Source organism: Ceratotherium simum, chromosome 7 (assembly GCF_057802395.1).
Source record: "Ceratotherium simum simum isolate JZ-2026a chromosome 7, ASM5780239v1, whole genome shotgun sequence".
Taxonomy (NCBI): Eukaryota; Metazoa; Chordata; class Mammalia; order Perissodactyla; family Rhinocerotidae; genus Ceratotherium; species Ceratotherium simum.
In genome coordinates, this window is record NC_141906.1 from 14877552 (window position 1) to 15165909 (window position 288358).

The window sequence follows — 288358 nt, forward strand, 5'->3', positions numbered from 1 at the left end:
CCTGATGCACTTGGAAGGTTGATCCCTGGGCTGCTGAGGGGACAGATAGAGCTCCAGAAGTGAGACACAGACAGGGAGGCAGGAAAGGGACATAGGCTAGAAGACCAAAAATCTGGACTCTAGTCTCCAACTGTCACTAGCTTATGGTGGGACCCTGGGCAAAGTCAGCCACCCTCAAGGTTCTGTCCGGGGGATGGCAGGGGCCGGCTGGGCTTGCTCTGGTACCAGATGTGAGGAGTGAAGCATAGGTCAGAGAAGCCAGGATGCTCACACTGGAATATGGCTTAGACTAAGCAGCGGGTCGTGGATCCCATCTTGCCTGGTTTTCTTCCTAAAGCTCACTCACCATGTTTGGGTAGTCAAACCTCCTTGTCCTGAAGCAGCCAGAAGCTCAACTACTCAGACCTTGGTAAACAAGGTCCAGGAGCCAAGCTCTGGCCTGGCCCACCAAGGATCTGTGGCATATACCAGCCCAGTTACAACCTCCTGGCCTCAGTTTTTCCCATCTGAAAAATGCAGGGGTCGATTAAATAAATTTTAATGGCTCTAACATCTTGAAAATTCCATGTCCCTCAGCCTGACTTCATCCACAGCCCTGTATTAATATCCTTAGGGCAGAGCGATTTCATTTAGGTCAAATGATTTCCCTGCATATAAACAGGAGTGAAACAAAGGCCTCCTTTCTTTGAGTTGTTAGCTCTCTCACACACAGGCACACACATACTCACACACATGCACATACACCCTCATAATGCTTGTACAGCCCACCCCCAACCCTAGTCGTGCACAAAGGCACACACACACAGGGCGCAGAGGCACAAACACCTGGACTCTCTAAGCTGCTCCCTCCTCTACCCCACTCCTGCTCACTCCCCACACCCTACCCCTTTCCAGCTCCCCTGCTGAGAAACTGAATCAGTGCCTCTGCCAGTTACCTAACCTGATGGGCTGGTGCCACCCAATGGTCAGGATGAGAAATGCACTCTTGGTTCCAAGAACCGAAGGGGATTGGAAAGGGTCCAGGGTCATTGGGTCCATTCCCCTCCCTGTAAGAGGCTGTATCCAGAGCGGCCTTAGACAGACAAGGCTTTCTATGGTCTTTAAAACCTTTCAGACAAGAATTTCCTTCCACAACACCCCTAGTTTTTCTCCAAAGACTAGAGGATTGCCATTGACACTCTGGGCAGCCTTGCACTAGAGCCTAAAAATATCGAGTACAAACTGTGTGTTCAGCACCATTCTAGAAGCTTTATATGCGATATCTTTTTAATCCTCACAACAGCTGTCTTTGTAGGGCGTGTGTTATTGTCTTCATTTTAAAGAGCTACAACCAAGAAGGAATGCTACTAAGATCTGACTCTAGCTCTGTCTGATTCAGCAGCCAGTTGGCCATCTTGGACCTCAGATCATCATTTGCACAAGATTGGTTCCGATCACTCATTTAATCATTCATTCCTACAGTGAGCATTGATTGAGCTCCTATTATGGACCAGGATCTGTGTCCAGGGCTGAGCATTCAGCAAGAACCAAGGCATGGCCTTTGCCCTTAAGGAAGTTCCAGTCTTCTGGAATTGATGAGAGCTCAAGTCCTCGTAGGTCCCTGACTCTGTGACCTCACTGGCTTTTCTTTGCCAGATTGGACAAAGGCCCTGAGGAGAGGCCAAGGGGAGGAAAGTAAACAAGCTATAGCCCAGGGTGATGAGGCAGCCAGCCCGGAGAGCAGGCGGGATGACAGTGTTCTTGTCCAAGAGTCCCCCTATCACACGCTGCTAGTCTGGGACTGGCGAGTCTGGAACTGCCTCCAGCCCATTCAGGGCCCAGACTCACTCAAGAAGGAAGGGGAAAAAACAGTGGCTATCTGGCTTCAGAGCAAGCGCTCTTTGTGCCACACCAGAGGCTTCTTGGAGTACACCAGAGAGGTAAGAGCCAGAAGTGGGGAAGCGTGTCAGGAGCTGGAAGATGAAGTGATGGGACAGAGCTTTAAAAACAACTGCAGTTGTTACTACAGCTCGTTAGGATGACATTCACAGCCCCTCTAAATTGATTCCAACCTACCTCCCTGGTCCTCTGTCTCTCCATCTGTTTTCTCACAGATTCACACTGCTTCCTATGCCCCCAAACACCCCACAGTTTATCAGTTCTTAACATTTGCTCTTTCTCTTAGTAATTAACAGACAAAGTAATGGAGTAATAGAATCCTAGAATGTCAAGCACTAAAAGAAACCGTCTAGTCCAAACTTTGTGGATGAGGAAAATAGGACCAGAGAGGGGTTAAGACTTGTCCAAGGTCACACAGCCAGTGAGTTGCATAACTGGGCCTAGAATTCAGGTACCCTTTTCCAGTGTGAAAATTTTTTTATGCTTTCTCTCTTCTTTTCCATCCACATGCAATTAGATGCTGATGAGAGTCTAATTCAATTCTTAAACATCTTTTTATCCTTCCTCTCCTCTTCACTTCCCCTATTCAAGCCCTGCTAGAGCATAAGCCCCTTGAAGATAGAAAATCTCTTTCTTTTTTCCAAAGTCTTAATACTTGGCACAATGATTAGCATATAAATGCTTAAGATTGGATGAATGGATGGATGGATGGATGGATGGATGGATGGATGGATGGATGGATGGATGGAAGGATAGATGGAAGGATGGGTGGAAGCATAGATGGGTCAAGTCTTTTACATGTGATTTCTGCACTCATCTCTTATGTAGTCTCCCTGTCACCAGTTTCCCCACAATCTTGCCTATCCTGCACAGTGGTATTAGAGTGCCCTTTCTAAAAATAAAACTGAGTCTTTCTCTTCCTTGTGCAAAAGCATTTGAAGACTTTCCTATCATCCAATGGATAAGTCAAGACCAGCTATCCTACACTACTCTCTAATTGGGTCTTTCATCTATCATATCAGTTCTGTGTGCTACTAACCATACAGACACACATCCAATACACCCTAAACTCTAGAAACACCTGACAACTTGTCATTCCCTGAATGAAGCATTCATTCATTTCCAAAACTTTCGTGTCCCATTCCCATATCCTCAGATTCCTTTCCTGCCAGCACCAGGATCTAGTAAATTCCTGGCCAACCTTCAAAGCCCAGTTCAAATGCCACTTCCACGAAGTCTTCCCTAATTCCCCTGATGAAATTGCTATGCTCAGAGCACGCGGTGCTTCAAGCTTTGGTAAGCATGGAACTCCTCATTCTGCCCCTCCTAAAGTGACTTTTCAAGACCTTTATCCTGGGCATTGTAGTTAGTTGTTTTTATGTCCCTCACTCCCAACAGACTCTTGGCCACGGATCTAAGGATCTGACACAAAGTATGTGCTTATTCGGCATTTGTTGAATCATTCTTCTCACTACACCATATGCTCCAATTGTCCCTGAGGGTGCAGTTATATTTCATTCTGAAACCACTTAAGTTACTTCCTAGGCCATTAGAAGCAGAAGCCCTACAGGAGCTGAACACAGTGTCTCCAAAGAGCCATAGCTCTGTGGCAGGGATAGGGTGGGACTATAGAGCTGAAAACAATATGTAAGCAAAAGCAGATCTCTAGGGAGGAGGCAAGGTCCAGGGAGAAGAACTAGATCTCATTGGTGGAAGACCCAAGGAGTCAAATTTTGGCTCAACATAAAGATCTTGTTCACAATGAGAGCTGTACAGAAACAGATCAGGCTGCCTCAGGAGGTAGTGAGCCCTCTGGTCCTGCAAGTATCTAAATAGTGACTATAGGCGACCTCTGAGCACAAATCTGAGAATATAGGGGACCACAGCAATGGGAGGGAGGTCAGACCACATGTCTTGTAAGGTGCCCTTTGGCACTGAGAGCCTGGGATTCCATCAGACTTCCCAGGAGTGGTCCAAGCAAAATTGCCAAAAGCTAGAGTTGACTGTCATTGTCCTTTCCCACCCTTCATTTCAGCGCTCCCTCTCACCCTCTCTCCCAGGTCCCTGCCATCACAGAGTTGCTAGGGGCAGGAGATGCTCTTGGTGCCCCTCTCATATGCCCTCAGCCCACCCTGGAGGTCACCTGTATCTTGGTGGACCATTCTCATATACACTGACCTCTCAGAAGGCCCTAGTGGATTGTGTAGGACAGCGGATTAGTGTGAGGCCCAGGTGCCCACAGTGGTAACCCACTTACTAATGCAAATTTCATTGGCTTCTCTCCTTTCCTTGTTCACTTCCCCGCTATCTCACTGCTTCCTGGAATTCACTTTCACCAAATCTTTGTCTCAGGGTCTGTGTTGGGGGATACAACTCATTCTTCATGGTGAGACGCCAAAACACAGACTTGGTGGTTATTCAGCACTGGATAGGAAACCCAGTTTTATGACCTTGGAAAAGGAAATAAATCTCTCTGACCTTACTTCAACATGTAAAAAGAGACTAATAAGATCTACTTCCCAGACTTCATAGCATTGTATGTGACAGAGCTCTATAGGTTGATATAACTGTAGGTTACATTCACTGAATGTTTACTGCTTGTCAGGAATTGTGCTAAGATAAACTCCTTATATATATTATCTCTAATCTTCACAAAAAAAAAAGGGGAAAGAAGGTTGTAGTGGGCTGATGATGGCCCCCCAAAAGATATGTCCACATTCTAACCCCCAGAGCCTGTGACCTTATTTGGGAAAAAGTTCTTTGCAGATGTAATTAAGTTAATGATCTTAAGATGAGAACATCCTAGATTACCCAGATGGGCCCTAAATTTAATGAAGAATGTCCTTGTAAGAAACAGAATAGGAAAAGACACAGAGGGGAAGGCCATGTGAAGCTGGAGGCAGAGATTGGAGTGACGTAGCCACAAGCCAAGGGATGCCTGGCCTCACAAGAAGCTGGGACAGGTGAGGAAGCACTCTCCTCTAGAGACTTTACAGGGGGCTTGACTCCGCTAACACCTTGGTTTTGGATTTCTGGCCTCTAGAACCGTGAAAGAATATATTTCTGCTGTTTTAAGCCTCCAAGTTTGTTGTAATTTGTTATGGCAGCCCTGGGAAACAAGTACAAAGGTATTATTGTCCTTGTTTTACAGAAGGAAACCAAGGCTTACAGAAAAGTGACCTACCCAGAGTCATCCAGCCAGAATAGGGCAGAGCTGGGATTTGAACCCAAGTCTCTCTGACTGCCTAGTGGCTACTCTTCACCACCACATCAAGAGAAATCTGTTCTGCAGTGTGCCCAGGACTGTGCCAGGCACATTGTAGATGCTCAGAGAGTGTTAATTTGCTCACTCTATCTAAACTTTCCCTTCCTGTTGCCCATTCTACCCATTGACCATTACTGGGTAGTCAAGAGTTAATCAGATAACCATGTTCCTGCTAATCCATGAGCTCTCCTGAAGTGGGCTTCCACGTAGGATACAATTACACATGTCTAGAAGGTCCTTAAGAATCGTCTTGTCTAGTAAGCATTTCAGCTCCATGGCAGCTGGTGGAAAAGATAGATTGGGGCCTGTGCCTTGAGTTAATGTCAGTCTGAATTGAAGATGTGCCAGCCTCATCAGGATAGATTCTTTAATTAACCTGCTAATCCTGCCAGGGATTGGGTTCACTCTCTTTCTCCAGAAATGTGTTATGTGTCTCTCTTTTCACCGCTCTGTCATTTGCTCTATTTTAGATTCAAGGTGTCCTTTAAGCTGTGCTTTAAAAGACTCTCTGTCCTCTGAGTCAACAGCTGTTGGAAAAATGGCCCCTCAAACAGTATCTCATTGCTTAACCATCACAGCTCTTCTCGCAGTGTCTGCAAAAAGCAGATATTCAGCAAGTTCGATGCAATAAATACATTTTGAGCAACTATTGTGTGCTTGGCCTTGATCTATGCGTTACAGAAGATGAATGAGTAAGATTCAGGTCCCGCCTTCAGCACCTGCCTTCAGGGAGGCATGAAATGAAGCAGGTACTCTTTCCCAGTTTTTTACTTTATGCTCGGCACAGAAAATGATAATAATTTTAAGGAAAAACTATGATAAATTCACAAGGCTGCTAATAGTCAGAGGCAATCAGCCCAGGAGTTCCAGCTCCCCAGGCCCTGCCAAATCACCCCACAGGATGGGGGAATGAGTATCCCCACACATTAGTAGTCCATTCACCCTGTACCCTTTGGGGAGGTATGCTGACAGAAAGCCATAGTTCTCATCTTCGCTGGGTGCAGGCATTTGTGTTCCACCAGTTGGATGTGGATTCTGCAGTTAAAATCCAATATCAGCAGTACTTTTCCAATTTGTAGAATACATCATATTAATGAGGAACAGTTCTTTAGCTACAATCTTTTTTCCCCACGACTTTTTCTTTTCCCTACAAAGTTTTCTTTAAAACTTCAGATCCAGCTACCTCTAAACTGGGCTCACGGGAAACAGAATGAATGGGCAAGGAACAAGTTACTAACGGGAAAACTCAGAGACAATTGATAATGTTGAGCTCAACAGCTCGTATTGCTTCTTGTTTTGCATGCAGACGTGGGGGCAGTTTTACTGTTTGTTTTCTGGTATATGCATTTAGAAAGAGGTTCTTTCAAAAATTCGTAGAAAGGGCCCAGATTTCCAGGCATTCTGTAACCTGAACAGTTTTTGAAATCCATTGAAAGAATGGAGGCTAGAGGTCCAAAGTCAAGGTGTCAGCAGGGCTGGTGTTTTCTGAGGGCTGTGAGGGAGGGATATGTTCCAGGTCTCTCTCTTCGGCTTGTAGATGGCCATCTTCTCTCTGCGTCTTTTCACAACATCTTCCTTCTATGAGTGTCTCTGTGTCCAGATATCCCCTTTTTATAAGGACATCAGTCGTATAGGATTAAAGCCCACTCTAATAACCTCGTTTTAACTTGATTACCTCTGTAAAGACTCTATCTCCAAATAAAGTCACATTCTGAGGTATTACAGGTTAAGACTTCAACATATAAATTTGGGGGGGGGAACAATTCAACCCATAACACCCATCTGTGAATATGGAGCCCTGGACTACGTTATCTCTAAGAGTCCTTGTAGCGCTAACATTTTACATTTCTAGAAGTCTAAGACCCCAAATGTCCAATCAGTGCATATTAGTTAGCCAAAACTCAGCTCCAACCCATTCAAAAGATGTAGAATTTTACGTTCCCAAACCTGCCATGAGGAAATAAAGCAATTGGAGAAAACACATCAGTGGCCCATCTCTACCATCTTTTGAATTTTCAAAGCAGTAAGATGGAGATGTTGAACAAAACCATTGGGGCTTGATATCCACCAGTCTTTCTAGTATATTTCCTGTGGCTGAAGGTTGAAGAGTTAGCAAATCTTTTCAATCATTCTTTGCATAAATACCTACTGAGTGCCTACTATGTGCCAGGCACTGTGCTGGTGCTGAAACGAAGATGAGCAAGACCAACATTCCAGTGGAAATTACATTCTAGTGGGAGTGACGGAGGGTGGTTGGATTACCAGCCAAATCCTCTTGTTTAGATGGAATGGAGAGGAAGAGGTGGGGGGAAATGGGGATACTGAGAGATACTTACTTCAATGTGAGGTTATTCTGCTCACAATTAGGGTGTGCCCTGGAGGGACCCTGAAATGGGCAATTGCTGCGAATCTCCTACTCCCTCAATGGCCTTATTCCCCACTGGCCCTTCATGAGGAGCTTCTCAACTTTCTTGAGTGTGATGCTATGGGATTTTCAAGGGTGATTTTGACTCTGATATTTTTGCCTTAAACTTTGGAACCATACGCACACACATTAAATCAATTAATGTGCCAGTTTATGGACCTATGATCAATCACCAACTTTGGTGGTTAAGGGTGAGAGAGAGAGAGACAAGACGAACAGTTTACAAGAAAGAGTTAGCAAACTAATAAACTCTCCTTTTTTCTCTTCCATCCCATAAACTAGTGTTTACTCATTTGTTTAAGGAAACAAAGACCTGTGCTTAGAGTAGAAGCTCCAGCTATCACGGTGCTGAGGACTTGACACCCCCAAGTATAAATTACAAGGTGTACGAAATGTAAGCCTAGCTGCAAAGCCATACAAAATTTGGACTAAAATAAAGTCCAGACTTTTACGTCAAAGGCATAAGGATTCTGTCCCAGTTCTGAGTCCACAGTAGGTCCTTGATTAAAATCTGTTGGTTAAAAAAATTACCTTTCATTATGATGCATTTCCTCATTTTTCTTCCATATTGAAAGTGACAATTTCCATTTGTGATGATCAGCCACAACATAGATGCAAATGCGCTTAGTAAAATTAGGTGTATCAGAGCGGCTGTCTTATAAAAGACCATTTTACATCCTAACCCAGCAAGCAGAGAATTACTCCTGCTCTATGCACTATATGCAAATGCTCAGATTATAGCTAATTATATTGTTGCAAAGCAGAGCCAAGAAACTGCTACAATACTCCTAGTCTCCTTGGGGAACACGCCATGAAAAGAACTTTTTTTTCTCCTTTGTAAATTACGCTATGATATAATTGGGTCTCACTGTTCATGTAACACCCCGCTCAGGGATAACGCAACAGAAACGAACAATGTCTTACTAAGTCCCTGTTAAGATCATTAAATGTAGATCACAACACACTAGCAGGCGCCCAGATCTTAATGTGTCACAGTAACAAAACCGGGAAAAGAAAAGTGACAAGTTGCAATATATTAGTTTTCTCTTACAATGGAGTTTAAGGTAATAAAGTGTTAATGAATTCGGCCCTGTGTAGTTGGCATTGTGAGAGAACTTTTGTTTTTTTATTTTTTACTACATTGTAGGAAAAATTGTCATATTCTGTTAGGCAGCTGTTTAGAGAAAAGCTTTGACAGTGTATAATTGACTCTATTTTTACTGCATTTTCATACGGCATTGTTAGGACTATATATGTACTGTACTGAGTTCTGCTTTTCAGTTTTACACACTAAGAAATTTTCCTCTTAGACAATTTTTATCTGGGGATGAACGAGAGCCCAGATAACCAGTCAAAAGTGGCACATCCCCAGTTTCTCCCATTGGACATCCTGATGCGAGTTACTGAATTATCGTCGGAATGCTTTCCGAGGGAAGGCACCTCTAGGATCGACCCCCTCAGTCTACAGCTGGAGTAATATATAAATATATTTCTAAAATTACACACACATGCACAGCACACCAAAGTGGTAACAGTAGTTCTCAGAGGTTTACTCTGGGAGATAAGAATTTGAAAATTGTGGGTGATTTTTCTCTATTTTTTTTTTTGCATTTCTCAATTTTTTTATCAATAGCACCTTTCTCCTGGGGGAGGGAGGAGTGTTCATAATAAGCCAGCTCCCTGCCTCCCATCACAGGGCTTTTCCCTTCTGCCATGCTGATTAGGTATTGCAAACACACTTGGTGACCACTTTATTCCTAAGACCTTGTGCATTTTAAAGTTTAGTTTTATTTCCCTTTATAGTCAAATCAATGTGTCATAGATTCTAAGAAGATATTCTACATTTGTCTCTTTTTTCTTCTACCTCTGGCTGTAACAATGTAATATTGCCTCGCGGTTGAGAGGAGCAGTGAGAGAAGAAACATTTGAGAGCCGATCGGCAGGGGCCCAACCAATCAGAAAGGACACGGCTACAAACTTCCTGTGCTGCCCTCCTGGTGTGTCCTGGCTTGTCATCAGCTCCAGTTAAGACTGTGACCCTTTGGAGTCAGAAAGCCTTGTGTTTTAGTCTTAGCTGCATCATATACTAACCGTGTGACCTCAGGCCAGTTAATCTCTTAAAGCTCTTTCAAATAGTACCAACCATTGAAATACCCACTGGGGTATTATAACCATTAAAAGAGATAATGCATTTATAAAGCACTTAGCAACATGCCCAACACATAGTGAGTATTCAATAGTGATTGTTATAGCTGTTATGATCCATGACAGACAAGGACCCAGTGCATTAATTTTTTTTTTTATAAAAGGGAGGCATTAATACTCTTGTCTTGACAAACTGTAAATTGATTCTCTGACTCTCCCACCACCACCCCCTTTTGTGCACCTTCTCCTTGTCTATTCACATTTTTCCATGAACTTGTGGTTGCTGCCAAATGAGTAGAGTGAAATGGGAACTGAATTTAATTGAAAATGCGTGTGTCAATGTCACAGTGTGAGAAAGGTGCCATCATTCAGGCCATCACTTCCCATCACACACATATGGGTGGGCATGCAAACACACACACACACACACAGAAACACACATTCACACACACACACACAGAATAAAACACACTGCATGTGTCTGAATTCTTCTGTGGATCTCTAAGGAAGGAAACGCCACTGTTTCTCCATGTAGAGGTGATTATGTGTGCAGGTGAGATGAGTTTTCTAACAGTGCTAGTAATAGTACAATTTGCATTGCACAGTTCCATGCTCTATACATTTAATGGATTTACCACTCACTGCAACCCTACAAGGTAGGCAGTGTCATGATTCCTATCTCACAGATGAAGAATTGAGGCACAGAGAGGTTAAATGACTTACCCAAGATCATACAGAGAATAAAGGGCTGAGCACGGGTTCACCCAAGAAGTCTGGCTTCAGGGAATATACATTTACCATTCTCTTATAATCTGACATCTACCCTTATTGAGCATTTCCTCTGCACCATGTGCTCTGTGTTTATGGTATCTCATGTACCCACCCTTACTCAGTATCGTGGAATTAGTAAGGGCCTATCTGACTCCAAAGTCATGCTATTTACCCTTGGAATATACAAGTGAACGATGGCTTTTGAGGGACCCAATTCAAGTGCCACCTCCCTCAGAAATGTTTCCATCAATACCTGCCTACATTTATCTCACCTTGCTGGGAACCCACACAACACTCAGCACCTGCATCTCAAGAATTCGATGCCTTTGGGTTCCGTAATTGTAAACATGAGTTACTTGAAGCTCCCTGAAGAAAAATTTAAGTCACTTGAAAGCAAGGCTCATCTCTTGCCCCTCTCCTATCCCCAGAGCATCTGGCACAGAATTCGGCACATGATGGGTAATCTTTCACTTTGGTGAGAACTTTATATGAAATCTAAAGAATGGAAATGTCACAGGAAAAGATCTAATCAATCTTTGTGCCCCAAATTCTCACCCTTTGTCCATGCTCCAGTTATCCCTTCAGTAAGACAGAACCTTGTCACTTTGTATCAATAGCAAAACTCACAGAGCAGCAGAGACAATGCCATCCTCAAAATAACTTCTAACAATGAAGCAAGAGCAGAGTCAGAAGGCATCTCTGATGCAAGTTTCATGCTGTTTATTAAAGAACTCATCATTACTTCACGACTTTAACTTCTGAGTTTGGTAATAGGCTTGTCCAATTCTCTTACAACCCCATGGCCACTGCTATTACCTTGGTACTGGTTCTCATGAATTCTTCTAAGTAGTCTCCTTGTCTTAGAACATGACCTCTCCTTTCCAGCCTATCTATGGCAAAGACAAAAAGCTATGTGATCACCAAATTCATTTCCTCTTCCTACAGATGGGTAATATTCTCTGCCCGTTGCAGTTAGGTGGGGCCAGACTGGATTCTGACCAATGAAACGTAGACTGACATCATGCATGCCACTTCCAGTGTGGCCCATAAAAATGTCTCACTTGTGATCTTTCATTCTCCTCTCATTTCACAATGACCATATATTGATGTTGAAAATGAGATCATAAAATGGAAAGACCCAGGTTCCTGAGTCAACATTCAGCAAAGAGCTGCCTGACCCTCACTGAAGTATAAAGAGAGAAAAATAGAATTTTTATTGGATTATGTCACTGATTTTTTGGGGTTGTTCATTATAGCAGCTAGCGGTTACTTACTCTAGTACTCTCTCCATGATGGCAAATGAGTCGACCTCAAGTGGAGCTCCAATTGTATCACTTCCAGAAATTACCAGGAATTTTCTCTCCCACACAGGAGAGTCTTCTGACCAAAGACCATGTCTTATTCATCTCTGAATTCCCAGTGCTAATCACGCCACCTGATCCAGAGAAGCCAACCAGTAAACCTCTCTATGTAGTAAATATTTGAGAGTGCCTCCTGTGCACCTGACATCCTCTCAGACAGTGTGGAGACCAGGTGAACCAGACAAAATCCCTGATTTCCCACAGCTTATATTCTAGCCAGGGACACAGACCACAACATACCAACAAAAAATATTTTAATATAATTTCAGATACTCATAAGTATTGTGAAGGAAATGAAATGAAGCAGGGGTGTAGGGATCGACATGGAATGGAGGACTATTGCCCATAAGTTGGTCAGAAAAAGCCTTCTCCAAGAAGATGACATTTAAACAAAGACTTAAATTCACTTAACAAATATTTCTTAAGCACTTAACACGTGTTACTCCTGGTGCTAGGAAGTAAAAATTGATAGATGTGTGCTGAGTGTACTAACAAATAAATTTAGCATGAAATCCAGTTCTTTAACTTGGCCTTCATGACCTGGCTTCAATTCACTTTTGACAAAGTAAGAGGATCAAGGCAGTGAGTAGGGAGAAAGAGACAAGGGCAAAAGGTCAGAGTCAGAGACAGAAAAGGGAAACAGAAGGAGAGGGGACACAGACAGGGGAGTGGTTTGACCCCGTGTCATTCCATTCTCTTTGATCTGCTGCCTCTGCAGCTCCAGATAAACAGGCACTTCCCTAGAGACCTGGAGGCTTCCATCCTGGATTGTCCCATCAGACTCAGTGAGAGCACCTGGGATCCCCTTCCTACTGACCCCTTCATGTTAGACCAGCATCCTCAGCAAAGGGCTCCCTAGACCCATCCAACTCTTGGAGTCCAGATAGGCCCCCATTATCTGACCACCTGCCTACACTTCTCAGGTTTCTTCTGAGAATTGGCTGCTTCCGGATCCATCTTTAAGCATTTCCAGAAGGCCCAGACCCACAGCCACTAAACAAGGTGGGAAGCTCCCACCAACCCTTGTTGAGGTAATGAAATTCAATATTACCCTAGAGAAATTCTTAGACCTCCAGACAATGTCCAGGCTACAGTCTTGGGAAAAGTTGTGCCTAGTGCCAAGGGTATTCATACCAAAGTTTCCTTTATGCTCATAGGGTCGCACTGGCAGTTATGGGCTATGAACTCTTGAGGATATGACTTCCAAATATCCTGATGACACACCATCCATTCCACAAGCAATAGAAATGTCCTAAAAATGTTATTGAGTGAGAGTTAAACCACACACCACAGCCTTCTTTTTAACTCTAAGAGCAAAATATTCCTCTCTGACCATATAGTACTATTGATCTGTCCTCCCTTCTTATCCTTTCCTGCCTGATGCCTTATGTTCCCACCACCATAAACTACTCCCAGAACAATATTAGTCCTCTCCCTCCCCCTCTCTCTTTCACTATCCCCTCCCTCCCTTGGCTCTTCCTTTTGCTTCCTTGAGCTCTCTCCATTTCCAAGTGTTTCAAAATGCTGTCTCTTCCTGGAAAGTCTGCACCAGCTGCATTCTTTATCCAGTTAATTTTTTATCCTTATGGACCCAACTCAGTGTCTCTTCTTTTCAGAAACTTTATATGATCCCTCTTGATCAGAGTTTCTCCACAGTAGCACTATTAACATTTTGAGCCACATAATTTTTTGTTGTTTTATGGGGTTGTCCTGTACATTATAGGACATTTAGTAGCCCCAGCCTCTACCTTCTAGATGTCAGTAGCAAAACTCCACTCCAATTGCGACAACCAAATATATTTCCAAGCATTGCCAAAGGTCCCCTGGGGGCAAAATTATCCCCAGATGAGAACTACTGCTCTGACTGGAGAAGGATACTCCTTTCCTGTATCCCCATAATATAGGGAGCTCCTGTGACACCTCTCCCCCATCTTAGCATTCGTTATACTGGGTTGCGATGGCAAATTTCCTCTCATGATATTGTGAAAACATGAAGAGAAGGATCTATACGAGCACATTGATTATTCCTGGCACATAGCAGACTCTCAATAAATGTCTATGAATGAATGAATGAATGCATGAATCAGAGTTCGATCCTCAGGAACAGAGTTGATGCACCTCACCTCCACCGACATCCCCTCAGAACCAGTCTGAGCTGACCTGAGCTATCCATTCTTCCTGATCCAGGTCTTTTCTCTTTACTGGACTCTCGGAGAAATTGGACTTCTATGATTAGAGGCTGCCTCTCCTCCAGTGCAGACCCTTGTCTTCTATCAGCATCCCAGTCACCAAGAAAGTCAAGTTTTTTATTGTCTTTGTAGGACTTAGCGTCAAATTTAAATTCGAGCTTAAAAATTTTGGTCAGCCCTTTCCCCAACCCCGTAACAGCATAATGCTGCTCCTGCAATATCAGTTCCTTGAGAGAAGTTGCTCTGTTTTGTTCACTTTTGTGTCTCTACCCACACCTACTTGCCCAGCACTGTCACCTCTGCATACAAATGCATGTGGGAAGTCGGCAGGGCAGTATTTGCTGAGTATGTGACAAGCACATGCCACTCTAAACTCTGTGACAGCAAAAAGCCTGTATGTTCCCAATGAATCTCCAAAGCTCTTAGCACATAGAATGAATGAATGAATGAGTGGGTGGTTTTTTAGATGAAGCACTGTTCTAAGTGTTTCATGTGTGTAGTTTCATTTCATCCTCATGGGAAACCCATGATTCAGGTATGACTGTCCTTTGTAAAACAGATGAGAAAAACTGGAGTTCAAAGTGATCGCTTGACACTAAATCACACAATTAGGAAATGATAGGCCCGGAGTCAAACTTAGGTCAAAACGTGTGCTTTAAATGTTTGCCAAATGGATTGAATTGAATTGCATTGAACCTTCTAGGACCGATGATAACTGATCATCTTGATTGGATTCCAAGTCCCCAGTGACTTCAGAGACTCTTCTTCACAAAAGTCCAACTGGGCGTAGAGGTGCTTCAAGGACACAACTGGGGCATAACGAGTCTCTCTTGAAGTGTTTTTCGTCTCTGGGCTGCTGCTGAGCTCTCCCCACACCCCACTAGGAAGGAAAGGGTCAAGATAGCCACACTTGAAGAGAGAAACCAGCTTGATTTGTCTGAGAAAGACAACATAGGGAGGGGGCTTGGAATGAGGTCAGAGGAGGAAGAACTGAAGCTAAAGGGTCTGGAGAAGATGCCACTCTGGTGGGCACAATCTTCAATTTCATACCTCTGCAGGGCAGTCTTACAGAAGAAGGTTTGGGCTTGTTTTGTATTGACCCAAGAGGCTAACACAGAACAAAAGACACTGGTTGAGGGTCAGTGATAATGGAGAGCCCTTTAGAGTGAACACCAGGAGGGAGGGGGAGGCAGGGAGGAAGGGCAGGGAAAGGGATGGAGGGAGACAGGAAGGGGAGGAAATGAAGGAAAGAAAAGGGAGGGAGGGGGATGAGAGGAAAGAAGAGAAAAGAGGAGAGGAGAGGCAAGGAGGGGAGGGGAGACCTAAGCAGTCTTGGGTGGGTCTCTATTCCCTGCAAGCTATCAAGCCTGACCAGAACAACTTCCTGTGAGGCTGGTAGGAACTCGACATAGCAGCTGTGATTATAGTCATTGTCATTACAATGAATATTTATGGAGGGAATTTGAGCACGGGGTGGGGTTGGACTGATTTTTAAGTCCCTTCACACCCAGGAGCCCCAGTTCTCACTCAGTAAGCCCCGAGTGGGACAACTCCCTTCTTTGTAGCAATCCTGCCATCTCGCCTCCACTGCCCTTCACTGCTGTCTCTTCGATCTTTCCACCTCACCAATTCAAAATACTTTCCTAACACATGACAATAAAGTGCAAATAGCAAAAATCAAGTCCCAAGTTTCTGTCAAACCACCTAATCATAAAACTGCCAAAGTCAAATGCAGAAAGTCTGTGGATTAACATTCCCTGTTAGAACGAACACTGACCCAGAGCTCCAGCAGACGGCGGGGAGTGACCTCGGCCATCCTGACTCTGGACCTAGGTGATTCTCACAGAAATGCTTTCTGAAGTCCTGGCCTTTCCCAGGCCTCCATGGCGGCTGTCCCAGCATCACCAGAGACTGGCTAGGTGGGAGTGAGCTATTATTTTTTTTTGTCCTGTCAAGGGATCAAGGCAGGATGAAACCCAGCCAAGGAAAAGCCCAAGCACAACCTGCAATGCCAACGTGTAAACTCTTTGGGAGGAATGGAGGTACGAGAGTAGTCCCCATCTAGAGTCCAGCTACAGCCGAGAGATGTCCCGGCAGGACACCGCCATGCGCAACCAACCCCTCCTCCTCACTTCACTCTTTCTAGGTCACTGGGTCACTGGTTGTGCAACAAACATGCACGGATTCTGTTGTAGTACAGTATACTTACTCTGAAAATATTTATTAAACAGTTACTATGTGACAGGCAACTCCACACACATATTTGTATACCTTAAACATACTTATGTGGCTGCATATGACTACCAGGACACACATAGACACACAATGATACACAGAGACACATATTCCATAAATTTCAGCACATACATGAATACTCACAAATATACATGCAAACACAGAGCAGTGTCATGTACACATGTACACAGTCACACAAAATCATGCATATTACATTAAAATCTTGGTACAACTGACAGAAAACCTAACTCACATTGGCTTTAATTAGAAGGAAAATTTATTGTTTATGGAATCAGGATGAGGTGGGACAATGAAGCTGGGTGCATAGCAAGGGTGCCGCTGGGTCTCAGGAACAACTGAACTCAGAACCTTGGATTTGATTGATCAATGTCATAATCCACTTTGGTCTCTATTTCTCTCTGTGCTGGCTTTACACAAAAAACATATGTGTGGTCAAATGTGGGAAATATGATCTTGATGTACAGGAAACACAGCCACACATTTCCTGATCTCTAGCCACAGATCATGGTAGGTAGAAATTACTACAAGTGCTTTCTGGCTCCAAGACCAAAAGTCCAAGGGACAGGACAATTGATCCCAGTGTCCATTTGTTTTAGTCAGCTTAGGACAGGTTATGCTGCGATAAGAAACAAACAAACAAAACACCCTAAAATCTCCATGGTTTACTCCCACAAGGTTTATTTCTTATTTGTGTTACGTATTTATCATGGGCTGGCTCTTCTCCGTGGCGTTTCCTCTCTGGGACCCAGGATGACGAAATAGCCTTTATCTGAATATTGCAAGTCCCATGACAGAGGGAAAGGAGAAGAGGTGGCAAGCCGTGCCAGGGCTCTTAGCACTTCTGCTCAAGTATGGCATGTGTCACCTGGGCTCTCATTCCTTTGGCCAAATGAAGCCATTCAGCCATTCCTGACATCAATGGGGGAAAAGAGACAATGAAAGCTTTGAATAATAATCCAACCTACTACACCATTTCCTCACCATCTGTGACCAGATGAGTGGGAACTAGAATTGACTCATCCCTTGACAAATTAAATTGGGCCAGGAGGCAGGACCAGGTTGTGCTACTATTGGCTCCAGCAGTAATGCTGTGAATAAGGAGTAAGGGTGCGAATAAGTTGCCCCAAATAGGGATTGCTGGGCAGATAATACCTCTGTGCTATAGAGATATCTCAGATGAACTAATGTGCAGACATGTGCTCAGCCTAAAAAACCACACACACTCTCACGTATATGGGCACACACATGCACGCATTTGCATATATATGAACCTGGAGCGGTGCCTGTGTGTTCACACATACATGCACCATGCACACATTGGGGGCCAGTCTGCCCTCATTTACATGTTAACCCCCACACACATGCCACCCTAAAGTGCACATGCACACTCCAGCTCAGCGGGGAGTGGCTGCTTCTGCCACTGGAGAGATCAAAGACAGCTGCTCCCTCTGCATATTTAAGGAACCCCCGCTGCTTCCCTGTAGCTCTTAGCTGAGCCCCCTGCCTAGCCGAAGCCCCACTCTGGGAAATGCCCCCCAACCCCCAACTCCACCCTAGGGGAAAGGCTTTGGAGTCTAATCACTTCCCCAAGCATTTTAGGAAGGACCCTGCAGCCTGGAGGAGCAGGCTGGCCTCCAGCTCAAGAGCCCAGTGCTATAGTCAGGTCTATCAGGCAGGGCAGACAGTCCCCCCGGGGCAGCCAAGCCCAAACCTGGGGAAGGAAGGACTAACATTGCCCATTCACCAAGAACTTATATTTCCTTCTGAGGAACACTCATGCCACCCAGAGACTTGACTTCAGATTTAAGTCCTTGTGGAACAAGTCCCAACAGGGAGCTGAGCCCCAGGCCACAGTCCTGACTCCACCACAAACTCATTTGGACCAGTCACTCCCCCCTCAGGGCTTCAGTTTTCTAGAAAACTGAGCTACTAGAAACCATCCAACCCAGGAACGGCGAACACCTGGCACACCTACCTTTGCAGCAACTCATTCATGCCTGGGGAACGTGACTAATCTGCCACAGCACCTCTTCTAGCCAAGTTTGAATGCAACCTCTGAACAATTTTACACAACATGCTCTTTGTAGAGATTCATCAAAGTAGACTCATGAAAAGAAAGCTGTCACCAGCCCACATCAGTTCCTAGGACTTCATTGAATCATGAAGAAAATGAGGCCCAGAAGAGGAAAAGCTCTTCTTCTAATCTCCCAGAAGTATATTAGGAGGTTGAAATAGATGAACTCTCATCCCCCACCTCCCCCTGCCTGACTCAGCTCTCATCCAAAGAGGCAAATGGGTTTCATTCTGTTTTCAATGTCTGATTAATTGGCAAGAGCTGCTCAAAACATGGTGTTGAGAAGACTCCCCAAGACTATGTCTGGGCTCAGGTAGGACAGGGCATCACGATCAATTACCAACATCTGCCATTAGCATAGGTGTGCTGAGTGGGGCACCAGGCCCCCTTCTTGGCTAAGTCACATTTATAATGGGGGAAAATGGTGCACCTTCCTACACATGCAAGATAATAATCCTGACCTATCTGTAAAAGGAAATATGCCTTTTCCCGGAGTGAAGATGCTTTGGCTTGAGCCCTGGGAGACATGTAGAAGCCTGTTTAAAATGCCACTGCCAAGGAGGAGCTAAGCCAGCCAGCATTCTCTTACTGCCCTTGCGACCCTGTGAAAGTCCATTTCCATTGCTGATTCAATCTGCCCACCAGAAAAAATGAGCAGAGTATCCATACTCTCTGATTCCTTTATGTGATAATGGCAATACCAAACAACAACAATATAATAACAATTTGTTGAGCACCTACTGTATATCAGGTACTATACGTGGCTCTTCACACACAGTGTGTCTAATTCTCTCAACATTGCTGCAAGCTAGGTTGTATATTCACACTTTATAGACAAAGAAGTGGATGATAAGAGAAGTTATGTGACTTGCCCAATATCACTCAGATAGTAAGAGGGTAGGATTTGAGCCCATATCTGTCTGACACCAAAGCCTCTTTTCTTTGTGCTAAATAATGGTCAGATCTATCTTGAACCAAAATAAGAAACGACATGAGCTCTGTGACTAAGAAATGCAGACAGCTTTGGGGTGGGGCAGAAAGAATGGGATTTTGGTACCCAAATCTTGACAGCGTTTTTTCCATCCCTTGCTTCTTAAATTCTGCATCTACTTTTTAACCAAATTTAAGACTAGAACATGTGTATCATCCAGATTTCCAGGTTTTAGCAAGCAGATATTATGAAAACTTTATTTAAACTGCTGAACGCTGTTTATTAGGACTTTCATTCTCTTTTATTTTTTACCACAAAAGCATTACAACACTAATGAAGAAAATGGAAAAAATATAAACATATAGAAGAAAGTAAGAAATACTCCTAACTTCCTAATCTCTCCACCAGAAATAGCCATTGTTAATACTTTAGTATATAACTTTCCAGAATTTTTCTGTACATACTTTGTTTATGTGAATTCATACTACAATGCTATTTTTATAATCTTCCTTTTCTTTTCATGATCTTGTGTTATTCATCTACTGTATCATTTTAACTCACTGGTTAACAGTGTATTGTGTGGATGTATCGTGTTTTATTTAACCAATACCATTATTGGACATTTAGGTTTTTTTCAATTAAATGTCATCATCATAAAAAGTATTACAACTAAATCTTTGCATATCTTCATGGTAGGTAATTTCCTTAGAATATACGCCTAGAATTTGAGAGTCAAATGTTACCTAATCCGAACTGCCCTTCAGAAAAATTTGCATCGGTTTACAAATTCTATCAGCTTCTTCCAATCTTTGCCAATCCTGGACATTTCAGTTTTAAATCTTTGACTGCTTCTTAACACTTGTGAACATGAAAGCAGACTAATGCACTTTGGAGGGGTCCCCTGGGGCACCTCGCGGATCATCAGCTTTGATTGTGAAAATGGACGTGTTGATTTATTGAAGTGGACAAGTGTTAGCATCACTTGAAAAGAAGGCGCTGATACACCAGATCACGTGACAACACTCCACCACACACAGCACTACATAGACCCTGGTATTACATCTTGGGGAGTGTCACCTCCCAGCAGAAAGGGAGCTCTGTGAGGGCAAGGACTAATCCTTATTTGTCTCTACAACCTGCCAGGGCCTAGTGCACGCCCTGCACACAGCAGTATCTCTGAATATATTGTCCTCATCTCTGTCAGTAATGAGATCATCGGGGGTTCAAGCATCCAGCCTGAGGTCCCACTCAGAAAACTGGAGAAGGAGATGGCCTGACTTAGGGGAGCGGGCCTGGGGTTAGGATTCAGGAATTCCGAGCTCAAGTCCTGGCTCCCCTGCTTACTTTGGGCAAATTCGTTAACCTCTCTGAATCTAATTGCCTCGTCTAGAAAAAGGGGCATCAACACTGACTCCATAAGGCTGGGTTAATTAATTAATGAGATAATAATGCAAGTGAAAAAGCCTTGCAAATGGCACTGTACTGATGTTGGGTTATCATCATATCAAACACTTGGAGTTGTTTTATGAATGTCCCTCACCAGGGAAAAATGCAAACTCAGAATTAATCGCTTCAAATTTTTCTCCTCCTTTGAAAGATTCCAACAAATAGTCAGAGTTAGGATGTTCAGACAGACCTGAGTTTGAATTCTGGCTTTACCACTTACCAGCTTTGTGATCTTGGGCAAGCAACCTAAATATTCTGAATCTCAAGTCTCCTTGACTGTAAAATGGGGATAATAATAGTGTCAATTTCACAAAGAAAATATATCCAGTGTGAGGACCAAAGCAGATAATATACATGTAAGTGCCTGGCCCAGCCTGGATGTATAGCAGGAAGTCAAGAAATACCCTTTCCTCTCTAACAACTGTAAGTAGGATTCCTCTACCAATCAAGATCAGCCTTGTAGCTGTCATTTTTTGTTGTGTAACAAATCACCCAAACATATTGACTTAAAATAACCACCATGCATTTAGCTCAGAATTCTGTGGATCAGCAGTTGGGCTGGGATCTGCTGGATGGTTCTTCTGCCAGCCTCCGCTGAGCTCATCCATGGCTGCAGTCAACTAGCAGTGCATGACCTCACTCACATGTGGCCACATGGCTGAGTGTCAGCAGGGGCAAAGGAGGTAACCAGGCCATGGATTGCACCATCCAGCAGGCTATTTGGGGCTTGTTCACCTGAGGATAAGTGCAGATTTCCAAAAGTAGCAAGAGGGCAAGTGCACACACTTGCTAATACCCCTCTGGCCAAGGCAAGACACATGGCCATTCCCGGCTTCAAAAGGTAGAGAAACAGACTTCACCCCTGGATGGGAGAAGCCCAACATTGCATCACGCAGGAGTGTACGTACTTGGATGGCAAGAATCTGTGGCCATTTTTGCAATTTACTTCAGAGGTGAGTGCTTCCTTCAGGGCTGTGTGCACCCTGTTGCCCAGTAACTCACACAGAAGTAAATCTCCTCTATGCATCTCAGGAAAGTCTCCCAGAAACTTTCCCAGTGTTCCTGCAAATCAGCGCCAAAATGGTGCCATGATCTCCAGCCTAGAAGCCTGCAAGCAAGAGACAGAGACAAAAGAACAAATGCTTAAATTATCTGATGAATGTCAGATACATTAAACTAATTTATGTAATAATGTAAGCACAGCGAAGGGAAGGTAATATGAGAGACATAAATTATACATTATTATTGTCAGCTCTAGCACTTATCTTAGTAGCGTGTCAAAATAACGTCCTGATATGTTAACATTTATAGAAATGAACAACAAGTGCTGTGCTCAGGGATCCGGCAGCGAGAAGCTGGATGTCATTTGCATGTGTGCACCAAGCCATCATTGTCTTTCCTGGGAATGACAAGGTAATGAGAAAAAGGTGCCCCATGTGCTTAGGTCCCTTAGGGATCCCTGGGCTCGAACCCCCCTGGCACAGGTTCCAGGGTGTGGTTGATGTGGGAAGCCACGAAAGACCATGGTCTTGGTGTCAGACTGACAGCTTACCAGCTCTTTCATCCAAGTCATTTCACCTCTTCAAACTTCAGTTTCCACATCTGTGAAATGGGAATAATAAATCTGTTCTCAAAAGATTGCCATATGGGTAAAATGACATAATTTTGTTTTTCTTCACACTGAGGCACCTCTCGGCCAGTGGCAATAGGGGATGTATCTGAAGCAATCTTAAACATCGGGAGCCTGAAGGAAGGCTGTCCCGCTCAACTCGGGCACAGTTAGTGACTTCCTGACTATGGTTTTGTTTATTTATCTCCATTCCACCCACAAGATACTGTCCAATGTTTCCTTTTCCCTGTTGTGTTATGGCCAGATTGTAATTATCATGCCTAGAGTAAAATACCAGAGTAGAACACTAAGATCATCCTCCCAGGGCTGGCAAAGTCTACAGGGAACTGTGGGTTGATGTTGGACACATCCAGGGCCTGGCATCTGAGGCAAGCGAGACTCAGAAGTCTCTAGATGTTAGAGGAACCTACAGGTAGGACAGCTGTCACAGGGACATGTGACCCTGGGGCGGGGAATCCAGCATACAAGGCCAGGCAAGTGGGCAACCATCCACAGGAGGGATGATCCAAGAATGACAGCCCAGCCCAAGGGAGCCAAGGGTGGACCAGAGCCAAGTCCTGAGCGTAGGCAACCCCAGGGCAGGAGAACTGAGAGGAGGAGCAGGTAGAAGCTTGGTAGAGAACCCTAGGAGGGACACTGTGTACAGCCCCCAGAAGCTCACTGTGTCCAGCAAAGGCAGAAATGAACCAAAGCTGTTTCAGGCCTGCCTTCCCAGTGTACCCACTCATCACATGGATAGGCTGAATCTATAGGGGGACACAGGAGGCACTGAGCCCCAAAATAGGGAGTTGGAGAAGTAGAAGCCAGAGATGGGGGAGCAGCAATGGCCCTGAGGCTAGAACCTCGACCCCTGGAATCTGTCTCCCTTCCTTCTCTTTCCTTAAGACCCCTACCTTCTAGGCCTATTATTCCTTCCGTGGTTTGAACTCAGGTAAGTCCAGATCCCCTCCTAGACTTCCGTCTCTCCATTCTGAATAGGAATCAAAAGGCCTCGCCACTTAGTCCATGGCCCTTCTGCACCAGCCACCTCCCCGGGGCTGGGACTGGGGTGAGGCAGGCAGAGAGCTTAGAGTGCATGTGTAATGAGGCACTCCATCTCAGGTTCATGCAGGTGCAGGCCCGGCACCTAAGAAGAAGTGTCTCCTTCAATACCGTACCCTGCTTGCCTCCCTTGCCTCACCCTTGTCCTGGCCCTGAGCCTCCGCCCCCCAGGGCCTATGTGAGGAGTCTTGGGGTGGCAGCAATGAGCATCCTCAGAGTTTCCAGGGCAATCCTCAAGGCCACAGCATGCTCTGCTTTAACAGGCCACATTAGGAAGAGGAGAGCCACTCAGATCCCTGCCTGGACAGGAGCACCTTCTCTTGGCTCCTTATGGTCCCTGAAGAAATAAGCAGAGATACTAATGCTCAAATCCAGTCCTGCCCCTTCCCTGTCTAGGAGGCCTCCAGGGCAACTCCATCACCCATGGAATAACATCCAACCTCGCTAACTTGGCATTCAAAGCCATTGTCTGTTCTAGCTTTCAGTAAGCTCTGCTGTGATCACTCCCTCTGGGACTGGACTGGATGGTGAGCACTTCCAGGGCAAGCATTACCCTCATTCCCAGTGCCTGGCAACAGGTATCTGATGAGTTACTGAGTGCCTATTATGTGCACATACTGTGCCAGGTGCTGGGCAAACTAGAGAAATCACAGTAGACTAAGCCTCTGCTTTCATGGAACTTACACTTTATTTGGGAAACACAAACAAAATACAAGTTAAATACATAATATACCACATGGTACGTGTGCTAAGAAGAATGAAAGCCTAGCAAAGGGACAGTGAGGCAGAGGGGGGGGTGCTATTTCAAATAGAGTGCTCAAGGATGGCCTCTCTGAGCAGTTGCTATTTGAGGAAAGAGCTACAGGAATCAAGGGAGCAAGCCATGTGGAGATCTGTGCAGAGATCGCTTCTGGAGTAAGCACAGCAAGCGTGAAGCCCCACCCACGTGTGTGTGAAAGGAGCAAATGCACGCCTTCCCTCACACTCCCTGACAAGGCCTGCGCCTCAGCCACATCAAAAGCAATCTTCCATAACTAGAGACTTGCACTAGTTCTCTTGACTAGATATGCCTTTTACCTTCTCTTCTCTGCCTGGAAAACTCCTACTTGTTCTTCAAAATTTGTCTTAATGTCACCTATTTGTAGGCTTCCCTGATGGGTAGGCACAATTGGCTTCTTCCTCTTCTGTGCTCTCACAGTATTTTGCACATCCTCAATTATAGCACTTCAATAAGTCTGCCTCCTCTGTGGACCACGAGCTCTCCAAGGTCAGACACCATACTTTATTTTTCTCCATTTCCCCCATACTCTATGTACAGCCTGGACCATAGTAGGTCCTCAGTCAAGATATATTGGATGAATGAATGAATGGTTAATTTCCCTTGGTCCAACATGGAACCTTATTTATAAGTATTCCTACTAACACTGATGAAACTTACCTTCATGACTGCTCCCTGGTTTCTAAGCAAATTAGTGTCTTCCTATTCTGTGGTCTGTTTTGCAGAGTGATAAGAAAGGGCCAAAAAGACAGTAATAAGAAATGATTTCCTTCCACAGATGCCTTTCCAGGTTAATCCTGGGCCCAACATCATAAAAAAACCAGTCTCTGACAGACTAGTCTTCTAATTCAACAAGTGAAAATAAATAAAACCCAGCATTATGAGAGCAGATTTCAAAGAAAGAGCTCCACCATTAGAATGTGATCTCCTGGAGGTCATGATGCTTTTTTTAAAAAAAAATAAACTGTATGGGGTGGGCCCCGTGGCCTAGTAGTGAAGTTCTACATGCTCTGCTTTGGTGGCCTGGGTTCGGTTCCCAGGCGTGGACCTATACCACTCATCGGCTGCCATGCTGAGGCAGCGGCTCACATACAAAATAGAGGAAGACTGGCACAGATGTTGGCTCAGGGCAAATCTTCCTCAAGCAAAAAGAAGAAGATTGGCAACAGATGTTAGCTCAGGGCCAATCTTCCTCAGCAAAAGAAACAAAAAAAACCCAAACTAACTGTGTATCACCATTTGTGCAGCAATGCCTACTAGTGCCTTAGGTAAAAGTCAAAAATTGTTTGATGAATGAGAAGTCATGGGTCCTTCTTAAGAGAATATTAGTGGAGAAGAGACTGCCTTTTGTTGAATGTATTCTGGTTGGTGCAGCCAGCCCAACATGGACATTCAGCTAGAGCAGGGGTCAGCAAACCATGACCCTGAGCCAAGCATGGCCCCCAACTCCTGTTTTTGTAAATAAAGTTTTATTGGAACACAGCCACTCTCATTTGTTTACCTATTGTCTATAGCTGCTTTCACATTACAATGGCAGAGTTGAGTGGTTGTGACATAGACTGTATGGTCTTTTACAGAAAAAGTTTTCTGACCTCTGAATCAGAGAATCATGGAATATAATGCGTAGTCAAGAGCAGATTGCCATGTGAACAGACCCTAAACACTGAGGTAAAGACTCTCTCCATACCATTTCCTTCCTCTACAGTAGAGACAGTGCCTCCTCAACTCAGTTCTCCTAGGCACCATGTTGGTATAATGACCACAGAGCCCTCACCACCCGAGGGGCAAGAGAGTGGCGATGCCCAGAAAGCAAGCTTCAGCTGGTAGAGATGCCAATCCTCTTTTCATCTGATCTGCAACCCCCCTGACACCCAAAGAGCAATATCATTTTCTCCATCTCCTTGCAAAGCCAAGCAACTTTGCCCACCCATTTGCCATTCGACAAAGTCTTTTAAACAGATGACTTTTAATAAGTTAATCCATTCATTGTCTGGAGCTCTGAAAACTGACATAAAAGCACAATGACGCCTAATTAAACTTGTTCTGTGAAAACTAATTTGTCAAACCCAGAAGCACAGTTCACAGATAAATGCTAATATTTGAAAGTCAAATTAAAGTTGAAAAGGTTTGTAATAACAGTTAATTAACTCTTGTTTTGTTTTCCTTCACTGCAAACTGGAACCAACTGCATTGCGGGCGCCTCTTTAACATTTTGGACCACAAAGATAAAATTCAAAGCTTTGAGATACGCCTTTGATGTTGGTATTCTCTGCAGATTCGATATTATTTTAAGTCTCTTTGTTTAAAAATTCATTTTTATTATCCCTGCATGAAATGCATGGCAATTCCCCAAATAACGAGCCATCAGTGCAATTAACATCGTCGATAGACACCAGCGTCCTGATAATTAATACAGACGCGCTGCCTCCCCAGCGAGAACTGCGAGAGCTTGATTTTTCAGAGCAACTGTTCATTTACAGACTCAGCTTCAACCTAATGAAAATGGATTGTGAAACTTTAATGAACAAGACTTTGCTGTCATAATAATAAAGACTTTGAAACAACGCGGAGGCCTCTGTAGCAAGCGTCTGGCGTTGTGCTTGTTGCTACGGTACATCAAACCAATTAAGCCATATGATGAATATTTACACCGAGGTTTTTTTCAACTCTATGACATAAGATAAACTCGTAAAAGTGAGCATTAATTCTGCATCAACAGTTTCTGACATTACATTGTGGCGAAGAGGCATCTGCCCAGCCAAAAGGCTGTGTCTGCCCACCTCTGTTTTGTCTTAATAAACGTCAACAAAGGATTAGAACGTTCTGAAAATCCAATTTGCATGCACAGGTTGTGAGTACAGTGCAAGGAAAATATCTTCCTTGAAGCGCATGTATGTTTGTATGTGCGTGTGTGTTTCGCTTATGGGTATGTGTATAATAGTACCCAGGTGGGCCTGTTCTCTATGAGTGCTTCTCTGTGCCTGGAGGAGTGTGTGCCTGCCTTGTACACGTGGATCTGTGGGGAAGTGTGTATGTGTAACAGTGCATAAATTCATTGCTCTGTGCATATACCATATTTGTGTATACATTTCTTTCTCTGAAACTGTAATAGGGAGTGATTTTGTGGGTTTGTTTGGGTTTGTATGACTATTTCTAGTATCTATTCAACAATATTTATTGAGCATCTATTATGTACCAGACAATGTGAAGTTACAATGGTTATAAAACCTTTGAAAGCATCTCTACTTGGGGAGCTATGGTCTAGTGGGGCACTCTATACATCAATTAATATCCAATCACAGTACAGCATGCTAAGTGCTAAGATGAGAAAAGGAAAGAGCATTTTGGGTGTGCATAGCAGGGAAATAGAACATAAATAAGAGAAACTAGGAAAGACTTCTCAGAAGAAGAGGAAGCTGGGCTTGAAGATAAGGAGGAGTTGGGCAAAGAAAGGGAGCCAGAGGAAGGAGATGTATCTGGTGCCTTCGTGTGCATATATATACTGTGTGCATGGCAGATGGATTTTGTCTAGGGTATGTGTGCATCCTGTGTGTGTGCTTTGAGTAACACATGTGTACACGCTCTTCTGTACACACAAGTCACAATGTCTGAGCATCATGGTGCTCTATGGCAGGAAATACCTCAAAACCAGACACCACTCTTCTGGATTGTAAAGGATGCAACTGGAACACAAAGGGCCATGACTTTGGAAGGCTCAGGGCAGTAACTCTGGGTTTAAAGATCTGTTACCCCCATTTCTAATCTAACCCAAGTTTGCAAGTCAAGCTTTCATGTACCCATGATTGCCCCGGGTTCTTATTTACAGAAGCATAGAACTTCCCAGAGGCTAATGGAAGATGGATTTACCCTCTGATTCTGAGCACCAGCTCAGTAGCTTGGGAAATTTCAAGTCAGGGATTTCCAAACAACCTTAGCCCAGAAGTTAGAGTGTCAGCCACAGACAAGTCAATCAAACTACAGTAACTTCTGAATCTAGCTGTACTTCAGCCATACACAATGGTGCACACATCTATGGACACAAAAGAACAAGTCCTGACACGAGTATAGTTAAGAAAAAAGTCCAGGAGTTAGCATTGCTCCTCAGCTGCCCTAATGCTTCTCAGACAAGCTGTGTCAGAGCAGAGTAAGATTCCACAATTTGTTTTCTAGTTGGACGATAGGTCGTAAATTACACTATGTGTGCCCAGAGTGCATCCAGGTACAAGGAAGAAAGCAATCAAGATGTGAACCAGCCAAAAGAGCTGTCACAAACCCATGTACTTTATCCACAGGGAGCCCTTCAGGCATTTAGAAACTCATTTTACTCACAGAATTCTTGGATGTTCTTTTCCAGGACTACAGAAGAGGAGAGGCAGTCAATTAAATTTGTGGAGAAAGTTACTATTCACAGATGCAGCAACAGAAGTGATGAGGCAGAGGTTTGTTCTGGGGCTGTTTATCATGGAGGCAAACAGTCCTACCCATCTTCCCAAGGGCCTCTCTGGGTGGTGGTTGGTGTTCATAATGACGACCTCGAGTCCCCAAGAAAAGGTTAAATTATACTCAGTTTCTTCTGGCAAAGAAAGGAGTAAAGATCTGCAGCAAAATAATTTTTAAAAGATCTGAATGTTTAAAGGGTTAGCCCTTGGCTCCTCAGAAAGTTCAACTCTCCACGTTCAGATTCACTAGCATACACCGAGTGCCAACTAGGCATGAGGCTAGGTATTTCCACCAGTCATCTCATAGATTCCTTACCAAAATCCTGAGAAGTAGAATTTATTACCCCCATTTTAGAGATGAGGGAATCGAAGCAGAAAGAAGGTGGGCGGTAAAGGGCAGGGATACTTGTTTTGGTTCTCACTCTTTCTGCTTCTTCCAGAACAACAAATTGTCCCAAGGTTCCAGAGACATGAGGTCTTAAAACAGATGCCTAAAATTTTCCCACATGTCAGTCAGCAGGCAGCACCATCACTGTTTGACAGGCTCTCTTTCCTTTGCATTTGTCCAAATCCTCTGTCAGCATCAGAGTCCCAGCTTGGCCTCCCTCTCAGGATCAGCAGAAGTAAGGACTTCTGAAAACAAAGCTTGAAGAAAGATACTAGTCTACTTGAAGTAACGCAGCAGAGGACACAGACCGCCTTGACACAGCAAGAGGGCTCAAGGAAAGGAAAGTGATATTTATGCTTTTCTATGTGTTCTCTCATTTAGCCTGCATCACTGGTGGTCTTGTAAGTATGTACACCTACAATGTGCATATGTGCATGAATGCACATTATGGAATTCATCTATGCTGTGCCAGGCACCATGCAAGCATTATCTCTACTCTTTATGACGGAGCAAGTGGGCAACGTGACCCCAGAAAATCTAGGGTGCGGAGAAGTTTGGCAAGTTGCCCAAAGTCACAAAATTATGAGTGGTAGTGCTGGATTTGCACACAGGATGTCTGACGCTAAATCCAGCGTTCTTTCCATTATGTTATCTTGTCTTGGAGACTAAGTCCCCAGGCCCAAAGCAGCCAAGCCTATCGCATCTTCAGAAGGTCTTCCAGTTTGGGGTTCATGGTACAGAAAAGAAGGTTGATTGTCTCTTATAATGGGCTACTGGTGCAGCCCAGCTCCCTGGTTGGCATCTCCTGAGTCATGAAGGTTGTGTGGAGACAACCCAGTTCTGTGCCTCTTAAAGGCAAAAGGGCCTCATCACTCAACCTAGAGACTTAGCACAGAGACTCCCAGGGACATATGGACCTCAAGCATTGTCTTGTCTAACCCCTTTGCCACAACCCAGGGGCCTCTATTTAAAAAATCTCAGTGCCTACAAATTCATCTCAATGGGGTCCATTCTACAGAATGAGTTCTTGTTCTACAGAATTAAACTAGAGTTAAATCTGTCTCTCCACCCACTGGGCCAACACCAAGTCCTTCCTCCATGGGACCCCCTTGCCATTTAGAAGGTGAAACAGTGAGGACATGTGCTCCTCCTCGGATGTATACCTGGGCTCTGTTGGTGGTTTCCATTCTCCCAAGTGAGCTTCAGTGGGCCTCAGACTTGCAGATTGCGAGGCAGTCAGACCGCTGCTGAGCCCTGGGATGATCTGACCAGCCCTTTCTGCAGCAGGGCTGAAGGGAGGGCATGTGGTCTGGTCAGGATTGAGCCTCTATAGTTTCTGCTAGTCAGACCCTTCAAGAAAGTCCCATCCTATCTGACAGCGATTCCTCTCCATCCTCACCAATGGGGTCCAGGACCCTTGTGAATCATCACCCATAGGGGCCTAAAGATCTGTTAAGTGCTTAGCAAAGTACCTACAAAAGTGTGCCCATTGACATATGGTATTATCATTACTATTATTGTTGTTGTTACCTGGCGATAGTATCTCAGGGCAATTAGCAGGGGGGAGACACTAAGGCTCACCAAAGACCCCACACTACCTTTGGCGAACATAAATTGTGCCAGTAAGAAAATCTGAGTTGTAATTATGGTTCTACCATTAAAGAGGAGGAGGAGGAGGAGAAAGAGGAGGATGATTTTGATGGTAAGGGCTACAACAAAAGCAATCACCATTTCTACCATGCTTATAAACACCAGGCACATTGAATTGAATGCTTACAACAACCCTGTAAAGTGGGTACTGTTATTTACGCCCACTTCAGATGAGGAAATTGAGGCTTAGAGAGGTTAAGTAACTTGCCAAAGTCATATAACCAGTAAGTAATGGGATTAGAATCTTGGTGATCCAAGAGCCCCTGAGCCCTTGCTATTAACCATTATGTGATATTTCCTGTCACCAACCTGCTGTGTGAGCTTGGGCAAGACACTTTCCCTCCCTGGGCCTCAGTTCCCCATTGCCCAGGTTTTCACAGCTTCAGTAGGCCACAGAATGACTTGAGAAAGGCAGTGGAGTTTCCTGGGGAAGCCGAATCTCCCCAATGGGCACGCCACCCTCTACGTTCCTGCATATGAATTCTCTCCTGGCTGCCAGGGCAGCTCTCAGGCTCATCTGAACATGCAAATCAGAATTAATTATTCAATACTGGGCCTACTTTGCATACCAATTCCATTTTCTTCTGTGTGGGAAGGTTCTCACCCCTTATAACAGTTTAGAATAATGTGCATCAGACCTCAAAAATGAAAAAAAAAAAGTTTAAAAAAAACTGGAGGAAGAAGGGGTAAGCTGGTTTCTTTTTCTGGTTGCTCTTGCTGGCTAGCGTTAGGCTGGGTTGAGCTGGCTGGAAACTAGGGGGCAGAGGTCCCTACAGGCTGGGATGGTCTCTGCCATTAACGGTGAACAAAATGTTCTTGAATTTCTGGATCATGGATGTCTTTGAGAATCTGATGAAAGCTGTGGAGTCTCTCCTCCAAAAACAATGCAAATCTACCAAATGTGGTAGACAACCATGGAATGTTCCTTGAGAACCTGAGACTCAGTCTCGGCCTCCCTGGTTAGGAAGACAAGAAGGGCTCAGATCAGAGATATTGTGGGGATGAAGGCCCATCAGATTCCTGGGCATGCAGGTGTGTCACTGAGAGTCAAGGAAGATGCCCGAGGCAGTGGCCTTCAACCTAGTCCACACAGTTTACCTGAGATGCCTAGAGACCCCTGTGTCCTTCACTGAGATCAAGGTGGAAAAAGGCCCGTCTCAAGGCATCAAAGCCTTGATTGGCTCACCTGAGAGTATACGCTTAAAGAAAGATATCTTCAACTGCATTTCTGCAGAAGATGTAAAAATGTTATTTATATATCACATTATTTTATGTAATCACAACTATAAAAATAACCACACAGAAACAAAGATGAGAAGAAAATCAATAAAATTTTTGTAGAAGTTATTGTTGAGTATAAAATAGGTCATATTTCTCTTTTTGCTGATATTCTACATTTTTTCCCCAATTTTCTATAATGAAAAATTTTGCCTTATGACAAAAAACACATAAAGTTTACATTTTGAAAATTACAGAGGAAGACCAATGGGTGGCCCATGGTTAATCTCTGAGAACAAAGTCAAAAGGGGTCCATCTATCATGATATTACAAAAATAAGTAATAGAAGTTGGATTAACATGTAGGGACGGATATGACTACCTGAATGCAAACAGCAAAAGGGAAATTTCTCAGAGGAGAAATAGAAGAATAAATCATATGCTCAGAGAAAGGCAGAGGGAAGAGCCCATGTTGCCTCCTTGCCTGCAAAAGAGAGGGGAAAAGGCCCACCCTGGCTCCTGCCTCCCTCAGGAGACCTGGCTGAGTTCTGTGATGCAGCTTTAATCTTTCCAATAAATCCTCTTTTTGCCTAAGCTGGTTTGAGTGGGCTTGGTCTCATGTAACCAAATAATACCTAAGATAGTGTGAAGCCGAACAGAACGAGTGAGTCTCCTCTATGATTGAGTGTCTGTGACATCTGAGTGAGTGTGGGTGACATCTGAGAAATTATGTGTAACATCTGCATGGGTGTGTTTGTGTAACAGGCTGAGTGTGTGTAACATTCAAGCGTTTGTGACATCTTGAGAGAGTGTTGTGAGAGAGATCAAAGACCATGTATGTAGCACTGGAATAAGTATGCATAGTTAGCTGGAGTCAATAAATGTTTAAATCTGTGACCTGTCAGTTGTAATTTCTATCAATTTTCCCTCCACAATCTGGTCTTATACTCAGCCCAAGAGTCTCATCTCTGTAAATCTCACCCGGGGCCAGCACAGACGTTCTCTGGACGCCTTTCTGCCCAGCTCCACAGGCCTGTGGAGAGAAGAGCAGCCAGTCAAGTTCATCCCTCCTTGCTCTTCAGACAATGTCAGCTGATTCTCGGCAACCTCTTTGGAAAACTGAAGCCCAGAGCCAAGGAGCAGCTCCCTTTTGATCTTAACACCAGGCCAGGATCTCATCTGATGCTCAAGGCAACCCTTGGGTGTTGTCAGGGCAGAGATAACTATTCCCATGCCAGAGATGAGTAAAACTGAGGTCCATAGTGATGAGAAGACTTGTCCAAGTCACACGGGTTAGGAGCAGCCAGGATATGAGCTAAGTTGTCCCGACTCCAAAGCCTGTGTCCTCCCGGTATGCCACGCTCCTCCCACCTAGACTCTGCAGATGTCATGGTCAGTTTTTTTCAGCCCTAATCTAGTCTCTGTTCACTTCCAATTTCCCATCAAGAGCTCCCAGATGGGCATCCATGGCAACACTGCGCCTGTAGTGGCAGGAATAACTATAGACTCCACTTGCGGGTGGCTTTGAGCCTTCTGGCACAAGGGTTGACATAGGGATGAAGGACAGTGAGCCTGCAAAATGTACAGGCCTATATCTCAGCAGTGCTGGGAAAGCAGATTCATTCTGCTGGTTTCTTAGGATTGATTTTGTTGAGACAACTGATGACACAGAGATTGCTGCACGGCAGAGCCCTGATAAACATGTTTCATCAAGGCTGATGCAGAATCTAGAAAGCTCAGGAGATGTGGCCTGGTTGAGCACTGTAGCAGGGGTATGTTTCTCAAGCTCTTTTGGGGAAATGGGGATACTCTAGCCGTATCCAATGGGTTCTAGGAAGGCATTTTACTTGGCCGAGTTCTGGAAGAAGACTGTATTGTTTCACCAGGTGCTGAAGCCACTGGGGTGTGTGGCACTGGGGGCTGACCTTGTTTCATGCTGTTTCCTTACCTGATGGTCCAATGAGACCTGTCTAGCCCATGGGGCCATCTGCAACGACCAGGAAGATTGTGTGGGTAGCTCCAGTTCCATTCCCCAAACCATGTCTGCCTTTCCCAGAAGTGAATGCCTACAAGTGGGCTTGAAACTCCAGTGAGATTTGCTCTCAAGGGAACCCTCTGGCTCCAACCCCATCCCCCCTGGCAACCATACAGAACAATAACCTTCCTTGACATCTCACTGTGAATAAATCGATCAGAGCTTTTCCTGAGAGCGGGGTATTATGGGAAGGATGTGGGGAGCATATAGGGTACCTGGCTAAGGTGGGGAGAAGCGGATAATGTGGAAAAGCAAAGGCAGCAAGCTGAAAGCCCAGAAGACAAACTGTTCCAACATCTCAATTTGCAGGTCTGTCCATTCACATTTAAAGTGGAGATCCTTGTGGCTGAGCACTAATGAAATGATTGCTACATGTTGGCCACAGTTGTAAGCACTTCATATCCATTAACTCCCTTAATCTCTTTTTCTCTCCAGTTCTTCAGCTCACTACTTTGCACCGATAAAGTAATTCATAGGCTAAAAGATTACCAAAATGGCTAAGATGGATGGGTGTGATAGTGAGACAGTGAGAAGAAAGAGAATGACCTAAGAGGTATCTCCTTTGTGTCACTGACATTAGTTTTGAAAACGTTTTCTCCATAAACTATTTTCAGTGGATCTATTTTATCCTGGCTGTGTTTTTCCCACTTGGCTAGGAAACCGTCAAATGAAAAATGGTAGATTTCTATTAGAAATAGAAGACAAAATCACAAGCACCACTATTAATGAGGTGATTTAAAAATATATATATTCAATCAAGAGTAATTGGGGCTGAGCATAGTAAGTCATGGAAAATTATAAGCTCTGCCCACTCTAGGGCATGACTGACTATTAAAATCTTTTTCACACCATTGCCTACAGAAAGCAGCTGGGCACCACGCCACCAGGGAGGTGGCAGTAGAATGGCCTCATTCCCTAAACAGGCTTGCAAAAAAGAGGACAATCGGTTGGATTGCTGAATCAAACTTAATCCTTTTACGCCATACCAAGTGGATTTTTGATGAAGAAAAGTCAAGAGTTAACTCCTCAAGGGCACGTCATAAAATGGCTTATTCATTTGCAAAACATTTACTGAATATACTTATTGAATACCCATTATGTACTTTTGCATCAGTTATCCTATTTCCTTTAATTCTCAAAACAAATATATGTAGCCCATTTTATTCGTCCTTGTTCATAAAGGCAGACACTGGAGTTCAGAAAAACCATGGTGATCTACCCAAGGTCACACAGAGGATCTATGGCAGATCTGCTGTTGTCTATTTTGGCCCCACTTCCAGGGCTCTTCTTAGGACCCCACAGATACCTAGTTTGCTTGTTCTGCATCCTCCAGCCATGGTTTGATAAAGACCAACAAACCTCAGTTAACCAGAACTCCTGGCACCTGGGGATTTTCTTTAATGTTCTTCCCCATTTTACTTTGGGTTAAAGACAAAACCCTGCTATTTCAACCTTGGTAGCTGACAAGTTTATAACAATGTCTGGATCTGTTTTCTGCACTGCCCATGCCATTCACCGTGCGGAAAACCTGGTGAATCAGAGTCTTTCTAGGAAGGAACCACTTGCGGAAATGATCTCTTTGAACATAATTTCTCACTGTCCAGGGCTATGAGTGGTGAGAATCCCTGAATTTTCTTATCCCTTCTTCTTGCCACTCCTTCCTTTTCCCCTATCCCCACCATATTATAGGTTAAGACCCAAAAAGAGGCAGGGAGTTGGCTCACTTAGATATGGGCTGATCCTAGCATATATCCTTTCTTTCTTACTAATAAATCCTTAATATGAGGCTGCTTCATTATGTTATACCCCATATTCAAAGAAAAAAAAAAGAGGGAAAATAAAAATTCTATTTCACTGAAGTGTTTGATTAGCTAGGATCTATTTTGTCAAGGTTAGAGGCCATGTAGTATGATGGAAAGAACCCTAAACCAAGAATTGGTTGACAAATGTTCCAGCCTCCAATTTACTGTCTATTACAAGTGTGTCCATGGACATTCATTTAACCTCTACGAATATCAATTTCATCAACTTCAGGTGGAACTAATGATACTTACCTACTTCACAAGGTGGTTGTGAAAATCAAGTTATATAATGAGTATGAAAGTATTTGGAACATTTAAAAGTGCTGTCAAAATTGTAGGTGTCTTGTGCTTGTGACTCGTCTCAACAGCATCTCAATCTCTGATAGGTGGAATTTAAGCATCACCAGGACCATAAATGGCATAGAATGAAAAGAGCAAAGGCTTTGGGATCATATTGGTGCTGGTTCAAATGCTGAATCTACCGCTTGCTATTTGAATGCCCTTGAACAAATTAATTATGCTCGCTCAGTCTCAGTTTTTCACCTATAAAGTGAAAATAGCAATACTTTTCTCATTGAGCTGTGGAGAGGACGACAACGGTGTGCTGGTAGATGTTTAACAACCAACTTTCTGAACTAAAAAAGCCCTTGTTTGTAGCTTGTGGTATAAATACCCTCACAGCAGCTGACTTCAAGTTACTAACATGGCGTCACTGGATGCTGAGTTGGGAAGCTGTGTGCACTTGGCTCTTGCAAGCTACCCTGAACTGGTGCTAGCCCACCTCTCAGATTAGATGAGTTAATGAATGTGAAGACCCAAGACAGGTTTCCCATTTACCAGGAAATCAATAAATGTACACTGGCTTTATTTTGCTTGGGCCCTGTCCTCCAAGGCTCAGAGTCTGAGGCAGACACAGGCAAGACAAAGGGGAGAAATCTACAAGCAGATTTATTCCTGGGGTAAAGAAAATGAGGCTGGTAACTGGAAGGAAGGAGCCTGGCTGCAGTGAGGGCCAGATAACTAGAGGAAGATAATCAGCAGGAAAATGAGTAATCTTCTCCCAAGCCCTAGATACAGTGGAGGACTGGAATTCATACCTAGTCTTGGTATTATCCAGATCCTCTTCATTCCACCATCACCTAGGTAACTGGGGCAATGTGGGATTAGTTGCCAGGCAACAAGGCCCACCTCTCTACTCTTGTACATACCCATATGCCCTCACCTCTGGTGACATTCCCTCCCCACATGCCACCTCCTGTCCCAGCAACACATCTCTCTATACTCATGGTCCCGCCCCTGGCTAAGCCAGGACCAGGGTCCATTAAACCAGAGTACACCAGCCCAGAAATTCACAAGTTGGCCTGCTCTCATGGAAGAAAAGCACCAAAGACAAAGAGCCCAGACAAGGAGCCAGAAGCCTTGGATTCTAGTCTCAGCTCCATACAGGATCAGCTGCTGTGGAACCTTGGGCAGGTTGCTGGAGTTCTCTGAGTTTTTGTTTCTTCATTCCCCGAAAGGAGAGTTCCGTCTCATCTGTACAATGGGGATTTTCTTTCATTTGCAAAATGGGGGATTATAACGCCTGCTGAGCCAACACACAGAGTTATCCTTGGGTCCATGTGCGGAGAGTCCTCCGACGTACCTCAAGTGCAAGGGGAGAGGAGGTAATTATGACAATCGCCAGCAGTACTGGCATCAAATAGGCTTCCAGCCTCTTCAAAGTTCCCAGAAGTTAGGCTGAAGCCTTGGCACCAGGAAACCAAGGGATGAGCGAAGCCGAATCTCTTCCAGGACAAAGCGGGTAACATATTCTAATGGATTCGGAAGAGGGTTTGTGTTACCGCCCTTAACCATTGTAGAGCCATTTGTACAGGCAGCCCGGAATCCCGCCCAACAGCTCTCTCTCTCTGAGAAGAAAATTGGCAGCCTTGGGAAGTGAGCAGCTCTCGGGTTGGACTTGATTAGGGACCAATTTGGGCCTGTTAGCCAGGCCTCCAGTATCATCTCAGCCAATTACTGGCCGAGCCTGGCCTGCAGCTGGCTGCTCCCTTCCAAGCTGGACACTTTTATTTCCAGCAGAGCTCTCCCTGCGCCTGAGGCAAGAGACCAGGGTCACTGTGGCCCATTAAAAAGGAGAGAGAAATAACTCGCTCAGTAAGGTAATGGGGAGGGTGGGGTTTGAGCTGGAGCTTTAATTAAAAAAAATCCTCAATAAACAGTCTTGTGCCTTGCGTATAATAAGTATGGGAATTTATAAACTCTCCCCAGCTATGGGGCTCTGATGACTATTAAACTTCTCGTCTGGCAGAGGAATTTCGGCCTTACGGGCTAACTGTGGTACTCCACCTCTGCCAAGCCAAACAGGCTGACAACCCAGGAGGGAGGCCGGTGACACCGTGCTGAGACTGCCTCCCACACTTCAAGAGCTCCTGGGGTTGGGCCGTCCCCCAAACAGGGCTGGCCCTTAGGAAAACCAGTATCTGCCAAAAGACTCTCCTTCCTGCTCCTTTCCCTGTCTCTGCAGGAAGCTGGCACCCACTCCTGCCTCCCTCCAGTCAAAGCATGGCTCCCAAGAATGCTAATGAGAAGGGCCAAATCTCAGAATAATGTGTTAGCTCTTCCCCCGGGGCTGGTGCTGCCTTGTATATTTAACAGCCCTCATTTTTCAGCATGGCATTCACAGCCTCCCACAGTCTAGCCCCTTTTTACTTCATTTCTTGCCACTCTCCACTTCCCACTTACCCCTCCATGCACTCTTCACACCGTCTCTTGCCTTTGGGCCTCTGCTATGCTGCTCCCTCTGCCTAGATGCCCACTCCCTTATGTTTTTGCCTGGTGTGGAGTGGTCGTTAAGTGAATGGACTCTAGGGCCAACCCAGAGTTTGCATCCCGAGTCACCAGCTGTTTTCCTTTTGTTAAGCTTAACCTGTTAATACCTTAGACTCCTCAACTATAAAATGGAATTTATGGTACCTACATCACAGAGTTATTGTGAGGATTAAATGAATGTACGTGTGCATTGTGTTTGGCACATAGTAAGCATTATATAGCTATTTGTTGGTACTACTATCCTTTAGGATAAAAGCAAACTACAGCATTCAGGCCAAATCCATCTGCTTGTTTTCATAAATAAAGTCTTGCCGGAGCACAGCCACAGCCATGCCCATTGTGTATATCTTGTCTAGGACTGCTTTCCTGCTATAATGGCAGAGTTGAGCCATTGTCATGGAGCCTGTATGGCCCCCATAGCCTAAACTATTTGCTATCTGCCTCTTTACAGAACAGTACAGAATAGTACTTTGAAGATTCAGTTAAAGAAGATGCTGACTCTAACTCCCACCAGGCTGCAGTAGGCACCATCCTTTCTGTCCCGGGGGCCCCATTCTTTCCCTTTTGCACACTTATCACAGCACTGAGGTGATCAGCTAGGGTGTCTACTTCCACCATTGGGCTGTGAGCCCTTCAAGGGGAGGAACCCCATTTTCTTCATTTGTTTTTCTCCCATAGGTCATAAAGAATAAATTATGAATAATAGATGAACTAGGCAGGGGTCATATCTTGAGCCACAAAGAGATTCAAGCACAAACCTAGTAAGCTGAACAGTGCTGCCCAATTTGGGATGGGGCACACCCAGCTCCTGAGTGGGGGCTCCTTTGACACTTCCAGGAAAAGCCCTCAGCCTTGTCTGATTCTTGTCTTTGCTTGCCAAGACAGAGCCATTTCTTTCTCTTTTTTTGTGAGGAAGATTGGCCCTAAGCTTACATCTGTTGCCAATCTTCCTCTTTTTGCTTGAGCAAGATTGTCCCTGAGCTAACATCTGTGCCAATCTTCCTCTATTTTGTATGTGGGACGCCTCCACAGCATGGCTTGATGAGTGGTGTGTAGGTCCACACCTGGGATCCGAACCCATGCACCCCAGGCCACAGAAGTGGAGCACGCAAACTTAACCACTACACCACCAGGCTGGCCCTGACAGAGCCATTTCAGATTGAAATAGCTTCAAAAACATGAGTTGATGAGGGAGAAGGAGAACAACTTTGATATCCATGCACAACTTTTCATTATTATTAATTCTCAGTGTTTCAAAATCTCATTTCTCCTTCTTCACATCTTTTATTAACTTTAGTGTAGTGCTCAGAGGGAGCTCACCAAGTTATTCACAAGAGGTTTGAGGGAAAAGGTGGTGATGAGGCAGGAACAGGGCTGGGGACCCAAGAAACACAAGAGGAAATAACATTCCCAAGTCATAAGGAGGCTGAGAAAATGGAAAGATGGCCAAGTCTGAGGTTTTCTAGAACTTTCTTCTGCCTAGCCTTCAGTCAAGAAAAGAAGGACATCTAAGCTTGAAGATAAAAGTGGTAGAAGAAAGGATGCTATGACCTGATGAGCACCTAATGTCACATTCATATAAGCGGGAGATACTAACTCATGGCCTTTGTCTTGACACCAGATATGGAAAGTTCTCTATGTATCACAGAGGGAAGACGGAGATTTAGTGATGGGTAGGTGAACAAATACAGATAAAAAAAGGAACCTCAGTCCCTGCCTTCAGGGAGTCCATCATCTAATGAAAGGTTAAAACCAGTAGGATTGTAATTGTCCTTGTAAACCGGAGTGAAAACCCAACCAACAGTGTGCACAATGAACCCCAGAGACTAAATCAGTTTCTATTACTGTGAAATCTCAGTTTAACCAAAGATTCCCAGCCAGTGACGCACTGACTGTAAGCAATATTTGAAACAATAAAATCTCCCGTAACAGGAAAAGAATTCAAAGAAGCCCTTGGGGTCTTTGTAAAAAGGTTTGGCCTATATAAACACTTGCTGCATAATTGAGTACCCAAGAACATTGGGCAAAAACTTAGGTGAGATGTAACTTTGACCAAGCTTCCAAGAGGACAAGGGCAGCAGAAATCCCACTGGAAGGTGCCCCAAGCTCAGCATTTTCAGAAGTGTATTCCTTGGGATGTTTCTAGATATTTTACCTAGAAATTGTTAAATAGGTGTCTTTACAGTAGAATATTTAGTGTGTTCTCATTTAGTGTGACTCTTAGAAAGAAATAGAATATATGGCATTTCTTAAATAACTTACATGCATTTGATCAGCAAACATCTTTTCCATAGAGTATCACCCAGCTCTCACGGTCTGCAAAGCACAATTAGGAAAATGATAGAAGCGTTGGTAATATTGTGAGCTCTTTGAGGAAAAGGAGACTCATCTTTTTTGGTATTGTGAGTGCCCGGGACAGAACCTGGCACAAAATGCCTAGAAAACATTAGTGGAGCGGAACCAACCTAAAGTAAGAAACTGATGTCCTGAGTTTAAGGCATGGATATATCATAGCCTCAGGCTTCTATAGACTTTCCATAACACAGAGAAGGTAGAGAGAAGTTCTCCAGTCTCCAGACTCCAACTGAGCTCAACTTAGAACACAGTGTTTTCTAGAAGAAACTAGGATAGCTTGTCCCATTAGCTTCCAATAAGGACTACTCCTCCTCGAGAGATGATTGAGTCAGTTACTTCTGAAATGGGAGGGTGATGGACCCTCTTCCAGAACCTGAAGTAACCAACCAGCTCACAACTCCCCCAGAGTAGCCATCACACAAGGAAAATGTCATGTGTCAATTGCATCTGCAATTAGCAGGTTTTCCTGGCTGCTAACATTTTAGAGAATGTTTTAGCAGAAATACTCGGGCCAAATAATTTCTGATAGTCTCCACGAACAAAATTCTATTCTATAACACTCTTGCTGTACACTTACATACACTATTAAAAGTGCCTGAAAATTATAGAAATTATTCTGTCAGCTACATTAATTTCCTCTTGAAACACCTCAACATATCAACTCAAAATGAAGCATCAGAATTCTGCAGTTGCATTTAAATATGTTAATAATCATAGGTAAACAAACCCAAAGCTGAAATTGTCTACAAAGAATGGAGGGCAGCTTGTTGGAGGTTCACAAACACAATAGAGGATAATTATACGCTAAAACACTTAACCTTGGGAACACGCTGAAAATTTACGAAGATCAATTGCTCATAAAAAAAGAAAAAAATTTTAATCAAATGAGAGAGTTATCTAGTAAATGGTTAGCAAACTTGATGGGAATTCCTTTGATAACACCATTTTGATTTGATTAGTTGTACTATTTTTATATCTCTAGTAAACAGAGTTTGATTATACCACTCAGCTCCTTTTCTGCAGAAATATTACAAACCCATTAGTGGCTAAGAAGAAAGTACAGAAGGAGGAGGATTCAAAAAACATTTTTAAAATTACAACCCACCTTTATCTCCCCTTCTCCTTGTTTTCTAGTGTTATTGGTTTGTGAGGGCTGCAGTAACACGGTACCACAGGCCGGGTGGCTTAAACAACAGAAATGTATTTTCTCACAGTTCTGGAGGCCAGAAGGCAGAAATCAAAGTGTCAGCAGGGTTGGTTTCTTCTGAGGCCTCTCTTCTTGGCTTGTAGATGGCCGTCTTCTCCCTGTGTCTCCGTGTGTTCCTCCCTCTGTATCCATTTGTGTCCAAATTTCCTCTTCTTATAAGGACACAAGTCATAGCAGATTAGGGCCCATAGCGGAATAGTGACCTCATTTTAACTTAATTACCACTTTTAAGACCCCTCTCCAAATACAGCCACATTCTAAAGTACTAGGGTTTAGGACTTCAACATATGGATTTGAGGCGGCACAATTAAGCCCATAACACTAATACATCTAATCTTCTCTTCCTCCATTTTTTAAAGGCGAGAATACCACTGCCTTAAAAACTTTCCTCTTAAAAATTTACATTTACACCCTTCAAATCTGTCACCCTATCAGATTACAAACATTTTGTTGATTTAATCTCTTAAATTTCTCTCTTATGTCTCCCCGTCAAGTCCTCGCCTTCCCTCACTTAGGTTCTCACAGCAGCTCTTTCTCTCACTGCTCCCAACATCCAGCAGCCAGAGTGATCTTCCTACATGCAAATCTTATAGCTGCCTCTCTGTTTAAAACCTTTCCTGGATATTTAAACAGCCAAAATTCTAAGAAGCTAGAAATTACACTCTTGTGGATTTATCCAAAAGAAAGAATCAGGAAATTACACAAGTATGTACTTGCAAAGATTTTTGTTACAGAATTGTTTATGATAAAGAAAACTGAAAATAACCCAAATCCCCAGTAACAGCAGACTGGTTAAACAAAATCTAGATGTGCATCATGCAATCAAATACCACGCAGCAATAAGAAGGATGAGTCCAGGGAACATGTTTGTTGATAATGAAAGAATGTCTGTCCTTTATTAAATCCAAAAGAAAAGCAGAATAAGTAATGGTATATATAATATGTTCTTATTTAACATATAGACAGATGAAAGATGGATAGACTGTAAGATAGATAGACAGACAGAATTCTGGAAAGACAGATCAAATTGTTACCAGTGGTTATCTTGGATGGTATTGCCAGTGATTTTTTGTTTATTTATCTGTCTTATTTAATTCTTCAAAAATAAATACATATTGTTTATGTAGTAAAGAAATTTAAAGTTTAAAAAGGAAAAACTCTGCTACTTTCCTCTTCCTCACAGATATCAGTTCAAGCTTCTCAGCATGACATCCAAAGATGTTCTCCCTGGAGCTATATGACATTTCCAGGTGCATCTCCTGTTACCCCGCCCTCACCATCCCCAGCCCCTCCACTCCGACACTCTCTATTCCCCTAGCATGTCATGCTGTCTCCTATCTCTGTGCCTTTTCATATGTTTTCCTCTCTGTTGAATTGCATTTTCCCATACTTTTTAACTGACAAACTCCTATTCATCCTTTAAAACCCATATCAAATATCACCTTTCTGAGGCCCGTGAGGACATGGCTGCCCTTGAGAAGGATTATGAGGAGGTTGGAGCAGATAGTGCTGAGGGAGAGGATGAAGGTGAAGACTATTAATCTGTCTACTGCAATTTTACACTCCGTTGTCTTGGGACTGTTGTATTTCTGTTCTGTGAAGCTGCCCATTGTGGCCCTAACTTGTCAACAAAAGTGATGTTTTGGGGGAAAAAAAAAGTATTCTGTAAATTAAAAAAAAAAAAGTCTGTAAAGTATTCCCCACCCCTCAAGACATGGTTTCTCCCTCTTCTGGGTCCCCACAGTTCTTTGTTTATGCTTCTATCACAGCATGTAGCTTCCTCCATCTTGATTAGTTTTCATGCTCCTTTCACTACTCTGTGGGAACTTCAGAGACTATCTGAGGATCTTAGGTGTTAAAGAGCCCATGAGAAGTTGGTCCCACTGCTGATGTAGTACCCTTGCTGTAGGGCAGAGTGGGAGGACTAAAGGAGGCTCTAGAACTCAGCTCCAGTCCCCCTTCCTCAGGGCGAGCTTTCCCACACCACCTCCACCCTCGCCTCAGGCTAGACCACCTCCCTGTTACATTCTCTGGCTCTCCCCTCCACTGATTACTGCCAGCTTCCCCTTGAGATTGTTTTCCCCGCGAGGACAGGGTCCATGCATGCCCACAATGCTCCCCAAAACATCCTCAGTACTCAGATATTTCTTGAGTAAATGAGTCAAGTGCCCAGCCTGGTGCCTGGCCCACAACAGCCGCTGGGCAGTGTGTTCTCTTCCCCGAGCCTTCCCTGCTATCACAGTCTGAATATTCCACGCTGTGTCCTGTGACTAGGAAATCCCCGCCCTATACAGGGGACCTAGAATAAATGGCATCACTGCTCTCCTTCAGAATGATTTTGAAATATTTCCACCGGAGGCGTTCTTTTGAGGCTGGAAGAAGCTCTGGCTCAGGCTTAACAATGGACTGTGACATTTTTCTGAGTTTTCTTCATGGCTTTTCCAGGAAGGACTCCTTTCAGAACCATTAAGAAGAGTATGGACAAGGATATATCCTCCAAAATAAGAGGACCTGAAGGAAATAGAATTAAGCGTTGACCCTGGTTTTCTCAGGGTGCTGTACAGTGTGTGATATCCTTCTTCGGACTTTTCTGTAATTTCTAAATTTTCTATTGAACATGAATTGTGTTTACAATACAGCATTATTATTAAGAAAAAGACGTCCTGGTATGTCTGCAATGACATGTGAGTAAACCTCAAACTGCCTTTTCTCATTGATACACATGGACATAATTCCACACCACGGGAAAGTCAGCCCTTCGTGGACGGTTGGGTGGGAGGTGAAGGGAGAGCAAATGACCTTGGGTCAGTCTCCTTCACTGGCTATCTGCCCGTCTGGGGACAGATCAGAAAGCCCGGGCCAAATATGCTGGAGATGGTTCCCCTGCCCAGGAAAGCTCCAGGGGCCTCAGGATGAAAGTCACCGAGCCTCCAGGAACAGGGAGAGGTCTCAGAGTCCCTGCAAATATTTAGGACGATTTTCCTGGCCTCCGCTCTCAGGTTGTATTGTTTCGTTCTGTTTCATTTTTGTCAGACTAAACCCCCTCACTGGAGTCAACCACTCTTATATGACCTTATTTCCATCACTCCAGTTACCTTCATCTGCAGGAGCCCCCAGTATCAATTCTCTCTCTTAAAATATGCCTCCAGATCTGTCTTGACTGTAGCAGGTAGTTTTAGAGCCATCACCTCCCTCGTTTGGAGCACTATACACACATTAATCTTAAGACCCAGCTACAACGGAGACGTGAAGAGCAGAGAGTCTGGAACCAGACTGCCCAGTTTAAATCCCAGCTCTGACACTAACTGTGTGACATTGCCCAAGCTCTTTGACATCTCTGTGCCTCACGTTAAATGGTGATAATAATTGTACCTTTCTCGGAGGGTAGCCGGGAGGATTAATGTTGTTCATCCTTGTGGAGCACTTAGAACAATGCCTGGCACAGGAGAGTGGTGCAAGCATTAGCTGTTATTATTATTGTGACCAAAACTGCACTGGTTTTCATCAAAGTTTTCCTACTTTGCTTTTGTGAAGAGAGAGGAGTTTAGCAGCTAAAACCCCCTTTGACTGATATGAAGATTAAAGTCAAAACCCCTCAGATCTTGGACTTTCCCCATATTGGAATTGCATGATTGATTTTCAAACCTAGAGGCAGCAAAATGAATTTGCATATTTCCCAAAGAAATTTGAGAGAGAAAGTGAGAGAGGGGCAGAGAAAGAACAGTGACAGAGAGAGACAGCGACAGAGAAACAGAACAGATTGAAACTGCCAGCCTGGCATCAGGAATGACGGCCTTGAAAAAGCTGCTCATTTCCCAGCTGGTTTTTTCCTATTTTTTTTGGTTCTTTCCTTTTTTCCATTTGTGTTCACACTTCTCCCTCTTGTGGATCATCAGAAAATCACAGGTGCTCCTTGCCTTCCAGTGGATTTCAAAACTGGTGAACTCTCAAGCCTGGTGGTTCTGGCCAAGGAAGCTGGGTCAAAGCCAGGCAGGGGAGGCCAGGCTGTGTAACAGCCACACACATCACCGGCTCCTTATCCCAGTGTCATGTGAGCAGAGAGAAGCTGCTCCTCTAGCATCATTAAAGAAAGAAGAGCTCAGGAATGAGTGCCAGTTCCTCTCGGGGATGCCCTCAAAAGGCTTTAGGGAGGGCATGGATTCATTTGGGGATAGGCCAGTAAGAGAGAAAAATGATACAAGCAAATCCAAAGGAGAACTGTGTCCCTCACTGCTCATAAGCACCCTGCTCCAAGCCACCTCCGTGCCTTTGCTCACACTGTAACCTACACCAAGTGTCCATCCTTCAAGACTAGGGTAAATGTTACCCTTTTCATAATATTTTTAACCAATCCCTCCTCGAACTCTTACCCCCCAGTGGAGCTGTTTTCTCTTCTCCGTCCTCACAGTGCCTTATCTAGGACTCTAATGTGGAACTGGTCAGACCTGCTTTCTATTGCAATTATAGGTGTCCTTGTCTTAACATCCCACAGGACAGCGGAGAGGAAAGGGAAGAGGCTAGGTTTCACTAATCTCCAAAGACCCAGCCTCCAGCAGAAGGCCTGCTGTATAGCAGGTGCTTAGAAAACATTTGATGAATGTTCTTTGGCCATCCACTTGGATGTGTGACCTCAACCACGTGCAATGAACATCTCCGTTCCATGATAGAGGGGCCAGGTGAGTCTGCATCTGAGGGTACAGAAGTCCCAAAGTGCATTCATTCCTTTCCATGAGGACTTCCTAGACAAAGACAGTTATAGTTACCTACATCTCCTTTTCAAATTTGTAGTCCACCTGCATTTTAAGGGTATTTAAATGATCTCTGCAACTTATTTTCTAAATGATTCAGAAGAAAAGGAGGGAGGGAGAAGGAAGGAAGGAGGAAGTAGGGGAGGAGGAAAAAAAGGAAGAAGAGGAGGAGAAAAGGATGAAGAAGAAGCAAAGAAGGAGGGGAGGAAAAGAGAGAAAAGAAGATAACAAATGTCACAGTTGGTGAACCTAGTTTCAGGGTGTATGGATAGTCATTGTACCTTTCTTTCCATTTTTCGGCAATTTTGAAATTTTTCAAACCAAAAAGTTGGGAAAAAATGCAAAAAAAATGTATTTAAAATGGTTTGCAAGTTTAAAAATAAAGTAAATGGCAGAGTAAGAAATAAAATCAGGACACATATAAAAACTAGTCTCTCAACCTAGGGCGCACAAAAGGGCTTTAGGGGTTACAAACCTCAGAAAATTTTAAGTACAAGTGCTATGTTAGTGCATTTTTCTAGGAAGGAAGTTTATATCTTTTATCAAATTCTCAAAGGGTTTGTAACACCCCCCATGCTCCTCAAAAATGTCAAAACAGTCACCTAAAGGGAACTGAAAGAATCGCTATTACCAGACACAGGAGAATCAGTAGCTGCTGAATGACTGAAGGAATCAAATTTGAAAGACAAGAAATACCTCAGAGATCCCGTATACCAGACCTCTACATCCAGATGGGGAAACCAAGTCCAAGGAAAGGTCAGTGAGCTTGACTCCAAGAAATTTAACATGTTTCACTGGCTCATAAATGACAACTGGGCCCACAATGCTCTCCTTATGCCAAGGGGAATTTTTTCCCCCAGAAAAGCCATTGTGAAAAACATTACCAGACAATGGCCATTTGTCGACCCTCCTAGACAAGGACACGCATCTTTGTTCTGAACCACATGACCGCATTCTTACAGAGCTGATTGCATAGGAAGTTTTGTCGAGGGGGTTACGAGTGTCTCAGTGGGACTGGGGACACTCACAGCTGTAGGGTAGAAGGACCAGCTACTAACTAAGATTGATGGGTGGTGCGAGCCCTGGCAGGCCAAACACAATGCAGGGACGGCCAAGTAGGGGAACAAAATTATTTTGCAAGATTAGAACGTATTAACACAAGTCAGACAACTGTCATGTCACAGCTCTTCACTGTAATGCTGATTGGCAGGCAAGCATTTCTGATTCTGATGGCCACGGAGGCGAGGCGTCTGCAATCTGTCTCGCATGACATCCGCCGGCTGGCAAATCCCCCCTGCTGGAGAAGTCAGCTTTTCTTAGAAAACTGTGTCCCCTGGGTCTTGTTTGGCATGCCCCGAAGCCAAAGGTGCATGGTAAGGTGGGAGAAGGCAGGGAGGATGTGGTGGCTGTCAAGAATTTCAGCTGAAGAGGAAAGGTAGGCTTCCCAAGCTCAATGCAACAAGTACTTCTGTATCGCTCAGAGGCCTGGAACCAGGACAAGGATGGCAGGGAGATGCAAGAGGCACCATAATCCCTGCCTTAAGGAATGGTCAACTCCACTGGGGAGCCTAGACCTACACATGGGGCCAAGTTCAATAAAGATGCAAAGCAGGCCGGAAGCAGCTAGGCCATCTCTGGCCAAGCCCCATCCAGCTGATTCTACTGAATGCCTGCTTGTCTCTGCCCCACTCGCTCTTCTCTGGACTAACAGGTCAGCAGTTCAGCATATCAACTTTCATTACCATTCAAACCTGAAGAATGTGGAAATAGTTATGACTGACTTATACTCAAGTCAGGGGTGGCACTTTTTCTTCAATTGTTTGCATTGTTTGAAATTTTGAATGTGGGCCTTCTAAATTGATTTTATTAAATATTGGACAGAGTATCTGTAAAAGTGTGTGTATTAGTCCACATATGCTAGGTTATACTGCAGTGACAAACAACTCTAAAATGCCAGTGGCTTAACACAACAGACATGGATTTCTCACCTCTGCAAAATCCACTGCTGGTCTGGACACCTCTCCAGAGTAACTCTCCAGAATAATGAAACTCAATGATCCAGGCTGCTTTGATCCTGTGGCTCCTCCATCTCAACATGAAGTCATCGAAAAGAGAGTCAGCTACAGTTCATGCACCAACTTTTTCATGCTTTGGTCCAGAAACCACACACACACACACACACACACATACACACCCACCCACCAGTTCTGCCTACAGCTCATTGGCTTGAACCAGCCACGTGGCCTTGCCTAACTTCAAAGGGTGGAGACTGGGAGGGAACAGATGGAATGTCTCTACCACAACATGAGAGCACAGAGCAAACACCTTTGTACTCATCAACGAGTTTAAGGAACATTATTGTTATATAAGCCCTGTGTGCCCTTCTCAGATGCCAGCCCCTTTCCTTACCCCTCAGAGACAACTACCATCCTGAGTTTTGCATTTATCATTTCCTTGTTTTCTTTTAATAGTTTTACCACATATTCTATCCTTAAACAACATGGTCCTCACTTATTCATTTTTTGAAGTTCATGTAAACGGATACATGTATTTTGTGACTCTACTTCTTTTGCTCAACATTATTTTACTAAGATTAATTTATTTTTCTGCACAACTGGAGTTCATTTATTTTTTACAGTTTTATAGATTTCCACACTGAAGGAATATAACAAATTATTTATTCATTATACTGTTGAATGGATATTGAGGTTGTCTCCAGTTTTAGATATTATACAGGGTGCTGCTATATACATTCTTGTACATGTCTCCTCATGGGCTTGGGCAAAAATTTCTCTACAGAAATTTATATAAGATGGAATGTCTGAGATGCAAGTAAGAGTGACGAGCATAGAAATTGGTAATTATGTGAATCTAAACAAATTTTAACCATATAAAACAATATAATAATGTCTTATGGGTTAAAAAAAACAAAGATGAATATACCAGAACAATAACAATTGTCTGGCGAGGATTGACTGAAGTTAAAATATTCTAAGGTCGTTGATTGTTTGGGAGGGTGGTAAATTTGTTTAATTTTTGACTGTGACAAGTTAAACATGCATGATTCATTTCCAGGGTAACCACTAAAAGAAAAAAAATTCGTAAAGATGAAAAATACAATGTAGGAAAATATACTCAATTCAAAAAAAGAGAAGGAGAGAAAAAGAAAGAAAAGTTAAGACATATAGAAAGTACAAAATAAGGTAGTAAAAATGAATAGTTACAGTAAATGTAAATAGAATGAGTCTATTTAAAGACAAATATTATCTGACTGATTAAAAAAAAATATCACACAGCCATCTCTGACCAGTAGGTGCCTCCAACAGTAGCACAGGGTCCTTCCCCACACGGGGCTCTGAGGAACTGAGATGCAACTCTACATGGGATACCTACCCTCAGGCTGTGGGTTCAAGGCGCCTGGGACAGAGTTTGTATTAATGCTATACTGAGTTCTTGAAATAAATTGTGACCTTTCCATGTTTGTCCCTGGACAGGAATAGTTTCAGCACCACTTTAAATGTTGGCTCCAATTCAGCTCTCAAACCATCTGTTTTGGATGCAATTTATAAGTTTTCTCATGGATGTAGTAAAGAAAAAACACGACCAAAAGAACTGAGATAGATGTTTAAATGGAAGTTGGAGATAAGCAGATGTACTGTTGAACTCGCTGTGGGTTCTGAGAGGGAAGAAGAGTCAGGTATCAATCTAACTCTTTCATCCTGAACACCTGGAATGATGATTTGTCACCGTCTGAGATGAAGGTGACTGTAGGAGCACAGGACAAAACCCTCCTGGGTATGAAAAAGCATCCAAGCCATCTGATGTAAAGACTTTTATCTCATGAAAAGCATTTATATATAAATATTTAGCAAAGAATTTCAGAATAATGAAAAAGCTAGCACTTTGAAAATCTAGAAGATCATCTCTCTTGAAGAAGACCTCAAAGTTGATTAATTATACAAAAGAACCATGACAATTTACAAAATTTCAAGCATACAAATAGTTAACACTTTGGCCCTGGCAACTTGAGGATAACCTGGCCCAAGGATGTAGTGTTGGATAACCCCAGGGGGCACCATTTAACTACGCTACAATGTGAACAATGCCCCCTGGGAATTGTACAATACAGTGGTCTTGGCTTGACCAATCCAACTCTACTTGGAAGAGTTGTGGAGAGAGAGAGGAGTGAACCTGTATAAGAGGCACCTATAATGAAAAGCCTCCTTGGTGAAAAATGAACTGTTGTATACTGGGACTTCCCATGGAATCAAGCCATGAGGTTGGCTTAGAAGCCAACTTGATCAATAATGTAGACAAGTTCGTCTTTTATTCCTGGAAAACTACAAATCTTAACTATTAGGCAAAACTTTGACTCCCATGGAGCTGAACAATGAAGACTTGTTTTTTTTTTTTTTTTTTTTGTCATTTTGAGGAATCTGTGAGCTATGGAGAGAGAAATCTGGCAGTGTTTTGGCAGACTCTATAAAGCTGAGTTCTCAAATTGATGGGTCTTGCAAAGTCCCGATGGCTTTGTTGACCATGCTGTACATAGCAGCATGATTTGACTGAGCATATGCCATATCTGCACTGATATAATTATGGTCATTAGTATCATTAACATTTTGTTCTTTGGATCTGTTTGGAATTTTTAGATGAACAGACTACTGGTGAGACCTCAAAATGATGACCATATCCATTTTTATTTTTAAAACAAAAGCATTTTTTTAATAACCAAGCTTGGCACAAAGTTGGAGAAATAGAAAAGACATGTTAAAAATGATGTGGTTCAGAACAAAGTGAATTTGGTTTTTGTATGTGCAGTTTCGGTATGTGAGATTCTTTATCTCATTTGTTACAATCTTTTGTTATGTTTTAGTATTTTGATACAGCTTATACAGATAATAACATGTCTGAACAATGAAGACTTCAACAAAAGAAACAGAGAAGAAGATGTCATGTGGGATGTTCTTCAAAAGATGACCTATTTTATCCATTGCAAACCATCTTTTCCAAGTAGGGTCTTCCTCACCACCGCAATTGAAGAAATTTTCATGAGAGTCTTTGAAGTCTTTGAAGAAAAAGAAACAAAATCCAAGAGACACCAGTAATTCTGATTGGCTATGGATGGAGAAAAGAAGCACCATATCACAGCTGAGAAAGAAAAAGAGGCCTCCAGGGAATGAGGAATCAGGAAGTGTTACACTGCCAGTTCCGAAAGATGGTTGGGAGCACTTGGCCATCTGATTACAGATTAGAAAAGTAGATATTATTGCCTCAAATGGAGGCTCAGGACATGTAGAAAAAGCCCTGAAGTCTCATAACTGTGGCTAATTGAATATTTAATAGGCTACTTAAATATATAATAGGCAAAGATTTAATCAAAGTACCCATTCCAAAAGGATAACTGAGTATTCTGAATGTTCAAGCACCTGGAAGGGAAAAAATATTACTGTATTGATATAATAATAACCACTAATGAAATATCTATACCTTTGAAGACAAAATTGTTGACATACTGAACAGAGTATCATTGTTTCACAAGCAGTGACTGCTAGTTAATTGGGATATTTTATCACAAGGAATTCAGATTCAATGAATACAAAAATGTAAAAATTGCAGATTACCCCATATTTCTCTATGAATAACAGATGTTACTTTTTCTGTACCAATTTGAAGTTAGCAATGTAGGTATTTAGAGTAACTCTTATTTTCAAACAGCATTTTCTCAAGAAGCTAAAATTATGAGAAAAACTACCACAGTGTATATGCTGTCCATATAATTGTATAAATTTCGGCTTCCATGACCACTGTTCAGAAGAGTTAGCTTGAGGTCACAGGGCTGTTCTAAAAATGCTGTGAAAGAGCGACTGAACTATCATATAGACAGAGCCTGAACAATCAGGTAACTCAGCCAATCATGAAATCTTTCTTTTCTAAACTTACTTGAAAAATTGCAGGAAGTGGTTGGGAGAGCAGACTGGATGTTACAATTGAGACTTCTGGAATATATGGAGAAAACATACTTTTCTTCTGAGACTTTTCCGCTTCACGATGAACAGTGTTCAAATTGCTCATTTGCTGTGTGTGCTGGAGCATCCTATTGCTCACTAATGTTGAATACAACTGCATTCGTGTACTCTCATACAAATGGGATGGGCGTATCGCAATAACGTGTAATTCGAACACGGGAGTTTATATAGTCTGCAGTTGCAACCAGGATCTATAGTGAAAATATTGGCCTTTTTTCTGGCCCCTAGTTGCACCCATTTAAGAGAAGTTCTACTTGCCTTTCTTAGCTCACTCCCTGTAAAACTTAGTGATCCATTCCTCACATAACCAAGAAGTCTCTACTTAATTAAATAATGAACAATGTAACAAGTGGCCTGAAAATTGCTAACAGACTCCTACGAAGTCCAGTGCAATTCCTAAGGCATCTGGAAAAGTTTCTGTTCTGATGGGTGTCCCTGAAATTCAAATCTTGAATGATGTGCAAAGTGGCTTTTTGAGATCACATCATGTCATCCATTGATTGAATTCTCTCTCTGACCAAAGATGAACGCAAGTGTGATATGTTCCTTCAACTTGTAATTTAAAAATGTGGGTCAAGAAATGATCTGGAGAATGTAGGATGCCTTCATTACTTCATAAGGAACATCTGGAGAATATGAATCCACAGCTGCCTTTGTCTATTCCAATGGTTCCTTGACAACAATTACCCACATTCCTTCTTTGGTATACTCCCTGTGAATGACTGTGGTATCTCTCACTGAAGGTGGATCCACCTTTGAACTTTCCTTCCAAATTATGTGTATTCAAAATAAAAGCTGGACAAGGGCTTCCCTTTATTCCAATGTAGCCTTAAAAAAAACTTGCCTCTTATCTTGATCCTATCTAGTCTTATCTAGGTGTAGTCTCATTAATGAGGAGTGATCAATATTCCTTTTTAATGTACTTACCCTACTATATTCCAAAATTCCATATTATTGATGTAAAAACTGTGAAGTCTCACTCTTCTACTCTTAATTGAAAAAAAAAATTCCAAGAAATGGTCTAGACACATTATGTGGATCTTGTTCTGGCCCTGTGGCAATATCAAAATGACCTTATAAAACATCTTACTTTGATGTGAGCCCTGATGACAACTCTTTGATGAACAGTTGGTAAGATGCTGTTTTTGGCCTTGGTTCAGTATAATATACGGTAAAATTGTGACAGTCTCTCTTCTACTCTTGATAGTATAAATGTACCTGGAAATGCTTGTATGTAGCCTTAAAAATATCAGAGTAGGTCTTGAAGAACATCAGAGGATGTTTCACTGAATAACGGTGGTCCTAATATTTCTTTTATCCCTTCTGTTAGTATTGGAGTATCTTTTCCTCTCACTAATGATGTACAGATGTGTGACGTTTCTCTTTTCCTGTGACTCAAAGGAGCATACCTTATATTTACCATGAGACTATGGATTAGACTTCACCTTTTCGTAGACAAATAACTTTAGAACCTATACAACAAATTGGTCTGTTCTTGGTGTCATTCTAGAAAGGTCTTTATTTTAACCTATTTTATTCCCATATCCAAAAATATAAATAATCTGCATCTAAGGATAAAATTAACTCTTGTGTAGATTATCACTTTTTCTCCACATCTAAGAAGCATTTTGAGACTTTATCCTTATATTCTGGTGGAACATCCTCCTGTTCTTGGAAATTATGTCAGAACTTGAACAAATATCTGTCTGTGGTCTCAGGTCTGATGGTCTTTGTTCCTGAGTACCTGCTGAAATTTCTAGCCTGATAAAATCACAAGTCTCTTGGAAAATTTCATTTAGACAAAGGATATCATGTGCTTCTAAGTATATCTGATAACTAAGTTTCAGATAAATTTTACTATGATGACTGAAACAAAGCTATTGCTAAAATATAAGGATACAGAAAGATTAAAAGTTAAAGAAAAAAAGAGAAAAAAACATATACCTTATAAAGACCACACTAAAGGAATAGCAAGGCATTTTTAAATAAAATATAAAGTAAATATAAATTGAGAGAATACAAAAACCATGAATTAGTTCTTTGAACAGACTAGTAAAATTTACAAACTTCTGGCAAACTTAATCAATATAAAAAAATAAAAGCTCAAAAATACTAGAAATGAAGACTGGGATATAATTCAGATTCACTGGAATTTAAAAGATAATAAGGATATATGTTGAAATTTTTATGCCAATAAATAATTGAAACATGAATTACAAAGTCCTACAAAAATAAAATTTACCAAAATTGAGTCTAGAAAAAAACAAAAAAGGTGAATAGTCCAATAACCTTAAATAAATTGAATTGGTACTAAATAAAATTTTCCCACAAAGAACACTAGATGGTCTTATTGATTACCTTTGCTAATTATTCAAAATATCCCTACCTTAAAAATTATTCCAAAAAGAAACTTATATAACTTTTAGTAAGAGGATAGCATAACCCAGATTTCAATACCTAATATGGATAAAACAAGAAAGCAATTTGATTGATGACAAAGACACACTACAGAGGTCTCCTGCCTGAAACACATCCTTTACAGAAAGACTATTTACATTCAAAGACCACATATGGAGACTTTAGAATACATTCATTCTGCCCAACTTACACATTATTGTTGACAGATATTTTAACTTTAGTTTTCTTAATCCACAAAACATTCTTACTATTATTTCATACAATGTTCACTAAGATTTAACCACACATTTGCCACTTTTTTTACTTTTCATCCTTCATCCCTCAGGATGACATTTCTTCTAGGATCACATTTCTTCTGCTTAAAACACATTCTTTAGAATTTCTTTTAGTGAGGTCTGTTTGATGACAAATTCTCATAGTTATTGTTTATCTGAAAGTGTTATTCTCCCTTTATTCTTAAAAAAGTTTTCCTAATAGTTACTTTCTCTCAGTCCGTGGTGGGCAGAATAATGTTTCCTCCCCAAAGGTGTCCACGCCCTAATGCCTGGAACCTGTGAATAGGTTGCATTACATGACAAAAAGTAGTTTGCAGATGTAATTAAGGTTACCGTTCTTTAAAAAAGGAGAGTATCCTGGAGCATCCAGGTGAGTCCAATCTAATCACAGGAGCCTTTAAAAGCAGAGAATTTACTGGACTAAAGTCAGAGATATGCAGCAGAAGCAGAAGAAGAGGGATGTGGCAAAGGGGAAGGTGGAAAGCTTCTAAGCAGGAGAAGAATTTGAGGCTCTATTGCTGGCTCTGAGATATAGGCACCCATGCACAAGGACAAGAGGCTTCTAGGATCGGAGGGCAGCCCCTAGCCTACAGCCAGCAAAGAGACAGGAACCTTAGTCCTACAGCTGCAAGGAACTGGATTATACCAAAACCTCAATGAGCTTGGAAATGGATTCTTCCCAGGGCCTCCCAAATAAGAGGCCAGCTGGCTGACAGCTTGGTTTCAGCCTTGTAAAACTCAGAGCAGAGAAATCCACTGAGTCAGCCTGGACTTCTGACCCACAGAACTGAGAGATAACACATTTGTGTTACTTTAAGCAAGAAATTTGTAGTCATTTGTTACGACAACAATAGAAAAGTAATAGTACATTCATGATATCATTCCACGCGTGGCTTTCATTTTTGCTGTTGAGAAACCAGCTGTTGTTCTAATTATCATTTCTTTTAAAGTAATCATTGTTTTTCTGTGCCTACCTTTAAGATCTTGTCTTCGTCTTTGATGTTCTGTAGTTTCATTTGTGTATGTCTACATGTGGATTTCTTTTTATTGGCTCTGCTGGGAAATCATTAGTTTCTGAATGAGGGAGTGGTGTCTTTCATCAGTGTTGGAAAATTTTGAGCCCTGACATCTTCAAATATTATTGCTGCCCCATTCTCTCTTTCCTCTTCTTCTGGAATTCTAACTTAATATACGTTGATCCTATTACTCTGTATTCAGTTTTTCTTAACTTCTCTTCCAAATTGTCCATCAAAGACTCTCAGATGTACATTTGTTCAGATATGTCTTTCAGTTTTTCAGTTCACTATTCAGCTGCTTCTAACCTGCTTTTAAAACTGTCTATTGAATTCTCATTTCAATTACCTTATTTTTTATTATTTTTAGAAGTTTTATTGTTTCTATTTTAAATTCATTTGGTCATTTATAATAGTCTGGCTGTTTTCAAATATTGTGAATCCTCTTTCTATTTCTCTAAAAATTAAATATTCTTATTTATATTCTGTATTTGATGATTCAAAAGTCTATATTCAGTGCAGGTCTAGTTCTATTTTTTTGCTTAGAGCACTTTTTTTCCCTTTGTTTCACATAGGTTTTTTTTGACCGAGTTCATATTTCTTGGAACTTTATCTGTGGAAATGCTTTGAGGCCTTTGAAATTGTTTCTTCCAGAGAGAATTGTATTTTCATCTGATTAAAGGATGAAAATACACTTTAATCAAAATCCTTGGCCTGGAGATTTTTTTGAATCAAATAATGTGAATTCAGGCTGCAAATTCATGCGAGAGCCGTTTTGTGGCACAAATTTCCCTCTATATTGGTGCCAAGAACCAAGACAGGCCGTTTTCCTTCCAGCCTCCTGGGTCAGAAGTTTGGGCTTATTTCTGGCTCACCCTTATAAAGGACGCAATCCTTTAGAGCCCCAACTTTTGCTGGCAGGTTTCTCTTCATATTCTCCTCTTCAGGCAGGGTCTGGACTTAGTTTTAATTCAGCAGTGTCACACAAGGCTCTGAAAGCCATAGCTTCTTTTCATCTGGTTTAGCAAATGCCCTCCCGGTAAAAGCCTGCCTCTTGGGTTTCTACTTTCACTTGGTACATAGCTTCTTATTCTCTTGCCAGCTCATTAGAGCCTTTAATAAGATGTTGTCTATAGTTTATTCACTGTTTTCGGTGAGGGCCAATCAGGGTACCTCGTATCTGGCACACTGCTGGAAATGGAAGGTCTAGGCGCTCTTGCCCTTCTGCAAGATGAATTCTCCCAGGGAAGGCCAAGCTACCATCTGCCTTTTCCTCTCTCTCTTGGGTACCTTCTGAAGCACTAGGACCCAGCAAGATGGGAACCCATCCTACACTCCAGTAATTAGGATAGGCTTGTCTGCTTCATGCTGCTGGTCCCACTGTCCTCTCCACTGAGGCCACATGCCACTGTTCCCACTGCGTCTGATACTCCTGCCACGCCTGTTCTGCAGTTCTGAACCTTCCCCACCCCCATTCTGCTGACCCAAATCCAGCCTGATTCCCATACCTGGCACAGAAGAGGGTCAGACCTGACTGCACTTGATCTTTTTTTTTTTTTTTTTTTTTTTATTTATTTATTTTTTCCCCCAAAGCCCCAGTAGATAGTTGTATGTCATAGCTGCACATCCTTCTAGTTGCTGTATGTGGGACTCGGCCTCAGGATGGACGGAGAAGTGGTGCCTCGGTGCGCGCCCGGGATCCGAACCCGGGCCACCAGCATCGGAGCGCGCGCACTTAACCACCAAGCCACGGGGCCGGCCCTGCACTTGATCTTTAACTGCCCATTTCCTTTCTGAGAGCTCTACCCTGTTTTCCCACTAACTTTCCCATGTCTCTCAGTGTTCCTTGGGACAAACACTGCAGAGCTCTGTATCCTAACCTGTGCTAGAACCAAGTGCTGACAACGGTAGGTTCCAGAGTGCAACATGTGGTGAGAAAGTAAGAAGCACAAACTTGGGAACCAAAAATATCAAAGTTTACATCCCAGATCTTCCACTTGTAAGTGAATTACCACTTAAATTCTCTAAGCCTCCATTCTTTCATTTGTAAATATATCTTTGTCAGATTATTGGAAGTACTAGAGATGATATACATGAAGTATCTGATGCAAAATAGGTGTTTAATTAGGTACCAAATGGCTGGAAGAATACAAACAAACGTTATGGGGTTTCTGTGGTTGAGACTGTGTTACTCTGGACTTTGAAGACTGGACTTTGAGCAACTGCAGAAGGAAAGAGAAGTCTGCTGTTAGATATCAGCTCTGATGCAGAAAAGCGGTATCAACCAGCTGAGGCTAAAATGGAACGTGTACTAGTATGGAGTGTAGAAAGGATTGAAAACTGAAAACTTGAAACTAAAACCAAACCTCGAAATATGGCAGAAGAGAACTTAGACCAGAACTAGCAAACAACACCATAGGAACACACAGTAAATACCTGACATTTATTACACTTCTCTTCCCTCCCTCACCACTGGCAGGGATTAATGACAATGAAAATAATGATAATAGCTAAATTTGTTACTGTTCTAAGCCCTTTAACTTAAGAATTAAATCATTTAATCCTAACAACCATTCCATGCTGCAGTTATTGCTATTGTTAGCATTTTATAGATGAAGATACCAAAGCACTAGAGAGAGAAGTTGAGAAACTCATCCAAGATTAAGCAGGCAACAGAGCAGCCTGGATCCAGAATCCAAGCCCTTAGCTGCTTCAATATACTGCCTCTACTATAAGAGCACCTGTCCTGTCTTATCAGAATTCCCACCAGTAGCCATGCAGGAAACCACTATCAATTAACAGAGTTGGCACATGAGATGAAATCTAATTTTCATCTTTGGTCCAAAGATTCCTGGCTTATGGCTTTAAGTGCACCTGGCGAGCTGCATTGGTGGAGACGCTGGGCCTCTGATGTTTGTAGACCCCTTATGGTTTGTAGCTTTCACTATGTAATTATGTTAGTTAACTACTAATAAACTAGCGAGGTGCTCCCAGAGCACTTTGCCCTTACCTGGGTCATGGACCTGCCTCATCCTGTCCTCCTTGCGAGTTTATATGTCTGCCTCCAACACTAGATGTGTACCTCTCAAATGCACGTAGGGGAAGTTCTCTATTCTTCTGTTTTTCTGTTCCCAGGATCACAGGCTCTATCACATCCATATAACACAACCACCATTATAAATACACAAATAAAAACAGCACTGATGACTAGCACCTTGTTTTGTACCTTCAAAATGCTGGGCCCTGTGCTAGACATATCCACATATTGTTTCTAATTCTTACAACAACCCTGTGAGCTGGTAGTAGTCTCATTTTATAGATAAGGTGAAGAGATATTAAATAATATTCCTAGATTAACCAGTAAGTGGCTGAGCCAGGATTTATATCTAGATATAGATGGCTCCCATATCTGCATTCTCTCCTGTGGCATCAAAACAGATACTCAGTAAACATTCAGGAAATGAACAAATTCACTCACATATTTCGTTGTGAGTATGTTTCTCAACTGCCTTCTGTTGTTGTCTTTTAAATTACCTAGTCAAGAGCACAGTAGGTGGATGGACACTGCTGACACTTACAGTCACTACCCTGTGTCCCAGGAGGGCAGACTGGGTTAGAAACCTGCAGCTGGCATCTCACAGAATAGAGGTTGAGCAGGACTCAGGGCCTTGGGAGTGTGGGCCCAGCCCTCCAGTTGGGCTGGGTTGGGAAGGGTGCTCTCCCCTGCCCCACGCCTGTTGGATCAGCGCTGGCCTTGGCTATAAAACCAAAGCTCCACCTCTGTCCCCTGCACTTTTTACCCACTGATTGTTCCGCCATTTTCACCTTCTGATTCTCTCCCGTGTCGGAGCACAGAGAAGGGATCCAAGTCTGAACACTGGGATTACATATATTTTCAATTGCTTAGGTACACAAAAGTAAGTAGAGTCTGGTAAATTTTTGCACCCAGAAATTTATAATCAAATGTGAACAATATTATAGAAGGGAAAGAGCATGGGCTTTCAAATCAGACAAAATTGCCTCGATTTGCTAGCCTGGATATGCTGCTTACTAGTCATGAAATTTGGGGCAAAATATTTAACTTCTTTAAGACAAAGTTTCTCATCTGTAAAATGGGCATAATAATATCTGTTAAGAATGAAATCCAAGGAGGCATGTAAAGTATCTAGCCCTTTGATAAATGCTTATCTCCTTCCTTCATTCTGTCTCCTAAACAGAAAGAATGAGAGAACTAACTTTTATCCCACAATAAAACAAATATGAATGAAATTCGCCTAAAAATCCAATTTCAACACAAATCATACAACTATTTCTTATATTGGGAGAGTATGGGGTAGAAGAGATAAAAATTTAGTCACGTCATGATCAATAGTTCCTTTTCAGGAGAACAAAAGTAATTTTAGGGGCTGGCCCTGTGGCGTAGTAGTTAGGTGCGCGTGCTCCACTGCTGGCAGCCCAGGTTCGGATCTGGCTGTGCACCGATACGTTGCTTGTTGGGCCATGCTGTGGTGGCATCCTGCATAAAGTGGAGGAGAGTGGGCATGGATGTTAGCCCAGGGCCGGTCTTCCTTAGCAAAAAGAGGAGAATTGGCATAGATGTTAGCTCAGGGCAGGTCTTCCTCCCAAAAAAAATAAATAAATAAAATAAAAGTAATTTTATTATTATCTACAGAAGTAGCTTTCAACATTTATACCACAATGGAATTCTTTTCATTATTTTTTAAAGATAATCCCACTTTTAGAAAAAATTTCCCTGTCCAACTGCAGGTATAAGTAATAATTCACTTTCTTGTCTTTATTAAGCAACAACAAAATCTAATAACTATTAGAGCTTCCGATCAGCATGTATTCAGCATGCTCCAAGCAAGGGAACTTGACATCTTAGCTCTCTGAACTTCCTCTTCTTGGTTCATGGATCTCCATTTACATCATTACCGACTCCCCCAAAGTTCCATAGAACCCATTGGATTGGAATTTGATTCTGGAGAGATGTTCAGGCAAAGAACCTACATCTAGAGCCTGGTGGACCAGAATCTACCAAGATTTCTTTTCCTGCTGCACAACGACCAAGCAATTGCTGAGTTGGGTCCTGAAAACAAAGACTTTGTTTTGTATGGTTACCACATGGCCCCTTCCTTTCTCTTTGGAATTTGACAAGCAAATTGGCATTTGTGTTGTTGAGATTGTCATAGAATAGTGATTGTTAATTATACCCTAGATGTCCTGCCTCATTCTGCCATGGATGATTTATGCTAAATGTGTGCAGTGAGCAAAAGATCTTAAATTTGATTTCAAGTTGCATATCGCAGCATGCTGCCAGCCCCGCCCCAGGGCAAAGAGCTCCTAAAGTGGCCTGTTGGCAGCAGTTCTGCTCCAGGATTCCTGGTTCTAACTCAGACCAGAAAGTATTCAAAGGGTCCAGCAGATGTCAGTATGAATTCTCGAGTCTCTCCAGGTCTCCACATCAAATTACATTACCCACTGCCCTGGAGCGCTATCTCTAGACAGGGTATTGGATGAGCTTTAGCTTCAGAGACAATATTTTCCATAAAGATCTACTCCTCTAATTGGTAAAATTCCGCCCTTACATCTCAACCCCAAAGCAGGATGAATGATGCAGTCTCAATTATAAAGAACCTTCAAGGGGCGAACAAGTGAATAAGGTGGCTGCTTCTAAAAATACATCCAGCCTATGCCAGCTCTCTGCTTTGCTCTGCGTAGCCTGTCTGGATTGATTCCAGCACCTTAAGTCTCTTACTCAGCAGCCTCTCCCTTTACCACAAAAGATGGAGCAGGGCCTTAGGTTTATTACAGCTTTAGGATCAGTAACCAGAGACAACATACCACGCTCGCCTTAAGTGTGCAGATACACTCTTCAGAATATCTTTTTGATTCATTTTGGGGTACTTTACATAGTAAGAAAAGTACAGAGAATAATATACAAGCACCCATATGCTCACTACCCAGATTTAACAGCTAGTAACATTTTACCATATATACTACAGATCTTTTATCTTATCATTAATGAAATGAAGGTCTCATATATCCCTCCACAATCCCATTCCCTTCCCTCCCTCCCCAGGGATAAGCATTATCTTGAAGTCCATGTGTATCCTTCCCACCTGTGTTAGTTTTCTGGGATTGTCATAATAAAGCACCACAAATGCATTAGCTCGAACAACAGAAATTTATTGTTTCCCAGTTCAGGAGGCTAGACGTTAGAGGTCAAGATGTGGACAGGGCCATACCCCCTCTGAAGGCACTAGGGAAGGATCTGTCCCAGGCCCCTCCCCTAGCTCCTGGTACTTCCTTGGCTTGTGGCAGCATAACTCCATCTCTGTATGGCGTTCTCCCTGTGAGCAGGTCTCTGTGTCCAAACTTCCCCTTTTGATAAGGACACCACTTATATTGGATTAGGGGCCCACCCTACTCCAGTGTGACCTCATCTTAACTAATTACATCTGCAATGACTCTATTTCCAAATAAGGGCATGTTCTGAGGTACTAGGGGTTAGGACTTCAACACATGAATTTGGAGGGGACAAAATTCAACCCATAACAACATCCATAAACTAATACTTTCACTACGTATGATTTTTCCACCAACATATATAGGATTTTGTGTATATCAACTTGTATATAAATGGTATTATACTGTATGCATCTTTTGTAACTTTTTTCTCCAACAATATGCTTTTGAGATGTATCAATATGACAAATTTACAGGACTTCATTTATAATACTTCGCTGTATGAATGTACCACTATCCTCTCTATACTAAAATTAAAAATATCTAATAAAGTTCATAATGTCCTCTGATCAGTAAATAATAATAAATACCCGAGTCTTGGGCTCGCACCACGTGAGCTCTCTGGTTCTAGTCCTTGCCAAGACTGTGTGAATCTTTAATTGCTTTTTGTGATCCTGCAATTTTATGGTTTCAGGCCTCAGCAGGTTCCATTGTTAAGGAAGTTTCAGGCAGCAGGAGGAGAACCACTTAACTGTTGGGGAATATCACCAAGCAACAAAGAAGAGAGGGAAGATATTTTAATTGATGAATAAGTATTAAAAGTTCCAGTTTGTTTTGAGAGAGCCCTGGATGTCCAGAGAGACAGCTGGATGTCCTCAGCCCATGGGATGTGCCTGTAGGAGGAAGGCAGCAGTCCACTCCCTGACTCCTGGACCGGTTTTTGGGGCAAGAGATGGATCCCACTGTCTTTTGATCAGAAGTCACAGTGAGCAGCCAACCCTGCAAAGGGGTGTTAAATAGTAACCTGAAAGCTACAGAAAGACTCCCAGACATTCTTGCAAGTAATAGCCCAGAGCCTCACCTGCTTATCTGAGGTCTCCCTTCTCCAGGGTTTTGGCCATGGCTGACCTGAGATTCAGCAAAGTGAAGGAAGTCTTGGTCTTACAGGCGGAAGATACAGCACAGCTGAGATGGGCTCAAGTGGCCAATAGCAGGGAGGAGAGGAAGGTCCACCAGCACATGTAAGTAAACTCCACAAGACGGTCAAACTCAGGTGCCGAGAGATAGACAAGAAATTGGCTGTCCTGGGAAAGTTCTTAGAGAAAGTGAAAACATCCACTGGTCATTTGACTCAGAGCTGTCAGCATGGATGGAATGATGGGAGCCTTCCTGAGGAGCAACCTCACAGAAAGAGAGGTTGATTGCCTTTGCCCAGGGCCACTTTCTTCCTGATTGATAGTGTGACATCTGGCATCTATGAGCACCTCTGCTTTTGTGTACCTCCATCTTTATTACTTTCTGAAGAACCTTTATCAGGGAGCTCCGTGTCACTCCCAAATAGTGGGCCTTGAGGAATATGCTGGGAAATCAGATGAAATTTGTCTTCTGGAAGTGGGAAATGAAGTTGAATGTGAATTTTAAGGAAAGATCTCACTTTCTTTGCCTGCTACGTGGGACTTAAGACATCTTGTTCAAAATTTGGAAATTCTCTTCAAGGAACTCCATAAGGAAAGTGCCAAACTGGTATGAGGCGGTAAATTATCTCAGCTGGGTCATATGAAGCATTTCTCAAGACTAACCATCTAAATGCAACTCCTTAGATGAACTTTTAACTTTAGAAGTACTTTAGAAGTATAGGTGAGCTTATTGTTAAATTTTAACACGTTTGAGGTCTAAAGAATACATTTTTCAAAGACTGTTAAAAATTAGCATGCCCCTCCCACCACCTCGTACCTCCAGGCACGTATGGATCCAACGGAAAGCACAGCATAGCTGGACACATACGAGCAGTAAAGCCTGAAAAATGGACATGAAAAATATCCTGAAAGCTTCTCTCTCTCCTGGCCTTCCCTGAGGGAAGAACTGGAAAAGCCTGACTCACGGTAGTGTCACCCCCATATCCCAGCTGCTGTCTCTGGTTAGCATGGCTTGTTCAAAGTGAGAAATGACCCTGTTTTAAAGGCTGATGGTGGGATAAGCCTGCAGTGGGACTGAGTCAGTCTCAGGGTGGAGCAGAGAGAGGCCATGGACTTTCGAGAAAATGCCATGTAAACAATGTAGGTAAATTGACAAGATTCTTGTTTCTATGTGATGCCAAAATTTGAAAATATGGAAATATAGCTCTTGATGGATTTTTCTATGGATTTCTCTTTGGAATCCATGGTTTCCCTTGAGGGCCTCAAGTCTGAGACACATACACACACACACACACACACACACACACGTATAAATATTCTCCTATTTCTGCTTTTATCAGTCATGTATAGCCCCGAAATTGTATAAAAAACCACAGACAAAAATCATGGTGAAGGACGCTATAAGATTGTTGACATAAATAGAATCTCTACAAAGGGACCATCATAAATCTCTAACAAAAAGAAATTTTAAAAGAACTGTTTCCAAAGGCTGTCATTGCTTTGAAAACGGAACTCATAACATCGAGCATTTACTTTGATTTGTCTTTGATGCTTTACTCTGAAACTAGACTAAGAATAGCTATTTTAGAGATTTTCATGGTATTGATCATGAACTGTACAGGATTTCTATTTTGATTATTTACGTTATACTTCATTGTCTCATTCCTATTTTCTTTTTCCCTGAAATAATTTTTATATCTATTACTGCAATTTTAACAAATTTAACAAATTTTTAACAACTTTAACAAATAACTAAAGGTTGTGCATCAGTGCTTAAAAATTATTTAATTAAAAATGCAAATGATTTTTTTTTTCAAATAAAGAGAAAATTTGGAATTTGCCAAAGTGCTATATTCTATTTTTAAGATCAAGCATGGTGTTTGGGCTTACGCATACGTGAATACAACACAATGTATGTGTACCAAAGTAGAATGCTCATGAGCTTTGGTGTCAGTCTGCTCAAATCCTATCTTCCATCACCAGTTATGTGACATTGGACAAGATGTAGAGTCTCTCTGAACCTCAGTTTCCTTATTTGTAAAAAAGAATTAATGCTGACTTAGCCGGGTCATTTTAGGGATGTAGTGAAGCAGGTATGTTTCAGTGCCCGGGACAGAGCAGGTGTTCAATAAAAAAAAATGACAGCTGTGGTAATAGTAGTTGTTATTTCTTGGATCCAAGTCCCAGCTCTTCCATTAATCTACTGTGCAATTTTAGGCGAGTCTCTTTACTCCTACATATAGGATGCAGAGATGGGACTGGATGGTCCCTACATCCCACCCAGGATTAAATTCTCCACTTCTAACATGCTATGAGGCTACATTTGAGGTACTGTCAAGGAGCACCAGTCAACCTGAACAGATGCAAAGATGGGATTTGGTGCCGTATCCACATTTACTGAGCACATGTCATTAGACACAGTTCTAAGTCTTTTCCATGTTTTAACACATTTAATTCTCACAACAACTCTGTGATTAAGGCACTGTCATTATTCCATCTTACAGACAAGGAAATTGAGGCACAGAGAGGTTATATACCTTGTCCAAGGTGACACAGTTAGTAAATGGCAGAGCCAAGATTCAAACATAGACAGGCTGCAGAGCTCATATTTGTTTTAACAGCTATACTTGACAGCTTTTCTAAGGGTTTGGCTCTCCAACAACTAAAATCACAGGTAATCCCAGCACTTACTCATTTTCACTTTTCTTTCCTGGGCCCAGAGTAGACCCTTGTGATATGTTTGCCGGAAGATGATGGTTCTATAAAAGTCCAGAGCTATATCTACCTTCTAGTAAGTGTCTGGTGCTGAGTTCCTGCTTTCTTCCTAATTAGCCTCTGAAGTCAGACAGATATGGGTTCAATCCCCACATCAACATTAACTATTTGATTTGGAGAACATTACTGAACCTCTCCACTCCTCAGTTTTCCCATCTGTAATGGAAGGTATAAATGGGAATATTCATAATAACACCTAACTCACAAATATGAGGATTACAAGAGGTGACACATGGTCTAATGCATGCGGGAGGCACTCACTAAAGAGGGTCAGCATTAGCTCCGTTCCTCAGATGGAGTCACTGAGCTAAGGAAAGCCTCCTTCACTTCTCCCTTGTTCTGAGTCCCAGAGTGGGATTCTCTGCCCCAGGGCCTCTGTTACAATCCCTGTCTAGGGCAGTCCTGGAAGCCTAGAAGCTGCTCACAGATCCAGCCAAGCATGCAGTCCACAATCTGGGCTGCTGTAGAATTGGTGGGACTTTGAGGATCTCATCAGCTGAGGCTGAGTCATGTCATCCTGGCTGCCCCACCTTTTCAGCCTAGAAAGGGAGAGCAGGATGTTCTCCCACCACCTACGGGTTTTAACTGTAGATTCCATCCATGGCCTGATGTCATCTTTTCATTCTTCTTTTAAATGTTCTTTTTCAAAAGTTCCACCTTTCCGACTAACATTATTAAAAAAAAAAAAGACCCTTCAAGTCTTTGGCCTGAGTTTTCCATTCTGTGTCCAATTCCTTTTCTTCCTCCTCTTCTTTTGCTTATTAATAAAGTTTCCTTTCTGTTTAACATCATCTCTCCACGCTATGAATTGTGGGTGTTACTAAAAGATATTGTTAAAGGAACAGTAATTATTCTGAAGTTTAATACAGCCAGAGAAAAGACATGACAGGGCCGCAGGTCCCCAAGGGCAGCATGCTCTCACAGAGGATCTTACAACGGAAGCTTCTGTCATGTCATTTGTGTTCCAATGCCTTTGAATAGGCTCTGCGTTCCCTCAGTCTTAGATCTTCCCTTCCTATTCTTTTATATTGTTAATGTTAAGACTTTATTTCTTTATTTTTAAGATTCACAGCAAAATTCAAGAGAAAGTAAAGAGATTTTCCATATACCACCTGCCATCACACATGCACAGTCTCCCCCATTATCAGCATCACTCACTAGAGTGGTACATCCATTACAATTGATGAACCTGCACTGACACATCATAATCACCCCAAGTCCATAGTTTACATTATGGTTCACTCTTGGTGTTGTACATTCTATGGGTTAGGACAAATGTATAACAACATGTAGCCATCATTATGGTATCATACATTTTGCTGCCCTAAAAATTCTCTGTGCTCTGCCTGTTCATCCCTCCCTACCCCTAACTCCTGACAATCACTGATCTTTCTGCTATCTCCATAGTTTTGCCTTTGCCAGAATTTCATCTAGTTGGAATCATACAACATGTAGCCTTTTCAGATTGGCTTCTTCCACTTAGTAATATGCATTTAAGTTTCCTCCATGTCTTTTAATGGCTTAATAGCTCATTTCTTTTCGGTACTGTATAATATTCCTTTGTCTTGATGTACCACAGTTTATTTATCAATTCACCTACTGAAGGACATCTTGGTTTCTTCCAAGTTTTGGCAATTATGGATAAAGCTGCTATAAGTATCCACGTACAAGTTTACCCAATTCCTTTGGGTAAATACCAAGGCGCACAATTGCTGGATCGTATGGTAAGAGTATGTTTAGTTTTGTAAGAAACTGTCAAACTCTCTTCTGAAGTGGCTGGTAGCATTTGCATTCCCACTGGCAACAAATGAGAGTTCCTGTTGCTCCACATCCTCACCAGCATTTGGTGTTGTCAGTGTTCCAGATTTTGGCCATTCTAACATGTGTAGTGTGTATCTCGTAGTTTAAATTTGAATTTCCCTGATGGCATATGATATGGAACATCTTTTTATATCTTTATTTGCCATCTGTATATCTTCTTTGGTGAGGTGTTAAGGTCTGTTAAGGTTTTTGGCTCATTTTCTAATAGGGTTGTTTGTTTTCTTATTATTGAGTTTTAAGAGTTCTTTGTATATTTTAGAGAACAGGCCTTTACCAGATGTGCTTTTTGCAAATATTTTCTCCCAGTCTCTGGCTTGTCTTCTCATTCTCTTGACATTCTTTTGCAGAGAAGAAGTTTTTAATTTTAACAAAGTCCAGCTTATCCATTATTTCTTTCATGGATTATGCCTTTGGTGTTGTAGCTAAAAAGTCATTGCCATACCCAAGGTTGTCTAGGTTTTCTCCTATGTTATCTTCTAGGAGTTTTATAGTTTTGTGTTTTACATTTAGGTACGTGATGCATTTTGAGTTAATTTTTGTGAAGGATGTAAGGTCTGTGTCTAGATTCTTTTTTTTTTTTTTTGCATGTGGATGTCCAGTTGGTCCCACATTGAAAAGACTGTCTTTGCTCCATAGTATTGCCTTTGCTCTGTTGCCAAAAATCAGTTGACTATATTTATGAGGGTCTATTTCTGGGCTCTCTATTCTGTTTCTATTTATCTATTTGTCTGTTCTTTCAGCAAAACCACACTACCTTGATTACTTTAGATTTATAGAAACTCTTAAAATAGTGTCAGTCTTCCAACTTTGTTCTTCTCCTTCAATATTGTGCTGGCTACTTTGGGTCTTTTGCCTCTATATAAAGTTTAGAATCAGTTTGTTGATGTCCATAAAATAATTTGGTGGGATTTTGATTGCGATTACTTTGAATCTATAGAAAAAGTTGGGAAGAAATGACATCTTGACAATATTGAGTCTTCCTATCCAAGAACATGGATTATCTCTCTATTTATTTAGTTCTTTGGTTTCATTCATCAGAGCTTTGTAGTTTTCTTCATATAGATCTTGTACTTATTTTGTTAGATTTATATTTAAGTATTTCATTTTGAGGGGTTCTAATGTAAATGGTATTGTGTTTTTAATTTCAAATTCCACTTGTTCATTTTGGTGTATAGGAAAGCAATTGACTTTTGTATATTAACCTTGTATCCTGCAACCCTGCTATAATTGCTTATTAGTTCCAGGAGTATTTTTGTCAACTCTTTCAGATTTTCTATGTAGACCATCTTGTCATCTGCAAAAAAAGATACTTTTATGTCTGCCTTCCCAATCTGTATACCTTTTATTTTATTTTCTTGTCTTATTGCATTAGCTAGAACCTCCAGTACAATGTTGAAAAGGAATGATGAGAGGGGACATCCTTGCCTTGTATATGACCTTAGCAGGAGAGCTTCTAATTTCTTGGTGGGAAAGCTTCAAGTATGATGTTAGCTGTAGGTTTTTAGTAGATATTCTTTATAAAGTTGAGGAAATTCCCCTCTAGCCCTAGTTAACTGAGTTTTTATCATGAATGGGTGTTCAGTTTTGTCAAATGCTTTTTCTTCATATATTGATATGTTCATGTGATTTTTCTTTTTTAGTCTACTAATGTAATGGATTACATTAATTGATTTTCAAATGTGTAAGCAGATTTGCATATTGGAATAAATTCCGCTTGGTCATGGTGTATATTCTTTTTATACATTGTTGGATTCAATTTGTTAATATTTTGTTGAAAATTTTTACATCTATGTTGATGAGAGATACTGGTCTGTAGTTTTCTTTTCTGTAATGTCTATGTCTGGTTTTAGTATTATGGTAATGATGACCTCATAGAATTAGTTAAGATATATCCCTTCTGTTGCTATTCTCTGAAAGAAATTGTAGAGAATTTGTATAATTCTGGAAATGCTTCCAAAGTTGTCATTAAGCAAGAAAGTATATTTTCTTCCATTTGGTGCACTTTTTTTACTTTCCCTTTTGATCACTTGCTCCTTGACATCAAAAGAATGTTCAGTAATAACATTCCTTCACCCATCATCCTTCTAAGAAATGCAATCGCTGATGTCCCACTCTACCACAACTGGTAGCTGGAAACGTTGGAGATGTGGGGGTCGGGAGTAGAGGGAAAAGGACTGGGTATGTTTTCAGTTCCAGATGTTTCATTTTGATGGGAGTGGGATAAGGGGAGATAAATGGGGGCTGATAGGTATACACACATTGGATTTTCTAAATGTGAGTGAGCAGTTTGGAGAGAGTCTAGAAAATAGCATATCAGATAGAGAAGCCTTGCTGGAAATATAACAAATGTGGTAATTTTAAAATATGTCTGCAAATTATCCTTCAAACAATGGAGCTTAACTCCCCTCCCCTTGAATCCCTTGAATGTGGGCTGGACTTAGTCACTTGTTTCAAATAAAATGTGGCAGAAGTAATCCAAGTGACTTCTAAGACTAGGTTATAAAAAGGACAGATTCTGTCCACCTCTATCACTTTTGGATCACTTACTCTGAGGAAGCTAAATGCCATGTCAGGAGGACACATAAGCAGCCTGTGGAGAGGTCTACATGAAGAGGAACTGAGACCTCCCACAACTAACTAGCACCAACTTGCCAGCCCTGTGAGTGAGCCATCTTGGAAGCAAATCCTCCAATTTTATTCATGTCTTCAAATGACTGCAGCCCTAGCCAACATCTTTTTTTATAATAGTTTTTATTGAGATATAATTTACATATCATAAAAGTCACTCTTTTAAAATGTACAATCCAGTGGTCTTTAGTATATTCACAGAATTGTGCAACAATAACCACTAATTTTCATCATCCACAAAAGAAGCCTCATACTCATTAGCAGTTACTCCTCATTCCCCTCCCCCGAGTGCCTGACAACTGCCAATCTACTTTATGTCTGTATGCATTTGACTACTTTGGAATTTTCATATATATGAAATCATATAGTATGTGGTCTTTTGTACTGGCTTCTTTCACTTATCTTAATGTTTTCAAGGCTTATCTACGTTGCAGCATGTACCAATACTGCATTTCTTTTTTATTGGCAAATAATATTCCATTGTATGGCTATACCATATTTTTTTATCCATTCATCATTTGGTGAACATTTGACTTGTTTCCACTATAGGAATAATGCTATTATGAACATTCCTGTACAAGTTTTGTGTGGACATATGTTTTCATTTCTCCTGAACATATACCTTGAGTCACAAGGTATGTGCTGGGTCTCATAGTAACTCTATGTTTAACATGTTGAGGAACTGACAAAGTGTTTTCCAAAATGGCTGCATCATTTTACAATCCCACTAGCAATGTATAAGGGTTACAATTTCTCCACATCCTTGCCAATACTTGTTATTGTCTGTCTTTCTTAATTTATCTCTTTTAGTTGGTTTGAAGTAGTATTTCATTGCAATTTTGCTTTGCATTTCCCTAGTGACTGATGATGTTGGACATCTTTCTATGTGCTTTTTGGCCATTTCTATGTCTTCTTTGGAGAAATGCCTATTTAAATCTTTTGTTTATTTTTTAATTGGGTGATTTGACTTTTTATTGTTGAGTTGTAAGATTCTGTTATGATAGATTCTGATATTAATTTCTTATCAGATATATGATCTGTAAATTTCTTTTCCCATGCATGGTTAAATTTTCACTTTCTTGGTGTTGTCCATTGTAGCACAAAAGTTTTTTACTTTGATGAAGTCCAATTTATCTAGTTGTTCTTTTGTCATTTGTACTTTAGGTGTCATAGCTAAGAAACCATTGCCTAACCCAAGATTATGACGATGTAGGTCTACATTTTCTTCAAAAAGCTTTATAGTTTTAGCTCTTATATTTATGTCAATGATGGATTTTCCATTAATTTTTGTGTACAGTGTGAGGTAGAGATCCAACTTTATTCCTTTGCATGTGAATATCTAGTTGGAGCTTTTAAGGGAACTCCAACCTGTTCTGCCCCCTCTGTGGCTACAAGGCTGCTAGTTTTCACAGTAACTGTGGTTGTGGGGTTGTTGGTTTTCAAGGATCCACAGAGCTGTGGAGAGGGGGATGGGAATCATGAAAGTTAAAACACCACAAGGCTCAATGTTCTTATAGAGATTCTGTCATTTTTCTTGAATAAACATTCTTTGGATTATTACATGCCTTTGGTTAATTTCCAGCTTTCTGAAAAAGTTGGTTTTGACAATCTTTGCCAGTGTTCTCATTGCTTTTATGGAGGAGTGGATTCTGAGGAGTCCTTACTCTGCCATTCTGGAAACGCTTCCAACATCTTTATTGTAAATTCATGAGCAATCTTGATCCACAACCACTGAGCTAAGCCATTCTTGAAAACCTGACCCACAAGAAATGTAAAACTAAATGATTTTTGTTGATGTTTTAAGCCACCAAATTTTGGGGTAATTTGTTTTGTGCAATAGAGAACATGCAATTAATCACTGCCTTCAAAGTTTTCAAAGGCTGTCATGTGGAAAGAGAGGTGTCCCCTGACATCAGGACTAGGACTATCAGATGAGTTTTCAGATTATGGCTTCATGTAGAGTGGAACTTTATGACCTTGAAGATTGTCCAATAATAGAGTGAGGTAACGGCTTTCACTGGAGATGCTTAAGCAATAATTGAGGATTCCTTTAGAAGGGATATTGTCAAGGGGGTCCAGGCATAAGGAAAGTGAGGTACTGGATCATCTATGTGGTCCTTCACAACTCTGAGATGATACTAAAATGATAGCAGTAATGGTGATGACAACAAGTTACATTTGCACAGAACTTTATAGTTTACTCAGACCTTCCATACAAATTATCTCCCTTAATCTAAACATTAACCCTAAGAGGGATGCCCACCAGGGAGTATTATCCGTTTATAGATAAGAAAATAGAAGCTCATAGAGCTAGCATGCATTGTCCAAAGTTAACAATAGGGAAATGGTAGAGCTTGGATTCAAACTCAGGGAGAAATCCACCTGATTCCAACCCATGGTGGTTCTTTCCACCACACCATGCTGCCTACCTATCCTGAAGAATCTGGATGTCCATGTTTCCTCATCTGGACAGTGAACGTAGCTGCACTCTATCCAATAGGTAGACTTCCTAAAAACCCATTCTCAGCCTTAATTCTGTTCTAGGGATTAGAGAGAGAACAATTTCAACCAGTGTGTGTGTTTCTGGCAAAGGAAATCCTAACTTTCAGATCAATCAGTCACTCACAGTTCTAAGCTAATCTGTGTGACCTGAGCTAACTTGCATCTGCATCTGACCAGTGAGGCCTTTGCCATGGCCTCAGTCATGAAGAGCTATGGTCACAGCTTGACAATGCCCTGCCAGGTCTAGTAGTTGTCTTACACAGAAGGGAGGTCGAGAGTCAGCAGGGTGAGAGTGAATACAGAAAGACCATAGGGCAAAGCCAATGACTGGTGTGGAAGGGGGACCCTCTTCTACCTTCCCCTGGAGCACACCTCTGTCCACAGCCTTTGGTCCCTTCTCCTACGGAAAGCCTCAACCACCCTGATTTCTCCCTTTATAGACCTCTTGCGACTTGAACAGTCTGTTGCACTTGACCAGCTCTGCACCAACTTCTGGGTCCTTGGAATCACTCTATTCAGACAGAGCCCTGTATATCTTTGCCTTTCTTGCTCTAATGCCTGGGACACATCTACTTCTCTCTCCCCAGGTGTTGTCACCACCCAACCCATCCCTCCTGGTTCTTCTCTCTGAAGCCTGGCTGCAAGAAGGGATGTCATTTCCCTATAACCATATCCTCCTCTGTTCCCTTTCTCTAAAATCAGTCCTATAAATCCCTCAATTGATGGTTTTGCTGCAATCCCAAAGTAATACTGGCTGCTTTCCATGCACCAGCTATGTGCCAGCAATACAAGGTGCGTCCATGTGCCAGCCTCTCAGGAAGGAGAAGGAAAGAATGTAGATTTTTCCACCTGTGCTCATTATTCTCAGTTATCCCTATCCTGACCTCACCCAGATACATTCTCCACTCCTCTCTGCCCTACCCTCTCCCTAAAGGACTGATTCCTGAAGATTCCATAACTCTGGCTCTCTCATCAGAGTATTCAGCCAATGGAAGACACCTGTGGGAGATCAGAGAGTAAGAAGAGAGAGGTCCAGGTATTTCTGTCCTGCTGCTTCCCTACCCAGGCTCCACGTCTCTGGCAGTGGCTGAGTCCCTACAGCTCCCACCAGGTAGCCCTTCTGCCACAAATCCAGTTCTCAGTGGACTTTGGCAACAATTTGACCTCACCTGACCCTTCTGCCCTGAGGATGGTAGCAGCTTACGATTGTTGCAAGTCTCCGGGTGCCTCAGCATTCCTCAATAGCTCCCTTAACTCTGCCTACAAGTCTCCAAGTAGTCTCTTTATGAACACTTCATTTTTGAACCATCTGAGTTAAATTCTGTTTCCTACTGGGACCCTGACTGATATACACACCCCCCCACAGCAAGTGTTACCATGTAGAGATTTTCAACATATTTGTCACCCAAAGGCTACTCCTCTCCTCTATTCTCTTCCAGTTCTGTCCTATTATTGACCAACTCGCCTGGTATTGAGGAATGGGCAGAGCTTTGACCTTGACCCAAGGGTTTTAGTCCTCATTCTGTGTGCTTTTGGGAAAATCACTTGTTTCCCCTCAACACAGGCCTCAGCTTCCTCACCTATAAAATGTGTTAAACTAGAAGTGTTAAACTAGATCTGCGGTTTTCAAAGTAAGGCACACAATTTCTGGGGGTTCCCAAGACCCCTTCAGGAGTTCTATAAGGACAAACCATTTTCATAATAATTCTAAGAAGTTATTTACCTTTTGTAACTTGTTGATTTGCACTAATGGTGCAAAAGCCATGACAGGTAAAATTGTACCTTAGCATGATCAAGGCAGTGGCACCAAACTGTACTAATAGTCACTGTATTCTTCACTGCCACCTACCTAAAGGAAATTTTTCAAGTGCCAGTTTCATTAGGACTATCCTTGATGAAGGAGTAAAAATTATGAATTTTATTAAACCTTGACTCTTTAGTACATATCTTTTTTTTTAATATTCTGGGTGATGAAATGAGAATTACATTTAAGGCACTTCTCCTGTATGCCAAAACAGAAGGGGTTTCAGTTTCAAGAGAACAGTACTTGTCTGACTATCGAATTGCAAAGGGGATGAGTTGCTTTTCCCACGGGACGTGATGTTTCACTTGAGAGAATAACTGACAGAAAAACTATGGTTATTGAGACTAAGGTATTCGGCAGATATTTTCAAAAAAATTAACAAAGTGAACTTGTCATGTCAAGAAAAACAACTGAGAGTAACTGTTGCCAAGGATGACATTGGGGCTTTCAAGCTTGATAGCTCCCCAATACTTAGAGACTTTTCTGATGAGATCAGTTTATGATAGTAACAAAAGTTGTGTGTTGATATTATATGATGAAAGATACCAACATTTGGACAATCTGCATAACTCAGTGAGATATATCAAAAACCTTATTCCTAAAAGTGAGGGTTTTGTATAAAGATTCAGAAGACCTTGGTTTGAATCCAGGGTCTGCCACTTACTTGCTACATCAGCTCCATTGTCGCATCTGAAAAATATGTTTTGTTTTCTCATCTGTAAAATGGGTATAATAGATACCTCACAGAGTTGTATAAGAACTGAATAAATAATATATAGTAATAAATGTTAATGTATATTCCTAAGTTAATACATGGAATGATATAAAACAAGGGCTTAGCACATGGTAAATATTGTATAAGTGTTTGCTACCATTATGATCATTATCATCATCTTCATCACCATTTTAGGTGGGAGGACCCAGACATCACTTTTCTCTATATTACAAGACTTCACAGCAAAGGCTCTAGTCCTCGATATCACCAGGTTCAGATCCTAGTATCTAGCTAGTGACCTTAGGAAGTGATTTAATAACATAGTGACAATCTTATGTTTTTATTATGAGGAATAAATGAGATAACGCAAGATGCTTGCCCAGAACCTGATACATTAGGTTAACTCATTTAGAAGAGTAAAGGAATTCAAGAAATGTTTCTTAAATTGCATAAAATCATATCACAATATGATGCTATTAAACCTTTCAGAAGGATTCACAGATTTTTGTGAATTTCAAGCAATTGTATTAGTAAATCAGCACTCTGGAAAAAAACCCAAAAGCTCTGATTTGTAGCATCTGCCAATTTCTGTGGTGTAAATACTCCCACCATTGCCAATTTCAAGCTACTAACATGAGGTCGCTGAATGTGGAGTGGGGAAGACACGCTCACAATCGTCCCTTGTGAGCTGGTATGACCCATCTCCAGCACACCACTGCTTTCAAGGACACTTTTGAAGAGGTATTATTCACTAAAACCTCATCTGAGGATACTATTCACCATGAGAGCTGGGAAGCCAAGAGTTTCTGGAAGCTTTGGAGATCTTTTTGATTTCTTACTAAATCATTCAGAACTTGAACCATTTATGCACCTATACAAACAATACAACACTCTGTGCAGTTTGAATAGTTGGAAAAGTTTTTGTGGCAGGAAACATTCAGAAGCAAGAAGCTAATCTAAGACATAATTTAATCAGAAAATCCAAGACACATTCTGTATGATTCAATTTATTAAAGAATAAACTTCCCTTCCAGTATATTATGTCCAACTATGAAATTCATTTAAAATCTTTTAGAAAGAGCAAATTCAACTTTAAAAAAACAAAACTGCTGGGCAGTTAAAATACTCTGGTTCTCAAGTTAAAAAAAAAAAAAATGAGGCAAGATGATATAGCAAGAGTAGAGAAAGCAAGACGCAGTGAAATCACCATGACAATCTGTCACGTTAGCCACTATGCATTTCAACATCTGTAACTGATAAGTCACAGAAGTCAAAAAAGAAAAATAAAAAAGACTCCCAACGACCACAGACTCCCTGATGATGTTGCTAGAATATTTAGCCCTCTGTCCCTTTCATGTAAAAAATAAATTAAGTATAAATAAGGAGGTGAGGGGGCTGGTGTGTACTCAGGTGTGTTCACAGGTGTGTACTCAGAGGGGGCATGAGAATGGGGCCGAATGCCTTTCCTCACCCACACTCACTACACAAAACTCTCCTCCATGTTGCTGCAGAGTAAGAAGGAGTCCACAAGCCGGGGCTGGACCAGCTGTCGGAAGTCGGAGTCCTGGAGGCCTTCTGGGCAGACCCCAGCCAATCTACGCAGAGCAGCCTGGGGAAAAAGCAGAAGAGATGACACAGGTCAGACTGGGCCCTGCTCAAGGGCATGTATTTCCTTCACCTGCCTTGAGAGATGCATTTCAGGAAGTGGCTCATTTACCAGCCAATTTGAGCTGATCATCACCTTGACGCCTGAGTGATCTGGTCCTTTTGCTCACCTGGTCACCACAGCAACCTTATCACTTGGTCACCTGATTTTATCTGCACCTTGGTCATTATGGTGTATGTCATCTGCAGGTCTTCATGATCTTAATAATGGTCTTGCCATCTTGGTTTTTCAGTCATCTTAGGAACTTGGCTGTTTTAAAGATCTGTCATTTTAAGGATCTGGTCAACTTAGTGATACGTTTAAGCTTAAGATTTGTTCATCCTAGAGACTGGAGCTGCCAGAAGCATCAGTAGAAGTATACAGGGACTTCCTGTACAGTAGAATTATTCCTCTAGGGACTTCCATGTTCCTAGAGGAAACTTAGAACAGCAAGGTTCTGAGCAATGCATTATGGGATGGGAAGGGGGGAAGAGAGGGAAAGGAAGGAAGGAAGGTCATAAAGTTGAAGGAGATGGAGATTCTGCCACCAAGATAGGATGAACAGAAAAGAGAGGTGCAGGCACAATGAAACCACGGCCCAGGTGCCCACACACTGAGCCTTTCACCCTTCCCTGAGTAGGTTAGCCTGTTTATGTCCATGTGCCCCTGCTCAGCTCTTCCTCATGACATGAAGTCCCTTTCCACTCTTTTCTAGCCAGCAGGTGCATTCATCCTGCAAGGCCTGGCCCACTGTCACCTCCTCTGTGAAGCTCTCCCTGATTCCTTGAAGCAGAGCAGTCCCTCCCTCCCCTGCGCATCCATAGCCCCTGGGCTGACCTCCACCTTCTCACACTTGACTGCAACTATTTTTTTGGCGTTTATCTCCCACACTAGACTCTGAGCTCCTCAAGAGTAGAGACTCTGTTTTGTTTTTCTCTGTATCTGCTGCATGTAGAACAGGAGTTGGCACAGGGCTCAATAAATGTTTGCTGAAAAAAAATGAACAAATGAAGTGCTTTAAAATTGAGTCCTACAGCTAGAGCTCCCTGAAACTGTAAATGTAAGCTGTGCACCTACCTAGACCTCTTTCCCTGTTAGCTGAGGCAATGCATGCTAAGTGCTCAGTGAATATTAATTCCTTCCCTCTTCCTGAGCCTGTGCACAGCAGGGAACAACGTAGAGCTTAAGGCTGCTGTTCCCCTGGGAAACAAGGAGAGGGGGCTGGAATGGCAGAAGAAGGAAAGGAGGAGAAATGCCAACACTTACTGTGCATCTCCACATAGTATTTCCTTTAATCCCTAGAGGATGCTACAATGCATCATTATCTCCATTTGGAAAATAAGGAGACTAAGGCTCAGAGAGGGAAGTGCCCTTCCCAAAATCACACAGCAGTCTGACTCCAGGGCCCTCATACCTACACACAAACGCAGGATGCTGCAAGCCCAGGACACTAGACTATATTGAGTACAAGGCAGGCGTGGAGCTCATTACCTAGACATGGAGGGTAACCTATGATTGAGAAATCTGGCCATGCTGGTGAAAAGAGAGGATGGCTTAAGCTGATTATTAGACTAACAGGCCCTGCCATGTCCAAACTGGATCAAGGAGAAGGGATATGTATGTCTGTGCACATGAGCAGGGTCTGAGGCACTAGTGGCAGGAAGTAGACTCCATGAGACTGTCTCTCCCAGGGTATGATTCCCTCAAGGGCTAAAGAGGCGAAACTCCATAGCACGTTCTCCTTCCTCTTGGCTCCCACTGGGAGGAATAACTCCATTGTCCTTGAGTTGTTACAGTGAATATGGAACAAGGGGTCTTCAGCAGAGGATATGAGGTCATCGACATATTTTATATCATCAGGGATAAACATAAAGCAAGAGAGAAGGAAGGACAAAGAGATACAAAGAAATAGAGAGAAAATAGACCCAAGAAGAGAGAAAATGAGATAGAAGAAAAAACAGCAGAGAGACAGAGAAAAAGAAACAACAGAGAAATGGAACAAGAAAGAAATATTCAAACAGAGAGACAGAGTTGAACTTGGTGAAAGAAAAGAGACCAGGCATGGAAGGGAGATGGAGAGAGGGAGAGAGAGTGACAAAGTAAAAGAGAGCACCCTGAGGTGGGAGGGTAATAGGAGAGAAGTAGGAGGAGGTGAGGAGGCAGAAAAAGGAGGATGAGGAAGGAATAGAGGGGAGAGGGCTGCAGGAGATAAAAAGAAGAGGAGGAAAGGAAAGGAGAAATAGAAACCGTAAGAGAAGAGGCAACTCTAGAAAGAAAGAAAAGCAATAAACAAAACACAAGAGAGAAAGAGAGAGAAAGAACTAGAAACAGACCTGAAAAAACAGAAAGGCAAGCAGACACCCTCTTCTTCCCAGGGTCCCCAGATAGTCTGCAGGACATGAACCCAAGCCAACTCAGAGCACCCCTCCCTCAGCATCCAGGAGCTGAAATGACCCTTCACCCTTCCGAAGCCTTTCTCTCAGCCTCTGCTTTCCTTGGAGGGTTAATAGCCAGTCATCCCAGGATCTCCTTCCCAGACAGTCTGAGAACACTGAGCATTAAACCAGCCCTGCAGCCCACTGACAGCTGCTTCATTAAGGAAAAATCAATTCTGTTTGCGAGAGGCAATCTGCTCTGCCACTTTCCCAGACGTGGGAGATAGTAATTGAAATGCCTCCCTCCACCTGAAAAGAGACTCTGACACTGGGAAGAAGGTCTCAGAGAGGATGGGAGAGGTGCCTCCAACTCCATCCACCAGGCTGGGCTCCCAGTGGCCCCCATCTCACCAGCCAGGGGCAGCACTCATATGTGGAGCCCCTCCTGGGAGCCAAACCAGGAACACCCACCAACACTGGGGCTGGGGGCGGGCAGACAAGTCCCATCAGTTCCTCAGCCAGGCAAGAAACAGTCACCAAACCAAACCCAAGGTCCTATGGAGATACAAAGTGCTGGGAAAGGGCCCTGGCCCTAAGAAGGTTCCAGGCTAGAGGGGGAGATATACAAATCCTCCACATGAGCCAAGGTAGGGACACCAGGGCCATGAGACACAGAGTGAGAAAGCATGGTGGGAAACAAGATGGTTCCGTCGAAAAGTCAAGACCTTCAGGATCAGGCAGGCCTGTGTTTGAATTCTAAGAGCCTCTCTCAAAACATCTGGAACACTGGATAATACAACCTGCCTCCTACAGGGAAAACAAAATCCAAGCAGGCAGGCCCAGCTACACACTGTGTACTCTGTGTCTCTGAGGCACGGAAAGCTCCTGGGAAGCTTCCTGGAGGAGAAGGATTTTGACCTGAAGGAGGGGCCGAGCTGGAGAGCGGGCATCTGCACGGGCCAAGGGACAAGGCACAATGTTGGGTGGCTCAGGGCACTCTGGCCTAGAAGGCAGATGGGGCCTAGAGGCGGTGGGAGGCCCTCAGACCCCTGGTGGGTGGGAACCAGACTGTGAAGAGCTGAGGTCATAGGTAATAGGGAGCTGTGGAATAGTCCATCAGGGAAGTGTTGTGATTGTAAACTGTCCGTGAAGAAAACGGGCCCAGCAGCCACATGGAGGATGGATTAGGAAGGGAGGAGCTCTCTTGGGCATCCAACAACTCATCCAAAAGGGGAAATGTAATCTCTTTTCTACTGGAAAGTCCTTCAAGTGATTGGAGACAGTGGCCAAGCCCTTCCGTGTGCTCTCCTTCAAACCAACAGTAAAAATGGAAAAGGAACCGTAAGAAGCCCACATATCTGAGGAGCTCTTTGGTTTCCTCAGGGCCTGTTCAGCGTTAGGCAGTTGCTGGTGGCCGAGTTGTGAAGGTAATGGTAGTTGGGGCCAATGATTATATGCTTCCCAGGTATTACTTCTCTCCATTTTACTCACTAGACCAGACAGAATTACGAGGCTCTGTGAACATGGATGAAAAAAATTCCATCTTTACATTCACTAACCTCTAACTGAAACTTAGCGTTCCCTTCAGTTGTGAATGTAGCAACAAACCATGAAGTCTCAGCAATCCCTATGACTTGTTCACCAACAGACATCACAGATACGTTCATATCCTGTTACAGCCTCTGGAGGTAACTTCACATATCCCGAACGCTCATCGCTAGTCAAGGTTACAACACTTAGTAGACCCACTGCTAGATCTCACTTAATGTATTAATTAAAAAGTACATATATTAATAAATCACATTTAAACACTCTAATAATTATTTTAATATGATTAGTTTCCTTTTTAATTCTATATATTTTATTTTATGCATTTAAAACATTATTCTGAGAAGGGGTCCATAAGCTTCACCAGATCACCAAAGACACAAAAAAAGGTTAAGATTGCTCTGCATGTACCAGAAATAAGAGCCCAATGAAAGCAGAGACTTTTGTCTTTTTTTTCCCACAGCTGTATCCCCACAGCCTAGAAGAGTACATGGCCCATAGAATCACTGAGTAAATATTGATTGAATAAAATTTACAGCACTTAGTGATCTACCCAATGTCACATAGCTCACTAATGGCAAAACTAAGACAGGTGTGTCTGACTGTAATGCCCTGCTGTTTCTATGACCATATAAAGACCATCAGGAGCTCCCAGAAATGAGAGGAGCCCAGCTAAAAAAAAATGATGGGGTGAGGAGGGGACTTCACTGTGAAAACAGCTTGAAGGACATTTAGATCCATCACTTCTCCCTAGCTTTCCTTCACGACCAGTCAAGGATCTGGCACTTCCTTCTGGAAGTTAAATCGTTGTTTATACAATAGCTTCCTTGCTCCTTGATGCTTTCAACTAGAAGCTGCCCCGCTTTGGGATTGGTTCCAGCCCCAGCAGGGAGGAGCGTAGAGACAACGCATGCATTCCCCTTCTGGTACTGCTGATTTTTTCATGGTGGCCCAAAGCATGGAGAAGAAGTTGGGTGGGGACTTCCTGAGATGTACTTGCCTGGTTCAGGGTGAAGATTCTGAGGCTGGCTGAATAATATTCTCTGTCCTTTCCTTTTGCCTCCAGTCCTAATCCACAAAGAAGGGGGAGCTACAAAGCTGTAAAAACGTCAGTAGGGGGGCTCTGTCCAAGGACGGAAGGAGCCTTTTCTCAAATGTCTGCTTTGGAACAGGCAGGAGACACTCATCCCCGAGCTCTCATGTGCTGCGAGCACCATGGTGTCACTAACACCACCAACCATTCTACTGGCCGGCTGCTCTGGTCTTCAGGTGCCGTTAAGATTCCCCAGAATCTCGGAGATTCATGGTTACTAAAAGTGTTGGTGGGGAGTTCCTCAGCCCTCTATCTTTCACATATATGACCTCAAATAATTTTCTTCACAATTTTATGAATTAAGTGAAACAAGTATTACTCTCATCACCATTTTAAAGAGAAATGTTGAAGCCCGGAGAAGTTTCACGGCTCACCCAAACCAACTGTGGCATGGACCATTCTCCTGACCCCTGGTCTGCAATCCCAAAGCCCAGGGAGACAGCTGGGGAAGACTGAGAACTCACCAGGCAGGCCACCAGCACGGCGTCACTGCTGTTCCTCTCAGAGGGCGATCGGCAGAGCTCGATGAGGCGGGACATACCTGTGTGAGACACAGGGAAAACCTCACGCCAGGGACAGGGAGCACCTAGCCAGGCCTGACCTAGAGGTGCTCCCCATCTCTCACACGCAACCTTCTGCATGGAGCCCTGTCGAGGCAGGTGGCTCTCAGGGCCCCGTCAACCCGCCAATCGGTCAGGGAAGGGGGCTGAACCCACCTGGAAGAGATTATGGTGGAGACTTTCTGCTCCCTCAGGTGTGAACAGACCCTGGGCAGGGCCAGGATTAGCTGGAGCATCAAAACCAAACCCCTAAGTGCCAACACTGGCCAGGACTGAGCCCAGGTAAGGGGCAGAGGTCTGAGCAGTAGAAGACACTGCAGGTCTTTCTGAGAAAGAACTTCCTGTGTAGATACTTATGATTTTACCAGAGCTATGTTTAATGTTTACATCAGTGGAATTCTCCAGTACCCTTTTTTTTCCAATTGCCTATTTCAGTCAGAAAATATATTGTGGCTAAAATTACATGAAACTACAGATTGAGTAGGTTGTTTCCTAGGCCTTTACAGAGGAAAGTTTAATAAACGACTGCTTTTCAATGCAAATTGACTTTTTCAAACTCTAAAAACAACAACAACAACAAAAACTCCTTATAAGATAAAGTAACAAAAGGTGTGTGGACACATTCTATATGTTTATCCTCTAAAATCTTTACAGAGCTGGAACCCTCTGCTGTCACAGGGCCACCTCTTGCCACCCTTGGTATACCTGGATGATCGGTGACATTGCCAAGCCCATTCTCACGCCTCTGGAGCACTTGCCCAGCCTTCACACTGGAATAACTCCTCAAACCACAGCTGAAGACTCACCTCCTTGTTAAAACATTCTTTGACACCCTCAGATAAATGTGGGCTCCCTCTTCTGCGTGCCAAACGTGCCATGGGCAGGCTTTGAGCACCATTCTTTGACATTCTAGTGCAAATATTTCTTTCCATAGCTGCCTCCCTCATTAGGCTGTAAGCTGCTGCAGTCAGGACAATGTTATAATCAATGCTATATGCCCAGCACGCAGAATAGAGCCTAGCATAGAGTGGGTGCTCTGAAAATATTTGTTGGGTAAATAAGTGACTAACTGAATGACTGGGTGATTTAATGAGTGAAGTAATAAATGAGTTAATGATGAATGAATAAAGTAATGAATGAGTTAATTAATGAATGAATGAAAGGATGAATTAATGAGTGAATGAACAAATGAGTAAGCAAATACTTGAATGAGTAAATGAATGAGAAAGTGAATGAATGAAAGAATGGGATTCTAACTATCAGGAAGTCTTCAGGTGAGTCGCTCTTCTGGCCAGCTTAACCCCTTCTGGGCCCTTCCCCTCTCTTGGTTCAGTCCCAGGTGAAAGCAAGCCAGACTAGGGGCTGTACCCTGGGCTCCCTCCCAGCATTTCCCAGCACCCAAGAGTGGGGCTCACACCAGCCAGCTCCTGCTCTCAGTACTCTTTGCCACTGTGAAATCAGGGCTGCACCTGTCCCCAAGCCCCCCAGCTCCACTCCTGCCACAACCAGCACCACTTACAGCTCAGCCGCACGGCCTCCCGTGCCACAGCCGGGTCCCGGCTGAGACGGGCCAGGGTCACGGCAGCCTTCTGCTGGACTCGCTCGCAGGCCGCCACCTCGGCAGGGGTCCCAGACCTTGGCTTCTCAGACAGCATGCCCATGATAAGCTGGACCCCTGGGTGGAAAGTGATGAACAGTTGGTACCCGCCCCAGCAGGGAGCCTTCCCCTTGGGGCCAGCTGGATGGATGGCTAGAGGGCCCAAGCAAAGTCTGTCGGGAGGACTTAAGGGTCTCAACCCCGGGAGGAAGCTGGGCAAGGCTTCTCTCCTCTGCCCTGGGGGTGTCTCTGATTCCATGTGCAGAGTCACTATACCTGGAAGGGACATCCCTGTTTATTTTTTTTTAATGCTGTTACTGAACTTTTACTACATCCCTGATGCTGTGCTAAATGTACAGTAAACACTTGATCCTCTAAAATCTCCCAATAGCCCCATGAACTAGGAACTATCATAATTCACTTTGAGGCCCAGAGAGAAGTGAAGCATCCTGCCCAGGGTCACACAGTTAGCAGTTGGGGAGCTGGTATCAGAACTCAGATCATCTGGTTACTCTCCATCACCTCTTCCCCTCTGATGCTGGCTGCATCGAGACAGCCAGAGATGATGGGTCCCCCTGATGGCAGGTGACCCAGTCTAGATTGGATAATCACTAGAACTAACGTTTTAGAGGGGATTCACATACTGGAAGAGGGTGGAGTAGTTGGACTGAAATATTTAGGCCTGAATTGCCCCATTTCTCCCTCCTAGGGATTCTGCAGGCCCTGCCTTTCTGAGCCCCTATTAACTCTACCTTTACATACTCTACTCTAATCTTGGTGCCCAGTGCTTCTCTCCCCAAACCTTCCCCCTGGCTGCTGAATGGATCATGGTCTTCAAGCTCCCTATGCCCACAATGTCCCTAAGACAAGGTCTGTTAATGTCCTGAAGTAAGTATTATGGCCCATGGGGACATGAACAGGGGATACTAAAATGACCACTTCAGGAAATGCCACAAGCTTAAGAAATTTTACTAACTCTTTCTGGTCAAGGTTCCCATAAAGAAGCCATTTTCCTAACCCCGGCTTTGCACCTAGAATCTGACCAGGAATAGTTTCTCCATCCCAGCAGGAAAGCTCCACAGGGCAAGGACTTTTGTCCATTTCCTGCACGGATATACCTAAAGTACCCAGAATAGTGCTTAGCTCAAATATTTGTTGAATGAATATCAAATAAGTGAATGTGAACATATTCATGTGAAAAGCCTTACAAATATATAAAAACAATGTTTCCCTTAAATATACACTTTTATAAGTCTTATCCAGAAAAAGATAAGATGTTATGAAATTGGGGCTGCCTAGGAAAATCTAGAATGTTTCCTAAGTTCTGGCCAGGCTCCATGCCAGAAACGTTGCTTGAGAGTGGTGGGGAGTTACAGGTTAAAGACCAGCCCCCAGTGCCACGTTCCCTCCCCAACATTCTCTCCAGCTCAGCCCCAGCCCCAGAGGGAGAAAAAGGGGAATACTGATGCCAATAGATTGACGAGTAAGAGCCAGGGCTGCCCTGGCCTGCCTCCCAGTGTAAGGATGACCAGCGGCCACGTTCTCTGACCTCCTGGTATGGCCCCCTTCATCTATCCCTCCCCTACCAAAACTCACACACAATTTAGGACAGGACAGACAAAGTCACCAGGCTGCCAGGGCAAGGCATGTCAGAGTCTCAAGCATCCTGGTAAGAGGACTGCCTTTCAAAGCCCGGCCTGCACAACAGGGCTTGCCATGTCCAGTTCAGGAGTCCTACTGTCTTCTGGTGACCCCTGGCTGTGTCACCATCATTGCTGATCCCTCAAATTCTGCCCACCTTGGTAAATAGTCTCTTCATCCAACTCTTTTCAATTAAACCCTGCGAGACTGTTTCCTGAAAGAGCAGATACACTGAGCACAGTGCTCATTCTGTGCCAGATACTCTTCTTATTTGTTTTATATTAATCCTCACATCATCCTTATGAGGCAGATATTACATTTTTTCCCATTTTGCCAATGGAAAAACAGAAGTCATGTGGCTAATAAATAACAGAGCCAGAATTCAAGCCCAGACAGTCTGTGTCCAGCTTTCACAATCTTAGTTACTATACCATCCTCCCTCTGTGGCATTGTTTTATTACAGATGTCACATTTTTGTCATGTTATCCCTTTTGTCTTCTAGACTGTGACATCCTCCATTGTTAGCACAATGCCAGGCACACAGTAGGTCTCAATAACTGTTAACTGAATGAGTCAGTTAATAGTGCTTCGTAAACCATAAAACCCTCTACAGATGCCAGCTATTCCAACCCCAAATCCATAGGCCTTGGAGACGCACTCCCACTGACCACTTGAACTTGAGGCTCTGAGGACTGAAGGAACAGGCCACATGTCATACCCCTCAGCCTCCCAGCCTCAGCTGGCTCAGTAAAGCTAGTCATTATTGGCTCAATCACATAAAATCAACACAAAATGATGTCTTTCAATTAGTAACAGAGCAATGGGGGATGGGGAATGTGTATGTTCGTTAAGACAGCAGGGCAACCTGGGAGAAGGGGGTTTAACAAGAGCAGAGGCAACTGGCCCAGGCTCCAGCTCACTCGTCCTCATTAGCGTCTCTGGTTTCCAACTGGTTGCTAATTGCTCCCTTATTTCCTAGTCACAGGAAGCCCTCCCCACTCTGTCCCCAGCTGCAAGGCTGCTGACCTGTCCTCCAGCAGAGACTACTTAGATCAGCTTCCTGGCCAAGGAAACCTGACCCCCCACAACTGGAACTTGGTGACACTCTCAGCACAAGGTGGGAGCAGGGGAGCAAGTGGGAAAGAGATGCCCTCAGGTGAGGGGTCAAGGGATTCAGCTTGCCCTGACCTGCTCCCCCACCCTCACCCCTTCCCAGGCACTTCAGCTTTCTACTGAGGCCAAATCCAATACGATAGGAATGATTTAAAGTTGAATGCATCCTCTTGTAGGAATAGATTTTTACTTCTTGGATCATAATGAAATCGCTGTCTTCTCTTCAGCACTCTAGTTAAAATGGTAACTGCCACCCCTGCCTTGGGTCTGCCTTACCCACTTCTTTGCTTTATTTTCTGCATGGCACTAACACCATAGGACATTCTCCCTCTTCTTGTTCCTTGTCTGTCTCCCACTGAAATTGAAGCCCCGTGAAGGCAAGCGAACATTTACATATTGGCCCAGTTGCACACAGAAGCACACGTATATGTGCTCATGCAAATGTGGAGACCCACCTGTACAAATTTACATACCTATACACAGGCCTTCACACCAACACAAAGGCACACGGTCCTGTATAGCCACACTATCCATACAACGGGCACACTGCTGAAAGACATACCATTCTCCTGAATGATGTCAGAGGCACACTGCTCTAGGACAGACATATTTGCCAAGATGGTCACAATCTGGAAAAGAGGATTGAGAAGCTAAGAAAATGGGCACACCTGAGCCAAAAGGTGCTCTCTGCAGACAGGGAAGCCAGGGGCTACAAAGCCTTCCTCTATCCCATGTCTCCTTACCGTCTACCTGGCCCATCTTTCCACGGTATTTTCTGCCATCCCCATGGGCTTCTGCCACCAGAAGTGTTTCTCCAGGGACTGATGCCCATTCACCATCACGTGGCCCTGGGATGGCTCCCAGGCACCCCAGGACCCCACTGGAGAGAACAGTGTCACCTGAGTGAAGATTGGGGTCCCATAATCTTTCTGCAGGGTCCCTCTGGCCTCAGGCCCTGAAACGCAGACAGAACTGGCAGGTTCCTGGCTAGCCCCTGCCCTGGGTTGGGTTCTCCCCATCCTAGCTTCTTGCTCTCATACTGAGCCCTACCTACTTTCAACCTGAAATTAATGGAGACTAAGGTCAAGTTAGAGAATGTGAGCAGGATGAAAGGGCAGCATTGTACCCTGAGCATCAGGTAGTGTATGGAATCTGATGAGCAAGTTCACGCTCAGCCACACTTTACAAGTCTGTGGCCTGCAAACCTTGCTTGTTGGTCATCCCTGAAGGGCTCTACTTGTAGTAAAGGGATGCTGCCACCAGGAGACAGTGAGCCTTGCTACCACCTCATGGGCTGGGCAGCCAACAGCCCATCCCATCCTTACCCCCTGGTAAAGTCAAGGTTGTAGGGAGAACTCACAGCACAAAGCTGGATTAAGCAATGGACCATCAACAGACCCACTACAGACCCCAAACTGTACAGGGTGTCAAAACACCACCAGAAAGTATTGGAAACTTGGCACCTGTTAACGCAGATACCACCCATGACCGTGCTCCTGACATAAACAGCAAAAGGAAAATCCACTCACCTCCACAGAAGCAGACAGCACTCTCAAGTGGTAATGAAAATAAATAAAATAAAATAAAAAACACTTCTCGGGCCGGCCCCGTGGCTTAGCGGTTAAGTGCTCGCGCTCCGCTACTGGCGGCCCGGGTTCGGATCCCGGGCGCGCACCGATGCACCGCTTGTCCGGCCATGCTGAGGCCGCATCCCACATACAGCAACTAGAAGGATGTGCAACTATGACATACAACTATCTACTGGGGCTTTGGGGAAAACAAGGAGAAGGATTGGCAATAGATGTTAGCTCAGAGCCGGTCTTCCTCAGCAAAAAGAGGAGGATTAGCATGGATGTTAGCTCATGGCTGATCTTCCTCACACACACACACACAAAAACACTTCTCATTGGTGTAGGCCTATCTCTCTTGAAAGGTTTCTTCAAAGCTTGTGACACAGTTAACTGGAGGCCGTGCCCCCACCTCTGAGGCAGTAGCTGACAGTCTCCTGAGGACGGTGCAGGCAGCTTAAATATTGAAACTAGATAATGCATACTAACGTGATGTTACCAAGAAAGAGTATTATCTAGATTTCAACTGGTTCAATGTTGGCATATTATTCTGGATAATAAATGCATATGACAAATCTCTTTTAAACAGAAACAAAAATGTTTGCCATATTAATAGAATGTCTACCTGCCCCCTTCCCTACTAAACACATGTTGAAAAGGGACACGTATTCTTAGGCTATTGTGGCATCTGTGTGTGCCAGCCCCTTCCAGCTCAGACCTGGTCAGGGGCCTGGCTGGGTAAGCAAGACTGGGTGGGTTGCCAGGGGAGGGGCCGGAGAATACCCCAAAAACTTCACCCCAAAGGCAACTCTGCCCCACTGGGATGTTTTATAAAGAAAGTGACAATCTCCTATTTGCATTTTAGGAAGATAGGTTTAGTCCTTGGAAGCTCCCCTCCCCCCTTTAAAATTGTGAGTGTTTGTGGGCTGAGTGGAAGGACTTAAAGTAAAAATATGGGTTGAAGAAGCAGTCAAAAAATCAAAGGTTTCCCAAGAGGCAGAAAGCACACAGTCTTATGAGGAAGGAGACACAGGCCAAGACTGTGTCAGACTGCAGTACATTTGGCTTTTTCTGGGCTGTGAGCAGGAGCAGGGAGCATGGCCTCTGTTCCCACCACACGAGGGCCGCTACACTCCAACCACCACTAGCCTGGCCTCTGAATAAAGACACCAGCTTGACATACAGACCCGAAAGAGAAGGAGTGAAGGAAGGAAGGAAGGAGGGAGGGAGCGAGGGAAGGGGGGAGGGAGGAAGGAAGAAAGGGAGGAAGGGTAAAATGAAAAAGGAAAAGGAAACCTTTGTCTGCAGCATCAGGTTCATCACATGGCAATTATTAGCTGTGTCACAGGCACAGGTAGGTCTTTGTGTCAGACTAATTTAGATCCTGTTAATGAAAATTACTTCCTCTTTCCAGAGACCGTACCCCATGTGGTTTTCTGAGGTGCAGATGAAGAACTCAATTAAGCACAATTTGAATAAACGTCAATTATGCCCTGCTCTGAGTCCCTCTTTTGAAACATCCTTGTATGCACTGTGATGCAGAGGGGAAGGGGGTCAACGTTTCTCCTCAGAGTCAAGCCCAGGGCTGAGATTTTAGGGACAACTAGTTTACCTTGTTGGTACAAGATAGCAGTGCTGTTGCGGGACAGAGTACAGGAGCCACGCAGACAGTTTTCCCCTGGTCCAGGCTAATTCATGCCTGTCTGATGGTTTTCAGTTAAGTCCTATTCCTCCTGAGTGAAGGGCACTACTCTCTCCACAGTTATTTGGTGAAGACAGAGGAGATCAGCCTCAAGGAGGCCCCCAGCGAGAGGCAGGGTAGTGTAGTGGCTAAGCACATGGATCGGGCTAGTCCCAAATCTTGGCTCTATCATTTACTTTCCATATGATCTTGGCCAAGTTGCTCACCCTTCTGTGCCTTGGTTAATGAAGGTCTATTCGTTTTTTATTGCTGCTAAAACAAATGACCACAAACTTTGCGGCTTAAAACAACACGATTTTATCTTGCAGTTCTGGAGGTCAGAAGTCCTAAATGGGTCTTATGGAGCTAAAATCAAGGTGTTGACAGAGCTGTATTCCTTCTGGAGGCTCTAGTGGGGAATCCATGTCCTTGCCTTTTCCAGTTTCTAGAAGCTACTCACATTCCTTGGCTCTTAGCACCATATCATTCTGACCTCTGCTTCCTCAATCACATCTCATTCTCTGCCTCTGACCCTGCTGCCTCCTTCTTAAAAGGACCCTGGTGGGCCCACATAGGCCCACATGGATAATCCAGCATAAAATTCCTATATCAAGATCCGTAACTTCATCCCATCTGCAAAATCCCTTTTGCCACGTAAGGTAGCATATTCACAGGTTGTGGGGATTAAGATGCGGACATCTTTGGGGTCCATTATTTGGCCTACTACAGAAGATAAAAATAAGATAATTCATAAGACTGTTGTGTGTATTAAACGACTTACTGTTTTGTCAAGCACCCAAAATGTTTGTTAAATAAAATGAGTATAACTTGCCTCTGGAGAACAGAGCCTGAAAGTACCCAGATCTTAAAAGACCATGTTGTTTTATAACATTGTATAAATTTCAGGTGTACATCATTATACATCTATTTCTGCATAGATTACATCATGTTCACCACCCAAATACTATACAATGTTATAAACCAATGTTACTGCAATAAACAAAAAATTAAAAAAAAAAAAAAAGACCGTGTTAATGAGTACTAACCAACACAACACCCGGTGTCGCCAAATGTGCTGCTAATGTCAGATCATTCCCAAAGGGAAGCGAGATCCCAGAGCAGGGGGAGCCCTTCCCAGCAGAGAACCCAACAAACTTTGTGCTTGTTACCTTTTGTGGCATTTTGAAATCATTTTTCCTTTGGCCTCCCAAAGACCGACTGACAACCTTAGGAAAAATTGAGGCGAATAGCAAGTCAAACCAGAATAGCAGAGGACCTCCCATGTCACTGATTCAAGAAGAAATGCCCCTGGGTGGGAAGCAGGAGGCTGGGACAGCCTTTTGCTGCCAGCATACACTTGGAGGAAAAGGTTTGCTCGGGGGTGGGGGGGGCCTAGGACAAGTGCATCAGGACCCCTTGACCACAACCAGTCCCCAGGCATGAACCATCGTCTCACATCCTTACAATGTCTGCCCGGGATCACACTCTGACTCCACCTCTGTCCCTCTCATTTGCTGTGTTGTAAACCAACACTGAAGACGATACCACATAAAGACGAGTGAGGATTACCCAGGATACCCGAATAGAGGTGGGTGCTCTGATCTAGTAGAACTTGCAACACAGAAAATCTGACATATATTTAATGAAAAGGTATGATTGATTTTATGCTATGCAGTAATTAGGACAAAAAGGCCAACAGTTCATACGACTGTAATTAGAATTACTCTTTAATTGCCAGATGGAATATTTAGATTTCTATTACCACTGTGTTAACTCTCTAAAAGCTACAGCAACAATGTCAACTGCAGCCCTGAGACCAGCTAGCAAAATCCCTCTCGGCCTCTAGGGGAAGCTCAGCGCTTCTCTCTGCCCTGCGGTGTTCCCTCCACTTCGCTCCTCCACCAAAGAGCAAAAAGAAGCAAGACAAGGACATGGGTCTAAAGAATGATGGGGTCTAAGAGAGAAAGAGTGTGGGCTCTTTGATCATACTTGCTTCCCCAATGCCAGCAAGGCAAGGGGGTCCAGGAGAAGGTCCAGCCCTCTCCCTCCTCTTCTCTCATTGCTGAGCCTCTCTCTCCCTCTCTTAGGTTGGTCAGGGGGGCCCAAGAGCTGAGAGAGCTGGACCCGCGTGGAGACTAGGAGGGCACCTGCCCAGGCCCTGAGATGAACACACTGCTCTCACTCTCTGGTACTGGGGTCTTCTCACTGGCAGACCTGGCTTTCCCTCCTCACTACTGAAGAGGAAAGGCTGGAGGGCTGAGATCTGGGCTTAGGAGAGAGAGAGCCACAAAGGCCATCAAACTGCATTGGATGTAGGCCCTAAGCTATTGGTGAACTAGGCCAGAGGTCTGTCCTGGGGACTGCATCGAGGTTGGGGTGTGAATCCCACAGTATTAGAGAACAGGGAAATGCCAGACCATGTTCTCTGTGCCTTGTTTCCCTTGACTTTGTAGGGAGAGGATTCTGGAGCAGATCAGGACTGGGTGTCCTGATCCCGGTCTCCTCCAAGCCTCTCCAGATAGGGATATATGCATATGTATTCACATGCAAATAGATGTATCCACTCCTTTAAGTGGCTTATAGTCCTTATCATCTCCTTACACATACACACACACACACACACACAACTTGCATATACTCACACACAGATTGAAATAACACACACCACACATTGACTCACACCACACTGTACGCACCACCACATTAACTACATTTCCTGACCCTGCCTTCCTGCCCCAAAGCTGACCATCCCTGTCTCAGACCCACCCCAATCCCTGGTTCTGTTACAGACCCCTGCCCCACTCATGTTTGAGTATCCACTTTGGTTCCAACTACTTTATGAGCATCATGCATTTATGAGCATCATGACCCAAAGATGGAGGAAATATTATTATCTACCTTACACAGATGAGGAAATGGTGGCTCAGAGCAGTTAGATGATTTGTCTAAGGTCACACAGCTAAGAAATGGCAGAGCCAGGATTTGAACTCAGGTCTCGCTGAACCCAAAGCCTGTGCTGTTTCTACTATGTCACATATGTTGTATGTATATACGACAGGGGTTTATAAACTGTAGAAGGCTTTTGCAATGTGAGTCAAAATTATAATCCCTAGTAACTGGTATTTCTGATAAACAGATCTCCAATAATGGTATTCACAGTGAGGTCTCAGAAATGCTACAAAATCTGAACATTCTAAAATGCCAAGCAGACGACATGTTTTCATGGGAAGTGTATACCAGCACCTTCCACCTCTGTGAGAGCAATTAATTTCTGAAAGCCACATAAAGTCATGCTCAGTGATAGTGTCTGTTGTGGGTTAGACAAGATAAACAGGTCCCTTTCACCCCAGGTGTCACTGCTCTGCAGGCAGGGACAGGCAAGCCAGCATGAGGCAGCCCCCTTTCCACCAACCCAGGTCACGCCCGCAGCTGGACTCCCTGGGCAGCATGACCCCTAGAAAATACTTCCTGGGGATGAAAACACAGGCCACACAGATGGCTCATTAGGCAAGGAGTGCTCTGGATGCCTGGCCACATCTGGGTCCCCTAGATTAGCAGAGGGGGAAGGAAGAGCCCAGGCCCAAGGGTGCCTTCACCCTTGTCTATACCCCAAGGGTGGGCACAGGATAGGCATGGCCACTGAGGCTTCTGTTGGACAAATTAAGTGGACTCAGCTTGCCAGGATGTCAGAGGGGTTCTCACTGAGATGTCCGAACAAAGGTGGACAAAGTATAGATCCAAGACCAAGAGGCTCCGCACAGCGTTGGCGTCATTGGCAGATGTATTACCGGAAGCCTCATGGGGATTTAATCTCCTAAGTGTTTCAGGAGGCGGTGAGCACTTCAGAGTCTAATTCATCTTCTCTGTCTTCATTACAGAGAGCCCTCTGATCACCTTAATCCTCCCTCTGCCACAGGAAAGAGCCATTTGTTTCTTTAATAGGTGCACTCTCACTAGCTAAGTGGTTGCTCTGCGTCAGGGCAGAAGGTGAAGCCATCCTGAGGATGGTGAGAGACAGGCCTGGCTCATACTTGAAGCGGGGGGGGAAAGGAGGGAGGAGAGGATGAGGTCGGGGGGACAGGGTGGTTGCGGAGTGGGCAGGAAAACTCCTGACTCCAGATTCAGAAGGAACTGCCATCTGTATAGCACTCGACCACATTCTCGCCCCACCCCAAGCCCCCTCCTTCCTAGGAATAAAGGAGGGTTCAAAAGCAGTCCAGTCACTCCTCATGATGAAAAAGGGTCTCTGCATGTAAAGCCACAGGATGTCTGAGCTGGAAGAGACCATGCTCATTTTACAGATAAAGAAACTCCACTCTGGAGGTTCCCCACTCAGGGCTGTGTGCCACACATTCAAAGTAATAATAACACTGACAGTGGCTTCCATTTATTTAATAGTTTCATGTGCCAGGAACTGTATTAAGAGTTTATATTTACTGATTTATTTAATTCTTATTTCAATTTTGTGAAATATGTATTATCCAACACCATTCACAAATAAGAAAAGTGAGGCTAAGAGTGAATTGTCCAAAGTTACATGATTATTAATAGCAGAGAAGCTTTGAAACCCAAATCCCTGTTTTATTGCCTCACTACTGGATCTTGCAGGAAAAGACCAGAGTTGGCCACAGGAGAGGCACTTAAAGGTAAAGGGACCTAAAATTGTGTTCAGTAGGTGAGAAATCCAGCAACTGGAGGTGTCTAGCTGAAGAAGGGAAGAGCGGGAGCAATACAGATCATGCAAAGTGGGATCTCCAGCCCCACAGCCAAGGGCTGGGACTGCAATGGCATTGGACATGCCCCCCTCATGAGCCAAGTGGGCCAATGCCCAGCCCACTGGGCCATCACTCTTTATCTGTTTGTACTGTCATATTTTGTCTCTATAGGGGGCTTGTCCAACTCCAAGAAGTGAGAGATTAGACTGGAAAGGAAGTCAGGAACCATATCATGCATGGCTTGGAAGGCCAAGTTGAGGACTTTGGATATGCTCTTCCTTGGAGCATCAAGTTTGGAAAATAACGATATTCATCATTTATTGAGGACTTAGTAGGGGCTAAGCATTGTATCAGGTCCTTTACATGTATTAACTCACTGACACTCACAATAACCCGGCAAGGTAGACATTCATGTCCCAATTAATACATGAGAAAACCAATACCCAAGAGGCTATGACTTGCCCAAAGTAACCCAATCAATAAATGGCCCAAGCAGGACCAACCCTCAGTCTCTCTGACCCCACAGCTACACTACCTCCACGTCAGTTTCAAAGATGGCAGCAGATGAGAGTCAAAGACCAAAGTCTAAGTCAGGCCAGGATTTAAATGCCAGTTGGCTACTTGCCAACCATATGATTTTGGGGACATCTTTTTGAACTTCAGTACTCTTATCAATAAAATGAAGCAAATATTACTAGCCTCACAGTATTATTAGAACCCTCATATGCAAATGTTTATATACTAGAAAATTCTCTCTGAATGGGAGTTTCTATGGTCAGCAATTCTAAGAATAAGAAAGAACTGATGAGGTACCATCCTGCTTCTTGCCTTTCACCCCCTAAACAAGCATTTAGAGGACTTCATCATGGATGCCAGCTCTGGGCTAGCGGTCTTAAGAGATCCTGGCAAAGTACAAACATGGATCACGGCTTCAGGGGAAAAAAACTGACGTGAAATAACTAGGAAGGAATAAACATCATTAGAAAAGTCAACACTGCATTATGAGATGTAGCCTCTAAGAAAAGGAGGCAATTCCAGAGAGCTGGAGCCATCAGGGGAGGCTTTCCAGGAGTTGCTGGGGTAGGAGCTGGGATGCAAAGCTGTGGTAGCTTCAAGTAGGTGATGAGGCTGGAAGAAACAGGTGGGGATGGGAGGCTACGATGTAGACAGGGATTAGCTGGGTTAGAGGCTGGGGATCATCTAACTTAGAGCTCAGGCACGTGGTGGAATTTACAGAGACCTGAAACCCACCTGATCCATCATCCCCGTCATTTGGTAGGGAAATGGGAGACCAAGTATGGCAGAGCAGAGACAAGATAGAATTCCATAACCTCAGAGCTCAAAGCTCCTTTAAAACTCCCTCATTCAATGCTTTCAAACACATTTAGCATTAAAATCCTTTTTCCCCAAACAAAACTTTACATGGAGCTCAAATATACAAAAACATGGAGACTGATAGAGGAGTGAGGTCCAGAATCAAGGCTCCGCTCCAAACCCTAGTTTTGATAGAGGCAGAGAAGGGAAGAAGCTTGCTGCAGGGTGCAATGTCAGACAGGCACCAACAAGACTGGGAGATAGACTTTCAGAGGAGGTCCAGGGACCTTCCCATGATGTCTCTGCCTCCTGGAATGGACAGGAGTGAATGGAGACAGAGAAAGGCCCCACAGTGGCTGGGATGGGAAAAGGGGAGAGAGAGGGCACTCGTGGAGATGCTCCAAGAGCAACAGCATACGTTGAGAACATTTTGTTACCTTTCTACAGAATGAGACTAATGGGACTGACTGTGTGCTGCCAGGCCATTTTGTCTCCCTCTCCCCAGTCCTGGCCTCCTGACCTCTGTCTTCACGGTTACAGGCCCTGTTCCTGGCCCTGCCTGAGCTTCTCACCTGGTCCCGGGTGTAAGGCGTGTCCACTCTCCGCTTGTCGCTGCAGGCTTCCAGGAGGACACGGATGGCATTCAGCTGCAGGAGCATCTCACAGGCCATCGTGTCAAAGAAGGTGATGTTGGCAAGGGCCGCAGAGGCCAGCAGGAAGACTTCTCCAGATGATGCCTCTTGGCACAGTTCTGAATGGCAAAGAGGAAGAAAATAGCTTCACTGCTAAGTGTTTTCATATGCTATCTCATTTTATTCTCACAATAGCTCTGGGAGAAAATTTGGACAGTTGTTATAATACCCATTTTACAGATGGGGAAAGCAGTTACTACAGAGGGAAATTTTTCTCTCTACAAACGTGGCAGAATTTGGATTTGAATTCTGGTGTGTGACTCTTATTCACTCCTTCATCCAACAATTATTTACCGCGTGAACACCATGTGTCAGGCACTGCTGGTGTCTTGGGACGGCGTGGTGAACAAAACACATCAGGTCCTTGCCCCTTTTAAGCTTACACCCAACTAGTGGGCAAGAGAAAATGAGCTTTTAAAAAATTAATATAAATAATTGTAAAATCTGATCAATGTAAGAGAGAAAATAAGTACTAAGACAGAGAAGAACTCGAAGAACTCGAGGTCCATTGGGGTGCATAAGGAAGGTCTCCTTAAGAATGACTTTACGGCTGGGACCTTAAGGAGAAAATGGGACCAGTCATGAGGTTATCTGGGGGAAGAATATGTTCCAGGCCAAAGGAACAGCATATACAAAGGCCTTGAGGCAGGTGAGAGATCCTAGCCCATTTGTGTCCCCAGTAGTATATACTAGACTGCTGTTGAATTTGCCTTGAGAAAGAGGCCCAAGTTAAAACATAAAGACTCTGCCTTTCCAGCTGCCATCAGCAGAGCTTCAGTATTTCCTTTTGGTCCCAGGAGAAGGGTCATCTGCCTGCAGACAAGTCCTATACCAAGCCCCTGAATATCAGGCTCTTTCCATCTGATCCTAGTGGACGTAACCCAGTCCTACTCAGATTCCCCTACTTGTATCTGTAATTGTACCAATGGGTCTGATGGGTCTTTAAGGAGGATGGCATCACCTCCAACTCTTGCATCCCTCCGCCACCTAACATTGCCCCCATGGGCCCCACATGATCTAGAACAGTCTCCTGCCCAGGAGGAGGCATGAAAGGGCTCTGTCCATGGTGCTGCCCACCACCCCAATGGACCTGACTTCTGACCCTCAGCTCCAACTTGAGCATCAATCAAGGTGCTTCCTGGGTCCAGGACCTCTCCTGCTGGTAACATCTCTATGAAAACACAGGAAGAGAAGCCACAATTCAGGAAAATAGCCCCAGGAGAGACAGTTCAGGAGGCAGAGTTGAGCTATGTTCTATCCTGATCTCTAGTTCTTGCTTCTAGACAAAAAGTATATACTTCTACTAGGCTCTGATATTGAAACTAGCACCTCTTGGCACCTCCCAGTGAATGCAGTTACTGGTCCCTATCTATAATGGGACAGAAAATAACATTAGTTGAACCACCTGCAGTGTGCCTTGCACTGTGCCATTAAGTTCTGAGCACCCTTCAAGTGGAAAATGGTTGCCTCTGTTTACAGAGGTAGAAGCTGAGACCCAGAGAAGATAGTAGTAATAGCAGTAGCTACCATTCGTCGACTGTTTATTCTGTGCACAACACTGCTCTACATTTTTACCTCATTAAGTCATTCCATCCTTACAACATTCCAATTTTTATCACGGTTTCTAGATAAAGGAACTGAGGGTTCAAATGTTAAGTGATTTTCCCAAAATGATGGAACTGAGGATTATTGGCAATTGTTGGAGACTAGAAGCAAATTCAGGTCTGCTTGACCACACAGTCCCCATTCCTTCTGTACTCCAGGCTGTCTCTTGTCTCTGGGGCTCTTTGACTCATTCCCAGCGATGCTCCTGCACATCTAGGTTTCAGTTCTCTCAGGAGGGCTATGTCTGTCTCTGGGCAGTGCTGCTTCCCCAGCCCAGGTGTGATCAACTAAACAACTCAGAATCTTGATCTAACAGCCAGGGCTGGGACAATGGATTAGTCAAGGAATTAAGAACTCAGTGATTCCCCTTTTCCAATGACTCTCCTATCCTCTGATTTGGGGGGAACCTCTCAGGACAGCCAACCCCTTCCAGGCCACCTCCTTATATCCAGGGTTTGGGTTGAGACCACAAGACTCACTGGCCCACTTTGCTGTAAGATTTCTTCTAAGTCCAAACACCCACCTTCATTCTTACGCAGTCACCATTGCCGCTGACGCAGCGATTATTAACATAACCATCTAAGTGCCATTTAATTTTGGTGTGCATTTATTTGAACAGCAGTCTGAGTCACCTGGGATGCGTTAGGAAGATTAAGTTGAGGATTCCAGTGACTCATTTATAAATGTTTCCAGGGAATGGCAAAAAATTGCTAATTCCCACCAAAGAACAGAGCCCTGGCATCCTTCCCAGAAGATACATCCCATCTGCTGACTCAGACCAGACTCCACAGCGCTTCTTCATCAGGGTGAAATAAATAGGGAGACTCCTCTTCTCCAGGGAGAAATCCAGTCTGGACAAAGAAGTAGGAATGGACATGTGGCGATAGTGGAAGATTGTTTGGATATATATGTTTTGGTATGTTTGTCTGTTTTATTATTTCCTATCATTTATAAATTGGGAGATTTTCTATAAAACTTAGGATTTTTGTCTTATCTTTAAAAATTGGCCTTTCCTACATGGCAACAATCAACTGGAGTTTATCAATGACTGCCCCCCTTTAGTCAGTGCACCTGCTTTTCAATTCCATACAGGACTCAAATCTCATTTTCATCTTCCATCTGGCCTCTCTGACTCATTTATGTTTCCTGCCTGGCTCCACTGGATGAGATTCGTGGCCTAAGTGAATCCTAACACTATTATGTTGCCTCGAGAAAGTTCCTCAACCTCTCTGGGCCTAGGTGTCTTCTCCTATAGAGTGGGCATTGAACTTTAGGATCTCTTGAGTTCCTTCCAGTGAAGACTTTCAACAGTCAGCTTCTGTGTTTTCTCAACTTTGAATAAGTGTGGATGTTGGCAAATTGGTTTATCCCAGCCTAGGCTGGGGGTGCCACCGCCCCCGTGACTAGAATCAGCCATAAAGTCAAATTAACTGATGCCTCTTATGCGCAAAGTACTTGCAGATCTTAAAATTCTAGAGCTAGAAAGGCCCTTGAGAGAAATGGTTCCAACCTCTTGTTTTATATATTAGGAAAATTATAAAGTGAGCTTTCCAACGTGACCTGGCAATTGAGTGGCAGCATCTCACATAGTGTCTGCACAGGGTTCTTGGTCAATAGCTATTTATTGAATGGATAAATGAAAAGACAAAAATCCACAAACCCGAGTGTTCTGACTCCAAGGCAAGTGTTCTGTGCTGCTCCTAAATTTGTGCTGTTCCAGATATCCCTAGCCCTGGTTTGGAGACTCCAAGAGCTAACCCTACATTTTCTCATGAAATTAATTTTCATTCAGTTTCAATAAGATATGGATACAAAGACAATGACAAAGTGAGGGATAGAAGTGGAAACACAGATCATCACCAGCACTTATAAAAGCAAGGACGTGGTTTGTAAAATAATTTTCCATCTTTTATCCAGATGAGTCCTCTAGTTTCTGTAGTTTTGTGAAGGAAATCTGAAGGAAGAGCATGTTCTAGACATCAGGCTATGATTCTCCAGCCAAGAATACATGTCTGCACAGGGGAACCTAGAAGACTCAAAGCTTTCAAGGGCCCGTGACATGAGACCAGTGGTGGGATTGCAGGCAGCAGGCTGGGGTGGGCCAGTGCTCTCTGAGAAGCCGTTGATGCCCAGTGATTGTTGCCACATTCGTTGGGTACAAGAGACTGAGATTTCAGGAATAAAGCCCATCCGAGACTCTCTGGCCAAGAATCTGAATCCCAAACTTGGAGTCCCCACTCCTCCCTGAGGCTTTTCCTGGTTTCCATTCTGAAAGGCCAATTAATCCCAATCTGACCTCAATTCAAGGAGCTTCTTGCAGGGCTACATGCATTTTTTTTCCTTATTTTTATCATGGTGATTTGTGTGTGTGTGTGTGTGTGTGTGAGGAAGATCAGCCCTGAGCTAACATCCATGCCAATCCTCCTCTTTTCGCTGAGGTAGACCAGCCCTGAACTAACATCTATTGCCAATCCTCCTTTTTTTCCCCAAAGCCCCAGTAGATAGTTGTATGTCATAGTTGCACATCCTTCTAATTTCTGTATGTGGGATGCCATCTCAGCATGGCCGGACAAGTGGTGCATTGGTGCGTGCCCAGGATCCGAACCCGGGCCGGTAGTAGCGGAGTGCGCGCACTTAACAGCTAAGCCATGGGGCCGGCTCCTGCACGCATTTTAATAGAGGATGACAACACAGCTCTTTAAAGCCTGACTCTCAGACTTCAATGGTGGGATTTCAGCTACTGTGATCATCTGTGTAGGAGACATGTGGGGTGCAGGGAGTGGGGGCAGGGAGACCTTCCTGTCCCATCCTGAAGACAACCAGGACGAGGCCACCTCCCTGAGCGGTCCCTTCCTGCCCAGGATGACTCACTGACAAGAGCTGTCACGATCTCCTCCATGTTCTCCAGGAAGCTGCTGAGGTGCTGGGTGAAGGGCAAGTGTGGGGAGGTGACCTGGGCGACCACAGCCGCAGCTTCAGCCCGCGTGGCCTCTGAGTGGCTGTCGTCGGTCAGGATATCGGCCAAGCACAGAACGCCATCCACCTGCAGATGGAGAGAGAGCAGATCCCTGGGCATCCTGGGAAAGCACCACTGCTCATGATAGTAATGAGACAGAGACTCAAGTCCCCTACACGGTCCAGCGCTGAGTCCCCCGTGACTCTGGGGGCCTGTCCTTTGGCTCCAGCAGAGATCAGTGACCTCCCATGGGCTTCCTACATAGCAGACATCATGCCACACATCTAAAGGCTAGGCCCTGGTCATCCACCACAGCAAACTGTAGTAGAAAGCAGAGTCACTCAGAAATCTCACATCCGAGCTCTCATGCCAGCTCCCTCTTACTTACACTATGTGACTTGGCATTACTCACTCAGCCTCTTGGAGACTCTGTTTCCTCGTCCACCAACAGGGTGTTGGGGGGGGTGGTGGTTAAAGAGATCAAGCAGGTGATGCTGAATCCGGAAGAGATGCTTGACAAACACTGCCCCCCACCTTCCTCAGGTTAGCAGCAGGCTGAGCTCAACGTCTTTCCTTCCCCATCTTGTGCTCCCCCATCCTCTGCCATAGAAAGAGAGCTGCTTCCCTGGAGGCCTTGCTCTCTCTGCCCAACCAGAGAGGAGCAAACCTGGGCAGGGTGGGACGTGAATGCCAGACAAAGACTTCAGCTTCCCAGTTCTGCCCCGTCAGACCTGCTCTTGGCATAATAATAACTTCTGCTTGTTCAATGTTTAATAGGTGACAGCTACCACTCTAAGAACAGTGCATATGTTCTTATACCGTTTGATCCTTACAATAACCCTCTGAGGTCAGTGTTAAGATTATCCCCATTTACAGATAAAGAAACTGAGACACAGAAAGGCTCATGGACTTGCTCTAGATCACAAACTTTAAAAGCAGTTGGTTTGGGATAAAGGGTCTAGCTTCAAAGCCCGTGGTTTTGAACAGACATTATACTGCCTTCTTAGAAGTGACACCTGAGCTCAGACCTCAGCCTCCATCAGAGGTCAGTAGACGAGACCTGTTTAAAGAAAAGGGGGGCAGTAGCTTGTCAAGGTTGGCCCCACTGAGCTACTGTAGGCCCTCTGGTGCCCCAGGACCCCAGCCTGCATGAGGACCCTGCCATTAAGGGCCAAGGAGGCTTTCCCTATTAGGAGTGGGGGTAGGGATGAGGCAGGGACAGAAGCAGGGGGAGGCGAGGCGAGGAGAAGTGCTGTTCCTGTGCTGCTGCTCCCACACCCGCCGCAGGCCTGAGGCTCCTGTCCTTGCACCCTCATTTCCTGCCACTCAGCGTCAGCGAGTCTCCAGAGGTCTGCGTTTCATTTGACTAATTACCACCACTGAGTCCTGGGCCTCCCTTAAATGGCTCTCGGGAGCTGTAAGGTCCATTAGCTGTGAAAGCCTTTGGCAATCTCAGACTCAAAAGAGACAAATGTGGAAACAGGAGCCTGGGGAACTGTCCACAATAAAACTCACCTGGATGTGCTTAATAAAAGAGAACAAACAGCAGCCAGGCAGCCCCTGGCAGGACTGGATTCATGCCAGGTGTTTGACTGACGGGCCCTGGGAGAGGGGCCTCACTTGGGCCCAGGGAAGGAAGAGGGGCTGCTCTGGGCCTAGAAATAAGAAGCAAACCAACTGCCAACATAAGGAACCTCTTAGGCCTGTCTGGCCTTCATCCCCTTTCCTCCTTTCAGCACCATCCAAGGCTGCAGATAGGGAGCTACAGGGTCTCTAATGGGGGACTGTCTCAATCAGCCCAGTCTCCCTAATCTCATCTTGGATGCAGATTGAGTTGCATCCCCAACCCAGCTGGGAATGCTGGTCAGACCCAAACCAGACCCAAACCCAGTCCCCAACACATGCTTGGAGATGGGCCAATCGGAACACACTAGGGAGGCCAAGGAGTTGATGGTCCCTGAGGGTCTGGTGCCACCCAAGGCCTGAATGCCAGGCCTGCTCCCCAGCCCAGAACACTGCTCAGCAAACCCACTGAGCACATGCTGTGTGCCAGGCCTTGCATGAGAGCAGAGGCGAACCAGTGCTGAGTGTCCCCTGCAGCGGGGGAGGCAACTCATCCACAAACAACCATTATGCAACGGGATTTCCCATGAGGATGCTCCGTGGGGAGACCTCCTGGAAGCCGCCCTGACTTAACGCCCACACCCCAGCTGGGGGAGGAGGCCCTCCTCGGACCTCACGCCACACACGTCCGCTATCATCACAGCATTTATCACAGTGATGGGCCCATTTCTCCAGGTGAGGTCTGTGGACCAACTGCACCAAATTCCCCGAGAATTTCTTCAGAGCACATTTCTGGGTCCCACCCACACCTGTTCGACTGGACTCTCTGGGGAGGCCTGGAACCTGCCTTCTAACAAGGTCTCCAGCTGACTTAACACACCAGCAATTTGGACAAGCACCACTGCGACGTGATTCTCTGCTCCCTTGTCCATCTCCCTGTTCCCCTGGAGGCTCTGCAAGCCTGGGGACCACGGCTTGTCCACTTGTGGTGCTCCAGGCCTGGCACGCAGTAGGCTTTTGGTAAATGAGGACTAAATGCACAGAGGTCAAATTTGACCGCAGACTCGAGGACACAGACGAGAAAAGGTAGAGGAATGACATTGTGACATCGTGAGCAAAGGCAGCCAGAAACATGGGTTCCACAGATTCCTGACCCCAGGAAAGTGGCTCTGACCCCATTCTGGTGTAGAGCTGGTTCCTTCTCTGCCCCTCAGGTTTCCCAGAGAAGATGATCTGTGGTGTCCTGTCTATGCAATTGCCCACTGTCTTGCTTTCCTTCTAATTTGTTTTATATGCTTCAGATCTCTTTTGGTAGCCCTACTAATTATGAAATATATCATCCTTTCAAAATAGAATATATATATATTGCAAATTTATAAGATGTTAAAAAATAATAAAATGAACACCTACCTGTGTATATGTATATGCCTAATACCCAGAAATTCTAATATTAGGAATAAAATAAAACCAGAAAGCCCCCATACACCATTCTTGATCTCATACCTCTGCTGTTCTCTGACAGATGAGCCACTACCCTGAATTCTGTGCTTATTATTCCCTTGTTTTCTTGAGAGATTTATTGTAGGTGTATATTGTTTAGTTTTACAAGGTTTTGAACTTACATAAACGGGATCATACTGTACACAGCAATTTGCTCTTTTCCCCAGTCAGCATTATGTTGGGAAACTCCTTCCTGTTGTTGCATGTGGCTGAGGTCCATTTATTTTCACTGCTGTGTGGTATTTCGTTGTATAAGTCGATCACAATTCATTTATATATTCTCCTGTCGATGGACATTTGAGCTGTTTCCTAGGTTTTGCTATAATATAGAATGCTGCTATAAATATTCTTCTAAATGCCTCTGGTGTGCACATGCCAGTGTCTCTCAGCGTCTCAATCTAGGAGTGGAATTACTAGCTGAGAGGGTCTGCACATCTTTAATTTTACCAATGTTACCAAATTGTTTTGCTAAACAGTTGTAGCAATTTATATTCCCACCAGCAATGTATAAACTCACTTAACTCCATATTCTTGCCAACATTTGGTACTGTCAGATTTTAAATTTTTGCCATTTTGATGGGCATGTAAAATTTTTATTTTAATATACGTCTCCACTTACTATAATGAAGCTAGGAGGCTTTTCGTATGGTTTGATTTGCTTTAATTTGGTTTGATTCTTGCCATTTGGATTTCCTCTTCTGTGAACTGCCTGTTGATGCATTTTGCTCCTTTCTCTATTTGGTGGATTGTTGTGTGAGCCAATTTCCCAGGCCTTTGGCTTTGATGCTGCTAACCTGCCACTTAGCCTTCCGCCATCAGCCCAAGATGATCTCCGTATCTATCAGTTCCAACCGTCCGTATCTATCAGCTCCGTATCCGTCTCAGCAGTTCCAACCCAGCCAGCTCATCAAAGCGGGAGGCCCTGAAGGCCCTCCCTCATCAGGCTCTGGGCTTTCCAGTGCCTGAACCAATTCCAGTAGCGTCAGAACACACACAGGCTCTGGAGTCACACCTACCTGGGTCTCAATCCTGCTTCTGTATCTTACTAGCTGGAGAATTTTTGTACCTATTTTGAGCCTTTGTATACAAAATGGGGATAAAAATACCAACCCCAGAGGATAGGGGAATCATTAACTGGGAGAATGCATGTACAGTGCCTGCCACATGGTGGCGCCATCATTCCACCTCATCCCCATCTGGCGATTGCAGTCAACCCTAGAGCTCCCCTCACTTCTGCTGCCCCAGCTAAGGTCTCTCAATTGGGGTCCGCTCCAAGGCGCCATTCTGCAGGCTCCTCTGGGACTGAGGCCCCATGGAGAACCTCAGCCCTTAGGGTTGGCACCCACAAGTTTGCCGGCCTGTTTGGACATCCTTGGATCATGCAGCCCAGAACTAGAACTTTTAAAAGGTCAGTGACTCCTGTTTTAATTCCTGACCAGGAATAATAAGATGAATAATTACAATCCCTCAGAAAGAAAGAGAAAAAGTAGTACGATCCCTGCATCTCTTTATAGTTCAACAGACACTGACTGAGCACCTACCTGGTGATGGTGCTGAACGAGGCACTGATACAGAGAGGAATCAGGACGAAATAACAGAGAAACACAGACAGACACAGAAAGAAACAAAAATGAGAGAGAGAGAGAGAGAGCATATGCTTGAAAAGGATTTGAGAACTTCACCGGTGCAAAGCCCAGCCTCTCAGTCCTTCTCTTGCTTCGCCTCTGTTGCACCTCCCCCTGCCGAGAATTTCCTCCATCTCGGCCCTCTCTCCTTCCTGGACCTCCATGATACTCTACTTTTTGGGCTCATCTCCTCCGTAGTTAACTGCTTCTTAGCCCCAGGTTTTGCTGTCAGCCCACGTTGTACCACCTCAGTCAATAGAACCCAAACCCCAGGGGCCTCAATGACTCCTATGATGACCCCCAAACCTAGCCTCCAGCCCTGACCTTCTTTTCTGAAATCCACGTCTACATTTCCAACCTGCTACTGGATCTCTTTATGTTTAATTCCCAAACTAATTTGCCTGGATATTCCACGGGCTTCCCAAACCCAGTTCATTTTACAACTGAAGTGGTCCTCTTCCCTGGCTTCCCTCCTCACTGCCCTCTCAGACCCCTCTCAGAAGTGACTTCCTCTGTGAACACGCACCTGCCTCCCCCAGACACAGGGTCTCTGTCCTCTCAGCTGCCACGTCACTCTGGTCTGACCACAGCTGGGGCACTTATGGTGTTGGATTATCCTCATCAGTTTACATGCCTATCCCCGCACTAGATTTGAGCTGCTCAGAGAAGCTCCTTACTGAATCCTCTCTGGTCCCCAGCACCCAGCTGAGGCCTAACATTGTTAACTTGTGAAGTGTGGGCTGAAGGATGAGACAACAGAGGCCCAGGTTGGGGAAGAGATCGCCTAGACCACGAAGCAAGTTAATGCCAGGCTGGGACTTCCATCTTGGTCTCCCCACTCCTCGCCCTGTGCCCACTCTGTGGGCCTTTGGAAAGAGCAGTGAAGGGAGAAGCTGATGAGTTGGCCAGGTCAGTGGGGGCTGCTCCGCTCAGCAACTATGAGAGACCCAGGAGTAGCTCAGCCTGAGGCCAGCTTCCTCAAACACTAGTCCTGTTTCTGGAAAGTCTCCTTCTCCAAACCACCTAGTCCCCATCCCGTCATAGCCTTAATAACGCCAAAAGAACAATCTAATCAAAACATTTTCACATCCCTAAAGAACTGCTGTTGGAAACACTTACAGGTAATTAGCTTTTATGTGGAGTAGGATGGGCCTGGGCCTGATGCCAAGCTCTCCTCATGGGAGGGCACGCAAGTGGTGAAGAGGGTGGTCTGGTCTGGTCATCACCTAGGCAGCAGGATGGATGCACCTGGCGTCTGGACACAGAGGGAGCCTGTCAATGCTGAGATTCTCCCCAAGGAATGAGAGAAGAAGCATGGAACCCATGCAGTTGAGAAACCCCAAATATACAGTAAACATCACACCAGATTCCTGAGCAATGTTCTCCTACTGATTATTGGCTTTTATGTGAATATCTAAGGGACAGGACTTGTGTACAAGGCCCATCACCCATCACCGGTGCTGGTCTGCTGTTTTCCAGCTCCTTTTTGCGTGTTTAGTTTTTAGGGAAAGGACGAGGAATTGGTTGCTGGGTTGTCTCAGTTAAACAGAATCTTGCGAATGCTTCAGGGGAGGGAGCATGACCTGAAGACCCCCAAATTTCCTCCTTTATCTTTCTGTCCACTCAGACACCTAAAGTCTACAGAAAAAAAAAAAGAGCAGTTGGAATCCTGCTTATGGGTCCAAACAGAGTGGATCTGTTGGCCCAGGGTACAGCGAGAGGGAAAATTCAGTCATAGAGAGGGAAGCAACGGTCATGCCCAAGAAAGCATGTGCAGGCCAAGGGACAGGGGTAGTAAATGAACCCCAGGGCCAGAAGCAGGATCTGAATGTGGGATGTAAACCAGATCAGGGCAAGGTCAGGACAAAGTCTGTGACCAATGCAAGGGGTTAAAGGCTCACTTTATAAAATGAGGCACTTGTTTTAAGGATTAGTGGCAGAGCTGATGCTCAACAGAAAGTACAACAGGCCTTCAGGAGGATAATATTATCCTCCTCCCAAACTCACAGATCCCAGATCCCACTCAATCTCCTTTGCTATTTCAACCAAGAATCTTTGATTAACAGCTAAGTGCCAAAATAGATAAATACCAGGATTAATATGTAATAGAGAATGGAACAATGGATAAAGGGGATTATATAACCAGCTTGGCAGGCAAGCCAATGAGGTAGAGGTGAGTTATTGAGGTAGAGAGAAATCAAGGAGTGAATTACTTAAAGATATAAATAGAAAATAATTTTCCTGTTAAGAAGATGATTTTCCTTAAAGCAGATTGTCCAACAGATGCTCTGAAGGCATTTAAGGTGGGAGGAGCGGAGTTTGGGAGAAGAGATCAAAAGGTCACTTGGAACAAGTTCATTTCCCCTTGGGTTAGGGTTACTAAGCATGCACTGATGTGAAAATACCAAGTTTTCAGCAAAGCACTACTGGGCACAGCTGGGATCTGAAATGTACCCAAAGTGCTTCTAGATTAGTGGCTCTTAGCCTGGTTCTCATATGATTAGAATCATCTGGGAAAGTTTTAAAATACTAATGCCTGGGCTTCCCCACCAGAAATTCTGATTTAATGGGTCTGGATGGAGTCTTGGCATCAACATTGTTAAAGACTCCTCAAGTAGTTCTGATGGAGATCCTGGGTTGAGCACACTGCTCTAGAGGTACCTGTGGTACAGTGGAGTTCACACTCCTAGGAGTGAGAAAAGCCTGGGTCCACAACTCAGCTGTGCTACCTGCTGAGCTGGTGAAGCGAGCAAGCTACTCACCTTCTCTCAGCCTTAATTTCCTCATCCTTAAAGTGAGAATGATGTCACACTTAATAATTAAATAGTGAATGAAATATTGAAAGCCCTTCTCCTGAAATCAGTAACAGGACAGAGATATCTATTATCAGCACTCCTGTTTAACATTTTACCGGGGCCCTAGCCAATGCAATGAAACAAGAAAAAGAAATAAAAAGACATAATGATTTGAAAAAAAGGAAGCAAAATTGCCATAATTTACAGATCATATGATTGTGTACATCTGTACACAATCCAAATCTGTATAAAATCCAAAAAAATCTACACACCATTAAAATTAATAAGTGCATTTAGCAAGGTCATTAGATATAACATTCAAAATTGTATTTTCTATGTATTAGCAATGAACAATTAGAAAACAAAAATTTCAAAATAGCACATTAGTATAAAAACATACCAAGTATGGAAGCCAGACTTTTAGTAATTAACACGATACAGTCTATAGAGAAGTCGAAATGCAATGACATACACCTGAAATTTACATAATGTTGTAAACCAGTTACCTCAACAAAACTTTTTTTAATTAAGAAAATATATACTTAGGGCCGGCCACGTGGCTTAGTGGTTAAGTGCGTGCGCTCCGCTGCTGGCGGCCCGGGTTTGGATCCCGGGCGCGCACTGATGCACTGCTTCTCCAGCCATGCTGAGGCCGCGTCCCACATACAGCAACTAGAGGGATGTGCAGCTATGACATACAGCTATCTACTGGGGCTTTGGGGAAAAACATAAATAAAAATAAAAAATAATAAAAAAGAAAGGAAAGAAAATATATACTTAGAAATAAGTTTAAAAAGATGTGCAAGATGTCGACACTGAACATTCAAAATATTGCTGAGAGAAATTAAAGACAATCTATATACATAGAGAGGTATACTACATTTATTGATTGGAGCACCCTACATTGTTTAAGAAGTCAATTATCCCAAAATTTATTTATAAATTTAAAGAAATCTCAATCGAAATCTCAGCAGGTGTTTTTGTGGAAATTAACAGGCTGATTCTAAAATATATATAAAAATGCAAAGAACTTAGAATTACCAAGATAATCTTAAAGAAGAACAAAGTTGGAGGATTTATCCTAACAAATATCAAAATTTTATTATAGACTACAGGGACTCAGACAGTGCCATATTGGCACAAGGATGGACAAAAAGACTAACTGAACAGAAAAAAAGTCAAGAAACGGACTCATACGTATGTCATCATCTTATAACAAAGGCACCACTATAATTCAGTGGTGAAAAGATGGTGTTTTTGATAAACAGTGCTAGCTCAGTTGAATATCATATTGAAAATACTGAACCTTGAACACCATTAAAAACAATTAATTTGAAATAGATCATACACCTAAATGTGAAAGGTAAAACAATAAACCTCCTAGAAAAAAATATAGGAGACTCTCTTCATGATTTGGGGGAAAACAAACATTTCTTAAATGGACACAAAAAGTATTAATTACAAAAGAAAAGCTCAACAAATTGGACTTCATCAAAGTTAAGAATCTCTGTTCATCAGAAGACACCATTAAGAGAATGAAAAAGGAAACCACAGGCTGAGAGTATATATTCTCAATACACGTAACTGACAAAGGATTCGTATGCAGAATATATTTTTAAAGTTTAGAATTCAATAAGAAAAAGACAACTCAATTTTTTAAAATGGGCCAAAGTATCAGACAGACATTTCACAAAATGAAGATAACCAAATGGTCAATAAGGATATGGAAAAATGCTCAAAATCATTATTCATTGGGAAAATGAAGATTAAAACCATCATGAGAGATCACTCTGCGCCCGAGCAGGTCACAGTCAGGGCACTGCCTGTCTGGCTATCACAAGGCTGCAAACTACTGATTTGTACTTTTGAAGCAGCTCAAAGGAGAACAAGACACTCCTTTGGAAACTGCATGTGTTCATTATCTGCGTGTGTGTCTTTCCGTTTCCCCTCCCTCTCTCGTCCTTGTCTAAGTCTCTTCCTCTTACTACTCATCACTCTTCCCTGTCCCTGTCTCTGTCTCTGCGTGTGAGCAGCAGACCCATCACTTGTTGTCAGGGACCAGTGGACGCTGGTTCCAGCTCTGTGCTTTGGGGGCTGGCCTGCTGTCAATGCCGTGCCGTCAGTGCCAGGTTGTTCCGATGAAGTGGGTCCTCCCTAGTCAGACTCAGCCCCCAAACTTGCACCTTCTATCGTCCTCTCAGTCTCCTCACTGTCTCCCTTCCCTGCCCCAGAAATTTCCCTTCCCTTGCTCCCCTCCAAACTAGCACTTGCCCCACTCCGGAAGGCAAAGGGTGATGACAATAGGCCCCACTTCTGCCCCTTGTCCAGTGCCCTGAGTAATCCCGGCTTCCCTGCAGCACAGCGTCCCTTTCTCCCAGCAGGAGCATCATCCTTATATCTGACTTCTTATTCATTTCCGCTTTTCACCAGGTTGCTGGGGGTGCAGCCAGGAAATGCACCTTGACCAACAGATTACCTTGCTGAGCTCACTGCTCCTCACCCCACCACACACACACACACACACACACATACACACACAGACAAACACACACACATGCACACACGGGCCTCTGTCTATGAACTCACGGGGAGAGAGAGGTGGCCAGCTCTCTTCTGACAACTCCTAGAGGAACAGCACCCACTCAACACACACCCAATCCCAGAGAAGAGGCAGCAGAAATTGCAGCCCAGCCAGCTCAACACCTTCTAGCTTCTGTTCATCACGTCTGTCTTACAAAATTACTTCATGTGGCCCAGAGACCAGCAGAATAGACGCCTCCCTCCGCCTAATGGGAAAACCGAGGCTCATAGGAAGTAGGAAACTTCCTGTGGTTCCTCAGCTAACCCGTGGCAAAGGAAGGGCTGGCCCCAGGTTCTCTCCAATAACCCCCAACCTGGGGACAAGGTCTGTTTGGGGTCCCAAGAACTTGGGCTCAGGGACATAGGAGTGAGAGGGAGGGGGTAGCTGGAACAAGATACCAGGGCTAGATGATACAAAAGGGGGCTCAGGGCAAATCCCAGATGAAGATTTGTAGTCATTCTGTCCTTGCTGAGGGACAGTGTCTTCACTCCTCTGCTGCCCCCCGACACAGGGCCTGAAACTGCTCCCAGAGCCCTGCAAGGCTGTGTGGGAGTGAAGTCAGGCCTGCATCCCGGCCTCGGCCCTGCTGCCAACAGTGGGAATGTGGACGTGCCCCTGCACTCTAAGCCTGAGGAGACCAGGGCTTGGAGGGGAGAAAGGAACACACAGTAAGTGAGCGGTGAAGCTAGGCATGGACCCCAGACCTGTGTACCAAAGGGGCAATGCGCTGGAGGCAGCATGCTCGGAGGGCACCTTCACTGCCAGGTTGAGGGGTCTGGATTTTGTCCAGTGAGAACTGGGAGCTTAGGAAGCGTTCTGCTCCAGGAAGACACAGGACACACTCGCTGGGGAAGCTTGGAAGCTGGAGACATGTTAGATGTATCCACATCTTCCTCATGGAGGAGGCCGGCTCAGTAAGAAGAAGCCCCTGTCGCCTTGAATCTGCAAGCCCCCACCCGCTATGCACACACACACATACATGCAACACACAGGACACACTGGCTCTGACCACCGGTTGTGGGCCCAGAGCCCACCAGCCTATCCAGCTCCAGGAGAAGACGGCCCCAGGCAGCGTGGCAGGGCTGCCACTGCCGCTCTGGTCCACCAGGGGCCGCTGTTGCACAGCGCATGGGGACCCGGTGAGGCCCTGCCGTGCGCAGCTTCCAGGCGCCGATGCCCTGAGCACTCAGGCTGCCCCCTGGCCAAATGCCTGCTCCAAACTCAGGCTGGACTTTGCGCGTGGTGTGCAGCCCTGCAGCCAGCTAGCCCTTCCTTCAGCCTGGGCAATACTGGCCCGTAATCTCAGCGCCAGTCCTCGCGGGGAGAGGGGGGAAGGCGGGGCAGTGTGCCTAATTTTGTTCTGCCTCTTCACACCCTGGCCTCTTCAAGTCCCCCAACCCCCCAACCTCTACCTCAAGGTGGATGGATGAGGTTGGGAGACTTGGCAGTGGGGAAGGGAATGAGCCATACTCCCTCTAGACAGCTCCCTTGCAGGGCTGGGCAGGATGACAGTGGCAGTGCACAGCACAGACAGCTGACCTGGCACCCTGGGGTTCTCTGCACAGTCCTAGCCCACATTTCTGGCGGTTGAAGGCCTAGCTGATAAGCCTAGGTGGATTGAGCCCCAAAGAGGAGTGGGGAGCCAACTAGAATCTCCGTTCAGAGGCATTCTCTCTCTCCCCTCTCTCTAGGAGCTACTCCTACATAAAGAACGGGCTGCAAGTCAAATTAAGCAAAGATTTCTTGTGTGGCATCCACGGTCCCTCTCTCCCCACCCAGCCTCACATATGAGAACTGACTCAATCAAGATAAAGTAGCTGCCTCGCCCTGGCGTCTGCATGCTACACTGCCTCTTTCAGCGAATGGGGTGGGGTGGGGAGGGGATTGTAGCAAACTGAACCTATGGCTGAGAGCAAAAGAATGGGGTTCTCAGCCCAGGTTCTGCCTCTCCCAGTGTCTCTATGCCTTCTAGCCTCAACTTCCCTTCTGTAAAATGGGCGTGACCATCTCTCCCTGCCTTCCTTGCAAAATGATTGTGAGAATCAAATAAGCAAAAGGATAAGAAAAACTGGTTAACTGTTTTTTGCAAATATTACCTATTTCTAACCTTCTGCAACCCTACAGGCAGCAAGAGGTGGAGAGAAATTTCTGTAAAACAGCAGCTAGAGCACCAACCTCCCCCCAACTGCCCCCCTGCACCCCACTCCCTCCTGCTCAGGGTCTCTGGGGTTTCAGTCCAGGCCTCCCTGTCCCCAGCCCACCCTTCAGATGTCAGGGCATCTCAATCCCAAAAAATTGCCCCAGGAAACGGGGGTGGGGGTGAGGGAGCTGCAGGGAGACGGGCAGCAGTTTCCCATCCCGCGCCACTGATGATTTTCTTCTTGGACTTGAAATTGAGCCCTCATCCCCTCCCCACTGCTCTTTTTTAATTTCTCCATCGATTTTCATTAAACTCTCCCTTTGGCTCCAGCACAGAGTGAACTCCTTATTGGAAAATATAAAACAAGGTGGGGGTGGTAATAAAAGGAAGCTCTTTTGAAAGCGAGATTGTCTCTGGTCTCAAGACTGGAAGAGGTGATTACTAGAACTGTCTTGGAGGTTGTCTGAGCAATGGGCTTTGAACCCCCCCCCCACCCCTCATGGCCCTAGATCTGTAAGTTCCTGCCCCTCAGATCCCCAGCCCCTCACCTGGGCCACAGTCCCTAGTCCAGCTCTAGTCCCCAGCCCCCTCGAACCCCATCCTGGCTCCTGGCCCTGTCCAACCCCAGCCTCTGCACCAACAGTGCCCCGACCATCCCTTTAGCCACTTGGAACACCCAGAACTCTGCCAGGACTATTGCAAAATCCCCAGGAGTCAGCCTTTTTGGGGTATGCAGGGCTTTCCCCAGATCAGCCTGAAAAGGTGGAGACAGATGGGCAAGGAGGAGGGAAGGGAAGCAGACACAGCCCGAGTGCTTCCTCCACACAGGCTCCAGGCTGCGAGCCCCACCCACACTGTTGCACTGCGTCATCATGGCTGCCCCACGAAGGAGGTGTCGTCCCCATTTTATAAAGAGGAAGCCAAGATTCAGAGAGAAGTGACTTGCTCCCTGGCCCCCTGTCAGCCTCCTCCAACCCTGCAGTCCTCCCCCTTGGAGAAGCCTGACCACCTTCCCAGCTCTAGTCCTCCAGGAAGGCTTCCCTGACCAGTGCAGGCAGGCCGGGTCACCTGGGCACCCAGGCTAAACTGGGTGCATCTGCTGTCATCGGCTGTGTGCTCTGGGGCCCTCACTCCCTCCTGAGTCCTCATTTTCTTCCTCTAGTCTTTTCCAAGGTGGGGTCCAGAGGACACCACCTCCCCTTCTGGGATCCCTAAATTCACTGAACACGGAGCTCCTAAAAGACTGATAGCCCACCACCGACTGGCCAGCTGCGGAGTCCCTCTGCCTCTGCTGAGGCCACTCTCCCCTGGCCTGCCTGGGAGCTCCTCCTTGGCCCTCTGGGTCCAGCCTCACTGTCTCCTTGGCGCTGCCTTCACCAGCACCCCAGGCAGAGGTGGTGCCGCCAGCCTGTGCCTCTGATCGCTGTGGGACAGCCCTTCCACTGTCTGTACTGCTGGGCCTCTCCCCCATCGGCCATCCGGGGAGCCGGGGAACACAGCTGCTTGTCTCTCTTTCCCAGAGCCCAGCACAGGGACTGGGGCATGAGGGGTGATTGTCTGCCGAGGACACAGGGAGGGTAGGACAGACTTCCTGAAACTTGCTGACGCAGGGGTAGCACAGTGATGGGGTGGCCACAGCCAGGAAGAACGAGACCTCTGGAAAGAAAGAATGGAGCCTTGACAGACCCTTCCGATACCTCTGGGGAGGACTTTGCTGTCTTTTGACGTCTCCGGCCCTGCTCGGGGAGTGTCCATGTCTGCCCTCTGCCCAGACCAACAGCCAGAGCCTGGCTCCCAGAGCCATTCTCGCAGTTCCCACACCAGAAGGGCCAGCTCTTCCCAAGGCAGCACCGCATAAAGAGCATGAGCTTTGGAACCAGCCAGACTTGGGTTTGGATCCAAGCTGAGGGAACACAGCCTCTGAGTCTCATTGTCCTTATCTGTAAAATGGAAAGGTTGTGAGGACTCAAGCTCCAGCCCCACCCAGCTTCTCCACACCGTGCACGGGGCGGCATCTGCGACCATGCTGGCCCCTCCTGCTGGCATGCCTGCCTCCCTTCCCCACCAGACGGTAATCTTCCTGAGGCCGTTGATTTCCAAGCCCCAAGGATGAGCCTTGCACCTGCAGCAATCATATGGCTACCATTTCTTCGGTGACTGATGTGTGCCAGGCACCATGTGACTGTACATCTGTTCTTCTCTGACAGTCCTGGGAGGCAGATTTCATCATGCCCATCTGACTGATGAAGAAGCCACACCTCTGAAGTTAAGTAACTTCCCAAGGGAAACACGTCCAAGTTCATAGGTGGAGAAGTCTGGGTTCCAACCCAGGGGACCTGACTGCTAGAGGCCGTGGTTTCCCCATTGCACCAGGCTGCTTCACAACTAACGTGTGATGGAAGGATGAAGTGGGGCTGTGATTAGACGGCGATGGACTGAGTGAGTGAGTGAGCAAGTGAATGAGTGAGTTCAAGTAACTGACGGACTGGATGACAGAGAAGCGAAAAAGCAGGTGATGAAGTGACTTCCTGTGAGTGAACGAATGAACCCTTGACTGAATCTACAACCACAAACTCGCCAAAGTGGACAGAGCTTGGCACCACGCAGCACGGTGGGGACGGATGGGGGTGTCTGGTGACCCGACTAGACCCACAGCTCTGCCGCCTGGGTCTGTGCGTGATTTAATGAATCTCCTCAAGACTGGAGGGGAGTGAGTGGAGCCACACGACAGAGACGAATTTCACCAAATCCAGCACATTTCCCACTGCCAATTAATTAAGCGAGCCTCAGCGAGGAGGCCAGGCCAGTAAATTAGGGGAAGGCTGGGACTCTGACATTATCCAATTAGGGCACGAACTGTGCCTGGTGAGTGGGTGGCCAGCGAGAGCCCCTGGGCACCATGCTTCCCCACCCCTCCTTCATCCTGCCTGTCACGGCTTCACGTTGCGGCTTCTATGGTCTGGCCTGTTCCTGGACTTCTCCACCTTCCACCCTGAACACTGACAACAGCCCATCTCACTGGAGCCTCCGAGGCCCATGCTCAGCAGCCCGATCACAGAGGGTGACAGGTGTGGGCCAAGCCCTTCCTGGGCGTCTCTAGAACTTCTCACAACTTTGGAAGCAGCATGATGGGGAGGAAAAGAGTGTGGACGCTGGCCTCACAAATCGGATTTGAGTCCTGGGTTCGCATAATGGTTCACAGCCCAGGCTGGCTCTGGCTCAGCAGAGCTGGTATGAATTTATTGGGAGGCCATTTATTAGCTGTGTGCTCTTGAGCAAGTTGCTTCATTTCGCTGAGTCTCCTTTCCTTCTATAAACAATGAGGATAATAACAGCACCAATGGATTAACGATGAAATGACACAATGAAAGGAGGGGCTTAGCAGAGTGCTTGCCCAAAGCAAGTATTCGATATGTGGCAGTGATTGTCCTTTTTGTCATTGTCATGATGTCCTATTACCTGATAGAACAGGGTCCATGAATATTTTCTGCAGAGGGCCAAACGGTAAATATTTTTTACTTTGTGGGCTGTATGGTCTCTTGCAACTATCAATTCTGCTATTGTAGCACAAAAGCAGACATAGACAACAATACCTAAGCAATGAGAACGGCAGCATTCCAATAAAACTTTATGGATCAGCAATTTGAATTTCACATAATTTTAATGTGACACAAAATGTTATTCTTCTTATTATTTTTTTTCAACCATTTAAAAATGCAAAAACATTCTTAGCTGTGGGCCATATGTACCAAAACAGGCAACAGGCTGACATCCCCCCTGCTCTAGAAGGCAAGCTCCGTGAGGACAGGGGTTGTCTGTTCTGTTCACTGCTGTACTCCCAGCCCCTAAAACAGTGCCGGGCAAACAGCAGAGAGTCAATAAACATTTGCTGAATGAGTGAATTACAGGCTGTGTGATTCTGTGCAACAAGTCATTTCACCTCTCTAGGCCTTGGTTTCTTCATCTGTACAATGGGGATGCTTGTGCGCTAGAGGCCTCGAGCGTGCAAGCATCCAGTGAAATTAAAATGCATGTGGGGCCACTTTGCAAGCTCCACAGCTGCTGTACAATGAAGTTGCTGTTTCTGACCCCCCGGGGGCTCTTCCCTTCTCCCTCCTACTCAGCGTCTGGCACAGAGCGGGTGTTTCAGGAGTCTGTGTCTGGAAAGTATCTGACCTGGAGGAGGGGAATGCCCATATAGGCCACCTTCTCCTGTGCTGGTTGGGAGTGGGGGATTAGGACACTGGCCAGGAGCAGCATGGTGGTCGGGGTTTAGCTGCGGGGACTTTTTTGGGGCTCTGACAGTATCTATGAAACCAGCGAGGCAGTGAGGTTGACTGGGCATTAGACTCAGACAGATGGGGTCAAAATCCTGGGTCCAAAACCTACTCTGTGATTTTAGGCAAGTCATTTAAAGTGGCTGAGCCTCAGTTTGCCTGTCTTTAGGAAAGAGATATGAATAGTGCTCAGCTCACAAGGTTCTGGGGGTTAAGGAAGGGACGTGTGGAAGGGGCTAGCTCAGCACTGGGCACTTAGTAAGCCCTCAGATGCTGAGCGCTCCCCTGGTCCTCTTGCTGGCAGGGCAGCCAGCCCACCCCGCCTGGGAAAGACGCATTCTCGCCTTCTGGCTTTGGAGCAGCATCAGGAAGGTGGAAGGAAAAATGCCTCCCACCTTCCCAGCCGCACAGGTTTTCAGCTCTAAACAAAAAAGCCTGCTGTTTTTCTTCCCTGGATTGAAAATTTCCTGCTGCTCTGCAAACTCTCAACAGCCAAGAAATGCACTGCTCTTGGAGGATTGGGGATTCCGGTCCCTGCTATTTTCTCCTCCCATTTTTCCCACCAACCAGCATGAAAGAAGATGAGAAACAAATCCCATCTGGCCATTTGTCCTCTGTCCAAGGAAGAAGATTTTATGGGAAAAGAGAGGATTATTCAGCACAGGGAGCTGGAGGTGCTCAAAGCATTTGCTTCATGAAATCTCGCCAGCGCCCCCTCCTCCATTTTGCCAGCTAAGCGAGCACACACATACAAAGGCTTCTGACCCTGTAGGAGGGGGCTCTCTGCCCTAAGGGCTGGCACTAGCTCCTCCACCACGTTGCTGTGTGACCTCAGGTAAATTACTTCCCCATCCTGAGCCACAGCCTTCTCATCTATAAAATGAGCAGATTCCCCATCCACTCTCCCTCCTCAGCTAAGAGCATCTCTGAGCCCGTGATCCTGTGACCCTGCCTCTCAATAGATTTGTAAAGAGGGAGAGCAGAAAGTAAGATGACCATCTGGAGTCAGTCGTCCAGACCAAAGTCAAGAAGCTGGGTGTAGGGCGTGGGTTATCTGGGTGGCTGGGGACACGGATGCAGAGGAAAGGGAGCAGTTTGCTTGCCCCATCCCCATTTAGACCAGTCACAGGAACAGACTCCAGTTACCTTCCCCCAACCCTGCAAGCACCACAGTTGTCACCAGCACATACCAGGCCTTTCTACCTTTCTTCCGTAAAAAGTTTCAGCATCTTTCCTTGAAACTTGGTTGAGCCATCCCTAAATGTCAGCCCTAGCCTCCCCACCCCTCCTGGCTAGAGTCCCTGAGGGCCCATCTACAGGCTCAGACCCACTCAGGTCCAGGCAGGGGAGCAGCTGCAGCCCTACAACCCGGGACGAGTGGGGGGCGGGGGCTGGAACTAGTTAGGTTGTGCTAGGTTGGCCTGGAACTGAGGCCCCTGGACCTGTCAGATCACCACCTTCCCTCTGTGCCCACCCTGTGCCATGTTGACCCAGCACACACTTGGCCTTAGGCTTCAGTTTCCCTTACCCAATCCCTCTAGTCCCAGTGGAGCCCCCCTGCTTGCCCAGGCATCCAAAGCCCACCCTGCTCTTGCCCATTCTGTCCCCTGAGGAGCTGGATCCTCTTCCTTCTGCTGGGGTCCTGCCATGAGTAAAGCACCACCACCCTGAACCTCGACACCACTCTCCACCTGACTTGCCTGCCTCCTGCTGTTTCCCACCCACTGGACTCTGTTGGCCACGCCACCCAGGAGGTGTCGAGCACCCCTTTGGACCCTGCCTTTCCTGGCCGAACTCCTCAGTCCCTGTCCCCTTCACGTCTTCATCAACTCTCACAGTCAAGATCCCAGCAGCCCCATCTGAATGATGCCTGGGAAAAGGAGGGACCCAGGAGACTTGCTCCATGAAGAGGTGCAGATGGCCACCAGGAGGTCTGTCCACACCACCATCCACCTGGCTCAGAGACCTCAGGCCCCACCCAGCCAGCCGGCTGCACTCTTACCTTCTCCAGCTGGTGGACACCCTCTTCCACGCAGCAGATGGAGGCCAGCGTGCGCAGAGCCTGGGGGTACAAGCACCGGAAGCTGTCCTGCCGGCAGACCTTGAAGAGCGCCACCACCCCACCCTCCTGCCAAGAAAAAGAAAGTGTCACAGGACTTCACTGTGTGACCTTTCCTGGGCCTGACTCAAGAGTAATTGACATCCCTCACTCAGCAGGCATGCTTTTGGGTCTGTAGGGCGATAGAATATGCCACTCCAATATACACCACGTCAAGGTACGCCACTTTGACGTAAAGAGTATTTTGAACTGAAGGCAGCTGAGAAGGAGCAGATACAAGAAAAGACTTCCTCCACCTAAAATTTGCCTAAAAGCATGATGTAACTTTACAAAGATGTCTCCCCTCCCTTCTCTACTAGAAAGGACAAAAGTTAATCACTGGAGACAACTTTAAACCCTCATCAGCCTAGAGACAGCACCAGAGGCATCTACATAACAAACTTTGCTAACCAGACTTTATCTACTATTAGTTTCCCATATATTTGCCTTCCCACAATTTTCTACCCCTAGAGACTCAAGCTTCTTTTCCTTTGTCTTGTTACTTCTGTAAAAATATGTGGTTCCTTTGCTAAGATGCTATATAAGCCCAAGTTCTAACCAGTCCTTTGAGTTACTCATCCCTGAGTGCTCCTGTGTGTAAGTGCAGTGCACGTGCTAATAAACTTATCGGTTTTTCTCTTGTTAATCTGTCTTTTGTCAGCCCAGTTTACGGGGCACCAGCTAGAGAACGCAGGAAGGTAGTAGAAAATAAAGATTTTTTGCTCCCCTACGGTCCCTACACACACACTCCCATGCTCACATGCATGCTGCAGTGAAATGCTAGCTCCAGAAATAATGTCACCCTTGATAGTCCAAACTGGAGGTGGGACTCCCCAAATGCTGCTGGGGCTGTCGTGCCAGGGGCCGGGGCAGGCATATTTGCTAAGGCCAGGCCATCCAACACCGCTCCCAGACACCTGGCAACTCCCTCGCAGGAGCCTGCCACGGAGCAAGCCTGGAGGCATCTGAAAGGCCTAGAAACATGTCTGAGGCAGGTGAAGGGAACTGAAGCCTAGATGGCCAGTGCTGGTTCTCGCCGTGCCAGCAACTACCCATTACTTCTCAGAGCCTCCCAACCCCCATGGCAGGCACACAAAAAAGGAGTTTTATTCATATCAATACTACAACTTATTCCCATTTTGTGATGGAAAAAAACTGGTCTAGATGGGTGAAATAATTCACCCCAAATACACATCCTCCTTGTTTTCACTCTTTCACTCCAGTTTATCAAAAAAAAAAAAAAAAAAAAAAAAAACCTTCAGGACCAATCAGCCCAACTCTCGAGGGTGAGTGTGTACTTTTCCTTTTGTGAGAGCTGTTCATGGAAACCCTTTTAAATTGAAGAGACTTCCCAGGAGAAGTCTGGGAGGACTTCCTGGAAGAATCTGGGAGTGAGGCACTCATCCTAACTGGTCATATTTATTCTATAACAATCACTGAGGCCACCTTAGCTCTCAAAGCAGAGTGAGACAGCCAACAGATCACAAAGATGACTCGTCACGTCTCCAGCAAAACGGTGGCAACGCTGCTGCGGGCGTGCAGAGCAGGAGAAGCTGGATACCCCCACCTGGCTTTGCCTGCTTCCTCCTCTCCCTTCCCTGAGGGCTGGAAGGTGCCCTGGGTGGCAGCAGTGAAGAAAGTGCAAGCAGGTGATCTGACCTTAGTCCTGAGGGGCACTCCCCTTTAACCTCCCTACTCTTGCTTCTAACTAAGCCCATTGCTCTCTGTTACAGGAAGAAGAAATGAGTTCAGCAAAATACCATCCCCTGTCAGATTTTTGAGAACTCTTTCAACAACAAATATATTGAGCGCCCACGAAGCACCAGGCGCTGTTCCGTGTTCTGAGGACGCCGCGGCAATGATTCAAAGGATAGTGAATGAGCAGCTGGAAGAGGAAGTGATGACCACCGCGGCCCAGCACAGACGCACGGAAACAAGTCATCCCACATCTTCCCTTCCCCTCACCCACAAACAGGCGCAGGGCCCTTTTCATCCGAAGAGTATAGCTGCTTTTCACTGCAGAGACCAAGATGGAAGTGTCCACCTCTGGGGGAGCGGATAATTGCTGACATTTTATAATCAGCTGAGAGTGGTCCTTAACTTGTATATTCCTGCTTCCTTTTGGGTTGTTCATTCGGTGGGAAGGGGGTACACCTTAGGGCTAGTAAGTTCATTCACACAGTCAAAAAATACTAATGTTTTATTAGATACCAGACACTGCTGGGCACTGAGCAGATCTTCTCGGTCCTCATCCACACTGAACTCGTGGTCTGGCAGGAAGGCAGACAATTTTAAAAGCAGGTACAAATCTGCATAGAAGGGCAGTGAAATGGTGGGGGGGGGGGGTGCCAGGTTGAAGGAGCACAGAGCAGGAATCCCTAACATAATCTGAGGGAGTTTGTAAAAGGGTCAAAGAAAAGCACTCTTGGGGCCGGCCCAGTGGTGTAGTGGTTAAGTTCATGCACTCTGCTTCGGAGACCCGGGGTTCGCAGGTTTGGATCCCAGGCACGAACCGACGCACCGCTTATCAAGCCATGCTGTGGCGGTGTCCCATATAAAGTAGAAGAAGATGGCCAGGATGTTAGCTCAGGGCCAATCTTCCTCAGCAAAAAGAGGAGGATCGACAACAGACATTAGCTCAGGGCTAATCTTCCTCACACACACAAAAAGAGACGCACTCTGGTTTTAAATGCGCATCATTACTCCGATAAAAATATGTGCTGGCACAGGACAATACCCTCCCTGATCTTGCTCCCCCAATCCTTTATCCCTGCCTTCCTACTTTCCCACAGCTCCTCGGACATCTGATGAGGGTTCCACATAAACACCTTACTCAGAGAGTCAATGGAGTAAATCAAGTTACTCTTTAAAGTGGGAAAAAAGAAAAAGGAGTTCCAAGCTCTTCTCAGCCAATCCTGATAATCGTTAATTACCTCCATCCAGATGTAAATATTTAGATACATATATATATATACATATATATGCTTATATATGTATGTATATTTATATATGTGTGTATTTATATTTAATCATATATACCTTATAAATATTATTTATATAAGCAGAGTAATAGATGATAGATAAATGATAGATATGATAAATAAATGATAGATATGATAAATAAGTGATGGATAGATATTTACGTCTGGAGCAGACAATGAACGAATGATGCCACAGACCGCAGGCCGAGAGCCAGGATCAACGTGGAGCCCTCTTTTGGCTCAGGAGGCACTGAGCCAGCATAACTATATTTAAGCCTCTGCATGTAGTTGCATTGGATTCTCAATAGATCCTTTCCTAATCCTGTGAAAAACAGCCTTCTTAGCATTTTTAGCTACTGGGAGAGGAAGGGGGGACATCCTGAACCCAGAATGAGGGGATTCTGGTTCAAATCCTGGCTCTACTGCTGGTTAAATTTGGCTAAAAATGGGGTCCTGACAGCTACATGACCAAGATGTTGAGGGAGCAATTGAGTAAATGTGTGAAGGGCCTGCACCCAGCTCCGGACAGCAGGCTGAGGGTCAGGTTGAGGAAGGCTTCCTGGTTAGAAGAGTGTCTCATACTCTCAAGAAAGGCGTCCTGAGGGCTGGAATATGTGGGAGGGAGAGGAGGAAGGAGCCGCAGAGGAAGTGAGATGGATTAGCGGCATGGACCACCCTGAAGCCTCCATCAAGGACCCAAGAGCAGCACTCATCTTAGAGCAGAGCCGAGAATCGCCCGAGCTAGGAGAATCACACTGTTGGCCAGAGCTTGTTTAATTTTATAGAAAGGTCTGGGCTCAGAGCCCAGCTGTATAGTGGTGTGCATTATTCAGACAGACTTGGGAGAACTCATCATAAAGCTGGAGGAGGCCACTTGTGGGGTGTGTAGGCTAGTGGGGGAATAATAAAAGGAGAGCTGGGGTGGAGGCAATTCCAACAAAGCACAGGGGAATTTTCTGTGCAGTGCACTCAGGAAGGGATGGGGTTTGCCACCACCGTCATAGGGAGGACTGGGTTTATTCCTTGGCCTTCAGAGGAACCCAAGAAGCTAAGAGGACAGACTCGGACAGGATGCCCAACTATCTCCCGGAGACAGCTCAGATGAATGGAGGACCCAAAGACAGACCACTCCGGGCCCCAAATAGGTGGGTGGGGAAGACCACTGGGAGGAACTGCCCCGTATCTGTCACCATGCTGGGCACATTTCCTGAGCATCAACGGTGCGGATGCTGTGCAGGGCGTACCAGGGACTCCCAGCCCCTGCATCACTGTCAGGACTGGAAATCTGAACACAGTGATTCTGCTAGAGAAACTAGTCTCGCCATTTTCCAGGCTGGAAAGAAGAGAGTCATCACTGAATCTTCTCTCTGTGCTTCAACCTTCTGTCCACTCTCTCCCAAGGACCAGAGACATGAGAGGCTGAGATTAAGATTCAGAGTCAGCAGATCTGGCTAAAATCTCAGCTCTGCAGTGAATGTGTGTGACCTGCTCTCTGAGCTGCTGTTTCTTCACCTTAAAAATGGGAATTATAAACATAACACACCATAAGATTATTAGGAGGATCAGATGAGATAATGAACGGAAAACTTAGCCCAGTGCTTGACATATAGAAAGGATGCAGTAAATAATAAAGACTGTGGAAGAGGGGAGGAGGGCGGAGGGAGGAAGACGGTGAGAAAGAGGAGGAAAGCAGGAGGAGGAAGTGCTGCTGAGAGGCAGCTCAGAATAGGAGCCAAGAGCACAGCCTTTGCTGCCCAACAGCCAGGTTCAAATTCCAGCTGTCACTTACTAGCTGTGTGACCTTCTCACTGTCTCAGCTCCTCCACCTGTACGTGAGAATAAATACTATCTACCACAGACGATTGTTATGAGGTTATTATGGTTATTATATAGAAAGCCTTTAGAACATTATCTGGCATATAGTAAGTGCTATACAGATGTTTATTTTTCATTTCTACTACTACTACACCACAACTACCTCTACCATCATCAAAGTTGACCACTTCTAGCTTTAGACATCTCAGACTCTCCAGTTTCTTCCCCACTCCTGCCAGTGTCTCTCAGCACCAGCCTTCACCAGCCTCGGGACTGGAGTGGGCAAGCCGACCGTTGTGTGGTGCACCAGGAGCAGAGAAAGAGGAAATCCTGATGAAGAGGGAGGCAGAATTGTTGGGCTTTGCCTGGAAAGTACTCTAAGTTTCTTTGCCAATTGAGCTGGTGAAATGGAAAGAGTATTGACTCCAGAGCTGGACAAATGTGGTTTCAAGTGTTAACTGTTCAAGGTGTTCAACCATTGTGAGTCCTGGTATCCTTTTCTGTAAATGGGGTCACTGATACCCATCTCAGAGGAGTGCATGTAGATAAGATATGATGACCATAGATAGGGCCCAGCACCGGGCCTGGTACATTGAAAGTAACCAGTAAATAGTCATTCTTGTTGTCGTTGTTAATATTCAATGAGACACGTGTATTCCCTTGGGCAGCCTCTGGTGGGGTATAGCCCATGTTCACACTCAAAGGACCATCCAAATCTTTAAACAACTGCTGATCATACTTCTTGAGAGCCCAGGCTGGTGTTGGGGTGGAGGAGAGTTGAGTAGCTGAGGGGTGGGTACCAGCCCAGGCCTTTCCCCCTGTTTCCTACCACCGGAAATGTTTGGGATCAATATTTAACCAGATGTAAGTCCTGGATCCCAGAGGAGACTAACACCATCGTTGGATTAGACCCCTCTCTGCTTTTCCGAAAGTGGAGCACAAATGTAGGCAGGTGGTAGGAGCCATCTACAGCCCTGGAGACAGAGCTTGGAGTGCCTGTGCCCTGGAATAGAACAAGTGCATCGGCAAAGTTTCCTTCCCGGGGAACTTTTGAAGCCTGTTTTTTCAAAAGAGAAAACCACTTCAGGCCCCATGTTGCCATTCAGAAGAGGTCCTTGCCCCTTCCACACCTCAGGTCCACTCCTGGAGCCCAAACCCAGCCAGTATTTGCAGCTCATTTTGAAAGGGGAAAATAGTCATCCTTCCAAAAGAAAATAAGCTAATTTCTGTTTGAAGTTAATCATTCAACTGACTTTAAGTCAGTTTCAGCCCCAGGTTGGAGCAGTTCTCTGCCCCCTCCCCCCTAGCACCAAGACATCCCTCTGCAGAGTCAACACTCTTGACCAAGCTGAACAATTGAGTCGCAGAATCCTTGGAGAGAACAGACTTGATGCTACCCTCTCTGTCTCCTTTGCCCCAACAACACCACAAACTCTCCAAGATAAATTGCACCTAAATCACTCTCAAAGCGAGTAGTGGTCCCCAACCCAAGAAGTACATTAGAATCACTCAGAATGCTAAAATATCCACCCCGGACCCCACTCTAGACCAATTAAATCTGAATCAGAACATTTTTAAAGCTCCCTAATGATTCTAAGGTGCATACAGGGTTGAGAAGTTCTGAGTCACACTTTGGCCTAAGAACCTGAAGGGCCAAGGACTGAACCAGAAGTCACCACTGTGGGCTTTAGGACCACGAACTCTAAATCAAAGAGACTTGAGTTCTAAATCTGACTCCACTCTTTATGAATTGTGTGACCCTGAGCAAGTCCCTTAAACCACTTCTTTAGCTATAGAAGGGAACAACATGGTACCTACTCCATAGGATGGTTTTGTGATCTAAAAGAAATAATGTATATAAGGCATTAAGCATGGCGAACAGCAACACTGAAACGTCAGACTGCTTCCCTGACCAGAGTTAACAAGTATTTACCCTGCTCTCTAGGGGCTTAGATCAGTGATTCTGAGAGTCTAGTCATGCCTCAGAACCACCTTTCAAGCTGGTTGAAGTGTAGATTCCCAGATCTTATCCCAGGACTTCAGTAAATCTTGGGTGGGGCAAAAGTATCCATGTTTTCCAAAAACTTCCTGAGGAATTGTGATGCAGAGTCAGGACTGGGATCCACCAAGCTGCAGCGACTTCCTGCAACTGGATCTTAAGTCTATTGAAGGACATAGCTTTGCTTCCAGTTAGATCACCAGTTCTATCCCCAATGATGATGTCATTTCTCAAGTAAAAAAGTAAAAAAGTAAAAATGAAACAGACTCTAGTAGGGTCCTAGGACTACCACTTGCCTAATTTGCCCTAAATATTTGGACCTCAAATGCAGGGGCACATTGACCATGAAGCTAATGAATTACAACTCCCATTGTAATTGATGAAAACTACTGGCCTTTTCAATTTTGCCTTCCCTTTATGGAGTATTGGAGTTGGCTACAGGCATTTTTGGGGTCCAGCCAAGAACTTGAATTGGAGGATATGTTCAGTTTGGGTTTGGTGGGATATGTAGAGATGAGGAAGGAGGGTTGATATTTATAACAGATATCTGTCATAAAGAAAGATGATAGAGGATCTGAGGGCACTGAGACATCAAGTGGGGAATGAAATCAGAGGGGCCAGCCACCATTAAAGATGGAGACACCAAGGCCCAGAGATGGAAGGTGACTCTTCCAACATCACACAGCAAGCAAATGCTAGCGCCAGGACAGACTTCCTGGGCCAGCTGTTCCCAGCAAACTAGTTTCCTCACACTCTCCCCAGGCCTGTCATTTTAGCTTCTAACCATGAAACTCACCTTGGCTATGATGCGGCACAAGGGAGCTCCCTCCTGGGTCAGGCTGAACAGGTTCCCTGTGGTGGATTCCATGGTGTAAATATTGTCCGAGGCATCAATTTTTCTCACCAGTGCCTAACAAAACAGAGTAAAGCTTATGGTTACTCACCCCCATCGCCCCTCTGCTTAACTTCCTTAATGGAATACCAATCGCTCTACACTCCTAAGAGCCCCCTAAAATTTATAATCCTGCCTCATCCACTATCCCACTATGGGGTGATGAGGTTCTAGATTTGGGAAAGACATGAGTCAGCATGAGGTCTGAGTTCCATTTCAGAAATATGGGATAATTTCAAACCCCTGGGATTTGGATGACAAATGTGCCCTGTTCCAGTCGATCAGAAAATCAGCTCTCAACATTGGTGGTCTCAGCAAGTACCATTTTGTTGTGCTACTGGCTCCTAATGAGAACAGAAATCATTAGTTAAATAAACAAACCATTAAGTTGAAAACCAATGAGTTGCTACAGCTCTGACCAACGACATTACCTCATTTTGGATGGCTGTTAGCCAATGGTGAACTCCACTTGGGTAATGGGTTCAGGGCTTGAGTCAAGAGAAGCACTCTACTCTACAGTAGTAGCTTACTGCTTGGGGCACATTTGCCTGGGGTGTCTGACCAGGCTAAAATAGCAACACTGGGCATCCTGTCAAAGAGTGGGTAACTCTGATGCCACACTGATCAAGACTGAGAGATCTAAGGTTGGTGGTAAGAAGGCTGGGAATAACCAAATATAGGACCCAGGGAGGCCCAGGAAGAAAAGTAAATGGAAAGTGTTTCAATCAATAAGATGTGAAGATTATTTCTAGAAGAGTTTAGCTTACTTCTAAGAAAAAGCTTTTCACGTATCGTGAAACCACTCCATAATCAGCCATTTTCTTTGAAGCATGTGATTCATTGATTATAAATGATTCCCATCTGCTCAGTAATGCTAGTTTCTTGAGTTTCTCCTAAGAGGTGTGGAGACAGAGACTGGGGAAAGTTGCCTTTGGGGGCTTCAGGCAAGAAAGTAAGATCTCCAGAGATGGGTGCTCTGAGCAGCCATTTTTGCAATTTCGGTTGCTATGTTTATTTTAAAATATTAAATGGATTTGTTTTTAATTAACTCTGGTGTTATGGAAAAGGCACTTAAAGAGAAATGAGGATATCTGAGTTCTAGTCCCAGCTTGCCTCTTTTAACACACTGTGTTGATGAGGAAGTGTGTTTATGGTTAAAGGCATGGACTCCAGAGCCAAACTGCCTGGGTTCAAATCCCAGCTCTGCCTCTTCTGTCTGTGTGTCCTAGAGCAAGTAACTTAGCCCTTCTGTGCCTCAGTTTCCTCATCCATCATTTCCAGTGGTGGAAATAACAGTGTCTATCTCTTACAGTGGTTGTATCCATCTCTTGAGGTTGCCAATATACATAAAGAACTTCTAAATGTACCTGGCACATGGAAGCAAAATACAGTTGTTAGCAGTTATTACTTTGTGATCTTGGGCAATTGAAATAAACTTCCTAGGCCTCAGTTTCCCTATTTGTAAAATGATTCAAATTAAGGGGGTTTGAGGCTCAAGGTAAATGGCTCTCCCTTTTTTCTTCTTTATTCAAACTCATAGAATTCTTCATACACACAATATGCTAATCCTCTACATATGGCAGTCTAAGATTAACTACATATTTAATCAAGCTACTTTAAATATAAAAATTATTCCCTAAGATTTGATAGATGCCTCTTGTAAGATATTTAACAAAGGGTAAAATTAATAACGAAGATTTGTCATACACATCTCTGTAATGAACGTACTTCTTAGAATCCTTCCCCATCGTTACCGTAAGCAGTTACATAAGTGACATTAACGCTCTCATGAAAATGCAGATTTCATATATTGGGGTCTTGTACCTAAATGATAATTACCTGATATTCCTGATTAGTGTTTGTGCTTGAAGCAATTAGCATTAAATTAACCAATTCAAATCCAATGTCTTTTGCAATCATCTGCTAATATTAGTCTATTTACGTCTGAGAATAATTTCTTGGTAATGTCTATACGTATATATATCGTAACTATGCCTCAGATATGTCTCAGTGAATCAGCTCTCCGACAATGAAAAGTTTTAAGCATCCTTTTCACAAGGATAAATTTGGAAAGATATGAGATCAGAGGCTCCACTGAAATCGTCAAAGCCCTAAATATCACAATACATCAGGGTTGGAAGGGTCCTCAGAAGTCTTGTCCAACTCTCAATTCACAGTTGAGGAAACTGAGACATAGAAATCTGACCGAGGTCACACAGGTGGTAAGTGGTGGAGTTAGACCTTAACCCCTGTGAATCCGACTTCCTGTTTTCCAAGGTCAGAGAATCCATCTCCTTCAGTGTCGGCAGGACTTCACCTGAACTAGCGGAGATGGAAGTCTCAAGACAAGGAGAATATCCAGCCTCATTAGTAGCTCTCACCAAACTGTAGAGCAGTTCTTCATCCTGGCTTCCATTAGCATCTACCATGCTCTGCCTTGTGGTAGCCACAGCTCCTGCTGCAGGGCCAAGAGTTCACTGAGAGCCCCAGCTGCTGCCCCTCTGATCCACCACTGTGTTCTTGCTGAGGCCATACTTCCCAGGAGCTACTCCCAGCTGTGACTGGGCACAGCAGGGGTACTACTGTGGGCCTGTGACTGTGGGTCAGAGGACTCCTCTAATGGGTGACTTTGGTTTGAAAATTCCAAGTCTCTTCTTATTCAATTCTTCCTTCCCCCTTTTCCTTCTCGAAAGTTGTCAGATGAGCAATGTGTTTTTCCACGCCTGCTCCTGCTTCCTCCCCTTTATCCTTCACAGGCATCTCTTATCGTATCCCACCTTGGTGTCAGCTTCAAACTAACACGGTCTCTAAAATCAAGTTTTTTCAGGAAATCAAGTAGGAATTAGAGAAATTTTAAAAATATGCTCCCTCCTATATCATGAGAAGAATCATGAAAGAATGGAAACAAAATAAAGAAGATAGACTGATTAGGCTGAATGACAGAATTTTTTTTTTTAAAGACAAACTAGGCAGATATGAAACAAAAAAGTAAGATCTTGAAGACCAGGAGAAAGGGATAAAAAAGGATTAAGGAGATGCACACAATCTAACTGCTCTAAATAAGGAATTCAAAAAGGAGGATATATATTTAACTGTATCTTGAAAAGAAAGAGTGACTGCAACCCGGTGAAATTTATCAGGACAGATAAACTCTCAAATCAGCCTGGAATGAGTACTTCAGAGGGAGCCCGGAAAATATTGTGAAGCCTCTTCCTAAAGCTTCAGATAGAGAATCCACAGTTAGATATGGTTATGGCAGCCCAGCTGTGCAAAAGGATTACATAACTGTGGGCAGATTTGACAAGGTATGGTAGATTACAGATGGCCACAAATCTTTGCTAGTCCTCCCACAGAGAGGTAGCTTCCCCCCTTTTGAATTTGGGCTGGTCTCAGAGACTTGCTTGACCAATAGAAGCCAGCACTTAGAAATAATGTTCCAGGACTTCCAAAGCTAGATCATAAGAAACCTTGAAGCTGCCATCCAGGCTTCGTGGAACATTCTTTCCAGAGTCCTAAGCTACCATATAAGAAGTTTGATAACTCTGAGACTGTCATGCTGGAGAAGCAATGTGTAGGATCCCTGATCAATACTCTCAGCTGAGACCATCTTTCCAGTCATCCCCTCCAAGGCACCATACATGTGATGAAGCTTTCTAAGACTCTCCAAACCATCTGCCAACTGAATACCACCAAGCGACCTCTGTTGATGCCACAGAGAACAGAAGACTCATTCAGCCAAGCCCTGCCAAATTCTTGGCCCTTAAAATTATGAGATATAACAAAAATTATTGTTGTTGGGGTTGTTTGTTATACATTAATAGAGTTCTGGAACACAGGAAAAGACTACAGAGATCAGTAGGAAATACTCAAAGGATTATTAGATAAATTTCCAGCTGAAATGTTTTGAAAATGAGCATACAGTATTGCCTGTGTCCTAAGAGAACATATTGAATAAATGCATGAATTAGACTCTGAGGAAAGGCTCAGAAAGATCGGACATATTATAGAGGAGATAGACAAAATAATAACTGAATCCAGGCTTGGATTAGCCATTGGTCTGATGGGAAAATATCTCCTGGGTAGGAATATCCAACTTAGGGGGGCAAATGTGGACAAGATTTCTTAGAACAGGAGGTGTGGGGTAGACTCAGACCTTAATTGATTTCACTTCTCTCAATCAGGGAAATCTCAAAATCTAAAAGAGTTTTTTGGAAAAACAAAAGGATGTGCCAGAAAGGAAAGAGAAGTTCAAGTGGGAAAGCTGCTCAGATCCAGCAACTAGTGCTCATTCCGTGCGTTAGAAAGAGAAAGAGACCCAACGAGAAGCAGAGTGAACTGTTAGAAAGTCAGCTGAGTTTCTCAGAAAGGAGTAGAGGATTAACAGAAGGAAAGAGAACACTGGAGGAGCAGTTCATTACTGCAAAAAAAAAAAGATGTAGCAAAAGAAATGCAACTCAAGGCTAAAATATTCAAAATATATGGAAAGTCAGTGTTCTGAGAAGTGCATGGCAGAGGGACTGGTCCTCAGGAGGCCCATAAGGGGCCAGACTTCAGGAGCATCACAGGAAAGTCTCCCTAGAAGACAGATCTTAAGGCCTAAGCAATTCTCTAGCAAGAGGCAGGGACAATAGCCATCATGCTATAGAATAAAGGGGGTCTGTGTATCCTATGTCAATTTTTTTTTTCTAATTTAGTTCTAAAAGAATTTTTAAAACTATATGATGCCTTGTACATTTTAATTTTGACAAGTAAAATTTTTCCTCATAAGTTTAAAGAACAAAGTTGGAAAAGATGTAATTTCCAGCAGATTATAAATATTGACATAAAATAAATTCATTGAATACATTGAATACTCTTTTAGATGTGTTCAAAGGAATCTAAATACCAAAACAACTTGATACCGGCATCATCCATTTAAAAATACATGAATAATCTCTTTCTTTAACATTTGAACATTTTGCATCTTTTCTTTTCATCTTTAAATTTATATTCCCATTCCAATTCTCCCTCAGAATTTTATCTTAATGTAAGACATTTAAATTTCAAAGTATTTTATTGATCACCCTTATCATACTTATCATTGAAATTTGAAATTTTATCTTATTTCCTGTGACAGTAAGGCTCTAAGTGTTTAAAAACAATCCCTTCTTGAGTTTGAATTATTGCTACGATTATTATCAATACAATTGGTCAAAACAACATAGATTATAAATTTTAATAAATAATTATAAATCATAAAAATGAAAATTATTATAAATATATCTCTTAATGAGATAAATGAGGTTTTGTATCCTTTTTAGGCTTTCTCATTCATTCATGTATTCATGATTGAATATTGACTTAATGCTATATTTTTAGATGTAAACCTTGAAAAATCTTGTTCTCATAAATCCATGGAGAGCAATGGGATGAGTTTGTACAACCAAGTTGCTCAACCCTTTGAACACATTCTGAGTTATGTATTCACATGGTGATCTATCATCAAACACTACTCTTAATGATCTGTCAGCTGATAACTCCTCTAAATTGGTAGAAGCAAGGAATTGGAAACCATTCGACTCACAAAAGCATTTGTTCCCAATCATTAGAGTCATTCATTACTATCTCAATTTCTGGGAAGAATTCCAAAAGTACTTTACCAAGACTTATCAAATAACAATTAATTATACTCATCACTCTTACTTAGAGCACCTTGGGTTATCCAAGTTATTCAGAAAGGATTAGGAAAATCAAAATATTATTAATTTCATTGCCAATACAATTTTTTAATCAAGTATTTTTGTGTGTTTCAAATACATTTTATCAAAACCTGGAAGCTACAGTTTTTGCTTATTTAATTTATGGAAAATACCCACCCTATAACTTAGTTGGCAAAAACAGTTCTTTTCGTCAAGTCAATCAGCCAAGTCAACTTAACTTTCTCTCAATATAGCCCTGACTTCATTTTTAATTAAAAAATGTTTGATATATGTTTCAAGAAATGCTAAAAAACACTGACAAATAATTATAGAAATCATTCTCTAAGGTAAAAAGCTAAAAACTGTCAATAGTAAAATAATGTAGGCCTAAAATAAAATTTGATTTATTTGTATATGTTATAAAGCCAAAATAAAACAATTTACTAAACTTTTAATAACACAAAGTAATATGTAGCTAACATTGTAAATTAATTATAAATCTAGGAATATGATAAAAGGCATTGTATTCCTTCAGTAAATAGGTGTGTATATGTAATGAACATCAGTGTTCATTTTAAGGAATAATTAAATAAGATCTGAGAATAAATATATCAGAAATCATTCAATTATTTTTAGTAGTTCTCATGATCAAACTTCCCTGCATATTTAAAGAAGGAAAAAGATATTTACTGCTTAAATCTAATTAGTCCAGCTGCTAACAATTAATTTTATCTTTTGCTAACAGGAAGTAGAAATTAGTATAAATATTTCATAAAATATTTTGACAAAATAGGCTTTAACTGCTTTCTTAAATAATGCGCACCAAATCTGAAAAAGAAATCACATAAAATTTGTATCTGTGGATTTTACCCAATATATCTTGAAAAATTTGGTTGTCCTCAAAGCTATTCCAGTTACATTTAAAAGAATCAGTATCATTAACTTTTAGAGTCTTTGGCTCTTCAAAGATACTTTTCTTTCCAGTTAATGATATATTCTAGGATTGAGCATGAAATATAGCTGAAAGGAATTGCTTGCATTTAAATATGTGCCAAAAAAGACATTTTTGGTGTTTGATGTATCCTACCCAATGCTCTCGTTGGTTTTTCTAAGGAGAATGTCCCTCAAGAGCCATGCACGATTTGAGAATAAACGGAGATGGAAGGGATAAGATAAACTGGAAACTTTTCATAACCACCCCTCCAACACACACGCAAACACTCACACATACACGCACACACACTCGACCATTCTACCATACATCTGGATTCAGAAAATCCCCACACTGGGCAAAATATAGAAATACGTAAAAAACACAAAATAATTCATGGAGGCCTAAGGGTTTGTGATTCATGAATGAAGGCTTCTTCTTTGTTTGATCTCCCAGCTCTCACTACAAGGTTTTTGCACAGCAGGACAATGCCCTCTAAGATTTGGGATGGATGAGGAGTATGCCTTTCTTTTGGAAAGTAATAGAAGGGCTATTAAAAACTCTGTACGTTACTAGGAAGATCATTTGTAGGAAAGAAAACAAATGAAAATTGAAGGTCTGGAAATTGATTTCCTTAAAAGTATATGTGCTAGCGTTTCTCCTAGGAAATCTTGGGGAACTTGGAGAATGCAATACATTTGAAGTGCTTTGAAGACCACCAGCCAAAGTCACCTCAAGCAGTGGCAGAAACACAGCATTAAGAGGGGAGCTAGAAATGGAGAAACGCTGAAAATGCTGGATGGGAAAGAATGCAAATCAAGAAAGTCCTTGTGAAGGAATTACAAATCCCTGACTTTGCAGGAAGAAAAAAACATATCAAATGCCCTTGAATGAGAAAGGAGACATTTTTCTCCCATATATGGTAAAAATCATACCACAATTAACCTATGGTGGATGCTTTCCCCCAGTAAATGTATGTTCATAAATCCTTGTGGACTATTGGACAACTGAAATAAACTGATAGCCTGCCACGGATGCAACCAAGACGGTATCTGTCACCCACCCTCTTTCTCCCAACTGCAGATGAGTATCTGTTAGGGCCTTTGGGAAGCCTAAAGGCAGAGTCCTGGGAGAAATGTTGCCTGGAATTCCTCCCTAGGGATTGGGGATGGCCTGTTTTAGCTTCTGTGAGTGTAGGGGTAGTGCTGTGAGAATATTGTGTATCCATGATACTAACTCTTGGGCCCTTTCAAGTATGGTCAGGAAAGAGCGGTACAAATTGAGAAGCCATGAAGGAGCCACTCCCATTGCTGGAGAGTCAGCCTGGACTCAGCTGCCCAAGGAAACACAGCTCCACACCCACACTGGGATGCGACCCTCCTGGCCAAGATGAGCTGAGTAAGAAAACTGAAGAGAACTGTGTGAATCTAAGAATTTGGGACTTTGAATTATTCCTAAGAGTAAAGGAATTCAGTTTTTGGTTTTTTGCCTTTTATTTTATTTTCTCCCAGGGAACTTTAAAATGAAATTGGAGACTATTTTAAAATTTTGAATAACTTCATATTTCTCATCTGGCAAGTATGTTTGGATTATCTTTATGCTGCCATTTAATCACATTGCAGCCTTTGATTACTTATAGTGGACAACATAGCTAAGCAAAATCTGAGAGTGGGAAATAGAAGAGGAAAGCAAATTTTGAGCATTAGTTACAAAACCTCCTTAGAGGTAATTTAATGAACGTAATTATTATGAGTCCTTTCTGAGCCTTCTGAGAGAAAAGTCTAAATTGCCCACTATGATTCCAGAAGGATCTACAAAGCAGTAGGGGCTGTTATTTGGGGGAATGGATTCATTAAGGTGGGAAAGAATTGCCCCACAGGCAGACGACCTCCTTGCCCTGGGGGCCCAGCCCCACTCCTGCCTGACCACAGCCTGATGGATAAGGCAAATAAGATAACAGGACAAGAACTGTGAACCGCTAAGGGGCAGTACTTGGTCCCCACTCCTTCTACCCCTGTAGGTAGGGATTTCAGCACCACCACCTCTGCTGGCCTCACTCCCCACCACTCCATGTCATCTCACTGAGAGAGGAGTCAGTGAGTTAGGAAGAAGGAACTGAGTATGTTCAGCTTAGTGCCTGTCTCTCTTCTCTTAGGAAGTGTCCCTCTGGTCTGATGTCTCTCACAGGATAAGTGCTTGTCCCTCAGGTGAGGCCTGAGGTTCTCTGGCTCTGCCTGGGCTGGGGAGGGGAAATTTAGCTGTGAGGTGAAGGTTTAACACGCTCATTTAGCCGCAGAGCCAAAGATACATTCCCCAATCAGTTTTATTAGACTAAGGGTGCTATTTAAACTAAAATAAAAATTGCTTGATGGAATGAAAGGATGAATGACTATAACATCTATCCACATGAAGCAGAAACAAGGATTCAAAGGTACAGGTGAGAGTTGACCTATGCAATGGAGAGTCCCCTAGAAGTCCTCTACAAGTAAATCAATTTTTGGAAGTCAAATCTTCTCCTCTTCCTTCCTACAAGGCTAATCCTTTATTCCCAGATAGTCTAATCATCAATGCTCATTAATTTCCCATTGGTGGCTTCTAACATTTAAGCCTTAAATTTTTCCATCAAGTAGTTAAATTATCTTAATAAACAGTTAACTAGGTGATTAGGAGTTCTTTTAGCAAAGCTCATTGTTGATTTCTCTTGAGTCAGATCAAGTCTCTAGTGAATAAAGCAGTTGACACAATCAGAAGAGTGCCACCAATTACTCATGTGTTGTCTCATTTAATCCTAACAACAACCCACTGTAGAGGTGAGGAAACTGAGGGTCAGAGAAATTGAGTAACTTGCTCAAGTTTGCATACCCAGTAAGTAGCATGGTCAGGATTTGAACCCTGATATGCCTCCAAACTCCATGCCCAGTCCGTTACCTCACAATGTCCACATTCATAGAATTCCATACTATCATAATTAGAAGAAACCTTCCAAGTCATTCAGCTCAACCTCCATTTACTGCCAACGTCCTCCCAGGCATGACTTGCCCATCTCAGTGATGGGAAGTTCCTAAAGTGTCCTTAAGCCCTATTGCCTCGCAAATTCCTTTTTACATGGAATGTCCTGTAGATTCACTCCACTGACCCAAGGTCCTTCTTCCCTTTGGGGTCCCAAAGCACAGAACTTCGGAGGTAGCAGAGTGTCCATCCTTAGATTAAACATCCCCTGCTCCTCCAACTATGCCCCACATATCTTGATCTTCAGCCCTTCCCCACCCTCCTTGGAACCCCCCAGAGCACAGTCTTTGTCAATGACACATCTGGGGCCCGGCACTGGACATAATATTCCAGGATGGGGCAGACCAATGCAGCGTAGTGCTAGATTATCACTGCCTTCGTAGAAAGCACCGCGTAATATTCTTTTGTGGCAGGGCATGGGAATGGGGTGGGAAGAACATTGTTCCTCCCATGTAGGGAGTCTACATGGCTCGCTAGTGAAAAAAGAAAGGCATTTCCCAAATTGCGTTTCCTGAAACACCAACACCCCAGAATAAGTGAAAAGGTGCTTTAAGAATAAAAAAGATCTGTGATCATGTAAGTTTTGAATATATTGCTTAATATTCATTCACTAATAAATCTTTATTGAGTGCTTACTATATGCCAGGTACTGTTCTAATCACTACAGATATATCCATGAAAAAAACACACGAAAATCCCTATCTATGGAAGCTACAGGTCAGACAAGAAATGTTATGAATGTTTGAGGACCGTTTAGAAGATTTGTAATGCAGAATGGCACATTATAGGAGAAACTCTGATGCAAAGCAGTGGGCTTAATTTTATTTCTGTCAACCTTTACAATCCAAATATAGGATCCTTGTGTAAGTACTAACATGCTAAAGCACTAGTTTAGGAAACACATGCTTACAAGACTGAACCCAAATTACCCTGCCTTCAGCCAACATATCTCCCCATGTCACTGCTGTCCCATATCGAAACTTTCCAAAGTAAAAAGAAGGTAAAGATCAGCCAAGAAATATAACAAGCATGGCAAACTCCGCCCGTAGGAGAGCTTAGAGGACATCATGGGGCATGCTGCAAGAAAGGAGGGTTATCAGGAAGCTAACAAAAATGTAGAGGAATGGAGGACAGAACTCTGTCTCCACGCTCAGGAGAGGGAGGCCAATGGGTGACCAAATTCTAACACAGGAGCAGCTGATCCAGCTCAGCACCCAGGCCAAGCATCAGTGACCCAGGTGGTCAGACCTGGGGATGGGGCAGGACTTAGCCAGGGAAGTAGACGCACTGGATCAGGAATTCCATCTTGAAAAAGGTCAGAATGAGGAAGAAACAGAAAGGACCCAGTGCCCCGGGAAATCAGATACAGAGTCCAAAAGGCCCAAGTAGGCTCCTGGCAGCCCAGAGAACTTTTCCCAGGATTCTGTGACCTAGAGCATCAGAAAGACACCCAACCCCTTTGCTCCCGGTAGACAGAGCTGATGACTACTTCTAAACCAGCTGGCTTCCATTTACAACCCAACGTAACTATTCCATTTCAACCCTTTTCATTGAACCTGGTACTTCCAGGCAAGAGGGCACAAAAATGGCATAAAAACCATCAGCAGGCACCTGGGCCCCTGCTCAAAAATTCCTCCAGGCTCCCCTCCTCTCACTACTAACTTCAATATCCCTTGCTCATCACTCCCTCAATTCCTTCACCCATTTTGGCCCCCATGTTCTACTGGGTCCCCTGGGACTTAATGGTTCAGTTTGGGACACTGGCCCGCTCCTACATGTGCCTGTCAGCATTTGCTCGTCAGCTCTGAGTGCCGGGCCCGGCACCCCAGCCATTGGCCCTTCCTTGCCCTTGTCCCAGCCTCTCAGGACAGGGAGCGTAGACTTCGCAGACCTTCGGGGCTGCACGGGTGAGAATTCAGGGGGCAAGCTGCACTGACCAGCAGGTAAGCCAGGCCAGAAGGACCTGGGCCCTGTGTGAAATGAGCCAGACACACAGGAAAGATAGAAAAGAAACTCTGGGCTCAGTGGCAAGGCTGAGTTTGGAGAGAAGCCGATGTGGGAAGGGATTTGTTATTTGTGGAAGGCTTTTATTTGATGGTGGGAAAAAAAATGGCAAATATGTAACACAATATTTCTGTAACCATAAATAACATGTAAATACCTTTCATAATGAAAACCTTATGGAATCTGCTTTTCTGGGAGGTTTTTAAAATAGGGAAAGGCAAGAGGGGGAAATGACATATATTTAACCCGTAGTATGTGCTAGCACTTTCCATATGCTGTCTTCTTAATCCTCTCACTTCTCTTCCGGGGAAGGCTTTTACTTTATAGATGAGGAAAATGAGGCTAAGAGGTTAAGGGACATGACCAAGGTCCCATGGTAAACCACAGTTTGAAAGTCGATCTTCAAGCTCCAGAGCCCTCCCTCTTTCTGGAATCAAACAGGAGCCTGCCTAGAGGCAGGGGTTGGACTATATGACCTTTCTAGATTCTTCTCTCTTGCCAGGGTTTCCAGAATTGGTTTGTTCTCTGCAGGTGCCTTAAGGCTTTCAGGATAGTAAGGATCCACTGTGTACACTGTGAACAGTAACTCAGCAAAGAAGATTTCAGGTGGTGAAAACAACACTGAAAGTGCAATTGGGAGATGCTGAGCTCCGCCACTGCCTTGCCGTGTGGCCTTAGATAAGTCTCTTCCTTCTCTGGGCTCCAGTTTTCACATCTGGAAAACAGAGAGCTGGGCTAAATGCTTGGGAAGCCTCCGCTCAGCTCTGACAGTCCCATCTTTCAGGGGACGGAGTTCACTTTGGCAGTCTTAGGAGGATGTGGCCCAGGAAAGGTCACCTCAGAGCTTCCCTCAGCCCGGTCCCATCCCTTTGCCCACCTCCCTCCCCAGGAGTCTCCGTGAACGCCCTCTCCACAGCCCGGCCTGCACTGACCTGCACCTCCCGGGTCAGGGCCAGCTCCAGCAGCTGGCTAAAGTGCTGGCCCAGCGTGCTCAGGGTCTCACTCACGCAGGCCTTCATCGACTTCAGGACATGCTCATTCTCAACCTGAAGGCACCTGGGGAAAAGAAACCATGGGGTGTGCCACTGGAAGGGCCAGGTGGTCAGCCCCCGGCCATTGCAGGGGCCAGCTCCGGGCCTGCTGCGGGCCTGGTGTGGGGTGAAAGCAGCCTAGGAATATTCCATAGCTGGCTCATCTCCTGGACTCCTAGTGTTCAGAGAAGCGCTGGCCTGAGATGGAAGCTAACGTCCATGTCACTGGGAAGAAAGGCCATCAGAAGGTGGCCAAATCCATGCCTCTGGGGATCTCCCCAGGAGGACCTGCCATCATGGAGGCCAGGGTCGAGGGCTGGGGGGAGGGAGCAGCAGAGGAGGGGCGCTGGTGAGCCAGGAAAGCCGGGGCTCACCCTAAAGGTCTATGGCACTGCCTGGGCCCCTTTAAGGGAGGGCTGCTTACAATGTGCACAGAGGAGCCTTGAGGATTTTCTCCCTAGAGAGAAAGAACAGGGCAGGATCAGGCTCAAATGTACCCCTATGGCCTGAGAATGTTCCACACTGGAAGGCCAAAGACTCCATGGGAGCTTAGGGGATGCCAAGTTCCAGGGTTTTCTTTCAGGGCCGGGGGGCTGGAAAAGGTGAGGGAGTGTCAACACACATCTGGGTGTGTATACATTGAGGTTGAGTGTGTGTATGGGTCTGAGTGTAAACATATGTATGTTTACATGTGTGAGATATGTTGAAGAGGGCGCGAGTGTACTTCTGTGCCGGCGTGAGTGTGTGTTTATATATGTATGTATGAGCGAGTGAGTGTCTGTGAACCCCTTGTCTACGTGTGTGTGAGTATAAGGGCGTGAGTGTCTGTCTTCACCTTGCCTTGACTTTGGGGATTCGGGGGCCTTCCCAAAGCTCTGAGAAACCTTCTCCTTGAGACCAGCCCTCAAGAATCCTCTTACTTCCTATGCCCAGGCCTCTCCTCTGCCATCTACATTCTCCCTAGGATCTGAAAATGGGGCAGAAAATCCTCAGAGTCTTTTAAGTTTTCTTATAAAAGTCAGCAAAAGCGAACTCCAGAACCGCACACGGTCCCTCCCCCCACACTCCCACTCTCCCTCTGGGAGCGGATGCCAGCCCCTCCCCCTGCCTGAGGACAGGGGGTAGATCCTGGGAGACCCAGGGTCCAGATTTACCTCTCTGTGACTGCTGAGAGCTCTGAGCACTTCTCCATTAGCAGCTTCTCAATCTGTAGAAAAACAGATCAAGTTGACTCAATGGAATAAACCTTGGCTGAGGAGCAACCACTGGGCCGGGCCCTCCAGGGCATAAAGATGAGGAATTGAGTCATCGGATTTGAGAAACAGGCACATAAGCTATGACACAGTGTGATGTGGATGGCAAAGGAGATCATTATTAGCTGCTTTGGAAGCTCAAAAAATAAAACTGAGGGGCCAGCCCGGTGGCATAGTGGTTAAGTTCGCACACTCCACTTTGGCGGCCCAGGGTTCGCAAGTTCCAATCCCGGGGGCAGACCTATGCACAGCTTATCAAGCCATGCTGTGGCAACATCCCATATTCAAAATAGAGGAAGATGGGCACAAGTGTTAGTTCAGGGCCAATCTTCCTCAGCAAAAAATAAATAAATAAAATAAAACTGAGTAATTAGTTATGCTGGGGGATCTGGGAAGCTTCAGAAAGGAAGGGGCATTTGAGCTGGGTTTCAAAGGGTGAATAGAAGTTTACTGTCTGTGAAGTGGAGCAAGGAAAAGGGTAAAGCACTAAGGTGGAAAGTGAACACCAGAGGAAAGAAAAGTCACGATAAGGGGAATTTTCAATGGTTTACTTTGCACTGAAAAGAAGATTCAAAAGCATGGGCTTTGGAATCAGAAAGGCTTAGGTTGAATCCCACTTACACCATTCGCTGAGTAACTTTGGGCAAGTTACTTATGCTCCCTGACTTTCTGTTTCCTCATTTATAAAGTGAGGGCAATAATACTAGCTAACGTTTTTAATCAACTTGTTTACCGTTTTACATGTAATAACTCAGTCCTCACAACAGATCTATGAAATAAATACTATTATCATACTCATGAGGATGATGAAAATGGGGCACAGAGAAGTTAAGTAACTTGCCAAGGTCACACAGGGGAGCAACATTTGAACCCAGGCAGTCTGGCATTACAGTAGGCATACTTAGCCATTGCACACCCTCTCACAGTGGTTATGTCTGCATCACAGGTCGTGCAGGTTAAACGGGATGTGTGTGAAAACACCCAGCACAATTCCTAGCACAGAGTAGATACTCAATAAATGTTCTTACTGTCTTCCCTGCTTTACTAGAAGAGGAGAAAGATCCCTGGGGCAGGAAGAGTTCAGACTCCACACAATTCAGACCCATTCTTCTAGAAGGAATGCCCATTCCAAGTGCCCACTCACGCCCATCCCAGGGCAACTGACCTGGCCCATCTCCTGTGAGGAGCTCCTGCTGACAGCGCTGTACTCACTGACCATGGAGCGGGCGTGGCAGGTCAGACGCACACTCATGCTATGGACGCGCGCCCAGCGGTCCTGGGCCAGCTTCTGCCCGATTCTGCGCAGCTCGGTGCTGATGACCCAGCCTCGCTTCAGCAGCAGCTGCAGGGGGTCTCTAAGGCTAGGGCCGCCTGCCAGGATGAGGTCACCCTGTGCATCCTCCTCCAGGCTGATGGGCTTCGCCTGCAGGACACACATGCACTCGCACTCGGTCATGAGCTTCAGGTCCTCCATCCAGCGCTGGACCGAGTCCACCTGCATCAGGTGTGGCCTGCAGCCAGGGAACAGCGCCATGTTGGCAATCAACACTCCACAATTTCCAGAGGTTTCCCTTCCAACCTGTTTTATGTTTATCCAACACCTACCATATGCTCAGCACTGTTTCTTGCATTCACTTACCTTAATCCTCTTATGTCTCATCATGTCCATCTCACAGATAATAACACTGAGGCACACAAGTTTTGGGGGCAAGTGAGCAGAAAAACAACAGGTAATGGAGTCTGCCAGAGTAGCAGAAGATCTTTACAATAAGAGGAAAGTGGGAATAGCCTAATATCAGATATTAGTTATGTTATGCAAGCCATGGTACGACTACATGGTCATATAGTGTGCACTTTAAAATAACGTTTCCCAAAAGTTCACAGCAAAGAAAAAGGTGTGTGTTAATAAAGTAACACGGGGAAAGCAGTCTGCAAGTATGTAAACACAATCATTATATTAAAAAGCAATTTCTAGAAAAAATATGTAAAAGAAAGACTAACACTAATGGTTCTTTTTTTTTTTTTTTTTTTTTTTTTTGGTGAGGAGATCAGCCCTGTGCTAACATCTGCCAATCCTCCTCTTTTTTTGCCGAGGAAGACTGGCCCTGGGCTAACATCCATGCCCATCTTCCTCCGCTTTATATGGGACGCCGCCACAGCATGGCCTGCCAAGGCAGTGCGTCGGTGCGCGCCCGGGATCCGAACCAGCGAACCCCGGGCTGCCGCAGCGGAGCGTGCGCACTTAACCGCTTGCGCCACCGGGCCAGCCCCACACTAATGGTTCTTTATGGGTGGTGAAACTAAAGCCTTTTTCATTTTTTTTGACTTTTCTCTAATTTCTAAATTTTCTTTCAGGAGCATGTATATCGCTTTGGTAATGGAACAAAATTAACTCTATTTAGTACAACAGCATGAAAATATACATTAGAACCTAAGATCTTTATCAAATAAATCCACTTAGTCAAACAAAATCCAGTCATATCAGATCACTGCTGAAGCACTGAACATGTATTGAGTGACTTATATTTAATATCACATAAGTGCCAGGTACTTTGGAAAAAGTGGAGATGAACAGGCCCAGCCTCCACTCTTGTGGAGCTTTTGACCTGCCCAAAGAATCAAGACAAAGTACCAAGAAGTTAGAAAACGACAGATTTCAGCGTCATTTGAAGATTACGACAGAAGACGAGATGCACGGTCAGTCAGTCAGTCTGGGCTCTAGTCCCTTAGTCTCCGGCTTTCGTTTGCAACAGTCTTCTAACTAATCTTTCTGTCGCCAATGTTACCTGCCTCCAGCCATCCTCCACCTGCCACCAATCATTCTCTCATTCTACAAATAGGTATTCGGTGCCTACTATGTGCCAAGTACCGTTCTAAGCCCTAGGCTGTACCCGCAAACGAGCAGATAAAAACCATTTCCCTTGTGAAGGTTACATTCAAGTGAGAGGAGAGTCAACTTTGAAAGTAATTTTCAAAATAAATAAGCAACGTATATAATATGTTGGGGGTGATCGGTGCTATGAAGGAAAAGAGTATAGGAGAGAAAGATAGAGAGTGCTGGGGGTAGAAGTGCAAGTAGGCATTGCAATTTAAAATAAGTGGATCGGAGAAGGCTCACTGAGGAAGCGACGTTTGAGCCAAGACTTGAAGGACACGAGACCGTGAGTCATGTGGATACTGGGGGGCAAATTGTTTCAGGGAGAGGGAACAGCAAGTGCAAAGGCTCTGGGGCGCAAGTGTCCTTGAGATGTGTGAAGAATAGCAAGGAGGCCAGAGTCAGCCAGGCAGAGAGAGTGATGGGGGCATGAGGTGAGAGCAGTGGAGGGTGGGGATGGGGGCAGATCCTGTAGAGCTGTGCAGGGCGAAGTAAGACTTGGCTTTGACTCTGAGTCAGTGAAGCACACAAAGTGCACCAATGAGGCCAGTGAGGTGGGGCAAAGGTCTCAAGTAGGACTGGAAAGATAAAGGCCTGCTCCAACACCACAGTTTAGATCACGTCTTCGTATTTACTGTTATGTAATGAGAATGAGTAGGACTTTCTGAACGACACAACTGTTTAACTCTAGGGCTTCTAAAAGTAATTTTTAACCACGAGGCTTATAATGTTTAACCATGGAAAGTGTACGTGTGGTTTCTTACAGCAAATTGCCTTTTAAATGGTTAAAAAAAAAAAACTCACCAATGACCTTTCTCCCTCTCCCTTCATGAAAATAGCTATTATATTTTGTAAAGAATTTGAACATATATGTATGTGTGTGGATATATATATATAGAGAGAGAGAAGAAGAGAGAGACAGAGAGAGACACCGAGAGAGAGTCACCGGAAACCACAGCGCCCTGCTGCCCATTCCGTCTTTATGAAATCATATTTAACTTTACATAAGGGGGATTGTATCACAGGTACTCTTTGTAGACAATTTCTACTCTTCTACACCTTACTATCACTGCCTCAATCCTTGCCCCCCCAACCCTGACCAACTCACAGTAACTTAGTGAGTGTCATTCCATATTTTTCTCCACACTCATCCATTCCTACATACTGGAGCTCGTATCCAGTAGAGTCCTAAAACATTCTTTTCAATGTCTAAAAATTATTCCGTGTTGTAGATATACCACAATTTATTAAACCATTTTCCCAGTGTTGGGCACTCACTTTATTTCCAGTTCTTGGCTGCTATAAACACCCTTATACACATACTCTTATATGTCAGTGTCTTCATTCCTTGGCCTAGGACCCCAGGAGTAAAATTGTAATTCAATAAATGCTGCTATGTTGGCTCCCCAAAGCAGCAATGCTTCCCATTCCTCCAACAATGTGGGAGAACTGTCTATATATATAGTTACTCCTGGGTGAATCATCAGCGTTCCCCACCCCCGACCACTGCCCCGGGGCATAGGTCGAAACTCCTGAGACCGGGAGAGGGGGGCTTCCAAGATCTCGCCGCAGCCTCCTTCCCACACATTTCCCTTTTTCATCTTCCCCCAACTCTTGGTGCCCTTGCCATACACACACTGCACTCCGGGCACACTCAACCTCCCTATTTCCCAAACATACCATTCTCTTTTATAATCCCCTGTGGCCTTGCATGGACAGTTCTCTCAGATGGGAATTCTCTTTCTTTCTTCTCTACCTGGTAAGCTCCTACTCACCCTGCAAGACCTAGCTCTAATATTACTTTCTCTAAAAAGCCTCAGCCAGAGCTCATCAGCTGCTCCCAGGGCCCCTGTACCTCTCTGTGCATCCTCCAATGGAGCACTAACAACATTCTGTTGTAATTGGTGTGTTTGTCTGAACTCTCCAAGTCCTGTGAGGGACAGTCCCACATATCTAGTGTGTTGCCAGTGCCTAACATACACCAACCACTCAGTAAATGTACGCCAATGAATGAGGACCCGAATGGCAGGCATTTACTGCTATACCACTGCAGAAGACTAGTTATCCACCACTCAGGCTGCCCAGAGCGTGCCCCAAGACCAACGTGACTGGAAAAGGTATATGGAGGATGGAAAAACACATGATCATCATGTTCTAGAGATAGAGAACTGAGAGGCAAACTGACCTAGGGGCTTTTAAGAGGCAACAAATGAACTAGTCACTCACTCACTGACTCGTTCACTCCATAAACACTCTGCAGTGGACACCTGTGGTTTGGCATCCTTCCTCCTTCTTCTGTCAATGGCGAAGGTGAGTTACATTAGCCGCCTCTTTGTGTGGCCACCTCGGATCCAGCTTTCCCCTCCTCCCAAACATAAGGGTCCTCTGGTGCCCACGTCTGTGTTGTGTGAAAATGCCCCTGGCCATAGTTGGTGGTTGAGCCACAGGTGGGCTCCTGGACCAAGCTGCACTCATCCAATTCCCTATCCCCAAATGGTGAAACTTAGAACCAAGAGCTTCAGAGACTAGAGTTGTTGGACATGGGTTATGACGTTCATGACAGCAACTTCAGCTGCTCCACGAGGAACTCCAGGATCACTGGGGACTGGGAAATAAGTCCGAGAGTTAATCTCTATTGCTTGTAACCCAAAGAACCTTTCCTAAAACACAAGTACGCAGATAACTAAGCAGCACTGAGCCAGTGCCATCCCTTAGAAAACAGATTTTCTGGAAATTCAAAGAAGGGTGCTGTCTCTTCCAGTTGGAGATCAGGGGAGGTGCCTGGAGAAGGTGGCTTTAGAGCTGGGTGGGGTTTGGACAGGTGAAGACAGCGGGAGCATATTCCAGGGGGCAGACAACGAAACAAGGAGTAGGTCAGCTGGGCTAGAGTAATACATTCTGGAAAAGAGGGAATAGCGAGAGGGAAAGCTGGAAAGGCAGACAAGGGCCCTGATCTTGAGAAGCTTTGAATGCCAGAGTAGGGCTGGGCACCTAGGCTAGAAGCCCTGAGAAACTATGGAAGGGTGGCCGGGCAGGACAACAGAGCTGGAGCCGGTGGGGTTGCAAGACTGCTACATCACAGCACCTGGGACACAGGAAACACGTGGTGCAGGGTGGGTCCCACATGTCTTCAGGTGGAAAAGCTCAGGGACCCCCAGGCAGGAGACACTCACACCCCTTTACTTCCATGGGAAATGGCCAGGGAAGAGCCAGGAAGGGAGAAAAAGGGAGTAAGAGCCACCAAATGTCTCCTACCTTGGCCCACCCGGGAGGCCTGATTAGATCCCAAATTCACATTTTCATTACCACCTCCACCCCAACTCTCACAGAGGCATGCTCAGTTCTAGTCCTTTAAGATCTCTCAGAATTAAAAAGAAAGTGAGATTTCAGAAGCTGTGTTAATTAAAATCCAGGTTGATTTATCACTCTGCTGGTAAGAGAAATAGAATGACAAAACTATTGATTTCTCCAGTAGCTGAGTATTTGTGCCTCAGAGTGTCTGTGTTTGTGGATATGAACTCATCCAGGTGTCCGTCTGTATTATCTGTATGCTGGTGTCCAGGTGTCTGGGTGTGAGCTGTCTATCTCTACCTGCGCAAACACTCAGATGACTGTCTGTGTTTACAGGTCTTGCATCAGATAAACTCGATGATTAAAAACAGGGGTGGGGCCTGAGTGTGGTCTGCACTTAGTGACTCAATTCCAAAGAAAAGAGAATAGAAAGTGTAGGAAAAAAGTGACTCTGCAGTGGAGAAACCTGGCAGACAGCACCTGAACCAAGTGGTTAGAGGGAACCTGACACTGATGAACCATGTTGACAGCATGTACTCCTGATATGAGGTGATGAGAAGGACACTTCCTCACTGTGGCAGTCTTCCCCAAAACACAATAACCTCTGTGTCAGCATGGGAAAACCATCAGAGACCCCAACTGAGGGACATTCCACAAAATATCTGACCAGTACTCCTCAAAACTGGCAGGGTCATCCAAAACAAGGGAAGACTGAGAAACTGTTACAGACAGAGAAAGACCGAAGAGAGTGATAACCAAGTGTAAGAGGATATCCCGGATGGAATCCTGAAACAGGAAAGGACATTCATGGAAACTAGTGAAACCCAAATAAAGTCTGGAATTTAGTTAACTGTAACAGACCAGTGCTGGTTCCTCAGTTGTGACGAATGTACCATGCTCATGTAAGACGTTAACAATCGGGGAACTGGGTATGGGGCATGTGGGACCACTCTGTACTATCTTTGCAACTTTCTGTAAATCTAAAGCCTTTTTAGAATAAAAAAGTTTCTTTAAAAAAAAGTAGAGTTTGGGTAGCGAGGTAGAGTCTAGATCACAAGCCTGAGGATTTAACCCCATCCCTCCAGAAAGAATTTCACTGCCCTTGCTTCTTCCCCAGCCAGAAGCACAGGCTGAGACTGGCCATCACTCTGACTTTGTGTCATGAGCCCCATGGAAGGAAGACCTAGGGAATTCAAGCACCAGTGGATGGGTAGGTGGAACCCGGCTAAGGAGCCAGGAGTGGAAGCTTCCTTAAAGAACCTAGCAGTGGAAGGAAAGAGGGTCCCCCGCTGGGCTAGGGGATGAAGTTGTTCTCTCAGGGGAAAGGAACATGGCAAGCCTAGCAGGCTTTGTCTTCCAGTCAGTCCCGTTATCTGCCCTAGAGCCCAGCAACAGCTGAATCCCAGGCGAGCCTCTTGGACCTGCGCCCTCCGTGCTTAGCGACCTCAGGGAGGCCTCCCTCTGGCACAGTCAGGCCCTCAGACTGCTCACGATGAGCCTGCTCCCTCCCTATTTGCCTGAACAGGTCTTGAACCAGAGCTTCCTCGGGGTGGGACGGAACAGCCCGTTGTGTAAGGGCCTTGAGCATAAGAGGAGCTTCCGCAGGCCCAGGCCAACAAAGCTGGCACGCTGGCACATGGGGCAGAAAGAGCTGGCTCTGCTACTCGTAGTCTGTGTAATCAGAGGCTGCTGCTGCCTTTCTTGTTCCCCATTTCTTCAATTTTTATTGCAATAACATATGTACGTAAAAGTGAACAAATCATAAGATCAAGCTGCAGTTCGATGAATTTTCATAAAGTCAACACACCCATGTATCCAGGAACCAGATAAAGTCTCCCTTGTGCCCGCTTCTGGTCACTCCTCAACCAGGATAACCAGTATCTTGACTTTTAAGAACATACATCAGTCTTTTGAGTAAGTTTATTAACCAACGTGAACCTCAATTTCTTCATCTGTAAAACAGAGATAATAATAGAACCTTTCACACCAGGTTGATGGAAGAATTAAAGTAAGTGGTGAACGAGAAGGGCCGAGGACATTGCATGGCACAAATGAGATACTCAAAAACGTTAGTTCTCTTGGCTGCCTTTCCTCATAGGTAACACTTAGCACCTATGATAATAACTATAATAAGAGCTAGCATTTACTGAGCATACTGCATGTGATGAGCCACGTGCTAAGTGCTTTTCATGAATTATTTGATTTACTCCTAGCGACAATTGTCTGATTTAGGTTTTACTATTATCCCCATTTTACAGATGAGGAAACTGAGACGCAGAGAAGTAAAATCATCCAAGTAAAAAGCAGCAGCACTGAGGTTGAAATCTGGTCTCTCTGACTTCAGAGTCTGCTCTTAACCTCCCAGCTTTACTGCTTCTCACTCTGCCCAGCCCTCAGAAAAAGGAGAGGAGCAGAGAGCGAGATGAGGCAGCCTTAACACAGGGAGACAGGAAAGACCATTTTCCCAAGCAAGAACTTCAAGGCTGTTTACGAGCAACAGGAAGATGAAGGGAAACTGTGAGCCCCTGAATCTGCCTTCAGCTCTGGTGTGGCGGGCGGACCAGGGTCCCGGGCCCCAGAGATGTAATTACTGCTTTCAAGCCAAACCCACTCCCGGCTGTCCAGTTGCAGGAGCCGCCTTCCACGGTGACAGCCTCAGAAATGAGGACAGACAGGGGGCGCCTGTGGGGAAAGCAGAATCTGGTTTTCTTTAAGAATGAGCTTAAAATAACTTCTATTTCTAGAGATTGGTTAAACAAATACCTCCTCTTTCTCCCCAGGCAGTAACCAAACACACTGAGAAGAATAAATCGAGCATATTAGGAAACCCATGGATCCCTGCTTCCTCTTAACCTCACTCAGCGGCTGGTCCTCAGGCCCTGTCAAGCAGGCACATCCCACTTAGGTCCAGGGCCAGCTCTGAGCAGGGCAGGGAGGACATCAGGAGGTTCTGGCCCACCAGTAGGTGGAGGGCAGAACGTGTTGGCAGCTCAAGACATATATATACCTCCCACCCAACCTGACTTCGTCCAGCAGGCTCTGCCCAAGTTACAACTAAACCATTGAGATTATAATATAATTATGTTTTGCTAAAAAAAAAAAGTGAGAACTGGATGAAAGCAGCTCTGAAGTCACAGGGAAAAAGAAAGTAGACAAAAGCCACCACCAGTAATAATAACTAAGATGCATTGGACCCTTAGAGTGCCCCAAGGGCTGTGTACTTATCACACGTTACTTTAGTCTCACGACAACCTGATTAGGTGCACACTCCTATTGTCTCCATTTTACAGATGAAAATGCAAAGGTGCAGAAGAGTTACATGATTCAAGAGAGCCAGAACTCCATGCAGGCAACCTGATTCCAAAGACTGTGTGTCTACCGGCCACACAATACAGTTTCTCCACCTGCCTCTCTCCTCCATCAGACTTGGAAATATCCTCAAACGCAGGCACTGTCTGACTTATCTTAGCATCACCAGTCTTCAGCACAGGGCCTGACACATAGTAGCCATCAATAAACACTTAATTGAATCAAGTAAACCAGAGACTGCCTGGGAAACATGGATTGTAAGCCTTGCCACACGAGCTAAAATATTTTCTGAGCTTGCAGGGTGTTACGAAGATGAGCGTGAGCGCCCTGGCCCGGCACGTGGGCACCCCCTGCACTCACCCCGCTCTCTGTTCCGGGACTGCATTTCAGGAGATGCAGATTCTGTCCTTGCCTGGGATGTCGGAGAAAGGATAGGTGAGTTCTCTGCTATATTTTTTTCCTAGTGGTAAAAGTTTGAGAGTTGGGTAAGTAACTAGATCCCACAAAAGACACGATCATAAAGTTTTTTGTTTTAAATAGAAATACTTAAAAGCTGGTGTCAGTAGAATCAGAGAGAACTTTTGTACATGCAAATGTTCCTACATTCCACTAAGCAATGCTCTGGTTGGGTAGAGCTTGGTCCCTAAGCAGTTATTGTCCCAATTCTCAGAGTCTGACCTAAACTTACAGGCAAAAGGTTTTCCAGTGAGGTGTGGACATACATACTCAAGCCTTGGGGAAGTGGCTGAAGGGAGATCTTAGCTCCCAGGGGAAGTGCCTGTCCCCACATGACAACAGTAACAAATATAAAATATTCTCAACCAGTTCGATAAGGTTTGAAACATTAAGCAGTGTCTCCCAGACAATCCCTGGTCAACCTCATTCAGTGGAACACTGTTGATGTTGATCATGTGCCAGGCCTTGTACTGGTGATCCTGCCCCTAGGAAACTCACACGTTCTAAAAGAAGAGACAGACATGAACAAATAGAACCCAACTTCACTCTCTTCCCAACACGACACGCTATGTGTCTCAAGTATTTCCAGGAGTCCCCAGAGTTCATTTCATATATATTCCCCCGAAAAAGCTAGTTCAGTCAACCACCGGTTGCACTGGATGATTCTGTCACCCTTTCTTCCCTTAGCACCCTTACACTCGGTATTATTCTAGCTGCCAAGTCCTGCCAGGTTCACTCAGCATGGCTGCCTTTCCTTCTGGGTAATGTAATGCTGTCCGGACTCTACTAGACATCTCGGGCTGTCACAGCCACCACTTCTTCTCTTACTGCTGCATCTTCTATGTACAATTGTACCACTTTCAGAGCCAGGCATGTCTCTGGTCTTCTAGCCATCATGTGGCTTCTGTTGGGTACCACTCCTCTCATCAGAGCATGAACTCTGGAGCCGGATTGCCTGGATTAAATTCCAGATCTGCAACTTGCTAACTGTATCACGTTGGGCAAGTTACATAACCTTTCTGTGCTTCAGTTTCCTCACTGGCAAAAGGGAATGACAATAGTACCTAACTCCTAAGCTTTTTGTGATCATTAAGTGAATATATATGTATAAATATGTATATACACGTACATACACGTACATATACACATATATGTATACATATATTTGCTTACAAGAATCCCTGACAGGCAGCTTTATATATGTTAGTTATTATTAGAGCAGTTTTAATTAAAGAAGCTCTATCATCAGAACTTAGTTAGCTAAAAGAAAGACAAATAAGGAAAATTCTAGGAAGATGGCAGTGGTGGCAGCACAGTTTTTCAGTCTCTCCAAATCCCCACATAAAAACTGACAGAGCAACTAGATAATAAAACAAAAACCCCATGGAAAATATTTACAACAAAACTAGATGATAAAACATCTCCACAAACCTGAAAATACAGGAGGTGGGGACAAATCACCTCCAGCTTCAAGACCTGCTTGGTATCATCTGTACAAGAGAAAGAAGAAGGAAGCGATAAAGGCGTCTGATGAATATGAGAAAGGAGAACCCCAGAGTAGCCACTGGCTATTTATTGGGAAGCACAGTATGAAAATTTGAGAATAGTAACTGAAACTAAAATGGGGTTTGCCTCTCTAATGAGGTGAGGGCAAGGCACCTACTCTGAACACTCAAAACTGTCCCAACAGGAATCTCTTCTACGGTAAAGTGCCACACTGAGAAGAAACTTCTGGAAGTAGAATCAGAATTGAGTAGGGCATGGACGCAGATACAAAGGATGTTCAGCTCAATGCAAGGGGTGGAGGCAAAGCTAGGAACTCAAAAACAAAAGACGATGGGGCTCTGGGAACTTAGAACAGCTTTCCTGAACCCTCACACCCCATAAAAGCTCATGAAAATTGATTTCACATATAAATCAGCAACAAAAATATTACTGAAGTCTCATCCTATATATAGCTATTTTAAAAAGAGAATCAAGAGCAGAATAATATCCCTACAATGAGAAAATGCCAGGAAAATATACTCACAAAACAGAGGAAAATATAACTTGCTATCTCAAAATGAGCTTAAAATTTTAAGTAAATGATATAAGACAAGAAAGAGAAGCATAAAACCTCAGAAAGGTCCTAACTCAGGAAAGACGTAGAAATAAAAGGGAAACATCATTTTAGACACAAAGACCAAACAAGAAAAAACATGAGATAATGCCTTAAAAAAATCAAACACAAAAAAGAAGGAACTATTGAAAATAAAAAAAAAGAAAGAGATAAAAAGGATTTGTGAGAAAGTGACAAATATTAAAGATAGGCAAAGAAGATCCAACGTACATACAACAACAGTTCCTGAGGAAGAAACTCAAAACACAGGAACAGCATACATACTCAAAACTATAAGTCAGGAAAACTTTCCTGGAAAAAATTTTTTTAACTATGTATTGAAAGAGCATACTACATACATGAAAACAAACATATAAGACATATTCTAGTAAGATTATTGGGCTTTTAAAAAGAAAGAAAGAAAATCCTTCAAGCATCTAGAAATAAATGCATGTTACTTACAATGAACGAAAAATTCTGCTATGATTTTTTTTTTGAGACCAATGCCTTATATCAGAAAAAAAGTGGAGTAACATATTTAAAATACTCAAGGAAATAAAATGTGAGCCAGGGTTTTATTGTCAGCCAAAATGATTTTCAAGTATAAGATGAGAAGGACTCTGACTCTGGTGGCAGCAATGACATTGGAGAATAATCATTCAAGAATAATTAAGAAGATAAAATCAACAGAACTTGGACGCTGACTCATATGGATGATGAAGGAGGGGAATAGTCAAAGATGTGACTCAGATTTTTGACTTCAGCAGTTGAATGGATAGGAGAAATAAGTTCGGAAGACAGGAAGACAGGTTCAGTTTGAGACATGCCGAATCTAACGGGCCTACCATCTCTTCATTTGAAGAAGTCCAGTCCCTCTCCTAGACTGGACCTCCCGTAGAACTTCATTCCAAAGACTTCCAGACACTCCCAGCATCCATGCAGAGTGTGCAGTCAACATACTCTCACAAGTTCTACGTTGAATATTCATTCATTCATTCAATAAATATTTCCTTGGTGCCTACTATGTGCCAGGAATTGTTCTAGCTACTTGGGATACATTAGTGAACCAAAAAACAAACATCCCTGCCCCTGTGGAGGGTCCATTATAGCAAGGGAAAACAGAAAATAATAATAAATTTAAAAGTATATGATATGTTAAAAGCTGATAATTTCTATTAAGACGTCGAGTTAGAATAGGTGGGGACAAAACTGTCCATGTGGGAGGCAGGGAGGTAAAATAAGTGGTCAGGGTAGGGCTCCTTGAGAAGGTAAGACATGAGCGAACGCTGAAGAATGTGAGAAGATCAGCCAGGCTGAAATATGGTGCTGAGCATTCCAGGCAGAGGGAACAGAGAGAGCAAAGGCCCCCAGGTGGGAGCACGCCTGATTTGTTCCAGAAACAGTACAGAGATAAGTGTGCAAGGGAGGGAGCAAGGGAAAGATTAGTAGGAGGTGAGTTCAGAGAGGGGACTCGAGCTAGATCACGCAAGGCTGGAAGCCACTGCAAGCACTCAGGGTTTCACTCCAAGTAAACAGGAGAATTCCTCCAGAGACATCCGACGACTCTATCCCTAGATGTCAGCTGGGTCCACCTACCCCTCACGCTTCTGTACAACCCAACCTGGAAGGCTCTCTCACTAAAGACTTCATAAAAACAACACATGGATTAATTTAGAATGACTTAACCTCCGCTATGCAGTGAATTATAAACTGTTTACTAAACAGTTAATTTAAGCATAATTATTTATGCAACAAGCTATAAATAATTTACAGTGTGGTTAGGGTATTGAGTTCCAGCCCCTCCTCACTCAGGCACTGGTGAAGCCCCAGCCATCTGTGACTACAGGAAAGGCTGCTTCTCTGATCTTGTTCAAATCTTCCAATGTTTTTGTTGCCCTGCTTCTGACCCACTTCTGAATCCCAGGCTGAGCTGCACAGGCCTTTCTGTGCATCAGGGCTTTTGTGTAAGAGACAGACAATTCTCCATTTCTCCATCTCTAACCACCCCAAGTTCACATTTTCTGTGCAATGCCAGAACCAGGAACGAGGCTTTCTCTCCTGCAATGGACTCTGCGAAATGCCTCCTGCACCCACCTATTACTCTAGGGCTGGCCTCTTCCCTCCGTGAACCATGTGTTCTCTGCCGTCTCCTGCTCTCGCCCTCTACTCCAAGCTGTAGCACGGGAAAGGGTGTTCAGATCGTTGCCAGAAATCCTCATTTTCATTATTCATCCTACCCACTTTGATATATGTGTTCCATACTATCTTCTGTGAATTAAACGGTTCAGTATAACACAGTAAGAGAGCTGATCCTACATTTCAGACATTCCCAGGAGAGCTGGGGAATGGAAACAGGGCCCACCAATTCACCTTGAAGCTAATAACTCGGAGTAATTTGTGAAAGGGGCTGGATAACGGCACTACAGTCACTTTGCCCCACCCATTTCTCCAGGTTGTGGCCTTCCATCAATCTACAGCGGGGTTTGAAGGTAGAGAAAAGCCTTGACCACTCTAAAAAATCAGTTAAAAAAATATATCTAGCATAGTTCCAAGCATGCTATAAAGAAAAGTTTATGGGGTACCTTCTGTGTGCCAGGCACATATCAAGGTTTGCACATAGAATATCTATCTTGTATTCACAGAAACACTGTTTATTATCCCCATTTTACAGAGGGGGAAAAACTGAGGCTCAGAGAGCTTCCTACAGCTAGTCAGTGGCACAGCCTAGACTTCAATCCAGGTCTGCCTGGCTCCAAAGCCATGCCCTCGCCACCTCCCCCATCTGTCCAGCACCCTAATGGAGCACACTGTTGTTTCTGTTTCAGAAAGCCAAGGAACACGAATTTGGCTCCAGGTAACTATTTCCAGTCCAATGAGCCAATGTGTACATTTAACAGCTGCCTCCTCTCTGATGATTCAGAGACCATCTTATTAACTCTGTCAAACTCTGGTGTGTCAGATGCCCTCAGAGAGAGAGGGGACATCATTAACACTCGCTGGCCTTTTATTACTCAACATCTAAGAAGGATACGTGTGTATACGCATTGCCAGTATGACTGCGAGAGCCGGCATGATGACACTAACAGCAAGAACGCCTGATGAGGAACCCTCACCTGTGTCCTTGGCCCACTTCCACCTCTTAATAGCTGTGTGCCCTTGCACATGACACCTGACCTATCCGAGCCTCAGTCCCTGGCCAGCTCTCCTGCCCATTTCCAACCATTTTCCCAACCACACTGAGTTCTCTCAGTCCCTCTGCAGTGACTTCCAGCCTCTCAGCCTCTGCATATACTGGTCCCTCTCTCCCCATCTCCTCTTCATCCTACAGACATCTATGCATCCTTGAAATCTTGGCCTAAATGTCTCTTCTGAAGGAAGTTTCTCTGACTCCTAGATGAGCTTATGTCCCATGTGTCTGTAGCACCCTGCCCTTCCTCCATCATGACACGGGTCTCAATTGTTTGAACTACTTGATTAAAGTCCACTTTATCCACTGGACTCTAAGCAGGGTAGAGCTTGTGTCTGTCGTGTCCTCCTTACATGCCAGCCCTAGCCCTGGACCTGATACGTTGAAGATGTTCAACTAACAAATGGGAACAACAATAACCTGTAGAGTTGAACTGTCTCACTGGGTTGTTGTGAGGGTCAAGGGAGATAAAATCCATAATCATTATTGCTAACGCTTATTGAGGCTGGGCCCTGTGCCAGCTGTCACGTGGACGGCTCCACATACGTTATCTCATTAGTTCTTACAACGACCCTGTGAGGAGGGCACTCTTATCTTATTTTTACAGAAGAGGAAATTGAAGCTTGGAGAGGTGAAGTGAGCTGTCTGACATCACTCAGCTTGTAAGTGGCAAAGTTTGGCTGTGAACCCAGCCCATAAGACTCTAGACCCCATGTTTGTAAATGCTACCATAAATTGCTTTACGAAAGGCCATGCTCTGTCCAAATGGCATATTTAGTACCATAAGGTACAAATTATAGATGCATTCTCACAAGCTTGAACTCAAGCTTTGCTTGTCCTCAAGCTTCATGGCTGTAACACGGGACTTCATGTGTAGACTAAAGGGGGTTTGCGTGGTCTTGCGCATTCTGTTCTCCTCCTTACTTTAAGGAGAGCATTTTCACTTGCCAAAGTGGAACTTTTAGGAGATTTCACAGATCTAATGTGTCAGTTGCCATCCTGGTACCTTTGCATGGTTCTAGGAAATGCAGGTGAGAGGACAGTCATGCGTCACTAAACAACAGGGATACATTCTGAGAAATTCGTCATTAGGTGATTTTGTCATTGTGCGAACATCATAGAGTGTACTTACCCATACCTAGATGGTATAGCCTACTACACACCTAGGCTATATGGTACTAATGTCATGGGACCACCACCGTATAGGTGGTCCATCGTTGACCAAAACGTCGTTATGCAGCTTATGACGGTACAGAAATCACTACCAGAGGGTTTCCAAGAGACAGTATACACCTTTGGCAAGGCTCTGTAGACTCCTCATCAGCCTCCAGCCCCCAACACTTGGACCCCTTTCCTCCGCCTTGCTCCATCCTTGCTCCACCTCAAGCCTCTGACCAAGGGTTCTCTATCCCCAGTTGTGGGCAGACTCCAGGTACAAGAGATCCTCCACCCTGGGCTGCATTGGCAGGGCTGCCCTCCCAAAGGGTCCCCAGGTGCAGAGGCCAGGAGAAGTGGCCTCTCCCACCAGGTCCCCCAGCCAATACGTGCTGGGGCCGGGCCCGGAGCCCTGATATCCTGGTATTTTCTCCATGCCTGATCAGCACCAGCCTGTTCTAGGAGCTGAAGGTGCAAAGTTGAACAGGAGAAAAGCCCAGCACTCACACAGCTCAGCCAAGACCCTGAACAGGCAAGAAAGCACCAGAAATCCAATCTGGCAATAATTACAACAGTAGCTAATATATTGAGGTCCAGCAATGAGCTAGGCATTGTTCTAAGCCCTCTCTATATATTATCCTTTAATCCTCCCCACCATCCTGTGTGAGAGACTATTATTACCCCCACTTACAGAAGAGGAGACTTCTGTCAGGAGAGGTCACAGAGTGAGTACGTGGTGGAGCCATGACTCAAAGCCAGTCTCTAGAGTCCAGAGTCTCTGCTCTTATCAACTAAACACCACTCTGCCCTCAAGAAGCTGTGAGTAGGATCGTCTAGGATCACAGGAGACAGAGGGCCTGACTCGCCTGGGAACATGTACACAAAGGAAATGACATTTGCCCTGGTTCTTAGAGGGGAGGAGCTGGCCGGGATGACAAGGGCAAAAGGACCTCCATATAAATGTAAAAAAGCCTGGAGACACAAAAACAGTAGTAGGACAAGAAGTTTCCTTGGACTCAAGCATCAGGGGTCCATGAGGGGGTGGCCAGGAAGGGGCCTAAGAAGAGAAACAGGGATAGTTAATCAAAGATCTTGAATGCCATGATGAGGAATTTGGATTTAATCCTGAAGGTGATTAGGAGTCACTGAAAACATTTTAGAGCAGGGCAGTGACATCCTTGTGCAGAAAGTTAGTAGAACATGGGTCGGAGCAGGGTTAAATCTACACAGGAGGGCCAGCTGTCAGGAGATGATGGTTATAAAACAGCAAGAGGACAGAAGCCTGAACTAAGGCAGGGACATGGGCTAGGAGGAAGCGGATGACCTGGGAGAGGTGAGAGGACATGAGGCTGAAGCAGTGGAAGGAGCAAGGCTGACTCCTGGGTCTGGCCCAAGTGAGATGGGAAACCCACCCAGGGAGGAGCTAGTTTGCATTTTGCTTGGTTTCAGCGTGAGGCACTTTGACAAGTGGGATACACAAGGCCACAGCAGAAGCGGGGACCAGGCCCTGCAGAGAGATGCATCTAAAGGGCCCCAAACTTTCCCAGGGAAGAGACCAGGCCTGGTGAACCCCGCACAGCCCTGCCATGAGCCAGTCCACTCCCAGCTGCGGTCACTGTGCCGCCACATAATGAGCTGCTCTTCTCAATTTTGGAGTCTGGGAACTGCGGCTCATTAAGGTTTGGACTGTGTTAGCGCTGAGCATCCCATAATTGCATAGCTCGCCTGACTCTCTGTCATTAGCTCACTGGTTCTCTGGGCTTCACCTCTCCTATTAGATTTGCTGAATGACCCCGACATAAAAGTCTGGTTAAACAAGGCAGCTCTAGCTACGCAGTGGGGGTTGCCTGCCACCCCTGCACCTTGAAACTTCCAGTGGTTCAGCCGTCCTCAGCCATGAACTTTGAGCTGCCATGTCACTATGCTTGAAATCCTTCCTTTGCAAGTACAGACGACTGATCTGATTACTCACACAGAGGAAGGGAATTGAAAACTGAGGTCAAAGCAGATAGACTGGCAGTGAGTCACATTCCCTTCATGGTGGAAAACCACCATAGTCAGGAGCCTTGTAGGGTCTCCCACCAAGGAGCTGGAGGGGCCAGGGTCCAGGACAGAGTTGGATTTCCTCGGTCTCCACAGTGAATTGGAATCTGAGCCTGATGCTATAAAGATTGCTCTCACATCTGGGGAGCAGGAAGGGCATCCCAGACAGTGAACAGGGCTCCCAGGAGCTCTGCCCAGTTCTCAACAGAGCCCCTGAGAGAAGCAGATGCCTACTCCCAAGCAACCCCTCCTTACTCTCTGGTGGCAGCTTTCCTGGACATCTGGAAGGAGGTGATGGAGCCCCCAACTGGGCTTTCTGGAGTCTGGCAGATTCCAAACACAAAGCCAGATGTACCCACAATCATCTCCACATACCAGGCTACTGGTTGGATGTTTTTTTTTTAAGCTGGAATTATCCAGAGTGGAGTTGGGGTAGGAGAAGGGAGTAATGAAGTCTCATATCAAGGAATTGCAGTATGAAACAATGGGCTCCCCAAAATATTTCTAAAGTCAGGGGGAATTAACTACCCACACAGCAAGCAGGAATTACCAACAGTAGAGTACCTTCTGTGTACCTAGAACGCCCTCCTTCAGCCCTTACAGCGGTTTTTGATGGTTGGAGATTATCATCCCATTTTACAGTTGTAGAAACTGAGGCTTAAATGCATTCCACCACTTGTCCAAGACCTCACCGCTAATAGTGATAATAAAGCTAAAACTGATTGAGTGCTTATCGCTTTCTGGGCACTGTGCTAAGGGCTTGGTTCAATCTTAATTGCTCACTTAACCCTCAAAACAATCCCAGGAGGTTCACATAACTGAGATTTGGCAGGTGAAGTGACTTAGCCAAGGCCACACAGTGGATAAGTGGAAACAAGAGTCCAGGCAATCTGAGACCAGAGCCTTGCTCTTATCTATTATACTATGCTCTTTGATGTCTTCAGCAATTTTGCTGATGTTCAAACCCTCAAATCCACAGCTGGGGCTCTTTCTACTATGCTAGACTGCCCGTAGGTGATGTATCAATGTCTTTTTAAAGCTTGTGATCATTTAAAGACTACAGGATGTCTAGTCATTTTTCAAACCCTTGCTTCATTTCTTTCTGGGAAAGAATTGGGTGGATGGTGTTTAAACTCAGGACAGAACTCCTGGTCCACTGGCCCTATCATCAAAGACCTCTGATGAGATTGCTCCAGACATATGACCAGAGCAGGGAAGCCAGGGAGATGGTGCAACCAGAGTGGGAAGTGACCCCTTGAGGACTGTGGCTGCAAAGGGGTCTCCCCACCCCCTCACTGGCCTTGCCTTGCCTCTGCTCTTGCCTCTTAGATTGCCCCCTTCATTCTTCAAAGCCCATCACTGGGGGAAGGTAACTGTGTCTGACCCTTCGAATGCCAAAGGGAACAACTTTTCCCAGCTCAGCAGACCCATGCCCCAGCCCCCAGCTGCTGGTCCCAGTTTTTCATCCCCAGCTAATCCTGCTGACCTGGCATCCAGTGTTTCCCAAAACTTTGAGTGTCAATAGTTCATGGAAATCTATGCCTATGCTCTTGTTGGCTCATGTTAACCTCCTTTCACTTAGAATGGAACTTTATTCCTTCAAAGTCTGGAATTTAGATTTCTCTGCCTTGCTCTACTCTACCTGCTGTGTGAAGTGGAGAGTTTTCTGTAAAGGAATACTTGCTAAGCCAAGAACACTTTGTCATGGCCTCCAAACTTGACTGAGCACCCCAGTGTGCCAGGCACTGGTCTAGGTGCAGGATTACAGAGGAGAGATGGTGAGAATGTGATCTTCAGGAGGGCAGGACCTTCTGTTGACAGTGACATAGTCCCTTCACCCAGCACAGCACCTGGCTCATCATAGGCACTCAATAAACATGTACTGAATGAATAAATGAATGATTGTAAATAAACAATTATGGTTCACTGTGCCACATGGGGCATTCTGAAGTAAGTAGAAAGAATTGTGGGAGCACAGGAAGGGATGCTCAGCCCAAGCTAGGGTATCTGAGAAAGCTTCCCCGGCCAACACTGGAAGGATGCCTTCAGGATCACCAGCAGAAGCAGAGTTGGAAGAAGATAGGGTTTCAGACAGAAGAAAGAGCATGTGCAAAGAAGTGGAGGTGTGGAACCACATGTTGGGAAAATGGCAGGTTGCTAACTGTAGCCACAGGGATGGAGATGGAGTTGAAAATAAGGACTTCAAATCACAAAGCATGTTGAAATGCTGGGATTCATGGATTTATCTGTACTATATTCCATCAAAGCAGGGCACCCTATCCCCTCCACAGAACACTTCTCCTGGCAATTCCAAGGGGCTTCCATAAAATCTGGACAGGGCACACCCTCAGACGTGGAGGGGGCTCCCAGCTGGTGTGTCTTGCAATTTCCATCCCAGCTACAAGGCAAACACTAGACCTCTTTGTGCATTTCATAGGAAGGAATGAGAAGACCTTGTTTTGGTCAATAGGATTGCTTTCCCAGCCCTGAGGCACTAAAGTGGAATATTTTTGTCCAGAAAAGGCAACAGACTATCCAAAACTCACTCATAGATTCCTAGAATATTAGAGGTGAAAGGTCCCTCGGGAAACTTTTGCCCACCTCCTCATCCTCAAATGAAGAAACTAAAGCTCAGAGAGGGAAAAGGATTGTCCAAGGACACACAGCGAGTTAGTGCAGAGCCAGGGCTGGGAAGGAAGGGAGGGAGGAAGGGAGGAAGGAAGGAAGGAAGAAAGGAAGGAAGGAAGGAAGGAAGGAAGGAAGGAAGGAAGAAGGGAAGGAGGGAGGGAGGAAGGGAGAGAGGAAAGAAGAAAAGAAGGAAGGAAGGGAGGCCAGCCTCTGACTCACGTCCGTGCTCCCCTGCTCTGTGTTCTCCTGCAAAAGATTTAATGATGAAATTGCAGAGACTCTTTTTCCAGTGAACTTAAAACCAAAGACTAAAAATATTTCTCAATTACTATTCTTTAGAAGGAAAAAAAGATCTCTTCAACTGACTCCATCAACCAATTAAATGTTTGGCTTCCACTCAGAAAGAGTATTTAAGCTAATCAAGATAAAACTCTAGCTTACTCTTTCCCTCCAAGCAGTAGTTTTTTAACAAAAATAATGAGAATAGCTTGCTGGAGACAAAGGAACGTCTTGGAAAAAGGAACAAAATCCAAGCTATTTAATTTCTCACAGTCACTTGAGACTCCTTAGCTATTTGTCATTCATTCATCAATCATTTATTAAACATTTATTCATTCAACAGCCACTTATTGAGTTCCTACTGTGTGCATTCTAACCACAGTCAGTAGCACAAATATGGATCAGATTTGAATGCAGCCCTCAGGATATTTAGCATGAGTAGGAAAAATGATATTTACATAAATCATTATCATACTCTCCAGTGCTTGGCCCAAAGTTCTTAATCTAAAGTAAATCTCATTCAAATTAATGAATGAATAAAATGATATCTATTATAGATTATTGCTACATGAAAATTCCACTGGAGCTCAGACACAGAGCTTCTAGGATTTACTGGAGGCCAGATGGGAGTACGAGGATAAGAAACACAGCCCAGGGAAGGCAAGCCTCCACAATGGGTGGGGAGGGCCCGAAGAGTATTGTGACAGCTCCATACCCCTCTGTGGGTCTCAGTTTCCCCATCTTATAATGAAGGGAGGGCACAGGTGGGCTCTGAGGAAACTTCCAGCAACAACATTCAATGCCTCTATGATACCAGTTCCTGGTACTGTAAGGGAATTTAAATCCAACCTCTCTTCTTAAAAATAACTCTTGAATCATTATCCCTCTGCCTTCACAAGGTCACGCCTTGTGTTTCTGTGGATTTCTCTTGGGAGATGGGAGAAGGGAGGGAATTTGATTCTAGCTTTGACTGGCTTTCCTTTTGGTTTAAACAACAGAAAAATATCCAATTATCCCATTGACAATTACAGTCTGCACATTTCACCACAGGCACAGGAAACTGTCCAGCAGCAGAAAACCAGCCACAGACCAGGGATGCACACATGCAAGCCATTATCTACTTGGAGACAGGCTGGCCTGCAATGCGCGCATTGGCTCAGGAAACCTGGGCGGCTCCTCACCAGCAGGCCAGAGGCAACCCAGGAGGTCGCCTGCCACTCATAGCAGCTGCACCCAGCCCTGGCTTATCCCAGACTCCAGGCTGAGGGGAAACCAGGTGAGAAGATGATTCACTCCCAGTGAGAGGTCCCAAATGAAAGACCCAGGTTGTCATCCACTTTCTACAAATCCAGGCCCTATCAGGTTAACAGATAAATGAGTGAGTTCCATGAGGGAAGGGACCGTGCCCACTTGGGTCACCAACATGTCCTTAAGCACACAACCACCATACAAGGCACATGATCTGCACTCAATACATATTTGTAGAAAACTGTTTTGAAGCCTAATGAATAAATGACTACCTGGATAAATGAGTGAATGATTAGACATTGGGATGTGCTGCCCAGGTTCCCCTTTAAGGAAGGACTTGTTGCCTCCAGCTGCTGGGAGTATCATTAGCCAACCTCCAGCTGTCAGGCCCTCCAGATATTGTCTTAGAGCCACCTCACCCAAGGTCACGCCCTGCCTAGAGCTGCCCGCTCCAATGCAGATCAAGGTGGGATATAAAGGCCCTGGCTACTGTGGCCCATGAACAGCTCTGATTCCAAGGCTCCCTGCAAGGTCAGCTGAGGTCGTCGTCCAGCCTGCAGTGCAGCTTCCCTTCTCCCCCTGCCCGGGCCTGCTTCCGTCCTCTCCCTTCCACGGCTGTGGATCCCACAGGCACACCCTAATAACCATCCTGAAGGTTGGTTCCATCTCAAAGGCTGCTTCCCAGAGAGCCCAATCTGTGACCCCTCATTGGCACAATAGAGATAATAATAAGTACATATATGGACCGTCATGAGGACTAAGTGAGTTGCTGTGTGTAAAAGCACCCAGCTCAGAGCAAGTGCTGGATAAGAATGAGCCAACTTCATGATGGGGGTGAGTAAAGGCTAGTCCTTTAGCCAGTATCCCCACCCTCATTGGCAGGGGCCCAGAGAGAAAATGTCAAGGTGTTCCAGCTTGATCTGTGGGTGAGAGAAGTAACAGAAGGAAGGAAGGAGGGAGAACAGGAGGGAGGAAGGAAGGGCACGTCTGGACACAGCCCTGTGTGTCCTTCAGACTGGCCTCCATCCCGCCTCACAGGAACCTATCTGTCGAGATGGTTAAGTCAAAGCACTGGGCCGTCAGGATCCCTGCAGAAAATGAGGGCTATGCTGTGACAGTGGAGGCCACCACCCTGAGAGTGTACAGATAGGTGTCAACATGCCGACCACCATGGTTGGCCATCATCTAGGTCCCAGCACCACCACCACCATGCCCAGAGTCCACAGGAGGATCAGCAGCCCAGGCACAAAGTTGGCAGCCCAGAGATCCCAGAAGAAAATGAACATCAGCTAGGTACATATCAGCCACGGCCTCCTGCTCTCCAGAGAGCTGATCTCCTGCCCTTCACTCCCACCAATAAATCCTTGAACCTCCAGGGGCGTATCTGGACCTGAGCTGCAAGCGCTTCTCCTACTGAGGGAGGAGTCGGGGGTTGTTACTATTACAGGATGGCCTGGTGAAGTGTGGGGTGTGCACTGCAGAGCACGCTGGGCCCAGAGAGACCTTCCTTCCTGGACCCCAGTGCTTACACAGCCTTTTATTTATTTTATTTTTCCCCCCAAGACCCAGTAGATAGTTGTATGTCATAGCTGCACATCCTTCTAGTTGCTGTATGTGGGACGCGGCCTAAGCATGGCTGGACAAGCGGCGCATCGGTGCACGGCCGGGATCCGAACCGGGGCCGCCAGCAGCGGAGCGCGTGCACTTAACTGATAAGCCACAGGCCGGCCCTACACAGCCTTTTAAAGCAACAATCACTGCTGCCCTGTTACAGAAGATCAAGCTGGTGTTCAGACAGGTTAAGCAGCAGCCAAGGCGACACAGCTGGTAAGAAGAGCAGCTGAGATTTTAGCCCAAATCCCATTCCAAGGCCAATATGCTTTCAACCACTTAGGACCACAAAAAAGATTCTAAGAGTAGAATTTTGCTCTTCAGCTCATTTATTTTATTATTTTTAAATATCAAAGCTTCCCAGGAGATTCAGATGCACTCGGAGTTGAGAACCCTGTTACACCCTCTCCTGTTGCCCACGCCAATTCAGCATGGAGTCCAACCCCTGGCCCAGAACACTGTTGTTCCCTGCCCTCTATTCTCTTCCAGGATCCTGCACCTAGAAAAGCCCTTTTTAATGCTATTTACTCATAAAAGTCTCAAATACCAAAGGCCTAACCCATACGGTTCACACAGGCTGCTGGATGATCCCACATAACTGGACAGTGTTTATTTACTTTGTATATTGAGGTGAACAATGGCACTAGAGTGAAATTCAGTTTCAGTGGAACACAACAGAGAGACGTCAATTATCCAGCATTAATTATTTATCTAGGGACAATAACCACGGTGTTATTCCCCACAAGAGAGGCCTCTGCAGCTCAGAACAAGAGGAAAGAAGAGGTGGCTGCTATTGTCGCCTATCATGCAGGATCAGATTGGACATATTAACCCCTCTAACATCCTGTAAATACACATAAGTCTTCTCTGGTAACATGGCCCATGCACATGCCCCCAGAACACACACAATTAATAGGTGGGTAGGCCCAGGGATTGCACTCCCCCGATGTTCTGGGTAGGCCTGGCAATGCCAGCCTGTCAATATTTAAAGGAAACAGCCACCCTGCCCTATCAGAGTTGTGAGGCTGAAGACATTCTAAACAAACATTTTCGCAGGTTGCAGTGTCTGCGGCCAGAACTCTTGGAGTCATACTCGTCTGGGGTTTTCCTCCCAAGGTATTCGCTCTACAAGATCAGTTAGAAACCTTATCCTGCCTCCAAAGGAGTAACAATTTGATTCCTAAATCATTGTCATGTAATTTAATTTCCTTTTATCCTTAAAACTCCTGAGGAGGTTGGAAGTGGGAGAGAGAGTCAGCAGTTCCCAGAGGCTGAAAGGGCGCCAGGATCTGACTACCTTGGCCTCGTGGTCTCCACTCCTGTTCCTCATCTGAAGAAGTTAACACTGATTGAGCTGTTCTTATGTGCAGGCAGCTGCTTTATACAGATTATCTTAAATTCTCATAGCAATCCAATGACATAAATGTAAATATTCCCATTTCATAGATGAAGAAACTGAAGCCCAAGGTTACAGCTAGTAAGTAGCAGAACAAGAAGCAAGCTGAGGCAGTCCTGCCTCCTAACCACTGTCTTCAACTGCCCTGTAACAACAGCGCCCCAACCCCCCGCATGATGCTCTAACCATCCCAGGATCCATGAGCCCCATGGAGGTGTCCCAAGCCCTGTTGCCAGAGCTGCTTATGCCCATCAGGTTACACAGTTCCTGACCTACTGCCTGGACATGACAGGAGCCTGGAAGACTAAGATTCCACTTCATCTAGAACAATTCTACTTTTTCTTGGTTTAAAATAAAACAGGCTGCTGGGAGCGCCATCTGTGATTACTTATTTTCTCATGAGGTCACTTGCTGAGAGTGAGGGGTCAAGGGAGGGATTTCTGGAAGAATTCTCTAAGATCAGCTACATGAAGAGCCACAGTGGGCCCCTGACACGCAGTACTCACTCAATAAATGACAGCTCCTCTTATGTAGCTCTCGCTGTGTGACAGAGACTGCACGTATTAACTCATTTAATTCGCACATCAACCCTGTAGAGCAGGTACTGTTATCGCCCTTGTTTCATACATGAGGGAACTGAGGAGCTGATGGGGTTCAGGAACTTGCACAAGGCCACACATAGTAAGAGGTAGAGCCCAGCTCTGAAGCCAGGCAGACGTGTGATGCTCGCTCATCTCATGCAAGTAAGAGCCAAGTCCCCATTGCTGAGAACGCACATGTATCCTGACAGGTTTGCGTCTCACCATCTCTGAGCTCTACCTTAGACACACGGCGTGGAGACATGCTTGGGTCCTCACATGATGCCTTATCCTCCGCGTCAGGCTGCATAGGAAATACTTAACTACATTTCTAGCAATGTTCTCCGCCCTCAGCAACACACATGAGCTGCATTTCATATCCTCAAACCTCAATATGAGGATGGCTTTAGGGAAGCAGACCGATGTTCTTACACAGGTTAACCCAGTTTAGTCTATTTTTAGCAAATATTTAATAAATTTTTCTGATTTTAAAAGCAGCACACACTCAAAAAAACCTCAAAAACCAAACAAACGATATAGAAATGAATGATGTAAACAAGTTGAAATCCCCTGTAATTCAGGTGGGGGTCAAGGATAGAATAAGATAAGATGTCAATGCTACATGTGGTATGTAAAACAAAACAACGACAATGAGTTAAGAGCCTTGAAAGGGCCATTTGTATTCTGTTGACTCAAAACAGCCCCATCAAAATGTCTCAGAAAAAAAAAAGCGCTAAGCAGAAGCCCTGAGCACTCAGATTGCAGAGTTCTGCCACAGCCCAGACCTGCATTAGAGTGACCAACCATTCCAGTTTGCCTGGACAAGGACACAGGACTTTCAGTGCCAAAATCAGGACAGTCCCAGGCAGACCGGGACAGTTGCTCCCCAAAGGTTTGCTGCCCTGGTCCTTCTACCTTTGGTTCTGGTTCAGGCCTCCAGGACCAGCCAGGTCTCCACACTTTCCAGCCGTGTGAAGGCACCTCTGGGGCCCCCGAGTCTCTCCTTCTTCTCGCCATCATCATCTGAGCTTCACCTTCTGCTCGGTGTATACCTCCCTCCTCCTCCCCACACTGCCCAGTCAGGGCACAAGCATTTCCCAAGGGTCAGCTCTGTGCTCAGTTCTCTCCCTGGCGCTCTAGGGGAAAGAGAGATGGGGTCACCTGCAGCCTCAGGATCCTGGGGCTGGGCCTCAGCCAGAGTCTAGATGGAGTAGGCCTGGCCCTTAGAGACAGCTGTGGGACTTACCGCTGACCCGGCAAGGGCATGGAGTCCAGGTGGCGGCCTCCAGGCAGCGCCATCATGTTGATCCCAATCTGCAACAAAGCCTGCCCGCAGCGGTGGGGGCCCTGGAAAGAGAGCACAGGATGGGGTCAATGAGGGCCCCCAGAGAGGAGATGCAATCACCTTCTCTCCTGGATCCTGGCCACCAGGAGCCAAGGCCAGTGTGGAGGGAAGGACCCCAGGCCCTCCTCTGCTTTCTGAACCAGTTTACACTCTGCTATCCTCACACAAGTAATGCAGGACTCAGATTTGACCTTGGTTCTAAGTCCCCAGCCCACTATAAACCCCTACAATCTTTTCTTATGTCTCATTGCAAAACATTTGCCCAACCCATTTTGCTTTGTACCAAACATTGAGACACACAGACCAGCAAATATTGCACAGGACATACTTATACTTAAAAAGTATCTGTGGTTTATCTGAAATTCACATTTAACTGGGCATCCTGTATTATTTGCTAAATCTGGCAACTCTACATGCTAATTCTCTAACTATATACCGTCATAGCCCTGGTTTATTCACTTTGATTATGTCTGGGAAATGTGACTCTGTAATAGGCATGGTGGTTGCTTCCCAAACCCATTCCACCTCACATGACGTAATTTCACCCAAACTGCTAGTAATTGGTTCAGGAATAGGCATGGGACTCAGTTGAGACCAATGAGCCATGAAAGGATTGCTTCTAGGAAAAGTTTTCCTTCTCCTAACTGTAAGCCACAGTGTGGGTCAGTATCTCTCCCATTGGACCTGAAAAAGTAAGCATATCATTTTATTGCTGCTAGAGACCATCTTGCAATCAAGAGAGGACTTAGATGGAGAAGAAAGCTGGCAGACAGAGAAAAACTTCTAGGTCCTTAATCATGGAGCCACTGAATCAACTAACCCTGGAGTCTGGCCTACCTGTAGCCTTCCTACCACGTAAGATAATGAAGTTCTTGTTGTTTAAGTCAGTTTAAGTGAGGATTTTGCTTCTGTACAGCCAAAAGCAGCCTAAGTGATAAAGATGAGCCAGGTTCCCAAGCCTCCAATCCCGGCGCCGGGGACTCATGTGGCTTGCCTGTGCCCCACAGTTTAGATCAAGACAATAGCATCTTTCTTCCTCCATAAAACCAGCTCTCACCTGTTTGTCTCCTCCTGCCTCACCTTGTCCTTCCCCATTCCTCCCTCTTTGCTAGCTCCTTCTCCAAGCCAATGAGGAAGCCCTCCCTGAGGAAAATGGAGATTCTGTCACCTTTTCTATGTAAAGCAATAGAAGAGAGGGTTGGCTGTCACCTGTCCCCCTGAGCTTGAGGGCAGCAGATTAAGACATTCAGAGAAAACACAAGTATGAACTTGTGGAAAGATACTGCTAAAGAGAACAAGATAAATCCAGAAAAATTAAACTGTTATTCCCTGATTACAAGTGACCCTTATGAGAAAAGAGCGGAGGAGGACTTTAATAGTGACATGGTTGGACATAAAGTATTCCTTATGATGCTTGGAATAAAAAATAAAAGAGTCGATCTGAAAAGAATGGGGAGGCAGAAGCCCAGGATAAACCAGAGCTTTTGATAATTCCAGAGACTCTCTGCCACTGCCTGTTTTCTGATCTGCAGACCCCACTAGACTGTGAGTCCCTGGAGGGCAGGGATCGCTTGTGTTCCTGGCACTGAGCCAAGAGCCGGGCACTTAGCAAGCACTCTATGTGTTTGTTGAAATAATGAGTATTAATGTATTAAAAATTCATTTCTGTTGAGCCCTAATTCTTCATCGGCAACTGAGAATAATATCTATTTTCCAAGGCTATTATAACGATGACAGGAGATAAGGAATGTAGAAGTGTCAGGCCAGGGTGAGAGCTAAATAAACAGTAGCTGTTATTATGATGATGCCCTGAGGGTCTGCTGTGTGTTCAGCCCAGGGTCAGCTATGCTAGAGGAGAGGCAGGAACTTAGACAAAGGGTACAAAGCACGTTGCACATGAGGGTGCTTAGCGAGTGCTCATTGTCGTCAGTAGTGTCACCACTGTTATTTCTATCATTATTTCCATTATCGAGAAGGTATATTTTTGGAACCCAGTGAGTCAGCAGCCTGAAAGGATGGCACAAAGAAAAAGCTGGAAACAACCAAATGAGGTATTTGTTCCCTTTTTGATACGTTTGACTAAAGAACCAAAAAGGGAAATACCGACTTCTCAGAGTGAATGCCACGACGTGATCCGAGAGCAGTGAGCAAGTGTCTCCATCACGGAGAATAAAAAGCGGCCGAGTGAAAATGTTGAAGAGGGAACTCAAGCTTAAGGCAGGTGAGGAGACAGAGACAGCAAGGAAGCTCCAGGCCCTTTACAGTGCGGACCAGTAGGGATTCTGTAGGACGAGGTGAAGCATGCCCTAGAATATTGGCGGAACCTCTGAATCTGATCAAGTCAGATGGGACGGACCCAGAGAAAGGGAGAACAGTCATGAGCAGAAGCCTGGATGTAAGCAGATGCTCTTAATCTCAAAGAGGTAGATTCCAGAAACACAGCTTGGTGACTACAAAATTCTAGAACAGATTCCTTATCACTGATCTGTGTACAGAAGCCAGCTGGAGCATAGTAGGAACAAGTCATGCCCAAAGGGTCTACTTCCTTTTCAGTAGGGACCACTGGACTCTTAGCTGAGGGGAATGTAATAACCTAATATATCTTGATTTTGCTAAAGGACCCTGGTGAGATGGCCCTGATCATCCATTTCATCCATAGCTTCCCAGCAGTTATCTGGTGGAGCCCGCTAGCTAACAAAACCTTGGTTCATGTGATCGCGTGTGTTCCCAGAGGCTGGGGAGGCCCCCTGGGGACATCTGGGCTGCATGTGTATCACTGCCCTAGTCACTGACTGTATTAGTCATGCCTGCCTCTTTCCTCCAACAGCACAAGACTCCTTGATGTCTGAAACCATATCTTGCTCAATGTGGGACTGGGCACAGGACTTTACATATTGACCTGTGTGGTTGAAGCCGGGATTGTGAAGCAGATTAGCTCTCAGAGGAGCCACAGCTCATGTTCACTGGGGACGAGGAATGGGTAAAAGAGAATATGTGGAAGGCGAGACAGAGAATTTTAAGAATTTAATCCAGCCGATGTTTATAAAGTGTCTCTAATATAATAATAACAACAACAATAAGAGCTAATATTTATTGAATGTGTACTACGTGCCAGGCACTGTTCCAAATGCTTCATATAGTATTAACTCATCTAATACTATCATCATCCCTTTGTTACAGACGAGACCTCTGAAATTCAGCTGAAGTATGTGCATTGATGTGCAAGATCACACAGCTAGTAGGTGACAGAGGAGTAGTATCCAGGTTTTATGATTGGAGGGGAGGTGCCGGAGCAGTGAAGACGCTGAAAGCAACAAACAGGTGACATGTGTCCGGCATTCGCTGACAGGCAACCTGACTCCACTCCACGGTGGCCACACTCAGCCCCACCCCTCACAGACGGCCCAGCCCTTTTCCTCTCACCAGGGCCTCCACTGCTCCCACCTCCCGGACAGGGAGTCCTTCCAGCTTCATCTAGTGCCAGCCTTCAGTGACACAGAGGACAGAAGAACAATCCTCGGAGAGAAGAAGAAAGAGCAAGCACTGCCCTTGACGGCAGGAGGAGGAGGGGCATGGACAGTGGAGGCCTCTCTTCTGCTCCTCATTTGTTGGTTCCTTTTGTGACAGTCATACAGAGTTAGGGGCCCTAAAGGGATCCAGGGGTGGAGGCCACAGTCCCAGCTGAAGCCTCAAAGTGTCACCAGTTGCACATTGAGACCTGTTTAAAGCCTGTGGCCCCCAGGGAAGCCCCCAGGGCCTGCTGCCTTTGCAGCCACCCCCTCCCTGGGTCCTAAACCAACTCATCCTACTGAGCCGAGATTCAGAGTAGAACCCTTCCAAAGCTACACAGCATATCAGGATACCAAGAAAGCACTCAAGGTAACCCCTTTGCCCCACGCCGTCTGTCCTCACTGGTGTTGCAAAAAGAACTTGAATTTGGGAGTCGGATAGATTTGGATTCAAATCCTGACTCTGTGCCTCATTAGTCATGACCTTGGGAAAATCATCCACCCCTGTGAGTATGGTTTCCTTGATTATACCTGCCTCTCAGGAGCTGCACGAGGATGAAATGAGATCACTAGTAAAAGTACCTGATAGCTGGTATAATAGAATATAATATACAGTCATGTGCCACATAACGACGTTTCTGTCAATAACGGACTGCATATATGATGGTGGTTCCATAAGATTAGTACCATTGAGCCTAGGGGTGTAGTAGGCTGCAACATCCAGGTTTGTGTAAGTGCACTCTATGATGTTCACACAACTATGAAATCCCCTAATGACACATTTCTCAGAACATGTCCCTGTTGTTAAGCAACGCATGACTGTAATATGATATAATATCATATGCTTGGCACATAGTAGCTTCAAAGAGGGAGCTTCCTTCCTTGTGGAAGGAGGAGTTGAGAAACAGATCTCAGGACAGAGATGCTACTTTGCCCATGAGAGAGGTAAAAAGGATATATATAGGAGCCAGCAGGAAAGAGGAACTCCAACACCTCTGCCACCTGCCCGAGGGCCTTCCTAATTCACTGGAAATCCCACCCTGGAGCCTGCAGCCTTGGTTCTGCAGGGCTCTTGGCTGCACCTCCCCCAGCAGGAGTGGCTAGTTTACAAGAAGGACTTAAAGCCTTAAGTGTGTCTGATTTAATTCAACGCCTACTGCGACAACTGCTCGTTTGGACAGCCCATTTCTGCTCCTGCATCCCATTAGAGGCAGCCCTTGCTCACCTCCATTTGGCTAACAAGCCAGCCTGGGCTCTGGAGGAAATGCAGGCTATTTACAGTAAATTACTCAATTAGAACCAGGAGCAAGGGCAGCTTCTGCCATTGTCTGATGGGCCAATCCGAGGAAAGCTTAAAGCAGGGCTGGGACTGTTTAATCTGCAGAATCCATTAGGCCTGTCAACAGGGCCGGGACAGTGAATATTGTAGAAAGCAGTTAAGCTCCAGCAGCAGCGCTCGGGGCTCGGGACAGGGAGGAGGCAGCTGGGGCGTGGGGAGTACGAGAGGAATGCGACTGGGGGATTCAATCAAGTCCCTCATTATAGGATCCCCTACCCCCTCATTATTTCTCCTCCAGAGAATTTATCACAATTGTAATTAAACAATTAACAGTGAAATTAGCTTATCTTTCTCCCCTGAGGATCCCAGTGCAGGGACTGGAGGTCTGTCCTGCTCACTGCTGTATCCCCCCAACCCCGTGCCTGACACAGCATCTGGGGCATAATGATCAGATCAGTCAACACCTGTTGACTGGGTGGGCTCTGGCTGAAGGAACCTCAGCTTTCTCACTGGTAAACGCGAGACGAAGGTACCTATTTCATCACGTTGTTTTGAGTACCCAGTGAGGTGATTACTGGAGGAGGGCATTTTGCAACCGTACACACTGCATGGAAAGGGCTCTGGCCCCTAACATCCACTGAGACAAAGCCACCTTTCCCTCCTGAGTTCCATAGTCCCCACTGTCTGGTTGTACCCAGCTGGGCAGCCTCCCTTCCCACTCCCAGCTCTGTGCTCATCAGAGTCTCCCAGACAGGTAGACAGAAGGGACAGCAGACAGTCCAAACGCTGCAGGAAAACTGCAATAACAGGTAACCAAGGAGATGCTAAGGGAGGTCCAGAGGGCTTCCAAGCCATACTAGGCCAGAATGGAAGGTGGGGAGAAGGGGCCATGGAAAGTTGCTCAGGGCATGACCCCAAAGCTGACACTTGAAAGAAGCACGTGGAAATAGAGGAAGGAGAAGGAGCTGGAAGGAAGGTTGTGAAGGAAGGTTGTACAGGCAGAGGGAAGAGCATATGAAAGGCACAGAATCATGAGCATGGTAAGATTAGGGACCTGCAAGTGTTTCTAGAAGGCTAGAGCACTCTGGGCTGGTGGTGGAGTTTAGAGGAACTATCCAAGTGGCATGGGAATGCAGAAAAAGGAGTGGTCACTTTAGCTGAGAGAGTAGGCCAGACTTCTTAGAGGAAGAGACATCTGAACTGGGTCTCAAATGCAGGGCGGGATTTTGACAGGTAAAGATGGGACAAGGACATTCAGAGCCAAGAGAGCAATGTGAGCCATGGCAAGGAGATCAGAAAATGTAGCAGGTATTCAGGGACCCAGATCTCTCCCAGGTGGCTGCAGGAAAGGTGCCTCTATGGCCCTGCACATGAAAGGAACTGATTCTTTGGACTCTCTCCTGTGGGTGGCAGGAGCCATTGAAGGTGTTTAAGCAGGGGAGTGAAATGATTAGAGCGTCACTTCAGCTCCCGTAGTGACCAGTGGAGTGGATGGACTCCAGGAAGTGAGACCAGCAGCGGCATTCATTTAAGAGACAGATGCAAGGTCCCAGGGGAACCACAAAAGCAGTGTGGCTGGAGAGGTGGGGACCTGGGCATGGAAAGGAGGGCTGCAATGAGATTTGGGAAGTAATGACAGTAAGCCTCCCTCCTCCCCACAACTCTGAGCCCCTGATTGACCTGTGGGAGGTGGCAACGGTCATCAGAGATATTTCAGTACTGCTAGCTGTGGTGCCAGCATCCTACAGCAATCAGATACTTTAAGAACCCTCGTTCCCAGGGAAAGTGCAAGAAACCAAGCAAGCTGCCACCCAGCCCTGCCGAATGGACTGAGCCTCATGAAATATAGAGAGCTCTGGCTCCCTGGAGGAAGCCCCGATGGCCCCTTACAGCTGTCAGGCGACAGAACCCAGCAAGGAAGCAGAACCGACCTCAGAGCTCACAGAGCTGGGCCTTGTCCACTCAGGCCCTGAAAACCCTGACCAGATAGCCCAGAAGCACTGTGCATCAGGTAGAGGGGGTCCACCCCGACCTCAGCCCTGCCCCTCAATTCTGGAGCCAGAAGAGTTTCCACAAAGCACAGACAAGGTCCCAAGCCTCCACCCGATTAGCTGGATGCATCTACTTTCTAGGCCTTATCCAGAAGGCAACAGGAATCCCATCTGCACAAACATATCCATGAACTTGACAGGGGTAAGACTATAGCTCCCAGCCAAAATCCAGGCAGCCTTCTTGGAGGAGTTCACATCATAATCTGAGAGTATAAGAATTAGTAGGGGGCCCTAGAGCTTACCCCCTTGTAACAATAACCACAGTAATGATAACATTAAAACAACAACAATAATAAGGAGGAGGAGAAGGAGAAACACCCATTGGGTGCTAACTATATGTCAGGCCCTGTTCTAAATGCTTTACATTTAATCCTCAAAATAACCCCATGAAGTAGGTTACTATTATTATCCCCATTTTTTAGACGAGAAAACTGAAGCACAGAGAGGTTAACGTGGACAGATGGAGAGATACATTCAGAGAGGAGATGAGATTTGCCCAAAGTCACACAGCAAGCCAAGCGACACCTGGGACCTGCACCCAGGTTTCCTCACTCCCATTAATTCCTCCCATGGGAAATCCAAAGAAGGCTTTACCTCATAGGAGCCCAGAGAGACCCACCTGGGTGCAGAGTGATTTACCCTAGGAAATCAATGGCGCTGCAGCTCCCCATCTGTAAAACGGGCTCATTATTCCTGCTCTTTCTCCTTTGATGTCGGTATCAAGCACAGGGAATGGGCAGTGGACAGGGAAACTCCAGAGATTCCTGGTCTGACTCGGCTCAGCCTTGGAACGGGACAGGCATGTTGACTCAGAGGTGCCCACGAGTCCCAGAGGTCGGAGAGGAAGGAGCTCAGAGTCAAGCTCTCCTCCCTGAGGCCCACGTGCCCCAGTCCCTGATTGACATGACCACTCATCCTCAAAATGGCTCCAACTTGTGAAAGGCAGTCCCCAGGCAGCCTCCCCTGAAGAAGCATGTGTGGCGGTCCCAAAGGGAATCCCAGGCTCCTGGAGCCAGGAGAGCCATGTCTCCTCCCATCTTGCGTCTCAGAGTGGGCCCTTCCTGGCTCTGGGGCTCCAACACCCCAGCTGCCTCTCAGAGGAACACCCGGCCCTGAGCAGCCCAAGGAAACTGTGGTTACTGGCATCTGGGAGCTGGCCTTGGGGATTTTCTAAGGTCAAAAGTGAGAGATTGGTGCCCCAGACCTCCAAGACTTCAGGCAGAGTGCGGCTCCTGAGGGAGGCTGGGCTGGCCTTTGGGCCACCCCATCCAGAGCTCTGTTGGGTAAGAATGCAGATTCGGAGTCAGACTGTCCAGGTTCAAATCCAAGTTCCACCAGCTATTCGCTGTGTGACCTTGGGCACTGGGTTTTCTTATCCATAAAGTGGGATATATAATAAGGATAAAATGGAAGAAACGGTTCTTTCTCCATGGCACTGCTGTGCAGACCACTAAGACCACATATGCCAAGTACCTGGCACACAGGGTGCTTGATAGAAAGATTGGTTCCATTTTTCTTCCAGTGAGGACAGTACTTAGCAGTGGGGAGGCAGCCAGACAGAGGCCATTCTGCCACCTTCTCAACCATGTCCAGCTACTCAACTGCTTTTTACTCTTTAACTTTTTAATTATCCCTTCTTACTTTCGAACTTTTCCTGATGTGAATGTTATCCAACTGCTCAAATATTCCTTAGCTTCGATTTGCAAAAACAAGAGCCCTCTCTCACTGGGCCCAGGTCCCAGGGTGCTAAAATTAACAATCAGTATACTTTAAGCTAATGACTTACTGGCTGTGGCTGCCACGAATAGACATAACTCTGAGATAAAGGCCATTGGAGAAGATTGAATAGCTCCAACATGGTGAAAATCTGGATACATCCTGTTTCATAAATCACACTCAAAGGTCACACTGGACAAGCTATTTCCTTCTCTGAGTCATGGTGAGGACCCAGGTTGAGGGGGTCTACATAGCCTTGGGGAACAGGACATAGGGGAAGGAACTGTACAATCTTTTGCAGTTTCACAAATATGATTTTCTCTTACATCTAAAGCCATGAGCAGATTATAGTGCTATATCAGCAACCATGATAATGCAACTTTCTCCAATTTTATTTTTCCCCCAAACCCTCCAAACTGGAGTTTGCTCAATAACATTTGGACAGTAGCATGACGAGGTCATGGAAATCTAAAAGGTCAGGATTGGGATGCCAATTCTTGTTCTGCCTCTTACCAGGCCTCTCTGACCTTAGCCTCTTCCTTTGTAAAATAGGAATAGGACCTATTCTCAGGATTGTTGTGAAATTCACATAAGATCACATAGCCTGCATGATGCTTAAGAGCAAGTGAAATAGTAATACCCTAAGCTGCTTTGATCTGGGGGGCCAGTTAATGGTGCTACAAAGGAAGTCTCATAATATCCATCTTTGTGCCCAATGAAAGATTTATCTTCTACCCAGATCTCAGGCCCAAAGAGCTGCTTCCCATGAAAAGGGATTAAAAAGAAGAATACATTAAATATATTGGGAAGAAGAAAAGTCTTCCATAGAAGAGATTTGATAAAGACCTAGTACACAGAGACCATGCTTTGAATGAGCACAAACAACAACACTAAGACATTTTCTGTGATTAGCAACATTGGCCCTGAAGAAATAATTAACATCCTGGCTCATACCCTGTGTGACCTAACTTGTGTGGAGCATTCAAAGGAGAATCCAGACTGAACCAGAACCTTGGTTCAGCCACAATGGCCACAGGTTCTTATCAGCTCATTAACAAAAAGGAACCAGAAAGAGAACCAGAACCCACCCTAGGGCCTCTGTATGTAAATAGAATAATCCAGAGTTATTCTATTTCTATTCTATTCTATTCTATTCTATTCTATTCTATTCTATTCTATTCTATTCTATTCTATTCTATTCTTCAGAGTTATTCTATTCTATTCCAGAGTGAGAGCACAACACAATCACTCTCAACAAATCCTACTGTCATTGTCATACATTCTCCAATAAAGAATCCATTATGTTGGGGCATGATATCAGGTACATAGACCACATGGTCCACATATGACTCTTTGAGTTAATTAATTGGGGCACAGAATGGGCCAAAAATGAAAAACAGCCCATTCACAGAATGCTGTCTTATCAGGGTTCATTTATGTCTAATATACCACATATGACAGTACCATCTGAACAGTGCATTGCACAGTGTCTAGCACAGAGTAGGAGCTCAATGAATGTTAGTCATTCCCCAACAGAGTGTTCCATGGTTCTCCAAAAGCATTTTGCTCTTCTATAATTCTATGCTTTGGTCGTGGCATCCCAGCATAACCAGACTGAAATCTCCTTAATTCTCTTTTTCTATCTCCAGGTAACACCAGTGTTTCAGGACTCAGCTCCAATCCTACTTCATCTGGGAGGCCTTCTCCAACAACCCTAACTTATAGTAATTTCTCCCTTCAAAATGTTATCTAGGAATAAATAAAACTCTGAGATCTTGAACAATTTTAAATTATATTGTAATAGAAGGTATGTTTCTCCATGTTCCCTCTCTCTTCCCCTTTCTGCTTACTGAGTGATGCCAAAGCAACTGGAAAGCCATGATATGGCAAGGCCAAAATATGGAAAAAGATGAGTCCTGAGTCACAGTTTGGAGGACAGCCACCCAACCAACATCAGTCTGTGGGGTAGGCAGGAAATAAACACAATGTGCTAAGCCACTAACAATTGGGGGGTTCTTTGTTACAGCAACTAATCTTAATTAACCTGACCGACTGTGAGAATTAAAGTAAATACTATATTTAAAGCACCCATAAGTATGCTGGACACAGAAGTCTCTCAATAAATATAAGTTCCTTTTCCCTTCTTCCTCAGTCTTGGAGGAGATGATGGAATATTGTGTCTGTCTTCTGACAATTAACCCTCTGGACACTGACTCTAGTTCATGCACAATACAACCGGAGTCCAGAAGTTGATGAGGTGAGGATGGGATGGAATAATACCTACAAACATTTAACGTCCTATCAAATCTGAGACTAAGACTGTTTCTCAACCACTGCCTTTTTCTGCTCATATGCATCCATTCATAATAACAGCTAAAATGTACTTTAGTCAGCTGGTTCTAAGATGCATTTTTTTCATATTTTAACATCCAAAATCAGGATGTATGTTTCAGTTTATGGCATCTTGGCATTGCATCATAGTTTAATTGGAAGCATATTTTCTTTTTTATGAAGTAACAGGGCATCTTACAATCTATGGCATCTTAAATTCAATGAAATATGGTATTGGGAACTTAACTATGTGACAAGCACTCTTCTAAGTACTTCACATAAATAAATCCATTTATTTCCTCCACAAAATAATCAGTGCTACTATTATCTCCATTTTAAAGATGTAGAAATGAAGACGCAACGAGATTCAACAATTTGCTAAGGTACATAGATAATAAGTTAAGTGAGGGTAAAAACTATATCCTCAGACGGGCCAAGTGGTGCAGTGGTTAAGTGCGCAGGCTCTACCTCGGTGGCCTGGGGTTCGCCAGTTTGGATCCCGGGTGTGCACTGATGCACCGCTTGTCAAGCCATGCTGTGGTGGTGTCCCATATAAAGTAGAGGAAGATGGGCATGGATGTTAGCCCAGGGCCAATCTTCCTCAACAAAAAAGAGGAAGATTGGCAACAGATGTTAGCTCAGGGCTGATCTTTTTCACAAAACAAAACAAAAGTATATCCTCTCTTTAAGGTCCTCTATACCATGCCACTATTTTTTAGCACCTGATTTTTAGTTGACAATTGAGCCCTCTTCTTATAGAGAAAGCTCACATTGGAATTTTAAGTTCAGCAATATGGTAGACTAGATATTCTAAAATACTTCTCCATGGGAAGAATTTTAAAGGATTGATAAGATGTTCTTAATATTTTTAAAATACATCACTGAGATGGAAAAAAAATGTAAGAAATCTGGAGAGGCCAAAGGCAAAGCAAAAGCAGGCACCAGGGATAATAAGCGAGAGTTGAAGGGAGTTTTTGCCCCGAGAACATCTGCTGACTGCTCTGCTCCCTAAGCTTCCATTTCATGTGCGTATGGAACAGAGCAGACCAAGGAAAAGCCCAAAGACTTCTCAAGGGAAGGAATCAAATAGAGGTCCAGAAGGCCAGAAACTCAGTGTAGGGGTAAATGAGAAATAAGTCTTCTATATGGAAGATGTCAGCAAGAAAAGTTGTGTGTCCTGACCTTGGTGCTGGGTAAAAAGAAGTAGAATTAATATCCACAATATGACCCTCATAAAGGCTTTTGGCCTGAATTCACATTATCTGTGAGGGGGGAGAAAAGCTCAATTAGAGAATTTAGTATCAAGAAATAAAGTCTTGGAAATATTTTCAAGAAACACAGGCTATAAAATATGACTAAACACAGTTGAGAGAGAACCACATAGAACTTCTATAAATTAAAAATATAATAATTAAAATGAAAAACTCATTGGACAGATTAATCAGAGCTAAAGAATTAATTGTGTATTAAAAGAGAGAACAAAAGAAATTATCCAAGAATGCAGCCTGGAGAGAGAAAATATGAGAGAAGTAAAGCTAAGGAATAGAGAGTGAAGTAGTCTTCCAAAGGGAGATAAGAGAGAACAGAGGAAAAAGTGATATTCAAAGAAATAGTGGCTGAAAAATTTCCCAGAATTTTTAAAACATGAAACAATTTTCAAATCCAGGAATCTCAATGAATTCTTGGCAGAAAAAATACAAAAGATATACACAGTCTAGACAACTCATAAGACTAAAGATCACCAAAGACAGAGAAGATTTTGAAAGTATCCAAAGGAGAAAAAAAGAGAGAGAGAGAAATTAGATTGACAAGTGACCATTTAATAACAATGATGAAAGTCAGCAGACAATGGGAAAATGTCTGATTACGGAAAATAGTTGTCCTAAAATTCCATCCAGAGAAACCCTCTTTCAAGAATAAGGATGAATTAAAAGCATTTTCAAACAAGTAAAAATCCCACACTAAAGAAAATTACAAAGGATTTATTTCCAGCAGAAAGAATGTAATGCCGGATGAAAGGTATGAGATACAAGAATGATGAGCAAAATTACTTGTACCCATGTGAGTAAATCCAGACAAACCTTGACTATAAGAAACAATTACATTACCTCATTTATGGGATGAGGAAACAAAGATAAATCTAAAATATTGCACGTAAAATCAGAAGGGGATGACTAAGGTAAGTTAAAGTGTTCTAAGATTCTTTCATTTGAGAAGGAGGAAAACAGAGATGTAAATTAACTTTAGACTTATTAGGTTATTATTAATGCTATAATATCTAGGGTAAACAACTAAAAAAAATACATAGAGGAAGAAATAGGTATTACCCTTTGAATATGTAGAGAAGAAAAAAATAAATGAGTAATAAGAAAAAACAATCCAAAAGAAGAAAGAAAGAAGTGGAGAGGGGGAGTATCAATGTAGAATAGTAATCACAGTAAGGGGAAATGGACTAAACTAGCCACTTGTAAGCAAAGATTATAAAGCGTGCATTACACACACACAAGCAAAGAGAGAGAGAGAGAGAAAGTGTGCTATGTGCTGGCTACAAGAAATATCCCTAAGACAGAGAGACCCAAAACAGCGTAAAGTTTAAGGCAACGAAAGGTATACCATAGAAATATTTACCTACAGAATTCTAGTGCTAAGGTATTCATATAATACAAAACAAACTTTAAAACAACAAGTATTATAGAGATGAAGAGATTTACTACATAAAAATAAAAAGTTCAGCTCATCAAGATGATAGAATAATGAGGTTGTACCCAACGACGATAAAACAGTCTTAAGATATACAAAGTAAAAACCAAGGAGAAATGAACAGTCCAGAATCACAGACGGAGATTCCAACACAATTCTGTCATTAATTGATAACTCAAGCAGAAAAATTATCAGTAAGATATAGATTTGACTGGAACAAATAAGTTAGATTTAATGTTTATGAATGGAACACTGCATTCAACTTATCAGGAATACACATTCTTTTCAAGGATTCACGAATCATTCTTTTTTTTTTTTAATGACTAATGCTAGATCTTAAAGGAAGCCTCAGCAAATTTCAAATGATTGGTATCTCTACTCCAATATAAATATTCCCATACATTTGGCTATTTTAAACATACAAATCAGAGGTGAAAGAAAAAATTAGAAAGCAAATCTGAATGATTATGAAAATACACATGTAAAAATCATATAATATGCAGATAAGTAGAATTAAGAGCAAAAATTACAGCCTTAAATTAGAAAATAAGAAAATCTAAAAATTAAAAGAATTTCTAACTTCTAATAATATAAGAAATGTTAGAAAGAAGATGAGAATAATTCCGAAGAAAGTAGCAGAAGAAAAATAGTTAAGATAGGAGCTAATATTAAGCATAACAAAACATAAACACAAATAAATGATCAATAGAGTTAAAGTTAGTTTTTGAAAACACAAATAAAATAGACAAACTTCTGATAAGATCAGAAAAAAATCAGAAAAAAAAGAAACAAATAATCAATATTAACAACAAAAGGGAGTTTATTACTACAGATGCAGCAGAGCTAAAAAGAATATTATGGGTAATATATGGATCAGAATATTATGCAACATCATTGAAATCATAAATAAACTGGATAAATTCCTAGAAAAATACAATTTACCAAAATTGATTCAAGAAAAAATAGATATAATTTATATTTCTATATAATCTATAACCACTGAATAAATTAATCAATAGTTTAAAATCTTCCCATAAGGAAAACACCAGGCACAGCGTTCATAGATGAATTTCTGTCATTCAAAGGAAAGATAAACTTACTCAAACTCTTTCAGAGAATAAGAAAAGAGAAACCACACTTCAATTCATTCTATGACATAATTTTGACACTGAAACTAAACAAGAACACAAGAAAAGAAGTTTATATGCCAATCTCATGTATAAACATAGATGAAAATATACTAAACAAAATATTAATAAATGGAATCCAGCTTACATGAAAAGGATAATACATCATGTAATACATCATTCTAACGTTAAAACATGGCTGTTTTAACGTTAGAAACTAGATTAATGAATCTCACTACATTAATAGGCTAAAGAAGAAAAACCTTATGATCATCTCAATAGATGAAGAAAAATAATTTTAGAAAATTCAACAGCCATTCATAATAAAACCATTTAGCAAACTAGGAACACAAGAGACCTTCCTTAACCTGATTAAAGGGCATCTACCAAGAAAAAAATATACCAGGAACAACATACTTAATGATGACATGTTGAAAGCATTTCCTGTGAGATCAGAAACAAACTAAAAATGCCTGGCTCCCACCAACTTCTATTCATTTCTGTATTACAGATCATAGCTAGTGTAGAAAGAAAGAAAATGCATCAGAATGGAAAGAAACAAAACCATCATTATTAGCAGTTGATATGATTTTCCACAGGGCTACCACATCTGCCTGTGCACAACAGCATACAGCCAAGGGGGCAAGTGGAGGCTGAAATCGGCCTCTGCGGTGCCCACCCAGCCACACACCCTGCACAGGGCTGGGTCCACCACTGGGCAAGCCACGTTTCCATGGGTCTATCTATGTCTTCCCAGACATGGTATCTTTCTCTAATTCTTATAAAAATGTAGCATGAACTAGCAGGTCACCCTCATGGTGAATGTAGAAAACCCAAAAGTATCTACAAATAAAATATTTTAATTCACAAAAGGGCTTAGAAAGTTGGCTGGAAATGAATATACAAAAATCAAGTATAGTCCTAGACACTGCACAAACATACAGTGAAATTTAGGAGAAAGGACATTAACAAGAGCAACAAAAATATATAAGGTATATAAAAATGAATCTTAAAATGTGCAAGTCCCTTATTGAGAAAATTATAAAATGTTATTAAAAGATGTTAAAGAAGGTCAAAATAAATGAAGAAGTATTTCACGTATATAAACAAGAAAATGTCAGTTCACCATAAACTGGGTATACCTTCAATACAGTCCCAATCAAATCCCCACTGGATTTTTTCCTAGAACTTGATGAGTTGAATCTGAAATGTATAACCAAGATTATTCCTAAAAAAGGAAAAGAAAATTGAGGAGACTTTCCCTGCCAGATAATAAGACATTTTCAAATAGTAAATACAACGTGATATTGACCCTGGAATAAACTTAAAGAATTGAATAGCGAGCTCCAAAATAAGCCAAAGCACATGCGGAAACTTGACTAATGACAGAGGAGGGGAAAATAGAGGGAGACAGAGTCAGGGCACACATGTACATCTCAAACCACAAACAGAAAGTGAATTGGGGGTCAAGGGGGTGAGTGATGCCCACTGTTGCTTCTGTCCACTATATAATATGAGCGGAGAGCTCCTTCTTGCCCCCACACTCCTGCTCCTGAGGCTCTCTCTTGCCCCAGAGCAAAGATTTAGCCGGTTTGACCTAGAGAGAAATGGCCAAGAGGGTTGCTCTAAAAGCCCCCTTCTGCAGACAGAAAAGGCCAGCCCATCTCCAGGACAAGCAGATGAAAAAGTTTCTGAAAATAAGAAAGGGAAGGTTAATTAAGAAGACTTGGTATATGATCTTTTTAATGTGCTGTTGAATTCAGTTTGAATGATCAAGTGGGATTTATTCCTGGAATGGCAAGGATAGTTCAACATACACAAATTAATAAATTTAATTTATTTATATACCACATTAATAGAATAAAGGATAAAAATCATATGATCCTCTTAGATTCAGGAAAATCATTTGGCAAAGTTCAATACTCTTTCATGAAAAAAGCTCTCAACATATTGAGTATAGAAGGAACATACCTAAACATAATAAAGACCAGATATGACAAACCCACAGTTAATATCATATCAATGGTGAAAGATTGAAAGCTCTTTCTCAAGAGCTTTTTTGTCAAGAACAAGACCACTCCTATTCAGCACAATACTAGAAGTTCTAGCCAGAGCAGTTAGGCAAAAAAGGAAATAAAAGGCATCCAAATCAGAAAAGAAGAAGTAAAACTTGCAAAAAAAAAAAAAAACTGTTTGCAGATGACATGATCTTATATACATAAAATCCTAAAGATGCCACCAAAAAAAAGTTAGAACTAATAAGCGAATTCAGTAAGGTTGCAGGATACAAAATCAACATGCAAAAATCTGTTGCATTTCTATACACTAACAACAAACTATTTGAAGAAGAAATAAAGAAAACAAACAAACAAAAATTCCATTTACAACAGCACCAAAAATAAAATACTTGGGAATAAATTCAACAAAGCAGGTGAAAGATATGTACGCTGACAACTATAAGACATTGTTGAAAGAAACTGAAGACACAAACAAATGGAAAGATATCCCCTGTTTGTGGACGAGAAGAATTAATATTGTTAAAACGTCCTAACTACCCAAAGCTGCCTACAGACTCAACGTAATCCCTATCAAAATTCCAATGGCGGGGGCTGGCCCCGTGGTATAGCGGTTACGTTCTTGCACTCTGCTTCGATGGGGTTTCACGGGTTCGGATCCCGGGCACGGGCTGACGCACCACTTGTCAAGCCATGCTATAGCCTCGTCACATACAAAGTAGAGGAAGATGGGCACAGATGTTAGCCCAGGGCCGACCTTCCTTAGCAAAAAGAGGAGGATTGGCAATGGATGTTAGCTCAGAGCTGATCTTCCTTACAAAAGAAAAAAAATTCCAATGGCATTTCTCACGGAAATAGAAAAGCAATACTAAAATTTGTATGGCACCACAAAGACCCCAAATAGCCAAAGCAATCTTAAGAAAGAAGAACAAAGCCAGAGGCATCACACTTTCTGATTTCAAACTATATTACAAACTATAGTCATCAAAACTGTATGGAACTAGCATAAAAAAAGACACATAGACCAATGGAAAAGAACCAAGAGCCTAGAAATAAACCCCTGTGTATACAGTCAACTAATATTTGCCAAGGCAGCCAAGAATACTCAGTGGGGAAAAGAAGTCTCTGCAGTAAATGATGCCAGGATAACTGGATATTCACATGCAAAAGAATGAAATTGGACCCGTATTTTACACTACTTACAAAAATTAACTCAAAATGGATTAAAGACTTAAATGTCAGACCTGAAACTATAAAACTCCTAGAGGAAAACAGAGGGGAAAAGCTCCTTGACATTGGTCTTGGCAATGAATTTTTTCAATTTAACACCAAAAGCACAAGCAACAGAAGTAAAAATAAACAATTGGGACTACAACAAACTAAAAAGTCTCTGCACAGCAAAAGAAACAGTCAACAAAATGAAAACGCAACCTATCCAATGGGAAAAAATATTTTCAAACCATGTACCTGATAAGGGGTTAATATCCAAAATATATAAAGGAACTCATACAACTCAATAACACAAAATAAAACAAAGAGTCTAATTTTTAAAATGGGCAGAGGGCTTGAATAGACATTTTTCCAAAGAAGACATACAAATGACCAACAGGAACATGAAAGGTGCTCAACGTCACTAATCCTTAGGGAAATGAAAATCAAAACCACAATGAGATATCACCTCACACCTGTTAGAATGGCTATTACCAAAACGGAAACAGATAACAAGTGCTGTCAAGGATGTGAAAAAAAGGGAACCTTTGTGCACTCTTGGTGGGAATATAAATGGGTGCAGCCACTACGGAAAATAGTGTGGAGGTTCCTCAAAAAATTAAAAATAGAACTACTATGTGATCCAGCAATCTCACTTCTAGGTGTATATCTGAAGGAAATGAAATCACTATCTCAAAGAGAAATCTGCACCTCCGTATCCCTTGCAGCATTATTCAGAATAGTCAAGACGCGGAAACAAACTCAGCGTCCTTCAACAGGTGAATGGATAAAGAAAATGTTGTATACACATGCAATGGAATATTATTCACCCATGAAAGGAAGGAAATCTGCCATTTGTGACAACATGGATGAACCTTGAGAGCATTATGTTATGTGAAATAAGCCAGACAGAGAAAGACAAATACTTTATGATCTCACTTATATGTGGAGTCTAAAAAAGCTGAACTCACAGAAACAGTAGATTGGTGATTACCAGTGGCTGAGGTGTGGGGAAACGAAGAGATGTTGGTCAAAGGGTACAAACTTCCAGTTATAAGATAAATAAGTTCTGGAGATCTAATGTACAGCATGGTGACTATAGTTAACAGTACTGTATTATATACTTGAAAGTTGCTAAGAGAGTAGATCTTCAATATTTTCACACACAAAAAAGGTAATTATGTGAGGTGATGGATGTGTTAATTCACTTTATCATAGTAATCCTTTCACAATATATATGTATATCAAATCATCACATTGTACACCTTTAACACAATGTTATATGTCAATTATATCTCAATAAAGCTAGGGAAAAAAGGGAGAAAAAAAAAGAGACCTGGTCTTGGCCAGATACCCACCACCCCGCTAAAGCAGTCTACAGCAAACAGTAGTGCAGGATGGGTGGTGAAAGTTGTTCCAGACACCCTGCTTTTGGCCCTGACCTGCCTTTGCGTATCCAGGTGCAGGGGCCAGCACAGGTCCTCACCACTGTGCGCAGGTTGAGTGGGGCTGCCCCAAGCTAAGAACACGTTGGCCTCACATGGCACAGGTATGTGGGGGCAGATGCTCCCATCCTGATAGTTCTGCCACCTAATGAACACCACAACCCCCACCCCGTGCAGTCCTTCTCACTCCTCTTCCCAAATCCAAAAGGTTGCACAAAAGCACACAGACCAGCAGCCACGAAACCAGCAGCCTCGTCTCAGCTCTGCCAGTAACCAACTCTGTGAATTTCGTCAGTTGCTTAACCACTCTGAGCCTCTTTTCTCATGCAAACTGGAGATAACAACATATCTTTGATTATCCAGCACAAATGTTGTAAAGATCAAAATATAATAATGAAGATGACACTGCTTTGTATCCCTATATGAGGTCATAAAAATAAGAGGGATTTTGTTAGGCAATGTGGTCTACGAAAACACAAGTCTCTTGAAAGACCCAAAGGAATGAATCTTCAAAGGCAGAATTTCAGGCAAAGTGAAAAATGAGCCCTGGGCCAGGATAGAAATCTGGAAGTTAGGGTCCTAACCAAAATTCCTGTTAGTGTAAGGTAAGTAAGAAACCTGGAATGTTATAAGAGGACAGGTCCTTGAGAAATGTCTTTTCTAATCCTGTAGTTTATGCAAAGGGAAACAGAGGCCCAGGGAGGGAAGTGACTTGCCCAAGTCACAGAGCAAATTGGTAGCTGAACCCAGACTAGAACTCAACTTTTGTCTTCCCTCGCTCTCAAGTTCTGTGCAAAACTTGGCCTAGTCCATGACGCCACCTTGGAGAACATAATGACCTCATACCTGAAGAAAACACCACTGCCTTCCCCAGGACTTCACTGAGTGATGCTGAACTGGGGGCACTTATTTTCCTGTGTCTACCAGTTCGGCTTGCTCACGAATATAACTCACTCCCCTCCATGTGGAAATCCTTCTGCCAGCTCCACAGCACAAGACAAACAGAACGTGTTGACCAAGAGCTTAAGAACCAATTAGCCATCGGGCACTGATGCAGACCCCGGGGCCTGGGCAGGCTGGAGCTACAGTCCAAACCCCTCTGACTTTTCAGGAAATCGACTCCAGCTCAGCCCTCCCCACTAGGATCCTAAATGTGGGCATGAAGGCACGTCAAAGGACAATTCCACGTGAAATCCTGCTGTTATATCACAGACTTCTGCACGCTGTGGGGAGAGAACAGGACTTGTTCTTAAAGCAGTGGCCTTCAGCTCCTTTGGCCAGCTGGGGAGCAAATAAGTGGGTCTGGTGAAGTCCCTGGGGGTCCAGCCTCAGGCCAGACCAAGCACTGGATTTAACCCCCAAATATGCATCCCAGGTGCCCTTCTAGAAACTGTGACACCCCTTGTGGGCTGCTCTCTCTTGAGCCTGGCAGGACTTTCTCTCTTGCAGTGGCCTCAGGCATACAACATGCCAGCCTCTCACCCACACCTGTCTCCTCTCCCTCTCCCTCTCAGCAGGCGCCTTCATGGCAGCAGCCCCCTATACTCACTCCCACTCATGGCCCCCAGGGAGCCTTTGCCAAGGGCTGTGAGTGTAACCAAGGTAGAAATGGTCACAGGCCAGACCACGTGAGTGCATGAGGGATCCAGAGCCAGGCTGTCCCCCCATGCACAGGCAGCTCCTTCTGATCCCACATCTGGCCCACTCTGAGAGCAGTCTAACATCAGCCTTGGTCTGGGTCAAGAGGGCATCTGCTCTGCATCAGGCCCCAGCCAGATGATAGAGAAGTAGATGAATAAAACAATTTTCTTCTTAGAATTTCCTCTTCCATTGAAAGAAAGATGTAAATGCATAATTAAATAAAACATAGTAATTCCTCCAACATGAGTTCAAATAAGATGCTTGACCTTTCCCTGCCACAAGGGCTCTGTATGGCCTGGCACAATTAATGCCTTTTCTGGGCTTCCAACTTTCCAGTCTGTAGGAGGAGAGGGCTGGATTAGATGAACTCCTATTGTGACTCTATGTTCCTACAACACAATGATTTCCCTTCCCAGAAGCTTCTAAAAGAGGCGTTCATGGCCATACCCAAACTTTTCTCCAGCTTGCTCTGCCCAGACCCAGGCTGCTCTGTGTTCTTTACTCAAAGACAGTGACAGCCACTCACATCACCTGCTGCTTGTGTTAGCCAGTGGAGCCCCCACATCATTGCATCCTTGCCCACTGTGCATCTGGGGGCCACCCCAACAGTCCTCCTAACCTCAGGGACCCTGCTGGCCATAAGGCTAAGACTTAGGCCTACACAAGGTGATTGTCTTCCTGCTGGCCTCCCAGCCCCCAGCCTATCCCTCCTCATTCTGATGTTAGTTTCAGCCTCTTAAAACACAGCTCTCATTGTGCCATCTCCTTGAAAACCTGTGATGTCTTCCCAGTACCTCTCCACTCAGGTCTGAACTCCTTAGCCTGGTGCTCATGACCCTCCAGACTCTGTTTCCAGCCCACCCCACTTCTTTTGGCATTACCATCCTGCACGCCCCAACGTGTCCCTTATGTGCAGGCATCAAGGCAAGTTCCCTGCTGGTCTTCAGGATTGACTTGCTGTCCCCACCCACCAAATTCAACTTAAATGTGGCCTCCTCCTGCAAGCTTACTGTGACCCGCAGACCACAGGGCACCTAAACACTGAAGTGCCGACACCATTCATCTTGGGCTTGCCAGGGCCTGCTTGGTTTTGTAACTGACTGCTGATCTCCTATGGGTGCCTCTTGTCTCCCCTGCTAGGGACAAAGTTCTAGAAAGATATGCCCATATCTACCAGCATCTAGCATAACATTCTACATGTAGCAGGTAAAGACTTGTTAAAAAGCAGTGAAGATAGCTGGGCAGATCACTGAGGGACAGAAAGATGGATGAATAGTGATGAAGAGCCTCACAAGTAGGCAGTGTTAGATAGACATTGGTAGAATAAAAAGTGAAATGGATGGATAGATGAATTGAATAAGTGTACCTTGGTCCCAGCCACCACCATCTCTCACCTACTTTACTACAGTAGGCTCCTAACTTATCTTCCTCCCCATCCTCAACAATCTATTATCTTCATAGCAGCCAGAGCGTGTCATTTCTCTGCTCAAAACCGTCCAACGTCCACCCATATCACTTAGATTAAAAGCCAAAGTTCTCCAAATAACCTACATGATCTGGCCCCCATTATTGCAATGACCTCAACTCCTTCGACTCTCATTTCACTCCCATTATATTGACCTTCATCCCGTCATGTTGACCTTCTGGGTCCACCTCACACGAGCCTTGGGGCTTTGGTCTTTCCTCTTTGACTGCTCTTCCCCCAAATATTCACACACCTCACCCTTTCACTTCCTCTGGCCTCTGTCTAAATATCTCCTTATCAGAGAGACTCTCCTGACCCTGTATAAATGTACAAACCCTCTCCCACCCTCAGAACTCCCTTGCCATGCTTTATATTTCTCTATAGCAATCAGCACCATCTGCATACTGTACATCAACCTGTTCGCTGTCTGTCGTCCCACATCAGAAAGCCAGTTCTACCAGGGGTCACTGCTGTATCGCAGAAAACAGTGCATGGCACAGAGTAGGAGCTAAGTAGATAGTTGTTGAATGAAAGAGTGAGGGAGGGAACGAGTGAATGAGACTGTAACTTGGATACTCGGCATCTTTGGGCATTTTTCCAAGATGCTCTTATCTGATGTGGCTGCCATTGTCCTGTGTCTGCTCAGTTCCAGCCCTGCTCGATGTCACAGCAGATGGACAGCACACATTCTGGGGGGCTTTCTGTAAATGACAAACCTCAGAGAACTGAAAGAGCAGCTTCTGGAGGGGCGGGGCCAGGATTAGTCTACTGCCTGGTTTCTAAATGCCACATTTTTAAATGCTGCTCTCTCACCCTCCCCCCAGCCTCCCTGCAAATTCCACAGGGTTAAAAGTGCAATCCTGGTAGAAAATGAAGAAGAAAACAAAAGCATCCTCTTTTCCATGGTGGGGCTCATAGGGAGCTGGGTTTCTCTTTCCCCTTCAGGCCTGAGCCCTGAGCACCTCTGCAGAGATCAGCTACCACCTTCTATCTCTCTGATCAAGGAGCCTAATTCCTAAGATCTCATCACCAGTGAAAGAGGGAACAGGACTCTAGAAAAGCAGAAAGTGAGATAAGAGGAGCAATCAGTGTGGCAGCTTCTGGTCCCCCTCTCTTCCTGTTAACACCCTGCAATCACACAGCCCAGCACTCAAGCAGCACAGTGATATCTCCCCACCCCGACGGTCTGCTCACCTAGGCTTCTGGGCTGTGAGGACCATATGCAAGAGGGATAAAGGAGAGGGGGTGAGGGTGACTCGACAGCCTTGAGTCCTGCTATAAATCCAACACAAAGTCTTGTTTGTGGATGAATAGGTGGATGCTGGATGGGCGGGTGGGTGGCTAAGTGACTGAGTGAAGGCAAAGTAGATAATTGAATGAGTGAGAGAGGAATGCAAGAGTGAGTGAGCCAGAGTGACTGGATGGGTTCTCTGTCCTAGTGCTAATGGCATCTTTGTAAGGATAGCTCACTGGGCTTAGTAACACCTTCTCTGAATTCTCTTTTAGGCCTATGCCTAGTGCAGTCTCAGGCGCGGGGAGGAGGGTGGCAGCTCCTGACTGATGTGAATCATGCAAGTAACTCTTAAGCTCCAAGGAGTCTTCATAAAGGTTTATAAAGATCCCTTGTACAAGCAACCAAGTCAGGACCATCTGGAGGCCCGTCAGGCCTCCTATATTGTCTACAAACCAGAGCGGGGGGTAGATGGTGAAGCCATAACTCAGTGATGCCATGTGACTTAGCCAGAATCATCCAGGACTTAGGTGTCACCTATCACCAGTCCCCCAAAAGCTACTGAGTGACAATATAATCTGTTTGCCCAGAAGATGGTAAGATCTTTGGGGGGCAGACATGTGGCTGACAGGCACCTCAAATACAACATGTCCTAAAACGAATTATTATCTTCCTCCTCAAATCTACTTCACCTTCAGAATTTTTATTCTACTGAATGGCACCACCACCTATCTGATTTCTCAGCTGATAAAGCTTCATTCATTCATTCAACAAATGTTTGTGGCATGTGTCAGTAATATGCTAACTCCTAGGATAAAGTAATGAGCAAAACCAGACACGGTCCCAGCCCTCAAAGAATGCATCATCAAACAGGAAAAGTAAGCATTTATTATCATATAATAATTTCAAATAAATGAAAAATTGCAACTACGATAAAGCCTTGAAGGAGGTATGTGGTGTTTTAAAGTCTTATAAAATGAGATTTGACCTAATCATGGAGGTCATGGAAGTGACAATTGAGCTGAGAACTGAGACACAAGTAGGAATTCAGTAGGTGAAGACATAAAAGAGGAGCATTCTAAGCAGAGGAACAATAAATGCAAAGGCCTATGGCAGGAGGGAGCCTGATAAGCCCAAGAGACTGAGACGAGGCCGGTGTGGCAGAAGAAAGAACAAAGAGAGTGCCAGGTAGGAAGATGTAGGAGATGGTGGCAGAGGTCGGACGAACAAGATCTTGCAGCACTTATTAAAAAGTTGGTCTTTATCTTAAGATAAATAGGAAACAACTGAAGTATTTTTAAGGCGAGAAATGACATGAACAGAGTTGTGTTTTGAAATGCACTCTGGCCGCTGGGTGGAGAAGAAATTGGAGAGACCCAGCGTGGATATAGGTGGACCAGTTAGAAGGCTCTTGTGGTACTTGGGAAAGATGAAAATGGTACCTTGAACTAGGGTGATGCTGGTGGAGATGGAGAGAAATGATGGATTTGAGAGATATTTACAAGAGAGCATCAACAAGACTTGGCGATGGATTGGACATGGGCTTTGAGGCAGAGAGGTTCTGAGGATGACTGGCAGCTCTCTCCGACTTGTACAGCTGCGTAGAGGAAGGAGCCCTTCAATGAGATTTGAAATACCTGAAGAGGACCACATATGAGTAGGATAGTGCAAGGAAGAATGCAGAACTTCCGTTTTGGACATGCTGAGTTTGAAGGCCTTTGAGACATCAATTTGGGAGTAACTTTAACTCCTTCATCTCCCTCACTGTCTGCATTCAACCAGTCACCTGATTATACCTCTTCTCTATCTTGTCTTAATTCAAGTCCTTATAATTATTTCCTAGCTAATTAAAACAATCTCCAGGCTCTCCCTCCTTCTAATCCATCCATTCCACACTGTAGGTCTTTCTAAAAGTCACCTCTTCAAAGAGGCCCTCCGTGACCACCCAATCTAAAGTACTTTTATCCTATTACTCTCTATCGCAGTCACTTGGGATTTTTTTCTTTCTAAAAACATATAATAATTTGTTGTTTTTTATTATAGAAATAAATATGGACAAATATATATATGTCCTAGCTCTGCTTGCTAAGAGGGTATAAAAGCAATGACACACAAGAGCAAGGAGCATGTGTAGCCCCAGATCTTGGTTTCTAAATACGATTCTCCACTAAAGGGATCCAGGGCTCCTTGGATAAATGGTGAATTCCAGGGTTGGTGCAAAGAAAGAGTGAAATGAGCCTGGAACACCTTGCTACAGCAGATAGTAAGCACGTGCTGAGAAAATCACAGGACAAGTCAGAAAGAAACAGGAGCCTCCCGCTGATCAAATCTGGGATAATTTGAACATTAGAATAAAATATACTAATGGATTATAACCCATGAATAAATAAATCAAGAATTCATGAGTCCATAGTAATGGAAGAAAGAAGGAAGGAAGGAAGGAAGGGAGGGAGGAAGAGAGAAGAGAAATGTCTTTCTTACCAGCAGATGCCAACTAGTAAGTATAGAAGAAATGATGGATTCAAAATTATCAATGATGATAAAACTAGTAGATGCAAGTTTGACGAGGAACAGGATATTTACATAATCTCAAAGCATCTCTCCACAAATTACTTACTAATTACGAAGAGAAAAATAATTTCACAGGGGAGAAACTGGTGAACATCACCTTAAGCAGGTGACGAAGGCTCCCATCACCTGCAATAGGACAGTCCCCACACCCTGTACTTCTTGATATGATAACCGCACCTCACTGGGATTCCCGCCCAAAATGTATAGCTTGAATCTAATCATGTGGAACCACCAGGCAAACCCAAATTGAGCAAGATTCAACACAATAACTGGCCTGTACTATTCAAACACATAAAGGTCAAGAAAGATAAAGCAGAGGAATTGCTCTGGATGAAAGGAGATGGAAGAGACACCACAACTAAACGCAGTTTGTGGATTGGATCCTGATGTGGAGAGAGAGGCAAAGACATTGTTAGGACACAATTGTACAGTGGTAAGAGAATACCCTTTTTTTTTTTTTTTTTTTTTTAATTTTTTGTTTATTGCAGTAACATTGGTTTATAACATTGTAAAAATTTCAGGTGTACATCATTGTACTTCTATTATTGCATAGATTACATCATGTTCACCACCAAAATACTAATTACAACCCATCACCACACACATGTACCCAATTATCCCTTTCACCCTCCTCCCTCCCCCCTTCCCCTCTGGTAACCACCAATCCAATCTCTGTCCCTATGTGTTTGCTTATTGTTGTTATTATCTACTACTTAATGAAGGAAATCATACGGTATTTGACCTTCTCCCTCTGACTACCATATGATCCAGCTATTCCACTGTTGGGTATTTATCCAAAGAACTTGAAAACACCAATTTGCAAAGGTACATGCACCCCTGTGTTCATTGCAGCCTTATTCACGATAGCCAAGACTTGGAAGCAACCTAAGTGCCCATCAAGGGACGAATGGATAAAAAAGCTGTGGTATATATACACAATGGAATACTACTCAGCCATAAGAAACGATGAAATCCAGCCATTTGTGACAACATGGATGGACATTGAGGGCATGATGCAAAGAGAATACCCTTTTTTTAAGGGAATACACATTGAAGTATTTAGGAGTGAAGATGCATCACATCTCCAATTTACTCTTAAGTTGATCAGAAATACGAATATTTTATATGTATTCCTATATATACATATATGATAGAAAAAATAAATGAACAATAAAATATAAATTATATAGACAATTAAAATCTACATAAATAAAAAAATAATGCATTTTTATATTATTGGAGAGAGAGAGAATGAAAGCCATAAAGTAAACGGAGCGTCCTGTAAGCAATTAAGGGATATGGACAAAGAGGGGTCTCTTTTACCAGTCTTGAAAATTTTCATTAATTTGATATGATATCAAAATTAAAAGTGACATAAAAATTGTTTGTTTTTATGTTTGTTGAATGAATGAGTGAGCCCCTGTCACATGACCCACCTCTGCTTAAAATACCTCAGTGGCTGCCCATATCTAACATGATAAAAATTCAGACACCTCAGCACAGCCTTCAAGGCCTGACACCCATTGATAGCCCTTTGTAATGCCTCCCATCTTATTTCTCACTACTGACCACCCACACTACACGCTCCAGTCATACTAATTGCTTAAAGTCCCCCACGCTTACCGTCCTAGGCACCACTTCTGTGCCTTAGCGTGTGCTGGTCTCCCCGCCTAGAATGCCCTTTTCTTATCTTCCTGGCAACTTGCTGCTGTGTTTCAAGATCCAGACCAAGGATTGTGACCTCTGGGAAGGCCTCTCTGATCGCTCCAGTTGGAGATGACACTTGCTCTTCTAGTACATGAATGTTTCCAGTACCTGCCATGATCATGTCACTCTTGGTTTAAAAGGCTGTCTTGCCACATGGTCTGGTCGCTGCATGAGGACCAAAATAGTCCCCACACACGTGTATGCCCAGTGCGTTGCACAGGTCATGACACATCACAGGATATCAATTAATATTTGAGGCTTGAATAAATGAATAATAGTGTCTGAACTTTCTGCATCTTCCAAGAAAGCCCCTAACTTCAGTTTCCTTCATTATCTTCAAAAAATACAGAAGAGTGACGGAAGTTAGTTCTTCCTTCATTTTAGACACAAGCAAAGTGAGACCCTGAGGGTAAGATAACATAGTGTACCCAGAGGCTGAGCTAGAACTGGAATCCAGATCTCTGGCCAACCAATCAGTCCAGCGTTCTTTCCCAGAAGGTGGGCAGGACAAGAAGGAAGGATATGCCGTTTGTGGCTCACCCATTCCATGCCAGACACCATACTTCAAACAAACTTGCTAGTTCTAGCATCACCATCGCGTTATGAGGAGCCCCATTTTACAGATGAGGAAACCGAGGCTTCAAGTCAGGTCTGTCTGATCACAAAGCCCATGCTCTTTCCTCTGTACCCTGCAGAGGAAATATGTGTGGCCCACCTCTGACCTTCCATCAGAGCACGTGAGATAGCCTGAGTCGATCGTTCTGTTCCCCAACGAAGTCTTTCAAACCAGCACCACACACAGGCCCACGATGCAGCCCACACCCTCAGACCACAGGCTGCATTTCACATGGTTTCCAGACCCAGGATATTTGGTTTGTAAGACAAAACCTCCGTTCCTCCAGCAGAAAATGCACACTATACCCAATTGCCCAGCCAAACTGCTGACGCCTACAGACACTGCATCATGCTGAACAGGGTCTGCTCTGCCTGGAGACACCCTCAGGGGATCCAGGACTCCCCCAGAGCTTGGCACCAAGGAGATGGTGGAGCTGGGGGAGGGGACACCAGGCTGGCTGGACCACAGAGGCTGGGTGGAGGCTGGGTTCCCAGGACAGAGATTGCTCCAGGGGAGAAGTGAAGCCTCAGAAGCCCAGTGCTGCCCACCCTGAGGGAGGAGGGGACCCCTGCCCCACCCAAGAGCCTCCCCCACCCCCACCTCTGCTTCCCACAAAGCAGCCATCTCCGTCTGAGGCTGGAAAGGCCAATGAAGCTGATGAAGTTCAGGTCCTGGAGCCAGACAGACAAGTCGGGCACTCAGCCCTTCCCCAGTTGGCCCAAAGGGGCGGATTTTCCTGCCTTCAAGGTCTTTGAACCGGGCAGTGGTCAGTGGGCATTCACCACAGACTCTGGCGTCAGACGGACCTGGGATGTAATTGTTGCCAGCTCTGAACTTGGGCGAATCTTTTAACCTCTCTGTGCTTCCATTTCCCTGCCTTTAAAATAGCAGTTCCTGTCCCACAGGCTTGTTCCAGAGGTTTCGTGAAACAAAAGATGCAACGAGCCTAATGAAGGGGTTGGCCTTTAGTACATACTAAATAAACGTAAGTCACTGTGAGTAAGCCTTCTCCCACAGAAGTTCTGACCATCTCACCTGATGGGCTCTTGCTGGATTTTAAACCTGGTTCACTTGGCTGGGCTTAAAGCCCAGCGAACAATCAGAATCCTCAGCAGAGATGCAATCAAGTCTTAGTCTTACCTTTTTCAGATGCCATTTACCTGGGAAGGAACAAACTCCTCTCCCGCACCAACCCACCAGCACATCACCCAGCGCCAGGCACTTCCCAGGGCCTCAGGCCAATGATTCCTCCTTGCCACTTTGTCACCAAATGCTTCTGGGGGGATTAGTCTTAAATGTGGGCAACAGCCACCAGTGTGGGGTGACTTACTGCATACTGAGAAGCAAGATCCCAACACAGTGCCTGAAAGCCCCCCATTGAAGTCCTTCTAATCCTTCTTTAGGGCTAAGCATTGCCCCCCACTGCTCCCCTTTCCAAACATTAAGAGCCTTGGGCAGGTAAGATAACCAGGCTTGGAGTGACTTAGGAGTTTCACCAACTTCGCCATGTGGCTAGAGCCCCGCCATGCATTCAGATGCCCCTGGTGACCCATATCTCTTACAGGTAAGAGGCAACAAATGACTCCCTAGCCACCTGGCAGACTGGAGACCCTCAATGGGAAAGAGAAAGGAGTGAGCACCAGCCTATGGCCTCACAGATCCAGAGGAGGAGGCAGAAAAGCCCCCTCACGTGTTTCTCCACATTCCAAAACCCATGTTCCCCGTCCTGAGCTCGGGCTCCAGAAGGGCCATCCCTGATCAGAGACCGTGTAGTCCATGCAGCGGGAGGCAGAGCTCAGGTCCAAGAGACACAGACCTCCCAGCAGAGCCCTGGGCCTAGGCAGGGTCACACAAAGAAGGGGTGGCCATGGGGCCAGGGCCAGGGAGTCAAACTCCTTCGGGCACCCAGACACTCACGCTTTTGAGACAAGGAGGAGCTGGCAGCTGAAGCACTCAGAGCAGAGGGCATTTATCAATGGCCCAATTCATTCTCAACAAGCCCCATTGTCCAAGCCAGGACAGAGATGGGCATTATCTCCCAGAACTGCAAGGAAGAAAAGCCCCAAGACATGGTCACGAATCACAGTCCAAAGATATAGCAGCCCAAATTGAGACACATGGTTTGAAAACCAGCTGAAATATTTGAAATTGGAGACAGCTCAAAAAAATCCATGCAACACAGTTCCCATCCTCAGAGACCAATAGAATGCTTAATTGCTGGTTGTTCATTTATTTATTCTGATCTCTTTCTACAAAGGATGTGGGAGTTGACAGTTGAAGATGTGTATACTGTACAGTTGTTAAAGCAGAAACTAAAAGTCAAAGCCAGGGTTCCAACTAACACAGTTACTAGGATGGAGCAATATGATGGACTAAGAGCTTCCTAGCAGCCAGAGTAAGAAGGGAAACACACAGGTCACGCTATGAGCTCAGGAGTCACAGAGACCTGTAGAAATCCCTTGAGCACTCTAATCCTCAATTTCCTTGTCAGAAAAAAAAAATGAGACTATTAACCTAATAAGGTTGTTGTGAAAATAAAGTATACATTAAAGACTCAATAAATAGTTGTCATTGTTATTACCATTATTCTGTTGTCTGATTTCTCTTCTTTAAACTGGAACTGTGTTGACTTAGTGGGGTTGCCATGACGCTCTATGATTCCTCATTGTTGCTCTGAAATTCTGGTTGACAGGTATATGTATTTGATTAATTAAAACATGGGGGAATGGCCCGGTGGTGTAGTGGTTGGGTTTGTGTGCTTCAGCGGCATGGGGTTCGTAGGTTTGGATCCCGGGCACGAACATACACACCGCTCATCAAGCCATGCTGTGGCGGCATCCCACATACAAAATAGAGGAAGATTGGCACAGATGTTAGCTCAGTGACAATCTTCCTCAAGCAAAAAGAGGAAGATTGGCAACAGATGTTAGCTCAGGGCCAGTCTTCCTCACAAAAAAAAAAAAAAAAAAAAAACTTGGGAAACAGCCTGGGACTCACCATGACTCCTCCAGTTTTCCAGAGCCTTTCTTGAGTCCTAAGGTGGCTGGGACCCCACAAAGGGGAAGGTGCGCAGACTTCCTTCCCTCGCCACCTTCACTCTGCAAGAAGGCTGCTGGGCTGACCACAGCCTGCCCTTACTTAAACTTCCTCAAGAGTCCGGCTGAGGACCAGGTCGTGGGAGGGTGGATCCCAGCACCTTCCCCGGGAAATGGCTAGAGCCCATCTGCTCCCTGCATCTTAGGGCCACTGGCGTGCTGAGGGCTCAGGCACTCCTTGGACCAAACCACAAACACCAAGGAAGAAGAAAGCCAATGTCGTCGTTCTAATTTCCCAACTGAAGGAGCACATAGAGTCTGGGCACATCACTGAAGCCTGTCCAGAGGAGAACGGCTGGGATGGGAGAGCTCTAGAAGCCGTAATAATAATGATAATAACAACAATGACCAGCTGATATCTGGGGCACCTACTTTTCCAAGCACTGTTTAGTGTGTCCTCAGTAGTCCCCAGGGGAAAGAAGTCAGGGGAACAAGATTCTGTCAAGAAAAGAGATACCACTGGAAGAGGAGAGAGGGGCAAAGCAAAGGCTAGCCCTTCCAGCCTCACCTGCAGATGGGCGACTCAAACAGGGCTGATTAAAACTGAAGAAGAGACAGAGGCAGCCCAGCTCAGCTCTCTGCTCCTCCCTGTCAGGTAACCACCCAGGCCCCAGCCCACAGGAGGCTCACTGCTTTCTGCTGCAGGGGGATCCGGAGTATAACCTGGAGCCTGCAGCAAAGTACAGGGGCTGCTCTCGCCTCAGCCTTTGAGACTGGCCTTTGCTCTTCTGACAGAGCAAAAGCCACTTCCAAGTCCCAGGGTCCGATGCCCAGGCTCCATGAGCAGCCTCAGTTCCAGGTCAAATGGGGCATCCTGAAGGCACTGTATCACCAGCTGCCTCGACCCCCCAGCCAAAGCCCTGACTTAAGATATTCCCTATCAAGGCCAGATTTTTGGGCTCATCGTCCAAGGTGCCATGTGTAGGCTAAAGGGAGCATAAAAGGGCGCCTGGAGTCTGAGAGTGGGTCAAGCCAAGGGTGCGTGTTTGTGTATATGCATATTTTACACACGTAGGTGCCTATTGCATACATGTCATTGTCCACATATACATGTTGCAAGTACGTGTTTGCATGGATGTCCTCAGAGGAAGTGTGTGCAAGACTGGCGTGTGTGGGCAGGAATGTGTGTACAGGTGAGCAGCTGTGAGCACGTGGGTGTGAGTGCCCTGGGAGTGTTTGTGGGTGGGCATGGCTGTGTGGTCTGCTCATCTCCTTGTCCTCCTGCCTCTTCTCTCAGCATGAGAGTGGGGTCCCCACTAGTGGTCTCCCCCATCCTGGTCAACCAGATGAGGTTGCCCAGAGCCCCATTCATTCCAGCGTTGGCTCTGAGCTCCTGTCCTGCTCAAAGTCCTGAGAAACCAAAGCCGCATGACCCACAGAGAAGACACCCCAGCTGGGGACAAATCGGGTCACAGTAGAAAGTCTGAGTTCAGATAACACTCCTTATCCCCCAGCTTCTGCCTTCATTGGCTCACACACACATCCATCTGTCCACACATGCACTGGCTCAGCCCACGTGGAGCCTTCCTACCACACACACGAATGCACTTCCAGGGCAACAGACACGGTCCACACAGGGCAGCACGTGCCACACAGACACACACGCCATCGGTAGGCACTCTCCAGGCCCACGTACGTGTAAGTCCCCACAGACACTGACACACTCTCCACCCATACTTACACCCAGGGACACATGCTAGAAAGTTCCACATGCTAACACACCGACCCGGACACACTCCCTCCCACTGGCTCTCACTCATATTCACAAGCACTCACACCAACACACTTACACCTACTACCCAAATAGTCACAAACGTGCTCTGTCCAGGACTAGGCTGGCAGATCCCGCACCAGCCCCTGAACTCTGTGTCTACTAGCGGAGGGTGTCTACTTACTCCGAGCCAGCGAGGCGGGCGAGCCGGGTGGGTGCAGCGGCCGGCGGTGGCAGGGCGCAGCTGGGCTCCAGAGGCCGCGCGCAAGTGGCCCCGCTCGGCCGGCCCAGCCCCAGGGGCCGCCCGCCGCCCGCGCCCCCGCCCCGCCCGGCCCCCGCCCGCCCGCTCCCCGCGACTGCAGGACCTTCCACAACAGCGCGCTCCCTGCCAAGCCTCCGTCCCGCGTCAGCCACCGCTGCCTGGAGTCTCAGCCGGGCCGCGAGGCTATTTTGGTGCCCCCGGCAGTGGAAACATCGCGCTCTCGTCTGTGGGGCGCGCTGGAATGGGGACGCGGTCGGGTCTAATTAGAGACCTGGCTCACCCCGGAGCAGGGGGGCAGTCACTGCGGGTAAGCACCCGGGAGCCTCGGAGCCGTCCCGGCGGGGGTGCCCACATGTGCCCCGCATGCCAACATCTGGAAAGGGAAGGAAATGCGCCGCGATCGTTTTTCCTTGGAGCTGAAACCAAACAAGGAGGGGTTTGGGTGCGGTTCACAGGCTCTGCGAGGGAGCCGCCAAACTTTGAGCAGCCCCCAAACTCCTGGAATGCGACTTGGTTTATTCACCACGGGTGCTTCCCTTTGGGACCTAAGTCACCCACATAAGATCACCCACCTCCAGGTCGCTGATCTGCCAAAAATGACAGAAGATGCTTGCAAAGACTCCTTCTAACTTGGGGCCCGTCAAACTTCCCCTCTGGACTTCTTCCTGTCAGATGGCTAAGTCTAGAGAAGAAGCCTGATTCCTACCCAAAAACTCAGGAATGTTGCATTCTTGAACTGGAAGGAAGCTGCAAGGCCATTCCATCCAACTCCCTCCACCCTGCCATGAATCCCGAGTGGAGGGCCTCTACCCACTCTCGGGGATCACCAAGGAAAAGCATCCTCTGGCCTCCCTTGGCCCTGTTCCCAAGCTCAAACTCTTATTGGCAGGAAGTTCTCCTTGGCATCTAACCTAAATCCCTCATGTGCAAACTATGTCAATGTGCTCACACTACATGCTCAGGGACAGGGAAGCCAGCCCCATCTCCATAACGTGATGACAGCTCCCTGGTCCACCTCAGCCTTCTCTTCCTTGATGCTAGTGTCCCTGTTCCCTTTTTCAGGCCCTGGCTAAGAATGATGACTGCTCCTGGCCCGGGACACATGGCAGCTCCTGACAGTAACTCAACTGCCTCAGCTCTCTGGGCACCCCAGGCTCTGTGGGTGCCCAAGTCACTCCCTCAGACAAGCCAGCTTCGACACCAGCCTCCATCCTTCCGGACAACCTGATTCTAGTCCTCAGACCCTTGAGAGGGGCTTCAGTTCCTATCCCAACAAAGGTCATCTCAGGGCCTGGGGACAGAGCCTGGGCCTCCAGCCACCCACCTGGCTGGGCATTAACACTGGTGCCACAGCCTTCCTCAAATGGGCAAAGTTTGCAGAATCTTTTCTCTGAGTCAGTTTCTGGTAAGTCAGATAGCCTAATAAAAATAACCTGGAAGTTGTCCTCAGACGCTTGACTTTGTATCCTGTCTCTACTACTTTCTAGCTGTGTATCCTTGGACAAGTCACTTAACCTCTCTGAGGCTCAGTTTTCCCATATTTTCAACGAGGATCATAATAATCTCTGCCTACCTCATGAGGTGGTTAAAAGTATGAGATGAGATCAGGAATGTAAAAGTACCTGGAAATCTAAGGTATCTTTTAATATGCTAGAAATAGGAGGAGGCTTAGATCATACAGGATAAATGTTAGCAAAACGCCTCAGAGAGCTTTTATTTCTGGGTCCAGACTCTGTGCCTGGGTTTCATGGCAAGAGGGGAACAGTTTGCTAGGACTGATTTGCTAGATGTTTCTCTGCAGCACTTGGTATGAATGCCCGTGACCCTGCATTCCCCAACACACACACACACACACGCTTTCCCAGATACATACGGCGCAGCCCAGCCTGCTAGGCTCCTGTCGGCCCCATAGGCCCCAAGGGCCTATAGGCTCGCTGGCCACCTCTCTGTTCCCGGGGAGCCGCCTCATGGCTCCAGTCTTGGCTGCAGCAACTCCAAGTCTCCCTACAGAGGCCCCTGCATGCAACTCCTCTCTCCTTGACCATCCTTCTGGGCCATGGCCCCAGCAAGGCCTGTGCCTCAAGGCAGAAGTGGCGGAGGACTTCTCCAAGGCAGTTCAGAACTGAGGCTGCCCCAGGGTAGCTTGGAGTTGAAGCATCATCCCCCTCGACCCCCTCCCCTCTGCCTGCCTGGCTTCCCAGTGCTGTCCTGCTTAATTCTTAATGGAAATTCCATCCCCGGCGCCGGCCCTGGCTGGCTCAGGGAGTCCAGGCTTGGGCCAACAGCAAAATCCACCCAGAGACGGGGGGCCTGCTTGGCCCTATAAACACAGACATGCACATGTACACGCATACATACACACACGAGCAGAGAGAAGTGCCAGGAGACGTTCACAAACTCAGAGATTCTCACCCAGGCACATCCATACACAGAAAGATAATATGCATTATAATCACTAACATTTGTTGCATGGTACTGAGTACTTTCTAGGTATCAATTTCTCTAACGCTTACAACAACACTGGGTTCTGGTATTATCCCCAATTTACACATGGGGAAACTGAGGTGTGGGGAGGTCAAGTAACTTGCATTAGGCATCTAGTGATAATAGCCTAACACATGAGCACCAGGAATTGTGCTAAGGGGCTTATGTGCATTTTTCATTTTGCCACCATAGTAACTTTTTGTAGACGTTATTATTATTCCCATTATACAGGTAAGGAAAATGGAGCTCAGATGGTTTGAGTCACCTGCCTGTGGCCTCACAGCTTGTGAGATGAAGGGAGACATTATACAGATGTGCACAGGACCCTCGTGGGTGAACCAGGAGGCAGAGGGGTGGAGAGATGTGCACACTCAGAGGCACAACCACAAATGGCTTCTTCCACCAAAGCAGATGGCTCAGGAATGGTCCAGAGCTGCATCAGACAAAGGTCCCTCTAGCTTGCCTCCATGGTCTTCTTCCCTCCCAATGGCCAAGCCCAGCTTCATCAGCTTCACAAGTCACTTCAGGAAGGACAAGTCCAGAGCAAAATGGAGGGAAGATTTCAGGTTTACAGCTCAGTCAGCCAGGTCAGAGTCAACCACCAGCCTCAGCTCCAAGTCCAGTTTGCACAGCATCCCCTACATGGTCACTGGAAGAAGGCTCAGGGGCCCTCTGCTGAAGGCATCATGTAGGGTGCACCTCAGAGACTCTGGGCACTGCCCAGGGGCTGGCTAAGGAAGACTCCTGGCCCCCTGGCCCAGATGAGACTGGCCAGAGCCCACAGGCCCACCACTAGAGCCCAAGCCTCCAGCAGAACAAAGCCTGTGTTGCGAGGGGAGCTGGAGCCACACTGCAGAGAGATGGCAAGACTTTGGTAGAGGGGGAATGTGGAGGGGAGGGGGCAAGGCCATAGTGGGGAGCAGAGAGCAAAGTCCAGAGCCCCAGAGTTGAGGGGACAGGCCTACAGATGAAGACATCAGAAGAGCTTAGCAGTCCAGGGACTTGTCCACTGCTGGAAGTTTTCCCACTAAGCTAGACACCTCCAAGCAGAGGCTGTGCTGGCTCGGGACTCCGCCCAAGCAGCCTTACTAGAGAAGCCCGGGAAGGCCTGTCCTGTCCCGGGCCATCTCTATTGTCTCCCGTGGTTTCCCCCACCCCCATCCCAGGCTTCCTGATTGTCTCTGCTGTCACAAGCCCATCTACTCTGTGGTCTGAGGATGACTCAGCATGGCACCTTTGTGGGGCATCTGCATTGGAAAAGGGTTTTTCCAGACAGGAATATTTAACCTGCACCAATGAACCCAGAATGTGGTGTCAGACAATGGCCCTAAGAGGAGGAGACATTCTGAGCCCAGTAATTTGCATTTCTGAAAAGTTCCCAGGTGATGCAAATGCTACTGGTCTGGGAGTCATATTTTGAGAACCTCCGCCTTATAGAATAAGAGAATGTCAGAGGTCATACCAGCTCAAAACTGAATGTGCAACCTAAATTCAGAGTGCAAATGTTTCTTCTGAAATGTCCCTAAAGAAAGAATTTAGATTCCTGTCAGTAGTTTTACTCTTCCCTCCCCAATTCCATCTTCCCAGCTTCTGCGCTGGCCCTGCTGTTGGTGGGTTCCCATGGGCTCTGTGATGGCTGTCTCTGCCTCAACACATCTCAGGTAAGAGATGGCATCTTCCACTCTGTCCTCCACCTGCTCATAGAAGGTTATCAAGATGAGGGATCTGCCCAAAAATAGTTGATGACCAGGCAGGGTCTCAGGTCCAGGGGTGGAGATATCGGATCAGAAGGTCATGATGATAGCAGCTGAAATGCCACCCCGCCAGAGAGATGAGAGATGGGCAAGGATCCCAGTACCCACAGCTGCGACCTCATGTCCCGCAATCCCCTCCTGCATCCCTGAGACATTCACATCGAGATGCTGCCTTGCCTCCAGGAGTGATGTGAGATAGGGCACTCAAGGAGGGCAGGGAGAAGTGAATCTGGTCACAGAGGACCAGACAGGCTGATGCGGACACACCGTTGACTCACTCTTCCCCAGCTCCCAGAGCCAGTGTGAGAACCTATAACATGATCAGAATGAGGCAATGAAGGGCCAGAAAGGCCCTCAGAGATCTCTGGTGGGCTAGAGCCTGGGAGCACCTGTGTTCCCAAGACCATGTTCAATGACTTCACGATAGTAGCTTGAAATTGGCCATGGTAGGAGTATTCAACACCACAGAATTGGGCAAACACTGCAAATCGGGGCATTTTGTTTGTTAACTTTGCTTTGCTTTGTTTTGGAAAGCATGGCATGGACCATTTACCAGCACACCAAGGGGCATGTGGGTCTCTATTTTCACACATTTCAAGCAATTATGATGCAGGTCCACTTTAAGAAACACTGGTCTAGTGATGAGGTTCTAACCTAGACCCCCCATTTTACAGATAGGGAAACTGCAGCCCAGGGAGGAAAAGAATCTTGGTCAAGGTCACCATAGTGGTCCCCTTGTGGGATCGCAGCTGCTCAGTTCAGAGCAGTGGGGGCTGGGGGCATCCTGCCTATTTTCTTGACCGTCTGCAACATCCTCTCCAATAACACGCTTGCTTGCGTGCCTTATTGGCTAGGATAGGGATGGCAGGAAGGTCCTGTCCCCTATGAGCCAATCAGATTACCTCTCAGCAGCATCTAGAATTTGACTAGGCTGGACCAGAAGTTATTAGTGGCCAGATCACCTGACTGGAGTGCCCTGGACAGCAGGCACATGAACTCCAGCTGCTGAGGGTCCCAGGCTGCCCTGCACTTCCCAAGCCTTAACTGTTCAACACTTCACTGAATTCAGAGAAGTTCTCAAGCATCCTCCCAACAATTTCCTTGTCTTACTTAAAGTAACAAGCTTACTTAAAGCAACAGCCACAGAGCAAGTTAGTGAAAATAAGAACCCGAGATTCCTGCTCCTTTGTCTTGCCCTACGTCCAGCCCTCAGACAGGATGCAAAACCACGAGCAAGTGTGCAAATATACAGTTCCCCAGGGTGGTGGTCTTCCAAGGGTGGTCCTAGACCAGAAGCATCAGCAACCCCTGGGATCGTATAGGAAATACAAATTCTCAGGCCTCACCCCAGAACTACTGAATCACAAACTCTGGGGCTAGAGTCCAGCAAGCTGCATTTTAACAAGTCTTCCAGGTGATTCAGATGCCCACTAAACTTTGAGGACCACTGCTTTCAACCACAGGAGGGGCCATAGTTTCTGCCTCGCTCAAGATGAATCAAAGGCTGTTCAGTTCAGGAGGAGAGGTCATCAGGGTGCCAGGCGAGCACTAGCTGTGTGGCCAGTCATACTCCTTCCTGGCAGCCCCCTTAACCCCACATTCCTGGGGAATCTCAGGCATCCAATTAGTGGCCCTGTATCCTGAGCTGAGACAGTCCCTCTTTCCAAAGTCTAAGCGGCAGCAGGACAACTTCAGCAGAGACACGGCAGGGAAGTGCTACTCTGTCACTGTCTTGGTGCCTAATTGAGGAGGTGACTCAGCGGACAGGGCCTTGCTCTGGTTGGCCTGGGGACAGCTTCAGATGTCCTTCTGGAAGGAGGCCTGCCAATGGCCTGGCTCTAGAAGGCACTTTGGCTCTCCAGCATGAGTCTTCTGTTTCCTCCACTTCTTGTGCTTCCAGGTTCAGAGATAAAGATGAGGTTTGAGGGTAACTGAAGTAGTGAGGTCTTGAGGAGAGGGGCAAAATAATAATAAAAATGCCCACTACTACATGAACAGGCATTGACTTCTTCCTGTACACCAGCCCTGTCTCTACTAGTACTTCTGCTATTCACCTTGTTTGCATCTCACCACGATCTAATGATGTAGTTATTACTATCCTGCTTTGGAGGTAAGGAAAGGGGACTGAGAGTGGTGAAGTACTTCTCCCAACTTCACACAGCCAGTGAGTGGAACATCAGAGATTTCACACCCAGGTCTGTATGACTCTAGGCTTCATGAGTTTCACAGGGTACAACACAAGGACACAGGTGCAGAGGGTCACCGGGGGGCAGGAGGAAGTGCTCCTGCTGCTGAGAGGGAAGGCCAGGAGCTGGCTCACATAGGATGGGGGACGAGAGGCAGAAGGGTCATTTTCTAAAGGGAGAGGCTGGGTGACTTGTGGCGAATAAAGGGGCAGAAGTGGGGTAGGGCCTTGAGGAATCAAGGAAGGAACAGCCCATCTCCTCTGAGAAGTAGGGGAAGGAGTAGATTAGGAATGACAATCGTGACCAGGTTAGACTTGAAAGACATAAATTTGAAATGAAGCCAGCGAGAATAATTACACAAGCCAGATCTCGGTGACTCCAGATCTGAGTTTGGGGACAAGGGCTAACCCCATGTCTGAGAAGTGTCCCAGATTGGGATTGCAGGGAGCTTACCATCTATCAGGAGAAGAGGAAGTGGCTGAGGCCCTGCCTCACCACGGCTGGGGGACACTTTATGTGGGGCACCGTGTGTGCTGCTATGGAAAACTTTGCTCCCACCCTGGTAGAACATGGGCCAGATTCCTGGAGAGAATGGGGCCTGTAGATAGAGGCAGTCAGGGTGGGCACTGGGAGCCATTGAGGAAGGGGTAGAGCCTTCTCAGGAAGGAACCTTTCCCACCCAGAGAGTGGGAGGCCTAGAAGTGGTTATGAGTTGGAATCAAGGCAAGTCACTAAATGGTACCACCTCTACCTAGCTGATCAAAACAAAAAGCTGAGTCATCTTTTTATTGCTCTCACCCCACCATCTCCTTCCCTTGACATCCAACCATTCAGCCCATCCCGTCTGCTCTACCTCAGTGTTGAATCCCTAACCATCTAAACTCCATTAACCACGAAGCAGTCAGAGTCATCCCTTAACAATGTAAACGAGATCACGTCCTCCAACCTAAAACTGTTCAACAGCTTCTTATTAGTGCACTTTCCTCTGGCTCACAAAACTCACGTACGTGATTCTTCTCTCAATGTCTTAGGGTCTCAGGTGACATCATCTTCCTGAGACAGGTCTTCCCTGACCACCCAAACCAATAGAAGCATCCCTGTGAGCCGCCTGTTAATACCACTTATCACTCTCTGAAATTTCCTTATTGATTTATTTGTTGGATTATTGTCTGTCTTTCCCACCCTCCACTCCACAAGAACAGAGGCCCTATCTTCTGGCACATACTGGATACTCAGTAAAGCTCTGTGGATGGTTCAAGCGTGGTGGAGGAAGTAGCTGCCCCACGTGGCAGAGCAGAGGCGTGGCAGAGATCATCCAGGAACCAGACCCTAGAACAATAAAGGGAGCCAGATACAAAAACCGGCCCCAGAAAGGAAGAGGACTCGACTTTCCAAGAATTTTCCCTGAAGAAAGGCGTTTGCACCCCTGGTTCTTGAGACCCAAGAGCTTCCCTGTCCTGAAGGTTCCAGGAGACAACCCTATATTCCAACAACATTTTTCTCTTGTCCCATAAGCTGGCTTGAGTTTATTTTTTTTTCTTTTGCTTACAAGTTAAAAAGTCCTAAAGTCCTAATTTGTACCCCTCCCCATGTCTCCTTAGTAACAACAGCACCAAGGGAAGGCCCAGCAGTTAGTGGGACAAACACATCATGGGATATAAGGATCTGAGGCTTATCTCTTACCTCTGTGAGCCTAGGGAAGTGTCTCTCCTTCTCTGAGTTGGCATCTATAGCACCTGAGATCTAGTCTAAGAGTCCTTCCAGGTGTATCTGACAAGGACTCTGAGCCCATAAAGTAAGTAAAGGGGTCATCGTTCTGGCAGAATGCATAGTCTGTTCACTTTCATATCCCAGGCAGATCCCAGCAGGAAAAGAAGTCCACTCAGATGGAATTTGGAAGACAATTTAATGAGGGGCTATTTATGGACAGAGTTAAGGGAATAACAACTGGTTTGAGGCACCCAGGCATTGATGACTGTGGGAAACTGTTATTACCTATAAGTCTGGCTCACTGGTGTTCCAGTGGAACCATGGAAGAGGCTGTGGAACCACAGAAAAGGTAATGACAAAACTGTGGCAACAAAGTGGGAAAGAAATTCCCTAACCTCTCTCTGCTCCTCCCTCTGATCTCTAGCCAGTGCTGCCATTGGCAGAATCCAACCAGAGAGCATGTGATCTGAGAATCAGCTTTCCAGGACACAGAGCAGAGCAGAGAAAGATGGAGAAGCTATGAGGGAGTGTACACAGTACACATGGAAAATAACCAGAACCCAAGAGAAGAACCAGGACCTACAAACTCTCTAAATCCCCACAGCCTCCCTCTCTTTTAAATCTCTCTGTAGAAGCACTGAACTCTCGAGAAAGCCACTAAATTGCCATAATGGTCTTGATAGACCCAGATTTACTGCCTTTGGCTAAGGACCTGCCAAAGACAAAGGCAAGAGCTTTAGCTACGCTATTAAGCACACACAACAGCTACCACAAGAGCTTCCAGAAAAGCTTCACCAGTAGATGAAAACTCTGACAATTTGAATAATAGAAAAGCCTTAATGCCAACCACCAGATACATTATTGAGGATGGATGGATAATTGCCCAGAAAGGATCCTTCTAGTAGAAACCATACCCAGCCTAGGACTTTGTAGGAAAGAGAAAACTGATCTACTTTAAATTCTCTTCAATTAATACCCACCTATGGTTTAAACGGCCTGGCCTCAGACACACTCATTCTTTCTGGAGGGAAATTCTCCAGAACCCATCCATGCCAGAGTCACACTACCAAGGCGCATAACCAAGAAAAGCTAGAGAAAGCGGGGAGGACAGGTTTCAATCAAAAAGACTAAGATCCTTCTAAGAGTAAGAGCATTCCAAAAGAAAGAATGTGCTACTTCAGAACGTATTGACCTCGGTATTTCTGGAGGAAGTTTAGTCCAGCAAACAATGAATGAAAGCCAGCCCTTTGCCTGGCACTATGCACATCACTTGGGATACAAGTGATCAAGGCAGTCTCTTCCCTTGGGATGCTCACAGTCTAATAGTGGAGAAAGAGACATAAATAGACCATTCCCACACTAGGAGGTAATCAGAGACGTGCGTTAAAATGTTTCATCATAATTGTGGATTTCTGATTTATATATTTTGAGGCTGTGTTATTAAGTGCATATATATTTAAAATTCTTACATCCTGTTGGAAAATTTTAAATTTTATTATAAGGTGGCCCTCATTATCTCTATGATGCTTTTTGCCTTAAAGTAAATTTTATTTAAAATTAGTATAGCTACACTACCATTATTTTGGTTGCTGTTTGCAGGGTAAATTGTTCATTCTTTTACTTTTGCCCATTCTGTATTCTTGTTTTAGATATCTCTTGTACAGAGCCTACAGTCAGACTGTTTTTTAAATCCAGTCAGTGTAAATGGAGGCGAGGAGGTTATGTGTTATGCAGATAGTTATCTGTGAGAAGAGCTTTCCAAGAAAAGGAAACAGTCAAAGCAAAGGCTCTAAGGCAAGAGTGTGTCAGGTGTCTGAGCAAGAGGGAGGAGACTAGTGAGGTGGAGCAGAGTGAACAAGGGTGGAGGGAGGGGAGCAGGAGGAGATGAGGGCAGAGATAGAGAACAGCTGGAGCAACGCCCTGGAGTAGTGGAAAGGTGATGGGATCCGGTGCACAAATGGAAGAAATGGCTCTAGCTAGGAGCATGGAAAGTTCATCTATGGCAGCTAGTGGGAGAAGAGTACCTGGGAACAGATACCGCTAGTGTATAGGAGTTTTGGGGGAGTGTGTGGAGGCTCTCTTCTGACAGATGGCATTTTCTCAGTGAAGTAGGAAGCAAGGTCAGGAGCTGAGAATTAGGATGGCGGAGCAGGTTTTGAGGAGAAGGTGTGAAATAATGATCTAGAAGTAAATGGGAGAGTGAATGAACTAGGGACGTACGATGTCCTGGCAACAATAAAGGCATAGTTACAGCTCATGGTCATGGATTCATAGATTTAAAATGAGGCAATCAGTCAACATGGTTGTGCATTTTTCTCCAGGTATTAAAGGTTCTTGGTCCAGATGCCAAGTTGCCGAAACTTTCTCTACCGCATTGTGTTGAAGGGTCATCTGGCCTCTCCTTGAACACCTCCAGTGACAGGAAGCCTGTCAGTTCCTGAGAAGCCCATGCTATCATTAGACAGCTTGGACTGTCAGAAAGTGTTTCCCCATATCGAGCTGGCATTTCTCTTCCCATCTGTTCCCCCGATATTTGAGCCTCTGGGTCTGTTTCTGTTGTCTGTTTTTCATGTTGCTCTGTCTTCCCCTGTGTCTGGTCATCCAGAAATCTGAAAACATATCCAGTTGGTGAGGCTGGGGGTAAAAAGAACTCTTACACATGGCTGGTGGAAATGCAAAATGATATATTGCCTATTGCTATATCTAGCAAAATTATATATGCATTTACTCTGACTTTACAGTCCACTTCTAGAAAGGATAAAAAATGGTGTCACATTAGATTAAACTTAGATTAAGATGATCCCAGATTGTACCCATGCACATTCGCCCTAAGGATATAAATATGAATATTTTGAAAATTTCAGCTCCAAAGATGATTATTATAGCATTTTTATAATAATAAAAAATCTGGAAACAATTTACATGTATATAAGGGATTGATTAAATAAACTCTGCCACATTTATTCAATGGAATGTGAAATGAACATGAAAAATGATACAATAGGAGAACACAGAATGGCATAGAAAAATGTATACTGAAAAGGGCAGGTTTCAAAGAAGTAAGTTTGGTGTGATATAATTTTATAAATATGTACATGAAATGTAAAAGAAAGAATACACACCAAACTATTAATGGTGGATTTCTCTGGATGATGAGATAACTACAAAACACTCTCCACTCTCTTTTTTTTCCCTTCCTGTAGTTTCTAAATTTTCTATATTATTTTATTTTATAATTAGAAAAAGAAGTTATTTAATTTTTTAAAATAAACTTTAAATTTTAGAACAGTTTTAGATTTACAGAAAAATTTCAAAGATAGTACAGAGACTTCCTATATACCCTGTACCTTGGTTCTCCCATTATTAACAGCTTACATGGGTATGGCACATTTGTTACACTTAATGAACCAATATTGATACATCATTATTAACTAAAGTCCATACTTTATTCATATTTCCTTAGATTTTACCTAATGTCTTTCTCTGTTCTAGGATCCCATCCAGGAGACCACCATGACATTCAGTTGTCATGTCTTCTTAGGCTCCTCTTAGTAATTTTTTTAATTAAAAACAGACACTACCAGCCCTTCCACATTGAGTTCAAGACTACCTCCTCCATAAAACCTCCCTAATGTTGTCTTCTCCCACCCCTACTCCAGCCAGGAGATCTCTGGGCCTCCTCTGAGCGCAGACAGCGATTTCAAATAATAAATCTTACTGAAGAAAGTCTCAGGAAGAAGAGCAGTCTGTGTCAAAATGCAGGGATCCCCGTCCACGCCCTTAAAGCCTCCCCACACCACCACTCCTCCGTCTCTGCCCCAGCCTTTGTCCTTTGACGGAAATAAGAAGGCAATAAAATGGGTCTCAGTCCCCCGGTGTCTTAGTCAAGGCCCCTCAGACAAGAGGAAACTTCCCGTCTCCCTCCTCCCTGGGACTACCATCTGCCACAGAATCCTAAGTGCCTTCGGCAGGACGTTGCTGCACATCATAATCCCAAATTTACAGGACAAAAAACTAAGGCTCCGAGAGAGGGAAGAATTAGGGGTGAAACTGGGAGATCTGCCCGGACCCGACTGGGAGAGGATGCCAGAAAAGCAAGTTTAAGAGCCTGCTTTGTGCGCCCTCTGGTGGAGAAGATGTTGCTTTGCACTCAGCGAGAGGGAGTGGAGCGAGACAGGGTATTAAGATTCCCCCAGGCCCCTGCGCTTGTATTTTTGACATCCTCACCCCACATCATATTAAAATGCACCTATATCTCAAATTAAATATAATTTGTTTACAACTACATAATAGTTGTGTTGGAGTAGACCAATGGACATGTAGATATTTAAATAAACATTTTTTTAACTGTTTTACCATTTTCATATCTTAAAGCCAATCACATACTTTGGAAACTCCAACATTTTCACCGGTCCTTGAAAAGTTTTTAGACCTTTAGCTCGTCGTTCTGGGAGGTGAGTGATAAGAAGTCCAGACCCTTGCCCCAGTGGATACAGCTTAGGTTTGGGGTCCCAAGGAGGAAGCAGGAGCAGGGACCAGCACTGTGACCACGGTCTGGCTTGGAGAAAGCCCACACGGCTGGGGCAATGCTCTGGGCATGGCCTCAGAGGTATGTGGAAAGGCATGGTACATGTCCATGCTTTCCACTAAACTTCACTTCCCCATTCTGCATCCCCAGTGCAAAAACCCTGCTGGTTAAGAGCGAGTGGACTATGGCTTCTCCTTTATATATAAAGGTTTCTCTATATATGGCTTCTCTAGCTCATGCAGAACAGAGACCCTTCCCCAGGCATCCACTGAGCTCAGCTGAGACTGTCCAGAACTTTCACAGATTTTATTGAACCCAGACAGAGAACAAGAGGTAGATAAAAACTGAGGGAATAGGAAGTCTGGGTTTACTTTTCAAGACTGGGTTTACCACAAGGAACTCACTCCCAGGGCTCAAAGGCCTGTAGCACTTCACTTCTGTCCTAGAGAGATTGTCATCAACTAGCTTCAAAGGGTTGGCCACCTTCCTTGGGTGCCTGCCTGCTCAGCTCCCAGCCTGCCTCCACCTGGTCAGTGTCGTCTTAACAGCCATCATCATGAGCCTCCTCCTGGCCATCCTAACAATCCTTTCCTAAAATCAAGACCAAAGAAGAGATCAATTCCCTTCTGGTCACCTGGGCCTCTTCTCCTAGGTTCTAGGTTCTGATCTGAGAAACAGGCCTGTTCCCCCAGATAACTGGGACAAGGAATAAGTTTACCCTACAGGAGATATCTTATCTCCTACAGAAGGGCCCTGGCTTTATCCTTTACTGGCATATCCCAATAAGTGAGCTCAATCCATGATATTTATTCGATAAGAATTAAAAGCAAGCAGTATGTCATTCCCCAACACAAGACATATCAAACACTAGAAATTTTGTCTCTATCTCTGCAATGGATCAAGGTATAGTGACTTCTACTATCTTTTTACAGGTTTGGATCTGAGGGCAACTCAAGAATCATCAGATGGGGGCCTGCCTGGCGGCATAGTGGGTAAGTTCACGTGCTCTGCTTCAGCAGCCCAGGGTTTGCAGGTTTGGATCCTGGGCACGGACCTATGCACCACTCATCAAGCCATGCTGTGGCGGCGTCCCACGTGTAAAATAGAGGACGATGGGCACAGATGTTAGCTCAGGGCTAATCTTCCTCAGCAAGAAGAGGAAGATTGGCAATGGATGTTAGCTCGTAGCCAATCTTCCTCACAAAGAAAAGAAAAAAGAATCATCAGATGGATGCTGTTATTTAGAAAGGGTTATTCTTCTCCAAAGCAAACTCTGAAAGACATTTGCTGCATTGCATTACCTCCTATTCAAATTCCAATGATTACCGAATCTAGTTATTCAGCATGGGTCTCTCATAGCTGAGAGCCACTAGGAAGTCCTCAACTCTGTATGACTCTAGCCACTATTGTCCTTTTTTGAGGGGGAGAGGAGGCATCTAGCATTAAGCCCTTCTTTCCTATTAGCACCTTGACCTCCCACTTGGAGAATTCCTTGTTGTGTGTAGTCTTGGTGGAAGGTAGTGCTTGCTTCTCACAATGGAAGCTGAATGTCTCCCTAACCCAACACGGTGAGAACACAAGCATATGAGGCGGGCTCAGGTGAGTGAATGACCCAATAATATAGAGATTGGAGGTCATATTCATCACAGTGGTAACAACAGCATAAAGACCCCTCTTCCCATTTTGTGACATTTTTTGAAATTTTGCTGGCTAGCCCTCAAGAGCATGCCTAGTTTCTTCCTGTTTCTTAGTTTTGTCTTCCCCTTACCCATTGTAGTAGGCAGCCTCCAAGATGGCCCCCATTCATCCCTGCTCCTAATATTCACAGTTTTGTGTAATTCCCTCCCACATCATACCAGCCTTGGTCTGTATGACCAATAGCATATGGCAGAAGTGACTTAGGTGTAAAAGATACTGCAGCTTCCATCTTGTGCTCTCATTCTCTCTTCCCAACCAGCCATCCTCCTCCTTCAATCCATTTTGCTCTGGGGTAAGCCATCATATGAACAACCTTGTGAAGAGGCCCACATGGCAAGAAACTGAAACCTCCTGCCAACAGCCACACGGGCGAGCTCAGAGCAGATCCTCCAGCCCCATTGAAGTCTTTGGAGACTGCAGCTCTGGCTAGCATTTTGACTGCAACCTTGTGAGAAACTGTGAGTGAGAACCACCCAGCTAAGCCACCCCCACATTCTCACCTTCAAGAATTCAGTGAGGTTCTGATATGCTTCCAGTAATATTGCCTTCCTGTATGAGAAAGCCTGAGTCCATTTCTGTTGCTTGCAGCCAAGAACCTTAACTGATATACAGATTGATATCATGAGTGGGGTGCAGGAAACAGACACTCAGGGAAATGTGCAGAATGTGGGAAATGTAGGATCATTTATCTAGCTGATGTGTGGCAAATAGCACAAAAGGCCTTTCATATTGCCGAATGGGAATCTAGCAACTGTGACACTCGGTAAAAAATTGGTTACCTGGAATCAAGTTCCCATTGGGTGGAAGAGTATGGAGAATCCAAGGATCTCAGGATGGAGGTGGATGCTTATGCCCCTAAAATCCCAAAATTCTCAAGATCAAGACATGAACTGAAACTCAAGGACTTTCGGGGATAGTGGTAGAGAAATTTCTCATCAATTGTAAGGCCAACATGACCAACATCCAAACATGAAGTTTGAGCCTGCTGTCATGGAATTATAGCAGATGATCACCAGGTGTCTTATGTGAAATTAGGACATTAATCAGGAATGAGATGATCCTGAGACTTTTGAAAGGAGATATTTAGATAGATTCAGGAGGATTTCAAATATCTAAAGTCCCCATTCCTCTATTGAAGCTTTAATACCTCAGAAATAAGCCTCCCATACCCAGCTCAGAAGGCTGTTCTTCCTCTGCTTGAGGATACATTTTCTTTGCAATAGAAGGACTATTCCCCTCGTGCCTACTATATATGATGATAGATAGATGGATGGATAGATAGGTAGATAGATAATAGATAGATACCTACCTCCTATATATAGGATATAATACTATCCTATGTCTATTATATATGTTGCAAATTTCTCTATTAGTTTGTCAATTGTTTTTTCACTTTCTTTATTACATTCTTTTTTAAAAAATAGAAGTTTTTAATTTATTGACTTTTTTTTCTGTGGTTAGCACTATCGAAGTTGTTTAAGATGACTTCTTTGCTCTGAGGTCAGAAAGATTTCTCTTATGTTTTCTCCAAAAGGTTCTAAATATTTGCATTTCACAGTAGAGTCCCTAACCCACGTTGAATTGATATTTTTACAAAGTGTGAGATAAGATCAAAGTTCTTTTTTTACATAAAGATAACCAATTTCCCAAACACCATTTATTGAATAGTCCCTCTGTCATAGGCCAAAATTTTATACATGCATAGCTCTATTTCTGGGATTCTGACTATTTTCCATTGGTTAATTGTAAGACCGATACCAGTTTATCTTAATTACTATAGGTTTATAATGAGTCTTAATAACCATAGGGCAAGCCAATCTCAAAAAAATTTACTATTTTTCTGGAGCGTTTTAGCTGTTCCTTATCATTTTCTTTTCTAGATAATTTTAGAATCAACTTGCTAAATTCTAAGGAAAATCCTATTGACATATTTATTGAATTTGCATTGAATTTAGTTATATATGGGACACGTTTATGATACTGATTCCAACCATGCACGTGGCATGCCTCTCCTATTATTTAGCTATTTTTTGTGTTTCTTAGTAAAGTCTGATGATTTTCTCAGTACAGGTTTAGCACATTCTTTGTTTAATTTATTCCTAGATTCTTTGTATTTTTTGTTGCTTTTATCATTGGTAGCTCTTGTTGACTATATTCTCAAATACATTTACTATAAATTAGTCAATTAGACATATATTAATCTCATAGCCAGCCATTTTGCTAAATATTTTTATTAATTCTAATAATTTTATTAGTATATTATTTGGAGGATTCTGTGTATATAATTATAAAAACTTTTCTCCCCTATCTTTAAGGCTTCTTTTCTCTTCCTTGTTTTAGTCAATTGGCTAGAACCTCCCATAAATTGCTGAATAGAAGCAGAGATAGTAGACTTTTTTACCTTTTTCCTGATTTTAAAGGGAATATTTCTAATGTTTCTTCACTAAGATTGATATTTGTTGCAGGTCTTCAGTAGATACCTAGAATCAGGTTAAGAATGTTCCTTTCTATTCTCTGATTACTCTAAGGTTTTCTCAGATCATGTCATCTACTGAGCCAATCATAGTATTACAGAATTTATGAATTTTTTATGGATTTTCAAATGTCAATTCATTCTTATGTTTTGAAGGCAAGCAAATATTGGTCATGATGCATTGTTTTATGTATACTATTATATTTTGTTTTCTACTATTTTGTTCAGGATATTCGCACCTATGTTCATGGGTGAGATTGAACTGCAATTTTTCCTTCTATTAAACATATTGTTTGGTCTTATTACCTTTGTCACACTGGCCTCCTAAAATGAGTTGGGCAGTATTTCTTCTTTTTCTATTCTTGGGAAAAATTTGTATATAAATGGAATAAGTTCCTTGAATATGTAGGAGAATTCATCTGTAAATCCAACAGTTCTATGTCATCACTGTGATAAGATTTTACAAAACTAATTCAATATATTACAGTTATATAATCATTCAGAATTTCCATTTCTACCAGAGTGAGTTTCAATAGGTTTTACATTTTCTAAGAATTTGTCCATTTAATCTACATTTTAAAATTTACTGGCATCCAGTTTGTTGTAGTATTCTTATACGATCATTTCGTCTCTGCTGTATCTACAGGAATGTTGTCATTTTTATGCTTGACATTATTTCTGTTTGCTCTCTTTTTTTACTGCTCAACCTCACTAGAGGCTTGTCAATCTCATTAGTCTTTTCAAAGAACAAACTTTTGGCTTTGTGGATCCTCTTTGTTCTATCTTCATCTTATAGTTCATTAATTTCTGTTTTTAATTTAGGTGTTCAACTTAAAATTTAGCTCATTTAAATTTTTCATTTCTAACATTATTGTATAGGGCTATAAAATTGTTTGAAGTTATCACTTTCACTGCATCCCCAAATTCTGATGTGAGGTGTTTTCCTTACCATTCAATTCTAGATATTTTAAATTTTCCATTATGATTTCTTCCTTGAATTCTGACTTGTTTAAAAACCTTATATAGTTTTCAAGTATTAAAAATTTTATTATTATTATTTTCTTACATCTTCATTGCGTTATGGTCAATAAATATGCTGGCAAAGATGGAGCAAGCCCACTACAACCTGTCTCTCACACTGATTACAGCTAAAACCTCCAGAGAGAATACAAAAAGGATCTACTCGAGGACTCTTGAAAGTAAGCAGTAGCAGGTGCACTAGGGAGGGAAAAAGAATGACAAAAATGCCAGTAAGTTCATTGTTTTTTTTTTTTTTCTCTTTTATCTGAGGAAGATTGGCCCTGAGCTAACATCTGTTGCCAATCTTCCTCTTTTTATTTTTTTTCTCCCCAAAGTCCCAGTACACAGTTGTATATCCTAGTTGTAGGTCCTTCTAGTTCTTCTATGTGGATGCCACCTGAGCATGGCTTGATGAGCAGTGAGTAGGTCCATGCCCAGGATCCAAACTGGCGAACCCCGAGCCACTGAAATGGAACGTGCAAACTTAACCACTATACCACCAGGCTGGCCCCTCTCTTTTATCTTCTAAACTTAGCCTAAGGGTGGCATCAGTCATGAAACTGTGTAGTGGGCACAGATAATAAAACCCTGAGGGCCTCCCCCTCTTTCTGGCCAGAGGAACAAGAAGAGGAGTCCCTTTAGTCTAAAATCTCCATTGTTTTTCCCTTCCTTTTTTTCTCCTGGTCCTGTTTCAATGCCAGCCTGAATGTCAGAGCTGCAATGCCACAGTGATGGCAGCAGTGCTGGTAGCTAAAACCTGTATCCCTGACAAAAGGTACCATAAAAGGGAGTCTTTGAGTGCTAAGGAATATGTGAGGAATTTCTTTTTTCTCTCTCTTGTCTCTTGATACTTTGCCCAAGGGTAACTTAAGTTCCACAAACTCAAACCAATGCATCAGCATGTTCTATGAAGTAATAGTGAACACTCTTAAAATCAATGGAAAGATATTTATTGTTAGCAAGGAAATAAAAACTATAAAAAAGAACAAAAATTTTTAAATTGAAAATATGATATCAAAACAAAAAATTTCACTGAGTGGGCTCAATAGAAGAATGTTGATGACAGAGGAATCATTAAACTTAAAGATAAATCATTAAAAATTATGTAATGAAGAACACAAAGAAATAAGATCTAAAAAATGAACAGGATCTCGAGAAATTGTGGGACAATGTCAAAAGGCCTAGCATTTGTCACTGAGGACCCAAAAAGAAAGGGAAATGTTGGCAGAGAAAAATTAATGGCTAAAAACTTCTCAAATTTGATGGAAGACATAGATTTACAGATTCAATAAGTTCAAAGGACCTCAACCAGGAAAAAAAATCAAAGAAAATCATACTCAGACATATCATAATTGAACAGTAAAAAATAAAACTTAAGGAAAAAATCTTGAAAACAGCCAGAGAAAAACAAAGCATTGCATATAGAGGAACAAAGATTCACATGGATGCAGATTTCTACTAAGAAACCATAGAGACCAGAAGAGAGTAGAACAACATCCTAAAAATGCTAAAAGAAAAAACTCTTAACCCATAATCCAATATACCATGAAAATATCCTTCATGAATGAAGGCAAAAGGAGTATTTCAGTGAAAATGGTGGAGTAGGGGCCTCCAAAAATTCTCTCCTTCAAAAAAGCAATGAGAAAAGTAACAAAATTTTCACAGTTCACTTTTTCTAAACTCCGGCAATAGACCCAAGTCTTGCAGCAATCCGGGAAGCATTTAGCTGAATTGCAAAAATAACAGTGAGTGTGCTGGCTCACTGGCATAGTGGTTAAGGTCGTGTGCTCTGCTTTGGCTGCCTGGGGTTTTCAGGTTTGAATCCCAGGCATGGACCGACGCACTGCTCATCAAGCCATGCTGTGGCGGTACCCCACATACAGAGAGAGAGATGGGCACAGATGTTAGCTCAGAGCCAATATTCCTCACCAAAAAGAGGAATATTGGCAACAGATGTTATCTCAGGGCCAATCTTTCTCACCAAAAATAAATACATAAATAACAGTGAGCTTTGTGGCATTTTAACCTGCCCTAGTCCCATGTACTATTCTCCAACTCTGTGATAGCTTTGAAAACTAACAGCCCACTTTTGTGGTGAAACCATCAACCTAGCAGCTACTGGAAGGAGAAAATGAGGATGGCCCTCCTTCAAAGCCTCGCTCCCAGAGTATTATCATTATTTTATCTCTCTGGTCATTCCTTGGAAGACTCCATTTGCAATGCTGTCTTTATTTGATCTTATGTGGAGCTTGCCCAATGCAAAAAGCCTTTTCCCTAGGGGCATTTGTTGAAAACAACTACAGGCAATTCTTTAAATTTGCACATGCCTGAAGTGGTGGATAACACTTGGGGTAAATAATAGACTAACCAAAAATATTCAAAGGAAAATCTGAGGAATGTGATGTCTATAGGTGCTTTGAAAAGGTCTAATACATTTCTGGAAATCTAGAAGACCACACACATGTGTGGAGCTGTGTGCATGCTCAGGAAAAACCTGAGACGGCCCCGAGTTCTCACCTCTCACTGACTTTGAGGCTGTGTGCAAGCAGGAAGTCAAGACTAAGGCAGGGTTGTCAACTGCTTAACTCAGTGTTGAAGGCATGCCCCAAAATGCATACAGAGCCCCTTGGCAAAGACTGAGAGACTTATTGGTTCCAGATATTAAGGAAATGTTTGTTCAATCATTAGTTGACTACTAAGCTAACCAAACAGACCTTTCACAAAAATTAACTCATAGTAGATCACAGACTTAAATGTAAAACACAAAACTACAAAATTCCCAGAGGATAACATAGGAGATAATTCCTAGAAGATACCTTGCGTATGGTGATTCCTTTTTAGATACAACACCAAAGTCATGATCCATGAAAGAAATAATTGATAAGCTAAACTTCATTAAAATTAAAAACTTTGCTCTGCAAAAGACAGTATCAAGAGAATTAGAAGACAAGTCACAGACTGGGAGAAAATATTTGCAAAAAACACTTCAAGTAAAGGCTGATTCTCCAAAATATATGAAGAACTCTTAAAATGTAAAAAACTGGGCCAAAGACCTTAAGAGACACCTCATCAAAGAAGATATACAGATGACAAATAAGCATATGAAAAGATGAGCCACATCATTTGTGATCAGGGAAATACAAATTAAAACAGCAATGAGATACCACTACACTACTGCTAGAATGGCCAAAATATGGAACAGCGACAACACCAATTACTGATGGGAATGCAAAATGCTACCGGCTACTTTGGAGTACTGTCTGGTGGTTTCTTAGAAAACCAAACATACTCTTACCATACGATCCAGCAATTGCGCTCCTTGGTATTTACCCAAAGAAGTTGAAAACTTATGTCCATACAAAAGCCTGCACACAGATGTTTATAGCGGCTTTATTCATAATTGCCAAAACTTGGAGGCAACCAAGATATCCTTCAGTAGGCGAATGGATAAACTGTGGTATATTCAGACAATGGAATATTATTCAGTGCTGAAAATAAATGAGCTGTCAAGCCATGAAAAGACATGGAGGAAACTTAAGTGCGTATTACTAAGTGAAAGAAGCCGATCTGAAAAGGCTATAGACTGTATGACTCCAATTATGTGACATTCTGGAAAAGGCAAAACCATGGAAACAATAAAAAGATCAGTGGTTGCCAGAGGAGTCAGGGCAGGGAGAGTGATGAACAGGCAGAGCACAGAAGATTTTTAGGGAAGTGAAATACTCTCTATGATATTTTAATGATGGATACAGGTTATTACACTTTTGTCCAACCTAAGTGTCCTTTGACATCAACAGGTAAGTGGATTAACTGACTGTAATACATCTCTACAATGTAATACTACCCAGCAATGAAAAGAAATAAAATATACCTGCAACAACATAGATAAATCTCAAATTAATTATGCTAAGTAAAAAAAAATCAAACTCAAAGCTACATACTGGTTCCTTTTATATGACTTTCTGGAGAAGGCAAAACTATATTCAGAGGATCTGAATAGACATTTTTCCAAAGATGGCATACAAATGGCCAACAGGTACTTGAAAAGACACTCGACATCATGAATCATCAGGGAAGTGCAAATCAAAACCATGGTGAGATATCACCTCATGCCTGTTAGAATGGCTATTATCAAAAAGACAAGAAATAACAAGTGTTGGCGAGGATGTGGAAAAAAGGGAACCCTTGTGCACTGTTGGTGGGAATGTAAATTTGTGCAGCCACTATGGAAAACAGCATGGAGTTTCCTCAAAAAATTAAAAATAGAACTACCATGTCATCCAGCAATTCTACTTCTGGGTATTTATTCAAATAAAACAAAAGCACTGGGCCGGCCCCATGGCTTAGTGGTTAAGTGCGCACTCTCTGCTGCTGGCGGCCCGGGTTCAGATCCCGAGCGTGCACCAACGCGCCGCTTCTCCCGCCATGCTGAGGCCGAGTCCCACATACAGCAGCTAGAAGGATGTGCAACTATGACATACAACTATCTACTGGTGCTTTGGGGGAAAAAAAAAAAAAAAAAGACAAAAGCACTATCTCAAAAAGATATCTACACCTTCATGTTCATTGTAGCATTATTTACAATAGCCAAGAAATGGAAACAACCTAAGTGCCCATCAACCAATGATTGAATAAAGAAAATGTTATATATATATAACATTGTGTAATATATATTATATATAACATTATATATAATATAATGTATAATATATATAAAACATATATTATATGCATATAATGTTATATATATAAATGTTATATATATAAACAAGATAAAAAAAGAAGGACATCCTGCCATTTGTTGCAACATGGATGGACGTTGAGAGCATCGTGCTAAGTGAAATGTCAGTCAGAGAAAGACAAATACTATATGATATCACTTACATGTGAAATCTAAAAAAAAAAAGACTGAACTCATAGAAACAGAGAACATGTGGTTGCCAGAGGCAGGGGGTGGGGGGTGGACAAAATGTGTGAAGATAGTCAAAAAGTACAAATTTCCAGTTATTATAAGATAAAAAAGTCCTGGGGATGTAATGTGCAGCATGGTGACTATAGTTAATAATAATATATTGTATATTTTAAGGTTGCTAAGAGAATAGATCTTAAAAGTTCTCATCACAAGAAAAAAATTATAACTACGATGATAGATATTAATCAAATTAATTGTGGTGATCATTTTGCAATATATACATATATCAAATCATTATGTTGTACACTTAAAACTAATACAATGTTATATGTCAATTATATCTCAATTTTAAAAGGTTAACATAAAAAACAACTATAGGGACAGAGAACATAACAGCTGTTCCCAGGGGTGGAGGGTTGAGGAGGCAATTGACTGCAAAGGAGAAACGCAGGGCACTTTTGGGGACTGATGTGTCTGTTTTGTACCTTTCTTGTGGTGGTCATTACACGACTCAACATATTTATCAAAACTCATAGAGCTGTACACCAAAAAGAATCAACTTTTCTGTATGTAAATTTAAATAGTATATTTAAAAAGAGATACTGGGGGGGCTGGCCCAGTGGCATAGTGGTTAAGTTTGCATGCTCTGCTTCGGTGGCCCAGAGTCTGTAGGCTCCAATCCCGGGCGCTGACCTATGCACCACTTATCAAGCCATGCTGTGACAGGCGTCCCACATATAAAGTAGAGGAAGATGGGCACAGGTGTTAGCCCAGGGCCAATCTTCCTGCAGAGAGAGAGAGAGAGAGAGAGAGAGAGAGAAAGAAAGAGGGAAAGAAGGAAAGAAGGAAAGAAGGAAGGAAGGAAAGAAAGAGAGAGAGAGAGAGAGAGGGAGGGAGGGAGGGAGAGAGAGAGAGAGAGAGAGAGAGAGGGAGAGAAAGAAAGAAAGAAAGAAAGAAAGAAAGAAAGAAAGAAAGAAAGAAAGAAAGAAAGAAAGAAAGAAAGAAAGAAAGAAAGAAAGAAAGAAAGAAAGAAAGAAAGAAAGAAAGAAAGAAAGAAAGAAAGAAAGAAAGAAAGAAAGAAAGAAAGAAAGAAAAAAAGAAAGAAAGAAAGAAAAAAAGAAAGAAAGAAAGAAAGAAAGAAAGAAAAAAAGAAAGAAAGAAAAAGAAAGAAAGAAAGAAAGTAGAGTGATACTGGGGCTGGGACTCTGCAAACCACATTTTCCTTTGTCAGTAGATTATTAGAGCCAATTAGCCTCTGCAAATTGAGAGTCCGAAAAGGAGAGAAGAAGGCATGAAAAAGAAGAAACTTGCTCCTTTCAATTTTTATTTCTGTCTGTCGGCATCACCCACAGAGTTTCTTTACTCTGGCGGGGAAGCTGGTTCCAGTTTCCAATTTTGTTTTGTTTTCCCTTACTCCTAGAAGAGCCTTGTTGCACCCTCTCAGGGATACCAGCATCAGCCGACCTCTCTCCTCAGTGGCTGAGAATCATTCTCCAAGTCTCTAGATGGAAGTACCCCACCCTTCTGTGTGTTCCCCTAGCCCTGTGGATGGCAGCTGTACATTCACTTTTCATCTCTGCACTACTTCTTGTTCTCTTTTGCCTTTTCAGTACTCGACCACCTGCTTAGTCAATTTCTTATATTATTCTGTCTGTTAAAATTACTGATGTGGTTTCTGTTTTTCTGACTAAAAATTGACCAATAGAAAGCCAAAGTCTTTCCTATGCCCTACAAAGTCCCCCATGATCTGCTCTCCTCACTACTTCTGACCTCGTCTCCTGCTTCTCTTTCTCCTCACTCACTCTTTTTTTTTCCCCCACCCCAAAGCCCCATTGCATAGTTGTACATCCTGGTTGTAGGTCCTTTTGCGTCTTCTACGTGGGACGCCGCCTTAGCATGGCTTGATGAGCACTGAGTACCTCCCCACCCAGGATCCAAACCAGCAAACCCTGGGCCGCCACATCGGAACGTGTGAACTTCACTGCTGCACCACCAGGCCAGACCCTCTCCTCACTCACTCTGATTCACAAGAAATACAGAAGATAAAGGAACATATTAAATCTCACCACAGGGATATAGCCATCAAAATTCAGAATGTGGGAAAATCTATTGGACAAATAACCTAGTTTCTCCAACAAATAAAATGCAAGAGGAAAATACACAATGGAGGGGTAACCTCTAGATTAGAGGGGCCTTAAAACTTATCAATCAGCGGCAATATGAAGACCTAATCTGAGCCCTGATTTTATTTATACATATTATATATATGATATCATATATACGTATACATATATACAAGATAATTGGGGAATTTGATCCATGACTGTGTGTGAGATATTACAGAATTAAGACATTGCCGTTAATTTATTTTAGATGTTAAATGGGATTGTGGTTACCTTTAAAGAGTCCTTCCCATTTAGAGATACATGGAGAAATATTTATGGATGTATTGATGTAATAATATATGGGGGGCAGGGAATAGATGGCGCACAGATGTGACAACATTGGCCATACACTGATCATTGTTGAAGCCAAGTGTCTCAGTCAATTCGGGCTGCTATAACAAAACACCACAAACTAGGTTGCTTATAAACAAAAAATATTTATTCTCACAGTTATGGAGGCTGGGAAGCCCAAAATCAAGGCACCAGCGGATTCATTGTCTAGTGGGGTATCTGTCCACTTTCTCATCCACAGCAGTCTTCCTACTGTAACTCACATGGTGGAAGGAGCAAGGGAATTCTCTTGGGCCTCATTTGTAAGGGCACTAATCCCATTCTCATTCATGAGGAGACTGTTTTTATGACCTAATCACCTCCCAAAGACCCCATCTCCTAATACCATCACTTTGGGGTTAGGTTTCAACATATAGATTTGGGGGGGACACAAACATTCAGCCTATAGCACCAAGTAATAGGTAGAAGGGATTCATTTTATTACATAAAGACTAGGTGGTTTGTGTGTTTAAAATTTTCCATTTGTCTTCAAAATCTAAGGGTCTACCATGTGAGGGAGGTAGGTCAAAGAATGGCTCACAGATCTCCAGAAACACCAGAAACCATTGTTGAGAATCATATAGTGCAGTGGTTTACAGTAGTTCAGACTCTGGAAACAACACCTGGGTCTGCCCCCATCTATCTGTGTGACCGTGGACTTCACTTCTCTGTGCCTCTGTTTCCTCAGATGTAAAGTGGAAATAATAATGGTATCTACCCTATGGAGTTGTCGTGAAGATTAAATGAATTAATAGTTAGAAAGCACTGTCTTAGAACATCATCTGGCCCATAGCAAGCACTCAAAAAATGTCAATTATTATTACTATTCTTACACAGATAAACAAGTTGAAATGAACCACTAGAGTCTTGAAACACAAGTATCCAAAATATGTTTTTAATCTTGATGAAGTTCACAAATGGCACAATATTGACATTTCCTTAAACAAATTATACAATCATGTTCTTAGACAACAAGGCATAGACATCATTACCATGTGTCCCAAGAGACCACAAAAGGCAGTGATTTCAAGTCCCCTAAGATTTGTCAGAACTGCTGTGATCAACAGAATAGCTCTCAAAGAACCAATTTGCTACCAGATGAGAGAGGCCATCACATTTACTGCACATAGAATCAAATATAAAAAGGATGCACAACAAATATGGAATTAGCTTATTTTGCATTCAGTTTCATTCCTTTCAAGAGACAAAGGTGCTTTTTTTTGGTATCTATTAGGATGCAAACACGTATATCTTCCACGGCGCCTTCTCACCAAGTTGTTGTCAACAGAAATTAATAGAAGTGGCGAGTTCAGCTTCATGGTAACCTGAGATGAAAATAAAATAAAAAAGAAGAGGAAGAAGAAGGAGGAGGAAGAGGAGAAGGACAAGAAGGTAATAATCACAATTATTACTGAAAATAACACGAATTTACAGATGTGCTTCTTTAACTAAACAACATTTACAAATTATGGATATGAGATGTAAGCAAGCTTTTAAGGCAAATGATAATAAAACAATTCAAGGGTCACTCTTAATATTAGCAGTGACATTATGAATTACAGCCCTCTGGTCCGACCCTATGAACACTGATCAAGGGTTGAGGGCTTTCTGAACCTGGGTTCGTTCATGATGAGTTGCCCTGGCTAAAGTTTGCAAGGCCCTCCCTTTCTGAATCCAGCAAGCATTTTTTTTTCATTTCTCTGCTCAGAAAGATGATTCTGCATCTCTGCAGCCTGTCTTAGTGCTCCGGTTTCAAGCTGAGTTATAGAAGGAACTCATGACCTCAGGAGCAATGATGTAATCGGAGAGAAGGGACCTGAAGAAACTACCAGGTCCAGAGGGTTTCAAAATGTGGATTGTAGCCTCCAAATCCCTTCCCCTCCCATCTGACAGTACGAGGGCGGTCACCTTCTTCCTGGAGCCATTTCACTGCTCAGGCCTGAAGGTCCCTGCGGCGCCGGCCAAAGGCTTCGGAGCCCACATTGGTGGGCACGAAGTTGCTCTTCACCACACCCCCAGATCTGCTCAGCAAGCCTGCCAGCCGATGGGTCACACAGGTGGCAGTGTTGCAGGATCTCTTCTGGGCAGTGAGGCTGATTTTCAGGATGAAGAAAAAGAGAAGGCCTGTCAGTGAGAGGCTGGGGACAGGAGCCTGCCCCATGGGAACTTCATAAAGAAAATTGCAGCTCTTTGACACACCACTTGAGAATAAGTGTTTCTCCTCAATGCAATTATCAAAGCTGTTAGGGGAAACGGCCTGGCAGCCTTTGCCAGGAGCCCTCCCCAAAGACCTTCATGAAAAAATCCAGTTCCAAGCCATGGGCCATGTGCTGAAACCCTGCACTTATCATCCCTTACATACAGTCCCTTTGGGACCGGGAAGGAGTGGTCAGCAAAGGCCCAGCCCCACCCCAAGACACACAAGGACCACATAGAGGCCATACCTCAGCCATGAGCCCCAATGATACCACTTTCCATTGAAAAATGAAAATTCCCTGAAGTCTTACCTGAAACAGGCTCAGAGAATAAGGTTTGCAGCATCCTCCCCTGGAAGTGCTTACCTGCCCCTCAGCACACCTGTTCTTGATGCTGGAGCTAGTTCACAGGGACCACTCACCAAGCCCTGTATCAAACCACCCTGAGGCCAAGCCTACCTTTAAACATAGGCCCTGGGCACTCTCAAGCCTTGGACAGAGACCAGAGGAATGACCACCAAAGGAGCAAATCCTCTTAGAAAATAGACTTATTCATCAATGATGAGGCATGAGGGATGAAGCAGGGATTGGAGGGCTCTGCCATGAAATCCTCTGGGATCTCAAGAAGCTTCCCTCACTCTCTCTTATCTCTAACCTGGTCTATGAGTCCTGCTGTCTCCCCTTCCATCCTGAGATCCTTGATATTCTCTGTCATAAGCAAAGCTACCAACACCAGCTTGAAGAGCGATCAGAATGAAATCTGCATGCATTAAGTTCATCAGTGGAGCAAGAAAGGAAATCAGGAAGGAGTGGGAGGAGTTCAGTTGGCATCCTGGGGCGCCCCAAAGTGAGGGTAGTGGTCCCTCTCCAAGATGCTGGCTATGTCCCTTTTCTTATCAGGTATTTCAGCCCCAAAGCCAATGCCAGAGAACGTATAAAGTTGTTGAGGTCCTTCGAGTATGTGCCCAGCACACAGGTACTCAGATTACTATACCACTTAGCTCTGGGGCTTTCCAGGCTGCAGGGAAAAGATATGCCAGGTGGTACCATGCACTGGGTCTGCCCCTGCAGGCAGTCATGCAGAAGGTTAGACCAGGGAGAAGTCGCTTCGAGTGGAGGCAGGAGGGCAGCTCACACATCGTCCATTAGGAGAACTCAGAGGTTTGCTGAGCCAGAGCGGTGTGGGGAAGGGCTGTGGTGGAGCAGCTGGGGCCTTTTCTGGAATTCCACAAACTGCTCAGTCCTTCATGCTCTGCAGAGAGGGTCTCAGGGCGGATGCAGGTGCAACACGTGCCTCTACCCGGGCAATGCTGGGGCCAGGCCCGGGGCTGGAGAGTCTCCAAGCTCAGGGTGCACAGGGAGGGAGGGCTGGGAAGGGTGTCTGGCCCCTGACAACAGGCACATCTCCACAGAGCCTACACATCTCAAGACCCCAGACCTACCTCAGACACTGCTCTACCCGACCCCACCCTCTGCAAGGCCTCTGGCTTCACCTTGCAAATGTGCAAGGAAGGCGCCTTGTAGGTGAGAGAGAACAACACACACAGGTTAAACTTCTAAAACATCCTGAGATATACTGGGTCCAGCCCCTGGCTTCACACTTATCAGTCCTCACTCCTCCCGTGCTGGGAGGTCTCCCCAGTAGGGCAAGACCAATCCCCAGAGTAAGCGATTCCACACCTCCCCACTTCATTTCCTGACAGCTTTCAGGAATGGATCTTTTTAATGTGTCTAATCACAGTCCCTCCAGCAGCACCTGGACCTCTGTCTTCCATGGAGCCTGAGAACTGCTGGAGCCCAGGGCCTGGTGAACGACAGCCTGCTGGACTCCTGGCCAGATGTTTTTCCTACCTCTCGGGATATGTCCTCCTGGATATGCCAGGGTGGGGTGGGGAGCCTCACCTGGAGCCCTCCATCTCCTGCTCCTGATCCAGCTCATCGGTCTTCCCCTGCACATAGGCCTTCACCAGTGCAGCCAGCAGGAGGCGCCCTTCCTTCTCACTGAGTGCAGTGGGGTCTGCGAGGCTCTCCAAAGCGGACCTGGGGAGCGGAAGCAAACCCAATACAGGCTCTGAGCCTCTGTCTGCCCCCTCCCCATGATAAGCTTCCAGGCTTCCTGGTCGCTGTGACTTCCCCTAAGGATATGCCCACCCCACCCCTACCCCCCACCCTGGCTCCCAGCCAACAGGGCTCAAGGCCAGTGTCCACCTGATTCACCCGGAGCCTTGCTGCTGTGACTTTGGAAGCACAGAAATGCCTGATCCCAGGGTAACTGGAAGGGGAATGCTCTCGGGGCTTCAGGCTGTCTCACCTGAATGGTGCCGCCTGGAGGCTGCCTGCCTGGCACAGGACCAAGATGCTGAAAGCCAGGAAGGCGGAGGACTTCCCGAAGCCCATGATGCCTCTCTGTAAAGGGAGAATGACGTTACTGCTGCACGGAGACCAAGCACTGCCTGGAGACCACAGACCTAGGTTCCAGTCCTGCCTCTGCCACGATGGCCTTGTGACCTCAGGAAGGTTACCCCACCTCCCCATGCCTCGGTTCCGTTCATTTGCCAGATGGGCTGCTGTGAATCTCAAAAGATAACATTGCAGTGAGTGGCTTGGTAGAGCAGAAACAGGTGTGCTGGAGTGAGGGTGGGAGGATTCTGGTTCGGTTCTGTGGAAAGCCAGGGAGAAGCCTAACACGCACGCATGCACACAAACCCACACCTTTTGCCCTGTGCAGAAACCAAGCACCGATCCACCCTGCTGCAGACTTGCTCTCCCATTGCGCCTGTCTTCTCAGGACCACCTTACCCTTGGCGGGACTTTGCACTAACGCGTGGGAGAGGAAAGCGGAAGGGTGAATTGAAAGCAGTGCTCATCTCTCAGTCCATGAGTTTGGATTTGGGGACATTTTTAACGCGCCCCTTACTGGTGTCCCTGGGTTCTGCCCGCACAGCCCGCCTCTGCTGGAGCACAGTTTAGCTGCAGGTGCTGGGCGCCAGCACCCCGAGGGGAGCCCACTATCCTGGTCCGCTGACTGCACTGCCCCAGGTCCGCGCCAAAGCCCCAGGGACGCTTGCGGGCTGGAAGCGCCTTAGAGGAAGGCTCAGGGCTCCACCGTCCCGGGAGCCAAAAGTGATCCCTGAGGACACAAACCGCGCAGGGTTCTCCCAGACCAAAGTCAGGCAGGATCCTGCGCGCCAACGGGCACCAAAACAGAGGCCGCAGAACCGCCTACCCAGGCTCGCGGAGCTTCCAGCGCCCAGGCAAAGCCCTGGGGATTCTAGGGGTTCCACTGGCACTACTTAGAAGAAAATACTCTGACAGCCCCAACCGCCCGCCTTCTCCTGAGTGGGACACAGAACTAGGAGCACCTGGCTGTAGGTGGGCCGACATGGCCATGAGAGGCAAAAGAAAGGCAGGCAGGCAGATGAAGCGAACTGGATAAACTAACCCAGAGGCGGTTTCTTAGAGTGAGCAGAGTGGCGAGTTCCTCACCTGGTGACCCGAGTTTCAGCAGAGCGCGAGCGGCCGGTCCACCCGGATGGACACAAAGCCTGCTGTGGGCGTCTTCCCCGCGGAGCTCTCGGCTCTTATTCCAGTGATAGTGGGAGGGGGGTCCCCGCGAGCCCGCGCGGCCAATCCAAAGTGGCCAGGACCGACCAGGCTCCGATTGCGTCATTGCTCGCGCTGCCCCCACCGGTCCACTAGGGAGGGGAACCATCCGCTTAGGCTGTCATTTGCAATGAGGTCATTGCTTAAGGAGCGGGAGGGCTGGGAGAGGGTGGAGAGCCTTAGACGTCCAGAAAGTGCGGGCAAATCGGGGAGAGTTTGGCGTCACCGACAGAGAGGGGCCAGAGCTTCTCGCACTTTCTCGGTGCCTGAACTCCGGCCTCGCACCCTCTCCTGCCACGCCAGTACGGACCCCGACCCCGGCCCGGCCACCTGCACCCCCAGGAGGTTAAACAGTTGCCCTGGGTCCTAAGGGATCTCAGCTGAAATAGCCCACGGTGGAGGAAGGGGATAGTGGGGGAGAGGGGCCTTGAGAAACGGATCTCTTTGGACCACTCGGTGTACTCCTGGGATATCCTCCGCTCCCTTACCCCTCGCCCTGAATCCCTGGGTCCCGCAAAATTGTTTTGCTTCCTGTCTAGCAGCCAAGCTTCCTTCACCTCACTCCTCTGGGACGAGTATGAGTGAGAGAGGACTGGGGAGGGGGCTAAGCTGGCACTGCCTGAACAGAGGGCTAAGCATCCCCTCTTACCCCAGAATCCTCGACTGCGGGTTCGTCATCCCCCACCCTAACCCAGGACCCTCCACGGCAGCGCCGGCGTTGGTTTACACAGCTGCCCGGCGCCTCTGGCTTCGGTTTGCCAAGCTGCTGGGCCGGACAGCCTATGCGGGTTTGCCCGGGTTTCTACCTGTCTCGCCCCGCATCCCCGCCCCACTTCCCTGAAGCGCTTGATTGCTGAGTGGGCCGGGGTCCAGGGCCGACCCACCCAGGAAAGCAGGTGCTGCAAACCTGCAGCTTTTGGACTTGAACACAGGCGCCACTCGCAGGTACTGGCGGGGCTGTGCGCGCACTTACGCTTCCCGAGGGGCGCACGTCCCGCACACGTATACTTGGACTCCAGCCACACGTACTGTCTTTCGCATTCACATACGGACGCTCGTGTAGATAGCCAGTACTCCCTGCAACAAACGCGCCCTCACCTGCTATTCGCAAATGAGCGCGCGCGCACCAACCCAAACCAACCTCGCCCAGACCCGAAAGCAACCCCTTGCGTTTCTGTTTGCAGAACAGGCACGTTTTATATACACAGGGGTACACATTGTCCCCCAAACACGCACATAGACACACGAACGTCCACGCCTCCGGGCTCAGCCTTTTCCTTTTTTCTTAAGGAAAACCGAGTTCTCCGAGTCCCGCGCTGAGGGCGCTCGTCGCATCCGGGCTAGGGGAGAAGATCCCAGGTCTTGCCGACGGGGCGTAGAGAGGGCTAGGAGGTAGAGGCAGTGGGGAAGAAGTACAGGAGAGCCACCCACCCTCAGGGCCTTAGCCTGGCGTGGTGGCTCCGCCGCTGCGCCCCCGAATGCTCCCGCTTGCCTCTTGAGCTCAGGAAGCCTCGCCCTGGCATGCGAAGCTAGAGGTTCGCGGGGTCCCCGTGGTTGGTGCTTATTGCGGCTGCAGGTCAGAAAGGAGCTCTGGGGATGTCTGTCTAGGCCCTCCGGGTCTTATTTTTTGTGCCGGACCACGCTTGCGGTGCGCGGCGGGGTTGTCCTCCAGCACCTGGTCAATTGGAATTTCAGGTAACATCCTCAGAGAATCCTGACCGCCGGCGCGGGCGACTCTTGGCGGACCAGCTACCACAGCAGGCAGAGTGCACGGACGTTGCATGACCCTGAGTCGCCTCTGCCCGCAGGAGTGCTGCTCGGCACCTAGAACGTGGCTCCGGCTGTGGCGGACGGGGAAACAGGACAGAAGACTCCCAGAACCCTTGTAATTCCGTATAAGGAAGCGCTGCTCTCTAAGGGGTTCCTCTATAATAGTGGGAAAGTCTCTCTGCGCCCAAATTGTTGGGCTCGCTTTTGGATGCAACCAGGGACACCGAGGCGGCCTTTACTAGAGGGCCCTAACTCCCAAAGTCCTGAAGATACCAGGGGACACTTCTGCATCACTCTCCCCGATTCTGCCCGGGGAAAGGAAAGGCGCAGCTTGGAGGCGCTACCTGCCTAACACCTCTCCCGGCTACACCGCCTCTTCCCAGACCACTGCCACCGTCCCCGAGGTCTGACAGAGCTTGTGGCCCGCCCCAGCAGCTCCACAGAGCTGTGGGGACACAGAGAAATAGCTGGGCCAGCGTGGGGGGCAGGGGGAAGGCGGGGTCAGAGAGAAGGTCTGGAAGGCCCCAGACCCTAGAACTCCAGGCTCCCTAGCCTCGACAAAGTTATCAGTGGCGCGCTGAGCCAAGGAAGCCGGCTGGGAGGGAAGGAAAAGTCGGATTGGAGTTTGGCCTCCCCAGAAGCCCACAAATATCAATGTGGGGGGAACTTTAGTGCTGAGGGCTGGACAGCTGGAGACTCCGTCTGCGTCACTAGGACTTTTCGGAAGTGTTGAGGCCAAGAGCCGTGCTGCCAACGAGCCGGGCACAATCTTCGAGCGCGCACTCCCATCCAAAAGCGCGCGCTGGGTGATCCACAATCCCGCGCAGAGCTCTAGCCTGGGGTAAAGTCGGCAGAAGTTTCTATAGAGGCCGCCAAGACACGGGTCCCTGCGCTCTGACAAGATAGAGCGCGCACCCTACCAGAGACTGATCTTAACACAAATATGTCTGGCTCGGCGCTTTGAATATCTTCTTGGGTGCTCCGACAGTACCAGCTATTTTAGCTCTGAGCACCGAGAATTCTTTGACCTAATCTTTTTTCTCCACTAGTGTCTTTACCCGTGTCTGGCGCGTAGTAGATGCACAGTAAGTGTTTGGTGAAGGGGAAGTGAGCGAAGGGATGAATGAATGATAAGTTACATGGACTCATTACTGTAAGAGTCAGCGGGAAATCAGGAGCCAGGTAAAATTGGGCTGTAGACCAAACTTTATATCCGTTAGATGGAAAAGCAGATCGTCGATCCAAAGACACACCTCTTTTTATTTAATAAAAGGAATCTGTCCTGGTGAAAACTTTCTGGAATCTAATGCGAGAGGAAGTACTGAGGGCTTCTCTTCGGAAGTCCACCAACTTGAAAAGCAAAACAAGCCAGTTTCCCTCAACTCATCCTTGTATTATATTAGTGAGTAAATGGAAAAAAAAAGTAAATAAAATAATTTGCTTTCTAAATCGAGAAAATTACATTTTGATTTCCCTGGAACTGTTCTGAGCTTCAAGACATCCCCAAAGTAAGTAGCATAAGGATTGACAGAGAAGAGTTTCCCAGGAATATCTTTTGCTTTTAAATTGTCTCAAATATTTTGATGCTGAGTTATCTATTTTATGTAATTATTCTAAATTTCAAAAATGATAGTCTTAAAATTTGAGAGAAACAGGTTTCATACACTATAGTTTTTGAAGTTTATTTTTATTTACTTTAACTTACTCTCTGTTTTCATTACAAACTTCCTAAGAGGAATATTCCTTAGAGGAATGTGTCATTCATTCAACATATATTTATTGAGGACCTACTATGTGCCAGGCATTGTTCTAGGCACTAGCAATTCACAGTGAACAAAACAAAAACCCCTGCCCTCCTGATGCTTATCTGACAAAGATGTATTTAACAAGAGTCCTGTCTATCAACCTCCACCCAAATAAAACACATCCCTATCCTACTCACATCCTCTCTATTTAGTAATATCATCTATTTGTCAAATAGATATCCAGGGTCTATATTATTAAGACCACGTAAATATTATTCCTAGCTGAGCCAGATCGCATATTTTGATTACATTTCCTTGTACATTTGTTTTATTTTTAGTTAGTAACTCCCTCTTTTCATTTGTTTAATTTTCTTTCTGCCCATCACTTGTTTATTCCTTTTCCTAGATCCTATTTGTTCTTCATCCTTGGTTTACTCCCTCATTTTGTTGGAGCACATTCACCATTATATGACAGCTAGATTTTGTGGAAGTAGAATTAATTCTAGGTTGGAAATCATTTTCACTCAGAATTTTGAAAGTATTCTTCAGTCTTCTATTTCCGGTGGTGCCTTAGTGTGGGCTATTTTTACTTATTGTCCTGAGTACTGAGAGAACACTTGCAATCTGAAAATTCATGTCCTTCACTTCATGGAAACTTTCTTGCTTTATTTCTTTGATAATTTCCTCCTCTTGGTTTTTGTTTGCTGGGGTTTTTTGTTAAATTTTCTGGGGTACTTTTTTTTTTCCAATTTTCCTTTTTTTCATTCATTCATTTTGATCATGTTTTTAATTTCCAACGTCTTCTCTTAGCTCTTTGAAGCTGTTAAACATAGGTTATTTTGTTGTTCTCACTTTAGAGGCTAGCCTCACATTTCTCCTTGGCTGCTGATTCATATTTAAGAGGAAAGTAATACAGTGCTAATCAGAAGATGGGGATGGCAGAGTTGCCCACTGATGGGTCTGAATATGGAGTGATTAGATGGGAAGTGACCTTGCCATTTTATTGGAGGGACCCTAAACTATGAGTAGCTGTAAGTCTTTTCCCTTGACTTTTTGTTCACCCTAAGAGGAGTCCTCCAGTCTCCTGCATGGGTCAGTGGGACAGGGGTTGGGGTGGAGTACAAGCCAATGAGTAAGGAAGGAGGCTGAGAGTTTTACCATTCATTAGGGTAATCCTCCAGCCTTTTCTGGGACCCAGGAGGGATAGCCATCTAACTTCACAGGATATAGAAAGGGCTCTTGGGTCTAACTACTCCTTTGAAAGTCTTTCAATCACTCCAATTTTCAGCCCATCCTGTAACTCCACCAACAGAGGCAATCAATTGCTAAAGCCCTGAGCTTGTCTGAGATCCTTGCTTCTTGATGGCCTTCTCTGCCCTACTAGAGTTGACACTAGAAATGTATGTCTTTACACTGCTTTCTCTTCTGCTAAACCAGTTAAGAAGACTGGCTGAAGGGTAGGAGATACCAAGAGTCTGCAAAGCCCTCAAATTAGACTCAGTCCACTGGGTACTTGACCTCAGCTGATTACCTCTCCTCATCACACACTACTTGCTTGGAGGCTTCTTTCCCCAAACCCCAGAGAAAAAGAGATGCCAACATCTAACCCACAGAAGTCCTTCTAGAGAATATTTTTAGAGTTGTCTGTGCCTGCCAGAGAATGATCAAAGCGTGGTGGCCCAGACCCAAGCTGGTTACTCTGAGAGATGGACAGACTCAGTGAATGACGTCAAGGAATTACTCAGGTTGGGTTCTTCTGAGATGATTAAAATTCTCTCTTGGCTCAGACTCCCAGGATCCAAGTTGACTCTCTCCTCCCTGTCTGAGAGCATTGTTCCACATTGCAAAGGAAGTAGAAATACAGGTCCTTAAAACCTCCTTGCAAAGCTAATGAAAGTAAAATCCCCTGTACTCAACCCCCTCCAAAAAATGAGTTTTTGCTAAGGTAAATCCCTGTGTCACTGAAACACACTTTAATAGAAACAGATCTTTTAAAAAGCCATTCTGGATGGAAACCCTTTCAAAATGCATTACATTCTCCTCTTAACCTTCTCTGGATGACTCACAGCCTTCATCAAAAGAACATCAGTCACAGTGCTGAGTCCTGAGGGAGGGCCTGAGTTAGCTGGGCTATTGACCTCCACACCTGGTGACCCCATCTGCTGTGCTATTGAGCTCTTTGTCCATCGTTTTCAGTTTTTCTATATTCATATTAGCATGGTTAGTTATTGACATTCAGTTGACTATGAGATCCTCATAGTCAAGATCTCAGGATCGTGTTTCTGGTTTTTGATGTTTTTTTTTCTGGTCACTGTTAATATATCTGCCTCTGACCCCAGGCCCAGTCTACTTGAACTTTCACCTGCTAATTCAGTGTCATCAGGAAAACAATAGAAACATGCTCAATAGAACTGGCTGGAGCAAATCAGAAATAAGGAAGGTTGGGGGAAGGATCTGTGTTTCTCTCTTATGAGTAATGCTAAAAAGCTCTAATGCATTTTCCTATCTTTTCTGGCCCTCAACTATGTCCTACATAGAGGATGTTTCTGCATAAGTGAGTATTTCTATAGTGTTAAGGAAGTTTGAGATAGACCATAGGTTTAAAAGAGGATCCTGTATAATGGTGCTGTCCAATAGAACTTTCTGCTATAAAGGAGATGTCTCATAATGGAAATGTCACATACCTGCACTGTCCAATACAATATCCACTAGCCACATATGGCTCTTTTTTTTTTTTTTTTTTGTGAGGAAGATCAGCCCTGAGCTAACATCCATGCCAATCCTCCTCTTTTTGCTGAGGAAGATTGGCCCTAAGCTAACATCTATTGCCAATCCTCCTCCTTTTTTTCCCTTTTTCTCCCCAAAGCCCCAGTAGATAGGTGTATGTCATAGTTGCACATCCTTCTAGTTGCTGTATGTAGGACGCTGCCTCAGCATGGCTGGACAAGCAGTGCGCCGGTGTGCGCCCAGGATCCCAACACCGGCTGCCAGTAGCGGAGCGCGCGCACTTAACCGCTAAGCCACGGGGCCGGCCCCCCACATGTGGCTCTTGAGCACGTGAGATACAACTAGTGCCACCTAAGAGCTGAATTTGTAATTTAATTTAGTTTTAATTAATTGAAATGTAAATTAAGACTGCTGTTCAAATTCTGTCTCTCACACTTATTAGTTGTATGACCATAGACAAATCACTCGAATTTTCTGCACCTCGTGATCCTCCTTTGTGAAATAGGGATAATAACATTACTTATTTCATAGGACTATTGTGAGGATTAAATAGCTAACAAATATAAAGTGCTTAGAACTGTGTATGACGACTAGTAAAGTGCCAAATAAGTGTCAACCATTGCCTTACATTGGGTTTCTCCAGAAGCAGAACTCAAGACAAGAATTTGGACACAAACCATTTATTTGGGAGTTGCACCAGTAAGGGAACAGGGAAGTGAGACAGGGAAAGGAAGAAAACCACTAGAGGCACAATAATAAGCAGGTTATGCTGCAGGCAACCGGGCTTCATCCCGCCTGAGACCCTCTGGGACACTGTAGAGAGAAAGCCTCCGAATCATCCCTCCCAATGGATGATAGGTTATTTATCCACCAACTTCAGTCCATCACCAGTGTAGTGGTGCTCCCAGGGGTGCTAACTCCCCAACACATCTAACCAGTCCTGTGTGGCCAAACTTCTATGGCCAGAGAAAATTTCCAGGCAGAGAGTCAGAGGCGCTTGCCATACAAAGCTACAAGTGCAAATGGGAGTGGTAAACACCGATGGGGCTCTATAAGAGGCTGCTATGGCCCATATTAGTATTATAGTCTTCCACTGCTTAATGAGCCTCCCTAGAAATAGGCAGGAATAAGTTTCCCATCCATAATACATCGTGAAAGATAAGCAAACAGACAGTGATATGCTGATGTCACCTCATTGGCTACCCCCACCCATCTGATTCTTAAGGTCTTTTCTTAGAGTATCTAGAAAGCCCTTTGGTGGCCCCAGAGTCCTAGAGCCAGTTATCAGTGCCCCTTTCATGAGTAGGCAAACACACAGAGAAATCAGTGCCCTCTATTCTCGTGCAGCAATAAATCAAACCCACACAGAAGCCCTCCGTTCAAGGGAAAATATAAGGCACCTGCTGCCAAAGACTCACTAGTGCTGGATGAAGGTCCCTGTGGGGGGGGTAGGTCTCAATCCTAACTTATTAGTTTCCATGAGTTGATTTGTCATTTCTTGTTGAACAGACTCTATTTTCTCAAACCTAGCATCTTCGAAATTTCCTTTGCCAGGAAATTACTGGGGAATTTCTTCTGTTTATTGTTGAAGATAATTATATTAGGCTTACTTTTGTGTATGGGTGTTTTCAACTCTCTACCTTGATGAGTTAAAATTAAATTTTCTTACTCACTCCTGAAAGGCTGGAGGGCTATGGGAGATGGCAGAATGACTCTTAGCAACGAGGCTAATTGTTAACGTTTGACATTGTATTCATCAGGGTGCTTAGTTGCATATAACAGAATCCTCTAAACTAATTTAAACAGGACAGTATTTGTTACAGGGCATTGAGTAGTTTACAGAACGTTTTAAAAGACCAGAGACTCAGGTCTTGATGCCACATGGCCAAGAATAACACGGCCAAGAGAAACCAACCACATCATGGAAATGTTCCAGTAGGAAGTCCATTGCTGCTCACCTATAGCAATTTTGACTTCAGACGACTACTCCATGGGTGCCCTAGACTGTCCAGTCTCCTCTAATGCAGCCGACATCTTCAAATGCTCGCTTTTGCCTTCCGAGTGTTCATGAATGTTGATTGCCAGAGCCAAAATTTTTTGTGGAACTCTAGCTGCAAGAGGACCTGAGAAGAAATATTTTTAATTTTCTAACCTCTAGAGGAAGGCTTGCAAGAAGGGGTTTGGATGGTATTGAGTAAGCCACGTTCAGCTTCACTTGGATGTCTAACAATCCTTTCTAACTCCATTTCCAAAAAGGAATTTGGGGGGGTTTTCCTATCCAAATCTATTCTTCCCCTCTTTTACATAATAGTAAATGGCAGCACCAATAACTCAGCATATTCAGCTCAAAATTTAGGTATCATCCTTAATTCCTCCTTTCCCTTTATCTATATTCGATCCATCAGTAAGTCTTATTAATTCTACTCCCCTGACCCCAAACACATCCCAAATCCATCTGTGTCTCTCCATCTCCACTAGTATATTAGTCCATTCAGGCTGCTATTACAAAATAACACAGACTAGGTAGCTCAAAAACAATAGAAATTTATTTCTCGCAGTTCTGGAAGTTGGAAGCCTGAGATAAAGGTGGCAACATGGTTAAGGGAGAGCCCTCTTCTGGACTGCAGACTTCTTGTTGTATCCTCACATGGCGAAGGGGGCAAGGGAGCTTTCAGAGGTCTTGTTAATATGGGCATTAATCTCATTCATAACGGCTCTGCCCTCATGACCTAATCATCTCCCAAAGTCCCCGTCTCTTAATACCATCACACTGGGTATTAGGATTTCCACATATGAATTGGTGCTGGGGGGGTGGGGGACAATCATTCAAACCATAGCAACTAGAGAACCTGGTCTATGTCACCATCATCTCTTGCCTGCACAGTTCCAGTAGTCTCCTAACTAGTCTCCTGGATGTGACTGTTGGCTCTGCAATCCCGTCTCCACATAACTCCCAGAGTGATCTCTTAAAAGCATAGATCATATTGAGTCACTTCTTTTCTTATAACTCTTTAGTATAGTTAGGATAAAAATTTAAAGACTTTTGCATCGCATTTAAGATAGACATGGTCTACCTCCTCACTATCTCTCCAGTACCTTCTGATGCCAGTCTCGCCTCACCCATATACTCACACTGGCTTTTTGAAAAGTCCTAGAAATGACACACTAAGACCTTTCCCACCCATAGCCTTTGCAATTGCTGGGTCCTCTGCCTAGAAAAGTCTTCTTTATCTGTCAATCCACCCCTTCTATGACACTGCCCTCACCTAACACCTTCATCCCACCACTCTTTTGCTGGCTGGCTCCTTATCACTCTTCAATTTTCAATCTAAAGATCAAACATCATCTACTTAAAAAGACCTTCCTGATCCTCCTAACTAAAGAAGTACCTTCAATATCTTTATGATATTAGTTTCATTTCTTTTACAGAACTTACCATTATTTGAAATTCTCTGAAATCTACTTGTTTCTATATTATTTGTCTTTTTTCACTAGAATGTAAGCTCCTTGAGAGCAGCCTCCTTGAATACTTTCGTCACCACTGTAGCTCCAGTACCTAGAACAGTGCCCAGCACAAAGGTGGAACCTAAGAAACATCTGAGGAATCACAGAAGGATATGAACACTGACTCTGCAACACTTATCAGTATGCTAAGTGCTCTACTTACATCATTTTACATAATCCTTGTGTATTAACTGGGTTCTCCAGAGAAATAGGAGATATATATATATATATATATATATATATATATATATATATATATATATATATATAGTCTATGTATATGTATGTATGTATTTACTATAAGGAATTGGTTCACATGTTTACGGAGTCTGAGAAATCCAAGATCTGGAGTCAGCAAGCTAGAGATCCAGGAAAGTGGATGGTATTGTTCCAGTCTAAGTCGGAGTCAGAAGGCAGGAGAAGACTGATGTCCCAGCTGACAGACAGTCAGACAGAGAGAAAGAATTCTTTCTTACTCAGTCTTTTATGATATTCAGGCTTCAATGGATTGGATGAGGCCCACTCACACTGGGGAGAGAAGTCTGCTCTACTCAGCCTACCAATTCCAATGTTAATCTCATCCCGAAACACCCCTGCAGAGACACCCAGAAATAATGTATAACAAATATCTGAGCACCTTGTGGCCCAATCAAGTTGATAGATAAAATTAACTATCATACATTACAACAACCCTATGAAGTATATACTGTTATCTTTACTTTCCATTTGAGAAAACCAAGGATAGACAAGTTAAGTTCTAGCCCGATGTTGTATCTCATAAGCTTAAGAACAGGATTTAAGCATGGAAAGTCTGACTCTAGATTCCACATTTTAAATATTTATGTTTATTTGCCTCTCTCATAGCAATTGTAGATATTTAAGAAGCAGGAAGCTCTTGATAAATGGTCTCCTGAGCTCAATCACGTCAATAAGCATGGAGAGTAGAGCAAACCCTAGGCAGCCCCAACCATCTCCCCAGGTACACAGACACAGTCATTATAGAAGGCTCTTGGGGGACCAAATTCACTCCTTCATAGACCATCACATTCTTTTGATCATCTTTTTTCATCTCTTCAGTATATCTAAAGACCATGGCAGCACCCTAGAACTTTTCAGAAAGAGAGCCTCCAGTCCCAAGACTAGAGCCCAGTCTGTCATTAGTTGACTACTTTTCCACAGTGGGTGGATTGCATGGGTCAAAGATCATGTCTGTCTTCCAGAATTGAATGAATGAATGAACTGTCAGATGCGAGAGTCAGAATTAACCAGAAGTCATGATCTAAAGGCAACAAATGTGATATTCCATTTGAAACCAGGTACCAATCCTGAGAGGGTAAAGATGTTCTGCAAATTTCTGTCTAGCGATGGACAGTGTTTAGAACAGTACCTGGCACATAATAGCCACTCAGCAAATATTTGTTAAATGAATAATAGTGGTGTAACAAGTTTTTTTTTTTTTGCCTGTTTATTAGTTTGTTTTGGTTTTTCATCATCACCGCTGCCTTGGTGGATTGTTGTCGTGTTTGGATATCCAAGTTCGTGATCTGGAGTTAGGAAAAACTGCATTGTTCTGCATAATCAAGGGACAAAAACTTGAAGTTCCCTTAGGGCAGTCTGGAAGGGATGGATGAAAGGAGAAAGAAGAGACAACTGATGTCCCAGAACTCACAGGGGTGAAGAGCAAGTGAGAAACTCTTCTTGGTAGTTAGGGGATGAGGTGAGGGACAAAAAAAATGAAAAGAACAGAAACGCCTAACATGAAAATTTAGCTTATTTACCTGGCAAGCTGTGATGTGCCTTCTCCCGTTACCCCCCTATCTTTAATAAAATTGACTATAATTTTTTCTGTTTTGTTGGACTGAATATTTTTGAGGAAATCAAGGGAGAGATTGAGTTTTATCTCAGAGTCCACATGAGACAAAATCAAAGACAGAACACACAAAAACTGGAACCTAGAGATTGTAAGGCATGAAACAAGAGTTTGAGCTGAATTTATTTTGTAAGGTGTCATAAGTGGTTAGCAGAGCTCAGCTCACATCTGGGCTACACCAGCATTGGGAAAGCCACTCAGTGAAGGGATTTCCCAAGGTTATTGCCTTCCATTCAGTAGAAATGGGAGTCCCCTACCCGTCTCCCCAGTGATATCCCACTGGGAGTTGTTCACTGAAAAATCTTCATGCCATTGCATCAACCCCCTTGAACTCACCATGCCTGGCCCCAGCTCAGCCTGTGACTCACAAGTACCTTACAGCAAAAGAAATCCAGTAGAGGGCAAAGCTCTCACCTTATCTTCCCTACTAAGAGCTTCAATGTTCTCATGTGTCATTTGGTAATTGAGATTGTCAATTAGTCTCCTCATCTGTGGTCCTCATTTTCCTCTCTTCCAGCTAAACTCAACCTTCAGCCCACACAATGGAAGTCAACAAAATGAGGTAACAGCTTTCTATGTGAGTCACACTGGGTGACTGTGTTCAGAGAGCACTGTAGGGCGAGCAGCCAGAGCCAGGCAAGTGTTTCAGCTGTCCAAGAAACTGGCATGTAGCCCAAGAAACACTCTCACCTGATGACGGACTAGTGGAATGAGTCCTGGAGGAAATAGTTCCCAATAGCCAGAGAAGGAGTCTCTTGGCTCATGCACAGCAATACTCTTGCCAATTAAAAATGTTGTCATCATTCACACTGCGATGTAAAATCCTTTTACTCTGTACTCACATTTCTACAATCTTCCATCTACTCTGTATATTAAAGACAAGACCCTTCCATGAAAAGGTACGTCTCTAAGTTACTATTCTGCCCATACAGCCCCATATAATAGACAGAAAATTGTTGGGTTGGCCCTCAAAGGGCAAATGCAAGGACAGAGATTTCCATGAGCAATTTTATTTATTTATTTTTTTTGCTGAGCACCCAGAGAAAAATTATAAGTGGTTTGAAGAAGGATTTGTTTTCTAAAAGACTTTTAGTTATTCCTGAGAAATCCCTCTGCTTATTCTGGGAGAGAGGTCATCTCTCAGATGCTGTCAGTCAGATGGGGATCAGCAGCCAAGGAGAGGTGCTCAGAGAGATTTCCAACTAATGCAGCCAGAGGAAAACTGCCAAAGAAGCAGGATTCCTTAGGATAAATAAATTGAAGGATATCTGGGGGATAAAAATAAATCCTTTTTGAAAATGAAAGATGGAGGGGTGCTATATATACAAATTGCCCTGTACATCAAATTCTGAACAACGATGTTGCCAGGGCTGGCCCTGCAGACCAATGACGCAAACAAAAATCTCAGACATGCTTGCAGGCTTTTTCCTCCAAAGGTATCTAACCTGTTTCTATATCTTTCTCATAGGACTTGCCATAGGGTGCAAATAAAGATTTCACTTTGGTCATAACCCTGGTGGACCAGGGCTGATAGAGGATAGAGGATAGAGGACTTCTATATAGGGATTGGAAGAATACAACCTAAATACAAAGACTAGCAGAGGAGAGTTAGGTTGTTCAGCCTAGCAGTGTCTGAGAGGACACTGCCCCACATTTTTAATTCCAGAAGGATTCAGCACCGACTGGTAGATCTCATTGTGAAATGGTGATCAGGAATCCACAAGGGGAGGGACCACTCAAGAGTCTGAAATATTTCAAGTTATAGAGTATGGATCTCACCCCAACACCCTACCAGAAAACTGGGGGAACTAGAAGCCCAAATGCCCCACTCTCCTACTGTAAAGGTGCTGAAATGGAGTAGAAAGGTAGGCAGCTGATTTGTGGGGACCAGCACAGGAGTTCAGTACTAAATGTTTGGTCATAAGAGAAGTAGAGAGAGTACTAATTTGATACCAGATGAGGATCCTGAAACACTGGTTCCTAGTTATAGCTATTAGCAAAAGCATTGGTGGTCTGCAGGGAGAGGATCTAAAAGGGCCCCAATAGGAGCTGAGCAGCTGGCAAGTGGTCTGAGGAGCATGATAATTCCAGGCCCTCCAACGTGGTAGGACAGACACTATTGAGATATATTCTGCCACAGTGAGACTCTTCTACCATGGAGGATTCATAATGAAAATAGGCAAACAGGAAATACACGACAGAGGCTGACAATGGGTTGTTTGTTGTTGTTGTTGTTGTTTTTGCAATTCTTGAAGAACTCAAAGAACAAAACCCAAGTGACAGAAAGACTAAAGAGCTTCTAGTTGAATTTTAGACAGCCCACCAGAAAGTCGGGAGTTTTTGTAAGTTTTATAAGTCTTGCCCATGCTTCCCTGTTTCATCCTCAATATCAACTATTTAGTCTACCAATAGACTTAGTCCCCGGGCTTCACAAAGTAACACGTGTGCACTTTGTGTAAGTGTTAGTAGCTGTAGTTCAACAGCTAAGCCCTAAGGCAGCCTGACTTGGTTATTTCTCAAGACATGCAGTTCCTTTGACTAGTGCCGCTTATAATAATAATAATAATAATAATAATAATAATAGCAATAGAAGACAACATTTATTTCTCAATTTCACACACTTAAGCTAAGTGCTAGCATTTATTATCTATTGTATTAATCTTCACAACAACCCTATGACGTATGTCCCATTATCGGTCCCATTTTACAGATGAGAAAACTGAGGCTCAGAAAGATTAAGCAGTTTTCCCAATGACACATGGCTGTAACTGGATGTAACTTATAAAGAAGTCTGACTCATTCAACACTCACTCCAACTCCTTTCTGGTATGACACCCAGCATCACAGACGCTGGAAAGTTAGAAGCTGCATTACCCAGAGCACCTTGAAACTGGCCTCCGTAGGCAGCCTAGGTTCTCACAATCAGCACTTGGAGACGGCAGTGATGAGGAGTCGTCTCCCTGTGCAGAAACAGTACGTGGTGGAGACATGTTTCTTCTGGAGCAGGTGCGTGGGAGGTTCAGTTTCTGGGCCCCAATGTCGCAGATGCAGCAGCCATAGAGGCAGTGCAGTTCCCCTAGAATAGGCCAGTGGTGTGCTTCATTGTTTCTCCAAGCTGTTATGTTCTTAGCCATGTAGTAACCAGGCTTGGTGCCTCAGGATCCCCTAAATTTCTTTAACCTACCTAATCTCCACTAGCAAACAGTTTTCTGCTTAAATGAGTTAGAGTAAATTTTGTCGTCTGCAACTAAAAACTCTGAATAATCACTGTGAGAGCTAGGATTCAAACCCAGGTTCATCAAAAAATAATTAAATATAAAAATAAAAAATAAGAAAAAAATATTATATCCTGTCCCCATGCTACCTACTCTCAGACTGTTCTACACTTTTTCTTTTTGCATAACACTTACCACCTTGTCATGTAGCATGTAATTTACTTATTTTCAATGCTTATTGTTTAATTGTCTGTCCCCCTACCACCCAGTGAGAATGTAAGATCCCTAGGCAAGTATCTTTGGCCTGTTTTTCCAAAGTAAACCAAGTACCTAAACAGTGCCTGGCATATAGCTAGCACCCGATAAATATTTGCTGTTTTTAGATGTACTGATTTCTATGTGCATGACACACACACACACAAAAAAACAGGATCATCTGACTTGAAGCCCCGCACTTAACCTGGGTTTTATTGAGAGACAGAGGCGATCTTAAATAAAGGGAGTTTATTTATTTTAAGCAACACTTAACCCAACTTTGTTTAATGACTTAAGTCTCTGAGAACTATAAAATGCTCCACATCTAGCTAACCCCTACACATTTTTCCCTCACATATCACATGTTCTCCCACAAGGAAGCCTGCCATGATTCCCCTCTCCTCTTATTTAATCTCAAGGCACCATATAGTTCCCCTATTCCAGCATTCACTACCATAACTGTTTATCTCATTGTCCATAACACCTATTAAACTGTAAGGTCTGAGGGGCGGGGCCTGGGCATCCTACTTCCCTCCGTATTCCCAGCACCTATCGCAACCCCTGAAACAAAGTGGACACCCATTAAACACGTGTGGAATAGATGAATTGTGGAAACAACTCCCACAGTGGGTGCACAGCGAAGGACGTTTGAAGGGGAGTGTATCCAAAGACCCATCTCCTGTATTGTATAAATTTATTGCTGATAAACTCTGCATCAGGGACAGAACTTGAGGCAACTGCAGACAGACAAGCTGACAGTCCTCAGTAATAAGTGAGTTATCAATAGTATCAAGAAGTATGCAGTTTAGGGGGTCAATCTAGGTCATAGGATATGGGATGGAGATTCCTAACCTGGAGAGCAAAACAAGAAGGTCCAGACAAGGGTCAGAAAGGATCTGCAATTCTTACAACTCTGGTTAAGGGCTTCACCAATGCCCTGGTGAGACGGTATCAATAGTGAGCCCCAATACACACTGTAGGAGTGCCTGGATAGTATTTGTGATGTAGGACAATATTGGAAATATACATGATATATGCTATTTATAATATAAACTATGTATAGTATATATTACAAATTATATACATGTAATAAGTATGTAAGCAAATTCTAAATAGCTCCTATTTTCATATAGTTCATTCTTGCCAAATAAAACTTTGTTGTCTTTATTGAGAAAAATATGTTTTTAAAAACCTTTTAAACGTTAAGGAATACCTGAATGAGGTAGAACTACATGAGGTCTTAGTTCCTGTGCTAGTGTTTTAGCTGAGTAGACGAGGCAGGCATCCTCTTCCCTATCCATACATATCCCCACCTCTGAAAGAGCACTGAAGATCTTTATTTAATATGAATTATTGCAGATGGTTGGCACTGTTTAACTAAACCAATGATTGATTGTTCTTATTTGTTATATTGATATATGAATTCTTGAAGGATATAACTTACTGGTGTGTGGCGGATTTCACAAAATGAGAGTTCAAGCATCTGCAAATTGACTGAGAAAACTTATCAATGCTGGTTAATAATCTTAATATCTCAATTAGTTACAATAGAGGATTCCCTGGTCTTAAAAAAGAAAGAACAAACAAAAAACCTTCCTCCATTTCCAGATATGAATCAATATATCCCTAGTACTCCTTGGAGTCCCTTTTATCTTCCACTACCCCCCGGTCCCCATTCTTCCCCACAAACTGAACATACAATGTACCTACTAAACATATAGTCTGAGCTAGTGAGTATTCCTGCTTGTGTTAAGTTCAAAATTAAACAGCTCTGAATTATAAAAAGGCATAAGAATTCAAATGTCCTGACTTAACTAGAAAAAAAAAATGGTTTAAATGCCTGTATGTTCAAAGAAAGAAAAATAGTAAAGTTGTTCAAGAAAGGATAAAAATCATTTCCAGTAGGTTGAGATTTAAGTTATAGAAATGAATCAGGCGATTAAGTATCAGAAACGGTAGAGTTTTGTTGTTGTTTTTCTTTTTCCATTTTCTTTCCTAATATTTACACTTTATGAGAAGCTAATTCCATAGACTAGCGTGGTAATTTGTCCATTGGGTCCATCAGACTCTGTAGATGGCTTTGTAAGAACTGTAAGACTTATAAAGCCAAATTGCCCAGAGCGTTTTATGTGGCTGGCACTTTGCTAGGTGCCCTAGGGAAAGCAATAAGTATAAAGGTTTTACAAGAATTCGTGCTGGAAATGTATTCTTGATTACTCCTGTGGAATTTTCCAGGCAGAGAAGAGTCTAATGGGGTATAGATCTGGAGCAAATCACTATTTTCTGAACATACCTCTACCGGACTCGGTTGATGCATTGTGCTAGAGTCTTATGACCACACCTACTTCGCATTGCTTGTGCCCACCCCCACCCCAAACCAAACATAACACAGTTCCCATGATCACAGAGCAGGTCACTAAAGCTGCCCCTCTCCCCCACCACACAGATAGATCAAGTGGCCCCAGACATAGGGCTAATAGAGAAGGAGGGACCAGCAGAAGCTCTGCTTCCTCAACAGCTGCCTGGAGAGAGGAGGCAACACACCCAGAAGTATGGGAGAGTAACGCCTCTTGGGATGGACTTAACGAATGGGAGAAAATGGGAGGAAGCAAATAAATGTATCCTCCTTTCCCCCTTCCTCCCCCGCCCATTCCCACACCATAGACTGTTTCTAGGGTGCACTAAGAACTTGTTTGGCCTCTCTGAAGACGTCTGTGAGGCCAAGCAATCCACTGTGTTTGTTATCTGTGAGGTGGTAGCCAGCTCAGTAACACATCCCCATGTGTTTGCCCTCCCTCCCTCCCTCACCTCACTCCCTATTTTCCCTCACATCTACTTTCCTGGGATTAAAACTCTCCTCTAAAACATTAGGATGTAAGTTTTCGCCTCAGTTCCTGTTTTCTAGGAAACCCGTGCTAAGGCAGTCCCAGCAGTGGCCCTGGGAAGCAGACCACATGATGGGATTTGGAGTTGGTTTATTCACTGATCTGACGGCAGAGCCCCCGCATGCAAGCCATCATGATTACTGAGGCTTTCTTCCACCTGTGGTTAATTGAGGTGTACAACATCAGGAAATTGGGTAGTGAGATTATCAAGTGGCTCCTTCACTTAACTGGTATAATCTTATTGGGCTAATCTGTTTTAGGGTCCAGAGAGCACTCCATATCCCCTAGAGGGGCAGTTATTTGTCCTCACTGCAATTGATACATACTATGGATATGAGTTTGCCCTCCCCGCTCAGCACCACTTCTCATGGACTTAACAATGCCTAATCTATTGACATTGTGCCCCACACAACATTGCCCAGGACAAAGATATCCATGTTACCTCAAAGAGAGTGCAGCAATTGGCTTTCCACATACCTATCCCCAGAAGTGTCTAGTTTATGGAATGACCTGTTAAAGACTCAGATAAAGCACAATCTCAGGGACATTCTGCCAAGTTGGGTGCTGTTCTCCAGGATGCAACATAAGTATTAAATCAAGTTTACACATTGTGCTGTGTCTTCATTAGCTAGGAAGTGCAGCTGAGAGGTGCAAATAAGATTGGCACCTCTTGTCACTACCCCTGCAACCTACCTGTAGAATTTATGCTTCTGGTCTCCCCAACCTTAGGTTCTGCTGTGGATCTCATGAAATCCTGGTGAAAAAAACTAGATGTTTGGATTGTCAGAAGGACAACTGGTTAGATAACAAAAAAACTAAAGGGTTCTGATTGACTGACATCAAGCTGGAGATAAATTCGTAGTGACATGTCATAACAGCTACATGAGCGTTTAGATCAATGATTTGGATACATCTTGTTCAACAGAAATATGTGAGGGGCCGGCCCCATGGCTTAGTGGTTAAGTGCACGCACTCCGCTACTGGCGGCCTGGGGTTCGGATCCCGGGTGCGCACCAATGCACTGCTTCTCCGGCCATGCTGAGGCCACGTCCCACATACAGCAACCAGAAGGATGTGCAGCTATGACATACAACTATATAGTGGGGCTTTGGGGGGAAAATAAATAAATAAAATTATTAAAAAAAAAAAAAAGAAATATGTGAGTATTCAGAGGACTCTAGTTCTCAAAGGATGCACATTTATCACCAGATAACAGTGTTAGCACCAGGATGAACTTTAGCTTGACATTTTGGGGAAAGTATAGTGAGCAACTTGATATCTGGGGCTTCAGTCAACATGCTCATATTTAAGGATGTTTTGGGCATCCCAATTTTTGTCTATTTGGAAGATATATTCCTGAATTCTGTCTTTTCGTGCTTTAAACACTTCAGTGTTCCATTATTTGAGGAATTATTATTTTTGTAGAATTATTTTATGTCAATAATACATAGGACACCATTGACATCTCTATTTAGAGAAAACTTATGAGTGTTACACCTACAAATGCCTAGGATATCTGAAAGATGGTTTCTAGCAAGAGTTTTAAGGAAAAAGAATACATAATACACAAATCTAGTTACAAAGGAGAACCAGTGAAGTTGTTTAAAATAAAAAGAGAATTTGATAAGTGTTACTAGTAAACATTCACTAATGAAATATTCATAGAGACAGCTGTTCTAAGGACAAAAGTCTGTTTAAAGTTAAAGGATTACATTAATGCATGCAGTTCAATGGAACTTGTACCCTTAAGAATTACAGAAACTATACCTACAGCAAGATTCTGTTAATAGGAAAAAAGACCCAGCAAAGAGTGAATCAAGAATGTCTGTATTAAGTGGATTAGTGGCCAGAAAACTACCAGGATGTCTAATCTGCAATAAGAATGAATGAAACACCTTCTACTTAACTTGCCTCAAAGTTTTCAACCAGTCTTCTCCCAGAAGACACTTTCTAACTTGAGGTGCTAACTGTGCTTGGAGAAACAGGCCCTATTGGGCTCAGTGTTGTAATTGTATTACGTATAACCTTCCACTCAAAGGAGGAATACATAACTGTATTTAAACTTTTTCTAAAAACCTTCCCTGGTTCTTGGTGTAAAATGTGTCCCTTAAAACTAGCCTGTCATGCAGACTCTCTGAGGAGGTGAGTTGTTGCATATAAAGAAATTTCAGAGATCCTGAAAGTATAATTCTGTTTTATGCCCTGCAGCATTCTGGCAGTTACTGCGTATACTGACAAATATTCTATTCATAGGACAGAGCTGTTCTGTGGGCATGGCAGGGGAGATAGCTCTGTGAACATGAAGATGATACAATAGCTGGCAGATGGCAACTGACGTGCCCATTCAGGTTTGTCAAGTGAGAAGATATAAGAGACATGGATACACTGGCTGGAAATTCAAGCAAGGTCTCACTGTGGTCAGTATCTTGGTATAGTCTCTATACCCAGGCTCTAATTCTAAGCTTTGAAGCCTAGAAACTCAATTTTATTTCAGAGCACCCAAAGTAGACCATGCCTGGGGAAGTGACCTCCTTTGGTGAATTGAACTCACCAAAGGCTGATGCATGTAATTTACAATGAAAGATATGCCTTCCTCTTGCCAAGAACCAGAATTTTATGTCACTTTCTGGAGCTCACTCTTCCTCATTAAGATACCTGAGGAACTAGATTAGTTATCAGTAACTTTCTCAGTGAGCAGAAAAAATTGAGGTGCAAGAAATTTGATGGCCAACAGAGATAGTTCATCTCATCAATAGCAAAGCCTGGTAAGAGCCTGCTTTTCAGAAAAGGTTACTTCTTCATTGATAAGAATCCTCTGTAGATACAGTCTTCATGCCCCTTGGATAATGCTGAACCAATACTGACAAATTCTTATCTTCCAGTTTTCCAATTTATAGACTTCGTGTGGGACAATCCTACAAAATACAACTTCAAATAGATTGCAAAATTTGTTTATTTATGCAAATATTTATTTATTGCAAATATTATGTTTCCTTCCCCCCCAAAAAAACAGGGTAATATTATCAGTGAAAATCACAATACTTGGTGATGAGTAAGTGGTGGTTGAGTAATAGGGTCAATTCTAAAATAATTCTCTGGGTACAAGGTAGATTAGGTTTTGAAATTACTTAGGTGGGCTGGGGAGAAGGGAAAGACGACTTAATGAGATAGTCAGTTAGTTTTGCAGTGGAGGAATGAATAGTTTTGAGTTTGTGGCCACATTTTTCCATATCTTTTGACTCCAATAAATGCTGTTAAGACTGAATGTTTGTGTCCCCTCAAAACTCATATGTTGAAGCCCTAACACCCAACGTGATGGTATTTGGAGACGGGGCCTTTGGGAGGGAATTAGGTTTAGAGGAGGTCGTGAGGGTGGGGTCCCCAGGATGGGATTAGTGAGGGACCAGTGCTCTCTCTCTCCACACACTAAGAAGAGGTCACATGAGCACAAGGCAAGATGGTGGCCGCCTACAAGCCAAGAGAAGAGGCAAAAAGTGTCAGAATGAAATCTACCTTGCCAAAACCTTCATCTGGGACTTCCCAGCCTCCAGGACTGTGAGAAATAAATTTCTATTGTTTAAGCCACCCAGTCTATGGTATTATGTTATGGCAGCCCAAACAGACTGAGACAAATGCCATCTGCAATAAGATCACACACATTGTTATATCTGCTTTCCCCGAGTGGTTTTCGCAGTAATTTTGCTGGCGTTATCTGGAACAAGCAGATCAATTCTTAACCACTATTCCTTGGCAGTGTGAGTTGGGGGAGGGTAATGCTTATATCCACCAATAAGTAACTGCAAGTCTCTTTAATCGCATCTTGGAAGTCTTCCAAGATGAAGCATAAATGCCCTGGGTTCATTTATAGGTCATAATTTATAATTTGTCTCCAGGGTTTTTAAAAAGAAGTATGTACTTATATTCAGCTTGATGGTCCAGCATCTTTAACCCTGACTAAATAGGTTTGGGACAATGTACAGGCTACTAAAATTCCTGTGGTGGATATGTTTCCTGAAAGCTTCTTTGACCTCACCACTCTCAGGGGCTTCTGGTAGTAAATCACTGGCTCTACAGGATTTCATCAAAAAGACCAGGCCACAGAGCGATCTGTGTGAACCTGTGCCACAGCTAAAATGTGAGAGTATTGCTTCTATGATCACATGACAGGTTGTGTCCATGTTTGTTTCCTAAAATGTGCCAGGCACTTTGCAGTGTTCTTTACCTATGTTAATGTTCAAAGCAAATCTCTGCAGTAGATATTATTATATCTACTTTACAGCTTGGAATATTCAGCCTGAAAGACATTAATTAACTTTCCAAAAATATATATCAAGTATATGTTAAAGCCAAGAAAGGAACTCTTAATCCTTACATTCCATTTCCATTCTCTTTTCACCAAATCCAGTAGCTTCTTAAACCAATCAAATTCAAATTCAAGAGTTACTCCAGCACTACTTATTAACAGAAAATCTTCCCAGGAAATAAGCTTCTTCCTTCACCTACTCACCTGGAACTGCTTGAAAAGACCCCTATAAAAATGGTAAGGACATCTTGCTGGGGAAGTGGGTCTGTTTCAGTGCCCAAGAAAACCCAGCACATAATGCTAGAAAGAGTTGCTTGATCCTTCTCTAAAACATTGAATCTGTAATTGATACTAGAAAGAGATTGCAATAGATCTCTACATCTATCTCAAAAGACCACTCTTTCCAGTTTTGAAAATTCCTAAAGTTTTCTAAGTTATTCCAAGGCTATCAGCATGGTGTAGTATATGGTAGAGTACATGCTGTTGACATCATTTCTGGAGACCAAATTGTGATTGCTGGCTTTCTGTATGCCCCCCAATGCTTCAGTTCTTCAAGGATCCCTCAATCCCATCTTTATGTCAACAGCAGCAGTACATGATGCTTATGTGGGCCCTTTTTCAAATGTGTGGAAATATTTTGGCTTATGGACAGTTAGTGGGGAAACTATTAAGGATGAGCCGATGAACCAAAGACTAGTATTTTTAAACTTTTTATTGCTATTTAACATTCATTCATAAAAACTCGTGGATTTGACATTTAAATTAGATCTAAATACACACCATTTTTCTGCTCTTCTTCTCTCTAGCTCCCCTCTACACTCCCTCATTCTCTTCCCCCAATAACTTGCCCCTGTTCACCACGAGAAATCAGCTTGCACCTTCCCAAATGGCAGTGTATAGAGTATAAAAGAAACTGCATGCGATAGTGGACCATTAAAAAGGAAGCTTTTCAACACAAATTAATTCCCTTGTAAACCCTCCTATACAGTGTCTGACTTTGAATTCTCACTTTGATATTCATTTATAATTTCACCCATGTAGCTCATGTTTCACAAGCTCTTTATCTACTAATGGACAATCTCCCTGGCCCCCAACAACGTCTGCCCTGAGCATGGTATTGCTGGGACTCTGGGGTAGGGCGTTTCTCATAAATGTTCACCAATAAGACATATTAGTTGCCACAAGGCATCCACCACCACTCCGCTACTGCACGCTTGGTGAGGTCTACTGCTGCAGCCAATGCCCACAGATGAGCCTCCAAAGGGAACCATCACCTTCTATCTGACCAGCAGCTCTCTGGAGAACCATATCTTCTCCATTTTCAGTCCACATGCAGTTTGGAGAACTGACCTCACTTCTCAGTTATAGAGTAGGCATATAACTCAGGCCTGATCAATAGGAGTCTCCATCCCTCTTAAAACAGTGGTTGCTTCCGAGATGGGCATGTAATTTAAGCCGGTACGATGAGAGCCATGCCCAGGAGTTTGCCTGGAGCTGCTGGGAAAGTAGCGCTCTTTTTCTTTGTGGATTATTAGCTGAAAGGAAAATGAATGCCTGTGGCTACTGGCATACATCTCTGCCACCACACTAGGAAAAGTCTGCTGAGAAAGGAGCTAACATAGAGGAAAGCAGAGTCAAGTAGAGAAATAGAGTTAATCCAGTGACATTACTTCAATCCTGGACCCGGCCATACCTGAAGGCAGGGATGCCTTCAACTTCCCAGTTAGTCAACAAATTTTTTCTTATCCTTTAAACTACTCTGTCACTTCTAAACAAAAAGACTCCTGACTAATCCACTTAAATAGTTGTACCTACTTTTGATTTGTAAAGCCTGAAATCTAATACAAAACACGAACCTCCTGGGGCGGGCCCGGTGGCGCAAGTGTTAAGTGCACGCCCTCCACTTTGGTGGCCCGAGGGTTCGCAGGCCCGGATCCCCAGCGCAAACCAACGCCTCACTTGTCAAGCCATGCTGCGGCAGTGTCCCGTATAAAGTAGAGGAAGAGGGGCACGGATGTTAGCCCACGGCTGATCTTCCTCACCAAGAAAAAAAAAAAAGAAGAGGAACCTTCCTAATACCTACAGCTCTACTAGAAATGAAATTTACTATTTTTCAAGATCAAAATAACTTTCTTAAATGTCTCTTTCACCCTAAAAGTTTCCCTCTATTTGAGAATCTGCCCCAGATCAAGAATGATTCCTCTTTCCTGGGCCTGACTATACTTTGATTTGTTAAATTGCTTTGAGACAGAAATATCAAGACACTAAGAGTAAAAAAAAACATGGCAGAGGATTTCATGTGTCCTTTTATTCCATATTAAGTACAATGTCCAATAATCCTTTGTATCCCCTTCTTAGCATTCAGCCCACTGCTGGAGGTGGAAAATGTCAATTATTCAGGAAGCCTGAACCCTAGGCTGGATTGCTCATTCATGCTGGGGACAAATAACATTGGGTGGAGTGTCTGAAGCCTACAGTGGAGCCTCTATAGGAAATTTCTGAGTCATTTCTACAGCACAATAAAAGAGGTGCTCTGACCTTTTATTGCATTCTCTGAGATTGAAAGCAGAAGATAAATTCTACCCATAAACTCTCCTAAATTTAATCCCATCGAAACGTTATTTGGTTGAAGTCCTCATTAGGGGAATCCAATTTGATCTTACACAAAGGGAGTCACTTCCCCTAAATATATTAAGGCAACCATTCTCAATTCTCCTCAAAATCACCAAGGGCATGTTATTGTTGTTGTTTTTAATACTTTCAAAAATAAATTTGTCAAATTGATAACTCTTTATTGGGGGAGGAGGAGGATTCTTTTGTGGGTTTTTTTGGATTTTTTTTTTTTTTTACTTTTTATTTTTAGATAATTTTAGACTTACAAGCAATGGCAAAAACAGTACAGAGAGTTCCCCTGTACCCTTCACCACCTTTCCCCAATGACCAAACCAGGAAATTGACATCAGTACAATGCTATTAACTAAACTACAGACCTTATTCAATTTCACCTGTTGTCACATGTACTCATTTCCCCCAGGGCAATTTTTGAAAACACAGATGTCTCCTACCACCTCAGATTCTGATTCAGATGATCTGGGGTGGAGCCTGGGCGTGAATATTTTATTAACATTTCCCCAGGTGACTCTGCAGCCAGGGCAAGGAACCACTGGATTAGAGAGAGACACATTCAATAAAGTGAGCCAGCAAAATTCCTAAACAAAGGCAGGGAATTAGGATATGCTCTTTATTTTCTCTCCAAGCAACCAGACAGATATTTTACAAAGTGTGCAGTCACATTTGTCCTATGACTTTAGGCCCTCCATAATCTAAGAATAATCGCAATAAATTAATGACCTACCTCCCCTTGAGAAGGAAAAAGTCATTATGTGGCAGTGCAATATGATATTGAAAGTCCTAAGGTGAAGACTTGCTCAAAGATTCCCCTGTGACATCGGTATGTGATATCACCAAGGTCAGAGTGAATTGGACCAGGAGTCAACAGTAAACTAGACTGTCTCCTGAGAATCTGAAATAATGCAAAGAGGTGACTATTTTAAAAAAAAAGGAAAGAAAGAAAAAGCAAAACTCAGGAGCTTTGGCACAGTCATTTTAGCCATATGGATCGGGCGCCAGGAGCAGGCACATGGAGAGAAGACGCTGGGGTTTCCGTCTGCTTTCCAGCTCTTGGTCCAGACCTTCCTGAGGTTTGGCTGCACTCTTGACCTCAGGTTCCATTTGTCACCCTATATCCTTTTAAGAAAACCATTTTTGTTTAAGCTCGATCAACTTGGTATCTAATGCTTCAGTCAAAGAGCACTGACTGACATACAGGATTTTCCAGAAGCTGAATTGATCACCATTCATTTCACTCTTCTGTGCCTTTGCCCAAGCTCTTTCCTCTGGCCTAGAATTCAGCTATTCAATGAGGAGGGGTCACGTGCATTCATCTCTGATTTCCTAGAGCCCAGTTGAGTGTGGGAAACAAAGCAAGTGCTCACGTACTGTGGCAGGCAGAATAATGGCCTCCCAAAGATGTCCACCTGCTAATCCCCAGAACCCATGAATATGTTACCTTACGTGGCAAAAGGAACTTTACAGGTGTGATTAAATTAAGGCTCTTGAGAAGATTATCTGGGTTATCTGGGTGGTCCCAATGTAGTCCCAAAGGTCCTTATAAGAGGGAGGCAAGATGGTGAGAAAAAGTGATAAAAAAGGAGATGTGACCACAGAACCAGATGTTGAATTGATGTGCTTTGAAGGTGGAGGAAAAGGCCATGAGCCAAGGATTATAGTTGACTTCTAGAAGCTAGAAAAGGCAAGGAAACAGATTCTTCCCTGAAGCCTCCAGAAAAAACGTAGCCCTTCCAACACCTTGATTTTAGACTTTTGACCACCAGAACTGTAAAAGAATAAATTTGTGTTGTTTTAAGCCATTAAGTTTGTGGTCATTTGTTATAGCAGCAATAGGAAACTAATACACTTACTCTTCACTGACTGGTTGGTTGAATGGTTGAATGAATGAATGCATATGCAATGCTTTCTGTAGAGGATTTTCCTACTTTTATCCCCGATATAAATTCAGCTACCTGAAGTCCAGACAGTAGCCAGACCTACTAGCTTCCAACCTGAGCCTCAGTGGCTGAAGCCTCACCAAGTTCAACTGATGCTTAACCACCAGCAAAGAGCCAGTGGGCTCCCCTCTGGGGTAGGAAAGTGGGCCACCTGCTGCCCCACCTTGGAAGGGGCTCTTCAGCTGCATCTAGATCAGCATCATGTGGTCTTTGGCAGGCTGAAAAATAAATATCAGCTCTTTCTCTTAAGCCACAGGGCAAACTGAGGTCAAATTGTTGTTGTCTCTGAGAGGTAGGATCATAGGTGATTTTTACTTTCATATTATGCTTCTCTGTGTTTTTATAACTTTTTCATTAAAGATGCACTTTTATAACGAGAAAAATAAACAATAAAATAATATTCCTTCCAGAAAAAAAAAATCCTCTTTGACCTAGGCTTTCAAAATGCAAGTCCACATTCGATGACGGTTTTCTTTCTGGAAAACAAGTCAACAATTTACAAGAACTATCTTGTTTTCAAAGGAAATGCATATTAAGATAAGAACGGAGTGTTGTATGGGATTAGGCGGACTGTTTTTCTCTGTCTCCTCTGATTGCAGGCAGCATCCACAGTCAAATGATGGCTCTTCATGTTGTCAGTAGAGGAACAAACAGGCTCTGACCAGGTGACGCAGGACTCTGGCCTTTCCACGGATGCCTGTGATATTATTTGCTTATTAGTTTATTTAAGGCATCACCAGATTTTTTCTGCAAAGGGCAGATAGTAAGTATTTTAGGCTATACAATCTCTGTGACAACTACTTAAGTCTGTCATTGTAGTGTGAAGGCAGTCATCCACAACATTTAAACAGTGTGGTTGTGTTCCAAAAAATCTTTATTTATAGACACTGCAATGTGCATTACACCTAATTTTCTTGTGTTACAAAATATCATTCTTCTTTTGATTTTTTTCAATCATTTGAAAATGTAAAAAGAATTCTTAGCTCATGGACAATAGAGAGGAATAGGCGGCAGGTGGATTTGGCCCGTGGGCTGTAGTTTGCCAACCTCTAGTTTATATCATTTCACAAAGAGTTCAAAGAGTAGATTTTTACTCTCAATTAACTATGTAATATGAGTTTTTCTTATAAAAATATATCTTTGTTTAGAAACACACATTAAAACCATTGCTCTAAGTTGTTATTGTACATATACTATGATTATGCCTAAATATTTAGAATCTTTATGTGATTAAAAGTCACTGATTGCCACTTTCAATTTGTAGTCCAGCATACAAGGAGCTGGGAAGTTGCCACTCCATCCTAACAAGTAAAAAGCCAAACAGATTGAAAAATCAACAACTTTAGGATCCGTAAGACAAGCGAGGACATAGGGCAAACTGCTGCCTCCAAAATTGGAAAGACAGGCAAATACAGGGAGTCAGGGCTTATCAAGGCAGAGACTCAGAAAGAGAAACCCTTGTGGGAATCAGTGCTGCTGGAGGAAAACCTGAGCTGTAATTGACAAGTTGCTGGAGGCTTCACGTGGACAACGCTGGAAGTTAGAACTCCAGGGGGACGCAGTCATGGGGGGGCCCCACAATTTTGTGACATTTATCTCTAGGAGCTCAACCAGGTTCTCACAGTAAATATTAGAGAAAAATATCCTTGCGCTTCTGGCAGTGGGAGGCGAAAAGGAACTATTTTGAAATGCACTAGATCATTCTGTTTTGCTTAACAAGACCTGCCCTCAGGAGAAACTAGTTAACCAGAGCCTAATCTGGTGGGGTATTATCAGAGCCTAAATAACCTGGGGGAAGGGAATTACCCAACTCCAGTCAGCTCTAGCCTTCCACTCTAGCCATCTCTCCCACCTGAGAGGGGAGAAAAAAATCTGAGAAACACCTGTGAAGTTCAGTCCAGTGGCACAGACTCACTAAAAGACTGCGACGTAGTTATAGGACTCTTGATGGCTTCCCCTTCCCCACACCTCACTACCACATTATTAAATGCCTATTTATAGCAGTTCCTTCTATCTAATGTCCAGCTATCAAGAAAAAATTACAAGGCATACAAAAAAGGTAAAAAAAAAAGAATATGAATATACAGAGCAGGCATCAGAAGCAGACATGGCAGAGTTGTCAGGGTTATCAGACCGGGTAAAACAGCTATGATTAATAATATGTTAAGGGCTCTAATGGATAAGGTAAACGACATGCAAGGACAGATGGGCAATTAAGCAGAGAGGCGTAAATCCTAAGAAAGAACCAAAAAGAAATGCTAGAGATCAAAAACACTGTAACGCAAAGAAGAATGCCTTTAATGAACTTATTAGTAAACTGGACAGGGATGAGGGAAGAATCCTGGAGCTTGAGGATCTGTCAACAGGAATCTCCAAAACTGAAAAGCAAGGAGAACAAAGACTTGGGAAAACAGAAGATATTATCCAAGGACTATAGAACAGCTACAAAAGATGTAACATATGCATAATGAGAATACCTGGAGAAGAAAGAGAGAAAGCAACAGAACATACATTTGAAACAATAATGGCTGAGAATTTCTCAGTCATTATTAATGTCAGATGCCAAACCACAGATCCAGGAAGCTCAGAGAACATCAAGCAGGATAAAATGCTACACCTAAGCCTATCATCTTCAAACCACAGAAAATCAAAGATAAAGAAAAAATTCTAAAAGAAGCCAGAGGAAAAAAATTACCGATAAGAGGAACAAAGATAAAAATTCATCCAACTTCTCAGAATCCAGCAAGCAAGAAGACAATGGAATGAAATATTAAAGTGTTGAAAGAAAAAATCCCAACAACCTAGAATTCTGTACCCTGTGAAATTATCCTCCAGAAGTGAAGGAGAAATAAAGACTTTCTCAGGCAAACAAAAATTGAGGGAATTTGTTGCCAGTGGACCTGCCCTACAAGAAATATTAAAAGAAGTTCTTTAGAGAGAAGAAAAATAATGTAGGTCAGCAACTTGGACCTCCATAAAGGAAAAGAGAGCATCAAAGAAAGAATAAGGGAAAATAAAACAAAAGCCACCAATTAGCAAAAAATTATTAAAATATTATATTTTATCTAATAAGATCCTGGATAGGAATCTTACAAATATCTATTAGAAATAATATATGCTATATTTGATATGTGTGATGTGACAAAAGCGAGCTCAAGTGTTTGAGTTGCCATTTAGCTATTCAACTATTGTCCACAGAGGAATGGACATGAACTGGTAAAACAAGAATGCCGCCAAGTGGCAGCAGCCGTGGGAGATCGAATCTCAACCAGGAATTGACTCTTCCCTCTAAAGCAGCCAGAACTGAATGCCCGTGTTGCCGCTGCAAGGGCAGAATGCTGATGACCCAGACACAGAAGACAGAGTGCTCAGATTAGAGAAGGACAGGAAGCAACAGGACCTGGCAAGTGGAGAGAAAGGTCGTTCCTAGGGCAATTAGGAATTATACTTTGCAAAGTGCATTGGAGGTAACAATACTCCTTAGAAGTACAATTGATAAATTCTGGACTCTAAGTGAACTTGGAGCAGGTTCACAAGCAGACTAAGAATGGATGCCCTAACAGAAGGAAGGAACAACCCAGGGAAATAACACCCATAGTTAACATGTTCTACGAGTTCTGAGAGTCCAACATGCATGGACTCTGGAACCAGATTGCCTGGAATTGAACTCCAGCTCTGCCACCTGCTAGCTGTGTAACTTAACCTTCCATGCCATCTCCAGGCCATTAGGAGGTAATAGTGTCTTCCTCCTAGGGTTTTGTGAGCAATACAATGAGTGTAGATATAATTAAAGCTCTTAGAATAGTACCTATCATAAAGTAAGGCCTATATAAGTGTTAGCTACTCCATTATTACTTTTAAAATTTTTGTTTTGAATACTTATTTTGCGCCAGGCACCCTGCCAAAATTGTGAGAGGTATGAACTCATTTCATTCTCACAACAATTCTATGAGTTACACAATCATTTCCCATTTACTGATGACAATATTGAGCCATAGAGAGGTTCAATAATTGCCCAAGAGTACAGAGCTAGTGAGTCTTGGAGCAGGACTTGAGCCCAGGTGATCAAACTACAGACCCAATGCTCTCCACTGCCTCCCAGTGAGGAAGTATGGCTCACTGGGAGGCATAACCTGAAAAGGAGAAATCCATGCCAACTCTTCTACCTTAACTCCAGACTGCCCCTCAACACCTCCACATGGATGTCTAATAGGCATTGCAAACTTCACAGGTTCAAAGCAAGCTCCCAAAGTTTCCCCCAAACCCGCTCCACCATGGTCTCCGCATCTTAGTTAATGGTGACTCCATCCTCCCAGTTGCTCAGCCAGAAAACCTTGGAGTCAGCCTTGAATTCTCTTTCTTTCACATCACTTATCCAATCTATCAACAAATTCTGGTTGACTCTGATTCTAAGTATGTCCCGAATCTGCCATGTCCCACCACCTCCCTTGCTACCACCCCGCTCCCACCCACTCTCAACACCTGCCGCTTTATTACTGCAATAACCCCTAACTCGCCTCCCTGCATCCTCGCCCCCTCTCCAGGGCCCTGCAACAGTCTCTTCCCAACGCTGCAGCCTGAATGTCCTCTTTCCCTACCTTACTCTCTCTTGGTAGCACTGATCACCTTTTATTCTCCCGCTTTTACACATTTATTTTGTTATTGTCTGCCTCCTCTACTAGAATATGTTTCATGAGGGTGGGAATTTTGTCTGTCTGTGCACTGTTAACATGTAGGGCACATCCCATCACTCCTCCGCTCAAAACCCTCCAGAGGCTCCCTTTGCGCTCAAAGTGTCCAAGTACTTGCCAGCCACACAGGCTGTCTCCGCGCACTCTCTGGCCTGTGCACATCGTGGTTATCCCACCTGGGACCCTTCCCCCAGGGAGCCTCAGGCCTTGCTCTTTCTTTTCCTTCAGTCCTTTACCATTTTGGTAACATCTTTCCTGGCCACTTAATTCAAAATTCAACCCCACCCCTCTCACAACACCTCCTAGCCTTTTTCTTGGTTTTGTTTTTTCTCAGCAGCTTTTGTTACCCCCTATATTTTGCATTTTATACACTTCTATGTTTTATTTATTTATATTGTTTATGGTCTGACTTCCCTACTAGAATGCAAGCCTCATGGAGGCTGGAATTTTAGTCTGTTTTGTGTACTTTGTAGCTACAGTGCCTTAGAGAGTCCCTGGCACATAAGAGGCACTCGATAAATATTGAGTAATGAACACCCAGAAGGAATAGATGAATGAATGAGTGGTTGAATAAAGTAATGAATGGCCAATCAATGGCCAAAGAAATGGAAAGGAGCATCAGAATCTCATTTTATAGTAACCATTGTTGTAGATTAACATTAGAGTTAAATCAAAATATCAATCAGCTTTTTTAAAAGATTGGAGAAAGTGGTTTAGACCAGAGGCCAAAATGGACCTTTCCCCTGAGTTAGAGATGAAGGATTAACCTGCATCAACTGTCCAGGCACAAATGAAGAAGAGAACAGAAACCCGGTTTGCCTTCCTCAGGCAGGGTTCAGCATCCTTACCACAAGCCAACTCCTTATCAGCAAGGAGCCCAAGGGAGGAGGAGAGACAAACCTACTTATCATTGCAATGATCCTGCCCCTATTAGAGTAGTCTCACTGCTGTTATATTCTCCTAAATTACATCCATCAGATAATTCACTCCTCCTGCTGCGGGAAGGAGTAAGTAAAAAGGAGGAGAGAGAGAGAGGTCAAGCCTCCGTCCTCCCTGAGCATATGTACAATAATAAATTAAATTAAAAATAACAGTAAATAATAAAAATAAATTATCCTGAAGTCATCCATATAATTAAACTGGTTTCCCTTTCCACAATGTGGACTGAGATACTCTCAGTTTAGTCTTCTCCGTCTGAGTTAAAGAATGCTCCCAGACATTATTGTAAATAGATTTCTGGATGGCTAGACCCAAATAACAATTCCAGTCATGATTCTAGTCCCTCAAATGAGTAATAAGAAGAAGAATAATACCATGTACATTAATTAAACATTTACTATATGCCAGATACCATTTTAAGATCTTCATAAATTGAATCATTTAAACCTTACTTGGACTTAGAAGGTTAAGGAACTTATCCAAAGATGCACAGCTGGAAAATAATGGAACATAACTCAAGCCAATTCTGTCCGATGCCAAAGTCTATATCAGATCATTAGACCTTAAAAACTTCACCAATGTGGCAAGCCCCTGGATGTTCATCAAGTTTGATCTCCCACCTCCAGAGCACGTACATCTTACATGGGCAGTTGGAACATTTACTATTTCCTGCTTATCATGGCTAAACAACATGATGTCATCAATATATCACACCAATATGATGTTCTGCAGAATGTCCAGATGATCAAAGTCCCTTCGGACCACTGTATTGCGACAGAGAGCAGGCACAGACCATAGAACAATTTCATGAATGTGAAGTGCTGCTCCTCCCAAATGAATGAAAACTGTTTCTGGTGCTCCTTACTCATGGGTATTGAAAAGAATGCATTTGTTAAACTAATAGCCACATAACAATTATCAGAACTGCATCTCTTAATCCTTGAGAGTCTATAAAAGATTTTGAAGAAAAAATTCCACAGCTTTAAAAATGTTTAAAAATCACTATATTAGATTAAACTTGTTAATTATATGAGTAAGGTGTTCCACGGGCTTTGATTTACGTAATCTGTCAAGGACTAAGATATGTGGGGTCCTTCTGCACCATCTCAGCCCACTTTCCACAGCCCAGCCCCCTGTGCTCATGAGCGGGAGAAGCATGTGCCTGCCCTTGGCATCCTTTATCCAAAGTTGTGTCATGAAGATGGCGCCTGCTCTAGTTTCAGCATTAATGAAGTTTTCTTTTTCTTAACTGGTTCCTTTGCTTCCTTTCAGTAAATATTAGGCGTGGATAAATGTGCACTTATACCACCATCTTTCCCATTAATCCCATTACTGTTATAATCAGAAACAAACAAAAAGCCGTTTTCATTTTTGAAAAAAAATCCATTAAAAAAGATATTTGACAGTAATTCCAGTTCCAGGAAATGTGTTTTTCTCCTGAACAATCTGGTTTTCTTCTCAATGTGTAATCAGTGGGTCATTATCATTTTTCTCCCATCTTGATATAGTGAGATACCTGAAGCTTCTTACTGATAGGAATTGTTTTCTGCCTTTAACCTTCCTCACGTCATATGCCAAGCACTCAATAAGAAGAACACCCCTAAGCTTCCTGATCCATGCAACACACCCTGTATTGGATCCTGAATCCTGTTTTTTTTAACTGTTTAAAATTAAAAGGTATTTACAGATGTATCATTAAATCCAACATATTTTGTAATAGGCAGAGTTTAGTTTATAGCTAATCTGCTATGATCAACACAATTTAAGCCAGATTTGCAACTGAGTTAAGCCTGAGAAAGATCTTCAAAACCTTTTTACTCATTGTTCCTAATTCCCCTAATCAAAACACTTAAAGGGTTAACAATAACCCAAAAAAAGTTCCCAAAGTTCATTAAAGATAATTGTTTGAAATCTGAGAAATTTGTAACTGGAATCTATAAGGCAGAAATGCAATTCACCTTGATGAGATACGGACTATATTAAATCACCTATGTATATATAGATATCAGTTTAGGAACTAGGTTTTCATAGTTGAGTGGAGCTAAAACTATATATTTGGATAGAGGGATCTTTTTTAGTTTTTGCTTGTTTTTGGCAAGCAACTAGCAAGAGAGACTTGTTTTCCGCTTTTCCATGATCTGACTTATCTCTAGGTCAAAGGACCACTGCGAAAGTGGGTGGAGGAGAATTCACCTGGGGTTGAGAACTAGATGCTTAGGCACAGTCTCATGAGATAGCATCATTGACCAGGTTGTATTCTCTTTTCCTGGGTTGACTTTATTCAGAATCTGAACTGGTAGACCTCAAATTCTCAATAAATGATACATACGCTGAAAGGTCCAATTTACTAATTCAGAATAAAAGCTATGGCTGTGAAGCACTGATCAGATCTTCCAACTCCATGAAAATATATTAATTTACAATGGAGGGTATACCTCCACTGTGAATAGTATGACTTGTACCCGCTTCTTGGCAGCTGGTTAATTAAGAGGCAAATTTAGAAATTAAAAATTACTTGGCAAGCACAGAAACCATATAAACCAGAGAGCAATTTCATTCAAGTCATGACAAAACCTAACAAAAAAATCTCTATCCCGCAGTAGAGATATAAGTAACGACCATTTTGGTGTTTCTCTAGATTCAGTGTTTCTCCCTCAGATTCAGTCTCTCTCTATTTTCTAGACAACACTGGACAGACGCCGCCAAAATCTTCTTGCACTCCGTGTTTACCACATTTCACGCCAACTGTCTCCATTCTTTTGACACATTCTTTTAAGTATATTAATACTGTCGAGTCCTTTTTTATCTGTTTATAGCCTAGAAGACATTCTATCTCTTAACATGACTTGCATAGATGTCCTCTATTAGATATTGATTTTATCACTATAACTGAGAATGCTGGGAGAAGGCACTGCTGTTATGACCACAAGATAGCACTAAGATAGCACCATTCACTAGTTTTAACTACCTTCTTTTAGCATATGACTTAGCTAACGGGTCTCTATGGTCTTGCCCTCACATATTAGCACTGTGTGAAGGAAGGGGCAAAGATTGGAGCTCCATCTTTTCTTTTCTCACTGCTGATTCTGTATGTCCTAGGATTCCAGGCTTTCCTGAGATTATTAGCAACCACAGAATTCTGAAGGCAGGTCACTGGAGCTTTTGAAATCTTCCTTTGTGGTCTGTTCTTATACTACTACCATGGAAACAGACATCTCATTATTTTTGAACAGGTCTGTTTCACTTTAAATTAACTGCCATGAAAAAGAAGAAATTCTTTTTTGTGTGAACATAGCAAAATAATGTGGCTTTCAGTCAAATTAAATTTCATTCACAACCACAGGTCAGGATAAAATTCTTAACATTTTTAAATTATCCTGGACCACATAGCTTGTAGAGTGTCATTTGTATCCTAATAACTTGTATATCAACTTTGCATGTAAAAGCCCAGACTCCCCACCTTGATAAAAAAAAAAAAAGCCAACAGAATCATGGATTTGCCATCTGTTCTTCTGATGAAAGCACACAGTAAATAAAGCTGAGTGTTACGAATAGCACAAAGCTGTGATTCCCAATCTTTCCAAATATTTTTTGTTCGTTTTTTTCCCCCCAGCTTTTAGAATAGTCCCCGGGGCCTAATGGATCATCAATACATATTGAATGAATGAATTCATGAATGAATGAAAATTTCAATGGCTACTTACATGATAACAGTAGCAATATTACTTACAATTATATTGAAGCACATAGGATTCCTGAACCCTCTGAACTAACTCTTTGAGTCCCCTGTGGTCTGCAGTTCAAAGATTGGAAACCACTAGTATCAACGGTGTCCTTATTCTTATATAATCTCAGGACCGGAGAGCTATCTAAATGTATCTAAATAGCTATTCTCTTTCAGATCTGGCCATTTTAAAATAACTCAAATACACCATGTATCCCCACAATTTCTTTACTTTGGGCCCAGAAAGAATTTTCTGAATTGTCTGAAAATAGAGTGTTTCAAGTGGTAGTTAAATTCTCAATGAGACCCTAGTTACCATGAAGGCAGAGACAACATCTCTCCTCATTGACAAAACATGAGTTTCTAGTATAGTGGTTAGCACATGGTGGGTACACAATGGCTATTTGTTGAATAATTGTTGAATCTCTGGATGTGTCAAGAATATGACAGATCCGGGCCGGCCCGGTGGTTTAGCGGTTAAGTGCACGCGCTCCGCTGCTGGCGGCCCGGGTTCAGATCCCGGGCGCGCACCGACACACCGCTTCTCCGGCCATGCTGAGGCCTCATCCCACATACAGCAGCTAGAAGGATGTGCAGCTATGACATACAACTATCTACTGGGGCTTTGGGGGAAAAATAAATAAAATAAAATTATAAAAAAAAAAAAGAATATGACAGATCTCTACTAGGCAGGTATTCTAGAAAGGAGATTTAGGCATTGGAAACATGTTGAACTTTAGATAAATATTAAGGACCTTTGAAATAGTATAAAACAAATCTAATAGCTATATATTAGGCTTTCATTGTCCCAGTGGAGTCTCCTCTAAATTAAATTTCCAATTCCTTCAACTTCTTTTATATGATGCAACTTTGAATCTCTTCACTATCCAGAATCAATATAATGCTACAGTTTAGAATAAAATATGAATATCATTTACTTGTCCTAAATCCTTACAATATTGTGGATTAAGATTGCGTTAGTTCCTTTGATAACAACATTTAGTCTCAACTTTGGTTGCAAGTGATAGAAAGCCAACTGAAGAGAGCTTAAGCAAAAAGAAATTTATTGAAAAGATAAGGGATTTGGAAGGATAAAGGGTAAAGGAAAGGATTTTGAAAGAAGTCTGTACAGAGGACAATAACTGGGATTAAAAATCTTATTTAACCACACAGAAAGGGCAAAAAGTCCTGAGGGACAACTAGAACAAAGACTAGTTCCCTCCAGGACTCTTCTGCCAGGAAATATAAGGACTGACAGGTGCCATACCTCACATCTCAATAATAGAAACCACTAAATCTCTTCCCATACTTCCAGGTGACAAATCCTGGAAACAGACTTTGGCTGGCAAGTCATTATCAGGTGCCACCAGGGCCAGCTTGTTGTGGGTAATTTACTTCAGACATGACCGATATTAGTCTAACTCTAAGTGTTATCAGTGTTCTCAGAGAGAAGAGGGGATAGTCAGACAGTCACCCTCGCTGATAACCACTACACTGTCACATTACCAACATATCTTAAAATCACAAGTAATTAAAACTACTAAATATTTTTCACAAATGCATCTATGAGCCATGTCACTCCGAACCTTTCTGTGCATATGTACAGGTAGCTTTTGGAGACCAAATTGCAGAGAGCTACATTTATTTTTCTTATGTTTGATTTATTAGAGATAATGTGTCTCTCACGCCTCTATTCATGTTCATTTTCCCCAAGGCCTGATCAAGAAATGCTGGTTCTCAAAGTGCCAGTCAAGAGGAAATATATTACATTAAAATAGGAGAAAATTGTTAGGCTAATGAATATATAGAGAAAAGGCATTTTGTAAAAGATTCAGTATGTAAAATATATAATTATGTGGTTATACGTCTTTGGGAATATTTTGCATGCTGTGTTTTATGGTAGAAATAGAATGAATTGGCTCAGTAGAAAGAGGTAATTCAACTTAATAAGCATGAAAAATATGTCTTGGTCAGCAAGACACTTAAAGACAAAAGCATGAGAAAGAGACTACACTTTTAATGTTTTTCTATTACAAGAGAGGGCATATTTGAGGTGAATTTTAAAAGAAATGTGTGCAAAGGATAGTGACTGGGGTTAAAAAAAGAATGGTTACAACAGTAGATAAAAGAGGATTTTAATTGATGAGAATTTCTGGAGCCTGGTGCCAACTTGTTGTTTCTTCTACTGGTATGGTCACGACCAGCATGAATAAGACAAATATTTGTGAATCCTCATTAGTTTTCTTGTGCTACTACTCAGCTTTTGTGCAGGGGAAATGCCATGATTGTACATGACAAAACGTGCTTTCCAAACAGCTTTAATGAACACCTTGGATTCCCAGAAATAATAAAAGCCAGGAATTTCAGTAACTTGTCCTACTCCTTGCTGTCATTGAGGAAGATAGAGCCCACCCAGAGAGGGGTAGGATGGAGAAAACACAGAAGCTAAAAGTATACCACTACTTCAAGCCAAAATTCTTTTAAAAATTCTACAGTATTATATGGTGGGGGTAGAATTTTTATTCTAGTAATAAAAATAGTATGTCTATTAATACTAAAAACTATACTTGTAACACATTTGCCTATTTAAAGTTAAAACATTTGGAATTGTGATTTTCCAAAACTGATTGCTTCTTGAGAGGTAAGAGACAAAAAATTAGACAACAAAGTAAATCAGTTATTCCTGGGGAAAAAAAGCACAATGCCATGTATTTTAGTGGTTTGGAAATTTCAGTTGACTATGACAACAGACTTAAGTCATGTCAGCTGTCTGGCTCAGGGTTAGCAGCACAGCCTACAATACATGATGTCTAGTGATGGAAATGTTCTGTATCTGTGCTATTCAGTACAGTAGCCATTAGCCACATGTGGCTACTGAGCACTTCAAATGTGGTTGGTGAAATTGAGAAATAGAATTTTTAATTTTATTTGATTTATAGGAAATTAAAATTAAATAACCACAAGTGGCTAGTGGAGAATGCAGGTATGGTAGGTTGACACCAGCAAGGACGGTATTTTTAATTTCCACTAGGGGGCGCTGTCTACTTCAGCATTGTTCAATGCTGTACGAAGGTACATTGTTCCCATTTTCCCTCCAGTAGTGAAAAACCGAATAACCAGGCACCGTATTTCCAATCGTCTAGAGATGTTTTAGCCTCCTTATAAATTGGTGCTCCAAGCAACCAGCCAGCTGGTCTATCCCTTCACTTATGACTCTTTCTCATGCCTCATTTCATGTACTAATGAGATTAGCAGTGCTTTTCTTTTCTTTCTTGAGCTATAATTGACACATAGAATTATAGTATATTTAAAGTGTACAACCTGATGATTTGATATATGTGTACGTTGTAAAATGATTGCCAAAATCAAGTTAATTAACACATCTATCACTTCACATAGTTACCTTTTTTTTTTTTTTTTGTAAGAATGGTTAAGATCTACTGTCTTAGCGAATTTCAGGTATACAACACAGTACTATTAACTATAGTCACCATGCTGTACATTAGATTCTCAGAGTTATTCATCTTATAACTGAAATTTTGTACCATTTGACCAACATCAACCCATTTCCCCAATCCCCCAGCCCCTGGAAACGACCATTCTACTCTATGTTTCCATAAGTTTGACTTGTTTTTAGATTTCACATATAAGCAATACCACATAGTATTTGTTTTTCTCTCTCAGGCTAATTTCACTTAGCATAATGCCCTCCAGGTTCACCTATGTTGTTGCAAATTGCAGGATTCCTTTCTGATATCCCTCTGTGTGTATGATATATACATATATATCACACTTATATGTATTTACATATATATATATCACATTTTTTCCAGTCATCCATTGCTGGATAATTAGATTGTTTCCCTGTCTTGACTATTGTGGATAATGCTGCAATGAACATGGGAGTGCAGATATCTCTTTGAGATAGTGATTTCATTTCCTTTGGAAATATGCCAAGGAGTGGGATTGCTAGATCATATGGTAGTTTTATTTTTAATTTTTTAAGGAACTTCTATACTGTTTCCCATAATGGCTGTGCCAATTTACCTTCCCACTAACAGCACACAAGAGTTCCCTTTTCTCCATATCCTCACCACCATTTATCTCTTGTCTTTCTAATAGACATCCTAAAACATGTGAGGTGATACTGCATTGTGGTTTTGATTTGCATTTCCCTGATGATTAGTGATATTGAGCATCTTTTCATATATGTGTTGACCATTTACATGTCTTTTTTGGAAAAATGTCTATTCAGATCCTGTGCTCATTTTTTAAGCAAGATATTTGGATTTTTGCTATCAAGTTGCAAGAGTTCCTTATATATTTTTGATATTAACCCTTTCATGGATGTATGATTTGCAAATATTTTCTCCCAATCCATAATTGGCCTTTTCATTTTGTTGATTGTCTCTATTGCTGTGCAGAAACTTTTTGGCCTTATGTAGTACCACTTATTTATTTTTGCTTTTGCTGCTTGTGCTTTTGGTGTCAGATCCAAAAAATCATTACCAACACCAAAGTCAGGGAGCTTTTCCTCTATATTTTCTTCTAGGAGTGCTGTTGTTTCAGGTCTGACACTTAAGTCTTTAATCCATTTTGAGTTGATTTTTTGTGTATAGAATAAGATAAGGGTCCAATTTCATTCTTTTTTATGTGAATATCCAGTTTTCCCATCATTTATTGAAGAGACTATCTTTTTCTCATTCTGTATTCTTGGTGCCTTTGTCAAAAATTATTTGATCATATATGTGTGAGTTTATTTATGGGCTCTCTATTCTGTTCCATTGATCTATACGTCAGTTTTTGTACCAATACCATACTATTTTGATTACACAGCTTTGAAATATAGTTTGAAATCAGAAAGTGTAATGCCTCTAGCTTTCCTCTTCTTGCTCAAGATTGCTTTAGTTTTTCAGGGTCTTTTGTAGTTCCATATGAATTTTAGATTGTTTTTTCTATTTCTGTGAAAAATGCCATTGGAATTTTGAATCTGTAGATAGTGCAGATAGTACTTTATGTAGTACGGACATTTTAACAATGTTAATTCTTCTGATCCGTGAATACAAGATTTCTTTCACCTTATTTGTGACTTCTTCAATTTCTTTTACCAATGTTTTACAGTTTTCAATGTACAGATCTTTCACCTCTTTTGTTAAATATATTCCTAAGTATTTTATTCTTTTCAATGATATTTTAAATGGGATTGTTTTCTTAATTTCTTTCTAATAGTTCATTGTTAGTGTATAGGAACACAATTGATTTTTCTATGTTGAATTTGTACCTTGTAACTTTACTGAATTCATTTATATGTCCTAACAGTTTTTCGGTAGATTCTTTAGGATTTTCTATTTATAAGATCATGTCATCTGAAAACAGAGACAATTTTACTTCTTCCTTTACAATGCCTTTTATTTCTTTTTCTTGCCTAATTGTTCTAGCTAGGACTTCCAGTACTCTACTGAATAGAAGTGACAAAAGTGGGCACCCTAGTCTTGTTCCAGATCTTATGGTATTACATACAAATGAGTATGGTGTTAGCTGTGGGCTTGTCATATTGGACTATATTATGTTGAGGTACATTCCTTCTAAACCTAGTTTGCTGAGAGTTTTAATCATGAAAGCATGTTGAATTTTGTCAAATGCTTTTTTTGCATCTATTAAGATGATCATATGATTTTTATCTTTCATTTTGTTAATGTGGTAAATTGCATTTATTGATTTGCATATGTTGAACCATCCTTGTATCCAGGGATAAATCCCACTTGATCATAGAGTATGATCCTTTTAATGTGTAGTTGAATACAATTTGCTAGTATTTTGTTGAGGATTTTTGTGTCTATGTTCATCAGGGATATTGGCCTGTAATTTTCCTCTCTGGTAGGATACTTGCCTTGCCTTGGTATCAGGGTAATCCTGACCTTATAAAATGGGCTTAGAAGTGTTCTCGCCTCTTTAATTTTTTGGAAGAATTTGAGAAATATTAGTATTAATTCTTCTTTAAATATTTGGTAGAATTAACCAGTGAAGCCATCTGGTCCCAGACTTTTCTTTGTTGGAATATTTTTGATTATTGATTCACTCTCCATACTCATTACTGATCTGTTCAGATTTTTTTATTTCTTCATGATTCAGTCTTGGTAGGTTGTATATTTCTAGGAATTTATCCATTTCTTCTAGGTGATCCAATTTGTTGGAATATAATTGTTCATAGTAGTCTTTTATGACCCATTGTATTTCTACGGTGTCAATTGTAATGTCTCCTCTTTCATTTCTGATTGTATTTGTTTAAGTCATCTCTCTTTTTTATTTCTTAGTATAGATAAACTTTTGTCTATGTTCTTTACATTTTTAAAAGAACATTTCAGAGTTTCATTGATCTTTTCTATCTGTGTTTCATTTATTTCTGCTCTAATCTGTGTTATTTCCTTCCTTCTACAAACTTTGGACTTAGTTTGTTCTTCTTTTTCTAATTTCTTAAGGCATAAAATTAGATTATTTATTTGACATCTTTCCTTTTTCTCATTGTAGGCATTTATTGCTATGAACTTCTCTCTTAGAACTGCTTTTGCTGGATCCTACAAGTTTGATATTTGTAGGATGTCTCTAGGTGGTTTTTTATTTCTGTTTTGATTTCTTCCTTGATCCATTGGTTCTTCAGGGGCGTGTTGTTTAATCTCCATATTTTGGTGAATTTTCCAGTTTTCCTGTTGTTATTGATTTCTAGTTTCATACTATTACGGTCAGAAAAGATGCTGGATATGATTTCAATCTTATTAAATTTTTTAAGACTTGTTTAGTGACCTAATATATCTTGTATCTGTATCCTGGAGAATGTTCCATGTGTTCATCAGAAGAAGTACATTCTGCTGCTATTGGATGGAATGTTTTGTATAAGTCTGTTAGGTCCTTTTGTCTAACGTGTAGTTCAAATCCAACGTTTTCGTACTGATTTTCTGTCTAGATGATCTATCCATTGTTGAAAGTGAGATGTTGAAGTCCCCTACTATTATTGTATTGTTGTCTCTTTCTCCCTTCTGATCTGTTAATATTTGCTTTGTATATTAAGGTGTTCTGATGTTGGGTGCATAAATATTTATAATTGTTATTTAAATTGTTGAATTAATTGTTATAATCTTGATTAATTGACCTCTTGATTAATTGATCCTTTGATTAATTGACCCCCTCATCATTATATAATGACCTTTTTAGTCTCTTATTATAGTTTTTGACTTAAAGTTTATTTTGCTTGATATAAGTATGTGTACCTCTGCTCTCTTTGCCTTCTATTTGCATGGAATATCTTTTTCAATCCCATCATGTTCTGTTTATGTGTGTCTCTAAAACTGCAGTGAGTTTCTTGTAGACAGCATATAGTTGGATCTTGCTTTTTCATCCATTCAGCAACTCTATGATTTTTGATTGGAGAATTTAGTCCCTTTATTTTAAAGTGATTATTGATAGGTAAGGGCTTACTATTGCCATTTTGTTAATTATTTTCTGGGTGTTTTGTAGATCCTTTGTTCCTTTCTTCCTTTCATGCTGTTTTCCTTTGTGATTTGATAATTTTCTGCTTTGATTCCTTTCTTTTTATCTATTGTGTATCTACTATAGGTTCTTGCATTGTAGTTACCAAGAGGCTTATATAAAACATCTTATAGTTATAACAGTCTATTTTAAGCTGATAGCTTAATTTGATCACATGTAAAAGCTCTACGCTTTTACTTCCCCTCCACATTTCATGTTTTTGATGTCACAATTTGTATCTTTTCCTATTGTGTATCAATTAACAAATTATTGTAGGTATATTTATTTTTAAGACCTTTGTCTTTTAACCTTTATCCTGGAGTTTAAGTGATTTATACACTACCATTACAGTGTAAAGTATCCTGAGTTTAACTATATATTTACCTTCTTTTTTTTTTTTTGTGAGGAAGATCGGCCTTGAGCTAATATCTGTGAATCCTCCTCTTTTTTTGCTGAGGGAGATCCATGCCCATCTTCCTCTACTTTATATGGGATGCCGCCACAGCATGGCTCGACAAGCGGTGCGTCGGTGTGCGCCTGGGATCTGAACCAGCGAACCCCGGGCCGCCGCAGCGGCGTGTGTGCACTTAACCACTTGTGCCACCGGGCAGGCCCCAACTATATATTTACCTTTACCAGTAAGTTTTATACTTTCATATGTTTTCATATTACTAATTAGCATCCTTTCACTTCAGCTGGAAGAATGTCCTTTAGCATTTCTCGTAAGGACAGGCTGTGGTGATGAACCTCTTCAGCTTTGTTTTTCTGGGAATATCTTTATCTCTGCTTCAATTCTGAAGGACAACTTTGCTAGGTAAAGTATTCTTGGTTGGCAGTTTTTTCCTTCGGCACCTTGGATATATTGTCTTACTCCCTTCTGGCCTGCCAGGTTTCTGCTGAAAAATCCACTGATAATCTTATGGGTGTTCCCTTGTATATAACATATCACTCTTCTCTTGCTGCTTTCAAGATTCTCTCTTTGTCTTTAGCTTTTGACGATTTGATTATAATGTGTCTCAATGTGGTAGGGGAAGTACCCACAAGCTCTTTCAGGCTCCTGAGAGGATCCCAGTCAGCTCCCACATGCAAGCTGATTAGAAGTCTGACCCTCAGGCAGTAGTTGGGAAAGTCTGTGCTAAGTCTGTGGGGATAGCCTTGGGAAGTGCTTGCACACTTGTTTAAAAACCACCTCTTTGATGAATGTGGTCCTGAGAGACTCACTAATGCTGAGTCCCATTGGCTCTCAGAGCTAAAAGTTGGATCAGTAGATGTGTGGTCCAAACCCTTCACTCCTCAAGGAGAAACTAGGATTTGGGGGTTCCCCCCCAAGTGTAACATGCTATGCCAGGGGTAGGCTTATGGCATGTGTGTCTCAGCTTTTCCTGCCCTTTTTGATGTGGGTATTTTCTCAGTCATTCCATGTATAGGAGTCATTCAACTAGTTTCTCATTTCCTCAGAGCAAATTCATCTATGTGTAGTTACATATTTGGTCCATCCATGGAAGAAAGGAAAGTGGGGAGCTTCCTATTCTGCTGTCTTGCTGACATCACTCTGCTGAGCAGTGCTTTTAGCAAGATGTCACCGAGGACATAGGACTGATGTATACCTGAAGAATAGAAATTCACAAGCTAATGTGGAAAATGTTTAAAGTAAGTGAAGAAAAAAAGTATTCTGCACAAGTAAGTTTGCTTCTCCTTAAACAAAATTTAAGATTACATTTTCATTTAGATTTTTTCAGTCTTTAATATACTAACGTGATCATGAATTTCCAAGATGAGGCTTAGTATTTAGAATTTCCAAGCTTATTTGTCTACAGAATCTTTATTCATGGAACATGAATTAACATCTACCTGAGCCAGTGTTTTCCACAAAGCAGAGTTTGAAAACATTAGAAGAATTTTTCCAAGATGAAATTGATTTAATTATTACCCTTCAGACATGCTCATTAAACCCCATTATTTGGTCACATTTTTGTTGTTGCATTCATCCCATAAATTTCCACTTGGTTCATAAAGTTTGTCGTCTTAAGTTATTTTTCCTTTGAATTATTTTTCTTATATATATTGGTACATTCAATTCAATCTACCCATTTATTGAGCACCTACTATGTGTCAGACACTATTCTAGGTGCTGGGTATATTACAGTAAATAAAACACACGATTGCTACCCTCTTACATTCTAGTGGGAGCAGATAAAAAGTTAAAATATATAGGATGTCAGATGTTGATGAATATTATGGAAAAATAAAGCAGGGAATGGAAACACACTTGCAATTTATATATAGTGGATTAGGTAAGGTCTCACTGGAAAGATTTCATTTCAGCAAAGACTAAAGAAGATGATGGAGGGAGTCATGCAGATATTTGGAGGAAGAGCTTTTAGGCAGCAAGAAGGGTGAGCACAAAGATCCCGAAGTGGGAGTTTGCCTTGCATGCTTGAGAATCTCAAAATGGCTGAGCACAGTGAGCAAGTGAGTGGATCCTGGGATAAGAAGTTAGAGAAGTATCAGAGGCCAAATCACATAGGGCCTTCAAGCCTTTTTAATGAGTTTGACTTCTATTCTAAGGGATGTGGAAAGTCATTTAAAGATTTTAAAAGGAGGAACAACATGATCTGATTTACATTTTTATAGGATCACTCTGTGTTGCAAGTAGACTATGTGGGGTGGGGTGGGGTGGAGGGTAAGAGTCGGAGCAGGAAATCCAGTTAGGAAGCTTTGTCATTACCTAGATATGAGACCGAGGTGGCTCAGACCAGGGTGCTACCAGAGGATGCGAAGAGAAGTGATCCTGGATTTATTTTGGAGTTTAGAGCCGACAGAACTGCTGATCGTGGCATGTAATATCTTTGGCTGCTCTGCTCCAGTTTTCTTTCTGTTTTAGAAATTATGGGCATACTTATCTAACAAGGTGGAGAACAAAATAGAATTTATTATCTTTTCACCTCTCCTCCACCTGAAAAAAGATAAAATCTACACTTTTATTTTTTCCTTTCTCCTCTCCACTCTAAAGCTGGGTCTCCTAGAATCAGAGCCTGAGGCAGGGAATCGTGGGGAAGCGATTCTCTGAGGGAACTCTCTCAGGAGAAGGGATGTGAGGAAAGCAGGATACGGCAGAGAAGAAGCTAGGCAGGCACGCTGCCTCAGCGGGACACCAGCTCCAGCCTGGTCCCAGAGTGGCTCTAGAGCAAGAAGTGTACCACTGAGTCGTTTCCACCTGGAGGCAGGGGGGTTGGCCTTTTATACCCACTCAGACTTGCAGGGGGCACAAAGTATAACCTCCACCAACACCATCCACTACGTCTCCCATCCCCCATTTTTTTTTCTAGAATTACTTGTTTAGATCCAGATTGTCCTTTTCTTTCTTTAAAATTTGTATAATAGAATCATTTTCTTTTCCCCTGGAGTATGTACTTTTGGTGCCTTGTCCAGATTCCTCACACCAGTGTTTGCTCTAGCAGCTCACAGCCACAGCCTTCTCCAGAGAACTGCTCTCAGCTGACGACTGCTACTTTGCTGGGAGATGCCTTGAAGGTTCCCCCTTCCCCAACAGGGGCAGGTCTCAGCCAATGACTGACGGATGCAGAGCACAAGAGCCCAGCCCTCTCGCCTCAAGGTAGGAAAACTGTGTGGAGCCATTCACACTGCAGAGCTCCTCATGTAATCAGGCTTAGATCAGACTTGAGCTAAATCCACATCTTTATTTGGCTTCCTCCCCACCCTATCCTGCTTGCCTCATTTTCTTACAGGCTTCTCCTGAGAGCACTGTCTCAACAAATCACATGTAGGAGAATCCCCATCTCAGGCTCTGCTTCTGAGGACTCTTACTTAAGGTAAGGTCTCCTTTTATCTCATTAGGTGGATAGGGCACCACTGGTTGCCTACAGCCAGATATCTGGAAGTGACCCTTGAGTCATTTTCCACATCCACACCCACTCCTCATCACTGGAATCAAATACAGCCCATGCTACTTCTTAACATTTTTCTAATCTTGTGATTCTCCAACCTCAATATATATTGGGGTACTTGGTGAAAATGTAGGTTCCTGGGCCCTACCCATCAAAGATTTCCCCTCTGGCTGGTCTAGAAATCTGCATTGTTTTTCAGATGCATGTCAAGGTTATTCTGAAGCAGAACAACACTTAGAGAAATGTCATTTTCTCCTCTCCAATCCCCTTGGCACTACTTAGAGTGGAGTCCTTACTATTTTTTGCATGACATGTCCAAGTCTCTAAATTAGTCCTGATGTTTCACTCCTTTCTAATCCATTTTCAGTTCCTGCTCACATATAATGGGAGGTGATCACTGTGTGGCCTAAAACACTCCATTGCTCCACACTGCACTGGATAAAGTCTAAACCCTTGACCAAGCCATTAAGGCCCTCCACCATCTAACCCCTGCTTTCTTCCACCTGAAAGAAAGGGGGCTCAGTGGCAGTATTCTCACCCCGGGGTCCAGCTCAGAGTCTGGAGCTCAGAGCTCCAGAATCCAGCTCTGAGTCTGATCTAGACCTACTCACTCTGGGAGTAGAACTGTTCTTGATGAGTTGTGCTGCCCCCTGGGCACAGGGCATTTGAAGCCTCCATCCCTGAGGGCCCATTCCTAGAACCTAGGCACCAATCTCCTGGTCATCCCTGGTGTGGCCTTCTCAGGAAGGAGCATGTAGAATAGAAACTAAGCACACAGTTTCGAATGCAGGCAGGAGTGGGTTTAGGGACAAACATACCTGGATTTGATTCCCATCTCAGAAACTTCCTAGCTGCCTCACCTCAGACAAATTGCTTAACCTCCCATAGGCTCTGTTTCCTCATCTGCCATATGGACATAAATATTTTTTTAAAATAAAACCCACATAGATTTGTTCATAAGAATAAATTACATAATGATTGAAATGGGTTTAACACACAGCAATAGACACATAGAAAGTATACGGAGGAGAGGAGAATTGCTTGGTTTCCTGTTCTGCTCCTGCCAGTAACTTTGGCATGCAGATAAGTCCCTTTGTCTCTGAAATTCTTTGCCTATACCCTATCCCCCTCCACACACACAGAGGGCTGCTGACACCACATGTTGCCTCCACAGCCCATCTCATTGGAGCTGGAGCTGACCTCACACTGTCTTTCTTAGACGGGTCAATTCAACTTGGTTTCTTCACTTGAAAAATGTGAAAGACCATAACTAACATTCATTGAGAGCTTATGTCATGCCAGGACCTTTGCGTTTATTATTTCATTTAACGGAAGTGCCATGTAAATTTGGTATAATTATGTCAACTTTTTCAGATTAGAAAATTTAAACCAAGTGAGATTATTACAAGTCCGCATAGCTTAGTACAGTGATTCTCAAACAGTTTTGCTCACTACTCTCTTTTAGGTTATATCAAAAATGTTCCTTTTAAGTTTAAATAGCTGTAAAATATGTACTTTCCATCAAATTGTAAATATTGACATTTTAAGCTGTTAACATTTCTTTTTTAAATATATCCATTGGAATCTAAATATCATAGCAATGCATGATGACATCATCTATTTAAAAAATAAAAGAGCAGGCTCTTCTTTAACTGTCAGGAATTTTACAATGTTCCTCTTCCCTTGAATTTTATCATAATGCATTACATTTTATGCCTGAAAGTCTTTTATTTGTCCCATTATATTTTTCTCTGAAAAAACAGATGAATATACTTTTTGTTTCTCTATCTATAATACTTTACATATAAAATTTTCTTCTGACATGAATTATCATTACAAATATTATTAATAATAGAATTGATTAAACATAAATTTATTACACATTTTTTAAAATAATTATATATAAAAAGTAAATTTTTACTGGAAATGCATCACTTAACAAGATGGGTAGGATATTTTTTAATCAATTTCAGTATCCATGGACAATTCTTAGTTATTACTAAAATGAAAAAATGCTCAACAGAAATTCTATTCTTATTTTTATAGTTGTTTTAATAGATGTAAGAACTAAGACACCTCATTCACATAAAAAATGAGAGTGGGAATGAAAGAAGTTTTGTCATAGCAATATCACCGTAGGGGAGGAAGAACTATTCCTTTACCCTCTAGGTTCTTCTGGCTGGTCTAAGAATTAAAATTGACGTGAGACAGAATAACAAGAGAAAATCAAACAAAGTAGAATGTCATACATATATGGGAGAAACCCAGGAAATCTGAGAAACTCACCAAGATGGCTGAAGCTACCACCTTAAATATCATCTTAGTTAAAGACAAAGGAGGATGTTGGGGGTAGTGACTTGGAACTTCAAAGGGGAGGAAGGCAATTTACATGGAGATGGAAAAGCAAATGTTTGATAAACAAGTCTTTGCTGGGCCATCTAACTTTGATAACAATAGGCCTTGCCAGGTGCCTTTCTGTCTACCACACCTAGAGTCATCTATGGTGATAGCTCCTTCCTGGGACGGGTCTTCTATCTTAAATTCTTTTAGGCAGTTAGGGGAAAGGTCAGAGTTTCTTTCTGAGTCTTTTGTTCTTAAAAATAATCAAGCCAAAGAGACAAATTTTGGGGTGGCCAATTCTGATCCCCCACAGTTCCACCTTTGAAACTTCAAGAGGTTTCACAGTCCAGAAGCTGAGTTTGTAGATTATTCCATCTCAATGAACACATCTCTTAGTCCTGATAATAAATCAGTCCAGTTAAATTCATTTCAGGGTGTGGTGATGCAGGTGGGCTCCCAAAGTTAGGCCTATGTTGTGCAAGCAAGCAACTAGGTATTTAATAAGAAGCAGTTCTATGGAAACAAAAAGAAAAACAAAGTTAATGGTTGGAGCAAATTATAAACCAGTTTCTGAGTCCAGGGGATAGCCAGTCAAGATTTTTAGATGTCAGGGTCAAAGCATCTTTTTCAGTTTGAAATATCTCTAATGATGTCATTGGGTGTTCAGGTATCTTTTTGAGTGGCTTACACAGGAACAGGTATGAAGGTTGTCTAAACATGGGCTATTGTGTGATCTCTCTTAAGTTTATATCAAGGTGTCCAGCTTTAGTGTGCAGGGCTTCAGGAAAAATGGTGGTTTCAGTTCTCAATGATTCCAAAGGAAAAGGATAGAAAAAATGAAAATGTTAGTTTGGAGATTTGTGACCAGATATTTGAGGAAACTAGAAGAATTCAGGATCCAGTCCAGTTTACAGGTAGGAAACAAAAACCTCAAAGGCAATTAACAGAACTAGAATCAATATCCACAAATATGTATTATAGTTTCTACTGAAACATAATTTTGCTCTCTAAAATCACCCTCATTTTTACCAAAGATAGTCAAACTAAGACTAATTGGCTTGTAAAATAAGACTAGTTTCAATAAACTTGGCCCAATTATTTACATAAGTATAGCAAGAATAGCAATTGATCATATAGGCTCCTTTAAATCTTCTTTGCTGGGACTTTTTTCATAAGGAATCTCAGATTGAACTTGAAGGGCCTCTCAAGGCAGGAAAGCCAAGCCAAGGACTTGTCATCAGACTCTTCTTGTAATTCCTTAGATTTGAGTGAATTCCTCTCTTCTTGAGGTCCCCAAAATATCCTGAGGTTTTTTGCACCTGCCAGGGAAGAGACCTTCTTTACTCACCTGGTAAGGTTGCTAGGAACCCTGTGAACAATGTACCAGGCCAATATTTCCAAGTGGCTTTATTCCATAAATTTAATCTTTTTTCCTTAAAGCTGTTTGGTCACATCTGAGTCTATGTCTCTCTCAAATATGACATTCCAGCTAAAACCTTGGTAATATAACCAATGTTTACAATTATGACCCTTTATAAGGAGAACACTTTTTTTTTTTTTTTTTTGTGAGGAACATCAGCCCTGAGCTAACATCCATGCCAATCTTCCTCTTTTTGCTGAGGAAGACTGGCCCTGGGCTTACATCTGTGCTTATCTTCCTCCACTTTATATGGTACGCCGCCACAGCATGGCCCGACAAGTGGTGCATCAGTGTGCACCCAGGATCCAAACCCGGGCCACCAGCAGCGGAGTGTGTGCACTTAACTGCTACACCATAGGGCTGGCCCCCAAGGAGAACAGATTATTATTGAACTTATGCAAATAACTATATTTCCATGAAAATAAGAATACTCACTCACCAAGAGTTTCCAAATTCTGGAGGATCAGGTAGGGAGAAAAAGATAAATGTTTCAATTATGCTTACAAAAGCATAATTTTCCAAATTGTTACAAGTCATAGTTAGCTTAACAGAAAAGAGAAAAAGGTTTCCTTAAATCTGAAAAAAATAAAACATTAAAAAATCAGCAATATTCAAATGAAAAGTCATAATAATTATAATCATCCTCATCAGTTCATTCAGTCCCATGTAATCAACTCTTGATCTTGATCTTCTAGTAGCAGTTTCATGAAGTCATCAGTTTCTCTGTTAGTGTTTTATAATTTCTTACCCAGTTCAGTTTTAAGATCTGAAAGTTTATCAGAAACCTGCGTTCTAGAGTAAGCGTCAGAGTCCTTTCCATGAATCTCTCTGAAGATGAAACATTTGCAAAAGCATCAGAGTAAAAAAATAACTATCTGTACATGACAAAAGACTTCACATAGGATATAGGTCACTGTGAACAATGCTTAGTTATCCATTTAACCAAAGTGACAACAGAAGATGTTAAAGGCAAATATAGAGAGTTAACCAGTTAAAAAAAAAAAAAAAAAAAACCTTAGTTCTCTTAATAGAGAGACTTCAGTGTTTTTGAACATAGGAAATTATTCTGACAAAACATAGGATTTCTGTCTTTTATGTAGATTTACTCAAAGGTAAAGAAAAACATTTTATAATTTCTTTGTCAAGAACAGACTAAAACTTCAAGAAAATTATCCATTTAAGAAAGAGAAAAAATAAATTTTAATTTTGCACCAGCTTACTTTTGATATTAAAACTCATTTAGTTAATTAAATTCATTTCAATCTTAGCCGACTTGACCATACACAAAACTCATGTCTCAGAGTTCCTCTTCTACAAATCTTCTATACCTCTCTTTTTTTTTTTTGCTGAAAACATACATCTTACTTTCCTGGAATACAAAGATGTTTCCCTTATTAATATTTAGTAGCTTTAATTAATTAGAATTTTTAACCCCTAGAAACCTTAATTTTTAGTGAAAAATAAGAAGTAAGCAATTATGATCTGTCTTTTACATTCACATTCTGTGGCTTAGCAAGTTTATAAATATTTTTTAATAATTTTTAGAAACATACTACTTTATAGTACAATCTTTTAATAAAATACAAGACATGTTTATTAATGGACCCAAACATCTTTTAGTTTCTCTGTAATAAGAAGCCAAAAGTATATAGACCTATATTTAATAATTAATGTCTATTATTTTATCTTATTTGTAAATGACCTATATACTCAATAAATTTCTCTCATTTAACTTAATTTAACAAAACTCTAAGGTTTGAAGCCACCAAAAGGTTTTGAGGTTATTTTAAGTACCTATACCATAACATAATTATTGTTAAAAGTTTATGTATAAACTTTTATGTCACTTATATCTAAATCATTTGCTCCCAACAATTATGTTTAGATTACTCACAAAAACTTTATGAGACATTAGACAAAATAAGCTATTGTTTTAAGTTATTATTTTTGCTGACAGATTTGTAACAGCGATAACATGAGCTTATTTGACTAGTAACCCAGCCTGCATATCTGCATCAGAGCCAATGCTGATAACTCTCAGGACATGTTTATTTCAATCAAACCAACACACTTAAATTAGCTTTTATTTACCAAAGACTATTTCATATCATGTTAACTTGAAAATCCTTTGGGTTAGTTTCTATTACATTTAGAAATAATTTATGTAAGTGCTTACTTTAAGTTGATTAAATCGAGCTCTTAATTTTTGGCCACATCATCTAGAGGTAGAAA

At 43.7% G+C, this 288358-nt stretch overlaps 2 protein-coding genes across 2 annotated transcripts; both read right to left on the bottom strand.

Annotated features, from left to right (window-relative positions):
* Positions 1–77705: 77705 nt before the first annotated feature.
* INSC (INSC spindle orientation adaptor protein) lies at positions 77706–205649 on the bottom strand. The gene is made up of 13 exons (XM_004418470.3): positions 205554–205649; positions 169901–170001; positions 143666–144011; positions 142402–142454; positions 141149–141272; positions 128499–128612; positions 120812–120937; positions 102244–102415; positions 97648–97826; positions 88360–88426; positions 84966–85121; positions 83351–83427; positions 77706–77834 (listed from the first exon to the last, which is right to left on the bottom strand). Exons 1-13 carry the CDS (start codon positions 205647–205649, stop codon positions 77706–77708), a joined length of 1740 nt encoding a protein of 579 aa, XP_004418527.2.
* Positions 205650–229826: 24177 nt separating this feature from the next.
* LOC101404235 (calcitonin gene-related peptide 2) lies at positions 229827–234698 on the bottom strand. The gene is made up of 5 exons (XM_004418469.3): positions 234622–234698; positions 233447–233541; positions 233038–233175; positions 230849–231033; positions 229827–230265 (listed from the first exon to the last, which is right to left on the bottom strand). Exons 2-4 carry the CDS (start codon positions 233530–233532, stop codon positions 230874–230876), a joined length of 384 nt encoding a protein of 127 aa, XP_004418526.1. The 5' UTR covers positions 233533–233541; positions 234622–234698; the 3' UTR covers positions 229827–230265; positions 230849–230873.
* Between the last annotated feature and the right edge of the window lie 53660 nt (positions 234699–288358).

What these genes read in the sequence shown, in the direction of transcription:
- INSC (XM_004418470.3), bottom strand. Translation starts at nt 205,649, where the DNA reads ATGAGGCGGCTCCCCGGGAACAGAGAGGTGGCCAGCGAGCCTATAGGC. An exon ending in CTCTCAGCAGTCACAGAGAG is followed by an intron (nt 141,273 to 142,401) that starts GTAAATCTGGAC and finishes TCTTTTCCCCAG; the next exon opens with GTGCCTTCAGGTTGAGAATG. An exon ending in CGCCTTACACCCGGGACCAG is followed by an intron (nt 88,427 to 97,647) that starts GTGAGAAGCTCA and finishes CCTCTTTTCCAG; the next exon opens with ATTGTGACCATCTTGGCAAA.
- LOC101404235 (XM_004418469.3), bottom strand. Translation starts at nt 233,532, where the DNA reads ATGGGCTTCGGGAAGTCCTCCGCCTTCCTGGCTTTCAGCATCTTGGTC. An exon ending in CTCCAGGCGGCACCATTCAG is followed by an intron (nt 233,176 to 233,446) that starts GTGAGACAGCCT and finishes TCCGCTCCCCAG; the next exon opens with GTCCGCTTTGGAGAGCCTCG. An exon ending in CAGGAGATGGAGGGCTCCAG is followed by an intron (nt 231,034 to 233,037) that starts GTGAGGCTCCCC and finishes CCTGAAAATCAG; the next exon opens with CCTCACTGCCCAGAAGAGAT.